A 288,358-nucleotide genomic window follows, 5' to 3' on the forward strand; every position below is an offset into this window, starting at 1 on the left:
GATTGCAAAAATATAACCACTCCATTCTGTATATAATTCCATACACAGATATGTTGTTTAAAAACAAGTCAGGTCGGTAAAATGTGATGTTCATCCAATACAAACTCTAAAAAGCAAGAAAATGCCATGTTACGGAACAAATCTTACCCGTCTCCCAATGCCCACACAGCACATTTCCACAGATAGCAACAGACTCCACATCATCACAAAGAACTTCTTTCTGCTTCTAACAGATAAGGGAATACATTACACACTACACTTTAGTCTCCCTCACAGTACAAAGCAAAACCTTAATTATGATCTCATGCTTCCCCACAAACACATTACACACCACACACTTAACTTGTGCATATCAATCCCAAATACTGAATAATGTCGCAAGGACCCCTACCTTAGGAGGCAGTCAAGCATCAGCCTCCCCATTTTATAAATAAGCTGAGAGGCTGCACAATGCCATTTCTAGCAGAGCGCGGAATAGGACACGTGTCCAATGTAGCACACCCCGACTCATCCACTGAGCCACACTACCTCTCAGAAAGAACCCTATATGCTTGGCTATGTTGTCTATAGACACTAAAGAATCCCCTCCCCTCCCTTCCCCAGAACTAGGAATAGAGCACAGAATTCCTGATTTCAGTCTCCTTGCTCTAACCAACCACTAGTCTATACCACTTCCAAGAGCCAGGAATAGAACCCAGGTGGTCTCATTCTTAGCATTCTGCTGGTGTGTAGCAAATAACTATGTAATGTACCAGCAAAGTGTGTCATGTCCCCTTGTGTAGAAGGTAACAGTTACTCCTGAAGTTCATGTAATAATAGTCTGGGTTGGGTGTCAGATGGTCCAGGATTCAACCCTGCTGAAGACCCATGTTGGGGTTCTTTGTGGGACCAGATGACAGAATTTCTGTTGTAATAGTTTTCTTTCAAAAAAAAAAAAATCTGGTTCATATAATTTGCATAATGAGAAATATCCTTAAAAACAAGTTTTATACTTAAAAACATCATAAAAATTCATAAATTTTGTTGTGGCATAATGCACAACAAAACACCGGTTCCACATTTCAACTGCTTGTGTCGCACACTGGAAGGTTGAGAAGTATGATGGTTTTAGTGAAATAGCATCCATCTTCCCAGAGGGCAGCCTGTGAGATCAGTCCCAGTGGCTGTCTTTGTTATGATCACCCATCCAGCGAAGTAGCAGCTATCTTTACTGAGGCATAAATATCTTTGCTTCATTTGGGTAGCTTCAGTCCCATTAAAGATTATAGGAGATAGTGGCCATTTTTGTTCAGCAAAAATTGTGAATAGAATGGGGGTAAGATTTCTTTTTTAAAGTGTTAATTCTGCTTAATTACCACCTAATGCCCTCTCAAATGTACATTTGAAGGTAGCTGGCTACCATTTTTAATTATATACAAAACGTGAAGGATAACAAACCAGCGAAAGGGTTCTGAAAAACGGTGAGACACTAAAAATTCTTAAAGGTCTTATTTTACAATTGGGTTTAACTCATAAACTAAGTAATAGATTTAGATGAAGATGCCTGGGAAAGTTGATCTTTAATCAAACATAATGTGTTGTACACCTATGAGAGTATGCACTGTATCCTTTGTACAAACCAGAGGTTGAAACCCTGCAAGTGCAAAATAGAACTCAAACTTAATAGAAGCCCCATCGCACCCTTCTAATACCCAGGTATGTACCCCTTCACCCCTTTCTTAGCTAACACTGGTGCTGGCTCCAGAAGAATGACTGGTGTATGTAGCTATGTTCGGCATATAAATGAACCAAACATTTAACATAAAAGAGAACTGAGGGGCACTAATGAAACAAAATGATACCCTTAGACGAGCTGATTTATACTGTACCAAGCCATAAAATGCTCAACAACAAAAACTACTGATGCTAAATCTTCTGTTTGATCTTCTTTTTAGCTGTGACACTCTGAGTACCTTTCCCAGACCTGAGGAAGAGCTCTGTGTAGCTCGAAAGCTTGTCTCTCTCCCCAACAGAAATTGGTCCAATAAATATATTCCCTCACCCACCTTGTCTCAAACAAACAAACAAACAAACAAACAAACAAACAAAAAACACCACTTCAAAGCAATACATCTGTCTTGGCACCCAAGCATCAGACAGTGAGCCTGAAGCCTGTATCTCCTCTCATTTACACCACTTTAAAATTTGGTTTAATTGCTTCAGTGGAAGAGAATCAGCCCCAAAATGTTTGTTCTGCTCAGAAATGAGTATGGTAAGAAGGAATATGTTGGAAATATATATATAAAAAATGCATCTACACCTGGGGGAAGATGTGGAATACATGCTACTGTCTATTCATTCAGATTCTTACAGGGGTTGTTTAAGGTTACTGTTTAGCAGCTGCATTAGTAAGGACCCACAGAGTATTGGAATGTGCAGTGAACTTTTCAGAGCTCCTTGCAGTCTCAGATGAAGCCTATGGGCGCACACACTTATTGCTTGCAGATGGCCCCTTTATGGTTAGGCACACATTGAAAACTTCATATTTTTCCAAGTAGTGATTTTTCCCCAACAGTAAATTAATCAGAGCTGCATTTTCTTGCGCTGTCTTCTGCAGTGTCTTACAGTCAGATTCTGGCTGCTCTTCTGTGGGTAAACAAGTCGGGGAAAATGCAAGCAGGGACCCCTTTCCCCCACCTTGCCCTCCTACTCAAAGGGCAGTCAAAGTGTCAGCAATTGCACAACCTGAGTTCAAGGGTTGTGAGTGGGCTAGCACAACCTGATGTTTTCAATATCTTGAAATGGGAGTGGCTTTTCTGTGTGGAGATGTGGCCAAGACCCTGCTTCCTTCTGCGTTCAGGATCACTTGGAGGTCAGTTTTGGAAGATGAGCGCAATGAACTCTTCCAGTCCCATGCTCAATTCCACACAACTCCCCAACAGAGCTTCTGCTTCCAAAAACCCAATCTAGCCCTTATTTGGTTTTTCCAGCATAGCATATAATGCTGTAGTCATACACAAATTTCCTTGTTGATTTACATTTTGGAGGGGGGGGGGGCTGTATAAGGGGAACTCTGAGAACAAAACACCCGGAAATATGGTCAGATGGGCGCTCTTCCTTCCCTTTCCTTCATTTCTGGCTGTTAGGGCTTTCACCCTGGGCCAGGATATCCAGTGGTGTGAATCAGTGTAGCTCTGTGGACTTTGATGGAATGATGCCGATTACATCAGCTGAGAATCTGGTCCTCTGTGTTCACAGAGAAGAAGGCAAGTCACTATTACACTGTGTTACACTTAACTTGTATTACATTTTGTAAGAATGATTTATTTTGTCCTTTTCATGCAAATTACTTGAATAGACTCTGTTTGCCTGTGATACACACAGTAGTGCACACTCCTACACGCTGCTGCACTTAATATATATTATGACATTATGTTGTATTATTTGGGAATTATATTTGACCATATAATTAAAGACTACATCACAAAGCATATTCACAGGGGGGCAGACTTAAGGTTGCATTTCTTGACTGTTGTGTGATACACCATACAACCTTAATATTCTGTTAACAGCATTTTTAAAGGCAGATATACACACACACACACACACACAAAACAGAAAGAGGCAGTAATAACGTTCACAAAATGGAAAATACTCCAAATCTTGATCCAGTAAAAAGTCTGTTAGTTCAGAATGAGATTATAGGGAAGACCCATATTAAAAACAATTCTGTCTAATTAATTGTACATATTTAAACATATAAAACTCCTGTAGTTTTCAATATGAGTAATATATTATTATGCACTGTCAAATCCCCACAGTAAACACAAATATTTTGTTTGTAATTTATTTACCCCAGTAGGGTTCAGCAATCTGTCAGTGCTTTGGCTCAGTTTTGCATCTAGGTTGACTTGAGTGCAAAGGGGTCACATGGTGTGTCTGGGGTCAGGCTATGAGTCATCTGATCAATCAGTACACAAGTTAGGAGCTTCCTGTTTCTCCACTCTCACTCCCACCCGCTAGTTCAAGGCATGAACATGCTTCTGATTTCTCATGCGCGCAGGCAGGGTCTCTTTTCGTTGGCATCATGTATCCAAAATCCTCAGCAGCAAAAGTGCTCTGCATCGCCTTCCCTTTGGGGCATTTTTGCTTTAGCTCTGTTCCAGAACTGCCAGGATGAGAACGTGTTTAAATATACTCAAAGTGTGTGCACCAGTTTCTCCAGTGGCACCGAGCTCCTAAATGGGGCTTTTGCACTTGTCGTACTGTCTTCACTCGTCATATTAGTTTGCCTGAATAGAGCCGTGTACATGTACTTAAAAGCTGTGTGTCTGCTTTGCAGGGGCTGTGCCTGGGGAGGCAAAAATCAATGGAGAATCCCTTTGGAGAGCTTCATGCCCTCAAGTGCATTGCAGAGGAGATCTCTGCAGAAGGGAGGGGCACGTGGCAGAGGGATGGCTATTGAGTCAGTTCACAAAGAGGATCCGTATGGGCACAAAGCCATACAGAAGGGAAACAGCAGGCCTCATCCAGCTACTGCTGGAGATGCAGAGGAGTAGCAGATGAATGCATGTTTCACCCTTGCTTCCAATTTGAAAGGAGAACTCTGTTTACCCTAGCTCCCTTGTAGGTCTCATAAGCAAAGCCCTTCTACATAAGAATTGCTTAGAGAGTAGGAGGAAATCAAGTCTCAGTATTGGGCCTATAGCTAGCCCAAATTTCCAAAGTGGGCACCTAAACTGGGCACGACTTAGCCACAAAAAAACAAATAAAAATAAAAACAAAAAAAACCAAGTAGTTGTTCATATAAGTGCCCATCTGCTCACGGGAATGCAGCATTTGTGCTACTAATGTAGTCAACTGCTTTTGAAAACCGGGTTCAGTGCATCGTCTTCCAGTGTAGCAGATAAAAGCGTATTTAAGGGTCATAGCAAAGCCAGTAATTATGACCCTTATTTCTGTTGGTGCTGCACGCTGAGTGGAGAGCTGTTCTTCAAAAACTGTTCCACTGTACACAACTAGGGCCACCTTGGCTGAGCACAGCATTGTTAAACACATTCAAAGGTGATGAGTAAAGTGGTGTAAATTACATCAGTGGGTGAATGTGGTTATAAGGGAGAGTAACTGGGCCAAATTCATCCCCAGTGACATTAATAGGATTATATCAGGGCTGAATTCGGCCCATAAAATGTTCCTTACGCCCACTTACTGACATATTTTACATCATCTCTGATGTACTCTGTTCTGAGTAGAATAGTGCCATCCATTGTCCCCAGCTAATCCCATAATACTTTGGATATCAGAGTGGCACATGGCAAAGGTGGTTGGCTAAAAATATTTTGGAAGGTGCTGAGGTAGAGAAAAGTGGTTATTCTATGAGGCCATGTCAGTTTGTTAGTAATACTGTACATGGAATCTTCCTCAGCATTTCGGAGGTTAACAGGTCATCTTGCTCTGTGTTCTGAATACTCTACACCATTTCTTCTTAATCCATGGAGCCATGCAGCCCCTAGTGATAAATTTATCACTTACTATATGGCTTTTCTCCTAAAATCCTCTTCAGGGAACAATTCTCCTATGCCTTAGATAGTGACTAATTGATAACTTTCTTTAAGGGGACTGGATGATAACTTTCTTTAAAGCACTATATTATGATCAGTGGTCTTTCAAAGGAGTGTGCTGCTCTCTTAATTCTCACCTTCATTATTTTAATATCTCTGTAAAATGGATTTCTAATGGATCTATATTGCCATAAAACTTCAAGGGTGGTGGGTGGATATCAATAAATTCTTCAAAATCAGAGTGACTCCTCCAGTCAATTAAGGAGTGGACTGACAGGCTTTGAAAGGAAGCAGTCCAGTCCCTGGCTTGGAAGGATTGCAGTCTCATGTATGGTGTGGGAGTTTAAAGCAAGTGGAGGATTTTCTCTTCTATTTGATTCTATTCTGTTTTTTATATGGCCCTCATCACCATAGTATCTGAGTGCCTTGCAGAAATGCATTAAGCAACAAAGCTAGTATTTGTCACTTGTGGTGCTTTATTTCTCACTTTCCCTCCCCATGGATAGATCTTGTAGGCCAGGGGTAGGCAACCTATGGCACACATGCCAAAGGCGGCACGCGAGCTGATTTTCAGTGGCACTCAGACTGCCTGGGTCCTGGCCACTGGTCCGGGGGGCTTTGCATTTTAATTTAATTTTAAATGAAATTTCTTAAACATTTTAAAAACCTTATTTACTTTATATACAACAATAGTTTAGTTATATATTATAGACTTATAAAAAGATATCTTCTAAAAACGTTAAAATGTATTAATGGCATGCAAAACCTTAAATTAGAGTGAATAAATGAAGACTCGGCACACCACTTCTGAAAGGTTGCCGACCCCTGTTTTAGGCTTTGTCAGGAATACAGAAGTCCCTTTGGGTTCACGGACAGAAAGATAATTCTTCATTCTTTCAGATCACCTATAGAATCTTACCAAAATCACAAATATGTCATGAATGCTTTAGTCAAATGAAAGGTATGCTGTAAATCCTTGCAGAATAATCATAATAACAATGATAGTGCATTTTCATCCACAGATCCCAAAGCATTCAATAAAATTTACTAACTCCAATGGGTATGTAGTGGGGTCACCCAGCTTTGAAATGCAGTCATCTCTGAGATGGAAGGCAGCAACGTTTATGCAGTACACAATTAAGGACAGAAAGAATAGAATGCTATATTCAGTTGAAACTATGGGGAAATATTAGATAGGCAGGATCCAATTATCCAAAGGAATTTGGCCAGAACACTGGAACTAAATTTTTTATTAAAATAATTCCAATTTACACACATTAAGTAAGCCTCATAACACCCCTCAGAGGTATGGAAGGTAAATATCAAGAGTCTGAAGGAAATGTTGCAAAAAGCCTTTCTACCATAACAGGCATGATGCAGCATTGACAACACTTTCTTCCCAACATCCCCCTCCCTCCACATGAATAAATAAAAAGAAAGAAAGAAAGTGAAGCAATTCAACCAACCATCCAAAAAACTCCAAACCCCTACCCGAAGGGGAGATTTTACCCCCAAAACTGAGAAGAACCAAACGTCCACTAGGGTCATTGCTAGAGCTAGTGATTTTACATGGAAGATGTTCCGATACTACAGTGGTGGGTGGCAATATAAAACCCTAAGATAGATAGACAGAATATTATTATATCCAGTTTACAGGAGGATGCACTGAGGCACAGAGAAATTAAGAGATTTGCCCAAGGTCATTATCAGATCTGGAAACAGAAACCAGGAGTCACTATATTATTACCACTATATTCTCACCATTAGACAATACTCCCTCCCTAAAGTGAGCCAGAGAAATTAAACCTGCCAATGTTCTTCTATCTTCAGCAGGCAAAACTTGAATTCACCTCTATAGATTAGGATCTATATTTTCACTTTCTGCTGCAGGCTTTTTATTACAGAGTGTCAGAGACTTAAGTATCAGTTCCCTGAATTGATCTGTCATTGGCAGGTTTAATACCCCCAGCACTTCACTGCTATTTTGTACACTCCTTGATGTATTTTGAGCAATGGCTAGGCTGTCACCCTCAGATTCTTTGTGCTCACTTCACTGTCTAACTGCATCACTGATCCACTGCTGGTGTTAAAGCACCCCAAGAGAACCACCTACAAGCAAAATTGACCTATCTGAAACCAAAGACATTTTTTTAGCCTCTCCAGACTCCTCAGATCTGTATTCCTGTATGAAACTAGCTATTGTCATATCAGTTTACATTCTCCTTCTCAGATGCCTCTGTAACCCTTGTACTCCATAAAGAGGCTCTTAATCCCTTCTGCTCCCATTTTACTCCACCCCACCTGATGAGTGACAACCACATGGGTAAAAAGTTGAGCAGGAGAAACCCATTCTAGTATCTGCTGTTACCACCAGCACAGCTGGAAATGCGTGAACTACTGCAGAGGCAGCAGGGTGGAACACAGAACATTGTTTTTGCTTAGGTGCCAAAAATAAAATTAGCCTGATTTTTGTAGGTGCATGTGCAGCTCCCATTGAAGATGGGGTTAATATGGCCTTGAAAAGGATAAGGAGATGAGTTGCAAGGGCTTCTGGAACCTTGTTTGGTGGTCTTCTCATTGTGGAGTGAACAGATGTATCCCAGGGTGCAAGGAAAGAAGAAAGAAAGAAAATATCTACAAATAGTTAAAGTGTAGCAGGAATGAAAGATTAACAGGTCAACGTGCAATTTTTGTTTCTTCTTCTGAAAAGGGAGATGAGAACCAGTTATTTAAATCTGATTTGCTATAAATATGAAGACATAAGAAATCATTTTAATTTATTTTCTGAAGTCAAAATGTGCTCGTAGTGTGGCTGGGAAGAGGATGGGTCTGATCATCAGAGGTGTTGAGCATGTGCAATGCATTTTGAAATCAGCATCCATCCCAGAATCAGCCTTGATCAGAAGTCCCCCCAATCCCATCTAATTCATAAAAATCTGGCTCTGCCTATCTTGTCAGAATAACAATGTATTACCAAAGAAGGTTTATAAGGTGGTTTCCAGAAATTCTTAATCTTGCATAATGACACAAGCCCCAGCCCTTCCAAAGTGTGGGGATTTAATTTATCCTAAACAGTAGCTACTTCTGATTATACAAGTTGCTTGAACTGAAGATTGTATACTCTTTATTCTGCATGGGAGAAGCCTTTGGTTGTCTTTCTGACCTACTCTCACACTCTTTGGTTAGGTTGTTGGAAAAAATTTCCTGTCTAAAAGCGGTGGGGCCTATGATGGAAAATGAAAAATATCTTAGATTATCCATTATTAGGCCTCTCCCACCTGATTCCAAAGGGGCAAAATCCTGTGTCTAGAATTCCTGCTCCCAACATACAAAATTAATGTAGCTCTGTGATCTTGGCTGCTACACTTAGGTCCATCTGTCCAAAGTGCATGGTGCCCTGTCAAAAAAGTTTGCCAGATCCTTTCCCATTGGGCACAGGGATACCCAGAAATTATTGGTTTACAAAGATTGCTGGCATCACACTTCAAATTCATTCTCTTCTACAGGAATTCCTCTTTTTGTTCCAGCAATGAAATACCAGCATCATATGACCCCCTTCCATTCCCTTCACACTTGATCACATCTGTTCTTGCTCATGTGTGACAAAGAAAATACTTGAACTGTGCAGGGAAAGGATAGAGTTCAAAGGCAGCAGGGTCTACCTGAAACATAGGCTACATTTCAGTAGACGCCTTGGAAATTGATGAAGGCCATTCAGGGTTTGCTACAAAAGATGTTAAATATTGGCCCTCGATATGAAGGAAATTGTATGGTGGAAGGTGGCACAAGGAGAAAAAGGGCTGATTTCTATGAAACTCAAAACGCAAGCTGTTCACTTGCCCACCAAAATGAGAACCTAGCTGAAGGGTGAAACACAGGTCAACAGGCCATATAATATCTTTTCATCTAGGGCAAAGAAAATACTAGGTAGTTTTAGGTAATTAATCGTGGTGCATGTTAAACCCCCTTAATTGTGCTAAGCATAGAAATGAAATGCACAGAAATTAAATGGGTTGTAGCCCACGAAAGCTTATGCTCTAATAAATTTGTTAGTCTCTAAGGTGCCACAAGTACTCCTGTTCTTTTTGCGGATACAGACTAACACGGCTGCTACTCTGAAACCAGAAATTAAATAGTATATCAGCTGTCTCTTAGACACAGGCAGCCTGGGAAGCATTCAGTACTGCAGGTTGCCGCAATTATGATCGGTGAACCAGAAAATACCTGTTAGCACAGTGAGACATAATGAAGAAACGTTTGGGTGAGAAGTTGTGGAGTTGTCCTCCGTTTCTGGATGAAAATACTGGATGAGCATATTTGGCTGAGTCATACTATCATCTGTGTGGACCATTGTTCATGTATAGAAATGTTTAAGGGCATGACTTACTGACCTATAGTAGTCCAAGTAGTTGAGGGTTCTCAGGATAGGTAGAATAGGCACTGCCTATCCTGTTTTGAATCAGATGCATTATAACCTTTACTCACATCTGTAAGTTGCTCTGAGTACTCCTTTGTGTGTCAGTTTCACTTACCAACTTTCAGAGATGCACCAAGTCAGAGATGTCTCAAACTTGCCAAACACCTCTGCTTGAATTTCAAGGGAGCACAGCCAAGAGAATTAGAAATGCAAAATCGGGAATAAGTCCAGTGGTGGCTGAGCCAGGAGAAACCAAAGCAGGGAAAATCAAATTATGGATTGAACAATCCTTGTATTCAATGATAAAAGAACACTAATTGAAATAATTTTTAAATGCATTTTTATCATTACAAATAGCACCTTAAAATATGGACATTGAATTTTTTTTAAAAATCTAATTTACTTTTCACAATTGGTTCTGTGTAGGGGTGTGTGTATTTTAAATAATACTTTTTGCATTTATTTCAGCTTGGCCAAGAAAATACATCAGTTAGTTTCACTTTTGGTTTTAGTTAGTTTCAATTTCAGGATATCATGAACTTTGCCTCATGCTACAATGTTTGTGTTGAAAACACACACATGGGAATGTTTACTTCTTAAAAAGACATTTTGAATTTAAAAAATCAGGCAAATACTTCTGATCTTAGATTTTACAATAGCTTATATGTTTACAAAATCTAAATTTTGGGCCAAATTTGACCTGACAAGTAACCTTTTAATATAGCTAAACAAACAAGAATTTTCAGTAGAGGACAGTTGTAGCTATAAAAAATTTAATTTTTGACATAACAGTCCCTTTATAAGCTTTTACTTAGATTGTACTACATACAACAGTGATGAAGATACATGGCTGTCTCTGTTTTGTTTGCACTATAGTGGGTTGTTGTCTTATGTTGAACAAAAGGCACTCTGAAAGTAACAACCTGGCAATTTACTTCCTTGCTTTTGGGGAGGTCGTTGGGGGAAGCCGTTTGCAGGTGTTGACCTACATTTGTTTAACAGAAAAAGGTAAAGAAAGCTCATATGAATTATCTACACAGTTACACTAGTACAAACTACTTGCCTTTGAAATGTAAATAGCTTAGACCTTGATGTGTAAGAGCAGCAACACTGTAGTCAAGGGTCTATCAGCCTCACATTACATTAGAAAAAATATATGTGAATTTAAAGTCGTGGTGAAAGGTGCTAGATTGACATTCAAAATGTAGGGAAATTGTTCTTAATCATTTTGCTTTTTGGTGCTTATGAAGCAAAATAGTACACTTAAATCTGATTTTTATAACATTTTGCATACATATAGATCTTGGTCTGACCTAGAGAACACACTTTGTTCTAACTATAATGATCTGATATTTCATGTTTTATTATTTTTTATCTTTGAAGTTCTGTTTCTATTGCATTCTGGAACAATATGGGCTCCCTCCAGTGGCCAAAGTAACACTTATGCTCTCAGTAGTGTTAACCAAAGACATTTTAGCCTACTTGTTAAGGTATTGTCTTTGTATCAGAGGTACTGAATTCAAACTCGATTAGGATTGTATTTTTATTAACAAAAATGTCGTATGTTTCTGTTACATATACCACTAAATTTTCAACACTTAAGGTCTAATCCTGCAATCCATACTCAATCACTTAAGGCAATTCCTTATTGATTTAAGGTAAATTGATATAAGGCACTCAAACCAATTTGCTAGTGTCCACACAAGAGGGTTGTACTAATTTAACTAAATCAGTTCTAGGTACACATGTTGTGTGTAGTCAAGGCCTAAGTTTTGCAGGATCAGAACCTAAATGTTTATTATCAAAGGTAGTTTGCTGAGTACTTGCCTCACTGATTTGTGCCAGCTGCAGGAAGTTAGAGGCACAAGTGCTCAGATTTGTACCCACTATTCAGCTGCAGGTACAATTTATGTCCACAACAGGGAGAACATCCTTTAAAAAATTATCCCTATGTGTATTAAAATTATGTACCCGGCAAGCCTTGCAAATTGCGCCTGATCCTGCAGTGCTTTCTCAGTCAGAATTGCCTGAGTAACGCTAAATCAGGTCCATATACCCTAAGGACTTAAGTGCTGTCAGACTTTTTCCTGTTACAGAAAATGCAAAACAAAAATTGGCCCTAGATTTAAAATATGCATTGGCCCTGGTACATTTTGCGTTGTCATTTGTGAATTACGTTGGATGTTGGCATAGTTTTCTTTTGAGCATTGTGCACCGCTGCGTTCTGGTATTGGTGTATGTTGCATTTGTGCCAACTGTACTGGTGCATTTTGCAGTGAGGGTATTTAGCATCAGTCTTGGCAATTTTTGCATTGCTTCTTCACTTAAAGCTGGCGGTCATGCATTTTTAAAGTCACGTTTTGCATCGGCGCGCTTAGCCTTGGGAACAGTGCATATGTTTTTGCGATGCGGGTTGCGTTGCTGGGCTGTGTTTCGATGGCGATGTTATTTGTCGGTGCTGCATTTTAAACTCGCACAAAGAGGCAATGCCGCGAACGAGTTGTGCATATACCAGCCGCACGGATGCATTTTGCACATGCAATGCGAGAGGGTGCGCAACGTGCCCAGATGCGCGGGCAGCAGGTGGGAGCCGAGTGCCTTCCTGCGCAGTTAGGTGACACACAAGGCTGCTCTAGCCAAGATGGACGGAGCGAACAGAACCTTGCGGGGGGAGACCAGGGGAGCTCGCGCGTCCTCAGGTCTCGGGAGCGCGCGGGAAGGGGGGGTAGAACCTGCCGCTGAGCCGCGGCGCTGATTGGCTCTGCCACCCAACTCATTTGCATTCCGCAGTTTCTCCCCCCATCACGTGATCAGAGAGGGGGCGCTGAGGCTTCCTGTTTGAGGTCAGTGAGGGGGGGGGAGAGGAAAATCGAGCAGCGGGCCTCCCTCTGGTCTCGCGCTGCCTGGCGGGGTTCTTGTCAGTTAGCAACAAAATGGCCGCGGTGGCAGCAGCTCTGCTCCTGAGGACGGTGGTGGCGGTGGCGGCAGCAGCAGCAGCAGCGAGGAGGAGCGGGGGCCCGGCACCGCCTGCCTGCTAGAGAGAGCGAGCGCGAGACGCTGCAGCCCCAGCCTCCCCACCACAGAGAGACTTTGCCTGAGACGCTGCTGCTGCAGCCCCCTGGGGAGACGTTGCTGCCTCAGCCTCCTGCTTCCCCCCGGGGCGCAAGACTCCTGGATCCCCCCCCGCCCCCAGTGAGAAGCTCCGCTGCGGCAGCTTCCAGCCTGGTCCTGAGAGACGCTGCTGGATCCCTCTGGAGGAGACGGAGAGACCCCGCTGGATCTCCCCTCGTCCTCCTCTTGCTACTGGATCCTCCGCGAGAGACGCTCTGCTGGATTCCCCTCGCCCCATTGGGTCCCCCCTGTGAGAGATCCTTCTGCTTGGATCCCCCATAAGAGAGACTGCTGGATCCTCCCCTTGTGAGTGACTGCTGGAGCCTCCCCCCGTCCTTCTCCCCGTGAGAGAGACTTCATTGGATCCTCCTCCTGCCTGGATCCCCATATGAGACTCTCTGTTGGATCCCCCTGTGGCTCCATATTTTGGAGGGGGAGCCCTCTTTCAACCCGTTTGTGGGATCCACTTTTTCCTTTTAATTTGCACTTTTTGAAGCCTCAGATGCTCCTCCATGTGGACTGAGAATCCATCAACACAAACAAGAAATAAACTCTCCCCGATCCACTCCAGATCCTGAATTCCTGGGTTTTTGCTGCAACTCGAAAGCAAATGTGTATTTGAAACAAAATTCGGGTGCAAAAGTCTAGCTAGGGACGTTTTTCCCCTTTCTCCACTGGAAATCAAAAGCTTGTTTTGGAATTGAACCTGTTTCTCCTGCACTTGGGCTGGATAACACTGAAGCTCTTTGCTCTTCTGCTTGGATACTGTTTTCTTGTTGACTTGTTTTTCTTCTCTTCTGTGGCAGGTTGTGGGGGGAGTTGCTTTTTGTTTTGTTTTTTTGTTTTAGTTCGGGGAGGGAACTGAATCTTTTTTTCTGGCCGTGTGAGATTTTTTTTTCCTATTCAGATTCGTGAAATTACGGGTATTTTTTAAAAAAGCATTAAAATAAGCAAGAAGCACGTCAGAGAGACCACACGCTAGACGAAATACTCACTTGTTTCATTATAGAAAGACTGAGTCGAAAGCTGCCAAAGAGCCCCTGAAGGAAAAGAAAAGGTAAGGGGCGATCGTTTTATATTAATCTGGAATCAGTAGAAGTTGGAGATGGAAAAGACCTGTTAAGTCATTTCGTTAGTGCATGCCACCCTCCCCCCCCCCCCCCCCCGGAGTCCAGGGCAGGATTTTTCACTATATCTATATTTTATTTTCAAATAGGCTTCACCTTTTTCTTTTATTATGGAGCCGGTGGAACAAATAATACTTTAATGTACTTCCACACAAACTGTTTTAACAGTTATTTTAAGAGATATTTTAAAATTAAAATACGTTTCCCTAGTTCCTATTCGTTAAAAAATAGACCTTTGTAAAAACTTGGTATTGTCATATGACGATTTTTTTACACGTATCTGATTATCATCACCTGCATCATCATTTTAGTTGGAGCCCCATATGTAGCAGTTACAAATGTTCTAGTTTACAGGAAGAACCTTGTGAGTTTGCTTTTAATAAATGATAATGGATGTGAGTTGATGTGTAGCATTTGAAAATTAGTTTAAAATAATTAGCCTTGTTATAAAGCGAGGTCACCAGGGCTGCTTTTGATCATAACCAAGTAGGTGAAACTTGAACATCATCCTTGATATTCAGCTTCAGTTAAATGGTAAGAGCTCTTTAGATCCCTAGATTTTTTTTTATACAATTAAGTTATGGTAACCACCATAACTTAGTCTCTGAATACTAGACATGAAAGAGATTATTTTTCATATTTTCATGAAGCCAGATTGTCCTTATTAGTTTCAGTAAGCACATCAGTAAGGAACAAAAACCATGTTGCTAACTGCAAAGGGGGATGGATGTTCAATTGTTATCCTTAGAAATCAAGAGACAGTGGAAGTTTATTAAAGGTATTTGAATCCTCTTTGTTTTATTTTGCAAGTTTGTGTCAAAGGGTAATCTCCTTACTGTGTAATTGCGCATTTAGTAGAAGGTCCAATTATGAGACTCACTGAAATATATGAGTGAATATATGAATTATCTTCTGCCTCCTATAATACAATTTTGTTTTCTTAAATTATATATTTTTACTTGTTATTGCTGGAAATTTCAGCATTTTATTTTCTTTAGAATGGCCACTATAATCTAGCTAGTCATACTTTAATTTGGTTCTAGCATTAGCTTTATCCTCTGCTTCAATTTGGATATTTTTCTTGGAAAATATTTGACTGCTTATATTCAGTTTATATAATTTCCAACTTTGATTTGTATTTTTCTTGAGCACAACATGGCCATTTTTTCATATAAATTAATTGAGGAAATATTTTTTTTCCTGTATCTTAAACTAATTTGATTTTATATTCAGTGGAATCCAGCCTAATAATTGAATTTCATTGTTGGACTAATTAAGCTAGTTAAAACCCAATAATTGCTGCTGTTAGTGGTCTGGTTTTATATATAGATATATATCTTAAATCAGATGAATATTGTTACACTAAGAATAATGAACAAGACAACATCTGTTGTTGGATACCATTATTCAAATGATTTTTAAAATCCTTACTAGCATTAAATGTTTCCTCCATTTGGATTCAGTGAGAGATGACCTTTGGATTTTGGTTGCTGTTGTACATTATATTTGATTGTTTAAGACATCACTGGGGTGGTAAACATAGATTTAGAAAACCTTTGTTTGCTTCTCTCAGAAATATGTATTGGGGGTTAGGTGAGAGAGTAATGGATGCGACCTAAGAAATTACCTGAGGTTTTTTCCCGTGCCTAATAGTTGAATTGCTTCACATCTTCTGTGACTTGTTAAATCCAGTAAGCTTCCATTTGAACATCTCTCCAGCTACTTTAATCCATGAATTGTGAACTATGATCTCAAAATGGTGTACTGACAAATGTCTAAAACTTACTTATCTTCGAGTAATATTATTTTGTCTACTACTGCCCCTTTTAAAATCTTTTCCAAATTGACTCTTCTCCTTAATAGTAATTTGTGTATAAATAGTTAAGAAGGCTGGTGCTAGATATTTCTACATAACTTTATTTTTTGGTGAAACAGTGGAAGACACTGTTATTGGATATCAATATTTTTACAGTCATGTTTCTTAACTTCTAAATTCAGACAATCTGGTTCCCAAAAAAGGCTGTGGTAAGTAAGTTCAATACTGGATAACTTGAGGGAACCTGGATGGTTCAAGGGACTGGTAATAGTTTTTCACCTCTATGTGACCACATTAAATTCAGTGAAGCATGTTAACTTCTGAAATCATCTGACCATTGTTAGGCAAACAAGGTGGATGAGGTAATATCTGTGAAATGAGAATGGTCTCAATTCAGTTCCTGGTGAACAGGTGCTTACATCCCAAAAATTGCTATTGTATTGGCCAAGGAATGAATGGGCATGGAGACCTAAAGGCAGTCCCTCCAGAGCAAGGTTAAATCATGCATCAGAGGTTGTTTGGGGTGGGGCTGAGAGTATGATGTACTTGTTCTTTGGACAAATAAGAAGACTGAGTCTGATGTAAGTAGTGTCATAGGCCAAATTTGTTAGTGCAAAATGACACTGCTGTTCAAAACTTTTTCAGGTGTTTGATATCGCACTTACGATTTATTATGTTTCAGTTCTTTGCAGGATAGAAAGCTATAAGTAGAGCATGTATTGACGAATATTAATTGTTTGCTAATGTACAATCGTACAGCTGTTTTTAAAAAAGCCAACTTTTATTCTTGAGTTAAATGGGTGATGGGTCCTTTACCATGTTTGCTTGGTGTCTGTCAATTTATGCTGTACAGATTCTTTTGTGATTAGGAGGTTATCTGGTACATAGCTTGGATGTTGTACCAAACACCTACTAGGCAGAAGACTAAACCTGCTAGCAAGAGGAAGAGGTGAAGGACAGCAGGGAGGAGAGCTAGTCTAGTCCTCAAGCAATGTCCTGGTGAGAAGCCTAGTCTCAACAAAGTTTCCCAGCTGGGAAGGGAAAGTGATGGAATTTCTGACAGAGTGCTGTCATTGAACCTTGATTGGGGTCTCTTTTTAAAAAGGATTTGCTAATTTAAAGCTCCATCCTTTTCAAGTTTTCTGGAATGTCTTTGCCCCCTTTCCAAAACTGTCTCCTGTGCTCTGTGAATGGGAATGTGTGCATCACCCTCTTTCACTAAGTCTCTTGTCAGTTGCTAGGAAGAGGGAAAGAAGAGGTCTCAGAGACCTCTCTAACCTGCTTAGAGGGTCTTTGCTTACCCCCTAACAGCTAAAGTACGCTTTTGGTGAAGTTTGTGATCCTTGTGTTGAAATTTTAAGGACAATAGCTAAATATTTTACTTCTGCTTTGTTTTTATTTTTTTGAATATTATTGATATGATAGATGTTGATGAAAAGTTTTTTCAGGTAGTCAGGATGAATTTTTCCAAATAAGTTTGAGAAAAGCGTGATCATTGGGCATAACAATACAGTCTCCCACAATCTTAAGATTCTTTGTGTTGACTAAATACTAAGGATGTTAGTAGTTTAATGAGGTGTGAAACTCAAAGTGAAGCATCAGATCAGAGTGAGACTAAAACTTTTCCCACCACAAGCTACAAATTATTTAAATCTTGAAATAATTTGATGATAAATATAAATTGAACTTGTTAAGAAAAATTCACTTAGACTGCGTTTGTAGACTCTGTTCTTTATCTAGAAATAGCACAAATATTTGGTAGGCTACTTTTTGAGAATCTTGGTTACTTAAAATTCTGAACAGATTTGTTTTTCATATAGAGGACTTAGTTTCCTTACTTGCTGACTTCTAGAGAAAACAGCTAACACTATAAGCTGCTTACATATCAATGTTTGAGTTACTCAAAACAATCTACAGTTTATTGTTAACATTATAGACTCCCCTTTTCATTATTGAGAAATCTATATATTAAAACAGTGATCTGGAAATGTTTTACTTTCAGTCTTAGTTATGAAAAATCAATGAGACTGGTGACAGTGGGAATGGATAATATTTTAAATTACATTTATTTTCCTCTAGGCAGCTGTCCTTGCAGAGATAAATATGCACTTTTCCAAATGCTGTCATCTGGCCCCTTTCCAAAACAAGCTGAAGGAGGAGGTCAGGGGTGGAGCAGTCTTTTACTTCAGCAAAGGGAGGCTCTCAGTTGGAAAGAATTGTTAGATAAAGTCCATGTAGTACTGACTATGTGAACACTGCAGACTTAAAGTTAAAAAACAAAAAAAGAAAACCTAAACCTTTCTTATTCGGATAAAGTAGACTGTTAATTTCCTATATGTTAATGTCTGTTACTATAGTTATTTATGTAGTAATTTCAAGTTATGCTAGTTTAATTGTGGACATGTATACTGCTTACTTGAAAAAAATCAATGAAAAATGTAAGACATTGATTGTTCAATCTTTGGTCACACCAAACATGTACAGCACAGAATTACTATTCGTTTTAATAGTTAAAATTCAGATAACAAGATCACAGTAACACCATCAAACGGTTTTCTCCTGACTTAGAAGTTGCAGGTAGAAGTTTGTCGTTCCCTTAGTATTAGAGATGAATGATAAGGAAACCTCTTTAATGCCTGGTGACACTACAGTCTAGCCAATTTTGTATCAGCTGGTGCCTTTTAGTGATTAATGGGCTGGAGGTTTTCAGTTGCATTATGAAGATATCAGCGAGGATAAATGGTATTTGAGAGAGTGAATTGGGAGATGCTTTAGAAATTACAATATAAAATTGTGTGCAGTATTGTAGGTGTGTTGTCTCTTAAATAAAATTGCATTACTAAATGGATTTTACACTCTGCATGGCCTCTTTGATTTAGTGGTAAAAAGTAACCATGTAAAGAGAGAGTGCCGATTTTAATGAATGGAGGAATAGAAGTCAAATTTAGTGCTTATAGAGCAATATATGGTTTTGTTTTAGAAATCTTGTCTGCTTATGAAAATTATTAATCTGTCAGAAAATCATGCTTTAGAGTTTGGACTCTTAATATAAGCATATTTAGAAATATCTTGCATGTAACACTTAAAATATGACTAATCTGCATTGTAGTTTTCAGAAAGCAACGACAAATGTGATCATGTATTAAGTTATTTTCTTTTGTGTGAACTGCCACTTTAAAAAATTGCTTTAGTGCCATTCTGCTGGTCAAAATTAGGTTAGTTAAATTATTGATTGTAGTTGGAGACTAAGTTTTGCTATTAAATCACAATTATCATGCTTAGATTCTTTTTACTTCAAGAAAATATTCAAATTTTTATTAGTATTATATTAATCTGAAACCCCCCCCCCCCCAAGAAATGTTCTTGATACGCTTACTTTTTCTAAAAATGTTTTATTTGGCAATCTGTTCTTTTTGAGTTTACATTTTAATCTTACCTCTTTCAAATCAAAAGCCATTTCTTTCTTTATTCCTTTATGAAGACATGCTGGATAACACTATTAATGTCTATAGAAAGATCTGTATGAAGTGGTTAGCTATATATTTACAATATTCACAGTTCCAAGGATCTAAGCATCAAATTTTGAATTGATTAACCTTGACCCTGGATGTGTCAGCCGTACAATTTTACAAAATTAAAGTCCTGTGTATAGTTGTAATTCAGATGAAATATTAAAAGTTTGAGGAGGTAGTAGTGAAGGCTGCTTTCTGGAGCTCTTTCCTTTTGTGGTTTATGTCATGGAGGGCTCAGGAGAGTGAGAACAGTTATTTGTGCTATAGCAGTGATGTTTTATGGCTGGATGCCCAGATTGTCTAGTTTGCAGACAGCCCCATCGTTTGTCTTTTGAGGTCTATGGAGGTGGAATACATTCTTAATGTACAACTATCTGCAACTTGCTGTTCCTGTGTCATGAAATGTACGTTCACGTCAGAAATTTAAATCAAAGTGAGATTTTTCTCTAGTTTGTCAACAAATGTAATGGAATTTATTTTTACAAGTTTATGTTTAAAGAATATTCACGGTAATCTCTTGGGGCTTGTCTACGCTATAGGGAACAGCTATGGCACTGCAGCTGTGCTGCTATAGACACTTGCTGCGGTGACCTGCTTGAGAGGCAGTAGCTAGGTCAACAGAAGAATTCTTCTGTCGACATAGCAGTGTCTATACCAGGGCTGATGTCAGCTTGTATGTGTCTGTCAGGGGTGTGAATTTCACAGCCTTTAGTGACATAGCTAGTTGACCTAAGTTTTAGGTGTAAACTAGGTCTTACTTGGAAATGTAATTTCTTTGTATTTAAAAACATGTTATATCTATTCTAAAGCTAATTTTTGTTCAGACTAAAGAGTGTAATCTTTAGAGAGAAAAATGAGGCAAATAGTTCTTCAGAGAAAAATATATTTGTCAAGTAAATGTGACATACTTTGTGGTAAATAAGCCCTAGAGAAACACACATTGACAGGGCTCAAAATATTGTATGACAACTACTAGCTATAGGCTGGTAGCAAACATGGGATTAATGGGACCTGTGTTGGGCTTCCCATCAAGCTGCTGCCTGTGGGCCTGAACTTTATATAGTCAATAGTAGATATCTACTGAAGAAGGAACTTCATTTTCTTCCTGGCTGCTGTTTCCTTTCCCACTCCCTTTCTTCCTTCCTTTATTCTTGTTTGTGTATATTCTGTGTTTGCTACTTCCATTTTGTGGGTATTTATGTGGACTTCCGGTGACAGATGAGAGCCTTTTTTCATTTACTGTTTGTGAAGGTAAACTTTTGTTTACTCATTTAGCTTTATTGAATAGAATGTTGAGGTAGTTATCCATTAATATACAAAAACATGAGTTCATCTTAAACTCTATTTTTAGTTCAAATTGTTATTGGCTGGCACTTCATGTTGAAGGTGCTGCCCCCGCAGTGGTTCCCAGCCAATGGGATCTGCGGAGCCAGTGCTCAGGGCGGGGGCAGCATGCAGAGCCGCCTGCTGTGCCTCCACCTAGGAGCAGCTGGGGACAGGTCGCCGCTTGCAGGGAGCCGCTCATGGTAAGCGCCCCCAGATACGGCACCCTGAGCCCACGCCCCAGCCCCGCACCCCAGCCCGCACCCAAATTCCCTCCTTTTTAGTTAACCAGCATTTTTTCACTTACCGGCACCCTGCATTTCCCCAACATGCCAGATAAAACAGCTTTTACTGTACTAGTATCTCCAGAGAATACCTGTTTCATTGGGCAGGCTGCACGAATTTATCAGAATTACAACTATTTTTTAAATTTGGCATAAACAATAGTTCATTTTGATCCATCTAACTTAACTTCACCAAAACAAGAAAGAAAACTGTATAAAAACAAGAATACCCAATGTAAAAATACTTTAATTGGTCTGTCTGAGTTAATGGGTAGTTTAAGATTGTCATTAAACAGTGAAATATCAGGTCATAATTCAGAGGTAATGGTCATTCTAAAAAATTCTTCATTCTGTTATGGTTATATTTTTCTCCAATTAGTTTACCATATATGTGTTAAGCATGAGTACAGTGGAGTCCTCAAACAATAACAGTAAGTTTAGCTTTCTGACTGTCGTCCTGATGTTGATTTATGATGAATACAATATTCATTTAATAAGTTTCTTAATTTAACAAGTTGAATTATTTTACTAGAGCTTTAGGTATTTGATATTCATCTGTTAGCTATCTTTTCTTAGTAATTAAAGATTCTGCTTTATATTGTGTCTACAAACTTTGCAATTGGTTCTCATTTTTTTTTCAGTTAAACTGTAGGTATGGTCTGGAAAATAACCTTATAAATAAAATTAGTGTACCATATAAAACTCTGTTCAGGTTACAAGATTCTTCAGACTGCCAGCACTGTAGGCTTAACCTGACATTTGAAAATCAAATGGTGTTCTCTACTTAGTGCATTACCAAAAATAGAGACTCTGGAGTAGAATTTTAGCTGTCAAGTTTGATATGAGAGCATGTGGCAACTCCTTCTCATTTTATTTGCAGTGCTGATGGTGCTGAAACCTTAAGACATTAGTTCAATAAGCAGTGCTGACTCAGAGTAATTAGGGAAACAACACATGCCATACATAAGTGGCAGATAGGTTTTTAACGATAACACCACTTGGTTTCACAGAAGTAGTTGGTGCAAAATGTAATTCTGCACTTAATAAGTAGACTTCCCCTGTGTTTTGGTAACTTTAATATGAAAAAATAGCTGCCATGAATTTGTGAAGCGGTGTAGATGGTGTTGATCTAACGGCCAATTCAGATTTTCTAATATCATTTGTCATAAGACAGAATGCATATATTGTTGATTTAGATGTTAGACCTCTGATTTCAGTATAGTTGTCATAAATATGTGTGATGAGTAGTATTCCTACCATTAATGAACCAGTATCGTGGTATGAATATCATAGTTTAAGGGAAAACATGATTTTCTGTGGGATTTGATGGAATTGGGCAAATGCAGAATTGTTACTGTTTTATGGTAATGCATATATCTTCCTAATCAAGCTTTTTGACAGAAATGACCCAAATCTGGTTCAGATGTAAGTGTCCACAAATATTTGTTAATTTATCTTCTGAGATAGTCACTTACCATGACTCTTGGCATATTGGAGTCTATTGTCAGACTTTTGTGTTTATTCAGTTATCAGACTTTTGGCTGTATTCATAGATGCTTACAAAATGTATTGTTCTAGCCCAAATAAAGCATTTTGGCTTGTTTATCTCATCTGTAAAAACACAAGAACAAGTTTTAATATTGAAAATAAAACTGTTAGCATAGTTTGATAGTGTTTGTTAAATTAAAAATAGGGCTGTCAATCACAGTTAATTCACGTGATTTAACTAAATAAAATCACGATTAAATTTATCACAATTAATCACACTGTTAAACAATAGAATATCAATTGAAATTTATTAAATATTTTTGGATTTTTCTATATTTTCAAATATATTGATTTCTGTTACAACACAGAGTACAAACTGTACAGTGCTCACTTTATATTATTATTTTTGATTACAAATATTTGCACTGTAAAATGATAAAAGAAATAGTATTTTTCAATTCACATCATACAAGTACCGTAGTGCAATCTCTTTATCGTGAAAGTGTAACTTACACATTTTTATTTTGGTTACATAACTGCACTCAAAAACAAAACAATGTAAAACTTTAGAGCCCACAAGTCCACTCAGTCCTACTTCTTGTTCAGCCAATCGGTAAGACAAACAAGTTTGTTTACATTTATGGGAGATACTGCTGCCCGCTTCTTATTTACGATGTCACCTGAAAGTGAGAACAGGTATTCACGTGGCATGTTTGTTGCCGGTGTTGCAAGGTGTGTTTACATGCCAGATATGCTAAACATTCATATGCCCCTTCGTGCTTCGGCCACCATTCCAGAGGACATGCTGATGATGATGCTTTTTTTTTTTTTTTTAAAAAGCATTAATTAAATTTGTGACTGAACTCCTTGGGGGAGAATTGTATGTCTCCTGTTCTGTTTTACTAGCATTTTGCCATATATTTCATGTTATTGCAGTCTCGGATGATGACCCAGCACATGTTTGCTTTAAGAACACTTTCACAGCAGATTTGACAAAATGCAAAGAAGATCCCAATGTGAGATTTCTAAAAATAGCTACAGTGCTCAATCCAAAATTTAAGAATCTGAAGTGCCATTCAAAATCTGAGAGGGACGAGGTGTGGAGCATGCTTTCAAAAGTCTTAAAAGAGCAACAATCCAATGCAGAAACTACAGAACCCGAACCACCCAAAAAGAAAATCAACCTTCTGCTGGTGGCATCAGAGTCAGATGATGAAAATGAACATGTCTCGGTCTGCTTTGCTTTGGATCATTATCGAGCAGAACCCATCATCAACATGGATGCATGTCCTCTGGAGTGGTGGTTGAAGCATGAAGGGACATATGAATCTTTAGAGCATCTGGCCAGACTTGTTTGTCTGAGCGATTGGCTGAAGTAGAACTGAGTGGACTCGCAGGCTCTAAAGTTTTACATGGTTTTATTTTTGGATGCAGTTATTTTTTTTTTTTTACGTAATTCTACTTTTGTAAGTTCAACTTTCATGATAGAGATTGCACTACAGTACTTGTATGAGGTGAATTGAAAAATACTATTTCCTTTGTTTTTTTACAGTGCACATATTTAGAATAAAAATAAATATAAAGTGAGCACTGTACACTTTGTATTCTGTGTTGTAATTGAAATCAATATTTTTGAAAATGTAAAAAACATCCAAAAATATTTAAATAAATGGTATTCTATTATTGTTTAACAGCACCATTAAGCACGCGATTAATCGAGATTACTTTTTTTTAAGCGCTTGACAGTCCTAATTAAAAACATTTAAAGCCAATAGTAATATATATTCTATTTAAGGGGCCAGTCTGGTGAGCTAGAATTGCAACATTCTACTATGCCAGGAGAATAGAAGTGAATGTACAACTGATCTTTGAATAGGCCTCTGTGGAACTCTTCCTGCATCTGCTAACTAGATCCCAGATTTGGTCACTTTTAGTATGTGCCGCGGGGTCTTTTGTTCTCCCAGGCTTTTTATGGAGTAGTGGGTGTATGTAGAAGTTATGACTCAGATTATGATGGAAAACTGATGTAGACAAAAAGGGTGTATTCACTGCAACTGATTCCCAGATCCACGGAGAACATCTGTGGATACATTCTCCTATAGAGCTGGTATCTGTTACGTGTTCTCTCTGATGCCCAGAAAATTCTCAAGAAAATCCAGGGAGATGGGTCATTCTGGTGGCTACAACCCTGGTACATGGATGCCATCCAGCTATCATTTGAATAATTTCTGCTTGCTTAGTTCCCAAACATATATTTTCCCCCGTGCCTGGCTTTTTGAAAGATTTTTGTCAGGCTTGTTGATCTTAATGGAGTTGTATAAGCTTATTTTTTGAAATGGTGTCATACTTTAAAACTTCCAGGTAAATTTGGGGAAAGCATTAATGCACTAGTAGGAATGTTGATACTGGTGACATCTCCTCTCTTTTCTGTGTAGCTCAAAAACTTGTCTTTCACCAACAGAAGTTGGTCCCATAAACCTTATTTCTCTAGTATTGTTGTTGTAATTTCAAAATAGCATTTCATCAGAGGATACAGATCTGCTTGCAGAAACTTCAGTGAAACAAACTTTCAATCACTTCAGAGTTCTTGATCTTCTCTTTTCAAGATGAGCGAAACAAATCTTGAGCACAAAATTTTTACTTATTTTAGTAAACAAAGTTAGTGCACATTAAGAAGTCAGTAAGATATAATTAGACTGTAATCTGCCCTCTTGTTTCGTCTTTAGTTTAAGGTTTCAGATATGTCCAGTGGACATTTTAAAACACAGTTCATAGTAGAGCCTATAGGTGTTCTTGCTTAAAGATTTGGTGTTATCCCCCTGCTGAGAATCCCAGGACCCCTGACATTTTATTGTGACTCTGGATTAGCTCACTGGGGTCTTGCTCAAAATTCTTCTTTTCATCTACTTGATAAATTGAATTCCATATTCACAATGCATTTAACTAGAATAGTATTTGAAAAACTTTAAAAAGGCACCTAAACTTACAACCATTCTTCAATGAATTAATTCTTTTGTATGTTGTTGCAAGTTTAAATCCTTATTTCCTCTTCCTCCCCACATTTATTGTATTCCAAAATCTTCCCAAAACATCAAGCATTTTGTATCCCATTGTAACAGTTACATTTACAAAAATGGAAAGCAACATTTTTTCCTTTTATTGTAGGCATTTTGGTTTAAGAAAGTAAGGCTTAAATCTAAAACATTGGCATAGATCATGTACTTTTCTTTTTAAACAGGCCACCTATTTCATTTGTTTTGTTTATTTCTATTAAGGTACTTACAACAAGAATAACTTCTAGAGTATTACAATTTGATGGCGAGGCTAAAGTGAAGTTGAACTTCTTTAATTGAACAGAGTTGGTTCTGTTTCTATCTCCGGTCTGACATGTCTCCTGGTATGGCAAATATACACCATTGCTAGATGGCAGGGCTTTTATATTTTTAGCTTCAAAAGTAAAGATGAAGAAAACTAGAGAAACTGATCTGAGGGCTATTGCCAAGCAAGTGCTCAAAGATGCACAGTACTTAAGCTTAGAAGGATTACATTTTTGTTGGTAAATGTTGATTTCACTCTGCATGCACAAACCGACAAAGTCCATCAATAATAATTGAGATTTACAGATAGTCAAAGTGAGAAGAATGCTGCATGAGAATTTATTAAAGTTTCATTTAAAGATATTTTTACTTTTGATATGTGATGTTGATAATTTTTGTTTTAATGGTTAAAAAGCTTTAACTTTTTGAAACTTAACGCCTAATGAAGTTAAATAATTATCTGACCCCTGTAATTTCCCACAAGTGTGAACATTTAAATGGTTAAAAATAAACATTGATATCTATTGAAATAAAAATATTCCAATTTTGCCAGTCCTAACAATACTGTGTTGACATAACTAGTAGTAGTTTTGCTGTAAATTCAGATGCTCCAGGTATTCTTCATCAAGTACAAAATACAACTTTGTTTCTAATGCTTGCCTCCTCCTTGTACTATCCTATACCTGTTTAATTGCATAGTAATCTATTGTATTTGTATAAATGCTCTTTTTTAAAGTCTTGGATTCTTGTTTTCAGAAAGACTTTTTAAAGTATGTTTATGATTAGATTTTCTTTAATACGTTTCACCACCTGTCCTTCCCTGGCACTCACCTTGTTCAACACACCAGTGTTTCTGGGTCACTAATACAGTCTTTTTACCCTTCTAATCTTCTCCTCGGAACATTTGCCTGTAAATATAAGGTGATCCTGGCTGCTTTTTCTAACTCTGTTTCCTGAGTTCTTCAGTTCTCTTCAAAACTCCATTGATTGACTGACTATGCCTCCAACTCCTGGTTTTGAAAAGCCACTAAAACTTTATTTAACCCAGAGTGAACATAACAGAAGCAGACAGTTACTGAAATCTTAGAGGGATTCCTAATCTTATGAAAGCCCAGCAGTGCTTCCCTACCTAGTCACAGTCTAACTCCACAACTTGCTCAAGAGCTGACTGACCATCCTTCATATTCAAATCCCCTCCCCCCTCAAATTTCCATATGAGCAGACTGGGTGGAGCTTCCATTCAGAAGTCCAGACCTCTGTGTGTCCATGAATCCAGTGGTATATGTTCTTTTTGGTCTTCGTCCGGTAACATACCCAATCATACAAGTCAACTTAAGAACTCTTATCCTATAACAGCATCTCAGACGTCTAACAATTTCAAGTTATCATAGTTCATTCTCCACACATGCCCAAATCCTTTACTTCAAAATGACTGTAATAGGGGGACACTTTATGCTGTTGGAGATACTGTCCTTTAGATGAGATGCATAAAACAAATATCCTTTTCAGTTCTCATCATGAAAAATCCTTGACACTACTTGTCAGAGTAAGATTAAATTATTAACATAGTCTCCTGGGTCAGCCTAACTATTCCCCTGTACTTTGAATAGGATATTGTAATTAACTATTATATTTTTCACGCTCTGTTCTAAACTACTGTTGTATGCTTCTGTGAGCTGTTAAACTGCAGCTCTATTTGACCCTTGATGCAGTAGCATTTCAGTAGTGGATTAAGTTTTATCTCTGTATATCCTGTTTCTACTTAACTGTGTTGTGTGATTTTTAGGGCTTGTCTTCCTGGGGTTATTCCGGGATAGCTATTCCTGATTAACGATTTCTAATTAACTCCATATGTGGATGCTCTTATTTCAGAATAAGAGTGCCTTAGTGTGCATTAAGCTAATTTTGAGTAAAGAACTCTTATTCTGGAATACCAGTGTTCACACATGGAGTTAATCAGGACTAGTTAACCGATTTTTAAATTTACACCCTACTTTATTCCAGATTAACTTTCACATGTAGACAAGCCCTTAATTAGAAGATGTTAATAAAATGCTCGGAGGACTCTGAAAGATGGCGTAGAAATGCCAGCATGTCAGCATCTATTAAACTAGTGGTTCTCAACCTATTTACCATTGTGGGCTGCACATGCAGCTCGTTGTGTTATGTAGGCCATATACCACACAATATATGTACTATCTGTGTTGCCCTGAAGATGTCACATGAGCTGTAGCTGTTTGCTGAATGGGTTGCAAGCGGCCCACGGGTTGAGAACCACTGTACTAAGCTAATACCTTAACCTTTTCAGAATGTTGATATGCTTCACGTTGCCAGCAAAATTACTTAGGAGCATATATGTAATGGATAGGATTTACTTCAGCAACACCACAATTATTTAGTTTGTCTACATGGGGAAGTTTTTCCGGGTTAAGGTAGGGAGTGAATTTAAAGCACAATAGCTATTTTGGAATAGCTCCCCATGTGAACTCTTATTCTGAAATAATAATCCCTTTTTCTGGTAGAATAAGTTAAACCAGAAAAGGGCACACTTACTTCAGAATAAGAGTGTCCACACGGGGAGCCATTGTGGAACAGAAAAGTTCTAGTCAACTGTCCTGTGTAGGCAAACCCTCAGGATCTTAAAATGCACGAGGACAAAACTTATTAGAACGCCAATGTAAGAACTACAGCAGAATGCATTGTAACTACGTAGCAACACCATTAGACTTAACTTGGAGTTTATGTTTAAGCATAAACTATCCCCAGAAGGGTCAGTGCCAAGTTGTCTAGACAGAACTTCACCAAATTCACTAAAATTAAAAATGTAAACAGTGATTTCAAATATGAAGGTGATTCTGAAGATAATGAGAGAACTAAGTCACATGTGTTGTGAATATCTGATGTCACCTGGAAACAGACATTTTCTTTTTTTCACTTCTGAACTCTCAAAACAGTTATAAATAAGAAATCTAGACTGAAATATGTTTTTACGGGGGCTGGGGAGTGGGAGGAACTAATAGAGCCACATGTGATGCTGATAGATGATATCCATGCTTCTTGACTTGGGTCTCTCAATTTATCTTGAGTTCTGACTTGCCACCCTTCCTGCTGTTCCTCTAGAAGATCTTTCCTGAGCGATATGATGTTCTGCAGTTTGAAAAACCATTTTGCTTTTAGGGTTGTGGGTTTAAATAAATTGTTTTCTTTCAGGTCAGTTAGAATGTGATAGTAAAGTAAAACTCTTTTTCTGCTAGTTAAAGTACCTGTGATACTCGACTGTATTTATCCATAAAATGAAAAAAAAACTACACATGCATACTAAGAAATTTTGCTTTATTTGCAGTGGGCTTTTATATTTTTTAAACCAACCTTTTAACTTGCTTCTGTATAATAAAGGGAGAAGAAATAGTGCCTTTGGAGAAAAATGTATAACATGCCTGGGTTTTTATCAATGGCAATATAATCAAAACTTTAAATAACCTTGTGAACAGTGCAGTCTTTTAAATAGTCTCGTTTCATTATGCTGTTAGCTGACTACTTAACATTGTACCTAGAAGTGAAATCAAGAACTGCTGTCTGAAGCCACTTGGAGATTTAGTTATGTAATTTTAAGCCTATTTAAAGTATATGTATTCAGATGTGTAATTATGTAAATTAATTATGAAAATTGAGTTCCATTAAAATATTTTCTGACTGAATTTGAGGCTACTTTAATCTCAGAAATGAAATAAACAGGTTTTTATTAAGAGTGGCACTTGTACCTCTTACAGTGTAACATGTCAATTACAATTATATGTTTAATATTACCATATTATATTTAATATAGCAAAAATATTTGCTGATATCTGGTTAGTTTTGAGATGTGCTGTACTCAAACAGGTTTTGAAATTAAGTGTTGAAGTTGAAAAAATAAATCTATTGCAAACCAGTTAGGTTGGGAACTTTAGAGGAGGGGTGGGAGGTACACAGTTAAATTGCCAGATATACTTACAACTTTAATAGAATATTAAAACTAGCCCTCTCTTTCAGTATATCAGAATTTTCTGTCATAAGTTATGCTGAAAGTCAAATAATTTAATCAATCACTAGAGGTAATACACACTTTGACAGGAGATCACATATGGATCTTTTGTATAATGTACTCTTTCAGAACTTTTGAAAGAGCTCATCACACCATAGTTAAGGCTAAGTTTTTGTCACTGATATTTTTAGTAAAAGTCAGGGACAGGTCACGGGAAATAAAAAAATCACGGCAGCCTGTGACCTGTCTCTGACTTTCACTAAAAATATCCCTGACAAAAGGGGTAGGTGGGTTCAGCACCCACTGTTGCTGGGGCTCCCAGGTCCCCCACTGATGTGGTGCATGGGAGCTCCAGGGTCCCCCTGCCCCTGGGGCTGGGATGCTGCGGGGTCCCCTTGCCCTGGGCAGCTGGTAGCTGCAGGGTCCCCTGTCCGCAGCTGCGGCGGTGCAGCAGTGTGGAGTCCTTGCTGCCCACCGTGCCTGGGCAGATGCCGGGGGTCCGTCCTTCTGCCCGCTGCGGCTGGGAGCTGCGAGGGCGGGGCTGGCTGGGAGCTCCAGCCCCAGGGCAGAAAATGTCACGGAGGTCAGTGGAAGTCATGGGTTCCGTGACTTCCATGATATAATCATAGTCTTAACGATAGTATGTGGGAACAAAACAGGTAAAAGAGCTGCACTTTCTTAATGCATCGTGAATAGTGGTTAAAATATCTCCATTAGGATTTCCTCTCCAGATCCCTACTAGTGCATCCCTCAGCCTGTGGAAGTCAGAATCAACTAGAAAGAAATGACAGTTGGGATTACATTTACCCGTTTGCAATTCATACATTTTGTGTAAATGTATATAAGGAGTTGTGAATCTGGCCATTTTTCTGCTAACAGTGGCCATGCTTCTTGGAACCATTATACCGGATAGCTTGTAGCTTGAGCTGACAGACAAACACAAGGAGATGTCAGAAAGACAAGCAGAGATTTTAGTTTGGACAGAAGACAAGTGTGGAGTAGAGAGGTAGATCTGAGAGTTGTCAGCATAGAGATAGTAGTTAGGGTTACTATCCGTCCGTATTTCCCCGGACATGTCCGGCTTTTGTGTCTCTAAATAGCCGTCCGGGAGGAATTGGTAACAAGGTTAAAATGTCCGGGGTTTTTTTCTCCCTCGCCTCCCTCCCTCCCTTCCATGCAGAGTGCGGCTGCTGATTGGGCGGCTTGGCCGATTGAGCTTCTCCCATTGGCCTCCAGCAGCCAGAGCCCTCCTCTGCTCCCCCCTCCCTCTGTCTGCAGCCCTGTGTAACACACAAACCGACCCACCGGGCAGCGTGTTTTGCAAACACATGGAGCCAGAATGGTAAGGGGAGTCCAGGGGGGGCAGTCAGGGAGCGGGGGAGTGTTGGATGGGTCCCCGGCCTCCACCTGCCACCCCCCCTCTGCGTGTCCCCCCCCCCCCCGCGAACTCCCCCCGCCTGCCTCTCCCTTGCCTGCTTGTACTGCCAGAGCCAGAGGCAACTGCTGTCTGCTGCTCCCGGGTCCTAGCGTCCCCCATCCACTAATGGGAAGACAGGCTGCCCTTCCACCCTAGCCCCGAGCCTCTCCAACGCCCCAAACCCCTCAGCCCCAGCCCTCATCCCCCCGCACCCTAATCCTCTGCCCCAGCCCTGAGCCCCCTCCTGCATCATGAACTCCTCATCCTCAGACCCATAGCCCTCACCCCTGCATCCCCAAACTCCTTCCCACACACCCCCTCCTGCCCTCAAACTCCCTCCCAAAGCCTGCACCCCCTCCCTTTGCACCGCCTCCCACCCCCGAACTCCATCCCAGAACCTGCACCCTGCAACCCTCCTGCGCCCTAATCCCCAGCCCAGGACCTGCACCCCAGACCTCCTCCCCCCACCCAACCCTCCTCCCAGAACCTTAGGCAGGTGGGGGGGGGGTTCTGGGCACCACCAAAATTTCTACAACCCTGCCACCCATGCGAGTGGATAAGGGTCGGGGCAGTCGGGACAGGTAGGGTCCTGGGGGGGCAGTTAGGGTGGGGGGTTCTCAGCAGCAGGGGGCAGTCAGGGGACAAGAAGCAGGGAGGGTTGGGGTTCTGAGGGGGGCAGTCGGGGTGGAAAGTGGGAGGGAGTGGATGGGGCGGGGCTAGGGCGGGGTTCCCCCCGTGTCCTCTTTTTTGATTGTGGAAATATGGTAACCCTATAGTAGTTGAATTTGGGTTTGCAGATGAGAGTGCCCAGAGGTTGAGAACCACTGCTCTACACCATATCTATTTACCATTGTGGGCTGCACATGCAGCTCTCTGTGTTGTGGGCTGCATACACACAATATAAATATATATATTACCTGTATGTCCCTGAGGATGTTGCATGGGCCGCAGCTATGTGTTGATTGGGCCGTGGGTTGAGAACCACTGATGTAGAGGAAAAAGAGACAGATACCAAGAACAGATCCCTGTGGAATCTCCACAGAAAGTTGAAGAATGGATGAGAACGATCCTCCAAAGGAAACTGAAGGAACAATTAGAGAGGGAAGAGAACCAGGAGAAGACAGTCATGAAGACAAGATTTCAAGAAGAATAGCAGGATTGAGTGTGTTGAAGGGGGATGCGTGTGGAGCTGAGCTTTAACTAGGAAGAGGTCAGAGACTTTGCCAAGAGCGGTTTCAGTGGTGTTCGGTGTCTCCAAGCTCTTTTACATTTGCACCATGTATCAAATTGAAAATGATCTTTCTATGGTGAACCTCAGTAAAAAGAAATAAGATTTAAATGTAATCCATGTGGTGGTCTGGTAAAGACATTATTACATCAGAAGCTGTTAAAGTCTGGGAGGAGAAACTCCCTAAGAATAGTTTAATTTGAACTGGTTTTAATCTGTCTCCTTAAAAGAGCAGTTGGCTCAAACTTTCTTGATGGTGTGCTTGAAAGCTTAGTGGAATAGTTAGGAATTGTTTACTCCATGGAATGAACCAGAATGGATCTGGCATTGCCTGGAAACCAAGTGGCCCAAAAAAAAAAAAAAATTCCAAGGAGCAGATATTGTTAACCAAGATTGGTATCCAAATCTGCATTGGTGGAGCAAAGACATAAAATTGCAGGAAATTCCATCTTTGGGAGACCTAAATTCTTTGTCAAATCCGAGTTCATTCTAACAGGGTTTTTTCCTGTGCTCAGCAGTAGTGGAGGCAGAACCAGACTTGTGTATCATAGTCTCAGCTCTGTTTACCCCCAAAATCCATCAGCAGCACAGATGATCTCCAACCTCCTTATCTTTCTGTAAAGCACTAGAAAAGTCCTTTAAAAACAACTTAAAATTACATAATTTCTTAATTTCTGCATGCAGTGTAAGTGTGGTGGAAAGAGATCACCTAAACCTCTTCAGGTAGCTGTCTTGCAGACATTGGACTCACTATAGCTACTGCAATGGATATGGCCCTTTGAAATTAGTAAAGCCCTGTGAATTTTTATGTAACTTTTTATTTTGGGGGGGAATTTCTTGTTTCATTTTATCTATTAAAATTTTATCCATTAATTTTTTTCTATATTTACATTTAATATAATACCTGAAATGACTATATGTAAATCCCAGTACTATGCCCCCCCAGATAACATCCACTTCTCCATCCTCACTCAATGACACAAACCCCATGAGACACCATGGATCTTCCCAGTCCCTAATGCTTTCTTCTCCAGTTCTCTCCACCCCCGCGCCCCCCATATACCCAGGAACTCCTCCCTGGATGCCCCATCCCCATTTATATATTCTCCCTCTTTTATTGAACCTCCTCTATTGAGTCCCAACACTTCAGCCTCCCCACTGGTCCCAGGAACTCCTCCCCTATTCTCCTTCCCCTGCTGGAGTTGCCCTGGAGCAGGAGTTGCGTGCTGCCCGCAGGTGGGGTTGGGAGGCCTGTGGTGGATTGCAGAGTTGAACCTGCCCTGCACTCACCCAGCAGCAGCAGCAGCTCCTGTCCCATGAGGCTGGGCCCGGCTTGCCTCTCAGGATGTTGCAACCTGGCATGTTGGGTTGCAGCACTGCTCAGGTTTGTCTTGGTGGCCCTCTGTCATGATGACAGAGCAGGGGTAGGACCATATTTGAGTGAGTGGTGCTGCAACCGTGTATGCCATGTCAATGCCCAGAGTGGGGAAGCAGACCCAGCCAAGGAGGACAGGAGCTGCTTCTGCAAAGTGTCTGGGTTTGTTTTTTTTTGTTCATTTTATTTCATGGTATTTTTGGAAATGTGAAATATGCAGCATTCTAGAAATTAGTGTATGGTTGGGAGAGCAGCTGCATGTGTCTGCATGCTCTACACATCCTATTCTGGTGAGTTCCTGAGCCTTGTTTCAGCCACCATTGTTGTAGTCTACAGAGAGCCACCTGCAACCATGCACAGGTCTTTCCTAAGGAGAATATGCACTAAAGTTGGGGAGGGGGGAGTTTTCTATATGGACAGAGCAGAAATATAGGCCGTCTATCTTCCTCCACAATCGTTTTCTACCATTCAGCTCAGTGGTGCCAAATCCTTATTTTGTATTTTAAGTTGGATATACATACTGTTTGGCAAAGAAGCTGTGTTTAGATGTCAATAAGAGATTTACACAGGCTTACTCAGTGCTACCCTTGCCCTCTTAATAGTTGCATAAATGCCCTGCCATCTTTGAAATAGAGCATGTGATACTTTGGAGTATTCATTCAATCTTGCCTGCTACGTTTTCATGACAAAGGAACACTGTAAACTGGGAATCTAGTCATTAACAAAGGGTGAAAAGTAGTTTCATGTACTACATCTATTTCTGACTCTGTTTGCAGGTTTTTGTGGTTTTACAATTATATTTCCTTTTCTTAAAAACAATTTTTTTCTTCATCTTGTTGCTGTGTAAAAGGCTCCAACAAATAAAAGGAAAAAGTAACTATTGGTTTACATCAGTGGTAATGGCTAAGATTTTTGATCTAATCTTTTTTTAGTTACAGTAATCTCAAATGCTTGTAATAAGCAAAAAGAATCACACAAGTGTGATTTTTAAATTGGTGTTCCTTTAAATTTGTGATAAATAATTTCAGAAGCTTTAATGTGGTTATCCTTCAGGTTATTTAAACACATGCTGCTGTTTTTATTACAGTGGAACTGACGCCTCATTAATTTTTTTTTTTATAAAATTCTGCTTTATTTTCATGCAAATACTATAGAATAGAATTCAGAAGTTAAATATGATATCTCTTCATTTTGGATTTATTCCCCACCTGAAGTTAATTTTCTCTGAAACCAAAACTGGTGTGTCCAAAGTTGAGGTGGGGAATAAAAAACAAATTGCAACTTAACAAACAAGAATATATTTTTATATAGTTGTTTCTTTCAGTAAAGAAAGAAATACAAAAAAAAATAATGTGAGGACTTCGAAAGTCTTCTGTTAAAAGAACGGATGATACCTAAGGTGTGCATTAAACCATAATTATGAAGAGCTCTTGGGGTTTGCACTAATTATGCGGTTATTTTTTTTCTTTATACGTGTGCTCTGGTCAAGTGTAGGTAGTCTCTTGGTCTATCCAAAGCCGTGATCAAGTGTCTTGATGTTTTTGGTCTTTTGGCCTCGAGATGAAAACCTTGTCTTTGTTTCTGGGACCTTGAAGTGAAAAAATTCTCTAAGTTATATCTATTAATTTTAAGTGATACCAATATGCCACCACAGTTAAAGCTTTATTTCAATATTTCTAGCATCTCTATTTTCATAGATTCATAGACTCGAGGACTGGAAGGGACCTCGAGAGGTCATTGAGTCCAGTCCCCTGCCCTCATGGCAGGACCAAATACTGTCTAGACCATCCCTGATAGACATTTATCTAATCTACTCTTAAATATCTCCAGAGATGGAGATTCCACAACCTCCCTAGGCAATTTATTCCAGTGTTTAACCACCCTGACAGTTAGGAACTTTTTCCTAATGTCCAACCTAAACCTCCCTTGCTGCAGTTTAAGCCCATTATTTCTTGTTCTATCCTTAGAGGCTAAGATGAACAAGTTTCTCCCACCTCCTTATGACACCCTTTTAGATACCTGAAGACTGCTATCATATCTCCTCTCAGTCTTCTCTTTTCCAAACTAAACAAACCCAATTCTTTCAGCCTTCCTTCATAGGTCATGTTCTCTAGACCTTTAATCATTCTTGTTGCTCTTCTCTGGACCCGCTCCAATTTCTCCACATCTTTCTTGAAATGCGGTGCCCAGAAGTGGACACAGTACTCCAGTTGAGGCCTAACCAGCGCAGAGTAGAGCGGAAGAATGACTTCTCGTGTCTTGCTCACAACACACCTGTTAATGCATCCCAGAATCATGTTTGCTTTTTTTGCAACAGCATCACACTGTTGACTCATATTTAGCTTGTGGTCCACTATAACCCATAGATCCCTTTCTGCCATACTCCTTCCTAGACAGTCTCTTCCCATTCTGTACGTATGAAACTGATTGTTCCTTCCTAAGTGAAGTACTTTGCATTTGTCTTTATTAAACTTCATCCTGTTTACCTCAGACCATTTCTCCAATTTCTCCAGATCATTTTGAATTTTGACCCTATCCTCCAAAGCAGTTGCAATCCCTCCCAGTTTGGTATCATCTGCAAACTTAATAAGCGTACTGTCTATGCCAATATCTAAGTCGTTGATGAAGATATTGAACAGAGCCGGTCCCAAAACAGACCCCTGCGGAACCCCACTCGTTATGCCTTTCCAGCAGGATTGGGAACCATTAATAATTACCCTCTGAGTACGGTTAACCAGTCAGTTATACACCCACCTTATAGTACCCCCATCTAAGTTGTATTTGCCTAGTTTATCGATAAGAATATCATGCGAGACCGTATCAAATGCCTTACTAAAGTCTAGGTATACCACATCCACCGCTTCTCCCTTATCCACAAGACTCGTCATCCTATAAAAGAAAGCTATCAGATTGGTTTGACATGATTTGTCCTTTACAAATCCATGCTGGCTATTCCATATCACCTTACCACCTTCCAAGTGTTTGCAGATGATTTCCTTAATTACTTGCTCCATTATCTTCCCTGGCACAGAAGTTAAATTAACTGGTCTGTAGTTTCCTGGGTTGTTTTTATTTCCCTTTTTGTAGATGGGCACTATGTTTGCCCTTTTCCAGTCTTCTGGAATCTCTCCTGTCTCCCATGATTTTCCAAAGATAATAGCTAGTGGCTCAGATACCTCCTCTGTTAGCTCCTTGAGTATTCTAGGATGCATTTCATCAGGCCCTGGTGACTTGCAGGCATCTAACTTTTATAAGAGATTTTTAACTTGTTCTTTTTTTATTTTATCCTCTAAACCAGGGGTCTCAAACTCAAATGACCATGAGGGCCGCATGAGGACTAGTGCATTGGCCCGAGGGCTGCATCACTGACACCCACCCCTTGCTGCCCCCGGCCCCGCCCCCACTCCACCCCTTCCATGAGGCCCCGGCCCTGCCCCCCTTCTTCCCTGCCCCCATTCCAACCCCTTCCCCGAAGTCCTCACCCCAACTCTGCCCCCAGGCGGTGCAGGAGGGGTGATGGGGGCTCAGGGCAGGGAGTTGAGGTGCAGGAGGTGTGTAGGGTACGGTGGCGGCTCAGGGCAGGGAATTGGGGTGTGGGGTGCAGGAGGGGTGAGGGGTGCAGCAGGGAGTTGGGGTGTGGGATGTGGCAGGGGCTCCGGACAGGGGGTTAGGGTGCAGGAGGGGTGCGGGGTGTGATGGGGGCTCAGGACAGGGAGTTGAGGTGCAGGTGGTGTGCAGCAGGGGGCTCAGGCAGGGAATTGGGGTGCGGGATGCGGCAGGGGCTCAGGGCAGGGAGTTGGGGTGCAGGAGAGGTGAGAGGTGCAGCAGGGGGTTGGGGTGCAGGGGGCTCAGGACAGGGAGTTGGGGTGCGGGAGGGTGTGGGATGTGGCAGGGGGCTCCGGACAGGGGGTTGGGGTGCGGGGTGCGGGCTCCGGCCTGGTGCCGCTTACCTAGAGCGACTCCAGGGTGGCAGCACCTCACTGAAGAGAGAGGCTCAGGACTAGGGCAGAAGGGCAGGGGAAGGGCAGCCTGCCCTGGCCCTAGTGAAGAGGGACACTAGGACCTGCCGGAAGCCGGCAGCCTGCAGAGCCGAGCGGATTCAACCTGTGCTGCAGGCTCCAGGCTCCGGGGCAGTGAGGAGGCAGCAAGTGGGTGCCGGGAGACACTCCGGGGGGGGGGCGCGTGGGGGTGGCAGGTGCCCCAAACATTGGGGAGCAGCGCACGGGGAGCTTAACAGGCACAGAAAATAACTTGGGGGGGGCGGGGGTGAGGGAAGTTTGGCGGCGACAGGAAGTAACCGGGGGGGGGGGGAGCTCCACGGGCCGCAGGGAAGAGCTCCGTGGGCCGCCTGCGGGCTGCGTGTTTGAGAACCCTGTTCTAAACCTACCCCCTTCCCGTTAGCATTCACTATGGTAGGCATTCGTTCAGACTTCTTTGTTTCGGTCTTCACCGAGAAGTTATTAAGCATCTCTGCCATTTCCAAGTTTCCTGTTACTGTTTCTCCCTCCTCACTGAGCAGTGGGCCTACCCTGTCTTTGGTCTTCCCCTTGCTTCTAATGTATTGATAAAAAGTCTTCTTGTTTCCCTTTATTCCCGTAGCTAGTTTGAGCTCATTTTGTGCCTTTGCCTTTCTAATTTTGCCCCTACATTCCTGTTATTTGCCTATATTCATCCTTTGTAATTTGTCCTAGCTTCCATTTTTTATATGACTCCTTTTTATTTTTTAGATCATGCAAGATCTCGTGGTTAAGCCAAGGTGGTCTTTTGCTATATTTCTTTCTTTCCTACCCAGCGGAGTAGCTTGCTTTTGGGCCCTTAATAGTGTCCCTTTGAAAAACTGCCAACTCTCCTGAGTTGTTTTTCCCCTCAGTCTTGATTCCCATGGGACCTTACCTATCAGCTCTCTGAGCTTACCAAAATCCACCTTCCTGAAATCCATTGTCTGTATTTTGCTGTACTCCCTTCTACCCTTCCTTAGAATTGTGAACTCTGTGATTTCATGATGACTTTCACCCAAGCTACCTTACACTTTCAAATTCTCAACAAGTTCCTCCCTATTTGTTAAAATCAAATCTAGAACAGCTTCCCCCCCAGTAGCTTTTTCAACCTTCTGAAATAAAAAGTTGTCTGCAATGCAGTCCAAGAACTTATTGGATAGTCTGTACCCCGCTGTGTTATTTTCCCAACATATATCTGGATAGTTGAAGTCCCCCATCACCACCAGATCTTGGGCTTTGGATGATTTTGTTAGTTGTTTAAAAAAAGCCACATCCACCTCTTCCACCTGGTTTGGTGGCCTGTAGTAGACCCCTAGGATGACATCACCCTTGGTTTTTACCCCTTTTAGCCTAACCCAGAGACTCTCAACACTTCCGTCTCCTATGTCCATCTCCACCTTAGTCCAAATGTGTACATTTTTAATATACAAGGCAACACCACCTCCCTTTTTCCCCTGTCTATCCTTCCTGATCAAGCTGTACCCATCCATACCAACATTCCAATCGTGTATTATCCCACCAAGGTTCGGTGATGCCAACAATGTCATAGTTGTATTTATTTATTAGCACTTCCAGTTCTTCCTGTTTGTTACCCATTCTTCTCGCATTTGTATATAGGCATCTAAGATACTGATTTGATCTTGCCTCCCAGTTTTGCCCTGACCCTCCTTTCTCTCTGCCATTATAGCCCACGCTCCCTCCTATTTCCGACCCATCTCCCAGGTCTCCATGTTCTCCACTTACCTGTGGGCTTTGCTTACCTGTCCCCGTCAAACCTAGTTTAAAGCCCTCCTCACTAGGTTAGCCAGTCTGTGTCCAAATATTGTCTTTCCCCTCCTCGAAAGGTGAACGCCATCTCTGCCTAGCAGTCCTTCCTCTAATAGCATCCCGTGGTCAAGGAAGCCAAAGCCCTCCTGGCGACACCATCTTCGCAGCCAGGCATTCACCTCCATGATGCACCTGTCTCTGCACGGGCCCCTACCTTTGACAGGAAGGATGGAAGAGAATACCACCTGCGCTCCAAACTCCTTCACCCATACTCCCAGAGCCCCGTAGTCACTCTTGATCCGCTCAGTGTCACACTTCGCAGTATCATTTATGCCCACATGGATGAGTAGCATGGGGTAGTAGTCAGAGGGCTGGATAATCCTCGACAATGCCTCCGTAACGTCTCGGATATGGGCCACCGTCAGGTAGCATACCTCTCGAGATGAATTGTCAGGGCGACAGATGAGCGCCTCAGTCCCCCTCAGAAGAGAGTATCCGACCACCACTACCCTACGTTTCCTATTTGCAGTGGTGGCAGCAGACCTCCCAGCCTTAGGGGTACGAAGCTTCTCCTCCTCTGCTGTAGGGGGCGATTCCTTCTCTCCTGTATCAAGAAGAGCATAACGGTTACCTATTACCACGGTGGGAGGGTTTGGAGCAGAGGTGGAGCACTGCCTACTGCCAGAAGTAACCAGCTGCCAGTGTCCACCCTGAGCCATCTCCTCCTCCACCAGTGGTGTGTCAGTAGTCCTGTGTACTGGGACAGCTACCTCAGCTGTCTCCACATGGAGACTGTCCAGGAATTGCTCGTGGATTCGGATGCTCCTCAACCTAGCCACCTCCTTCTGCAGCTCTCCCACCTGCAGCCTGAGAGATTTCACCAGCAGGCACCTTTCACATTGGATGGTCCTCCCAGCCTGGGTATCAGTAAGTGGGAATTGCAAGTCACAGTCCCTGGAAAACCACACCAGGATCTGGGTAGAAGCATCCATGCTCAGGCGCTCTGTCTGGCTACAGGCGCAGGCGGAGGAGACAGAAGCAGTGCTGGCACAGGTGTTGCGGGTCTTCCTAACCATCGTAGGCCTCCCTCTGTCAAACTCGCCTGTCTGCAGCCCCCTGGTCGCTCTGCCTCTGGCTTTTAAAGCCTGCTTGCCTAGGTCAGTCCTACCCCCTCATGAGTCACACTGGGGAAGGCTAATCAAAGGCAGTCAAGGGAACAGGGTCAGGCACTCAGTCCCAACTGCCACAGCAACTGAAACTGAAGTCACCTGAAATCCGAATCAAAATTAAAATTCAAACAGTTGAGCAAACTCACTCACAACAGCTAGTACTCTCACACTCACCTGGTAGCCTGTTCAGCAGCGGGATCTCTTGCTCTCCCTCTCAAACTCTCCTGTCTGCAGCCCCCTGTCTGCTCCGCTCATGGGATTTAGAAGTGTACTGTAAACTTCTCTTCCTGATTACATCATAGGACTTGTCTCCACAGTGACACTCAGCAAAGTTCAGACAAATCAGCTAAAATTGTGAAGTTAGTGTGCATAAATATTTTGGAAATGTGAAATACACTACATTTTGCTAGTCCCCAAGGTCTCCGTATAGGGCAGGGGTTCCCAAACTTGGTTCACGGTTTGTTCAGGGTAAGCCCTTGGCTGGCCCTGAGACGCTTTGTTTACCTGAGTGTCCGCAGTTACGGCTGCTTGCAGCTCCCAGTGGCCACGGTTCACCATTCCCGGCCAATGGAAGCTGTGGGAAGCCCCTTCATCATATTCATGCACCAAGGCCTGGATCCCAACTCTTCAGCCATTCTAACACATTGCAGCTAAAATAGTCTTTCTCTGCTAGCTCTTGAATATTTGCTTTTATGTGAGAGGGCTTGTCTATACAATTTGCCACACACTAACTCCATGTGGATGCTACTGACTCACATTAGCAGTTCATTAATGTGCTTTCATCTAGTCCTGTTCGAAACAAGTCTAGATCAGAGCATACTGACAAGCTGCTCATATGTATCATCTGGGTCCACAAAGACAGTTAGTTTGCGGCAAGTTAGTGCAAGATAGATTCATGTTCCAGCTTGCTGCAAACTGAATGTTCATGTAGACAGGCCCCAGTGTCTCTTCATCCTACAGTAGCAGCTATTTTTATCAACCCAAGAAAGCCAATGAAGTGGCATCATCACAAGGAGTGCTCCTGTGGGATGGGATGTTCCATGTCCATGATACCATTCTCAAAATGCCATTGTAGGATCTTTACTTGGCTAAGAGAAACCCACTTAAAAGCAAAATAAGAAAAGAATCTTAAATAATAAATTGATATTGTGTTCCCTTGTTTAATATATAAAACAAAACACACATACCCCTGCATTTTGGCTTATAGAAGCATAGAATATCAGGGTTGGAAGGGACCTCAGGAGATCATCTAGTCCAACCCCCTGCTCAAAGCAGGACTAATCCCCAAACAGATTTTTGCCCCAGATCCCTAAATGGCCCCCTTAAGATTGAACTCACAACCCTGGGTTTAACAGGCCAATGCTCAAACCACTGAGCTATCTTTCATGGATGGAATAATGTCCGTCCTTGAAATGAGCCATTACTATTGGAAATATAATTTAGGATCTGAAATACTGATTTAGATTTTTATACCAGTTTAGGATGGTATTAATTTAGCTTTTTTTTTTTTTTTTAACCACTTTCCATTGAGGTAGTAACACATAAAGGTAGGCTTGGAAGTTCAAAGTTGAGATTAAAGGGATACTGGATAAAATTGTCTGTCAAAATAAAGCGTTACAAAACCTACAACCATTTTGAATGTTTATATGAATTTAAGAGTGGAGCATTATGCCGCTATGGGAACCCTGTTAAACTAGATAGCTGAGGCAGTGCATATAGATCCATGTTCTTCATGACCTGGAGCAATAATATGTCTAAGGCTGTCAGAGGTAAGCATGATGCTGACCTGGATTTGGTTATCTTTCTTTCTGATACAAATACATAAATTTTAAAAAAGGATTGTTTAATGGTTAATGCGTTGAGCTGGAACTTAAAAGATCTGGTTTGAGGCTTCCATGCAGCCAGGTACTTCAAATATGCGAGTAGTTCCTTGAAATCAGTTGCACTTCTTTTTTTTAAGTATGTTACTGAATTGAAGCCTCAGTACCAGTCTCTGTCACAGACGTCTTCTCTGACTTTGGGCAAGTCATTTACTTGGTCTGTCTCAGTTTCCCGTTTGTCAAATGGGGACAGTAGTTCCCTACCTCACACAGGTGCTGTGAGGACAAATTCGTTAATGTTTGTGAACTGCACTACATCTCTCTCCCTGTGGTTGAGTCATTATGTGCTTCTTCGGACTCAGATTAATGGAGATTCTACCTTACGTATTTTGTATTGATTTTTCCAAACAGAAAGTTCCATTGAAAAGGTAGTTTTTCACACAACCTCTTTTTTCAATGACAAAAAATGTTTCATTCAGAATTTTTTCATCTACTTCTTAGGATTAGGAAGTTAAGTTTTAGTTGATTTTGGATAGTTCATGTAAACAAATGCAAAGCATGCATGATACAATCCACATGAATATTCTGTGGAATGAAGTACAGTTAATTTAAATGACAAACTTTTCTTGACTGTGCTTAATAACAGTGTTATAAATGAAAACACAATGACCATTGCGTAATGTTAACTAAAAGCTCCTATGATCCATGTTTGGCTAGAAGAGTGGTCACCAACCAGTAGATCGTGATTGACTGGTCGGTCCTGGAGCCTCCGACAGTCGATTGCGATCTCTGGCCGGTAAAAGTCTGGCGGTGCAGCGGGGCTAAGGCAGGCTCCCTGCCTGGCCTGGCCTCACATCGCTCCCGGAAGCGGCCATCACACCTCTGAAGCCCCTGGGCGGGGGAGGGGGCAGGGATCTCCGTGCGCTGCTCCTTCCTGCAAGCACTACCCCTGGAGCTCCCATTGGCCGGGAATGGGAAACTGCGGCCAGTGGGAGCTGCGGTGGCAGTGCCTGCAGAGAGGGGCAGCGTGCGGAGCCACGTCTTCTGCCCCCCCCCCTCCACAGGGGGCGCAGGGGTCTGATGGCCGCTTCCGGGAGTAGTGTGGGGCTGGGGCAGGAAGGGAGCCTGCTTTAGTCCCGCTGTGCCGCCACCTGAGGTAAGCGCTGCCCGGTGGGAGCCTGCACCCCAGCACTCAGCCCTGAGCCCCCTCCCAGGGCCCCCTCCTGCACCCCAACCCCCTGCTCCAGCCCTGAGCCCCCTCACTGAGCCAGCACCCCGTACCTCCTCCTGCACCCCAGCCCAGAGCCCTGTCCTGCACCCAAACTTCCTCCCGGAGCCTGCACCCCTCAACCCCCTGACCCAGGCTTAGCCTAGAGCTCCCTCCCACACTCCGAACCCCTCGGCCCCAGCCCAGAGCCCGCACTCCCTCCCGCATCCCAACCCCCTGCCCCAGCCCAGTAAAAGTGAGTGAGGGTGAGCGACGGAGGCAGGGGGGGATGGAATGAGCGTGGTGGGGCCTAGTTTTGAGTGGCTGTGGTGGGGTGGTATAATAAACCATTAAAAAGTACTATTTTTGAGCTTTCATATGTCTATACCCTAGCTATTTTTTAAATTATTGTTACAAGGCAGTTGTCTGGCTTACTCCTTACTTGCCAAACAATAATACTTACATTTTTGTAGTTGTTTTAGAGCTGTTGATGTTTTAGAATTGAATATAAATCAAATTATTAGGGATGAAAGGTTTGGTCAGAATCTTAAAAAATTCCAGTTTTGTAAGTTACTGTCTTTTGGTAGGAGTTTGCAAGTAGACATTCTCTTTATATGGCATTGGAATTTTGGTTTGGAATTTTTCTTAACAATTCTATTGGAATACTACTTGTTGGAACTTTAGAGAATAGTGTTTTCAGACACTGCTTACTTTCAAGAGGTGTACTTTGTAGCATTAATATTATGTATATTGTTTGTCTCGATAGATGTGACTGACCTCATTCATAAGCTTTCCCAACACTTATTTTTAATAGGGAGAAAGAACAAGAAATTCAAGAAGAGGAACATTTGATGGAAGAAAAGAAAAAGAAAAAGCAGGAAGAAAAGAAAAAGAAGGAAGGTGCTCAGAAAAAGGTTAGTCTACATTGTTGCATTTTAGAGATGCAGTTACTTTAACACTTATATGGAGTTGGTCCTGTGGCCTTTACTCATAGGAATTAATTCCAGCTAGTTTGAATGAGAAGTCACATTGACTGTGTAAGAGTTGCAAGATCAGTTCTCAAGTTTTTCATGTCCTGGTACCTCCCCTCCCTCCCCCCACGTCCAGCCATTTTAATACTTTTTTTTCCTCATGTGTACGAAGTTGCTAAATATATGGATTTCATTCAATATCCATTTAAGTGGTCAGCTGAAAATTATGGCCATATATATGTTATCAATTAATCGATTAAATCTAACTCATGTAGCATCCTGCAAATAGCACCAATGGTTTTTATGTCTTGAGAAATTTAGAAAATAACATGAGTTTGGTTTTTATTAGCCTATTTTAGGCTGCCCATACACTTTCACTAAGAAGCACACGTTCGGGAGGAACCCTGATGGGAGGTAATACTTGGGCAACATGAGAGTATCTTGGATAAAAAGGCAAGATATTAGGAAAACTTATTAAAACTTTGCTAGAATGACCATATATAAATTGGATTTAAAATATGAATAATTGATAAACATTAAAAAAATTAAATTGAAATGGATAGCTCCAAATTGCAGCAGTACATGACATAAGCACTTATTCAAACATATTTAATGATCTGTTTAGTACAAACTCAATAATAGAATAACAAATATGGAAAGTTCTTGTAAAAATGCAATATAGTTTAAATGAAGGGGGGGAAATATTAACTATTTGATACATAGATGAACAATATATTTCAGTACTTGGCTAACGGCTACTGCAGTGGCATTCAAAAATAAAATCCTTGTTAAAACCTCATGTATATAGTCATTTACCTTTGTGTGAGTAGTGCCTTTTCAGAAGTCATGTCACTAATACTCATACCAGAAACCATCCCATCATGTGTATTATAATTAATTATTAATTTGGTATTTACAATCAGTAGAATTTGTGTTTATCTATTAATTACATACAAACTACTATATTAAACAGTATTTAGGTTGCAAAAGCAAGGTCTTGAAAGCTAGTAAATGTTTAGGTCACACATGCAACCTTAATTCTGCTTCGTTGTGCCCATGCATTGTGACAGGCTTTAATTACATGATCACAAAATGGTTTTTTCTGAAGGAACCCTGCTCTTTCAGTGCATATGCTGAATGATGCTCAAGGAATGAAGTAACTGGTAAATATTTTTATCCGTCTAACTCAATTAGCGTCCCTTGCCTTAATTTTAGCATACAGCATCCAAAGTTTGCAGTGAGTGCAGAACTGTTCATTTCCTCATGGTCTCTTCTATGGGACTCATCATAGTATCTAAACTTTACAAATATGAATGAATTTCAAGATAAGTTTTATCCCCATTTTACTGATGAGGAAGCTAAGACAAAGACTTGCGTGAGGCCATACAGTCGAATCAGTGAGCTAGGAGTCAGAGGGTCCTGAGTTCTAAGCCTGTGCTCATTCCTTCTGACCACACTACTGTATTGCAAGAGGTACTAAGCATCCACAGTTCTAATGACTTCATTTGCAATTGTGAGTGCTCAATATTGCTGCATTTCCAGCCCCAAGGTGAGTATCAAGTTGGGCACCTAGAAAATGAGGTATTGCACAATGATGACGTTTTGGTTAGTGACTTACTCAGCATTATATATGACTGTGTCATAGGCAGGGATTGAGCTGATTTTTCTCCTGTGTGCAATCACCTCCCTTAATTACAAGACCATTCTTTCTCTCCCTGCAGTCCCCTACCTCATTCCCTTCCAACTTCTAGGGCAAATGAGGCAGGAATCCTACAAACAGCCTTACTTATTACGCAACACTGAATTTTTTGGTGAGCACTGTCCATCCTGTGCACTGAAAGAAACAGGACTCGTGTGGAAAAAATAGTATGTTATGTAATTAAAAACTGTATCTCAATGCATATGCAAAAGGGAGGAGAGTTACGGTTGCCTGGGCAAACTACATTCTGTCCTTTCCTAAATTGAGTGTTTGACTTTGCAACCTAAATAAGGTTCTTTTAACAGGTTGTTTAATAAAATTGCCAAGCATTTTAAAAAGAAAAAGATAAAAATTATATGCTACTATAACATCCCCACCATGCATCCCTGGCAGTGTTTGAACCCTGAATCTTCAGCATAGCTTCAGGTACAGGATTATTTCCTTTAGCTAGTAGAAGGAGATTGCTGTTGTGTTATCCTGGGGGAAGGAATGAGTCACCGAGTTCACAGGTGTTTGGGGGAACTCAGCCTGTTTCTCTTCCCTTCTTCTCCCAGATATGGGGAGTTCCTTCCCCATATAAAGCAGGGGGAAAGAGCCTGGAGCTGTAGGTGCAGGTGTCCTGCAGAGGAGACCATCCTGTGCCTCTCTGTCTCTCTCAGAGAGGCTGTCTGCTCCCAGGATTCTGAGTGAAGTGAAGCTGCTGCTTTTTGACTTTGGCATGAGCCTAGCTTTAAAATAAATTAGAGTGTTCATATTCATTTACTATTTTGGAATGCTGCTAACATTTTTCCTGAGGAATGCAAGCAGTGGAAGGAAAATGGAGATTTTGAAAAGTTTTTATATCTGACAAACCTGAATTGAATGTAATGGGACAAAGAAAAGGCATTTATCTGGCCTCGTGGCTTTCTCTTTGCTAAATATTGAACATCTGCTGGAAACAACAGGAGTGTTGCAACCTTTTCTGAAAAGTTCTGTGAATCTTTTATAATGGGAAGTGTTAATCATCCTAAATATAGAGATTGCTAATAGCTCCCTTTATAATATTATTACATATCCACGATGGGTAGTGTAGCATAGTTTTTTGGCATGTGTTCTAGATAGACTCATACTATAATAAATAGCAAAAATATGGGATATGTTGATAATCCCAGAGCAGTGCCAATAAATCCTCATTACCCCTATACACCATTAGTGGTATTGTCGTGTATTTTTACATAAGAAAAACAATGGTACTTTTTTTTTATCCTCCACTTGCAAAGCCAGAATACTTAATTCCCAAGAGTCCAACTTCACAGACATCTAGAAGAAAGAGAAATTTATATTAGAAACCTTTAAAATAGCCTTCCTGTCGATCATATAGCATTTTTAAGCTCTAAGGTTTAATAATATCTTATGGAAACACGTGCACTATCTTATTGGAAAGAGGATACCTAGCTCCCTATTGTATCTATCTCTCATTCTTGGACTTTGGATCATTAAATTGGGCTGTAAATAGTCATTCTTCTGGGACTGAGTACAGCCAGTCATTGGCTTCAAGTGAGGAAAAACACTTTTTTCAGCACTTCTGTTTTATTTTTAAAAGTGGCAGGTTGAAGGGTGTCCTGAGGTTTGGAATGTTGGAAGTAGTCCTGATTAGATGGATCAGTGAGCACAATACAGATAAAAAGGCAGTCAAGGGTGTGCAAGGTAAATTGCACTGATCTCTTGGTTCTTCAGTTTATTAATTGGATAGCATACTACATACTAATTGGATTTATAATTGCTATAAATGCAGATGTGCGTACAAACATTCCCGCACACTATGCTGCCCACTATAATAGTTCAGAAACTTTTCAGAATGGGTCAAAACTGCCTTGAAAAAGCTATTTTCTTGTGCTGTGCACTTCATCTCTGAAAATGGGACTTCCAGACTTTCGATTTGCTTCTGCCCAAACAAATATTTAGATAAGTCAACTTCACACGTTCTATATCTCGTTAACAAAAAACAAACAAACAAAAAATCCAGACTTTCATATTTCTCAAATCCTATATTGCAGCGGAGCCCTTGCATTTGGTTTTGAATTATTTTCATGCTACAACAATGTAAAGATTTTCTGCTCTGAGTTTTATAGACATTGACATTAATAATTATATGGATATTTTGGAGAGTTATCTGTAGTCTCTTATAATTTATTAAATTTGAAGTAAATATCAACTGGGATACAGCTTTGATGTTAACCTTCATAACAAAGTTAGTGATGCTAACTTCAGGTCACTAAGAGCATAGCTAAATAGGGTTAAATTTAAAGTAGAAAGAAAGTTGTCTCACAGTACTGTAGTCCTAGTAAGATATCACCAGGTTTCTCCTGAAGCAGGAACTCAGTGTTCAATGAATTTCTCTCCAAGAGAGGAAATTTTAAAGGGTCAAGGGTACAGTCCTATATCGTTGATATAACTGCAGTAAAAAGTGTCTAATACTGACCAGTATTTCTGACTTTTTTTTTTCTTTCAGGCTGCTGAACAAAAAACCAAAGGTAAACTAGTACTTATTCTCTTTTTGTGAAATATTTGATATGTTTGAGTTTGTTTAGAATGCATTTCTGATTTTACCATAAAATATGTAGTCTTACTACTTACAAGGACTTTTTCTAGTGTATTTTCCACAGACTCGTGGGGGTTGTCTTCGGTATAATACTTCCTGTGGATGTATTTGCTATTTTTTTAAACTATAAAAGGCATCTAGCCTATGGTTTAGATGTATGACTTGATCACTATCAACTACAAAATCACAACATATGTTGCTCTGTTTAGTAGTAGTATAACTTAGGGAGCCTAATGTGGAGGCAAATGTGATTTTTTTTTTTTTCTTCAAATTTTTAGTGGTCATGTAATGAAAATGGATTAGGATAATTTTAAACTGTTTATCATACATTAAGACTTTCTGAAACTATGTCTCTTGGTTGATTTAACTAGGAAAATCATTTCTTATCTCCTTAATTACTTTGAATAGATTTAAAATTAATATTTTCCCTTTAAAGATACACCTCTACCCCGATATAACGTGACCCGATATAACACTAATTCAGATATAACGCGGTAAAGCAGCGCTCCGGGGGGGGTGGGGCTGCGCGCTCCGGCGGATCAAAGCAAGTTCAATATAACACGGGTTCACCTATAACGCGGTAAGATTTTTTTGGCTCCCGAGGACAGCGTTATATCGGGGTAGAGGTGTATAATTTTTACATCATTCATCAGTTTTGGATCTTGTGCTTGGTGCAAGAGCTCTCAAGATTTAAGACTATTGGGCAGAGGCAATGGGACTTGTGTAATGAGCTACCTTCCTGCAAATGCTTAACAGCCAGGACTCCTACCGCTGCTCACCTTGGAACCTTCCAGTTAGAGCATTCTTGAGCATAATCACTGAAGAAACTTCACATGGGAGGTGCACTTCTTCGTTTTGGCTGTTCAATCCACCTACTGAGTTGAAGACTTCAGATATTCTTTTCCACATGCAGCCATCCTTGCCTTCTGCTCAGGTCCTGTTCTTATGTGATTTGGGAGACCTTGTGGCTCTTGTGTTACCACTGGTTCAGAAGCACTAATATGGCACCTTTTTCTGGAGTTGTTGGAGAAATATCTGTTTGACCCAGGTTTTCTGTTGTGCATAGAACATTTCAGCACCTTATTTGCCTTGGCACGCCTCACAGCTTGTTACCTCAAGACTTTGATTCTCTGCACTTCAGAATTACTTGAACTCCAGATGCTATTGGCTTCAAGTGCTTCTTGTTTCAGTATATCCTGTACTGCTGTGACCCTTTGAGAAGAAGGAAGACCACACTGAATCTTCAAATAATGCCTATGTAGCAAAATGGTATTGTGTATTTGGCAGTCTGGCCAAGTCACCCCTTATCTCTAAGACTGCCTCAAATACCACAAGGCTGTCGTTCATTCTTCCCCCTTGCTCCATGCCATGAGCGGTTTAGTGCACTTTGCACTAAGATTTTTGCCTACACCCGGGGAGTTCTCCTTAGCACAAGCACTGGCCCTGACACTAATACCCCTAGCACCTTTTGGTTTAGAAGTTCTCTGTGCAGCCCCTGGATCTAGTGTGTGCAAGCGGCTTGCATGCTCCCGGACAGGAGTCCTTCCACGCAGTGGTGTGTCTCCTGTCTGGGGCCTTGGCTACACTGGCGCTATACAGCGCTGCAACTTGCTGCGCTCAGGGGTGTGAAAACGCCCCCCCCCCCCCCGAGCGCAGCAAGTACAGCGCTGTAAAGCGCCAGTGTAATCAGAGTATCAGAGGGGTAGCCGTGTTAGTCTGAATCTGTAAAAAGCAACAGAGGGTCCTGTGGCACCTTTAAGACTAACAGAAGTATTGGGAGCATAAGCTTTCGTGGGTAAGAACCTCACTTCTTCAGATGCAAGTAATGGAAATCTCCAGAGGCAGGTATAAATCAGTATGGAGATAACGAGGTTAGTTCAATCAGGGAGAGTGAGGTGTTCTGCTAGCAGTAGAGGTGTGAACACCAAGGGAGGAGAAACTGCTTCTGTAGTTGGATAGCCATTCACAGTCTTTGTTTAATCCTGATCTGATGGTGTCAAATTTGCAAATGAACTGGAGCTCAGCAGTTTCTCTTTGGAGTCTGGTCCTGAAGTTTTTTTGCTGTAAGATGGCTACCTTAACATCTGCTATTGTGTGGCCAGGGAGGTTGAAGTGTTCTCCTACAGGTTTTTGTATATTGCCATTCCTGATATCTGACTTGTGTCCATTTATCCTCTTGCGTAGTGACTGTCCAGTTTGGCCAATGTACATAGCAGAGGGGCATTGCTGGCACATGATGGCATATATAACATTGGTGGACGTGCAGGTGAATGAGCCGGTGATGTTGTAGCTGATCTGGTTAGGTCCTGTGATAGTGCTGCTGGTGTAGATATGTGGGCAGAGTTGGCATCGAGGTTTGTTGCATGGGTTGGTTCCTGAGTTAGAGTTGTTATGGTGCGGGGCGTGGTTGCTGGTGAGAATATGCTTAAGGTTGGCGGGTTGTCTGTGGGCGAGGACTGGCCTGCCTCCCAAGGTCTGTGAAAGTGAGGGATCATTGTCCAGGATGGGTTGTAGATCACTGATGATGCGTTGGAGAAGTTTAAGCTGAGGGCTGTAGGTGATGGCCAGTGGAGTTCTGTTGGTTTCTTTTTTGGGCCTGTCTTGTAGCAGGAGGCTTCTGGGTACACGTCTGGCTCTGTTGATTTGTTCCTTTATTTCCTTGTGTGGGTATCGTAGTTTTGAGAATGCTTGGTGAAGATCTTGTAGGTGTTGGTCTCTGTCTGAGGGGTTGGAGCAGATGCGGTTGTACCTCAGTGCTTGGCTGTAGACGATGGATCGTGTGGTGTGTCCGGGGTGGAAGCTGGAGGCATGAAGGTAGGCATAGCGGTCGGTGGGTTTTCGGTATAGGGTGGTGTTAACGTGGCCATTGCTTATTTGTACTGTGGTGTCCAGGAAGTGGACCTCCCGTGTAGATTGGTCCAGGCTGAGGTTGATGGTGGGGTGGAAGCTGTTGAAATCATGGTGGAATTCTTCCAGGGTCTCCTTCCCATGGGTCCAGATGATGAAGATGTCATCAATGTAGCGTAGGTAGAGAAGGGGCGTGAGTGGACGAGAGCTGAGGAAGCGTTGTTCCAGGTCAGCCATAAAGATGTTGGCATATTGTGGGGCCATGCGGGTGCCCATAGTGGTGCCACTGGTCTGGAGGTATATATTGTCACCAAATTTGAAATAATTGTGTGTGAGGATAAAGTCACAGAGCTCAGCAATAAGTTGTGCTGTGTCATCATCAGGTATACTGTTCCTGACAGCTTGTATTCCATCTGTGTGTGGGATGTTTGTGTAGAGAGCCTCTACATCCATGGTGGCTAGGATGGTGTTTTCTGGGAGGTCACCAATGCATAGTAGTTTTCTCAGGAAATCTGTGGTGTCACGGAGATAGCTGGGAGTGCTGGTGGCGTAGGGTCTGAGTAGGGAGTCCACATATCCAGACAGTCCTTCAGTGAGAGTGCCGATGCCCAAGATGATGGGGCGTCCAGGATTTCCAGGTTTGTGGATCTTGGGTAGTAGATAGAATAACCCCGGTCGGGGCTCTAAGGGTATGTTGATTTGTTCCTGTGTTAGTGTAGGGAGTGTCCTGAGTAGATGGTGCAGTTTCTTAGTGTATTCCTCAGTGGGATCTGAGGAAAGTGGCCTGTAGAATTTGGTATTGGAGAGTTGTCTGGCAGCCTCCTTCTGGTAGTCAGACCTGTTCATGATGACAACAGCACCTCCTTTATCAGCACCTCCTTTATCAGCACACTTGCTCGCAGCGCTGCAAGCTATTCCCTTCGGAGAGGTGGAGTACATACAGCGCTGCGAGAAAGTTCTTGCAGCACTGGCAGCGCGACCACACTCGCGCTTCACAGCGCTGCTGCAGCAGCGCTGGGAAGTCCCGAGTGTAGCCAAGGCCTGGGAGTGTGCAAGTGGCTTGCATGCTTCCGGACAGGAGTCCTTCCACACAATGGTGTGTGTCTCCTGTCTGGGAGTTTGCAAGCTGTTTGCACACACTAGCATGACCAGGGACAGCTGCCAGTGAGCCTGGTGCCTGCCCCAGTGGGCAGGGCTGAGGGTGGTACAGCCACACCAGAGGAGCTGCTGGTGTGGGGTGCTGGCTCCTGGGATCAGTGGCCCAACATGCTGCTGCTTTCGTCGCTGTGGTTCCTGGTAGAGTCCTGTGGTAAACTGAGAATCCTTGCTCAGTAAGTATCTTTAGAGATGGAGAAATTAATTGCGTTGTAATTCTGTTTCCTTCAAGATGCCTTTCTGGACTCACTGTTTATGGCCTGTATGTGTCAAAAGCCTTGTAGCACAAGCCTCAGGAGTGAAAATCCTGCAAGGTATCTTCAGAAAAGCAAAATAATAAGGAAAGTGACTTCCAGTATAATAATAATAGGTGTTCACAAAGCTCTACAGTAGGCCAGAATTTTGTCCCGATGAAGTTAGAGAATAGTCACGAGTGGGTACAGTACCTCCATAAACAAATACTGTGAAGGGAATATAATGGGGTTCTGTCATTGTAAGTGGAATACACAGTGGACCAAGTTTGTTTTCCAAGAGTAAAGCACTTGATTCAGGGTGGATTGATTTAAATCAATGCAATTTGATTAAATCACCAATTTTAATGCTGATTTGAATCGGTAAGCAAGAATTGTTTAATTGTTTTTTGGATTTGTACTTTTCAGTTATTTTCTGAACAAAGGTTGATTCTTATTAGTTAATAAAACATGTTGATTTGCAACTAAACATATCCTTACCCTAAATCCGGGGCTTCTTTTTGCTAATCAGGGTACACTATGTCTATATACATTTATTTAAGACCTTATATAGTATATCTTGCATGTATTCAGATTTTTAATATTAGAAAATGATGAATGATACATTTCTTAAATTGATTAATTTGTTTCTTGTGATGCAAGTCTGTTTAGATGGAAATTCAAACAAATGCACAAATAGCATTTTAATTTTATTAAATAAAGCTACCTTAAAAGTCTGGATACTCATGATTTCCCCCCCCCCCCCCAAAAAAAAACATGTTTTGCACATAATACTAACTGATATATTAAAGGCAGTATTGTCTGTAATTAATGCAATTACTGATCGTTTTTAGTCACCGTGTCTTTCAAGATGTTAGAATTAGTCTATCTCACCCTTTCATATCTAGTTTTCAGTCATAAATTGGAGGCAGAAAACAAACCATCATGCTTTTTGAGCTCCCAGTCAGTTTCTTATCTTTTACTGAACTAGTCATTGAACTGAACTAGCTGAATAAACTGAAATAAAGAAAATATTCTCTCTGCACATGCAGAAGAGGCTGATGCTATCAAAAGCTGGTTTAGCACATCAACAAATTTTGGTTCCAGGTGTTTAGCCAGTGACTTCCACCAGTTCAGTGGTTTGACTTCCTTTAAAATTTGACAGCAAACACACTGCTTAATCTTGTTTTTTAGTATTAAATTAAAATGATTTTAATAGATTATATTTTTTTGGCTTTTAAAATAGATTGTCAGTTTAAAATTAAATAGGTTGCTTTTTTAAAAATAGCCCTGCATTTAATTTAAATAAAATTTGATATTTTTGATATTTTTTTATTATTGATTTTCCCCTGCTAGATCTATGATTTTTGGACATTCTGATAGTGTGGGGCATCAAGAATGCAGGCACTAGTATGGGTGGGTAAATGAGAAAGGAGCTATCGGAAGACAGGTTTGGGTGGACCAGAAAGTGTGGCATGATCTGTAGGAGATGATGAAGGTAGAGAGGTAGGCAGTTATGGTTTTGCATTTGCCTTGAATGTGAAGAGACGCCGCTTGTATTTCAGCCACTGAGGTAATCTGGATAGGGGGGAGACAGTTGTAGAATAAAGTGGGTCTTTGAAACAGTGTTCTGGATGGAAATAGAAAGGGTACAGACCCCAGAAAAGTAGGACAAATTAGAAGAAAAATTCAGTGTAAAAGATTATTTTATCTTGGTTCTTATGGTAGCATTCTTTCCTATATTCTTTCTTTCCCTTTAAATTCATTCATCAAACAGTTGTGTATTATATGTTTAAAAGCCACTGTCTGAGATGTCATATATTGAGAAAAAAGAAAATATTAACACACTTGAATTACTTAGCTTTGTAAACACACAAAACTGAATGTCAGTATCAAAAAGATTATTGTAGCTGATAACTATTTCTGTGTTCTCCCCATGCTACTTCCTACTAGATGTGTTGCACCTTCTACTTCAGTGGCAGTTAACAACACCAACGCTTAACACTACCTACATCTTTTGGCATCTTCAGGGACTTTTTCCATCTTGCTAAGACTCCTTTTACTTACAAACGTCTTATTAGCAGCAGCTGTTTAATTTTCTCTGACTTAAATGTCAGGAGTAAACCAAGAAAGGATAAGACGTTCAAATTGCTGTTGTGATTACATAGGCAAAGTTGTTCTATACCATTTCTTCCTATTCAATTGCTTGTTCTGATGGGAACAGAAGAGTGCTTTGAATATTTAGGCACCTTCTTGCCCTACCAAAGTAGCAGTTGATCAGATGCAGTTCACCCCGGAAAGGCGAAGGAAGTTTCTCCCACCGAAACTGGGCAGGGGAGACCGAATCCATGATATAGGGTCAAGAAACACCACAGAACTGACCAAGGCAGCAAGTGACTTACTTTTCTAGTCTGTTAGTTTGCCATTAGCAAATCAAGAACTCAAGAAAATGTCTTAGAAGACATCCATATGATGCAGAAAGTGTCCTTCACAGAACAGTCCAGAACATGGTTTGACTATTGAAAGTTGTTAGTGTAGTAGTCTAGATGACACACTAGAATTAAAAAGTTAATGTTTCAAAAGCTTTGCCTGCTTAGACCCTCCTTAGGTAGAGACATGGCAGACAGTAAGGTGTTACTGCGGTCCTTGAGAAACTTTAGAGACTCCCTTTAGGCATTACTCTTCAGAGGGCAAACTACCTGCTGTCAAACTGAGGATGTATCTAGTGTGGTCTGATAGGGGGGTCTGTCCTGGGTCCGGTACTAGTCAATATTTTCACTAATGACTTGGGTAACGAGTGGAGAGTGTGCTTATAAAATTTGTGAATGATATGAAACTGGGAGTGCTGGCTGGCATTTTGGAGGACAAGATTGGAATTCAAAATGACCATGACAAATTGGAGAACTGGTCTGAAATCAAAGATGAAATTCAGTGATGGCAAAGGCAAAGTACTACACTTAGGAAGGAAAAATCAAATGCACAAAAATGAGGGGTGGGGGAGCACTGGCTAGGCAGTAGTACTGCTGAAAAAGATCTGAGGAGTTATAGCGAATCACAACTTGAATATGATCAACAATGTTATGCAGTTGCAAAAAGGGCTAATATTCTGGGGCATATTAACAGGAGTGTAATATGTATGATATGAAAGGTAATTGTCGTGAGGCCTCAGCTGGAGTACTGTGTCCAGTTATGGGCACCACGTTTTAAGAAAGACATGGTCAAATTGGAGTCCAGAGGAGAGTAACAAAAATAAGAAGCTTAGAAAATGACCTATGAGGAAAGATTAAAACATGGCATGTTTCTTTTGGAGAAAAGAAGATTGAAGGGAGACCTGATAAGTCTTCAAATATGTTAGAGGACTGTGATCAATTATTTCTCCATGTCCACTGACTGTTGGACAAGAAGTAATGGGCTTAATCTGCAGCAAGGGAGGTTTAGGCTAGATATAGGAAATCCTTTCTAACTATAAGAATAGTTAGTACTGGAATAGGTTACCAAGGGATGTAGTGTAGTCCCCTTCATTGGAGATTTTTAAGAACAGGTTAGACAAACACCTGTCAGGGGTGGTCTAGATATACTTGGTCCTGCCTCAGAATAGGGGGCCAGACTAGGTGACTTCTCAAGATGCCTTCCATCCCTACATTTCTATGATTCTTTTTAAAAAATGTCTCTAGTATTTGTGGCTCTTGAGAAATGCTTGCACTCAGTATTTTAATCTCTCCCTTAATTGAAGGCAAGTCACTTCAGGGAGGTCACTACAGAAACAGGCTTCTCTGCTGAGGATACCATACCATACCATACTTGTTTTCAAGTGATTTTTTTTTTTTTTTTAAAGCTAGAGAATGTTAACTTGAGCATCCTAGATGACTTCAGCTGCCATGGCCAAGAGCCTCTTCTGTGAACTGTCTTTGTGATTAAGCCAAGTCCCAAACCAAGTGCTAGTTTTAGGAAAGCCCTGATGTGCATCCGTGCAACAGTAATACTAGAATTTTGCAATAGGTATAGGACCTGTAGGCAATTAACTATTATACAAATTAATATTATGCAGATTAGCACCATTTTTATGGAAGAATGCCTTGCACGGTATCCAATGGTTTCTAAAACCACTGACATCCTGACAGTCTTGCAAAACAATCAGTTATATTTTCTTTCAACTTTAAATGTTTTTGGTGAATAAACATCAAAACTAGTCCATTCAAATGGTCCGCAATCGTTGTAGTATGTCATTAACCTTCCAGGCAAGCGAGAGTGGAAAAAGTACATTACCTAGTAGCTGTAATTGCAGGCAGAGTAGCAAATATCCTTAGTAATATGAGAGTCTCGGTTTCCCTTCAGCCACAGTCTCAGTGGCGATATTTGATATAGCCTCTTCCTTTGCCTGTATCTCTGCCATTCCTGGTATTCAATAGTGATGCGTTTCTAAGTGTGGAAAGTAAGGGTTAATGGAGTGTTCAGGTTGTGTAGCTGTAATTGCTGAACTCTGTAGGCAGCAAACCAAAGTCAGAGGCAAATTCATTGTAGTTTCTAATATCACATACCTGCATGAAGAAAGTATATCTACCAATAGGGTATTTATAATGGAATCTGCTGATGGTGGTGTTGCTAGACAGTATGGGACTCTGAGAATCCTAGGCTAACATAACGTCCCATTTGCTTTGTTTTTGCAAACCATTTGTCATTCAATCTCATTTTGATGCCAATCTCGGAATATGTTTTAGCATTTCAGTATGGCTTTTGGTCACAAGTTAGTCAATTGAAATGTATCATAGTCCAGTGTCAACACTTGTCATGGAAAACTGCTACAAGAATGTTGAGTGAAGTGATACACTCTGTGTTGTGTGAAGCATATTTATATCTCCTGGCGTATTGCATCATACTGTGTCAGCCAAAACCTGTCGATAAAGATGGTGGGAAATGACAGACTCTGTGGCTGCCACTTAGCTGGATGAATGAGTGAGTCTCCATGTGTCAGGCAAACTGTATGGAGGAGTTTCTCATCTATTTTCTTCTCCCAACACACAGGCAGGCTTCACCAGTTGTTCTCGTCTCACTGGAAGATGGGGTTTCTCTTGAGGCATTATGTTTCTTCCAGGTATCAGCAGAGTTCCGGAATGACAGACCAGGGAAGATAAAGGAAACTTACTCCAAGAAGAAGCCAGGAAAGAAGGGCCAGATAATGCCTCTCCCCTGCAATATTAGGCATTCCGTGCATTTTCCCTATCCAGTCCTTCTACCTTTACTCGTGGGGGAATTCTGTGCCAAAAATTAAAAATTCTGCGCATAGTATTTTAAAATTCTGCAAAATTTGGCATATTTTATTTGTCAAAATAACACAATATAATTACGCCAGTTTCAATTATTTTGGTAATTTGTTTCAAAATACCTGTCAGCAACTGTGTCTGTTACAATGCAGACAAAAAAGATTCAGGAAATGTTTCTTGACAAATAGATTCCTTACTAGGTATATTAATACAGAACTCTGAGTAATAATTCATTTAAACTACAATTCAGAAACATATTTCCTGCAACCCTCAGAAGCAGAGCAAAGGCTTGGGGGAGTCAGGATAATGGAGGAGCTGAAGGAGAGGGAAGTAATTGCTGGGAAGCAGCCTGGGTGTGAACTTGGAGGGTTGTTGGGTGTGGGTGGAAGTATGGAACAGAGGGTTATTGGGGGGCAGGGAGGGATTGTTAAGGAACCTCCACCATGCAAAGCCTGGCTGATCCCTAGCCTCTCATTCAGGAACATCTGCCCCTGTGCCCATGTGTCCTTGCACCCCACTCAGCCACCCCCATCCCCATGTGTTCCTGCACTCCCCTCCCCGTCCCCATGTGTCCCTGCACGCCCACTCCCATTCAGCCCCCACCCCAGTCTGTCCCCCCCACTAGCATTTCTGAACCCCAGTCTGTGAACCTCCAGCAGCTCCATGTACCCCACGCTGTCTGGTGTATGTCTTCCCCCCCCCCCCCCCAATACCTCATTCCTCCTGACCCAGTCCCATGGGCAGGGTACTGTGAGGAAAGCAGCCTCTTTCTATTCCCTATCTGCAGCTGGGGCTCCTCCTGCCCGGGAGCAACTGCTCTCTGCTCTGGCATCACAGCGGCCCTGGTGGGCAAAAGGAGTAACTGCAGCACCTTTCTGGCAGAATGTATTTTCTGCAGGGGGGAAAAAAATTCTGCTTGGCACATGAATTCTGTGCAGTGGTGCAGAAATCCCCCAAGAGTATACCTTCCAGGCCTGGGCAGGGGTGATAGAGTGGCTCTGAACTGGCCCTGACCCTGCAGTACTTCAACAGCTCCTGTAGAATCTGGGATTCAACCTGACAGCTTCTTTTTAAAAAAAACCCAGACTTCCAAGAGTGGGGCCTTCAGAAGGACCAAGACTGGGACGGGCTGACGAGACAACTTGTGATTTGAACTGTTTTACATATTATCCCAGCAGAATTATTTAAGTTTCATCTGAGTAACCCAGAGTCCTGAGATGTGTAGACTTGCTGATATGTGATGGGGAAACTTTGACAAGTATATTGACTGCTCAACTTTGTATATATGAACTGTATTCCTCTGTCCTGACTTTTGATATGGGAAAAACTTTTATATGAAAACAGGATCTTTGGTTTAGTGCTCTGTTTCTGTTGCTTATTCTCCATTGAAATCATCTATAACATATTAAATAGTTACTGTGGAAATAAATCATTCAAGAAGATTGACTTCAGGTGAGGAATAAGCAGCAGGAGTTAAGCTTTTAAAGATCCTTATTACATGCAAAAATTGCTTGTACTAAAAAAGAATTAGACCAAATTGTCTCTAAATGGAATGTTTTCCAATTTTCCATGAGGTATCAGCTGCTTTGTCTCACTATTGGCCTTTTGCACTGTGTCAAAAGGTTTTACTGTTCTGCGGCACACTAATGAATCTTTCACATCATAATTCAATGCCAACTGTCTTCTATTGTCATTGTAACTAATTAGGTTTCTTTTTCACATTGTAATTTAATGCCTATTGATTTGTGGTAATAGTGGAACACAATGCCTGCAGCTTTCTTGTATGTGAAGGTACTGTTGTGATAGCTATTTCTTTTTTAATTGCTTGAAAATGTCAAGTTTAATATCAGTTTCCTAAGTAGCTTTGACACTGTTGTCTCATCTAGACTTTTGTTTGTTTTTGTGTTTCTTTTTCAAATTTAGAGATGTATTTCTCCACTGATTTCTTGATTCTGCCCCTTGCTTTCCTATTTAGATGTCCTGTACTACTGTGATAGAAAAATGGGAAATTAGTGTCCAATTCTTCCATAAAAGTATTGTTGCCAGTCCTTTTCTTGCTATATGTTTGACCCACCCCCCCAATACACCCATGCTCTGTTTCTGCAATAATTAGTTATACAGCTAAAATTCATGCATTCTCAATCCTTCAAATATACATACACAGTTTATTTTTACATGAGAATTATGGATTCCAAGACCCTCCTATGTGTTCTTTAGCCAGTTTCTGTATTTTATTCATTTATTTATTTATTTTTTATTGAATGGGATGGTGATGTTAGTACTCCCATCACAGCAATTGAAAGAGAGTTAGTGAGATTTAGGAAGAAAAGTCTGAAATGTGTACTGATATGGTAGATCATTTTTCCTGCCATCATACTAGAGAAACACTGCTTCAATCTTGAATAAACATCCCCTCCAAGCCCTTCTCCTCCCCCCCCCCCAAAAAAACAACAAAAAAACCCCAAAACCGACTAGATGTAACAGGTATGCTTAGGAAGAGGAGAGCAAGAAACCAAACCAGAGAGTTTATACTTACTGGTTTTTGTAACTCTTGTAAAATGCTCAGATACTACAGTGATGAGTGCTGTATAACTAGGTAGATGTTATGTTGAAAAGAGAGCAATGTTCCTTCAATGTGCAACAGTTGTTTCCTTTAGCTTCCATGGTATGTGATTCCAGAGATCCAGAGGTGTAGAAGTGTCTTACTGTTTTCTGCATCCTGACAATTCAAATATAAGTATAGGTTTCCATACTGAGCTGGTGTAGTGTCTGACTTCATCTATAAGGGTCTGATTATAAAAGTCAGGAACTGAGATGGCAATTGCTCGGTAGAGGATAATGGGTTAGGAACCAGGAATTGGAGATTTTGTATGAATTTTATGCAAATATTTTCAAAGTAGCCTAAGGAGTTAGGCATCCAAATCCCATTGACATTCAATAAGAGTTGGATGCGTTAGTCCTTTAGGTTCCTCTGAAAATCCCAGCTTAAGGGTTTGTGCCATATCTGAGTGAGTATAGACAAAGCAATTGTGCAAGAGTTGTATATACTTTTAAGTCAGGTAGAGGCTTGAAAGAAAACTACTAAAATAAAATGTAGGGACCAAGCTGATATTTTGGGGTGTGTGTTGAGGAGCAATGTGAGAACAGATTACAAGAAGTGTGTGTTAGTGTATTTACTACTGTAGTGATGGAAGCTTTCTCCTCCCTGGGGATCATGTTCCTTGCTCAAAATGGAAAACAGTACGTTTGTGGACTTCATACTGAACAGCTGCCTTCTTAACTATATGAACAAGTGAACTAGAAAAAGTTCCTGTCCAAGTTTTGAGTAACACTTCCGGACTGAAAATGTAATGATAGAGAATTTAAATACTAGTGACAAAACATAATCAGATTTGTGATGGGAACTAAAGTGAAGCAAAAAAGTAAATTTATTCTGCTACCAGATATTTTGGCACTATGCAGGAAGCAATCAATGGGAAGAAAGTGAGAAAACAGGAGGCAAGGAAAACATTCAGAGGTTAAACTATAAATGTGTTTTTACTGTAACAATACATATATTTTAAAATTAATATAGTGTGAAGAAAGGAAGATTACAAGTCAAGAAAGAGGAATAGGATAGAAAACATCCTATAAAGTGGACTGGAAAATCAGACTGTTTAGTCTTCAAATACAGTTTTAAAACCAGTAGAAGTTCAGAATGAATATAAAATTGTACAAATAGTTGAGAGAGAGGTTTTCAGAGAAACTAGAGGTCATTGAATGAGATGAGGCCTCTTAAGAAATAATGCTAATTTAATGATAGAAGAGAGATTACGTGACCAGCATAGAAAAAGGGGGTTTGTGTGGGGTGAGGGGGAGGGCAGAGAATATAACAGTTCTTATTTGGTTCTGTATTGGTATTTAAGTAGAGTTTTACACCCGTTTAACTTTTAGACCCAGACCCTGTGATTTCTGCGCCTCTGTGTTTCTCAAATGCAATTGAAGTCTCTCTTTCTTTAGGGAACTCAGAGTTCAGGTCTTTATAGGGAGGCAGGTGTCAGCCTGTGCTCAAACTCTCTTTAAGTGCCTTCCTTTCGGAGGGTCTGCCTTGTTCTGCAGTACTCTGTTCTGCTGTGCTCTTGGACTCTCCTCTAGTCTTCCTGGTTTACTTGTCGGTCTCCATGCTTTCACTAGGGCCTCTTTCAGGAAGCAGCAGCAGCACACTTCCTGGAGTTGCAGAGACGAGAGAGAAAAAGCAAATACAGTAAAGTACTGTGTTAAATGTAAACTACTAAAAAGAAAAGGGAAAGTTTTTAAAAAAAGATTTGACCTGGTAAGGAAACTGTGTTTTTCATTTTAATTAAGATGGTTATAAGCAGTATTTTTCTTCTGTAAAAGTTCTGTAAAGTTTCAAAACTGTTTTAAGTTCAATTGTAAACTTTGGAAAGAACAACCATAATGTTTTGTTCAGAGTTATGAACAACCTCCATTCCCAAGGTGTTTGTAACTCTGAGGTTCTACTGTAATTGTAGTTACCTCATATACTGTGACTGAGAGAAAAAGGCAATGTGCCAAAAAACAGTACAAAGATAGTGCTATAGACAATAAAATTGAGTGAATTGGGTAGAGTAGATGTTGCATTTTGATGTGCAGAAATGTTAAAAGTTACTGAGGCCAGTGACAAATATGAAAAACTGATAAAATGGCCCTTGGATATGAGTCATGTTACTGCAGGGGAAACTTTAGTCTGCTTTAACAGTGCGGTGACTTTAATAACTTTCACTTTACTTCCTGTCTGTGAACTTTGTTGTTAGCAGTCAGTTGCTGTAGCAATGAGACATGTTTCCATCACTCTTTTGGAGGGAGGGGAAAGGAAATTGTTATATGGCCAGACTCTGGGTATAGAAGAAGTGTGCAATTGATACCTCTCAGTGTATTTGAGGCCTTGTTTTTATACTGTTTTATATTTGGGTATTGGTGTTTTTGAAGGGAAGGTAACTGTTCTAAGTAAATGTAGGATGGAATAATCTGACCAAGGAGCTTTACTTATATAGTCAATTAAAAGGTTATGTTATCCAGGGTCACTTATTCCATTTTAGAATCCTATGATATATTAAGTTTCTTTTATTCTGAACAAAACAAAGCTATTCAGTTAATTCTCTAATACAATGCAAAATCCACTGCATTGTTTCATAGTGTATAGTGTAATGCATAGTTAGCTCCATCAGATATTTTGTGTGTGCAGTTGTTCGCTGTAAAATGTGCCCAATTTCTGCATACCTTAGTGACCATTTTCTGCTGCAGCCTCAGGAAAGAGAGATTAATAAGCAGAAAAAAGGACTCCTGTGGGTGAGTGTATGTAGTGTGTTGTCAATTAAACATCACATAGGGGCCTCAAGTGCAGCTAAATGTTTTCATTTATGACTTGAAGCACAAAACTCCTCCAGAATAAACAAACATACTTTCCCACCAGAGGAGGTGCTTTGAAAGATATGTGGCTTCTTCTGAAGTTACTGGTCCAGTGTTAGAAAGTGCTCCATTCACAACTTACACTCATATTTCAATTAAAAAAAGGATTCAGCTCTCTAAATCTTCAGAAGAGATGAGAAACGTAGGCATTTCTCAGTTACAGAAGAGCTCTGTGTTGCTCGAAAGCTTCTTTCTTTGACCAACAGAAGTCGGTGCAATAAAAGATTACCTCACGCTCCTTGTCTCCCTCATATTTTCTGAGGCATCAGCCACTAAGGTTTATTATAGTAAGCTGAATATTTAATAAATATTTCATTGGCCACTACTGCAGAGTTGTGTGACAAAAAAAGGTTTTAAGAGCTGATAGAGTATTTCCCAACTCTGATAAGAAATGAGGGTTGCTTCCTGTTTAACTGGAGTAAAGTGCTGCAAAATTGGATGATGTGGTGAGCATGTACACTTTTATCACATACTGTGTGTACTTCCACATTATTGGATTTTTTTTATGGTACTGCTTTTTAGAATATGGCTATTGAACTACACAGCTTGCTAGAATTTACTATAATTGTATAAACTTATTATTTTATATGTACTTGATGAATAGGTTCTTCTGATAAAGATTTTTTTAAATTAAAGCATTCTTCTGTAACATTCAAGTGTTCTGCACTCTGTTAAATAGCAGCCATTAGATTATAATAATCTTAATTAGTAACTATGGGGAGGCTTTTAGGAGAGGAAATGTAGATATGTGTAGACTATAAACACTGAGGCTGACCCACCCTTATGGCACCGAGGGAACCATTGCTCTAATAATACACAGCTGTTCTTTGCAAATAATAGGTGATTGATTTGCTCTTCTCCCTGCACTTCTCTCCATTGTCTATCCCAGCTGAAGCCCCACAGGCTTTATCTAGACTAGGATTTAAAAATATGGTACTGTCTAACATATTCTAACACATAGTAAACATGATGTTATAAAAGTGTGGTGTAGTCAAGGCAGTGTATACTTGAACACATGTTACACTGATGACTTAAAGCTTAGGTTCCCACTATTATGCTGAGGAGCACATCAATGTAAACCATAAAAAGAAAGGATATACATAAATAAGAACATAAAAATGGCCGTACTGGGTCAGACCAAAGGTCCATCCAGCCCAGTATCCTGTCTACCGACAGTGGCCAATGCCAGGTGCCCCAGAGGGAGTGAACCTAACAGGTAATGATCAAGTGATCTGTCTCCTGCTGTCCATCACCACCCTCTGACAAACAGAGGCTAGGGACACCATTCCTTACCCATCCTGGCTAATAACCTCCATGAATTTATCCAGTTCTCTTTTAAACCCTGTTATAGTCCTAGCCTTCACAACTTCCTCAGGCAAGGAGTTCCACAAGTTGACTGTGCGCTGTGTGAAGAAGAACTTCCTTTTATTTGTTTTAAACCTGCTGCCCATTAATTTCATTTGGTGGCCCCTAGTTCTTATATTATGGGAACAAGTAAATAACTTTTCCTTATTCACTTTCTCCACATCACTCATGATTTTATATACCTCTATCATATCCCCCCTTAGTCTCCTCTTTTCCAAGCTGAAAAGTCCTAGCCTCTTTAATCTCTCCTCATATGGGACCCATTCCAAACCCCTAATTATTTTAGTTGCCCTTCTCTGAACCTTTTCTAATGCCAGTATATCTTTTTTGAGATGAGGAGACCACATCTATACGCAGTATTCAAGATGTGGGCGTACCATGGATTTATATAAGGGCAATAAGATATTCTCCGTCTTATTCTCTATCCCCTTTTTAATGATTCGTACCATCCTGTTTGCCTTTTTGACTGCCGCTGCACACTGCGTTGACGTCTTCAGAGAACTATCCACGATGACTCCAAGATCTTTTTCCTGATTAGTTTTATCTAAATTAGCCCCCATCATATTGTATGTATAGTTGGGGTTATTTTTCCCAATGTGCATTACTTTACATTTATCCACATTAAATTTCATTTGCCATTTTGTTGCCCATTCACTTAGTTTTGTGAGATCTTTTTGGAGTTCTTCACAGTCTGCTTTGGTCTTAACTATCTTGAGCAGTTTTGTGTTCAAAGTCAGCTAACCCAAAGCCGTTTCTTCTGTGGAAATATGCTCTGTTTCTGGGTTCCCACTTCATTTCATAAAGCGCAGTTATCTTTATTTTGTAAAATCTCTTTTATCTGCAAACAAATGCAATGTTTAGTCTTGTATAAATAGGGTGGATTTGATTTAAATCATGATTTAAATCACTAGTCAGGAAGACTATTTAATCATGGTTTTCTACATAAAAGTGCATTCTTGTTGGTTGTTATAACCTTAATACATATTCTTCACAACTCAGATAGATGTAGGTTTCATTTTTAGAAGGTACACACTATACGTTTTTAAACAGTGATTTATTTTGAAAACTTTTCAGATTAGTTTTACAGCTATATCAGAAAATGAATGATTGTTTGGTTATTTCATTTACCAAAGGTAATTGAAGCAGATAGTTCACCTCCCAGTGACTTCATAAATATCTCCAATTCAACAAGTTAATCATTAATATTTGGAGGATTTTCTTGCCATGCTGTATTAGGAGGAGAACATCATCAGACAGACATTTTAAATTGTTTTATTTAACTAAAACAACAATGTTAAGTATTCTGGATTTTTTTCTTCAACAGCAAATATATAATATTTTAACAAAACAAGCATATGTCCCTCGCTTCTCACATTTATCTCCAGACTTCTTCTTCTTGTCCAGATCTATTCCGCCCCCAACAATCTTCTATTCATTGAACTTTTTGAAACTTTGCACTTTTAGAGAGAGGTAAAGGATTGACTCTGTGTACACAAATTTGCAGAGGGAAAATAGAGTTGAGGTCTGTTATTTCTCACCTCTATTTATTTATTTAAAAATATTTTTGCTGTTAACAAGCATGTTACCTCTGGAGAGACAAATCCACAGTTTGAGAACTGCAAAACTAAGCATCTCTGATGGTATCTTCTAGACTGAGCACTGAGTCCCATTGGGTAGATAAGAAGATTAACCTAAATAATCTATACAGAAGCCTGTGGAACCCCATAAGATTGGGTCCCTAATCTGTGAACTGTTGGAACTCATTTACAAAACTTTTCTTAAACATTACATGAATATATTGTCTCATACTATAGAATTAGAATTTATAATCCCAATTCCATGATGAGATATCTTTGAGCTATAATGGATCTTAATTAAAACTATCTTTAGATCGTTTTTCCTCAAAAAGCATTTTATCAAAAAAATCAAATTTAAATTAAAAAAATTGATTTTTTTTTTATATCATTGATTTTTATTCACCCTGTATATAAAGTTTGTAAAGAATAGCAAGTGTTTCTCTAGTGTCTTTATCTTAGATATTGTCAAAGCTCAGGACAAAAATGAGTGCATATCCAGTTTTTGTTTCTTGGCAGTCTTAAGCAGATAAATCTCAATATGTTGTAGAGTTCGTTGGTGACTTGCTTTTTTATTACATATACTCCTGAGGGCATTCTGCGCCTAAAAATTATGTACACAATATTTTACAATTCTGCACCTTTTATTTGTCAAATAAATGTGGAGGCTCCAGCATGGCATTGGGGAGCACAGGCCAGTGATTGCACAGAGGTGGGAGATCACTCTGCAGCTGCTCCTTCCTCCCTCCCCGGGACATGGACTCAGCAGTGAGCAAGGACTGGGCCTGCCCCAGAAACACCCAGGGCCCTGTCCTTCCGTGCCAGGTGCACCGGGTGTGGGCAGGCAGGATCCAAGTGTGGAGAGATCCAGGTGTGGGTTGAGAGGGTTCTGTGTAGGTCAATCTGGGTGCGAGTGGCTCAGTTGGGGGATCCAGGTGCGGGGGGATCTGGATACACAGAGGCCTGTTTGGGGTTATGGGTGCAGCAGTAATGGGACTCTGCAGTGGGGTCCAGGTGAAGGTGATTGTAGCTCAGCGGAGGTGTGTCTGGGTGTGGGGGGGGATAGCTCGGCGGGAGGGTCTGGGTGTGGGGGCCCCAGAGAGTGGGGCTCAGTGTGGTGGGGATCTGGGTGCGGGTGGCTCATCTGGGTGGTCCAGGAGCAGGGGGAATGGGGTTTGGCATGGTGGGTTCTGGATGCAGGGGGGGATCAGACTCGGCATGAGGGGGTCTGGATGCACGGGGATTGGTTGGATGGGGGAGCAGCTCCCTGTACAGTGATCCCTCTCCCTGCAGCTGAGGAGCAATGGGTCCAGGAAGTGTGTGTGTGTGGGGGGAGGGGGGGGAGTTTGCGGAGCTTCCTGCAGCCTGGGGAGAAATCTGGGGGTGGGTCTGATCCAGCCCCGGATGCCGTGCAGGGGAAGAGGAAGTCCCATCCTTCCCAGCTCAGCCAGGACTAGCAGATGAACCTGATGAACCTGTCTAATGGCCCGCAGATGAGCCAGTCCCATCCCTTGCCCCACAGTGATTTACCCCTCTGCCGGCTGCCTTGGGTACCCAAAAATACTGCTGGGGAGGGTCACATGACCGCTCTTGTGGCTTCCCTTACTTCCCCATCAGAAAGTCATTTTTCTGTGGGGAAGCAAAGAAATTGGCAGGGGACATGAATTCTGTGCATGCGCAGTGGCGCAGAATTCCCCCAGGAGTATACACAGTAAGAGTAAGAAATACTTAGTTTAGAAGGAAAGTACTGTTAGAATAGTGAGGGTGAAGATAAAAACTGAGCATCTCAAAAAGATAGAGGCTGTTTCTCCCCAAAAGTGAGATCATCATCATCATCATCATCAGTTGTGGTGTAAATATCAGAATTCTGCAATGATTAAAACTGAGAATTTTCCACTCCATCCCTCTAAAGCCCTTGTCCAATTGTCATACTTTCTACAGATAGCAGTACAAGTTTGAGTCAAGAGGAGTCTTGAGAAGGTAAAAATGTGAGCCTCAACAACTGTAAATAGTATTTCCAGGAAGTAAAATCAAGTATAGCTTGGCTGTTTATGTAGGCTTTGTGCCTCTGTCTATATATGAGATGGACATACACAATTCTGTAAGACTAACAAATTTTATTTAAATAGATTACTGATATAATAGTTTTGCAGTGCTTTATAATGATCCTCCTGGTTGTTTTAGGATGACTCAGACTTTGTTTATTGGGGGTTTGATTATATGAGCTAATCTGTTTTTAGCATTGGTTTTCAGACTTGGTCCATATATTATTGGTAGTCTATTAGTTTTACATTTCTGGTTTGTTTTTTAAGTAAAAGAATTTGACTTTATACGAGCATTTTAGTAATACAAAACACCACTTCATTTGACTTGTCAAAATCATACTATTTCTTTGATTGTTTGGCTTGTTTAATCTTCTACATAGCTGACCAATTTTTTGGCTATAGCACACTTATCTACCTGGACAGTTACATTTTCACTCCTGTTTCGCAGTATTTTAGATACAACATAGTGAGTGCATGCATGTATATATTTTTATATATGTATAAAAATAAAGAGAGAGATGGTGTTCATAACTTTTGCATAGTGCAGGGATAGATAGTTTCTTGAAAATAGTTATATTTTTTTCTAGTGTGTGCTTAATTTGTGTGTTGGTTATTTTGGATCTCTTACCTTGGGAAAGCCATGAATACAGGATGTGGCTCTCTTCAGAACCAGTCAATTTCATTTCTAAATTAAACAGATAAGTGTTATATAGCTTTTGGGATTGCTGCTCCCTCCTCCCCTGCCAAATGTGCTGTTTCTAATGCTCCTGCAATAAATGTATCAAGCTTTAGCCTTACATTTAGTTCTGGTAACGGTAGAGTTGTGCATTTACTAGGCTGCTGGCCAAAATGTAATGTTGGATACACTGGGTATCAAAGGAATGTATCAGAACATATTAGAAAGCATTGAAATATTTAACTTTCATGTGAATTATCACCAGAAACAATGCAGAATCTTTTTTAGCAGAATCCTGGTTTTGTTTTTTGAGTAAAATTATGCTGTTATGTTTACATAACTAGGCTGAAACAAATTACACTTGTAAGTTATTTGGGGTGGATGTTGGACTATCTATAGTTTGTCAGGGAACAGCCGAGTTTGATGGGAACATCTCTGAGATTTGTACAAGATTAGGAAGTGTGTTTCAGCCAGCAGTCTGGTAAGATTTACAGCAGATTTATGACCTCTGACTCATCTGACTATTTATAGTGTGTGCTTGAATATCTGCCTCTGCCATCTTGCTTGTAAAGTGCTCTGTTTGTATTGAATTGCTTGACATTCCAGTAACAAAACATGCCATATATCATGGCTGCTGAAGGGGGAAGGAGGCTCACTGTAACAAATGCTTCAATTAAATCTTAATATGTAGTCATTTGATAATATAGTGCAGTGTATTAAGACCTTCAAGAACACAATCTAATACTCTCATTATTCTCTTTGATAAAGTTTTGTTTAGCTGCTTTTGTATTATATACTGCTTAAATTCAGATTATAATGAAAGGCATATGGAAATAACAAAATGGCTTTCTTGTACTTTGGTGAAAAAAAGTAATGGTTTTATTTTCCACCTCAGACCAAGATTACAGGAAATACTGAATGCCTTGCCATGGAAATGGGTTTGCATGTTTTGGATGGTAACTAGATGAGGAGAAAAAGGTTAAAGTGGACAGACTCTAGGTCTTTTTGGAAATCTTGGGAGGGCAAACATTTTTCTGTTCCAGACCTTACTACTGGTGAGTTGGTATTTATCCACTCCAGCTGTAGAAAAGTAGTGATTTTAGTTTTATGCTATTTGAACTCGTGTTCTGCCCCCAGACCCTTCCTTGGGTAGGGCGAATCGGGGCGACTGCTCCAGGCCCTGCAGGCTGGTGCGATTGGCCGGTGCATTTGGTCCCGGAAGAGATGAATCTGTCAGTTCCGCCCCAGAGACCCCCACTCTGGGCCCTGCGCTTTGGGGGGCCCTGCGGGCTGGTGTGGTCGGTCCCGGAAGAGATGAATCTGTCACTTCCGGCCCGGGCCCCACCTTACCCCCCCACCCTGTCTGCCTCTTCCAGTTTTTAATAAATTTGGAGCAAACATCAGAAATGAAAGGAAGAGACATTGTTTTTGTAAAGAAGACTCTAGCATCAATGGTAATGTTTGTAACATGGATTCTGATAATTTAAGTTTTTATTATGACACATCCATATAATATTGGTAGTCTTTCATCCTAATGTATCCTCAGTATATCAGATCTGAACTGATGGATTGTTCCTCCTCTTCCTCCTGACAAGCAGCAGCAACAATCATTGCCATCAATAACTTTTGGCACCACCTACACTTGCTTCCTTTCTCTCTGACTTCTTTTCCCAAATTTATTACATTTCTCTTGAGAGAAGTAGAGAAACACCTACTCCTTTGTCTACCTTGTGTTCGTCCTCACTTTAGTTTAGATGTATGTTTTGGAAGCCTGCAAGGCAGGCTCCCACTGCATTTGACAATAGCAATTAGTCAGTTGTGAGAAATTATGTTTATATTTAATAAACATTTTTATTAAAATTGTATTTTTCCCTTCTTCGAGGAGTGCCAGATTCTCAGATTGCTCCTCTGTGTCTCTAGAGCTCTGAAGTTGTTTAAAAATAGATAGCTTTCCATTCTCTACAACTCTTGCTCAAATCTCAGTTTAGCTCCTCAGGAGTCTGCATTGCTTCAGACACTTTGGATTTTTCTTAAATTTACTGCAGGCAGGTTGGATGAGGGGTTGGCTCCAGTACTCAATAAATGCATTCTTCAGCTTTTATTATGCACAAAGGAAAGTTTCAAGTTCAAGTGCTCAGATACCCTGGTGCTGGATGAAGTATAAAATCTGGATAGTTTATCTGGTGGTCCCCATATATTAAAAGCCAGGTAGCTTAGAGCAGATGATTAGTCCCTCTGCATTCTATTCACTGCCACTCACTTCATTAATATTCTCCTACAATTGTTGAGAGGCTCCATTCACACTCCTTGATTTGGTTCCCTCACTGATTTCCTATCTATAAATGTCTTTGTTATAAACTGGCCAAGTACCCCACTGAAAGGTAACTATTCTGTTGCAATCCAATTTCTGGATCTTGGTAGAGTCTAGTCTCTGTTTCTAGCTCTAGGGGCTATAGGACATGTTCCTAGGTTTCCACCTCTTGACTGAAACCCTCTTTTGGAAACTGTTGCTGCTGCCTAGCCACCCTAGACCCCCAAATCAGTGTCTTCTATCTCCTGAACTCCCCTCTCCTGCAAGACACTTACCCAGGCTATGAGCACTCTGGTCTTCTAGTTTTATACTTTCAGGGACAGTGTAACAGGAAAGCGAGGAATGTAGGCTCAGGGCTGGTTTACACTAGGAATTCGCATCAGCATAACTCTCTCTGCCGTGTAAAAAATCCACATCCCTGAGAGAGACTATGCTGACCTAACCCCCAGTGTGGACAGCACTAGGTTGACAGAAGAATTCTTCCATTGACCTAGCTATCACCTCTTGAGAGGTGCTGATGGGAACCCCCTCCCGTCAGTGTAGGTAGTGTCTACCCTAAAGGGCTACAGCTGCAGCATCAGTTTAAGGGTACACGTACCCTTAACCTTGCTCTCTGATATTTTACAGTGAGAAGCTCCTATCTAGTGGAGGCACCTGTGTAGAAAGCTTATTGTTCCTTGAGGGTGGGCGGGTAGTTAAGACAGTTGGTGGCCTTAGATTGCAATCTTGATGGCTTCTCAGTGACTCTCTCTCAATGAGGAGTCAAGCAACTTTCCTGGGTATGGTAGCTGTATGGAACACATAACAGGCTGCCCTCAGGCGAATTAGACCTGCACAGATTATGAACTCCATTTTGTAATATATGCTGATACAGACCTATCCCATTTGGTCACAGTTTTGTTTCACTCAAGACTGTTTTTCAGACTACGCCGAGATTTCTTCTACCTGGTTTGTTTGCTTTCTCTGTTAACCAGGAAACTATCTTGTGAGGTTTTTGTCACCATTCTTAATCTGGGTGGGTGAGGGGGGGTATTAAAAGGCATGTGGAATATAGGGTATGTCTACGCTACAAAATTATATCGACCTATGTTACAACAATATATAGCCACCACAGTAATTAAATCGCTTTTGCATTCCACCCTAGACTCCTTGTGTCAGCGGTGCACATCCTCACCAGGAGCATAGCGATTCCACTGTCAGTGTGGGGCATTGTGGGATGGCTTCTGAAAGGCAGCAACATTTGATGTGCGTCGACTTAACTGCATCAGCGTTTACTCTATGCCTCTTGTGGAGGTGGAGTTAAGTCAGTGTAGGGGCGAATTACATCAGCGGGAGTGACATTTTAGTGTAGATGCTTACAGAGTAGGTCAGTGTAAGCTCCCTTACGTTGACCTAACTAGTATAGACAAGGCCTTAGAACTGTAGGTCTTAGTCTCCAAAGTGCCTATGTCACTTTTGGAAATGAGACTTAGGAACCTAAGTCACCAGACACATTTGAAAATTTTACCCAGTCCCCCATAAGCTTTACATAATAGCTTTTTTTCCTGTAATATGTCTGGGGCCTTAGGCCTCTAACTGCTTGTCTACATGGGGAAGCTATTGTGAAATAAACTAGAATGTAAATTTTAAAACAAGATAGCTATTCCACACTAACTTCCCTTCTTCTTCTTCTGCACTGAGTGCCCTTTTGCAGTTCAGTTTAATTCACTTCCAAAAGTGGATTATGCTAAACTACACACAAGCAATTTCAGTGTAGAGTAAGTGCGTCCACATGGGCACCTAGTGTGGAACAGCTATTCTGGGCTATTTCCCCATTTGACAAACCCTAAGACTATTCTGTCAAGGTTGAATAAAAGCAAATATAAAGGTCTGTTTAACTAGAATCAAACTTTGTTCAGTTCAAGCTCACTTTTCTAGGGCAGCAGCAGGCTCCTTGGTAAAGCATCTGCAGAGAAAGCTTGCTTGTTCTCTGTCAAGTTTCAATTTTCTTTACAAAAAATAATCTACATTATTGTATTTTCTAGAATATAAAATGAGCCTAGCTATACAACGATGTTGTGATCAAGCTACATGCTGCTTTATGATGATTTATCTACCCACAGTGTATACTTCCGTGCACAATAACAGGCCTCTCCCCCTGTGACGTGCATTTCCTAACACAGATATGGTCAATCACTTGAATTTCTGTAATCACAACTGGTTTTGGAAAAGCTCATATGCTCTATTTTTTTAAATGGGTCTTTAGGAAACAAGTATTTAATTTTTTTAGGAGAAAGAGAATGTCTGCGGTTTCATAGCTGTTATTGAAGCAAGCCGTTTTTTGGGTTTGTATTTTTTAAAGTGGATAGAATGTTTGGTCTAGTAACTGCTCTTTAGTGTCTTGCCATCCCACCCTGCAGATTTCAAGAATCATAGACTCATAGAATATCAGGGTTGGAAGGGACCTCAGGAGGTCATCTAGTCCAGCCCCCTGCTTAAAGCAGGACCAATCCCCAACTAAATCATCCCAGCCAGGGCTTTGCCAAGCCTGACCTTAAAATCCTCTAAGGAAGGGGATTCCACCACCTCCCTAGATAACCCATTCCAGTGCTTCACCACCCTCCTAGTGGAAAAGTTTTTCCTAATATCCAACCTAAACCTCCCCCACTGCACTTGAGACCATTACTCCTTGTTCTGTCATCTGCTACCACTGAGAACAGTCTAGAGCCATCCTCTTTGGAACCCCCTTCAGGTAGTTGAAAGCAGCTATCGAATCTCCCCTCATTCTTCTCTTCTGCAGACTAAACAATCCCAGTTCCCTCAGCCTCTCCTCATAAGTCATGTGCTCCAGCCCCCTAATAATTTTTGTTGCCCTCTGATGGACTCTTTCCAATTTTCCACATCCTTCTTGTATGGGGCACAAAACTGGACACAGTACTCCAGATGAGGCCTCACCAATGTCAAATAGAGGGGAATGATCACGTCCCTCGATCTGCTGGCAATGCCCCTACTTATACAGCCCAAAATGCTGTTAGCCTTCTTGGCAGCAAGGGCACACTGTCGATTCATATCCAGCTTCTCATCCACTGTAACCCCTAGGTCATTTTCTGCAGAACTGCTGCCTAGCCATTTGGTCCCTAGTCTGTAGCAGTGCATGGGATTCTTTCGTCCTAAGTGCAGGACTCTGCACTTGTCCTTATTGAACCTCATCAAATTTCTTTTGGCCGAATCCTCTAATTTATCTAAGTCCCTCTGTATCCTATCCCTACCCTCCAGCGTATCTACCTCTCCTCCCAGTTTAGTGTCATTTGCAAACTTGCTGAGGGTGCAGTCCACGCCATCCTTCAGATCATTAATGAAAATATTGAACAAAACCGGCCCCAGGACCGACCCTTGGGGCACTCCACTTGATACCAGCTGCCAACTAGACATGGAGCCATTGATCACTACCCGTTGAGCCCGACAATCTAGCCAGCTTTCTGTCCACCTTTATAGTCCATTCATCCAGCCCATACTTCTTTAACTTGGCAGCAAGAATACTGTGGGAGACGGTATCAAAAGCTTTGCTAAAGTCAAGGAATAACACGTCCACTGCTTTCCCCTCATCCACAGAGCCAGTTATCTCGTCATAGAAGGCAATTAGGTTAGTCAGGCATGACTTGCCCTTGGTGAATCCATGCTGACTGTTCCTGATCCTCCCCTGTGTTTCCTCTCCTCTAAGTGCTTCAGAATTGATTCCTTGAGGACCGGCTCCATGATTTTTCCAGGTACTGAGGTGAGGCTGACTGGCCTGTAGTTCTCCGGATCCTCCTCCTTCCCTTTTTTAAAGATGGGCACTACATTAGCCTTTTTCCAGTCATCCGGGACCTCCCCCGATCGCCATGAGTTTTCAAAGATAATGTCCAATGGCTCTGCAATCACATCCGCCAACTCCTTTAGCATCCTCGGATGCAGCGCATCCAGCCCCATGGACTTGTTCTCGTCTAGCTTTTCTAAATAGTCCTGAACCACTTCTTTCTCCACGGAAGGCTGATCACCTGCTCCCCATGCTTTGCTGCCCAGTGCAGTAGTCTGGCAGCTGACCTTGTTCGTGAAGACAGAGGCAAAAAAAAAAAAAGCATTGAGTACATTAGCTTTTTCCACATCCTCTGTCACTAGGTTGCCTCCCTCATTCAATAAGGGGCCCACACTTTCCTTGACTTCCTTCTTGTTGCTAATATACCTGAAGAAACCCTTCTTGTTACTCTTAATATCTCTTGCTAGCTGCAACTTCAAGTGTGATTTGGCCTTCCTGATTTCACTCCTGCATGCCTGAGCAATATTTTTATACTCCTCCCTGGTCATTTGTCCAATCTTCCACTTCTTGTAAGCTTCTTTTTTGCGTTTAAAATCAGCAAGGATTTCACTGTTAAGCCAAGCTGGTCGCCTGCCATATTTACTATTCTTTCTACACATCGGGATGGTTTGTTCCTGCTACCTCAATAAGGATTCTTTAAAATACAGCCAGCTCTCCTGGACTCCTTTCCCCCTCATGTTATTCTCCCAGGGGATCCTGCCCATCAGTTCCCTGAGGGAGTCAAAGTCTGCTTTTCTGAAGTCCAGGGTTACACAGCACCATCTGCCAAGGAGCCAAAACACAGTGAAATGCAAAGACTGTTGAAAGGCAGCCTCCATGCCCACTCTTTGCTATTCTGTGCCTCCTGTCTTGAAAGCATGGCTCTGTCTAGTCCTCCAGTGCCTCTGTTACAACAAAAGGAGAAGAGGGAGCAAGCACTTTTATGATGGTGCTCCACAATGTGTTAATGCTATCAGTACTCAGAAAGCTAAAGCAAAGCATCTCTCTTGTGGTGCATCCTGAATTGCAGGCTACCAGGATCTCAGATGGATAATGACTTTGCAAATTCATAGAATCATAGAATATCAGGGTTGGAAGGGACCTCAGGAGATCATCTAGTCCAACCCCCTGCTCAAAGCAGGACCAATTCCCAACTAAATCATCGCAGCCAGGGCTTTGTCAAGCCGGGCCTTAAAAACCTCCAAGGAAGGAGACTCCACCACCTCCCTAGGTAATGCATTCCAGTGCTTCACCACCCTCCTAGTGAAATAGTGTTTCCTAATATCCAACCTAGACCTCCCCCACTGCAACTTGAGACCATTGCTCCTTGTTCTGTCATCTGCCACCATTGAGAACAGCCGAGTTCCATCCTCTTTGGAACCCCCCTTCAGGTAGTTGAAGGCTGCTATCAAATCCCCCCTCATTCTTCTCTTCTGGAGACTAAACAATCCCAGTTCCCTCAGCCTCTCCTCATAAGTCATGCGCTCCAGACCCCTAATCATTTTTGTTGCCCTCCGCTGGACTCTTTCCAATTTTTCCACATCCTTCTTGTAGTGTGGGGCCCAAAACTGGACACAGTACTCCAGATGAGGCCTCACCAATGTCGAATAGAGGGGAATGATCACGTCCCTCGATCTGCTGGCAATGCCCCTACTTATACAGCCCAAAATGCCGTTAGCCTTCTTGGCAACAAGAGCACACTGTTGACTCATATCCAGCTTCTCGTCCACTGTGACCCCTAGGTCCTTTTCTGCGGAACTGCTACCTAGCCATTCGGTCCCTAGTCTGTAGCTGAGCATGGGATTCTTCCATCCTAAGTGCAGGACTCTGCACTTGTCCTTGTTGAACCTCATCAGGTTTCTTTTGGCCCAATCCTCTAATTTGTCTAGGTCCCTCTGTATCCGATCCCTACCCTCTAGTGTATCTACCACGCCTCCTAGTTTAGTGTCATCGGCAAACTTGCTGAGAGTGCAGTCCACACTATCCTCCAGATCATTAATAAAAATATTAAACAAAACCGGCCCCAGGACCGACCCTTGGGGCACTCCGCTTGAAACTGGCTGCCAACTAGACATGGAGCCATTGATCACTACCCGTTGAGCCCGACGATCTAGCCAGCTTTCTATCCTCCTTACAGTCCATTCATCCAGCCCATACTTCTTTAACTTGGCAGCAAGAATACTGTGGGAGACCGTATCAAAAGCGTTGCTAAAGTCAAGGAATAACACAAATACTGCTTTCCCCTCATCCACAGAGCCAGTTATCTCATCATAGAAGGCAATTAGGTTAGTCAGGCACGACTTGCCCTTGGTGAATCCATGCTGACTGTTCCTGATCACTTTCCTCTCCTCTAAGTGTTTCATAATTGATTCCTTGAGGACCTGCTCCATGATTTTTCCAGGGACTGAGGTGAGGCTGACTGGCCTGTAGTTCCCCGGATCCTCCTCCTTCCCTTTTTTAAAGATGGGCACTACATTAGCCTTTTTCCAGTCATCCGGGACCTCCCCCGATCGCCATGAGTTTTCAAAAATAATGGCTAATGGCTCTGCAATCTCATCCGCCAACTCCTTTAGCACCCTCGGATGCAGCACATCCGGCCCCATGGACTTGTGCACGTCCAGTTTTTCTAAATAGTCCCGAACCACTTCTTTCTCCACAGAGGGCTGGTCACCTTCTCCCCCTATTGTGCTGCCCAGTGCAGCAGTCTGGGAGCTGACCTTGTTTGTGAAGACAGAGGCAAAAAAATCATTGAGTACATTAGCTTTTTCCACATCCTCGGTCACTAGGTTGCCTCCCTCATTCAGTAAGGGGCCCACACTTTCCTTGACTTTCTTCTTGTTGCTAACATACCTGAAGAAACCCTTCTTGTTACTCTTAACATCTCTTGCTAGCTGCAACTCCAAGTGTGATTTGGCCTTCCTGATTTCACTCCTGCATGCCTGAGCAATATTTTTATACTCCTCCCTGGTCATTTGTCCAATCTTCCACTTCTTGTAAGCTTCTTCTTTGCATTTAAGATCAGCAAGGATTTCACTGTTTAGCCAAGCTGGTCGCCTGCCATATTTACTATTCTTTCTACACATCGGGATGGTTTGTTCCTGCAACCGCAATAAGGATTCTTTAAAATACAGCCTTAGTCTCTTAACCCGCACAGTTTTGACCTTAAGTGGCCAATCCAGGAGTCTTCTTGCTGCTGTTTTGTACCTCAATCCAGCATGCACCTCTCTGACCCAGCTTGTCTTCAGCAGTGCTGCTGCCGCCACCTTCTCTGGATCCTGTTCCCCCTGCCTTCGGCTTGCTATAAGTATCCCCTAGAATTCAGGAGCCTTCCTTTCTAGTTCTGTCAATTCTCTGGCAGTTAGGACAGTGGGAATATGTCTATACAACATTTTGGAGCGAGCCTGCCAGCCCAGGTCAACAGACTTGGGCTAGTGCAGCTGGGGAGGCAAGCTTTCTAAAAATAGATGTGTAGACCGTGGTTTTGAAGTTGTGACTCAGGCTGTTGCTTGGGCTCTGAATCCATAATGCTGTGTGGACATACCATAGGGGTGTCTTCTCCCAATTGCTGCTCAGTTTTTTTCTGATTGTGAGCACTTCAGTTCTACAGCAGTCTTCAGAATCATACATCAGAATGCTACTATTTGTTGTGAGGTTGAATACATCAACACTCCCCACTGCAGCTACCTAGCACTCACTCCCACTCCTTTCCTGCCTCCCCTCTGGGGTTTCCTGTTCTCCTATCTCATTTCCAGTTCTCTCCCTGGTTTACATTCCTTCAGTAGTTAAATATTGGTACGAGTGGCTCCCCCTCCTTGCAGTCCCTCTCTTTTGGCTCTCTTTTTCAACAAGAGGAAATCTTGAAAATGAAATAGTAGGGAAATCATAAATTTGAATATGCACCTGTGATGAAGCACAGGGTATTTGCTTTCTGCTGTTTCAATAAACACAAAGACAACTGTTTGTTTTTTCTTAGAGGGAATGTTTAATAATAATACCTAGCTCTTGTATAGCATTTTTGATTAGCAGATCTCAAAGCACTTTAAAGAAGTCAATATCTTTATCCTCATTTTACAGATTAGGAAACTGAGGCACGGAGGGGGAAGTGAATTGCCCAAATTCACCCAGCAGGTCAGTGGTAGACCTGGGAAATGAATCCATGTCTCCTGAGTTCCAGTCCAGTGCTCTAACCACTGGGCCACACTGCCTTTCTAAATCATGTTTCAGATACAGCTCAACAATCACCTCAGAAGATCAAATGATAGATACTTTCGTTTCCTCGGGAGGCTGTAGAACTCTTGTTTCAGACACGCTTTCTGCCTTGCATTCATCAGACAACTTTTTAAGCCATAGGACTCTGTTCTCTGCCTTCCTTCCCTCATTCCAAACACCAAGTTCAGGATCCTAAGTCTCTCCGCCTCATTCCTCTTTCATGTGGTCAACGGAAACAGCTTTTTTTCTTCCTCTCAAGCTACTGGATAGTGTTCTCAATCACATGTCTGACTCAGAGCTCCCCTCCTTTGCTACCATGTGTGATGGTCTCCCATAATGCAGCACAATGGAGACATGTGAACCACTTTTCTCTTCTGGTGACCTTTCAGTACCTGCCCAACTGCCTTTTGCTCCAGCCTCAAACTTTCCAGAAGAAGGAGAGCTGATTCCCCAGCTGAAACTTCCATTCTTTTATCATAGCTGAATGGGGCTCGCAATGCCCTTTCTCACACTCGTAGGTGGGGATCACCTTTGGGCTTGCTCACCCCAGATTGTATTCTAAACACCTCATTTTTCAGTTCTCCCTGGCTATAGCTTGAGATGCTTTCTCTTGGAATTGGGGAAAGGAGTTTTTATGTAATAGCTCCTTCCCTAATTCCAACTGATACCCAGGACTGTGGAGAAGGCAATATCTATCCCATTTCCCCACAGGTAGCCCCAAGGACTCTGTTGTTGAGCTCCTAGACCTTTCTTAGAGCCCAGGTACTAGTCCCAACGAATTTGCCTGATTAGCTTCCTCCAGGGTCGAGTCCACTTTTTTCCTGAGCCTCTAGGTCCAAAAGATAGTTTCACAGAGAGAGAGATTTCTGTGTTATGGATGCTAAAATGTTGATTACATAGCCACAAGGTTTCAAGCAAGAAGTTTAACCATATGTCTGGATGACCTCTTTTAACTGGTAAATGTGCAGACATATCATGCTTTTGTGGTGTTCCCTGCAACAAGTGTGTGCAGTTTTTTGTCTGGAGTCAAGAGTGCTTTGAATCTGCTTTCTCTGAATAGAGGTTTCGGCGGCTCTCTCTGAGTTTCAGGTTTCAATGCCGTAACGTTTCTTTGGGAAACAATGGATTATGCAGAAGGAAGGGGACTTCTCCCAGTGGAAACTGGAATTATTAAGAATTAATCTGGGAACAGTTTTGAGACACACTTTATCTTTGAGGAATGTTAGAAAAGGGTATAAAGGGTAAATGGGATGACCAGGTAATAATAGATAGATTAGCCAGATAAAAGGATTCCCACTATACAGGAGTGGTATGTGTGCATCCTGTAAGCCCTTGAAGACAGAAATTACTTTTTTTTTAAAGGTGGAGATAGGGAGAAGGGGGACATGCCCCCCTCCTGTTAGTACACCTATGTATGCCACGAATGTGTATCTGACTATGTAAAGGAAAGAAGAAATGCATGGTGGAGCATATTGCAGAAATATAATTTAGAGGTAGAAACAAGGATTCCTTGTTACTCACTTTTAACAAGTAGGTAGTGCATGATGTTGTTCCAGTATTGTTTCTGATAAACTGCTTTCAGTCTTTCTCTTGTATTATGACTTTTTGGTTAGATCTGCCAGTATGATGATCTCTTAATCCTGGGAGTTCATAATATGACTCAGTAATGCTGAAATTGGCATATTTTATTTACAGCGGATTACATATCATTAATTCTCTCCCCAAGATGATGATAAGGTCCAGCGAGGTATAAAAATGTTTCTTGAATATTTTTCATCTTTGTTTTTGATTAGGGACACTGAAAACATTAAAATTATGGTAATATTCTGTTTGGATATTTACAGTGCTAAAAACACTCCAAAACATATAAATATCCAAAATGTGACTTTCAGATAACTTAATGACAGCATAACTATTGTAACATATGTTAGGGGTTAAAGTGTTCTGGACATCTCTCTATAGTTTTTGTTAGCAAATATTACTTCTTCTGCCAGAAATGCACATTCATTTAGATGTATAGTGGGTAAACAGTTATGTTTTTGTGGTATAATTTTTTCAAGATGATTAAAAGGACTCTTGCATGGAAAACACAAATAATTCTCTAACTTAATCTCTGAACATTAGAAACTATGTTTTTGTATGTAGAGATATTCTGATCTTGGGGCAGTTATTGCATGACAGGAGCAACAAAGGCTTTTAAAAAATATAATCATTGTAACTTATATTCAGACTTCCAATTGGTACTTCAGTGCACACTTGAATCCATCAGGGCCGTCCAGCGGGGAGTGGGGAGGAAGTGGGGCAATTTGCCCCGGGCCCTACAGGGGCCCCGCTAGCCCTGGCCAAGAATCCCTTTGCTGGCTAGAGGCGCCTTTTTAATTTTTACTTACCCGGTGGCGATCCGGGTCTTCGGCGGCATTTCGGCAGCAGGTCCTTCAGTGCTGCCGCCGAAGACGCGGAGCGACTGAAGGACCCGCCGCCGTAGACTCGGAGCGCCGCCCGGTGAATATGTCTGCTCCCCCGCTTTGCCCCAGGCCCCCTGAATCTTTTGGGCGGCCCTGGAATCCATAATATTGTTGAGAGACTGAAGAAGGTTTTTAAATGATTCATTATGTATTTGTTTTTCATTGTTTGTAATAGCTCCTTAGAAGCGTATAATTTTTTCTTACAAGAGTTCTCTTTCTGCTGAAATGTTGACTTTTCTATATATTTATAATTGAATTTGAAATGAACCTGGCATCTGTTTTTTCTGGTTTGTGCAACAGCATCCTCAATAAGGTCAGCATAGGTATGGAAATAGCTTGTGCTCCCTCTGCTGTTAGTAAAAGATTCCTGTTGTAGGTCATGCATGTTGTGGTTCTGGTTTAAAAGAAATGCAGTACTCAGATGTTATATAGTTTTGTAACTCCGTTAGATTGTAATAGTACTAACTACTTGAATTTACCTTTAATAACTTTCATGCATGTTAAATGTTTAGTAAAGGTTTTGCAAGCATCTTAGCAGCTGCCATCCATTCCAGCGTTAACGTCATTGTTTTATGGCTGTAACCTGACCCTACTTACCCTGGAAAAATTGAAATCTTGAATTTTCCTGTCAGCTACTCATCCCTTCCCCATTTGAAAGAAACCCTGTCATCCAAATTTGAAAAAAATCAAGATAGCAGTAGATTCCTTATCTTTTGTGAATCCACAGTGATTCAAGAATTATCTTTGTGACCTGTCTAGACAGAGCCCGTCTCCCTTATTCTTCCGTCTGTTCAATGCCCCTTTAGCCATCACAGAAGTTCACAGTAGAGCTAAAACTACGATTCTGGAGATGATCCAGTGGGCTTGAGAAATCCCCAAAAGCCTGAGTCTCAGGCCAAAATCCTTATGTTAGGTGTGCAGTAGTAACCTATACTGTTTCAGTGTAAATAGTGCTGTCCCTTCCCATTGCTGGTGTCCTTAATTGCTTTGGACAATTGTAAGTAAAGCTGAATGAAACAAAGGCATGTAATCCAAGCAGCTTTATGTGTGGAATGATTATGCATTCCTCTGTAGCATGGGATGAACGTGTCTAAAATAAACAGAACAAAATTTTGAATTAAAATGAAGTAATAACTTATTAGTAGTAGTAATCTTTATTAAAACATCTTTAATTTATTTTAACAATCATGTAATAGAATCTGATTTACTGGGAGTGGCATTTAATTAATTTAATTCAATTTAGAGAGTTAACTCTATTACATATTAGTAGAGAAAATTACCTCTGAACAGTCATTTCTCATTGGTGACATGCAATAAGTTAATTTAGCTCAGAGTTCCTTTGGGTGCATTGTGAGTTTTGCTCTGAAAGTTGCTATGGTGACAGCCTGATCAACCAAGAGCTGTCAACTAAACAACAAATAGAACAGCTCTACTTTGCACAGTGGCTCCACTGCTGCAAACACTGACAAATGGGTACTGTTTGCTCTATGCCTTATTCTAGTCTCATCATACTATTTTTAGTGAACCTGCTTGTTTAAATCTTTTATAGATGCCAAAGTTGCGTTGGAAGAACTAGTGAAAAAGCTTCTTAAGGAATGCCTAGTCATTTAGCAGACCTGCTGTGCAGAAGCATTTTCACTGAGGCTTTCTTTCAGATTCTTTTCAACAAATTGAACTGAGCTTCATTGGTTTCAGCTCAGTCCCAGTGAAATGATTGCAAAATGGCCATCAGAATTAGTGTGCTTTTTCTTTAGAGAACTTTCATGCAGCATTTGTGAGCTATCTGGAAACTGCTGGAACTGCATTCCTTGTGTTCCTGAATAATTTACGACCTGCTTCTCATATGTATGATGGCCCTGCAGACATAAAAAATATGTTTGGCTTTAGCTGAATTAATGAGGAGAGTACTTCTGATACTGTATCAGCCAAGGTTTCAATGTTAGGCTGTTAAACTTCTCTGTTCAAAACAAAAACTACATAGAGAGGCTGGCTTTTGTAAAACTAGCAAAGGACAATTGCTTATGTATTTGGGGCATTTAAAAAAGTGTTAAATATTAAGGGTATTAACAGATCTGAAAGAAAGTAATAAATTATAAGTTCTGTATATTTTTTTCTTTTATAATTCAGTGTAGGGAAATGGAGGTTTGCCTTCTCAAGTATAGGAAGTAATTGTTTATTTACAAGATCTTTTAGATAGAAACAGCATAATTTATACTACAGTGCATCCCAACACTAAACATTAGAACTAAATATTGTAATCTATAGCAAAACTTTAGTTGAAATGGACTGTTCGTGTGACTAAGGGTTTGTGGGATCAAGATTATAGTTTATAATGTCAGATTTAATTAATACATCTAAATTTCTACCAAAGTTTCATGGTTTGGTATAGATTAGGGTTAGCATCCGTCCGGGTTTCCCCGGACATGTCCGGCTTTTTTAGCTTTAAATGGCCGTCCGGGGGGGGATTTCTAATAAGGTAGAAATGTCCGGGATTTTCCCCTTCCCCTCATGCAGAGTCCGGTGTGGCTGATTGGACGGCTGTGCCTGATTGAAAGCCGCTCGCAGCCACTGGGGCCTCTAGCAACCAGAGTCCCTCCCTCTCCCCCGCTCCCTCCTCCCCCGCAGAGCAGTGCCTTATTTGTTTGGCTGCACATGGAGCCTGCAGCTCTCCCTCAGCCTGGTGGGGGGGGGGCAGGCAAGGGACAGGGAACGGGGGGTTAGATTGGTCGGGGGTTCTGGGGGGACTGTCAGGAGAAGGGGGTGTAGAGAGCGGTTGGGGCAAGTAAGGGACAGGGAACAGGGGGGGTTAGATTGGTCGAGGGTTCTGGGGGGGCTGTTGGGAGAAGGGGGTGTAGAGAGCGGTTGGGGCAGGCAGGGGACAGGGAACGGGGATTAGATTGGTCGGGGGTTCTGGGGGTGTGTGTAGAGAGCGGTTGGGGCAATCAGGGGACAGGGAGCAGGGAGACTTAGATAGGGGGTGGAGTCCTGGGTGCAGTTAGGGTGGGGGGGACAGATAGGGGGTAGGGGGATTCTGAGGGGGGCAGGGAGGGGGCGGGGCTAGGGCGGCACCCCGTGTCCTCTTTTTTTATTGTTGAAATATGGTAACCCTAGTATAGATCACATATAGAAAGGTAACAGATATTTTCAGAGAAGTCAGCATTGTATAATAGCTGTTAGGATATGAAGATTATCAGTAAACAAAGCAATATTCATGCATTTACTACCAAAAAACTAATTTCAAAATTAGGAAGGAAAGTTTTTTAACGATCATTTTGAAGACTTGTTTTTTGCATAAAAATCATATTACTTTAGAAGACAAAGAAAAAACATTTTTTGCATTGTCAAAATCAAAAAGCAAATATTTAAATCTGTCCCCAAATTCTCAAATTTATTTAGAAAAAATTCTGCAATAGTATGTATTAGAAACATTTGGTCTTTCAGAGAATGATATAATTGTGCTTTGTGTTGACTGGTACATGCATACATCTGGGGTGAAATTTTACTTTTTATTTTCAGATTTAAATAAAAAAATTTAAAATATATGGAAATATATCTATCTCATAGAACTGGAAGGGAGCCTGAAAGGTCATTGAGTCCAGCCCCCTACCTTCACTAGCAGGACCAAGTACTGATTTTGCCCCAGATCCCTAAGTGGCCCCCTCAAGGATTGAACTCTCAACCCTGGGTTTAGCAGGCCAATGCTCAAACCACTGAGCTATCCCCCTCCCCCTGGCCTACCCTTATTTGGGGGCAGAAGTAAAAAATAGCTATGCATATTAATTTTTTTAGCAGTGGAAAAAGCACCTGAAGGAGGATGCAGGTCGTCCGTTATAGCCTCCAACCATTGAGGCAGTAACATACAAGATTTTTCCCCTAGTGACTCTGCCTGAGTCTCAGAAAAGCCTTTTCTTGTGGTGAAGGGTGAGTGTAGAGTTGTACAATAATTTCTGCTTCTTGCAGCTGCTTCATCTAAAACATCATGGCTGGGCCACACAATTATTAGTTTAGTATTTCTATGAAATAGATATTCCCATAAATGTACATGATACTAGGGGCTTGATCTTGCATGTACTTAAGGACATGGATAATTTTATTTACATGAATAACCCCTCTGAAGTTAGTAGAGCTACTCCATATGAGTAGTTAAGTTTTTTTCATGTTTGGATTCATAAATAGGACAGTGTGCCTCTGCAATCTACAATCCATAAACTACTGACAGATATTTAATGGGGAGATCCTCCTTTTAAGCAGCAGTAATTTAAAAATAAATAAATAAATAGAAACCGAAAATAATTGGAGTGGCCAGACAGGTAAACCAGAGTCATCAAACAGTTAAGAGGAAAAAGAAATCTAAAACAGATGCATTGTAATACTTATGGACTTGGCAAACAGTACTCAGAAATCTAATGCCCTGCAAGTGGAGCTACAATACAAGTCTGAGTCTACCATTTTGACCACTGCTCACTTATGAAATACTTTTAATTCTAGTAGTCCTCAAATTCCAGGCCTGGAAACTGTGCTCCTTTTCCTGTAACATGAACAAATCTTTCTTGGTTTGTGTACCATTTTATCCTCCCAATGGCCACTAACCTGTCTTGCACCAATACCTTACTGATACGTTGTTCAACTGAAACATTTTGTTTTGGGGCATTTTGAAAGGAGTATATTCATGGAGGAGAAGGAGCCAGCCTCTTCTCCCCCATAAAATTTTAGCTCAGTAGTTAGAACACTTACCTGAGAGGTGGGAGACCTGGGTTCAGTTCTCCCTTCTGCCTGAAGTGATGATGGGTTTTGAACTTGGGTCTCCCACCTCTCATGTGGGGCTATTGGTTTATTCTGGGTTTGATCTCTCTGTCTCTCCTGTTGAAGCTGTTCCACGTTTTATAAATAATTAAATAGTCAAAGGGCCAACAAGAGAGTGAATGAGAGTGGCTGTAGCCTGGTGGCTAGGGCAGTCACCTGGGATGTGGGAGACTCAAGATCAAGTCCCATCTCCAATTACTATTTAATTAGTTATACTGAGTGGGACAGCTTCAACAGGAGAGATTGAAAGAGACCTGTCCAAGAGTGCTCCATAGCCCAGAGACTCAAGTTCACATCCCTGCTCTAAATCAGGCAGACTGGAGAATTGAACCTGGGTCTCCCACATCTCAGTTGAGTTCCCTAACGAGTGGGCTAAAAGTTATAAGGTGGCACCAGAGACACCACTATGAGGATGACATTTTGGGTCAACCAAAACTGCATTTTTTGGGGGGGCGAATAAACTATCCCCCCGCCATCCCAATTTTCCCCGTTCTAAGTGTTTCATCGTAAGTAACACCTGAATAGATTATTTTCAGACAGAAGTGGGTTTTTTTTAAAGTTGGTGTCCCTTTACAATATTCAGCTGCGTATGTATTTGAAATCAGCAGCCTTTGCTTTCCATTACCCCCATCATGTTTCCAGTTTAATAGACTTTCTACTCTAGCTTCAAAACTCAGTTGCCTTTTGATCTGTAGTTAGGTAGTTCAGAGGGTTGGTAACTTTAAAAAAATTAATTCTAATATGGCAATGGAGTGATGCAGTGTATTTGTAGTCACCCATCACTTCCAAAGGCAGAGAGAGGCTTGTTTCTGTGGAGTTCCTTGCTTCTATCAGCATAAAGTACAAGAGATTCAAGTTAACCTCTAACCTGCTAATCCACCAGACTGCCCCAGGTTATTCATTTAAAAGAAAAGCTAGTCTTGAGATTTTTTTCATGTAAACTCTAAACTATAGATCTAGCAGTGTCCCACATTCTAATGTAATTTTAGTCTCTTGATGTAGACAGTAGAACTGATGAGTATACCAGACTATTATCTCTTTATAAATAAATGTGTTGATCGCTTTGAACTGAATTTTCAAATAACTTTGTACAGGTGTGTTATGATGCAATTGAGAAGTTTTCTACTGTAAATAATACTTAGCCACTTCTAACCACAGCTTGAAAGCTATCTTATTATTGAAGAAAAGACAATTTGATCGCTCTAATGACTTTTAGCACCCTTTGTGAATTTGATAAAAATTGATTTCCTTTGAAATAGAAACTGTTATGCAAACATTGCATACCCTTTGCTCAAAATTGCCTTTAATTTATTTTTTGCTTTTTAGTATCAATTTAAAAGAAAATGATTTGCCTGTCTTCAGTATGATGTCTGTACTAAAGGGACACCATCATTTCGAAATCAAGGATTCCATTCCTGATTTTGCCACAAACTTAATATGTGACAGTGGGCCAAGTCATATAATCTTTCTGCTTGTTGTACGCTAGAATTTTCACCTGATTTCTCAGCAATCCTAGCAGGGGGCAACTGGTGTCTCAACCACCGTGTGAAATAGAACTCTGAGCCAGCTCCTTGTCTTCGCTAGCCCTCCTGGTGTTACTCTCTCTGGTGAAGTTGAACTGCTGGTAACAACATTGCAAAAGTACAGGAAAAAAAATTGTAGTATACACAGTTTCTGACTCACTTCTAGTTTGTAAAATCTTATACTTTCCGATCTTGCTGGGCTGTTGTGAGATAAATTAATTTTTGTGAAGCTCCGACACCATGGTAATGAGGATTATAGAAGAACCTAATAGATCAGTGGTCCCCCAACTCCAGTTCCGCCCATGGCCCCGTCCTTGGCCCCAGGCTCCCGGCCCCAGGCTCTCAGCCCCAGCTCTGCTCCCAGCCACGGTTCCAGAAGGGCTGCAGACAGGTTCCATTACGGGTAAGGGGAGGCACAACAGAAAAAGTTTGGGGACCACTGTAATAGATACACCTGTCCCTAGGTCCTCTTGTCAGTTGTTGTGACTTAAAATTGCTTTTTCCTATTTTAAAATATATATTTCTCTCCACTGTTCTGTGAAAGACCCATACACGCAAAACTACCTAATGAATTCTGCGAATGCTATGAAGACTAAACCAGCTTTATGTAGAAACTCTACTGACTTCCAGAAGTTTCTAGATTCTAGCAAACCAAATCCTCCTCATAGTTCACAACTCTACCCATCCGTTTAATCATTCAGTAATAGCTGATTCCACAACCAGTCCCTCCCTCTCCTGAGGTGAGAGTTGAGTTTACAGATATCAGAATTCTACAAATGAAGTTCTGAATTCTTCAAGGTTGTTGAGTGAAGACGACATATCCGAGAGCAAAAGAAAGAATAGGTCTGTGCTGAAAATAATGTCATGAAGCTAACATTTCAGAATTAGAGGGTAATCTGCAGGCTGTTTTCTAGCAAGAGTTATGTATTTCTTCTTGCCACACACAATGGGGTTTTTTTGGAAGGCATGTGTGATATAAAAATGAATATGATTAATATTAGAATTGAGTCACATGGATTTATAAATACTAATTCACATGATCAGTGAGAAGGAGATCTCTAGTTTGAAAGAAATCAGAGAGAGAGTATTAAGCAGTGAAAGTTACCATCTGTTATCAGCTCTCATCTCAGGAGAATTTAGCTATGAAAACTATGGTAACTTTAACTGTTCAGTTTCCCAGACTGTGATTCCAGAATTTAGAGTTCTCACTTTTAGTAAGTTTACAAAGAGCATTGAATGTAAACTGTGAATTAACTTGAAGTTTAAAATCTTATTTAATGCAAACAGAAGAAAAGTGCAGAAGAATGTATTAGAATTTAAGGATTTAAGTTTTCTTTGACAGACTACTACTGCATGTTAAAACAAAAACTAATGATAAAGAATGATTGAGAAAAGCTTTTAGGAAATTGAATAACATAATGCAAAACCAGTTCTGTATCTCTGTTTAAGAAAGGCTAGACACCTGGCTGCTGACAGCTATGAAAACGACAAGAAATGCAATCATTCTTCAAGAATATGAAATAGAAGCTAAAATCTAGTCAGGCAAGCGTGCTAATTAGTACACAGGTTATAATGCTGAAATACAGAAAAACACATTGTCAAGAGTAAACCATAGTGAAAAACATCCTAAGGACTGTGAAAAAAGCAAAAGTGCAGTCATCTGGCTATAATGTAAGAGGATGGGGAAATGAGCTGTATTTATGACATAAAGGAAACAAGAATGAATTAAGAACCACAGTTTATGGTCATGTTTGACCCAGAAAAAAGGATGCTTTATGACATCTTGAGGCTTTTATCCTATAACAAAAAAGCAGTTGTTAATGTTTGTTTGTTTATTTATTTGTATTGTGATAGCACCTAGGCGCTCCAGTCATGGATGAGAGCCCCATTGTGCTAAGCAATGTACAAACACACAAAGACAGTCCTTGCCCCCAAAGGCTTACAATCTAAGCGTAAGATGAGAAACAAGTGAATGCAACAAACAGACTACGGGGCAGGGGCTAGGAGAAGTGATACAAAGAAGAAGTGAGATGCCAATGGTCAGCATAACCTGTGTTCATAGCACACGAGCTGCCTAAACATTGTTGGTTTTTTTGTAGACACTAAGAGTTTTAAGAGGGAATATGAAGTAGAAAAATGAGGTGACCCTGCAGATGCCTTCAGTGACTCCTCTGACGCATAAGAATGAGATGAAAAGGAGCATGAAGGTGTTCAGAAATTTTAAAAATGAACAATAGAGGCGATATCATTGGCATAGCAGAGTTGGGAGTTGATGTCTCAATACTGTGTAAGCGGTGATAGGGTTGGGATAGACCAGGGGTTCTCAAACTGAGGGTCATGACCCCTCTAGGGGTCACATTGTGGTTATATGGGGGTCGTGAGCTGTCAGCTCCGTGGGGCTGACAGTCCCGAGCCCCCATTAAATTAAAAATGGGGGAGTTAGTTTCTAAGGGGGTCCACACTCAGAGGCTTGCTGTGTGAAAGGGGTTCACCAATACAAAAAGTTTGAATAGCACTGGGATAGACTGTGAAGGGCTTTCAAAGCAAAGACAAGAGCTGCTTGTGTTTGATGTACTGAAGGATGGAAGAATGCGAAAAAGGCATGGTTGAAGTGACGAACCATGAAAGTGATTTTGCATCAGATCTATTATTTAGATATAAATGGGGCAAAATGGAATATAACAGTGCTAGAGAGGAAGAGGTTGCAGTAGTTAAGACATGAGATTACAAGGGTCTGGACAAGAATTTCAGCTGTGTGGATGGAGAGGAAAGGCTAGGTTTTCGAGGTGTTATGCAGGAAGAAGTGACAGATACTAAACGTGGTCTGGATGTGGAAATCTAGAAAGAGAGCCATGTCAAAGACAATGCTCAAGCTTTGGGTCTGAGTGACATGGAGGGTGATGGTTTATCCACAGTGACTTCTTCTTAGCATATGTGCAATGTGCCTCAGGTAGCACGTGACCAGGATTCATCACCAAATTTGGTCCGCTGTTTGGATCATGAGCTTCCCTGGGCCAGGTATTGACGGGGAGTGCGACATGAACGCTGATCCATGCACCCCTCCACAGTGACTGCAAAAAGGAGAAAGGAGGGACAGCTTGGTGGAAAGATTAAGAGCCATGTTTTGGCCATGTTATGCTTAAACTGGTGTCTGGATATTGATGAGAATATGTCAGAAAGATGGGCTGAGATACAGTTTGAACAGGAAAAGACAGGTCCATGTCTTGCTGAGATGATAGTTTAATGTGTGCTTTTGAATGAAATTATCCAGAGGTAACATTTAGAGGGAAAGAGGAGGTTGCCGAAGATGAAGGCCTGGACAGCCTCCACAGAAAGTTGGGTAGAGGTTGCGGTGGCACCACTGATGTGTGGTGAGAGAGACTGAGGCATGCTTATATTGTGAAGGGAAGGAGTCTCAGGTGAGTGAGGGTAAGTCTGCATTGCACACTAAGCCAAGGTCTTTGGGACTCGGGCTAGTGGACTTGGTTTTTCCAAGCCTGTGCTTGAGCGTTGCGATGCTTTCTCGAGGTGTCCAGGACTGCGAGGCACCTTGTTACTTCCTTCCCTCCAGCAAGAGGAAGACTTGCTGGTGCTTAACTAGGTGTCAGCTTTCTGACTCTACTAGTCTGTTAACCACCCTAATGATCTTCTCAGGGAGGAGAGAGAATGGGGATAAAAGGTCATGCCTGATCTTGAGAATTTTCTCTTCGAAGAAATCAGTGGGAGCTTGTGCGGAAGGTGGCAAATAGGTGGCTGGCATTGAAAGCATGGGAGTTAGTCAGGGTGGAGGAGTTGCTTTGCTAGGAAAACTGCACAATTAAAGGAGGAGACAAGAAATATGTAGTAGAGAAAGTCATCCTTGTCATGAGATTTCTGCCAGAGATGACCGGGAGCAGGGGAAGCAGATGTTGATGGTTTACAGGGCAGACCTTACGATGGGAAAGAGGGGAAAAGGAGTTGAGAACAGAGGAGAGTTATAGAACGGAGAGTATCAGCAGCTATGTCCATAGAAGAAAAGGAAGGGCAGGGAAGGAGAGGGACTGAAAACAGAAGAGAAGTCACTGGCATTGATGGATTGGAAGTCACAGAAGGACCAGTTGTTGGGGTGAAAGGCAGGAACAGATACTCTCTGTTACAAGACAATGAGACTTGAGTGATGTGGATGATCACCAGTCAGTTATATTTATGTGTAAGGCTGCAATTTAGTCATGGAGGTCGCAGTAGTCACGGAATCCATGACTTCCAGCAGCTGTTGTGACTTCAATCTGCGGTGGTCGGGAGCTGCAGGGTCACCCGCCGCCCTCTGGGGCAGGAAGCTGTGGGGTACCGCCGCCGCCTCTGGTGGCCCCTGGAGCTCCCAGCTGCATGGGTATCCTGTAGCACCCTGCCGCCGGCAGCAGCAAGGAACCTCCCAGTTCCCTGCCGCCAGGAGTGGCGCAGCAGGGGAACCCCCAGCTCCTGGCGGGCAGCGGTGGGGAACTCCCGGCTGCTGGGGGTGGCAGGGAAACCACCGAGCTCCCGGCCGTTGCCGGGGGTGGTGGGCACTCCATCTGCTGTGGAGGAACCCAAGCTCCTGGCCCCCCCCACAGGTGGTGGGGAACCTCCAGCCCCCGTGGGCAGCGGGGGACGCCCGGAGCTGCAGGCAGCAGGGGTAGCTTGCAGTCCCCAGCTGCTACAGGCAGCTTCTAGTCCCTGCAGCTGCCCCGCTTGAAGTAGTGTGGGGGATCCGCAGATCCCCATTTTGTCAGGGTTCTGTGAATTTTGTCACGGCTTCTGTGAATTTTTCTGTTTTGCCTGTGACCTGTCCGTGACTTTTACTAAAAAAATATCCATGACAAAATCTTAGCCTTATTTATCTGTGCTCAGTTATCATGCATTCCTAGATATATTCAGCCTGTAGCATGCTCCTGATTTGCCAACGTATGTTCACCCAGTACCTCATCTCTCCTGGTACACCACTCCTCAGAGTTGTAGCTCATCTGAAATACTAAGCTCATTTTGCAAATTTCACTTCTCCGCCATTGTTTTAAAAAGTATTGTGTGCAATGTTTCCTAATGTATGGAGCACTGGTGCAAAGATCCTAAATGTTTTTGCACTCTCTATGTTGTTTCATCAACAACTGATGAGGGCTTCAGTTTAAATTACTCTGTTAATTGAAACTGACATCCTCTATTCCTGAGGGCATTCTGCGCCAAAAAATTAAAAATTCTGGGCATAATATTTTAAAATTCTGCAAAGTTCTGCAAATTTTATTTGTCAATGTGGAGGCTCCAGCACAGCATAGAGGAGCACAGGCCACTGGCTGCATAGAGGTGGGAGATCACTGTGCAGCCTCCCCCTCCCCACCCGGGGACACGGACTCAGCAGTGAGGCTGCACCCAACACTGACACAGCGCAAGGACTGGGCCTGCCCCAGAAACACCCAGGATCCTGCCCCACCGTGCCAGGTGTAGGCAGACAGCCTCAGTAAGGCAGGATCCAACTGTGGAGGGACTTAATGGGCATTGATATCAAGGTGCGGGTTGAGAGGGTTCTGTGTGGGGCAATCTGGGTGTGGGCACCTCAGTGGGGGATCTGGATGCACAGGAGCTTGTTGGGGGGGGGGGTTCTGGGTGCAATGGTAATGGACTCTGCAGGGGGGACCAGGTGAAGGTGGTTGGGGTTCAGCAGGGTGGGTCTGGGTGTGGGGGGAATAGAGCTCGGTAAGGGGGTCTGGGTGTGGGGGCTCACTGGGGGGTCCAGATGCTGGGTGAGTGGGGCTCGGTGGGGTGGGGATCTGGGTGCGGGTGGCTCGTCGGGGTGGTCCAGGTGCAGGGGGAACGGGGCTCATTGGGGCGGGGGCGGAGTGAGACTCGACGAGAGGGTCTGGGTATGAGGAAGTCTGGATGCATGGGGGGTTGGGCGGATGGGAGAGCAGCTCCCTGTACAGGGATCCCTCCCCATGCAGATGAAGAATGATGGGTGCAGGAAGCAGGGTGTGGGTGTGGGGGAGTTTGCATAGCTTCCTGCAGCTGGGGGAGAAATCTGGGGGTGAATCAGACCTGGCCCCGGATGCCATGCAGGGGAAGAGGAAGTCCTTTCCTCCGCAGCCCAGCTGGGACTAGCAGATGAGCCCGGCGCAGGGTAGGAGCCACCATCCGGGTCTTCCCCAGTCCCACCCCCTGCCCCACAGTGTTTTACCTCTCTGCTGGCTGCCCTGGGCACTTGAAACATACTGCTGGGCAGAGTCACATGACTGCTCTTGGGGCTTCCCTTTGCTTCCCCATCAAAAAGTCATTTTTCTGCGGGGAAGCAAAGAAATCTGCAGGGGACATAAATTCTGCACGTGCGCAGTGGTGCACAATGCCCCAAGGGGTAATCCTCCTATGGTTGTGAAGATCAGCTATGTCCTTATTTTTTTAAATATTTGACTTTGAAACTTATTTTCTCTCCATTTCTGTACAGTACTTTAACTTTAGGGATTTTGCTTTAGGCAAATGGCATGGAATCGTATGTTTTACAGATACTTCAAATAAGTCTATTGAAAACACTTCTGTTTTTATACAGATGCTATTACTTAGTTTTGAGTTCTCTGTGTATTTTTTTCAGACCTTCAGGGTTTTTTTTTATTAACAAGCTATCAAATACCCAAAAGTCAGCATGGCCATTTTATATAATGTAGTTATCATTTTAGTAAAAAGTCTTTACATTATTAATGCAGTGCTCTGTACTGATGTCATAAGAAGGTGAAATCTGAAAAGTACATCATAAAAAGTAGGCTTCAAAACAGTATTTAAAAAGAAGCTCTGTGAGACTGAGGTTGAGTAAGAAGACATTTAAGCACACATTGAAACGAGAAGGGATGAAAAGACTGGGGTGGAGAGCCTGTAATAAAAATTGATAGGATAGGAAGATGAGACTTACAGTATTTTGGGGAAACACACTTTTGTCTAATCATTGAATAATATGCTAACAGTGTATATAAATGAAGGCAGTATCTTCATCTTGGGGTCCTCATAGCAAGAGCCAAACCATTGTTTGACTTTCTGTAATTTCTTACACCATCTGCAGGGTTTCCCAAGAGTGGAGCCCAGACAAACTATCCAAAGTATGTATTGTAAAGTATAGGAGAACAGGAAATGTGAAAAACACTGATTAAATTACTTATTTCGGGTACTGTCTTAGACTGAGAAAAGATGACTGGAGTCTTTCAGAGAAGAAAAATCTACTGGTGGTAGGGTCCTTTAGGTCTGGGGAAAGAACCTTGTTCCAGTCTCATTTCATGGAATTATAGCCTCATATACAAAGGTTGGAGTGCATTAAACCTTGCCCACTTGTCTGCAGATGTAGAGGGTCCTCTTGGAGCAGAACCATTCCAGTATTCAAACTGAAGGTGGGCAACAAGGTGAACAGAGCCTATAGAGAGGGTGTGGTGATGTGTTCCATGGGGTGAGAGTCAAGGAGTCTTCCCAGCTTTGAAGACACTGTGTGCTTGGAGAAGGATTTGAGTTTAAGGGTCAAAGCCTGGTCTCACTTAAGTCAAAAACTCCCATTGATTTGGTACTGAAATTTGTGCCCATTTCCATAAGGACAGTTATTGATGTGATAGAGGGGACTGTAGGAATTGTACTCTCTAGGGAAGCTGTGTGGCTTAGCTGATATGGCATTGGACTGAGACATGGGTTCTGTGCCTGGTTCAGCCACTGGCCTGCTGGGTGACTGTGGGTAAGTCCCTTTCCCCTCCTTTGAAATCGGGATAATGATACTGATCTTTGTAAAGTGCTTTGGGATCTACTGATGGAAAAGCCCTATGTTAGGGCTAGGTGATATTTTAAAACTGAGTTAAAAGGAAACGCACTTAAGTTCAGACCTCCCATAGCAGCCATGGTTCCATATGGTCTAACAAGATTTATATAGATAGTGCTATAACAGCACCACTGGGGATCCAGGAAGATGCAGAAATAATAGATTTTTAAAAAGCCTAGTTTTGAGAGCAGTTGTTAATGTCAATATAGGAATGAAGGCTTAAAAACAGAATGTTTAGTGCTCTCAAAATTGGAAAGTATAATCAAATTAAATATTATTCTCAGTTTTCTTGAATTTTATGTGCTTCTAGGAGGTTAAGAAAGAAAGATTAAAATAAAATATTTAATTTGTAAATAGTAATATGCAAGTCTCACTCTTGGAAATGTGATTTGTGACATGCTCATCACTGGGGGGGGCCTATAAGTTATCAAGGTTTCCTCATAAAATGTTAGGTTTCAGAGTAGCAGCCGTGTTAGTCTGTATCCGCAAAAATAACAGGAGTACTTGTGGCACCTTAGAGACTAACAAATTTATTAGAGCATAAGCTTTCGTGGGCTACAACCCACTTCTTCGGATGCATATAGAGTGAACCATATATTGAGGAGATATATATACACACACATACAGAGAGCATGAACAGGTGGGAGTTGTCTTACCAACTCTGAGAGGCCAATTAAGTAAGAGAAAAAAAACTTTTGAAGTGATAATCAAGATGGTTCAGTACTCCTGTTATTTTTTCATAAAATGTTGGTTTCCAACTGATGGCAATAAAATATTTCTGGATGACATAATTGCAAAGGAGTTTTTCCAGTATCAAAATTAGGAATTATTTTTTGTCTGAATCAACAGCCACTCAATAGATAGCAAATAAATTTCACTGTTTTATAATATATGCATTTATGATGAGTAGTTATCTACCAACTTCCTCTGATCACATGCCTGAATATGTGAAGTTCTAAGATAAATCATATTCACGCCTTGAGGAAGCCCATGAAATGTATTCATATGAGCAGAGCAGACTACTGCATTTGTCTTTAGAATACATGGACTGCAGATAGGGCTTTGTAAGATACTGCAGTATAGATATTACACAAAACTAGAAACATTTAATTCTAGGCTGAAGAGCTGCTTCAGCCAACTAATATATTGTTTAGGCAACACTTTTTAAAAAAAATCACTCACCTGCAGAGTAGGAATTTTTCCTGGATGAGTGTCATTCACTTCTGTAGAACCAAAACTGTCATTAAAAAAGAAAAAAAAGTTTGAAGACAGCTTTTCAAATGTGAACTAGGTATAAACCGATGCAGTGCTGACTTGTAAATCTGCACACAGAGCTCCAGTGCTCTTCTCCCTCCCCCTCCCCCTGCCCGAGGGAGCAGAGTGAAAATAGACCAGAACATTGTCATTTTTCACTGCTGCTATTGGATATGCTATACGTAACAGTGAAATAAGTAAAGATCACATTCTGCTGTGACTTAAGAAAGTTATGAGCAACAGCGAACTGGAGCTGTTCTTGTTGGAAGAGGACCCCAAAACTGAGATTGGGGAGAAGGATTACCAGAATCACCTACCATTGTCCTTGTCACAGCAGAGAGAAGGCTCTGGAATGGGGATGAAGGAACAGAGTATGCCCTTTGGAAATTTATCGTATACCTGCTACCTGCAGGTTACAGTAAATTGAGCCACTGAATATGGTACATGGACATCACCCGATTAGAAAACCCAACAATTGGGCAAGGGGGAGTACATGTTTTTTTCATTGCCATTTCCTGTGGGATGTTGGGCTCCTGATCTTCTTTTATGCATCTTATTCAGTAGTCTGGTTGAGTACCTGGTAAATTTTTCAAGCTCCATATATGTATAAGGGGCTACAAGGGTGGGCTGAGGGTGAGTGAGGTGAGGGGTGAGGGGGTACCCTGATATAGGTTGGGGAGAGTGGGGGAAATTGGTAGGGAAGAAGCCTGGTGCAAGGAAAGATTTGGGAGAATGAAAAGAAAATAAGGGAAAGAGGTAGAGCACACGTAAGGAACAAAAGAAAAAAGATATAAGGAGGTGAGGGTGGAGAATGAAAAAGAGAAAGCTGTCACTGACCCAAGAGAGACATAAATTACGTTTTTAAACATTAGAGACAAAGTGGATGATGTAATATTTTTTTTATTGGACCAACTTGTGTTGGTTAAAAAGGATGACAAGCTTTCGAGCTACACAGAGCTCTTCTTCAGGTTTTGTCAAATAGAAAATTGATTGACAATATCTATCTTAAATGCAATGTGCAGTAAACCGCGCAGAACTGATTTATTCCTTTAAATACTAAGGGGTACAGCTTTGGGGGTTATGGTGATGCAAACATATTCCATTTTATTTTTAACCCTGGCTAGTAGGCTTAGTTGTCAAAGTGTAGTTGTTGGGTAAATTTTTTAAGCCCCGTTATTAGGCAATTTCTTAAGTCATTGTTTAAAGTTCTTTCTCTTGTGAACCAACTTGTTTCATTGTCAGTGTCAAACTGAAATTCATTGTTACATCTGATAGATTTTTCAGGAAAAAAGCATGTGTGTGTTCAGGTGAGAAGGAGAGGGGGAAGGATGACTTTTTGTGTACAATCATTGGGTATTACATCACAAGCTAACAAACAGTTTTGCTGAAATACCTGTACTTTTGCCAGTAGATGTCACTGTGGTGAAAAATATCAGAGCTTAGTAGACAAAGGAGATAATTTGCTAAATGAAAATTCACCATTTAAAAGTGGATTGGAGGAAAAATAAATTTTTTTCCTGTAAGAATTTTTTTCAGCAATTAAAAATGAATGTATTACTTATAAGAGCATCTGTGCTTTTGACCTAGAATTTTTATTTCTCAGCTGAGTTGGGTAAGCTCTTGCATTTGTATCTGGTTCCAGGAGGCGGTGCTTATGTATGGGCATGCTAATATTCTCTGTTTTATCAAAAAAGCGTTTACTGTTTCAAGGTTGCTTTAATAACTTCTGTTTCTCTGCACAGCATACATGTGCAGGGATTTGGACATCAAGAAAGTGGCTTCATTAAGGTTGATTTGGAGTGGGGAGCAAGAGGGGGGGGGGGAAATTGCCCGTATGATTGGCTGGGAGAATAGCTCTGAATTATGGGATCCATCTGTTTCCTGTAATGAATTCATAAACCCATCAAACAATGACCCGAACGAATTGTGGAAGAAAAAAAAATACATTGGCATGATATGTTTAACATAGTGAGGCATTGGCATTGTATAATCAAAAATTCTTCTCACATACAATAGTTTGTAGTGGAGCTGCTGTGTTTAATAGAAGCTGTAAATAAATCCTGTCACAGTAGAAGCCAAGAATGCATTTCTGGTTTTAACTATTCCTGTTCCAGAATGCCTTTTAAAAATAAAAAAAATAAAAAAAGGTATTTGAAATGCCAGTTTGGGCAACTGGGGGCCATGGGTGTAGAATTCTGTAGCATAGTGGAATGTTAATGATCCTGCTATAAATCAGTATTTTGTGGCTTAACCAGTTTCTGTCATTTATTCATATTCTTTTCTTATGTCACAGAAATGTACTTAAAAATTGTTGTACTAATTGAAATCTGGTAGACTGATCCTATTCATTACATCAGTACAATGGCTTATACTACTTTTTGTATAGTTGGGCTTCCTCAGAGATTGTAATCATTAAAAAGCATATGCAGTAATTATTGGATTTGTGTGTAAAATTGGATTAAGACATTTAGATACCAGTTAGTATTGAGTAATTATTACTAGCAAGCAATTTTTTAGTATGTGAAGATTTTAGTATGTAGTAGAACAGTGGTTCTCAAACTTTTTTTCATGGACGACTTGAAAATTGCTGAGGGTTTTGGCGGACCACTTAACGAACTTTCCAAATGTTGTTTGTACCATTAGCTAACTATTGTAAAGTGCTTTGGATAAAAGCGCTATATTAAAAAAAAAAAAAAGTAGTAGTAATTAATGGTATTTTGTTCTACAAATAAAAGCACACAACTCATATTTTAATATCAGTAATCTTACCTTCTATTGCGATGGATGTGCCCTCTCTCCCCCACCATGGCAGCCATAGAGCTGAGGCTGGGAAGGAGGGGGGTCTCTCCCTCTCTCCCCAACCACAGCAGCCTCTGAGCTGGGGCTGGGAGGAGGGCCGTCTCTCTCTGGTATCTGCAGCCCTGGAGCTGGAGAAAGTTGCCTCTTTCTCTGGCTGCCGCAGCCCTGCACATCCGAAATTCCCCCCCCCCTCTTCTCACCCCACTGCCCCCTACCCCCTATTTCCCCCCCCCCCCCCCCCAAGGACACCACCTCACCTTACATGTGCGTCTTCTCCAGGTTCTAGGCACCTAATTAGCCACTAATTAGGTGGGTGGCCCTTCACTCTCTCGTGTGCGGCTTCCCAGGCGCGAACCTTAGAGGGAACGATCTGTAGACCACCTGAATGGAGCTCGCGGACCAATGGTGGTCCATGGACCACAGTTTGAGTACCTCTGTAGTAGAAGATACATCTACATCACATAAATCTAAAGTGCTGGCAATATTTTCTTGTATTTTTTAAAAACATGCTTGTTTTTGTGTTTGACAGAATTCTTCCATTTATCTCTTCAATGAAGTTTTAAAATTGAGTTATTTAAGAGCACAGTATTACAGATTATCATTTAAAAAAACCCCAATATATTACTTTAGAAAAGATGGCTTGTGGTGGTATAAATGACATCATGAAAAGGCTAGACTTAATTTTCTGTATTTCAAACAGTTGATCAAATGACAACAACTGTGAAAGTATAATACCTTCCAGTGAAAGGTTTGACAGGCAGCTTCTTCTAGTGCTGGCAAGGTCTCTCTATAGATTGGCCCTTGGGGCTGATTAAATGTATGGTGCAACAATGCTTCCATGTCCTAGTCAGCCTCCACTGACCACAAACATTGCCATGTTGTATGAAAAAGAATGCTCTTTGATATGCTTTCAGCCTAAGGTTTGCTAAAATAATATGCCTTTGTACGTTGTTGGTACATTTTGCAAAGAGCATCCATCATTTCAAAAATGTGCCTGTTGGATCAAGGAAGGTGCTTTCAAGCTCTTGACAGTTTATACGGTAGTTATGAGGTTTGCTGCAGTACATGAAGAATTAGCAAAGCTAATGTAGTCACTCACAGCAGCAGGCATTTTCCCACAATGCAGTAGCAAATCAGCATTGCTGCTTAGATGCTGCAGAAGACTGCTCTACTGAATAGTATGTTGAGAGTTTTTGAAGAGCTTGTTACAATTTGTAGTCATTTTAAAAATACATTCTCCAAATAATTATTGCTGCATTTGATACCCAAAATGAAGTGTTCCATACCCATACCCTGAAATGTAGATCTTGTACAGAATTAAGCCATTTTCTAGATCCTTCATATGCCTTGCTTTAATTAATCTTAGTGGTGTAATTAAATGTTTGTCTTCCAAATGCCATGGTTACTATGTTCATCTATTTTTTGGAAGGATGTTAATTTTATTGTTTAAATATTACTTTTTGTTACTAGTTTAAAAGATAGAGATATTTTGACATTCAAAATAAAAAGCACTTTTATGTTTTGTAAAATTATTATTAAGTATTATTAATTTGTGGAAATACTTTCATTCTAAAACAGAAGCATGATTGAGCCCTCCATTCCCTTTTTTCTTTATATGTTCTGCCAGGACTTTCATAGTTATAGGCAAACATTGTTTGTAGAACCAAAATTAGGCAGCTTATTTATTTAAAATTCTTGGTTAAGAATTCATTTAAAGCAATCATTTTCATGTCGATTATTCTGTGCTATTAGTAGTTATATGTATCAAATATTATTTCTGTCAAATGTATATGCACATACTTATAAATATCAGATGCTATGGTTTCTATATAGTGTTTACCCCTGAGAATATGCTGCTTTTCCAAATCAAAAATCCGTCTTGCCATTTCACATTTTAAACAATGCAAATTTCAAACAACTATTGTTCTTTGGGAAAATCTGTGGGGCTGGGGGGCATCTGATTTCTTGCCATCATGACCAATGTTGGGTTTAGTTATGCCAAAGAAACTTCCTTTTGGGGTGCATCCACACTAGAAAAAAAATCTGTTTTTGGTTTGTTTTTAAACCATGTGGTAAAATCCTAGTGAGGACAGGGCAGTGTGTCATTTTAACACATGAGTAGGTCAAGGTAGACAATAGGCTCTTCCTTCGTTACCATGTGTTAGTTAGCACATGGTATCTCCACACCCCCTTCACCATACACACACTTTTTTTCATAGTGAAGACAATGTCTACCCCTTGTCTACACTGCCACTTTACAGAGCTGAAACTTTCTCACTCGGGTGTGAATAAACACCCCCCTGAGCGATTCAAGTTTCAGTGCTATAAAATACCAGCACTGGGAGCAGCTCTCCCTGCACTGGTAGCTACTACCCTCGTGGGGGTGGGTTTTTTACAGCTCTGGGAGAGCTCTCTCCCAGCACTGGTGCCGCGACTACACAGCCATGTTAAAGGGCTGCTGCTCTTAGGCCTTGGCTACACTGGCAATTCACAGCGCTGCGCTCAGGGGTGTGAAAAAACACCCCCCCTGAGCGCAGCGAGTGCAGCGCTGTAAAGCGCCAGTGTAATCAGCGCCTGCAGCGCTGCACGCTCCCTCGCAGCGCTGCAAGCTATTCCCCTCGGAGAGGTGGAGTACTTGCAGAGCTGCGAGAGAGCTCTCGCAGCGCTGGCGGCGCGACTACACTCGCGCTTCACAGCGCTGCCGCGGCAGCGCTGTGAATCCGCGAGTGTAGCCAAGGCCTTGGAGTAGTTTCAAGAGTACTGAAGCCTTGGCTACACTTGCAAGTTACAGCGCTGTAAAGCCTCCCCCAGCGCTGTAACTCACTCCCCGTCCACACTGGCAGGGCACTTACAGCGCTGTATCTCCCTGGGTACACCGCTGCAGGTACTCCACCTCCCCGAGAGGAATAACAGCTGCAGCGGAGTGGCTACGACTCACAGGTGTGAGTGTAAACGGCTTGCAGCGCTGTACTAATCACCTTGTCAAGTGGCCAATCCTCTCCATTGTTGTGACAGGCTGCAGGAATGCGGAAGTGCTGGTTTCAAAGCTTGTACCACAGAGAAAAGTAAACAGATTGCAGCTTGCTTTGAGTGAGTGAATGAATGAGCAGGGGGCCGGGAGTTCGGAACTTGCAAAATAGAGAGATGACATGCTCCAAAAAGCACTCTCTCTCCCCCCACACTCCCTGTCACAATCCACCCCACCCCACCCCCCCGTTTTGAAAAGCACGTTGCAGCCACATGAATGCTGGGATAGCTGCCCATAATGCACCGCTCCCAACACAGCTGCAAATGTTACAAGTGTGGCCACACCACTGCGCTGTCAGCTGTCAGTGTGGACAGACTGCAGCGCTTTTCCCTACTCAGCTGCACGAAGACAGGTTTACCTTACAGCGCTGTACAGCTGCAAGTGTAGCCAAGGCCTGAGTGAGCCAGGAGCCCTAATCTCTGCTCTGCCCCTGCATCATTTTGTGGCCTTGGGCAAAGTCATTTAGAGCTTGATTTTCAGAGGAGTTAAGAACCTGCAGTTTCCACAGGAGTTCTGAGCACTCAGCCACCTGTGAAAATCAGGTTCTTAACCTTTCTGTGTCTGGTCCTCATTTGTATAAAATGGGAATACTTACATTCCTCTCAGGGGTACTATAAGGGATTAGTTAATTTGTACAGAACTTTGAAATTAATAATATAGTAAATGTTCTTTTGAGTCATCTCAATCACCAACGCTAGGCAGCTTATCAGATCAGTTTGAAAAGACAAGCATTTAGATACAAGTTCTGAGTACAGGTAAGTCTTAAATGATGTAGCCTTCTCAAAGGCAGGATGGCAGGTGGAAGTACTGTGACCTTCTTCATGTTCTCTGTATAGTACGTTTGATAGCTGCCTGTACAGTGTCTATTGTTAACAAGTAGAAGCTATGCTTTTTCTAACAGCAGTACTTCTGCAGAGAGCTTGCCTGAAATTCATTTCCTCAGGGACTACAGTCAAGTGAAAGAACCAATTTAATTCATACTGTACACTGTAAGCTTCTTAAAGGTCAGCTAGAATGGCAAAATCTACAGTAAAGTAGTGAGATGCATTAAAACAAAATGAAAATATTTTGGATCATGTGGGAAACTTGATGAAACTAAAAATGATTTGTGCTGTAAAAACAAAAGCATTTGCATATAAGTGATTAATGTGTTTTTTTAATTCATATTTGAAGATGCATTATTCTATTTTTCATAGGTTTCTCTTTCCCCATAAAATTTTCAGTTGCAGGATCTGAGAAGAAAGTGTTGGTTTTTAAAATGGACTTTTGCATTTTAGAAAAGGCAAGAGTTTTTTTTCCTGTACATTGAAATTTATTTAGAAATTATTCATACATTTCCTTTATGTTCTAGTTTATTTTTTATTTTAGAAATAAGTTTATATAAAATTATCCAGACTCCAAAATGAAATGTAGATTCATTGTTTAAAGAGTTACTTAGATTGTACGTTCTTTGTGGCAGGTACTGTCTTGTTATGTATTTGCACAGCACCAGTGGGGTCCTGGTCCATGACTGGGGCTACTTGTTATGATAATATCTATATAGTCAGATTCTGGGATTGTCACTCTGTCTCTCTCCGAAACCTTATTGGATACGAGCTTGCCAAGCCAGTTTGTCGGTGCCTCATCAGTGAAGTGCATAGCCCTCAGACCACTATCAAATCTGGTCAGAGGGCAGTCGTCAGTGAACAATGTCTGTTTGAGTCAGTGTGGCATGTTAGAAAACAGCTACAAGCATGGTGAGAGTTCTTTCTGTTTAGAATGTCACTACGTTGAATCATCACTGGTATTCGTGGTGTGTTACTATCTGGTTTTCAAGTTCAGTCATTTTCAGCTTTTTTTATACACAACTTTACAAGTTGCTCTCATGCGGCAGCACGGGTTTTCAGCTGCTAGTAAATAATAGTGAGGAGTGGAGTCTTGATGATTCCTATCACTTTTCAAACATATTAACTTATTTTACATATGCGAAAGCAGCACTTAATTATTGAAACTGCTCTCAAAACTCTTATGACAGCTAAACACTGTTTACACTGTAGGGTTGCCAGTGTAGGGTTGTCCTGTATTATAAGGGGAACCCCTTATTTAAATGAAAAATTGCCTGTCCCGGACTAATTCAGTACAGGATGCCTTTTATCCTGTATTTCGTCCTCTGCCTGCTCCCTCCCCTTTTGTGGGCACATATACATGTGCTGAGGATGAAACAGCCAGAGTTCATTGGCTGCGTCTTCCATCATTAAAAAAATTCTGATTGGTTGGCCTGTTCAATAGGAGGCAGGGCTATAGGGGTTGCTGTCAGTCAGGAAGGCTCTCTATATTGCAGGGAAGGTAGCTGAGTCAGGAGGCAGCAGCACAGGACCCGGTTGCACGGGGAGCTGGGGTGAAGGGAAGTTGGGTTGAAGGAATGTGGCTACTGCATAGTGGGACAGAGCAACAGTTGTCAGGGCAGATTTCTTGGTTCTAGTGCCGGGCAGAGGGCTAAGCCCTCCCCCCGACACATCCCATCTGTGCTGCCCCCCTTTTTTCTCCTCCCCAGTCCCCCAAACCCTGGTCATTAGGGACATCTGAGGTCTGACCTGTATTTTTAAATGCAGCGTTTTCAACCCTAGTTTACAATATGGATGCATGACAGACTTTCCAAGGATGGCTAAAGCCAAAAGCCAAAACACAGGGGCTGATCATGGGCGTGGGCTGGCTGTGAAGTGTCTAGGTTCAGTTTTAAGCAAACCATGATTTTGCAGTTTAGTCAACATTTTTCTGATTAACCAAAAGAAATTTCCTGCCTGTTCTGCAGAGGCTGCCCAATGACTTCACTGAATCAGTGCATTTCCCAGCTACAAGCCACAACCTCTCCTTAGCTAATATCACTCTCTTGGTCTTACTCTGGTCCTCAGCATCCTATTCCCCCATCAAAGTGGAGGTTGCAGCTATGACCCCCTTCCTAGTAGACTTTACACTATTAAGGATTCTGTGCCAGTCTTTGTTGGCGGAATCTGGTGCAGTTGGGTGAGTTTTGGCCTCATTACTTCAGGTTAGATTAGTACGTGTGATATGTCAGATATAAATCTGGAGTACAGGATTTAGATGCACAGCAAGATTGGGTTATGCTCAAATGGCTGATATAAATAAGTAAAAAGATTTGGTTAAAGACAACCAGAAAACAAAGGCTTAGTATGTCCACATAATAAGCTTTTGGATCATTTTTGAAGTAGCTTTTTGTTTCCTGAATTATTAGATTAAAAATATGTAAAATTACTTACGGTTCAAAGCATCATGGCTGTAAACAATGTGACGGTTATATATTTATGTGGAATCTCACCAAAAGTTAGGAGAAGTGACTAAACTTAAAAGACAATGGGCCGATCAGACATACACAATGGCTTATAACTAGGGTTGGAAGGATTAGATTTTTATCAGTAATGTCAGTTTCACTGTACAAACACAAACTGATGAAAAAATATTGCGATTGATGATTATCAAAATTTACAGATAGGCAAAGTAGGAAAAATGCTTCTTGAGAACTTACTTTGATTTAAGAAAATCTACTTTGTATATTTTGACATGTGGTTGTGTTTTACTGGTTGTAATTTTTTGAATCTGTGTTTACTATCATTAAATAATTCTGACTCGCTATAATTTCCACAACTATGAACATTTAAATCTATAAAAAGCTGAAAAATGCTTAAAATAAACATAGCTACTATCCATTGAAATGATTAAAAAAAAAAAAAATTGAATTCGGCAAAGCCTGCTTATAATTCAAAGTCTAAATGAGTACTCTATCCCAAGAGTAAATTGCCCCCGCTAAAGAGAGGACTGTCTTATCAGCTGTACAGAAGAGAGATTTGTTATAGTAACTGCGAAATAAATGGCTCAAAGATTGGCAATGCATTTTTCCCCCATAGAGGATATTGAGAATTTTTCATGATTTTGAGAATTTAGTATTATGCTTACTTAACTGGTATTTATAGGGGGAAGTTTTGTCTTTGGTTTAAATTTAGAAACTGGTAATCAAGGAGGAGATAAAAGTGGGGATAGCCCTAAAAATCACAAGTGAAACTGATTTAGTGATTTAAATCTAAAAGATTTGTGGAGAGCAATAAAGTTTAAATATAAGGATTATATTCTATGAATCTATGAATCTATTATTTATTTAGTATTTTATTTCTATTTATGTACATTTATTTCTGAAGTATATAAGATATATTCAGATAAATCTTTTCTGACTATCCTATGAACTACTCAGTACATTTATAGAAGCTAGTGCTCTTTCTATAGTGATGTCATACTGTGCCTTGGTCTATCCATCTGATGCCCAGAAAAATGTAAGATAACACAAACATTGGAGAATCAGTACTTCTCTTTCAAAAGGCAAAATCTTTATCACCCAAATTGAAGATACTCTTAACAGGTTAATACTAATTCAACAAATCCACATTCACTTGTACTGCATGGAAAACATCTACTTTGGATCAACTCTGCAATTTAAATAGAATATCTCTCCTATTGTAGTCAGCAAGGAAAAAAGGTCTCCGCTACTATTCATGATATGAAAAAAACTAATTTGGTATTGTCAATACATATATTGTTGATTATTATCCTTACAGCCATTCCCTTCTGTGTGCCTGCAAAATATCTTCAAAAGTGCAAAATATGATGTATGGCTTTTGTATAGAAAATGGGGTAGTGAATTTAAACTTAATCCTATGACTAGAAATGTTTTTTGGACTACTATATTTAGGGTACTATTAGACTACTATTTAGAAAAATGTCTTTGACTTAGAACTATGCATAGAGAAACAACTGTTGATTTTGTAAAACATTGGATATGTTATGAACTATGTGCTCTTAGTTATGAATTAGTAGAATGATTGGAAAACTTGGCATTTTTGTATGAATGTGCAAAAAAAAAAAAAAAATCCAGAGAAATGTGGTCTGCGTACATAGAATACATGTAATTTATTCTTTCCAACCAAATGAAATAACTGAATAAATCCATCTTATTCATGTGTTTAAAACAGACCTCATAATTTAAAACATTTTTTAATTATGTATGCATGATCAGTTTCTAAACAAACTGCACATACATACACATGAATGCAGACACATACATAGTATGTGCAAGTACATCTTAAAATGGAATCCAGAGTTATTTATTTGGTAACTTAAAAAAAATAGTGAGCTGATTTATTCCCTTGAAATTGCTTTTCAGCCAAAACACACATACACTCTCTTGCTCTCTCTTACTTCGCTTCACTGATAGCAGCAGAAGGTTATTTAACAGTATTCTGAAATTAGGTATTAAAGCAAAACACTGCTGCATCTGTATCTTACTCTGAGCATTATGGATAAAACAGTGGTAGAATAGTCTGTATAATTTTTCATCTTTGTAATTTAATTCCTTGGTTGTGGAGAATAGTAAAGCAATTTTATTTTAAGCAACCTTATATTTGCTGTTTTATTTATTGTTTTAGGACAGCCTTACTTCACCAGGGATCTAGCTTTGACTTAAACTCAATTAAAAATCCAGGAAACTTTTCCAGTCACACACAGTTTAGAGAGTTAAAGTGAAATGAGTGTTTCGTCTGCATTTCCCAAGTATACATTCCGGAGTTATTTTTATATATATATATATATATATAATATGAATTTCAGTGAATATTTAGGGCTCATTTTATCCTACAGTAGGAGATGAACACTGGTGGGCGCATGAGCATGCGCAGCTCATTTCCATGATGCTGGGTGAAGGGCAGCGTGTACATGAGGCAGAATTGAGTTTTTGATGTGCTCCGTTACAAAGATACATGAGATTATATTAATTGGTGTGTACATGGGCCTATGTTATGGTTTTGATCCAATTTATAAATTGTATTTCAGCATTATTTTATATTTTTAGCTATCATAAGAGTTGTTGTATATATTTAAGCATGTATTAAAGTTTGAGGAGGCCACATTTTTTCTTTGAGTAGTGTCCCTGTGGTGCTCCACTATAAGTGTATCTGCGTCCCTGTGCCTCAGATTGGACATTTTAGGTAGCAGTGTCTGTTCAGTCTGCACATGCACTTTCTCTGTCTCGTTTCTTGCCTCGAGGCTATCTAGCGCTGCACAGGCAAACGATCCTCAGTTTCTTCTCAACCGCCCTTGGCCTGCAACGGACCATTAGCAGAATCTGAGAGATGATTAATTTCTAAACTTCATTTTAGTTTACAGAATAGCTAGTAGGGTTTGTTATCTAGATTAATACTATTCTCTTTCCCTTTTCTTTTATTCTAAAACATTTTTTGTGGCTTTCGAAAACAGTTATCTCCGTCTCCTTACTAATTTTGTTATCTTCTCCCCTTGGGGGGTGTGGAACGAACCCCAAGAAAGGGCATGCCCAGCTCCCCGGGGTTTAAATACTGTCTCTCCTGCAGAGATGCTATTCTGGTCAGTGACAGCCATTCATGCTGCAATTGCTGCTTAGGAGAATTCCATATACCACCAAAGTGTACTTTGTGACTGAAATAGAAATAGAGGACAAAAAAGAGATGTGAACTGAAGCTCAGATTCCTTATGATGAAAAATTTACTTGACCAGCCTCTGACCCAGGACTTCTCCGGAGCAACAATCCTTGACGTGACCATCAACATCCACAGGACATTAAACTCCAGTGGATTCAAAGAAGAAATCTGCTGATTCCTTTCATAAAACCACAAAAAAGAGGGTTACAAGTCCCCAGACTGAATTGACCAGGAAAAAGAGATGCATACAAAATGGGAAATGACTGCCTAGGAAGGAGTACTGCAGAAAGGGATCTGGGAGTCCTAGGGGATCGCAAGCTAAATATGAGTCAACAGTGTAACGCTGTTGCAAAAAAAGCAAACATCATTCTGGGATGTATTAGCAGGCGTATTGTAAGCAAGACACGAGAAGTAAGTCTTCCACTCTACTCCGCACTGGTTAGGCCTCAACTGGAGTATTGTGTCCAGTTCTGGGTGCCACATTTCAGGAAAGATGTGGACAAATTGGAGAAAGTCCAGAGAAGAGCAACAAAAATTATTAAAGGTCTAGAAAACATGACGTATGAGGGAAGACTGAAATAATTGGGTTTGTTTAGTCTGGAGAAGAAGACTGAGAGGGGACATAACAGTTTTCAAGTACATAAAAGATTGTTACAAGGAGAAGGGAGAAAAATTGTTCTTCTTAACTTCTGAGGATAGGACAAGAAGCAATGGGCTTAAATTGCAACAAGTGTGGTTTAGGTTGGACATTATGAAAAACTTCCTAACTGTCAGAGTGGTTAAGCACTGGAATAAATTGCCTAGGGAGGTAGTGGAATCTCTATCTTTGGGGATTTTTAAGAGCAGGTTGGACAAACACCTGTCAGGGATGGTCTAGATAATACTTAGTCCTGACTTGAGTGCAGTTTAGGATTGTGAATTATCAGGCCCTGATGGCAAAATATAATCAATATCAATTAGTGAAGTTCAGTGCCTTTGTTGAACATGTCTCAAATGATCAAAGAGAGCAGTTCCAAGCCATCAGTGCTGAGGGCCAGCTTGTGGCAAGGACAGCACTATAGACCACATTAGACACTGCAGATACAGCTGCCCGCTCCATATCAACTGCAGTAGTAATGAGGAGAGCTTCATGGCCTCACCTTTCAGGCCTCCAAAGAGAAGTCCAAATGACTGTGGAAGACCTTCCATTAGAAGGATCCATACTCTTTGAGGAAAAAACATGCTTCACTCCACACACTAAAGGGCTCAAGAGGCCACATTACATTCCTTGGGGATCTACATGCCTGCACAGAAAATAAAGTACAGCAAATCACAGGCATCACCAAGATCCCGACTGGCCCAGTTCCCTCCACCCCAGAGACACCACAAATCCCAGAGGAAAAGACAATAGATAAAAAACAAAAGCTAACAGCTCCCCCACCCCCAGACTTCAACTGTACAGCCCTCAATGTCGAAACATCAATTTTGAGACATTGGTCGAGGTCCCGAGCTCACACACTCACTATCAATTGCTGCAAAACTCGAGTTATCTACATCCTTTTGGACTCTGCCTTGTTCTTTTTAGATAAAACTGGGAAAAGATAACATCAGACAAGTGGGTACTGGAGATCATCTCCAGTGGTTATTTAATACACTTTACCTCCCTCCCTCCTACACATCTTCCCTGCCCGTCTCTCTTCAGAAACCCTTTTCATGAGTGCCTGTTACGTCAGGACATAAATCATCTCCTAAACTTTGGTCATGTAGAACCAGTTCCAAATCAACACAGAGGGAAGGGTTTCTACACCAAATACTTCCTGATACCCAAAAAGAATGGAGGAAGGAGATCCATTCTGGATCTGAGGTCACTAAACAAATACGTAAAGGCACAAAGATTCAAGATGGTTACATTAGCAATAATAATTCCATCTCTGGACCAGGGAGACTGGTTCTTGACCTACAAGATGCTTATTTTCATATTGCAGTTCAACCAATCCCACAGGAGGTTCCTGAGATTCACCTCGGGTCAAGACCATTTTCAATACAGGGTACTTCCATTTGACCAATCGCCTGCACCCAGAGTGTTCTCAAAGGTCCTATCAGTGGTAGTGTCCCATCTTCTCAAATTAGGAATCCTGATAGATCTGTATCTAGATGGGCGTCTACTTAAGGCAGAATCCTTTGATGAACCCCTGTTAGCCACGCAAAAGACTATAGATGTATTCATGCAGGTGGGACTACAACTGACACTCAAAAATACACTGGAATCGGAGTCAAACATCTAGAATTCATAGGAGCCTACCTAAATGTGTCAATTATCAGAGGGGTAGCCGTGTTAGTCTGGATCTGTAACAAGCAACAGAGAGTCCTGTGGCACCTTTAAGACTAACAAGTACAGACAGATATCATCTTCCTTTCTAAATGCAAACGGATGGACATCATACCAAATGGACTGAAGGTGAAAAATCCATTGCTATCTACATACTGCACAGACCACAGTGAGAGATTATGCCATACACTATCAAAGAAACTGAGGAACCACCTGATCAGCATCCTATACAGCAGGCCTGCACAACATGCGGCCCGCGGGGGCTCATTGTGCGGCCCGCGGGGGTTGAGTAGATGGGGCTCATTGTGCGGCCCGTGGGGGGGGGGGGTGAGTAGGCAAGCGGCGGGTGAGGGAGGGGGGCTGAGTAGGCGAGTGGGCGGGCAGTGGCGGGGAATGAGTAGGCAAGCCGGGCAGGTGGAGGGCTGAGGAGGCGAGTGGGCGAGCAGTGGAGGGGGGCGGGTGAGCTGGAGGGGTGGGGGGCTGAGGAGGCAAGCGAGCAGGCAGTGGCGGGGGGTGAGTAGGCGAGCCGGGGAAGGGGGGCTGAGGAGGCGAGTGGTGAGTCGGTGGCTGACCTGTTCTACTGATCTGGTCTGGCTCCCATCCCCTCTCCCAGGGCCGGCTCCAGGCACCAGCAAAACAAGCAGGTGCCTGGGGCAGCACATTTCTGGGGGCGGCATTCTGGCGCCGGCCATCATAGGTGCTGACTCCGGGGCATGGGGAAAAAGTGCTCTCGCTGCCCCAGCTCGCCTCCGCCTGCTCCCCTGAGCGCGCCGCCACCGCTCCGCTTCTCCCCCCTCCCTCCCAGGCTTGCCACGTGCGAAACCGCTATTTCGCGCAGCAAGGCTGGGAGGGAGGAGAAGCTGAGTGGCGGGCGCTCGGGGGAGGCGGTGGTGGTGGAGCGGAGGTGAGCTGGAGCGGGGAGCGGTTCCTCTAACCCCCCCATTACTTCCTGCGCCCCCCCACCCTAGCTCACCTCTGAACGCGCCGCTGCTCCGCTTCTCCCCCCTCCCTCGCCTGAGGGGGGAGAAATGCGGCACTCCGCGGGAGCAGGCGGTGCTGGGGATTTGGGGAAGGGGTTCAGAAGGGGTGGAGTTGGGGTGGGGCCGGGGGCAGAGGGGCACGAAAAAGAAAGGGGAGGCGGCCAAAAATTTTTTTGCTTGGGGCGGCAAAAATCCTAGAGCTGGCCCAGCCCTCTCCAAGGTTTGCAGCTGTCTGGAGGTGCCTGCCTTCCACGCCTTCCTCATTCCCACCTCATTCATTCAACTGGACAATCGATTACAAAGTGGGGGGAAGATCTTATTCTACTTTTAGCAAAAAGACATTTTTCTTTTACTTTAATTATACTACCTTAGGGGCCCGCTATAACATATTACCGAGGTTCAATACTGCTGTTTCGGTGGGGCGGCGCTGGGGAAGGAGGGTTTGTTTCCGCTGGGCAGGTGGCGCAGGGGAGGGGGGTTCGGCAGCACTGGGGGGTTGTTTCCGTGGGGCGGGTGGCACTGGGGGGGGGGTTGTGTTTCGGGGGAGCTGGGTGGCGCTGGGGGGGGGTTGGCGGTGCTCGGGGGGTTTTGGCCCTCAGCTGTTTTCTTTGGAGTAATATGGCCCTCGCCGCTTTACGAGTTGTGCAGGCTTGCTATACAGCAAACAGGAAAACATCAAAAAAGAGCTCTCCAACCTGGAGACTTTCATTAATAACCAACCCTCCACACAAATGGACTTCACTAAAGTAAGACAGGAGATCTACACTACACACTTCACCTCTCTACAAAGGAAAAAGGACCGTAAGCTGTCTAAATTCCTACCTGCCACATGGGGCCACAACAGTGGTACCCCTAACTCACCCAGCAATATCGTCAATTTATCCAGCTACACACTCAACCCAGCAGAAGAGTCTGTCCTATCTCGGGGACTCTCTTTTTGCCCCAGCACCCCCACGAACATGATACAGTTATGCAGTGGTCTGGAAGCCTACTTTCGCCGCCTCCGACTCAAAGAATACTTTCAAGATAACACTGAACAGTGCACTGATACACAGATACCCTCCCACCAACAACACAGGAAGAAGAACTCCACATGGACTCCTCCTGAGGGTCGAAATGACAGTCTGGACCTATACATAGAATGCTTTCGCCGACATGCACAGGCAGAAATTGTGGAAAAACAACATCGCCTGCCTCATAACCTAAGTCGTGCAGAACGCAATGCCATCCACAGCCTAAATTTTTTATACATCTGTTAGTCTTAAAGGTGCCACAGGACTCTCTGTTGCCTTTTATCTAAATGTGGTGAAGGCCAAAGCCTTTCTCCCGCTACACAAGTTCAACACCCTAAGTATCTTAATCGATGCCATTCAGATCAGCCCCCAGACATTGGCCAGAAATTGCCTTCAGCTACTACTGGGGCACATGGCAGTAAACACCTTTATAATAAGTCACGTAAGGCTCCACACTCATTGCCTTTAGGCATGGCTCCAAACGGTATACACACCAAACAGAGACAGATTGAATAAACTGCTGTCAATGCCCTCGATGGTCAAAGACTCTCTCAAATGGTGGAAAGATCCGCAGAATGTCTGCACAGGGATCCCCTTCACTCAGCCACCTCCAACATCGATACTGACAACAGACTCATCTTTACTGGGCTGGGGAGCTCATCTAGACAATCACATGGTCCAAGGCAAATGTTTCCTCTTAGAATCAACACTATATATCAACCTGTTGTAGCTCAAAGTCAGGAATGCTTGTCGACATTTCCTATCAGTGATCAAGGACAAATGTATAAAAGTCATGACAGACAACATAGCATGTATGTTCTATATAAGCCACCAGGGAGGAGTGAGATCACCATCCCTTTGCGCAGAGGCAGTGAAACTATGGAATTAGTGCATTTGGCACAGCGTCGTCATATCAGCAGCCTTCCTGCTGGCTGTGCAGAATACCACAGTGGACACCCTCAGCAGGACATTCTCGCAGGAACATGAATGGGAAATGGACCCTGTTGTTCTCCACAATGTATTTTGGCATTGGAGAGTCCCAAAAATAGACTTATTTGCCATGACCAGAAACAAAAAATGTTCCTAGTACTGCTCCAGAGCCTGTCTAGGACACCATTTGCTATGAGATGCCTTCCTCTTTCACTGGAACACAGATCTCCTTTATGCCTTTCCTCTAATTCCTCTCATATTGAAGGTCCTGCTCAAGATAAGAAAAGAAAGGACAAATGTTATTCTCATAGTTCGCACATGGCCAACACAAACGTGGTTCCTCATACCTTACTCAGTTAGCAGTGTGCCCGCCAATCACTTTTCAGTCCCTTCCTCACCTCTCCTCTCAGAATGCCCGACAGATCTGCCATCCCAACTCACAGGTTCTCCGACTCAAGGTATGGTTCCTCAGTGGTTCGAAAACATGGAGAGTTCCTGTTCAGAGTATGTGAAAGAGGTGTTATTCCATAGCAGAAAAATAACTCGTCACATGAATATGCAGAAGTGGAAAAGATTCCAAAGCTGGTGTGACTCAAAACATGTTACCCCCATATCCTCTCCCCTCCTGCTAGTACTAGACTACATCCTAGATCTAAAAAAGTCAGGATTATCTCTAAGTTCAATAAAGGTACACCTCATAGCTGTAACAGCCTTTCATCAGAAGATAGACGGCTACTCTGAATTTACTCATCCTACAATGAAAAGATTCCTCAAGGGTATGGGTAACCTCTTACAAATCGGGTGTCCTACACCAACGTGGGGCCTTAACTTGGTTTTCAAGTGCCTTACAAAGCCTCTTTTTGAACCCATGGCCACATGCTCAGTTATGCATCTGTCTATGAAAACGGCATTCCTAGTAGCCATCACCTTGGCTTGGAGAATCAGGGAAATAGGGGCTCTAATTGCACACCCACCCTTCACAATTTTTTTTCAGGGATAAGGTTACACTGACACCACATAAACCAACTTACTTACCGCCCAACCTTCTTTCCAAAGCCACACTGTGCCAAGAGAGAAGCAATATTACATAAACTCAATGTCAGGAGAGCTTCGGCATTCTATTTGGTTAGAACAATAATTTTCAGAAAATCTGCTAAACTATTCCTTTTGATTGCAGAGAGGTCCAAAGGATCCTCAATCCCGAAACAGAGACTCTAGATGGATATCGAACTGCATTACCTATTGCTATTGTACCTGCAATCTTCAACTTCTGTCTGGAGTTCAAACTCATTCCACAAGATCTGTTTCCATTTCATTAAAAACGTCCCCATCACAGAAATATGCAGAGCAGCAACTTGGGCTACTACTGGGGCACATCTGCTCATACTTTTGCGGAACATTATGCAATCACCTATGACTCAGCATCAGATGCTGTGTTTGGCTCCACAGTATTCTCATCAGTACTAATCTTGGCTCTGAAGTCCCACCCTTCCATAAGGGGTAATGTTGTACAGTCACCTACAGTGGAGCACCCATAGGGACGCTATTTGAAGAAGAGGTTACTCACCTTGTGCTGTAACTGTGGTTCTTCGAGATGTGTGTCCCTATGGGTGCTCCACGACCCACCCTCCTCCGCTCTACTTTGGAGCTCTTAATAAGTGTCTCTGCAGTAGAGAAGGAACTGAGGATAGATGGTTTGTCCACGCATTGCTAGATAGCCTCGAGGCAAGGCACAAGACAGGGAGAGCACACGTGCGGGCCAAATGGACACTGCTACCTAAAATCTCTGATCTGAGATGCAGGGATATGGATACACCTACAGTAGAGCACCCATAGGAGGGCACATCTTGAAGAACCACAGTTACTGCACAAGGTGGGTAACCTCTTCATCTTGTAAAGTAATTTTGGTATTACCCTGTTTATTCCTGTGTTTGTTGCTTCAGGATTGTTGGGGAAAGCACTGGTCAATTTTATACTATTATCCCTCCTAACAGAAACTTTGATAAAACTGTTTATTCCTAAAATAAATGTTGACATTTTGCTCCATAGAAGTTTCTTTATAAATTTTGTATACAATTATTGTATATAGTTTACTTTGCATTTCTAAAAAAAAGATTACATTTTATAATTTCTTTTACCCACTCATTTTGAAGAAATTATCTTTAATTCTTCCTTGGATTAAACTATTATTTGTTTCATTTTATACAGTGCCAGAACCTATTAAGACCAGTTTAAGCCAGCCCCAGCCTGCCGGTACCGGTACCAGTACTTCCACCAGCACTATTACCAACAGCAGCAATGGCAAGCGTGCATCTGCTAATGGGCAGCAGCCAGCTGCATCCCGTTACCTGCCTCGTGAGGTGCCTCCACGCTTCCGCCAGCAAGAACAGAAGCAGCTCTTAAAGAGAGGTCAGCCACTGCCTACCGGGACTCTGACTGGCGCAAGCCCACCACAAGGTACTGGACAAGCAGGGGCAAGTCCTCCTCCACAGCCAGGAGCAGGTGGACAGCATCATCCCAGTAAGACCCAAACCCAAACAGGTAAGACGTTCACATCTAATGGGGACACTGCAAACTCATTCTCTATGTAATTATGCCTTTTACCATTGGTAATTAGTGACTATGATCAAAACTACTCTAAGAAATACCAAGTATTATATGTGGTAATGACAGTATTGTAAGTTGAACATGTGCAATTTCTTTCTTCCTTAGAGAACATGAAAGAAGATGCATTAGCAACTTTATGGTTCAGGACTCAAATTCAGAAATGTTTATATATGCCAAAATTTAAAAAACCTTTTGTTCAGCAATCATTATCAACTGTTTTCCTGTTCTCAGTATGATGAATCTTAGTGAAAATCTTACTATGAGAGAGGGAAGGGAGATATGAAATCTGAATCTTAAAATATATTATTTTTTGTTTGTATCACTGGTAAAAATCTTCATGTCATGTGAATAGATTTCTGTTTCTGCAGGAAGCAGGGCCTCATTGTGCTAGATGTTTTATGCACAGCCTAAGATTCTTGCACAGGCAACCTTAATTTGGGAATTTCCTATGTGTTGAGTGCTTGACTTTGCAACCGTAATGTTCTTTAAGATAGCTTTTGCGTGTAGGTTAAAAACAGGTAAATTTCACATTTGCTGTACTGCAATTTTTTGGTACATTTACTTGCTCTTGTGCTTCCTGATAAGCCACATGGTAAGAAACAAAAATCATAGGAAAACTAAATGAATACCTTGGACCTTCCTGCAAAATCACCATGTTCACTTCAGATGAAAGCATGAAGGGTACCTACCTTCCTACCTATTGGGACTAGTGTGTGAGAGGTTGGTCTCTCATCCACCTTCCCTCTTCTCTTTCTTCCTCCGCTCCAGCTACTGGTGAGGACGTAAGAGGCAATTTTGCTTCTCCCTTCCCACTCCCTGTTAGAGATTCTGTAAATCTCTTTCTCACAGTGGTGATCCATTCGTTCAGAGTCTCTGATGGATACCTGTCACTCAGTTTTCCACTATGCCTGTTACATATATATGTCAGGCAAAGCAGGGTGCATTCTTGTGTGAGGTATTTGTCTTACTCTGAAAAGGTAAGCAGAGTGGGACAGACCTGGTCCCCACTTGAAAGTTAGGTCGTCCTAGCTACATTGCTCAGGACTGTAAAACTTGTATGCCCTGTGCAACGTAGTTAGGATAACCTAACTCCTCTGTAGACACATTTAGATTGATGGAAGAATTATTCCATCGACCTAGCTACTGCCTCTCAGAGAGGTGGATACACCTACATCAACAGAAACACCCCTTTCGTTGATGTAGGAAGCATCTATGCTAGAGCAGCATAGCTCCAGTGCCATATCTGTGCAGCTGTTGTGTAGACATACCCTCACAGTGTTGTCAACATTTGAGATAGTATCATGAATGTTACTATTGTGGCCTGATTTAATTTTGCCCAAACTGCCTGTGGTTTTCCCGTTTGGATGCTCCTGGCCATTTAGCTGTAGCTGCTGCCTGCAGTACAGTAGTACTCCTACACATACTGAGCATGGCAGAGCCCTGGAGCAGACAGAGCAGAACAGTGTTGCCAGCTCTCATGGTCTTATTGCAAGTCTGAGAACATTTGGTGTTTTCCTTAAATACCCCCAGAAGTTCAGAGTTTAATTAGATTAGAATCTCAACCTTTATTTTAAAAAAAGGAATATGTTTCTAGTTCTTATGGTTGGGGAGAAAAAATTTGAAAATGTGACCCGAGTGTTTCCCAAAAGGCACAAAACCCAAAAGGCAAATAAAAAGAACCTGAGATTGAATTGAATTTATTTTAAATTTCATGGTTTTGCGGGTTCTGACTCTCATTTGGGCATTTGTCTTTGGTGATACTAGAAGTAGCCCATTCCCACCAAGCTCAAAAGCAGGATCCTCACCCTGTCCTTTTCCCCAGTCACACTGCAGGAGGGAGGGAGCTAACAGAGTTAAGGTAGGAAGCCCCTTCCTCTATAGACTAGAGAGAGAGGACAGGTGCTGGAGTCTGCCAGGGGCAGTGTAGCTCTTGGGGGCTAAAGGAGCCTATCAAAGTGGGAATCAAAGGAGCGAAGCAGACTGGGGTCCGGGACAAAGAAGATATGCAGGGGAGCCTCAGCCTGTACTTGTATGCACTTTTTTACTCTGTAATTGTCACACCCATATTTGGGGAAGGCGGGGGGAATTAGATTAAAACCTGATTTATTCTTTTCAAAAAATCTCATGGTGTTTTTTTTTTGGGGTCCCTACTCAAGATTTTTGAACTCTTAGGCTATGGTCGTGTCATGCAAGTTGTATGACTGTGAAAGCACCAAACTTCTTAACCGTACTTTTTGTTGCAAATTAATTATGAAAGTCAATTAACTTAAGGTTTTTGACAGAAATCTTTTAGGTAGGAGACTAAGTTGTTGAGGTATTTCTGTCCAAAGTACTCTGTGATTGTATTGAAAAAGATATCGGAGGCAACTGCCATATGTTAGACCACAGGAAATGGTAAATGCTACAAGATTTATGCAGTTGCTCTTGTCCAATATCAAACTAAAAAGAACAAACTCAGAGTAGCTAGGAGTCAGAAAGTACTCTCAGAACAATTTGTTAAATGTGTTCAGTAAGCAGACACAGTTGAATTTCTGGGGAAGTTTCACAGTTATATACTTGAGAAGAAATAACTCAATTATTTTTGTCTTGTTTTTGTTTTGTACATTCTCTGTCCTAAGATGATGATGTTCCAGAAATACAAAAATAAGGAATTCAGTCACTCCTTAGCAAATATGAATTTATCCTGAGTAATGTGGAAGTCTTTGAATTTGAAGTCTCTTTGAAGTTTTATTTATTGGTGCTCATGTTGCTAAAATACCATTTTGAGATAAGTTTTCAATATTTTTTTGCTGTTTAGGTTTGAAAACTGAATAGATCAGTTAGTTTTCAGTTCTTTTTTTTCTTCCTTTCACTTTTGCTGTTGATATGGAGGTGCTTGTGAATTGTCAGATTACATCATCATTTCACATCAAATAAGTTTTTATTGTTTGAATTTTTCTTCTGTTATAATGAAAAAGAGGATCAAGGAAAACTTCAGAAACACAGTAAAAGTTATTTAGGAATTGTCACAACAGATATAGTTACTACACATTTGTTTTTCTTCTGCCAACCGACATAGGCCAGTTTCTTTCACTTACTATATGGCCTGCAGAAGTCATAGCTACTTCTCTCATGAATGACACATTTTTACCTGCTTATGCAATATACACCTGTGGCTAGTTGGAAAGACCTGTCTTGCATAATTACAATCTCTCATGTTCAAAGTTAGCCTTGTTTCATAACCGTGTTGTGCTGTGGATGGGATGTTTTTATTTGGTTTTCTAAAAATGTGTTAGTACAAGTCTAAACTCATTTAAGAAAACAATACAATTGTCCAGTGCCAACTGAGACTTTTCCAAGCCATATGGCCAAACGCTACTTAATACTCACCCCTACCCAACATCCTCTTCATACTTAGAAAAAGCCTGGAAAAACATAAGCCTTGCAGCATTCTCTGTAAGTTGTCATATCTCCTTTCTGGAAGTCCAAAGAGAGAAATTATTTCCAGAATCAAGTCGTCTCACCAAGAATGCCATTCTTTTTGGGTTGTCATAGACACTGTGCAGCTGGATAGGCTGTAAAGAAAATACAGTCTATCCACATAGCGTAAAGAAATCAAAGGTAATTAGTTCTTGCTCACTTTGTGGAAAGGTACTCCCCTCCCCCCAAAAACATGCAGAAGATCACTATAAATTACAATATAACCTACAGAAGGATTTAGCATACAGTAATGTGAGGCTCTCTAGCAAGCCTTGAACCAGAGACTCCCTGACTAATAGGTCTCCTGAGGTATCTGGCTTTTATAGTTTCTTGTACCTAAATTTCCCATTTGCTAGTTCGTTGCACCAGTGCTTCCAGCAGGATTTATTAATTGAGTTCTTTCAGTGTTAGTAGCAAGGCAATCATCAACAGCACTTTCTACATAGGTGTGTGCATTTACTTATTTGCCCTTTTCCTAGTTTTCTGTGAAGACTAGAAAGAGAGACAGAACACTGTAGCAATTAACAAAAGAGAGAGAGAAAAAAAGCAAGCGGAACTACCTTTCCCACTTTTTTCATAGCACATTCACTCTGTGGCATGCAAAACAAGTGAACCCACAACAATAAAGAGAACTGCTGCAATATTATACAGTTAGAGAAATCAGGGTGCAGAACAGTTGGGGTCAAAATGAAAACTTTAAACTACACCTAGAAATCCAGTTAGCAGATTCTGGAGCACAGGTAGTAGAATGTCTCTCTCTCCAGTTATCTTGACCAAGCTAGATTCTTGGGAGCTGTTCTGCCTGCTAGCAGATGGAGATGGCATATTGAGACTTTTTAGTGATGTCATCCCCTGCATATAAGGAGCTTGCTGAAATCTCAGAGCTCATTTGTTTTTCTCCACCAGGTGGAGCATCAGTACCTTTGCTAAGTGAGGAGATCAGGTTGAATATAGGAGAAAATGCAACTGGTGACATAGGTCTAGGAAGATATCAGGCTACATACCAGTGTGCAGCTGTCTCAGTCCCACACCCAGTGAACCAGTTGAAAGAGGTGTACAGCATGTCTGACTCCTATAGGAATTCCAGGGTCACAAAATGCCCATGTTGCCATTTTTTTCCACAAAAAATGAGGCTTCATAATGGATTATTCCACCCCCGAGCAGCGTAGAGAATCAGGAGGTAAGATCCGTTCAGCTGCCAGGGGGTCTGGGATCTAGGCAGACAGTCTTCTCAAAGGGGATTTATGGTGCTTTCACCCAGGGATAGCTAGAGAGCCTTTCCCTGCTTCCTTTAGGCACCTTCCTGGTGACAGAAGCAGCCGTGACACCTGGCACAGGGAACATTCCCACCCTTTACCCCACCCTAACTCCTTCCACTGAACAGAGGTTGCTTCTCCCCTCCCATATTGCACAGAGACATAGCTAGCTGAACTAAGAGGTTACAGAAGGAATTGAGTTCAAACTGCTTCAGAGTTCATGGACTTATGAAAATAGCCTCAGGCATTCAAAAAAGAGGATCCCGGCTGAGAGAGAGCGAAAATCTGCCAGAAGCAAATGCTTCTACTTTCTCCTGATACTATTACCTTACCTTAGACCTTAGTGTGTCCCGTGCTTTGCTACACATTGGGCTACCCACATTTGCCATCCTTGCCTGTCAACTGCCCTTCTCTGCAAATCTTCCCATTTCATGTTGAGGTGCCTAATGTCCTTCAGAACTGTTCGTTTCCATGTTATTCATGGTCTTCCTCTCTTTCTTCTTTCGTTTTCTGGCTTCCGTTCAAGGGCAGTATTTGGTAAGCGTTCTTTTTCCATTCTCAGCACGTCCCAGCCACTGATGTCTTTTTTTGTAGATTATTTGTGAGAGAGTACCTTGTTCAGTAATTTTTCTGACTTCTTCATTCATCGTCCTAAGTTGCCATGTCTCACTGCTATATGTTGTGATGGCGATAACAATTGCTTTGTACACTTTCAGTTTTGTCTTGAGGGAGATGTTTTGAGTTGCCTGATACTATTAGACAAGGGGTATTCATGTTTCAAAACCTGTTGTCCTGGGTTCCTCAGATGCGCCATTTACCAAAAGAAGTCCCTGGGGGATAAAAATTCTCATGGGAAGAAGAGATCAACAGTGAAGAGCAGGACCAGAATAACAAGATCCACATCTAGATCAGTGATCCTCTGTTAGCTTTAGAGGCATGATGATGCACATAGTATTATCTGCTAGACATTAGAAGCCTCTGGATCCTTTTTTCAGAAGAAAAAGTCTTGGTCGAAGAAGAGCTCAAGGGAATCCAACAAGCTTCTGGGGATAGATAGAACTTTGCCCTTCTTAAGGATAGATTAACTAGGTGGAGTCTGTCCCAGCTCCCTTGGAACAGGAAAAAATACCAAACTTATTGCTTGGGAGAACAGTCACGGTTTTTCAGGAAAGGAGGTTCTTCTTCGAGAAGTGCTCCACTTCTGCCTTGGGTCTACTCACACTCCTCTTGTGCCTTTCAGACCTCCCCAGTGGCCATACTGCGATCCTTGTGCATCATATCATCAGCCTGAGAATGGGTGAATGACCTGTGGTGAACACTAGGTTTAAATGGCCATTTGTTGCTGTGGGTGTTTTTCCATGCCCCACAGCCTCTCTATTGGGAAGTACAGGGGAAGATGCTCCCCTACTCCAACTTCCCCCCTCTATTTCCCCAGGTGCAAGACTGTTTTGAAGAACAGGAGGCCAGAATAGATAGAGATTACCCCTCAAACAAATATTTCTTCATCTTCCCTAGATGACATGTGTGGGACCCCCGGCCCCTATCAACCATGGCTGATGACTTCAGACTCTTCCAAGAAATGATGAAGCACACTGCAAACTCCCTTCAGATTCCCTTGGAAGAGATCAGAGTTACAACATAAGCTCCTGGATATCCTCCAATGGATTCCCTCTACCCATGTTGCCCTGCCTATTAATGAGGCCCAGCTTGACTCTGCCAAATCCATCTGGTGGACCCCTTTCACTATTCCCCTGATGTGTAAATGGGCTAATTAAAAAAAAAAAATACATTCATGCTAAGAACTGAATTTCTGTTCACCCACCCATTTCCTAATTCCCTGGTTGTGAAGGCAGTGAACAAACATGGCAGACAACACAACATAAAGGCCACATCGTATGATAAGAATTAAAAATGCCTTGATCTGTTCAGCAGAAAGACCTGCTCATCCACTGCTCAACAATTTAGGATTGTGAACTATCAGGCTTTCCTGGCTAAATACTATCACTCAAATTATGTCAAATTCACCACCTTTATTGAGCACCAGCTGGCTGATCAGTGTGAACGATTTCAGGCTACTATTAACGAGGGTCAACTGTTAGCTAGGGCATTGCTGCAGGCCTTGTTGGATACAGCTGATACTGCCGCTCGATCCATCTCTTTGGCGGTAGTCATCTGGAGAACATCCTGGCTTCAGATGTCTAGATTCCCAACGGAGGTCCAAAGTTGAGGACTTTCCCAAACTCACAACAGAACAAGCTGCTACACATATGTGGACTACAAACCCCTTTAGTGAGAACATTGATGCTAAACTTCCATTCAATGTCAAATCAAAATTGTTAGAAGAGCTCATTGACATTTCGTCAGACAGCTCCCTCAGAACCAGATTCAAAGAAATGCCACTGGAGACATTTTGGTGTGAGTGTTCCAATGAATACATCCCTGCTTCTTCTGCAGCACTGAAAGTTTGATCCCCTTTAGTACCACCTTGTGCGAAGCTGGATTTTCAGCCATGACATAAGTGAAAACAAAGTACCGAACCAGGATGAACATTGACCATGACATGTGTGTGTGCTTGTCAGATACCTCCATATCTTGACAGAATTGTTGATTAGCACCAACAAGTTTCACACTGAGTAAATAAAATAATATTCAGTTTATTTTTCTGAACCTATATTGTCCCTTTTAATATATATATATATATATATGTGTGTGTGTGTGTGTGTGTGTGTGTGTGTGTGTGTGTGTGTGTGTAACTGTAAAACAATCCATTTAATACATCTAGTGGATATGCAGTAAAACCGTTGTGGCATAGGTAGGCCTTAGAGTTTTTATAGCATTTTGGGGGGGCTTCAGAAAGAAAGAGGTTAAGAAGTCCTGTAGTTGATGACCTCAGCAAGCACTTCTCCCAGGAGTAGGAATGGGTGCTGAATCCCCAAATCCTCAATCAAATGTTTCAAACCTGGGGAGGTCCCAGAAGTAGACCTTTTTGCTATGGTGACTAACAAGAAATGCAAACACTTTTTTGCTTTGGGGGAGGGAGAGATCCTGGGTCCTCTCTTTCTGAGACACACATTCCTAGTTCCATGGACTAAGAGTCCTTCTGTATGTTTTCCCCCAACACCCGTGATGGTGAAAGTGATCAACAAGTTCAAACACAACAAAGCCAGGATTATATCCAATGTGGCCCAGACGGATATGGTACCCTTACTTGATTCACCTAGCCATCTGTCAGAAGATCAGTCTTCCATTCATTCCTCATCTTCTTTCCCAAGACTTCGGCCGTACTCTTCATCCCAACTTGGTCACTTCGTCTCAAAGCTTTGCTCTTCAGTGGTTCACACGACTACAGTTGACCTGTTTTAAGGAGGTTACAACAGGTATTAAGCTGTAGGAATGATTCCACTAGATCCATTTACCTTCACAAGCAGAGCCCATGGTGTGTCCAGAGAAGTGTTCCTCCTGCCCACTCTTCCCTCTTGATCGTCCTGGATTACCTCCTAGTGCTGAAGAACACAGGTTTATCTGTGACCTCTGTCAGGGTCCATTTGGCTGCTATAACAGCCTTTCATTCAGCGGTTGAAGGATTCTCAGTCTTCGCCCATCTTACAAATGTAATATTTCTGAGAGGACTAAGAAACCTCTTTCCCCAACTTAAGGAACCCACCCCTATTTGGGATTTGAAATTAGTTCTTAGATGCCTGATTGGGACCTCTCTTTGAGCCAAGGACTACCTCTTTCCTCGTTGATTTATCTCAGAAGATAGTCTTTTTGGTGGCTATCACCTCTGTTCATAGGATTGGTGAAATAGGAGTTCTAATGGCAGATCCTTCATTAACGGTATTTTGCAAGAACAAAGTCATGTACGCCCATGCCCAAAATTTTTACCCAAGGTGTCATCTGAGTTTCACATCAACCACCTTATCTACCTTCTGTTTTTTCCCCAGAGAAGAAGCAGTTTTACACACTTGGGATGTTAGAAGGGCGCTAGCTTTTTATTTGGACAAATCTAAGACCTTTAGACACTAACAGTCTGGTTGATTTCCTATCGCAGATAGAGCCAAAGGTTTAACGATTTTCCACCCAGAGTCTTTCCAGATGGATCTATGACTGTATCAGATTCTGTTTTAAATCTTCAAATATACAACCTCCTTGTAAAGTGTTGGCCCATTCCACAAGATCCTTATCTGCTTCTATTGCATTACTCAAGAATGTTCCTGTTTTGGACATTTAGGCAACCATTGGTCTTTCATACATATCTTTTCCAATCATTACTCAGTGGTCCAGTTTTCTAGATTAGATACTGCTATTGGAAATGCTGTGTTGTCTGCACTCTGAAGTCCAGCTGTGAGTACTTCTCGGTAGTCACATAAAATAGCGCACCCATAAGGACATTATTAGAAGAAGAACCTTTCAGCAATTTTACACAATCTTCTTAGACCAAGCCAGTGCAGGCTTTGAAGACGTTAAATTCATTCCTGTGGGTATGGAGTTTTCAAATAGAGTCTGAACAGTCAACTCAAAAGAATCCTCTTTTAATTAGGTCTACAGCAGTTTACCTCTAGATCCTGATCTTAAACTCTCATCCATGTTCCTATTCTGTGCAGTCCTGTAACAACATTTTCCAAACAAAACATCGCTGTTATATCTGAACTCATCACCTTGAATTTTTACCAAGATAATGGCCAGATCTACAGCTGCTCTTGGAAAAGAAGGCCTTTTGAGTCACCCCACCATGAGGGTCAGTTAGTCATTTTCAAGTCATAACCACTGGTCAAGCCAACCTTCTCTCAAGTATGGTCATTTTTCAACCAGTGTGGCTGGATATTTAACAGAAATTCATGGTAATCCTGATGTATCCTTATATATTCAGGAGCCCAGTGCAATACTAAACCGAGTATAGTTGTATGAGAAGAACCAGAAACCACTTCAGATAGTCACACAGATGTCATAGTGTCCAAGCAATCGTGAACCAACTAACAACAATTATCTTAAGATATCCTTCAGCTAAGGTTACACGTAAATAACAAGACACCGCCACCCGCTTGATTCTCTCTCACTGCATGATGAGCTGGGTGCCTAACAAGAGTTGATTGGGTCAATATTGGACTCAGTGTCGTCTGACCAAGTCTCCATTATGCTATGACAGATCAGGTGCTGTTTCTGTATTCACATGATGAATAATAGTGTCTTTATTTTAACCAAAGACCTGTCATTCATTAGCCTGAATTAAAGGGCAGGAGGGTCTCCTGTCTCACTCCTAGTGCAAACTATCTTAAGAGTCTGTTCCTGCTTAGTTAACTTCAAACATGTGCCGCCAGTATCCTCTATGGGCCTCCATATAACCCTTCCAGCCGCAGAGAGCAATTAAAGGCAAGTACATCTGGTCATCAAGTACTCACTATTTCCCCTTTTCTTCCTGTAATATCCTCTTATAATTAGTCTTCCTTATCCACTCAATCCTATCATTGACCTATTCAAAATACTCCTCAGAATGTTCATCCTGGTGCCAAGGAGTTAAAAAGGATGTTCTGTAAATATAAGGACTGTAAGGATTAATTCCAGTAAATATATCATTACTATGCATCAATGAAGCGGGTATAATTTTGTTGTTGTTGGTTTTTTAAGTATTCTGTAATCATGATCTGGATGAGTAATACTTAAGAGGTAAGATAAAAATGTTTCATATTGGTTAGGAATGTTGATGTACAGATGTAAGTAATGTAAAAATCTTATTCTTTGACCTAACTACGATAGAACCTGAGAGTGCCGAACACTTCGGGAATGAAGGTTGTTCGTAACTCTGAAACCTTCGTAACTTTGAACAAAACATTATGGTTGTTCTTTCAAAAGTTTACAACTGAACATTGATTGAATACAGCTTTGAAACTTTACTATGCAGAAAAAAATGCTGCTTTTACCATCTTAATTTAAATGAAACAAGCACCGAAACAGTTTCCTTACCGTGTCAAATCTTTTTTTAAACTTTGCCTTTAGTTTTTAATAGTTTACGTTTAACATAGGACTGTACTGAAAATTTTTTGTTTCATGCAGTAATATCACAGGAAAAACTAAATGAGCTATATTCAAATCTCAGGATATTTATTTCATCACATATTACTTAGCTTCGCTTTTGTTGCCATATTTTAATTTAGAATTCCTGGGGGTAGCATGGCCTTATAGTTTAGTGTAATGGCTTATAAAGACAAGATGTGTACAGGACAGCAAATATGTTGTCTAATGTATATGGATAAAGTCATCTTGATTTCAGCCTCCTGAGAATTATAGAGGTCCATGTTTAACCTCATTTCTTAGAGGACTGTCTAACAGATGCTTGGGTAAGGCATTCAGGAAAATAATTGTTTTTCCAATTAAAAAATTAACTGAAGACTAGCTGTTTGGATCCTAAATTCTGTAGCTGCTATTCAGAAATACCTTCACGTGTCTCTATTTGGGTCGGAGGAAAAATCAGTTACTATATGACAGAAAAATTATTCTAAGGGTATTCTGAGCTACTGCTTAGTCAAGGAAAACATGTTTAAAAAATATTCCTGTAACAAATAGAATTTTATTTTTTCTCTAGCTCCTGATAAATCAGACAAACTGAAGCTTCATTCTGGGTGTTATACAGTATAGTCATTAGATACCCTTGGTGAAAATAGAGCCTCATATTTTATGGTGTAGATGTGTAGTACTCTAGTTTTATAATGTGCAACTTAAGAAATCACACTTCTGTCTGAAAATGTTAATACCTGCAATAAATATGACTGAAAGTTTGGATTGGAAAAATATTTTTCTAGTTTGTTTGCTTTACACATTTGACAGCACTTTTGGTATTGACAATTTCCCCGTTCCACCGCAGTCACTTTCCCCATTTGTTTTATGGGTGATGTTTCACTCAGGTGGAAGAAGCATTTTTAAAACAGGAAAATGTAGTTATAAACCTACAAGAATGTTAGGAGTACTCAGACAGTTGTGGTATCTGAAACTACACCTCTACCCCAATATAACGCGACCCGATATAACATGAATTCGGACATAATGCGGTAAAGCAGCACTCCGAGGGGGCGGGGCTGCACACTCCGGCGGATCAAAGCAAGTTCGATATAACGTGGTTTCACCTATAACGCAGTAAGATTTTTTTGGCTCCCGAGGACAGCGTTGTATCGGGGTAGAGGTGTACTTTTAACTAATTTTTAACAGACTATATTTCAAGTTGATGGTGTCTCTTTAACAAATAGGCACAGCAGGCTGAGTATTCACAGGCTTGGTAAAAATGAGAGCTCAGAAATCCCAACTTTATTGCATTTAACCAAAACAAACCATTTTAGTTTAGTTTAGGTTTTTTTGACATGTGGACAGTCACCACTAATTCCTTTTTTTGTAAAACAGAAGCTGTTGATGATAAAATAAAAATAGAGTGAAAATCAGTGAAACTAGAGGTAAAGCACTAATCAAAATTAACAGCAAAACAAATAGGGAAACATTCTGGATTTAGAAATGGAACTTAGCTCATGGCCTTCAGTAGTTATTAACTCATAGCAATGCCACTGTCTACTTCGGCTTGTTTTCAGATATATTTTTTCTCTGTTGGCTTAGGGGTTCAGAACAGGAGTTGGAAGTGATTACTAAATGACAGTTTTTCAAATTTGAGTTCCTTTTCAGAAAATATTTCTGGCTTTGTTTGTAAGTCTCTTATTTGGACTGTTTTTAAAGTTGCAAGAATAATATCTTCTGTTTGTATGGAACATACAAAAAAAGCTATTCCCTAATGTCCTCATTAGTTAGTTCCTTATTCCTAGGTACTGGAAAAATAAGTTTATTTTTGTTTAAAAATGGAAGGGAAAAATTATTGCATTTTTAAACTATTGAACATAGTTATAAAGCAAACTATGGTGATTTTACTGAAGTCACTCCTATGAATAAACTGATTTGCAAGTTCCATATAGCTACAGGCTTACATGTAACATCTTACAATTTATTTTATTTTAACACATTCCTATTTTATTAGTTCTTAGGAAAATGAACTCTCCATAAACTTGTAGTGTTTTGTTAAAGGTAAGTTTTATCAGAATAATAAGGTAGAATTACAATCATGTGTCCTGTATTAGACCTTGTCTTAGGAGATAATTGATTTATAAAACAGATTCTACTTAAGCTTATAACAAAATAAAATTAGTCCTTTTATTTGTTGGTTACACATCAAATGGTTAAAATGACTGGAAGAGAACTTAGTTGTTGGCAGTGGCCCTTGGATAGAAACTGTATGTGCTGATGCTGGTGAAATTTAAATATGTAACTGGAGAGCCAAACATGCTTACTAGTATTAGATGAACATTTTGAAAAGGCTGACAAGAAGTAGTGTTGTTAGTGTGAAACAAGTTTTTCTTTTTCAAATATTGCTCTAAAATGTTGTGGAGGAAACTGAACTGTCAGAAGTAGTAGTCTCCCTGTTATATGTTCACACCAAAGTAAACCTGTTTGTATTTAAGATAAATAATATCTTTATGTTATTCAAAGTGATTATTAAATATATATCTTATTCAATTTGGCTTTGCCGCAACTTTATTTAGGATTATTTTGCAACTTGCATCAAAGTGTATTTAAATAAAATGCTTGCAGGAGCAGGATGTTAAGTGCAGTCTTCCTCGTGCTAAAACAAATTTAGCAAATTGTCTATTACAAAAGTTCACCTACATGTTCTTTAACTAAGTGCTTTGTTAAAAAAAGTCAGTAAACAAAATTAATGGGGTAGGAGGAACAATCAGGTTGTCAGATTTATAATTGCCTGTGAGTTTTAATGGTTATATTCAATGGCAGTAGTAAAAATAGTTGGAACACTGAAATGAAGTGACAAAAGTTGTTTGTAATGGGTGTAAGTTGGCATTTGATTTGATACTAGCTAGCTGATAACTAACAAAAATTATCCAGAATGGATTTCATACAGGAATCAGATTAATGTTTACCTGTTGGCCGCCAGAAAGAGCAAATATGGATTATAGATAGAGACCCTAAGTAAGAAGGACTTTAAGCATAGTGGAGTGGTCTTTAATTTTTTGGGGTTTTTTAAGTAAGTTATGAAATAATTTTAAGACATGCAGTATTATATAATCACGATTGATCCTGAAATAAAAGGAACTCGCATTCTACTATTATTTAGCTAGCACAGGGATCTGCAATATCTTATTAGCTATGTAAAGATTAAACCTTTTTATAGCAAATATCTGATTTATTTTTTTAAAGACGGAATAGAACATTTAGCAAAATGATCAGTTTTCATATCACTGATTAGCCATTCCTCTTTGGATATATGTAGGTCATAGTGTCACTACCTTGCAATGTAATAGGTTAGCTGGATCATTTGGATTATAAAATAATAGGCATTTTCTATAAATTTGACAACATAAGGTTTAGATGAAAAGATGAGTGTACACATGCTGCTTACATTTGAATTACACTTTAAATAGAAATTCATTTTATTAATGCAGTTTTGTGTGATATTTATTATACTGCTTCAGCTACTAAAGCTTACCAGTTGTGTGTATTGAATCGGTGCACACATGTCATCCATAATATAGTTAAGTAATAAAGTTTTCATATTAGTGGGACCAAGTCTGATACTATGCAGTCAGTATAAAAAGAAAAAAAAGTAAAGTTCAGTTTTCATTAACCAACTGATACCAGTAGTCTTTGGGTAAAGTTTCCAAAAGTACCTTAGTCCCATTGACTTTGAATAAGACTGTGACAGGATGGTCAAGTACAATAGAACCTCAAAGTTACAAACTGACCGTGTAACCACACACCTCATTTGGAACCAGAAGTATGCAATCCGGCAGCAGCGAGATGGAAGGAGGGGGAGGGTAAGCAAATACAGAACAGTGCTGTGTTAAATGTAAACTACTAAAAAAAAAAGACAAAGTTTAAAAAAAAGATTTGACAAGGTAAAGAAATTTTCTGTGCTTGTTTCATTTAAATTAAGATGGCTAAAAGCAGCATTTTTCTTCTGCATAGTAAAGTTTCAAAGCTGTATTAAATTAATGTTCAGTTGTAAACTTTTGAAAGAACAACCATAATGCTTTGTTCAGTGTTACGAACATTTCAGAGTTACGAACATCCTCCATTCCGAAGGTGTTCGTAATGCTGAGGTTCTACTGTACTTTAAGAGTCTGCTTGGGTTTTTGTTGTGTTGTTTTCTTCTACCTATATATCTATCTATATCTATATTTCAGCAAAATGACTGACCAAGTATTATTTTATCAACTACAGTTGGTTAATAACATAGTAAAAGCATCCTGATTGGCTAATAACTTAGATTGGTTAATAATTAAATCACACAGTGTTATCGTGTGCTTCAAAAAGCCACAGGAGACACTGCAAAGAGTCACTTGTGGCTCCCAAGCCTCAGTCTGAGTATCACTGGTTTAGTTCATAAGTTGAATGACTATAGCCCAAATGCACACATTAGCTGAACAGGTATATTAATCAAAGGCTACTAATTACTTGAGCAGGATAGCTCATTAATGCAAAAAGAAATTGGGTAAATGATATAAAGAAAAAAAACAGAGTCAATGAGAAGGTGGGGAGCCAGCAGGTACTGTTTAGACTGGTTAGGCAACCTGTTAATGCTGACAACCCCTGAGATGAGTTCGGGTTGATGGTTTTTCTTATGGCTCTTTTTCTCTAATGTGGGGAAGGACAGAATCAGTGAAGCATCTTGAGTGGGAGCACCAGTGTGGTACCTATTCAGGCCTTTTGACAGGGATTTAGGTGCATAAGTCACTTAGGTGCTTTTGAAATTTTTACCCTTTGTACTTATTGTGCTTCCTATAGAATTTGCCTGCACCAAAAGATGAAGGAATGAGCATGCTAGAAATCTTCCTTTGCGTTCATGGATTATTATGATTTTTAGAACTTCAGAAATATTTATCTATTTAAGTTAGTGAAACCAAAAAAGTTTTAAGTCTAACTAAATGAAGAGAAAGTATTAGGAGAAATGACAGCAAATCTGTTTCAGTGGATTAAGTTGCACCAGATCATGTCTATATGGACTGAAAACCAGATATGATGGCCAGCTATAGGAAAAATGGACTTCTAAATAAAATTTCCTAATGGAAGTACTTCTGTCACTATTATTACTAATTAATTTCTTTAATGTGGATAGTGTGCTTGGTGCTCTACAATGCACAGAAATAGAGTTTTTGTTGTAAAGAGCTTTCAGTAAAAAGGTAAACTTCTAGAAATTAACTTTCAGAAACTAAGCCTTTCAAAATCACTGTAATGTGTTATTTTAAATTGATATAGGCTGAAAATTAGTCTGTAGATTAAAATACATTCCAATAGATTTTTAAAAACAATTAATTAGTTCAGAAAATATTTGCTAATTTGCAATTAATCATTAATAGGGGTGTATTAGACTAAGCATGCCAATTTAAAAAGTAATAGTTTTAAAATAGAAAGTCTTAGAAGCATTGTATTATCTGGTAGTACAGTGACTATGGAAATCAGCTATCAGGGTCCCAAATCTGTGCTTTTACTTAGAGTAAACAATAGATTAAATAGATATGTACTCCTTTAAAGGAAACTTGCATCTGCCGATAACTGCTTGCAGCAAATATATTAACCTGGCTTTTTAGCTGCCTTCATGCAGAGATTCCCATAACCTGTTGCCATTCTGACAGTAGCTTTTAAAGAGCATGCTATGAAAATGCCATTTGTTGTCAGCTCATATTTCTCTGTGCACGTAGGTATTGCCCCCTTTTTATTAAAATGTGGAGGCAAAGGTTTTCAAACTACATGATGTCACCATCTACAAGTTGTGCTGTTTATCATGATCGGTAAAGGTTGACTGTTAATGATAACTACTGCACACAGCATGCATTTTGATGATGACTGACAGGCTTGTTGCCATGGTGAGCATAAGACTCATATACATATTGGTCAGCATAAGATCGTTAGTCCCTGCTTGATAAATACTATTTTTCCATTAGAGTTTAAATTTTAAAAAGTCTTCTTTTGTTAAACTCTTCAAACACAGGCCTTGCCTGTTAAGTGAACGGTGACGCTTGCTGGCAGAGCAAGAATGGCAATAATTAAGCACTATTTGCACTTCTACAGAAGATATGCATGAAGGTGGTTTATCTTAGTGATGAGAGAGACCTTTGTGAAGTCACGCAAACTTAAGTTGAACATCTTACTGCCTTGTCACCATATTACATGTTCCCAAACATCTGGGACATGAAGACATTACTTATGTAGTGTTGGAGACATTCATTGGAGGGGGGGCTCAGATAGGAAATCAGTTCACACTTGGTTTCAGAACACACTTCAAAAGTTGCTGTGTGTGGAAGTTGTGTAGTACAGATTCCAAAATAATGTCCCTATTGTAAGATTTCCCAAGTGCTGTGTTTAGAAGAAACAACCATAGAGTGAGCGAAACAGGTATGATTACACTTATGCTCTTTGTAAATAAAACTCATCAAAAGCATTGGTAATTTCTCTTGGAAAAGCCCAATTTTAAAAAAGGAATTGTCACAAGTAAGGAAAATTTCATCTAACCCCATTGTAAAGGGAAATCTAAGGAACAGAATGAAAATGTTAGACATGTTGGTGCCTTCTGGTGGACATTCAGAAACATTCTGTGTTAAGGCCAGTTCACATAAATATATTTTTCTATATTTTTCTCCTGCTTTTTTGATTTCTAGATACATTAGCAGAGCAGATCAGTCTTGGTTAGAAGTTGATGTTTTCCTGCTGCTCATTCCTCACTTGAAGTCTCAATCCTCCTGTTCCTAATGTTCTTTTACTATGGAGATGATATTGCAAAAACAAGATTTGGATTTCATGTAACAAGAAGTAGTAACACATGACCTCCTAAGCAAGAAAGATTCAGAATTGGTTGGATGTTTTTTTCATGAGTGTTGCTGATGAAGGATTTACTTTTTCATGCCATATTTTAAAAATGCCAACATATGGTTGTTTTGACGATAGTTAGAAATCACAACCTCAATGTAGAGAAAACCATGAGCATTTTAAATTAAAAATTACTGCAGTTGTAAAACACACCAGCAAAGTAACTTTTGGAAAGAATTTCTCTGTTTTTTACAGGGCGTTTAACATCAGACAGCAGGGCTGGAAAAATGTACCAGACACCTAGCAGAACTTAAGCTGTAGTGTGTGCATAGCCTAGGTCAGTATAAGCTATGTCACTTGGGGGTGTGAATAAACCCACCCCCCTGAGTGACATAAGTTACATCGATCTAAGCACCAGTGTGGACAGCGCTGTGTCAACGGGAGAGCTTCTCCTGCCAACATAGCTACCGATGCTCACAGGGGCTGGAGTAATTGAGTCTATGGGAGAGCTCTCTCTTATTGGCTGAGAGCATCTGCACCAGCAGCACTGCCGTGGCAAAGCTGCATCGGTGCAGTTGCATTGCGGTAAGCTCTGTAGTGTAGCCATAGCCTAAATCTATTAAGTTAAGGACCTTTGCCAGGCACTGGAGTTATTCACTGGATGATCCCAAACCAGAGATGAGTGAAATGTTGAATAACTGAGATTTCTTGGTCTTCTTTCTCTCCCCACCTTGCTGTACCGAGGAGACTGGGGGAGCGGGTATATTGGTTGGAGAGCCTTTACTATCACCACATCAAGGTTCTTCAGGAACAGGAAGAGTGAGAAAGCTCCTGCTCTCCTCCTGCAACTAGATCGGGGTGGGCAAACTTTTTGGCTTGAGGGCTGCATCTGGGTATGGAAATTGTATGGCGGGCCATGAATACCCGGTGGGGGAGAGGGACTCTATGGGGTGTAGCATGGGGGGGCTCTATAAGGGATGTTATCAAAGTGGGGAGAGGAGGGACTCATGGGGTGTGGCGCGCGGGGGGGGGGGGGGCGGCGGCGGCGGCGGCGGCAGGCGGGCTCCACAGGGGCGGTACTGGGGACTCCTCGGGGCCCTGCTGGTAGTGACACCAAGGCAGCCGTACCAGGCACCGCCACAGGCGGAGTGCCCTAGCTGGGACGGGTGCGGCCCCTTGGCAGTTTCGAGGCTCTCGAGGGTGGGGCCACAGGAGACTGGGATGGGATTGGGTGCACTGCTACGTTGGCGGGGGGTGGAGGGCTGCCGCGTAGGAGCAGGGTTCCAATCCCGGAAACAGCACGGCGAAGTTCCACCTGCGCAGTGTGGCTCTGCGTGCCGGAAGATGTTGCTCATCAAGGGAATTGCAGTCAGGGGCTGGGGAGCGCCGGGCAGAGCGGGGCAAGCCCCTGACCCCACTCCCCGGCAGAGCTCGAGGGCCGGATAAAAACATCTGATGGGCCGGAAGCAGCCTGTGGGCCGTAGTTTGCCCCCCCCCCCGCCCCCCCGCAAACTAGATGGAAACGGAGTTTCAAATTTGTAACACCTACTAGCCAGAGGCTGATAAAAATTAAGCCCATAAGTTTGGTCCAGGGACAACACTCCGGTAGAAATCCCAGCACCAGCTCCCTTCCCAGCAGCAGATGGAATGGAAACTGTGCTTTTAACCAGGATGTTGCTCCTGGAGCCTCCTTAGAGGCCCTAATCTTTCCCTAGCTTCCCACCCTCAGATTTCCCATTTACCTCTGTCCAATAAACATATTCCTGTTGACTGTCAGCTGGGGGTAAACATCTGTGGTCCTAATCTGAGGGAGAGAAAGTACTCTATTATAAATATTTTTTCTTACAATCTACCATATTTAAAAACAAAACCGAGCCGCTATGTTTGTGGAACTCATGCAAACAGGGTTGTACATTCTTTGCTGGTTCTGCATTAAAACGAATCAAAAGTGCACTCACATAACTGAGTTCACACAGATATTCTTACATGAAAGGTGCTGTAAAATGGACACAACATTCATGCCAGCTATGGTTCCATTCAAAATAGTGTGTTTTTTCCAAATTGAAAAAGGCACAGTCAGAGGGGAAATTTTATTTTCAGGCTTCTAACTTACTTAGATTTAAGTTGTGCCTATTCAGGATTCTGAGGTTATTACAAACAAATGGAGAGTAAATGTCTTCAAATAAAAAAAAAAATTGAGCACTTTCAAGAATGTTTATTAAGTGAGACTAATAACTTCACCCACAAATTTGGTGATTGTACTGACATGTTAGAGCGGTAGCAATTCTCAGAATGCAACCAAACCTTCAAAGAGGCATCAATGATGTGCAATCTAATTTAATGGATAAGACAGCTCAGATAAGTCTGACAAGAATTGTAACTGCAGACTTAAAACGTGTTGAATTTAATATAAAATTAGTTTGTATTTCAGGCAGAGGAGAGGGAGAGGAGGAAAGTGAGGAAGAAAAGTAATTGCAAAGACAGTGCATTAAAAATATTGGAATGGGGGGGATGAATATGCACCTGTTAAAGCTTTTGTACCTATGCATTAATATAAGCTACTGTACATACGTATTAATAAACTCATGATATGGTTTAGGTCTTGAAAATGTCAGATCATCATGTTTATTTTTGTTCACACTGTATACGTTCGCAAGTCTGCAAGATAACTAGTGGTCTCCAGCCTGCAATTATTAAAGAATTTTTTCTTCTGCATAGCAAGCAAGGCAAGAAGCATCTCAGTCTGATGTATTGTTTTGGACTGCTGTGCTGTACGTTTATAAACAGAGGCTTTGATTAATATGCTCTCATGTTTGTTGCTTAGATCTTTTTTTAGATAGAGGCAGGAAAGTAATTAAGAATTTGGCAGCTTGCCAATTTACATATGGGACTTGCTCCGAATATTACAGCTACTGTTGGTATGCCAAATGTCTAGAGCCGTTGTCATAGAGGGAGTGGGAAGGAGGAAGACATAAAGGAGGCAGGAATGTATTTGCATGCAGCCAATCAGCAATATGCGGTTGTTCTTTTGGCTGACTTTCAAAAAACAGAAGAAAAGCAGCTACAGTGCTAATTGTAGCTAGGTCCTGAAGTGAAAATGTTTTGTGACAGTTGAAAGAATTTAAAGAGGAAGGAAGATCGGTTTAGTGTCAGCTGCAATTAGATAATCAAAGATTAAAAATCCTAGTCTGTTGATTCCTTAACCCAGAGTTAAAGGGGCTGGAGATTGCCAGGGGCCGGGGGGAGCTCCTTGTGTGGAAAGGGCATTTCCAAAGCCAGCGCAAGTAAGGCCCGACTGAGCTTGCAGGTTGTCTGGACGCACGCTTGCACCGAGAGATTTTCTTGGCAGCTCTACAGGATGAGGCTCACACTGTACACAGCCGACATATTGAAGCCGAGAGCCCAGGCGAACATAGATGAAGGAATAGAGACAGCTCTGCACACAATGTAGCGTCTCCTAGGATGGTTGGGCGGCACCTTTCCTCAGGTATTTCATTACCCATCAGCCCCTTTTAGAGCAAAAAAAGCCTCCACAAAAACCCCTGCGCAAATAGCATCTGCTTCTGTTAAATCAATTTATTACATAACATTTCAGAGACAGAGCAGCAGCACAGCGTCCTAAGCTTTTGGCTGCATTTCAGGTTTGATAAAATGGCGTCCTCGCAGAAAGAGCTGTTTGCTAAAGATATGCTGCACTGAGCAGAAAATTGAATTATTTGTCATTATTTACTATTGTTTTTGTTTTAGAGAGTTAGCATTTAGTGGAATCCCCACTAATAATGAAGAATGCTCTTTATTCTGCTTGTTTTTCTTGATGCATTTTAAAGGCTCTTGCATCGGAGGAAACGAGCTACATTTTAATATCATGGTGCAGAAAATTAAACTAGATTAACAGGCGTTTCCACTTGGTTACTTAATTTTGTTTTTGTTTTTGTTTAAATTGTTCTATTGAATTCTCTTATCTTAACTATCTTCCCACACTTCATGTTTTTGTAGCACAGTCTGACAGTTCAAGCATTTATACAGTCACTGTTCTTTGGAAGAAATTTTGGACACAATACTTTCAAGAATTCATCTTGGGACTTTAAATCTGAGAATAGTTGTAAATTGGCTTCTTGAGCGCCTTCAAACGTACAACAGTTTTAAATTTGCCCGGACCCCAGAACATAAGGATTGATGAAATTAGACAAAATCTGCTAATGTTGTTAAACATATCTGACAATCCAACTAGTAGCACTTGAATTGAGATGTTTTTTCTTACTTCATGCTGCATCTTATTCTTTAAAATGAATGTTCCGACTCAAATTTTTGTTGTATAAAAATTAGACTACATTTGAGCTAAGCTTTTAAATGCCTTTCTGGCAAGTCCTATTTATTTTATTAACATTTATTGTAATGCTTTTAGAATTCCGTTAAGATGTCCAGTTGAATCACTACAGTGAGTTACTTCTTATTTTGGGAGAGAAGTAGTTGTCCTTTTTTGACTTGCCTGATCAGGATACATAAACTTTATCTGATTAGTACTGTGATTTAAAATCCTCAGCAGGACTGATGTCACTGGCTTTAGTCATTGCTCGCAAAATTAACCAGTTAATTGAGGTTTTTATTATGTTGGTTGAAAAAAGAATTAAAACCTAGAGTAAGATTTTCTTGTGACGAGAGGAGGTTTTGTTTTTATCTTTAAAGGTTTTTTTTTGTTTTGTTTTGTTTTTGTTTTTTGCTAAGGGGGAGAGAGGCTTTATAAATGAACTTGAGCTTTTCAATTTTTTTCTTTTTTAAATCTGTGCATCTATCAAGAATCTGAGCCAGTCTCTGACATTTCATCCAATTCCCCTCTCCCCCCTCCAGTATGTTTTTGTAAATCAGTTGACTCTTTCATTATGGTTGAAACTTATTAGGTGTAATTAGTTTGAACTCTGTGCAGTGAACAAATTGAAATTTGGGAGATATGGATAGTGTACATTATTTTTTTCTAGAATAGAATGCAAAGCTGAAAAGAAATAGTTTATGTAAACCACTGGATATCACTGGAGGGGTTATAACTTTTGAGTAGACTGCATGATATATAGAATGGGTGTTCTGTTTGTTAATATGAGTTTCTGGATAAAAGAAGCTTTTCTTCATTTCTTGCTCTTCTCAGAGTTCATATTTGTTATCTGTTTACTTTTGATGGTGCTGCCAAACTCAAAACTAATATTTGAATTGTTCAAGCTAATTATGGGCTGTTGGAGCAAAAAAAAAAAATTGGCTTCTATTTTGAATGAGTAACTAAATCAAAGTTTTAAAAGTATATTTCACCTCATTTCTTAATGATAAAAAATGTTGTCTGTCTTATACTCTTTGTAAGGGAGGGACTAAATTATTAGTGATTATTGGTGACACTGCTTAAAGCTATGCATGTTGGAGGTAGGCTGTCCTCAAGCTTTCTCCATTCAGCTTTCCTAGTGAACCATTAATCCTGAACAGCAAAATGCCTGCTATTTCCAGTCCTGGGCTGTTTCTGAGCAGAAACTGCTCATGGTGCCATTTTGCAGGTGGCTTTGTGGAATATGGAAATGGCCACCAAGAAATGACAACCTCAATTTTAAATTGTTCCCCAACGTGAAATACTGATGGGTGAATTTAGTGTACAACATAGTAGCTATTAAATTACATCTGTCTGAAATATATAGCTAAAATTATTTGCCTCCTTAAGATCATTTCCTTTATTTGATCTCAGTTTGATTGTTGTGTTTAGTGTGTGGGTGCTGGATGGTATTGCTGGCCTGTGATGTATAGGAGGTCAGACTAGCCCTTCTGGCCTTAAGCTCTGTGACTCTATTTTATTTTCCTTCCTTCTAGGGTACTAGGAGTCATTTGTAAGATTTAGTCTCATCTTGACAGCTCATTTGCTGTGTGACCTTGTGTAGGTTAATCTCTGTGTGCCTCAGTTTTTTTTCTCATCTGTGAAATGGGTATAATACTGACAGGATAGTTGTGAAACTAAGTGTGGAAAGCATTTGAACTTACCAGATCAAACGTATTATACAATTCCACAGTAATTGTGTTATAGTAGAATTTTTCCTTTCTGATTGACTATGTATTAAATTTTACTTTTCAAATGAACTATATTGTGAACAGGATGCATATCTAGACTTAACAAACACACAGCAATGTTTAAAAATCTGTTCCATCTTCAAAGACCTATCAAGACTGATGCTCAAACTAGTCTGTTTCCTGCACAGGACTCCTGGACATCAGATTTTTAAAGCAGACTGGTTTCCTGTTCCCCTTGCTTTAAGTGTTTGTCATCAGTTTGTGGGGTAAATATGGAATCCTGAAAGCAGATAAATGAAATAGTAATTGATTTTCCAATATTAAATTTTGTAATGTTCTTTTCACTTTTGAGTCTAACAGTTTTTTATTTTTTAAAACAAACTTTGGCAATGCTTATGAAGAACTATACCCTTTGTTTGTCTTTAGATTGTAAACTCTTTAGTGCAGGGATTGTCTTCTTTCTATATTAGTACAGTACCCAGCAAAATGGGGCCCCAATCCTGATTTGGGGCTTTTAGAAGCTATCCTAATATAAATACTTACAAAATAATAAAATACTGACTAACGTGGCATTGAGATTGAAACTGCCACTCCCCTCTTTATTATGTGGCTTTCAGTAATGTAGCTAGATTATTTTTGGTCTTTTTATAAAAAGAATACTATTTTGTATTTTAAAAGTTTAATAGAATTCATAGTAAAGCTTTTGCATTTGTTTTGCAGATTAGGCAGATCTAGTCCATTCTGACATTTGTTCTAATCAGTTTGGCTCTTTCTCTCTGTTGTGATGTAAGTATCCCTGATGGTGGACTCCAGTGTGTGTGTGTGATCCAAATGATTGCATTTTATGCATTCATTCTGTGGGTGTTCTGTGTCAGTCTTCACAGCTAACGTGTTCTGGCATTTCCCATAAGGTCTGGTCCAGAGTAGTGAACCTACTTTTTGAAATCCTTTACTACTACATTTCAAAGGCAGATGGTACTCTGGATGAACTCAAGGAGATGAGGTGTATCTGGTGATCCTTTACAATCTTCCTCCAGACTCTACAGTTCCTGTATGTCTTCATTCTAGTACTTCTGCTAACAAGGACAGAGATCCATTGTGATTTTGGTAGTCCCAACCTGGAGTTCACCAAATCTGATTCTCAGTCCAGTTAGAAGAAAGACAGACAACTACCAACACTTGTCTCTTCTGTTGTAAGACTATGTTTACATTGTTAACTCAGAGCTGAAATTTCTATGCAAGTCTGTATGGAAAGTGGCTTCTTGTTAAACTCTTGTTTGGATTGTGCATAGGAAGCTCAACAAATTGCTTAGCAAAGTCAAACTTTCTACAAGAAAGAGCAGGGTCTTGAAGTGGCATAGGAAAGTAGCAAGACCATCTGGCAGCTATATCAGTGTTCCATCCTTCAGTTATAGACAAGCCTCAGTCTTTCACCATTGTAAGTTAAAGAAATTATTGAAAGGACTAATAAAAATCTTTACACCTATTTGCGAGCCACCACCTACTTATGAGAATGTTTGTGTTTTTAATTCCCTACCACTGAAGATTGCATTTTTAATGGCTAGAAAATAACTGAAAAGTCAGTGAGAACCAAACCATGATGGCTAAACCTCCTGATGATGATATTTTCTGGAGGATAACATTGTACTATATTTACACCCCAAATTCCTGTTTAAGGTGGCTTTGGACTTACATTTGAACAAAGCTGTCAGCCCCTCCTAAACGTTCCGTAGCAAATATTTCCAAGACAAACTAGGTTTCATAATCCAGATATTACGAGCTCTTAGCAATTACCAGTATCTGAATAATATCAAACAGGTTTTTACATAACCCAAGATTGTGCCGTTTGAAGATATTCTTTTTTTCCTCCCCTCCCCTGAATTCTCTCTGTGCTCAGATTAGAAAATCTGGTAAAACTATATACAAACCTACTATTGTCATGTGGGTCTCACAGTTCCTGAGAGTTTGGGGACACATTTAACCAGGTGCCAGGCAATCTCCAGAGCATGTTTTAGGAATATCTCCATCACAAAGAATCATAAAATCATACAAATGTATGTATGGAAGGAACCTGAAGAGGATATCTAGTCCATTTTCCACTCTCTCCTCCCTCTCCCCCACACAAACACACCCCCCTCTCCATGCTGAGGCGCAGGACCAAGTATACCTAGACCATCCCTGACAGATGTTTGTCTAATCTGTTCTTAAAAACCTCCAGTGACGGGGATTATACCAGCTCCCTTGGTAACCTGTTCCAGTACTTAACTATTCTTATAGTTAGAAAGTTTTTCCTAATCTCCCTTGCTGCAGATTAAGCCACCATTATTTGTCCTACCTTTAGTGGACATGGAAAACAATTGATAACTGTCCTCTATAACAGCCTTTAACATATATGAAGACTATTATTAGGTTCACCCTCAGTCTTTTCTCAAGACTGAACATACTGAGTTTTTTTAACTGTTCCTCATAGGTCATGTTTTATAAAGTTTTTATCATTTTTGTTACTCTCCTCTGGAGTCTCTCCAATTTGCCCACATCTTTCTTAAAGCATGGCACCCAAAACTGGACACAGTATTCCAGATGAGGCTTCACTAGCAAATAGAGCGGAACAGTTATCTCGTGTCTCTTTCATATGACACTCCTGTTAATACACCCCAGAATTATATTGGCCTTTTTCACAACTGTGAAAACATTATTGGCCATTTACATTATTGACTCATATTTGTGCTTGGCAGAATTTGATTTTTATTTTTATAATTTCAACAGATAATACCAGCATTTATTTGTAAGCATTTTTTTAGATTTTTATCAATTTAAATGTTCACAATTGCACCAAATTATGGGTTTTAAGCATTTTTTGTTTCAATTCTTACCTATTTAAATTTTCACAGAAAATTATCAGTTGGTCAAACGGGGGAGGTGTCAGACAATTTAATGACCATAGACATTGAGTTTCAAAAAGTTTAAGCTTTATAACTGTTAAAACACAAATTGTCAACATCACATGTCAAGATATAAAAAAAAAAACTTTAAATCAAACTCTAATAAATTCTACAGCAGCATTTTTCTTTGTTTTTGTGACAGGTGATGGAAAGAGTTATGTAGTACCATTAAATTGACTGTATGATCATGAGCATAAAAGTGAATCAATGGCAGTGGTTTATTCAAAAAGGAAATGATCATTGCAGTTGTCATTTAACTACTGTGTAAACCTTTTTTTGGTTTATGTATACTTGATAAGATGTAAGCATGTATTAAAAGGTTGCTAGGCAGAATGGTATTTACTGATAGAGCATTTGGCATTTTCCATTGACCCTGTAATCACCCTATATCAGTGGTCTCCAACCTTTTTACACCCAAGATCAATTTTTGAATTTAACGGCAACCCAGGATCTACCCCCCCCCCCCTTCCCCAAAGGCCCACCCCACTCACACCACTTCATCGCTCGCTCTCCCGCACCCTCACTAACTTTCTCTGGGCTGGGGTAGGAGATTGGGGTTCGGGCTCTGGGCTGAGGCTGAGGGGTTCACAGTGTGGGAGGGGGCTCTGGGCTGAGCCTGGGTCAGGAGGTTGGGGTGCAGGAGGGGATGAGGGGTGCAAACTCTGGGAGGGGAATCAGGTCTGGGTCAGGGGGTTGGGGTACAGGAGGGGGTAGGGGTTGCTGACTCTGGGAGGGGGGTCGGGGCTGGGGCAGAGTGAGGTGCAGGAGGGGGCTCAGGGCTGGGGTGCAGGAGGGGGCTTGGGATGCTGGCTCTGGGAGGGGGCTCAGGGCTGGGGGTTGGGGTGTGGCCTCCCGTCGGACAGCAGTTACTTCCAGCGGCTCCCGGTCTGTGGTGTAGCGTGGCTGCCGCTAAGGCAGGCTCCCTGCCTACTCCGGCCCCGCGCCACTCCCCCAAGGAGTGTTCACACCTCAACTGCTAGCAGAGCACCTCACCCTCCCTGATTGAACTAACCTCGTTATCTCCATACTGATTTATACCTGCCTCTGGAAATTTCCATTACTTGAGTCTGATGAAGTGGGCATTCACCCACGAAAGCTTATGCTCCAATACTTCTGTTAGTCGTAAAGGTGCCACAGGACCCTCTGTTGCTTTTTACAGATTCAGACTAACACGGCTACCCCTCTGATATCTTGTAAAGCGTTTAGTCTGTTTTAGAAGTAAAGTATGTTGGAAAGGCAAAGAATAATTGAGACTTCCAGCATTCAGCATTTGCATGTATGCACACATTTTTTCCCCCCCTCTCTATCCAAACTACAATTTAGAGAGACTATCCTATAAGTTGTCTCTATTCATAGCTCTCTGATCACACTAGCTGTACAGGATAAAATTCCTATCATGAGAAAATATAAGGGAATAATTGCACTCATTATGTCTTTTGTACAATACAATCAGGATAGAGAACAGTATCTAAGATTTTACAACTTGAAATAAGCTTGATCCTCGTAACATGACCAATTTTGGCTTCTCTCAAGTTATTTGACTCAGTGCACTCTAGTAAAGAGCCAGATCATCAGAAGGATTTGGTTATATTTTTGTGTTAGCTTATATGTTGGAGGAGCATGGGGGGAAGGGGCAAGAGGACAGGGAGCTGAGAAGGCTGGTGCTGCATTTTAAGGATAAGTACAAAGATAATAGTATCAGGGGGTACCCGTGTTAGTCTGTATCTACAAAAACAACAAGGAGTCTGGTGGCACCTTAAAGACTAACAGATTTATTTGGGCATAAGCTTTTGTGGGTAAAAACCTCACTTCTTCGGATGCATCCGAAGAAGTGAGGTTTTTACCCACGAAAGCTTATGCCCAAATAAATCTGTTAGTCTTTAAGGTGCCACCAGACTCCTTGTTGTTTTTACAAAGATAATGTTTATTTTCTTTGTTTTTTTTAGACAAATTGGACTGTAATTGCAAGTTTAAAAATGGTACCACCTAAATCATTTAAGAGCTAAATTGCTTGTTCTAGTCTTGCCATTTAATATGTATTACTGAGTGACATAACCAGGCTGTTCTTTAGAACTACTTCTCTTGCTCTACAAAAAACATTAGTTATAGCCATGCTCAAATACTATTATTATAGTTGCCTTAAAATATCATAGTTCTATATTCTCTGTGTATGGTTCTTATAGAGGAGTTTAGCAATGAAAGAAAACTAAATGAGTAGTGAATTTAGTATTTTGACACCATACATATTTATCAGTAATAGCTCTCTGAATATTTTACATGAGGAAATATTTTAATTTTTAAAGTAATTTTTGTTGAACTGTCTTTTTCCATATCCCACCAAAAGAAAGAAAAAAACGGAGTCAAAATAACTAAAATGTTAACAGAATATCAACACTTGACATTGTATTCATCTCTTTCCAGTTATTTTCAGAGTGCAGATACAGTTTTCTTAAATGTGGTTTATTTATTTATTTATTTATTTATTGCTTATTTCTGGTGCAGAGATATTGTGACTTCAAGACCAAAAATTTAAAATTTGTAAGGTTTTATTTTTGGAAGCCCCGTCAAAGGAGACATTTAAAATTAAACCAGGTAAAGCACTAGAAAACCTATTATTGTAGAGACCATCCTGCATTGGCAAGCAGGTAGATTAGATATCCTAATAGTTTTTTTTCAAATCTACTTTTTGGATTCTGTACAAGTATACTGTGCCTCAGCATAACCTATTTTTTGTCTTTAATCTATTTGTTTTTCGCTGGTTTATAAGTTTCTACTAGTATACCAAAAGACGCAAAATATTTATAACTTCTGGTCAGTTCTGAAACAAAACTTTTCAGTGTAAAATATTTGTAAAATTTACATAAAATGTTAAATATGAACTTGATAATGTGGAAGATAAATTTACGGTCAAACTCCTTTTATAGAAAAACTGTTTTTAAACAGAAAGATGTAAGGTGCTTATTGTGGTGCGTAAAATTGTCTTATATACTTCTTTTAAAAATAGTGTTTTCTTGGTTTCAGTGTAATTTGGAATTTATGTAAAGTATGGTATCATAACTGAGAAAGTAAAATGTATTTAGTGATGTTATTTTAACAGAATTTGAATGGCGGACTAATTTTGAGTCTTGTTTAATCCTTTTCAGATCTTAGTCACAGTAGTTTGGGAGACCATTATGAAAATTCCCACTGGGGACAGCAGCCCACTTTCAGAAGTGAAGCCAACTGCAGCTGGGATAAAGTGATAATAGACAGGACTGACAAGGAAGCGTGGCCTTCCATTACAGGAACTGAGACTGAATCTGCTTCAGAATGTACTACAGAAACTGACTCTGCCTCCAACTGTGGCTCAGAGAACAGTAGCATGGCTACAGGGAGTGCCCAAGGCAACTTCACTGGACATACAAAGAAAACTAATGGCAATAATGGCACCAATGGAGCACTCATCCAAAGCACTTCTAACCAGAGTGCCCTTGGAGCTGGTGGAGCAAATGGTAATGGAAACTCAGCCAGAGTATGGGGTGTGGCCACAGGCTCCAACTCTGGCCTAGCTCACTGCTCTGCCAGTGGTGGGGATGGAAAGATGGACAACATGATTGCAGATGGTAGAAGTCAAAACTGCTGGGGTGCTTCCAACTCAAATGCTGGCATTAATCTTAACCTTAACCCTAATGCCAATCCAGCTGCCTGGCCTGTACTCGGACATGAAGGAACTGTGGGAGCAGGCAACCCTTCCAGTATTTGTAGTCCAGTCAGTGCCATAGGTCAGAATATGGGCAACCAGAATGGTAACCCAACAGGCACCTTAGGTGCTTGGGGAAACTTGCTGCCGCAAGAGAGCACAGAACCACAAACGTCCACTTCTCAGAATGTGTCTTTCAGCGTACAACCTCAGAACCTTAACACTGATGGACCAAATAACACTAACCCCATGAACTCTTCACCAAACCCTATCAATGCAATGCAGACTAATGGACTGCCAAACTGGGGGATGGCTGTTGGTATGGGGGCCATCATCTCGCCCCACCTGCAAGGCCTTCCTGGTGCTAATGGAACATCAGTTTCTCAAGTCAGTGGGGGCAATGGTGAAGGAATGGGTAGTTCAGTATGGGGAATATCCCCAGGTAATCCTGCCACAGGAAACAGCAATTCTGGGTTCAGTCAGGGGAATGGAGACACTGTGAACTCAGCATTAAGTGCTAAACAGAATGGATCCAGCAGTGCTGTGCAAAAGGAAGGAAATGGAGCAAGTGCATGGGATTCAGGACCTCCTGCTGGTCCTGGGGTACTAGCATGGGGCAGGGGCAGTGGCAACAGTAGTGTTGGTAGCATGCATTCTGGAGCTTGGGGCCACCCCAACCGTAACACCAGTAATGGTGTTAATGGTGAATGGGGCAAGCCCCCAAATCAGCATTCCAATAGTGACATCAGTGGTAAAGGATCAGCAGGGTGGGATAGCCCTAGTGTTACCAGCCAGAATCCTGCCATGCAGCAGGGCAATGAACAAATAAACTCTTGGGCCAAAGCTGCAGCATCTGTCACCACAGCTAGTGAAGAAAGTAATGACAGTGGGGGAGGTCAAAATGAGGGCAACACTGGGAGAGAAGGAGCAGGAGAGGCCAGAAGGAGAGACAAAGGGGTGATAGACCAAGGGCAAGTCCAGTTGCCAAGGAATGACCTTGACCCAAGAGTCCTGTCCAATACTGGTTGGGGACAGACTCCTGTAAAGCAAAACACTGCCTGGGAATTTGAAGAATCCCCAAGGTCTGAACGAAAGAATGACAATGGAACGGAGGCCTGGGGTTGTACAGCTTCTCAGTCTTCAAACTCAGGGGGGAAGAATGATGGGTCCATCATGAACAGTACAAATACCTCTTCAGTATCTGGGTGGGTCAACTCTCCACCCTCAGCTGTTCCAACAAATACAGGTTGGGGAGACAACAACAACAAAGCGCCAAACGGCCCAGGGGGATGGGGAGAATCAGCTAGCTCTACTGCTGTCAATGCTGCTGCTGCTGCTACTGCTGCCAAAAGTGGCCACGCTTGGAGTGGGACCGCAAATCAGGAGGACAAATCACCTACATGGGGTGAACCTCAGAAACCCAAATCTCAAAATTGGGGAGATGGACAGAAATCAAATCCAGGCTGGACTTCAGGAGGTGGAGATTGGACTGAGTCATCATCTGTACCTGGACACTTGGCTGAGGGGAAGAAGAATGGATCTGGATGGGATGCTGACAATAGATCAGGGTCAGGTTGGAATGATACTACAAGGTCTGGGACCAGTGGATGGGGAAATGGCACAAACACCAAGGCTAATACAGGTACAAGTTGGGGAGAATCTCTAAAACCTAGCCCTCAACAGAATTGGGCTAGTAAACCCCAGGACAACAGTGTGAGTAACTGGGGAGGAGCAGCTTCTGTTAAACAGACTGGATCAGGATGGGTTGGTGGGCCAGTGCCACCCAAACAAAAAGATAGCAGTGAGGCAACTGGCTGGGAAGAGCCTTCTCCACCATCCATTCGCCGTAAGATGGAAATTGATGATGGTACCTCAGCTTGGGGCGATCCAAACTACAACAACAACAAGACTGTAAACATGTGGGATAGAAACAACCCTGTAATTCAGAGCAGTACCACAACCAACACCACCACTACTACCACCATTATCAACACAAATATGGTTGAACCTCAGCCATCGCACCAGTCAAGTGCCCAGCCGAACCGGTCCCCGCTGCTTGGTCCAGGTATGGAACAAGTTTCATTTTCTTTTTAAGACAGAAGTAGGATACAGTGGAAATAAATATTTTATTACACACGCACAAACACACACGCGCGCGCGCACACACACACACATTATATCTCTGTCTTTTAAGACATGCATACACGTTATAATAACGGGGAGTGATTTCAAATGTTTTTAATTAATGTGAATAATAGTAGGAAATGCCAAACAGATCTCATTTTATAATTTATTTAAATATAGTGTGATTTAAGAATTTGTTCAGTTTTTCAGGTAAGTTTTTAAAAAAACGTTTAGGATAATACAATTGTGTGGGTTGTCTTTACTAAAATAAAATAAAAAATATTACATTCTCACCTGCAGAGCCCCCAGTTGATGTGGTTTTCCACCTGGAAAACTTCTGATCTGAGGGAAACAACGAGGAGTCCGGTGGCACCTTAAAGCCTAACAGATTTATTAGGGCATAAGCTTTCGTTGGTAAAAAATCCACTTCGGATGCATGGAGTGATGATAAATCTGTTAGTCTTTAAGGTGCCACCGGACTCCTTGTTGTTTTTGTGGATACTGACTAACACGGCTACCCCTATGATACCTGATCTGAGGGAAGCTCTGTAAAATTCATGAATAGGTCAGCCGGATCCAGGAATGAAAAGAAACTGATGTGGGGAAGAGGATCCTTCAAGAAATCATTATGGCAGGATCTGCTGTCATAGCTGCACTCAGCATTGCATCAGGTTCAGCAGGCCAGTTGAGGCCTTTTAAGCTAAGAAGGCAAGGGGGAATGGAATGTCTAAAGAGTCTGCACTCATTTGTCTACGCTGGTTGTCTGCTGCACAGGAAAAGCATCTGGAAATTGAGGTGGAGGATTCAGCTGGCACAACCCATAAAAATGTAGAAATGTTCTCACTCAGAAATTGACTCCAGCTGAGCAATACTTATGCTAACCACTGTTTCATCCTCTGTGGGTTGGGATAGACATTAGCTTAGACATAGAGAAAGGGATTGAAAGTATAGCTACAGAGCCTATTAAAATTTATTAGATAGTTCATTTTTATATGTAGTGTTGTAATGTTTGTAGTGTCCTTAATATTTTTTTTAGTTGCTAGATTTATAGAACATTAGTGTCTTAAGTATTATAAACAAAAATTATGCTGTGTACATTGACTAGTAGTAGTGATTACCCTTTGATGTCAGACATATTTGGCATAGAGTAGTAATTAGCAATAAGTAGTATTTTTTGTTAACTGTTTTGTACCTGGAATCAGATTTTCCTTGAGAATAAGCATAAAGATTGAGAAAGTGAGCCTTTTGCATCATGAACTCTAGACCATAGGCAGGAATCCAGCAAGTATTGATTTTAATTGCTCCATAACTGGGCAAAAGAGTTTATAATCTTGCACTCTTTGTACTCGTTAACAGGTGTAGTCTGCCTTTTTATTAATTAAGGCAGTGTATTTGCAGATTTACCAAATCACGTGTCCCACATGTCTTAGGGTAAGGGATTTCTCTTCAATCCCCGGCTCTTAAAATCACACTTAGTCTACTCTCAATTGGGAAGTTGCCTTTTTATTAGTCTGCTGCTGAATTCAGAAATTTAATTAGGGAGGCTAGTATTCTCCGTTTTCTACCTTTTTTTTTTATTTTATTTTTTTTTAAAGGAAACCAAGATGCAACAGCTAAAAACCTAGATTATTCAGCTGTCCCTATGCCTACACTAGCTCTAGTCTGCCCTGCTGTGTCACTATTTCAGGAGAAAGACTGGAGTCTTCAGTGTCTTATTTTATATCAAGGCAGTTCCCCACTTCTTTGTCTCCCTAAGAAGAAAAGAACATTGTTCACTCGCCATGGTTCCATTGTTCACTCGCCATGGTTCCAGTAACTCTCCCAAATAAATCCCCAAACTTAATTCAGTTTTCCTTAAATGAAACAATATTTTATTGGTAGTGCAAAGAAAGGGAGATGGGACATAAACTTACCTTAAGAGCATTCACCTCTGTACAAATATTACAGAAAGCTCTCTAGTTGAAGTTTAGTTGCAGATTTTTTGAAATGCTATCAGTATTTATAGCATGGCAGAAAATGACTCCCACAACCTGCAGCTCTGTTATCTTGATGTCCTGGTTAGATACCCTTAGTATTTGACAGTGGAAAAGCCCCCACCTTTCTTTGTTCTGCTTTTGAAATCCAAGCATCAAAAATCTCATTTATAATTCTTCCTGGGCCTGACATGGAAGTAATCTTTTCTTTAGCATCTTAGCTACCATTTTGTTTTTCAACCAATGCTCAGTTAACCTATCTGAGACTAGCTTGAACTAGGTTGTGATAGCCAATTTGGAAAGCTGTGCATCCAGAGTACGATTGACTCAGATACAAAATATGAATTAGAAATTTAGATATCCAGTAGAATTAAAATTGGGCCAGTAGTCCTTACTTAGCTCCCAGTGTTTGTGATAAAGGAAGAATACTTTGCTACAAGTTAAGAAGTTCAGAGGAATTTTGCTGACTAGCAGAATGAATATAAGAAAAGCTTCTCAAAAATGTCAGGTTAGCTATTGATTGCATTCTTAAGCTTGTTGGTCTCTGTTAATTTTTTCAAACTTTCAGTGGGTGGGAAGGTACCATGTTGTAACTCCTTTTCATAATTGTCACCGTCCTTACTAATCTCATCCTTACAATCACAGCAGGAACAAAGAAGAGGCAAGAGGAATTATAGAGGGAAAATTTAATAAATATCTTAGATATCTGTATACTAATGCAAGAACTATGGGCAATAAACAGGAAGAACTAGAAATACTAGTGAATAGTCACAATTTTGACATAATTGGCATCACAAACTTGGTGGGATAATTCACATGACTGGGATATTGATACAGAAAGGTATAGCTAGTTCAGGAAGGACAGGCAGGGAGAAAAGGGAGGAGGTGTTGCCTTGTGTATCAAAGTTGAATAAGTTTGCACTGAGGTTGAGATAGTGGGAGGCAGACCTGTTGAAAGTCTCTGAGTAAGGCTAAAAGGCGTAAAAAAAACGGGGGTGATGTCATGATACATGTCTACTATAGATCATCTAACCAGGAAGAAGTGGTCGATGAGGCTTTTTTAAATAACTAACAAAATAATCTAAAACATGGGATTTGGTGGTGATGGGCAACTTAACTACCCAGACATCTGTTGGGGAAATAACACAGCAGGTCGCAGATTATCTGACAAATTCTTGGAATGCATTGGATACAACTTTTATTACAGAAGGTGGAGAAAGTGACTAGGGAAGATGCTATTTTAGGTACAATTCAAACAAATAGGGAGGAACTAGTTGAGAATTTTGAAGGTGAAAGGCAGCTTTGGTGAAAGTGATCATGAAATGATAGAATTCATGATTTTAAGGATTGGTATGTGGGAAAACAGCAGAATACAGACAGTGGACTTCAAGAAGGCAGATTTCCGCAAACTCAGAGAATTGGTAGGTAAGATCCCATGGGAAGTAAGTCTAAGGGAAAAGAGAGTTCAGAAGAGTTGATAGTTTTTTAAAGAAACATTATTAAGAGCACAAGAGCAAACTGTCTGTGTGTGTGTGTGTATGTGTAATTGTTCTCCTTAACCACTGAGGACAGGACAAGAAGTAGTGGGCTTAAAATGCTACAAGGGAGATTTAGGTTAGACATTAGGAAAAACTTCTTAACTGTAGGCACTGGAACAAATTGCCTAGGGAGGTTGTGGAATCTCCATCATTGGAGGTTTTAAAGAACAGGTTAGACAAACACCTGTTAGGGGTGGTCTAAAAGATAATACTTAGTCCTGTCTCCATGCAGGGGACTGTACGAGATAACCTTTTGCGGTCCCTTCCAGGCCTACATTTCTATGATTCTGCGTTTTCTTTTCCCTGTTCTGTTTGTTTCCCTGTGTTTCTGTCTTCCAGCCTTCTATGGCCATTTTCAGACACTGTACATCTGTTTCTGTTCTTCTGGCTATACTTCCTGCCAAAATACATATTTTTCAATTGTGTCTATTATTCAAGTCTCGACTGCTGCTGTTTCTACTAATTCTATTCATTGACGTGTACAGGGAGGATATCCTCTTCTGCACTGGGATAACAAGCATCCTTGCACTTCTTATATGTCACTCTCACAAAGGTACATTGGTTAAAAACTTTTATCTTCAGGGTGACTAGGAAAGCATCTGTAAACATCTGTTTTAGTCCAAACTCAAGGTTATTGAGTCAGTTCAGGAGGAAAGAAATATACAGCTTTCCTATATAGGGGCAAACTGCAAGGAATAGCAATGAAAAATATAGGTCATCTTTTAAATACAAAAAGAACAGGAGTACTTGTGGCACCTCAGAGACTAACAAATTTATTAGAGCATAAGCTTTCGTGGGCTACAGTCCACTTCTTCGGATGCATATGCATATCCGCATATGCATCCGAAGAAGTGGGCTGTAGCCCACGAAAGCTTATGCTCTAATAAATTTGTTAGTCTCTGAGGTGCCACAAGTACTCCTGTTCTTTTTGCGGATACAGACTTACACGGCTGCTACTCTGAAACCTTTTAAATACAAGTTACCAGAAACCTGAAAGACAATGCATTGGAAATACTGTTCCATATGATGATTCCAGACATCACAAAACTAATCAGTCCTAGCAATGTTATCTGAAATTCTTCCATCCAGTTTTGTCTTGACCTGGAAAGCTGTCCAGAACCATTAGATCATCTAGTCTGACTTCCTGTCTATCACAGACCCTTAACTGTGTCCCAGTTATCTTTGTATAGAGCCCAATAACTTGTGTTTGGCTAAAGTATATTTTCCAGAAAGGCATCCAGCTTTGATTTGAAGACATTAAGAGATAAAGGATCTACCATTTCTTTTGGTAGGTTAATCACGCTCACTGTTAAAAATGTGTGCCTTATTTCCATTTTGAATTTGTTTGGCTTTAGCTTCCAGTCACTGATTAAAGTATTTTTAAAAGTTGAGGATGTCTATTTTAATTACATTGACCTAAACTCTAGAAAGAAAATATTTTCAAGGGGCTACATGGATGACAAAACAAAGGACTTGCAAAACATTTTAATCATAGTACCTTGCACATGAAATTGTCACTTCAGATTTTTTAATCTTTCTGGCAGTGTTAAAGTAATTATTACTTTACACTAATACTGATTTTAGTAGATCATATCCACAATTGTGAAACTATACATTTTAAATTATGTGCTATTCACACTATTCAAATAATTAGATACCTTGCACAGGAAAACTTATTCTTTTTAGTCTCTCAGATTTTGAAAATTACCTTTCAGTAAAAGGTATTACTATACACTGTTTCCTCTTCAGATGGATAAGCACTGTTACAGATGTTTTTGTTTTCTAAATTTATCTGCTTATACCATATGACTTCTAATGATCATTTTAAAAAAAATCCAACCTAGAAACCAGAGAATTAGATACAAATGACAATATCGAAAAATGTGCATGAATGTTAATTAAAAATGCTGAGATGGTGAAATAAAACAAAATCCAAAATATTTATATATTGGTATATGTTGTGAAAGGAAGAGAATTATAGCTTTAAAAATTTATTCTGAAATTATTTGTGCAAAAATGTCATGAATAAACATCTGTGTGTGTGTGTCTGTGTGTATCACACACAGACAGTGTTAAAAGGTTGTAAAGTCAAGCACTCAAAAGTTAGGAATTGCCATAATTATGGTGGTTGCCTGTGCAGCTATAATTGGGCCTTCTTATGATGCAGTCTTTAATTACGTGATCATGTACACAGGAGGGAGCTTCTCTGGGGATGAATCAGGTTTGTGTAGTAAAGAAGGCTATTATCTGTTGAATCCCTACTTTGTTGCAGAAATTGGAAATTATGTAGTGAATGAAGTAGGAGATTGCAGGAAGAGAAAAGGAGGTCTCATGGGCAAGACAGTTGAATGCTGCCCTGCAGGCCTGGATTCTATCCCTGTCTGTGCTACATTATTCCTATGTGATCCTAAACCTCATTTTCTAGGTGCCAAACTTGAGACCCGGGGGTCTGATTTGCTCTAATGCTGGGCACTCACAACTACTCACCACTGAAGTCAGTGGTAGCTGTGCTTAAATATATAAGGTGATATAAAATGCTAAAAACTCTGAAAAATAAGGTTCTTGATGCTTGAATTAGGGCACACAAAATTAGTGGATGCTTTTGCCCTTAACCTCTCTGTGCCTGTTCTCCCCACATATAAAATGGGGATAATACAGCCCCTTCACTTCAGGGGTTTTGTGAAGATGAATTAATGTTTGTGGAGCACTCAGATATGATAATGATGAGTGCCATAGAAAAGCCCATAAGGAAATCAATAATTCTGTCTTCAGAGCAGGATTTGAATAGGGTGACCAGATGTCCTGTTTTTAAACGGACATTTCTGTATTTTAAGCCCTCCTCCAGGTGCCCTGACTTTTTCATTAAAAAATTGTCCCGTATTTTGTGTCTCCCCCCACCAGTACTGGCGGGTCCTGCTGCTGGCCGGACTCCTGGTCGCCAGCCACCCGCCCACCAGTGCTGAGTGAGGGGTTCCAGTGGCCAACGATGGGGGTGGGTGTGCAAGGCTGGTGGCAGGGCAAAGCTGCAGTGCGCAGGGCTGGCCAGTCCCCTTGCTGGTCTGTCAGCGCAGTCCCTGCTGCGTGCTGGCTCTTGGCCAGCAGGGCCCTGCCCCCCATCCTATTTCCGGCTGGCAATGGCTGTGTGCTGCAGTGGCTGGTGAGTGCGGACAGGTGCCAGGCGATGGCTGCTTACGTGTCGCCTCTAACCATCCATCGGCCCTTTACGTGCTCCCCTCTCGCTGTCCTCTCCCTGTTTTCCCCCTCCCCTCCCCAGCCCCGCTGCTCCTCCACATCCCCCCCGACGAGGCACATCCTGCTCCCAGTGCTGTGCAGAGAACCAGCCCCTGGTCGGAGTGCTCAGCTCACCAACAGCCTGGCTGGCAGGCTCCTTCCTTCCCACACTGCCTTTGGCTGGGCTGGAGCCCTGAGACAGCCTAAAACTCTCGGGCACGGGCCAGGGGGAACTGAGCCCTGTGTGCCAAAGCCCCGCATAGCGCTGGCCCGGGAAGCCTCTTCGCCCCTCAGCTAAGCTCTTGAGTGGCGGGGGGAAGCAACTTCCAGCCTGTTTGTGCCCTGACCCTGTAGGCTTCACAGCAGCACCCCGGGCAGGGGCTTAGCACCCTCTTCACCTGCCCCCCTTCCCCTGTACCTGGGTCCTGCCCCCAGGGACTGCAGGGCTGGTCAGTTCTATAGGCACCCTCCCCTGCTGAGGCACCTCTCTGGCCAGGTTCACTGAATCCCCTGCAGTCAAGTTCCCTGGGCCCTGCTGCACAATGCATCCTTAGGGCTTATCCCCTTCCTGCCCGCACTGTAGCCAGGGGATAGGAAGCGGCTGGGTTATATCAGTGGCCAGCAGCAGCCTGGAGGTGTTAGCTGCCTTTCGACATACTGCTGGCAAGAAGGGACAAGCTGCTTCCAGCCATAGGGGAGGGTGATAGAAGAGATGAACTCTGCAAAGACACGGGCCAGGTCATCCCTTCCCCCCGCTCCTCCTCCCTTGCGGCTGGAAGCAGCTCCCATCCCTTCCCTCCTGCACAGTGCCGAAAGGCTGCTGCTGGCCACGTTCTGGGGTGAGCCCTGGCAGAAATCCGGGGGGAGTGGGGCAATGCATGTGACCCTGTGTGCCTCCTGACCATGTGTTGCTTCGGGAAGACGCGGTACCAGGAGAGGTGAGTCCGTCCTCGGGGCCAGCTAGGAATGGAGGGCAGAGAGCGCCGGGCAGGGAGGGTTGGGTCGGTCACCCCCTCATGTGAGAGAGGTGTACGGGAGTGTGTGTGTGTCTGTCTGTCTGTCACCTCTCCCCGTGTGAACCCTAAAGCCTTAAAGATAAGAAGGTGAACAAAAAGAATCCAACTAGGCAGTATTTCTTTTTAACAGGGGCTCAGTCAGCTTGATGTTAATTTGAACATTTATACTGCATATTTCTGTTTGATTGCCGTTGACCTCGCTTGAATACAAGTAATTTTACCAGGTGTCCCCTATTCAGCATAGGGAAATATGGTCACCCTAGGTTTGAATAATGTGCAGGTCCTGTGGTACTGGTATGTTCTGTGGCCTGGAACTATCTTATCTTCTACAGGAGATATTGGGTGGGCATCTCAACCTCTATGGAGGCACCGTGAGTCTCTTTATCTCACGCTGACTACGTTGATCTTATAATATAAAAACTCTTACACTGTAAATATATAAAACCACACAGGAAGTAGGTGCCCTTAAGAAGTTACCTGTCACTTCGTGGAAAATGGTAAGAGAGTAATGCTATAGCAGATATTCTCTCGCTTTAGAATAGGGAGTTCTGGAAATGCCTTACTTAAAAGTAAAAAGTTTACATAATTATTTTCAAATGGGGCCCATTTTATTAGGTTGCTCCAGAGTCATTTGGACATGTTTTCCTTTATGGAAAATCTAGGATAAAGAAGAAAAATCCCTTTTTATTTTTTAAATTCTTTTTACTCTAACAACTTATTTCTTTTTTGCTACATGACTAATTTTCTGTTGAGGTGTAAAAGCATACGATGAAGATGAATGGACATTTTCTATCCTAGTTTCTTCATTAAGTGTGTGTCTTTCTAAGCAAATAAAGAAAAAGATGGCAATTGAAGTGTCAAAGCTACATTGAACAGAATGAAAACAATAACGAGAAGAGCATTTAACATTTTCTTTCTCAAAAAACAATTTAAAAAAAAAATATCCCGCTAGAGAAAGGAAACCATTGAGGATCATCTTTAGGGCTGTAATTTAAGATTAATATCTCAAACTCTACATAGACTCTCTCAACCTCAATTGAACTTGGTCCAATATAATGAAAATGCACCAAGAATCTTCATGTAATTTTTTTCTCTTACAATATGGAGGGCGTGGGGCTGGCCAGGTCAGGAGAGTTACTATAATTTTACAATAGGACACAGATATTGAGTCTAGCACTAAAATATCATGAGATCAGACAGTAACCTCACATATGGAATGGTGGCCACAACCCTCTTGCTTGAGCATACTATACTATGTCACCAGTTTAGGAAGAGAGGATTCTGTCCCTGTATTTCTGAGTTGATCCTCTACTATAGCCCATTTATAAGGAGTGTAGGTTTTCACCCTTAGTGTGCAGTATGTCTAATTGATTTTTTACCATTGGTGGAGAAGGGGGGACGAGAGGGGAATCCTGTGCTTGGTCCATAGTTCTAGTAAGTGTTAAAATGGCATAATACACATCCAGTGCATTTTTAACTTATTTTGAAGGCAAATTAAATATACATTTCTTGCCTCTTGACAGTTTCTCTTAGACTTTTGATTGTGTGGTCTCTCGTAGAGTACGAATCACTAAATACTAAAACCAACTTTTCCGCATTCCATCAAAATTTCAATATTGCAATTGACAGGTTTCAGAGTAGCAGCCGTGTTAGTCTGTATCCTCAAAAATAACAGGAGTACTTGTGGCACCTTAGAGACTAACAAATTTATTAGAGCATAAGCTTTCGTGGGCTACAACCCACTTCTTCGGATGCATCCGAAGAAGTGGGTTGTAGCCCACGAAAGCTTATGCTCTAATAAATTTGTTAGTCTCTAAGGTGCCACAAGTACTCCTGTTATTTAATATTGCAATTAGCAACATGTCTTGTACAAAGTAAATTCTTACAGATTGCTGTAGACCATTTTGATGGTAAAAGGCTGACCTGCAGAAAACTGATGCCTCTGTCTAGTTCTTGTTTTATGCACATAGTTAAGTTGAATAAACGAGGTGGAGTTTTTTGTTTTGTTTCTAAAGAGCATGTTGAAAAGAAACACCAATTAAAACACCACCTGCAAAACTTTTAAAAAGTAAAATATGACCCTTAGTCTTTGAATCACAATTTATTCTTGCACAAAGTAATTTTTACATAGTTAAACAGTCTATTGATTAACAAGCTGGCCTTGTACATGCTTGTGTATCCTGACGCTAATCTCTTTAGGATCATGTTATGCTTCTGGAAGTCTCTCATCAAACTGCAAATAAAGCAAAGCATGCACTATTTCAACAAAAGTTGATATGCACACCCATTCAGTATGCTTTTTTCAGAGATGAATAGCTAGACACAGAAATGGTTGCCTTTAAGCTCTTTAGCTAGCTACCCCCACAACTCATTCTGAATTGAAACCAGACAGAGTCCTTCCTTCACATAAACAGAAGCCTACATTTTTTTGCAGCTGTTTAATTTCTGTTATTCCATTAGGCAGTTCCTTTTCTTACCTGGAAAAACTGAAGAAGTGTGGCAAAAGCCAGTGTGTATGTGCGAAACATAATTAGAAAAGAAATTCCTGCTAAAATATAATATTATAAAATAAAAGAAGAAAGGGGGACGCTCTTGTTCTCTGAGGAGTTACTATTTTTAGTCTCAATGGATAATGGGAACCACCCATTTTAATTTCAGTTGGAAGTAATAATGGCTGTATTATGCACAAGTGGTAAAGCAGCAAGTGAGCTATGCATTTTATCCCAAACAAATGACCAAATACCCTTGTGCCACTGTATTTATATGCTAAATACTTAAGGAAAAACTATTACTTTTTTTTTATTGTACTGGCACACTTTTTCACAGTCTTCTGCTTGTAAAGCCAATCGTGTACATTTTGGATGGAGAGAAAATTAATAAGTAATAAAATATTGGACCTCTAAAATGTATCTATAATACCTTTTCTTTACCTAATAATGTGTGGTTAAGGTCTGATCTAAGGATATTCTAGTGCTAGACTCAATATCTATGTCCTATTGTAAAACTAGGACTCTCTACTTTCTAATGATTAAAAGCTCCTGTCTCTAGCCCTGATATGACACAAGATATATCAGATGTTAAACTCTTCACGGACTATATGTATCCCATCCAATACCTCGGATCAGTGGGAGTTTTGGGGATGCAGAGACCAGAAACATTTCTATAGCTACTGAGTGGTTTGTGATGTTAGTAGTCCTGGTAGAGATGAATTAGTGGACAGAGTGCAGATCAAGTGTTTAAGTGTGCATAGTAAATGAAATCTGTTATTCTACAATTTATTACACAGATATCCCTTCTGCTTTTGTGGAGTCAATATTGTGTGTAGTATATTGTATGATTCTACACAAATAATTTATAGTAATAAACTTTCACTCTACACTTGTCAGCTGGGTGTAATGATAACGCATGGGTTTTTACCCTGTCCAACAGTTTTCGTATAAACGAATAATTAAAAGTGTCTGAGTGCATCAGAAATTAATTTTGTCTATTTAAGCCTTCTAAAGAGTCTCAACCCTGACCTGAAGAATACTACCTCCAAGGGTGAAGTGGAAACCCATATTTCCGGTTTATTTAGTTTTGCACCTCTGTTGAAAATAACAAGAATGCAATTTAGTGTTATTTGTGTGGTTTTTTTGGGATGTAGAAACTGATGTGAATCCACAGACTAATTTCACACAGACTTCCAAATGTTTTATGTATGTTGTCATAAACACAGTTAGGACTAGAATATGCATGATTGTGAGGTTTGAGTTACTTCTATAATTTGAAATATTTAGAACCAGAGGAAGAAAATCCCACTGAAGAATTTCAAATAATAATCTAACCATGGGAACCACCAAGACCCCTATTTGCTGTGCTAATGCATTTTTTGCATTAATCAGCAAATCTCATTGATGAATCCTGACATAGAGTGCCACAGGCTTAATAAATAGTATGGGAGATTCTCTTTAAACTTATAATACAATCAAGTGTGCTGGAGCAAACAGACGACAAAGGGGACAGATCAACGTTAAAGTTTCCTTCAGCAGGTAAATTTGTGTAAAAAAAAAAAAAAAAAAAATTGTAGCAAAATTTCAAATGAGTGTTTCTCAGTTATTTTTAGTTAATATAAAATTGCTATAAGAAAAGTTTTAAAGGTCTCTGAGTTGCACTCCCTGTCAGTACCTGGCCCATACTGGGGAAGCTAATGATCCAACCAACGGACCAAATTTGGTGCCACTCAGGCACGTTGCACATACAGTAAGAAGAAGTACTGAACTTTGCCATCTTAAAGTCCTTTTAATGTAATCTTTTGTATGCATTTTCTTAGTTTTAAAAAACCCAGAACTGAGACAACAGACATTCCATTGCATGGAACCATACCAACCCTCCACAAGATCAGCACAGTTTGAACCTAGGACCTTTAGATCCACAGCATACCACTTGCAGTAACTGGTAACAGTAGTGGGCAGTTATCCTCTGTGTAGGCCAACCACTAGAAGAGGGATGTGACACACGCTTTGCCAGTTGTTTACGTTATTTGCTAGACAGCAGAGCAATGTTGGGAATCAGGAATCTTGGGTTCTGTTCATAGATCAGGAAGAACATGTGGTCTAGTGGTAAAAGACAGCACACCCATACATGTAGCTTTGGAACATTCATTCTGAAAGGCAGTGGACTCAGGAGCCCAAGAAGTATATCTGCCATTAAAGACTGCATTTTATTCCAAGTTATAGGGTAAGTGAGGGGCAACCTCTCTTACGCTAACAACTTTTACAGATGTTGTATGAGGCTTTGCTCAGTAATAAGAGTTGTTAAAGGTACAGAATTAACACTAGTATGTACAAGATCTGAGGCTAAATCTCCATGACTAGGGTTCCTAGGCGCTACAGAAATACAAATAATAACGCATTGTCTTGTCCTGTCTTCATCTATGTTCAGAGCTCAAGCTCCATGCCCACTGTGTAGCAACCTCCCATGGAGCTTGGGACCATACTTAGTGAAATTGGCATAGCAAACTTTATGAGGATTGGGGCATGCTCAGTGCAGATCAGGGCCGGCTCCAGGCACCAGCCTGGCAAGCAGGTGCTTGGGGCGGCCGCTCCGGAGAGGGGCGGCACGTCTAGCTATTCGGTGGCAATTGCGCGGACGGTCCCTCACTCCCGCTCGGAGCTTAGGGTGGCCAAAACCCTGGAGCCGGCCCTGGTGCAGATGGAACGTTTAGAGATTTCAATAGCAAGTATATAAACGGCCTCTACAGAGCATATGTAAATGACAGTTTTCAAAGGCCTCTAAGTCTGACAAATCTGTGTGAATTTTCCTGGGGACAGCAAGAGGCATCTGTGCTAAACTTCAACTTTGTGGTCCAAATCCAGAAGTGCCAGAGCTTTTCAAAGAAATAGTTGGGCAGTTTTTTAATATTACCTATTTTTTCCTAATCTTTTTACTGAAATTTTCCCAACAAATTCAGCCTGAGGCAGAAAACAAATATAGACAGTTTCAGCCCAAACGGCTAACCTTTGGCAAAGTTATAAGCAACTGTAACAAGTTACAATGGGAAGATTAGGCAATACTGACTATAGAAAATGCTGCCAGTTCTGCCTAGAATTTACCTATTCTATTCCACTCCTGTGGCATGGATGTATGGTAAACAGGCAGCCAGCACATTGTGACTCTGGGGGAAAAAGCAATTTTGTTCACAACAGGTCAAACGTATACTCTTGTGGAAAAAGTTCCATTGGATCTTTAATATCTAGGTAGAGCCAGTTATTAAGTTCTGATCCAAAAAATCTGCACAAAATAGTGAATGGAACTGTTTTGATTTTGCATGATAAAGGGTAGAGTTGATCCTACCAGAATTTGAACGTCTGGTTCCAAGGAGTCGAGAGGTATTTCAGATTTCACCCTTAGACTACTGAGCCAATTCATTTGCCAAAAGATTCATGTACAATTACAATTTCTGGCAGTATCATGTTTGTTATGTAACGTAAAGCTTGGGCACTGCAGCATTAGTTAGCTATTCTCCAGAGTCATGTACTGCAGCAAACAATCCCTTCCAGGTTTCTAGCATAGTGCTTTATGTCCATTAGGCTCACAGTGGATCACCAGTTAAAATATTGCTGTGCAGTGGCTCATCCCCAGAACATTTAAAATATCTTTGAACACAGGACCTAAAAGCTGATGATGGGAAGCAGGAGGTGATGCAGTTTTGATTAAGATACTCTGAGGACTTTCTCTTTTATATTGGCAAAAATAAAATGACATACATAACATGATAAATTTGCTCACACCTGTATGCTTCCCAATGAGCTTCTTCTCAAAACACTGGCATGTCAACCAGAAGAAGCAAGCAGATGGCAGTAGTTCTGATTTGTCTAGTCTGTAAAGTGTAATCTAAATTATAGATGTGTAATTCTTATCAGTAGCATCCGTTCCTCCCATATGGAGAATGGGATAGATGAGAGGGGAGGGTGCTGTTGTGTAGAAGAAGAGGAGCATGTTCTTCAAAGATGCTGGTCCAGGGAGTGGGCCTGCTGTATCCCCAATCGCATCAGATTGAGTGAGATTGGCAGAGTTGCAGCAACCAGGCTTTCCCTCCCAAAGACAAGTACAGGGAGTCAGGACTTACTGCACAGGGAGATAATTGTGTGCGTGAGGATTTTTGAGGAGCTGACAGGGTTTGAATAAGTATCTGAACTTTGAGATACCTGTCTTGCAAAGGTTTACAGCCCTCACTTGTTCCTTTGTACTTCTGCAATGTTACCTCACAGTGGCAATTTAAATATCATTTATAATTAAGGCCCTACTTAATTCACGATTTTGCAGAAATTGCAGATCCTGCAATATTAGGGTTCCATCACAATTTTGACAGCAGGAGCCCTGCCATGCACTGTCAGACCCGAGCTGCTGCTCTCAGCCCCAGATGGCTGACAGCAGGAGCCCCTGCTCTCAGCTCCATGTGGCCAACAGCAGAAAATCACGGAAAAGTAATAATGGATCTTATTACTACAAATAATAAGCTCTATTATTACTTTTCTGCAATTTTCCATGGTTTGTCCGCAACGCAGCTGCAATTTTTGGACAATCATCATGCGATTCAAGTAGGGCGATGTATTGATCCAACATCAGTATGTAATATGTGAGGTAGAAAATATAGAATTGATGGATTACTCTCCACTGTACTCCTAGGTGTGTCATAGGAGAGCAGATCTGAAAGCTATGTCAGTATTGAGACTCTGATTATTAAGATACTAATATACAAAAACTTTAAAATTCTTCAGAGTGTACACACAAGCCTCTAGCATGTGGGTCCTGGTGATACCTGGCTTATTTGGAGAATTTGCTGTGGAAAATAATTTCGGTGTTAACTATGGAATCTGTCTTTGTCATTTTAATTCAGTCTATCTGTGATTAAATCCATTATTATAAGCTGTTATATTAGCCAGTAATATTATCAGCAGATACTTAATAAGTTAACAGTTTATAGCCACATATAGCTTAATTATTTCACAGTACTATTAGACTGTCTAGTGACAGATTGACTAGTGGCTGTTTTGTTACCAACCAATTTTATAAGGAGATCTCATTGTTCTAGAACGCAATCTGCTTCTTTTTAACTTATATGAGGCCTCTTGATTTTTGTTTGCTTGTTTTCAGTTCCAGTATCTCTTCTTTGCAGTGAATAAAATAAATCTGAGGAAAAATAACGTATCTATCAAATGCCTATAGAGTGATTTTAAGGGGAAATAACTGCCTTCTGGCACAGTTTGGTAAACATTTCATTTTCTCTTGATTATCCAGGGCTGGATTTCCTATTGGCTGAGTCCCAATGTTGATTATGCTTTATCTTTCTGTAAACAAACCCTGCTATTGTGCCCAAGATATTTTTTTAATAGGGTCACTGTGTGTATTGATAATACTGGTCTACAGCATTAAAATAGTAGCTGGAAATGTCAGTGTTAAATAAATACTTTCTTGCCATGGAGAAAGCCCTTTTATGGACTTTATACCTGTTTTAAAAACATCTGTGTTTTCCTAAAACCATGGAGATATTTTCTCAGGACACTCTCTCTCTCTGTAAAGAAAAATGTAAAAACATAAATTTTTCTATAAGCAGAACTGTAGAAAACCAACAAAGTGATTTGAATAGTTTAAGCTGTTATAGAGATATTGTCTTTCCCAAAGCCTTCCAAAAGACAGATTGGAGAGGTTTTAAAAGCACTTTAAATAATTTCCATCCAAACCATTCTAGCTCATTTTATAAGCTGCTTCCATTATGAAATCTAAAGTAGTAGTGGAAAGCAATACCCCTACCAATAGGAAAGCTTCTTGGACTGGGCAGGCAGAGAAAAGTTTGGCACGGAGAACAGAGTTTCGTTGAACTAAGATTCCACACAGATGTGCCACAGGTATGAATCATTTCATCTTATTTTTGAACCCCAGAACAAATAAAAAGAGGAACTTTCCCTCTGAATACTAGGTAAGCAGACACTTGGTCCAGCTCTATGACATAATTTGCATTAGTAGGTTGATAATGGAATCTTCTCCCATCTTTTTAAGTCCCTAACGTAGAGCAGTTGCATACAGTCATAAATGTTGGCACAGAGCTTTGTAACGGCATTAACAAAATATTATACTTAGCTTGGAAGAAAGTAAAAATGAAAAAAATACAAATATTCATAGCTGTTCTGTTTAAATTACCAAGATTGTCTGCAGTTTTTCTGGGGGTTAATCTTTAGCAGCACCCAAGCTATTGTAGAGTTTTCCACACCACCTATCATTTTTATCTACTCTGCTAATTTCCTGCATTTAATCTCATCTGTTAAAACAGCTTTGAAAACTGTTGTATCAAATGGATTTTGTTTTTATGTAATTACAAGTAATATTTTAGTAAGGGCTAACTCCATTGTTATTGGTAATGATTTACATTATATTATACTTAACACACTTAGAGCACTTAAATCAAAATGACTCATACATTATATACAATCTGTGGTTATTAGTCAATGTTATTGAATTTAGTTAATGTAAAGAGCAAGAAGAGAACTGCTGCCTTGGATTTTTTACTTAATAACTAGGTCTGTCCATTAATCGCAGTTAGCTCACGCAATTAACTCAAAAAAATTAATCACAATTTAAAATATTAATCACGATTAATCGTACTATTAAACAATAGAATACCAATTTAAATTCATTAAATATTTTTGGATGTTTTTCTACATTTTCAAATATATCAATTTCAATTACAACACAAACTACAAAGTATACAGTGCTCACTTTATATTATTTTTATTACAAATATTTGCACTGTAAAATGATAAAAGAAATTGTATTTTTCAATTCACTGTAGTGAAATCTCTTTATCATGAAAATGCCACTTACAAATGTAGGGTTTTTTTGTGACATAACTACACTCAAAAACAAAACAATGTAAAACGTTAGAGCCTCCAAGTCCACTCGGTCCTACTTCTTGTTCAGCCAATCACTAAGAGAAACAAGTTTGTTCACATTTAACGGGAGATAATGCTGCTTACTTCTTAATTACAATGTCACCTGAAAGTGAGAACAGGCATTCACATGGCACTGTTGTAGCTGGCATCGCAAGATATTTATGTGCCAGATACGCTAAAGCGTCATATGCTTCATGCTTCAGCCGTCATTCCAGAGGACATGTTTCCATGCTGATGACACTCGTTAAAAAAATAATGCATTAATTAAATTTGTAACTGAACTCGTTGGGGGAGAATTGTATGTCTCCTGCTCTGTTTTACCCGCATTCTGCTATATATTTCATGTTATAGCAATCTCGGATGATGACCCAGCACGTGTTGTTCGTTTTAAGAACACTTTCACTGCAAATTTGACAAAATGCAAAGAAGATACCAATGTGAAATTTCTAAAGATAGCTACAGCACTTGACCTAAGATTTAAGAATCTGAAGTGCCTTCCAAAATCTGAGAGGGATGAGGTGTGGAGCATGCTTTCAGAAGTCTTAAAAGAGCAACACTTTAATGCAGAAACTAGAGTCCAAACCACCAAAAAAAAAAGAGTATCGGGGGTAGCCGTGTTAGTCTGTATCTACAAAAACAACAAGGAGTCTGGTGGCACCTTAAAGACTAACAGATTTATTGGGGCATAAGCTTTTGTGGGTAAAAACCTCACTTCTTCAGATGCATAGAGTGAAAGTTACAGATGCAGGCATTATATACTGACAAATGGAGAGCAGGGAGTTACTTTGCAAATGGAGAACCAGTGTTGACAGGGCCAATTCAATCAAACAAAAGAAAATCAACCTTCTGCTGGTGGCATCTGAATCAGATGATGAAAATGAATATGCACCGGTCCGCACTGCTTTGGATCGTTATCAAGCAGTACCCGTCATCAACATTAGACGCATGTCCTCTGTAATGGTGGTTGAAGCATCAGTGGACATATGAATCTTTAGCACATCTGGCATGTAAATATCTTGCAACGCTTGCTACAACAGTGCATTGCAAATGCCTGTTCTCACTTTCAGGTGACATTGTAAACAAGAAGCAGGAAGCATTATCTTCTGCAAATGGAAGCAAACTTGCTTGTCTGAGCGATTGGCTGAACAAGTAGTAGGACTGATTGGACTTGTAGTCTCTAAAGTTTTAGATTGTTTTATTTTTGAATGCGGGGTGAGATTTGTACATAATTCTACATTTGTAAGTTTACAGTGCAAATATTTGTAATCAAAAATAAATATAAAGTGAGCACTGTACACTGTGTATTCTGTGTTGCAATTGAAATCAATATATTTGAAAATGTAGAAGACATCCCAAAATATTTAAATAAATGGTATTATATTATTAACAGTGCTATTAATCACAATTTTTTTAATCGTACAATTAATCATGATTAATTTTTTTAATCGCTTGACACCCTATTAATAACTAATACCCTTTATTGAAATTCTAGCATTCATGTGCTGAGGCTAAATTTTGGGGTTGAACTAGTTATAATTTTCAGCATGGGCTGTGCACGCACAGGCAAAGATTATAATACTGTAGATCAGGGGTCGGCAACGTTCGGCACGCGGCTCGCCAGGGTAAGCACCCTAGCGGGCCGGGCCATTTTATTTACCTGCTGACGCGGCAGGTTCAGCCGATCGCGACCCCCACTGGCCGCGGTTCGCCGTCCCGGGCCAATGGGGGCGGCGGGAAGCGGCGCGGGCTGAGGGATGTGCTGGCCGCGGCTTCCCGCCGCTCCCATTGGCCCGGGACGGCGAACCGCGGCCAGTGGGGGCCACGATCGGCCGAACCTGCCGCGTCAGCAGGTAAATAAACTGGCCCGGCCCGCTAGGGTGCTTACCCTGGCGAGCCGCGTGCCGAACGTTGCCGACCCGTGCTGTAGATGCACTGTTTTCTGGTTGGGACTTCAGATGCGTTTCAAGTTTTCCTACTTCATTTGTTTGTGAATAGTTGATCTCTTTCATTATGCCAACATATATGTAAAACAGAATACATGCTCCTGTCTGGTAGGGATGTCTCCTGAACAGAGGAAGGAAGATTTTGAAATAATGAAATTTAAATCTTTTTAAATGGGTTTGACCCACTGTCACCAAAAGCAAACTTGAATAAAATTTTTAGATAAGTCACGAAGAGGTTTGATTAAAAATTTCTCTTGTTTCCCGTTAAAAATCTAACATGAAAAATACATTACATTCTGGTACTACTAAGTACACAGTGAGTTTGTTTGAAAAATGAAAATCTGTTACGAATTCCATGAAAATAATTTGACAATCATCCCTTCTTATGGTAATGCAAATTCAGAAATTATGTTTATGGAACATCATGAAATCAATGTTTGTGTCAAGAATAACATGGCGATTATTGTAAAAAATATTGGAGTTAGAGTGAAGAGCTTGCTGCTAGGGAAGGAGATTAATATATTAAAGTTAAATGTGTATATAGCAAATGAGTATATTATCTCAGCATTAAGTGCAATACAGTCATCCAAATATCTGAAAGTGAGCAATCTTTTTGCTGTGTGTTGGCCAGTTGCCAGATTACTGGTGAATTGAAGTATGCTGCCTGTGGTTTAGCCACACCAAGACTGGAGCATTAGTGCAAGATATGGGTAAATGGCAGCAGCATGGAGTTTGACCTCACAGTGTCACCTCCATGGTTACAGAGTTAGACTGATTGTCCCCTCAGAAATGACCATAGGGATTACTTGCAAATGTAGAGCTCCTTGTTAAAATGGCACCTGTTCTTAGTCATTTTACATGCTGCTTAAAGAGGTAGAGCAAATGAAATCAAATATCTTGTGATTTGCCAAGAGGCTTCATCTTCTGGCAAGTGAAATAGTTCTTTAAAATATCAGGACTTGCTGGAGTTCTTCTCTATTGAAGAAAAAGGAAAAAAAAATACAATCAAATCAGATAATACTCTTCTGAACTTGCTTAAATGTAAACTAATCTGAGTGAGAAAAGACCCTTTTTATACAGTAGAAGGGAATTAAGGATGGTCAGAAATGACTGATACCTGTTAAACAGATGGATTCTGCTCTATCTAAGGTAAGGGAGTGTGCTGCTCCAGGTGCTTTCACCACAATCTTCCTACTTCTGGAGTAGGGAGGGGACCATTAGCATCACCCCCACAAGCTTCTGTTCCCAGAAGGAATCCGTGCTGCAGCAGAAGTGACATAAACTTCAATTATAACAATACTAGCCTTGTGTATTGGATTGGGTGGCAGCCTGTTCATAGTGGGTTTTTTACGCTTATGCTCAAATATTGAACTGTGCTGTACTTTCTGAACTTTGTGCTTGCATGTGATCTAATTATTTTGTGATTACTGTAGAACAGTATTTCTCACACTGGGAGTTCAAAAGGGGGCCGGGCTCTTGTGGGGGGTTGTCACAAGATCACAAAAAACAGGGTTACCATACGCCCGGGTTTCCCCAGACATGACCTCTTTTATTGGTCCTCCTATTTCCGTATGGACAGATTTTTGAAATGAACAAATATCCGTGATTTTTCTTTGCTCGTCCTTTTTCCTTACCTTCAGTGCTGGGTGGTAAGAGAGCAGCAGCTGAGTCTGGACACCCAGCTCTGAAGGCAGCACTGCTGCCAGCAGCAGCGTAGAAGTAACGGTAGCATGGTATGGTTACTTAGCTCTGTAGGAATCTGCACTGATGCTGCGAAAGCTATGACCAGTACCAAGAGTATGTGTGGGGTGGAAGTCTCCACAGCCTGAACTATTTTCAAAGGGGGGGGGGGGCGCAGCAAAAAAAATTTTGAGAACCCCTGCTTTAGAAGATGTACTACAGTTTCAGTTCTGTGTAAGATAACATTGTCGTTCAGTTCCCCGGTAATATATTGCCTGTTATAAATACCCAGTGTGTATGCTTTACTTTGACTTGAAGTCCATCTCTAATAAAAAATATTTCACTCATATCTTTTGGGAAACTTGCCCAAACAATTCAGTTCTCCAAGAGAATCCGTAGGTGCTATGTTTGTCTACATCTTGTTTTGCTTTCTAGACAAAGTTGGTTACTTAATTGCTAACACTCAAGTACACTGAAATGAACATATAACAAAAAATGGAATGAGTAACTTTTCCACCAGGAAAAGCTTTCTGTAGTGTAACAGACTTCAGAAGACCTAATTTGGCGGTAATTACAACTTTAAATGGAACCTTTCCCTTGTACTATATCCCACTCTTTTTTTTCTGTTGGTCCCAAGAGCTATGCCATAATTCCTGGTAGATTCATCCTAAGTGGTAAAATGGACTTGGCTAAAAGCATTCCACTGAAGCCAAGCTACAGTGACTTACCAAGTAATCTCTTGAAAGACATTAAGATACTAATACAAAAACCACTTTGGTTGGGAAATAGTACCTTGTATCAGCAATCCCTTCAACTGGTTTTGGTGTAGCCATAGTTGGTTGTTGCAGTGCCATCTAGCCCTGGTGTGGAAGGATGTTGGTTACAGCACAGGGCCTCAGTGATGGAGGGAATATGAGGGAAATACACTTTCCTGCAACCCCATAATAAAAAACTTTTTGGAATCCTTATGAAATATATGACCACATTAAAGGTGGCCACTCAGGCAAATACAGTATTTTATTTTCTAGAGCACAAGAAAGGAAGTGTGACCATCTGCAAATGGTTAAGAGGACTAAAAATAGCTTAAAATTATTTGGTTAAAAATTGCACCTCTGGGTTCAACTCTAGTTGAGATTCCTCCTGATATTTTCAGTGATCTTACAGCCTCCTAATAGCATGGTGTATGATACAAAACCACTTAATTTGCCCTTTGAGACAGGTTTGTATGATCTGAAGAGGCACATTTAAGGAGATGATTCATCTGAGAAAGAGAGTGGTTTCTCCAGATCAGAGCTGAGGTACATTTGTATAGCAGTATGGATAAGCTTGAACACCTACCTTTCTGCCGTTATGCAGTTGGTAGAAAATATTTTTCCGTCTTGACAGATGCATATCATGAAGTTCAATTAAGAAAAAGAAATTTGAGAGTAAGTCAAATTGATTTTTACATGCTTAATTCAAGCCATTGTGTCTACCCGTTGCTTTATGCTCTCAACGATAGATGTAGCTGGAAATTTATTCAGAAAGGTTCACTGTTGTTTTCCATTTGTTTTCCTTTTGGACTAACTGTTTATTTTATCTTTCTGGTTTCAGCAGGCTGGGGAGAAATGCCTACTGTCCACGCAAAGACTGAATCTTCTTGGGGAGAGCCTTCATCCCCTTCTGCTGCAGTTGATAATGGCACTTCAGCATGGGGGAAACCCCCCAGCAGTGGTACAGGGTGGGGAGATAATTCTGCCGAGTCAGCAGGGACCTATGGAAGAGCGAATGCTCCAGCTGCTGCCCCAGCACTGTGCAAGCCAGGTGAACTCTCACACTGCTTTTATTGTGATGGCACTGGGAAGTAGGTTGGAAAATGTGGTAAACAGCATCTGTACTTTTGTATATTTTTCACTCATGTTTGCTCTCCCATACCCTTTTTTTGCATTTTAAATTGTTTTTAGTTTGGAGAATATAATAGCATCATTATAAACAAGGACAAGGTGATACCAATATATAACTTCCACTTTCTCAACTCAGTAAACTATCTCAATTCTTTTGGTGTGTGCACTATCTTTGTCCCATTTAGAACATTTTAGAAAATCAAGTTTGTTTACTGGACTGTTGGATTTAAATACATTGCTTATTGTATGTATATATGTGTATCCTGGAAGCAACTCTGTATAAACAGCAAAAGATATAGAAAAGGGAAATCGCAAGACACCAAGACGTCAAATGCCTACATTACACAGATCACACCCAATTCTGTTCTTCCTCAGATGCTAACAGTGCTATCCCCAAGTGTGTAATTGAGATCATTACCTGGATGAAAAGCAGCTAAACTCAGTCAAGACCCAAGTGATGTTGGTAGGAAGAGGATTGTACTTAAGAACTAATAGTCTGAAACATCTTAAACTGAATGAGTGGGAGAGGGAATATACCCTTCAACCATCAAAACTGTTCACATCCTCAAGTCAATCCTGGATTGTTTACTGATATTAGATTCCCAAGTAGCATCAGCTGTCAGATGCACATTCTTTCATCTACAGTTGGCCTCAAGGCGGCACCTTATCTTGTAGAATGCCAGTTTGGCTGTGGTGAGCTTTTTATTTGTAACTTCTAAGCTCTACTACTGCAACATGTTGTACATAGAAATAATTGACAGCCCTGGAAAATCTATAGGGGGTTCAAAATGTGACATTCCACCTTTTGAGCATCACAGGACAGGACAATTGGAAGTAGATCATCCCAGTTCTCCTTACACATCTACTTGCAACTCATTTACTACCGCCAAATTCCATGTTCATGTCCTAATCCTCAGAGAGCTTGATATGTTTGGCTCAGGCCACTTTCGGATCTGCTTCTGTCTCAGCAACTAAAATCTATGTTCATTAGGAATAACAGAAATTGTCAACTAAAAGGGTAAGAATCATGAGATCAGGAGATTATATATTTTTAGTGGCTGCATGGCTTTGGAGCCCTGTTCCTCAAGAGATTGGATTGACCACAAAATTTCACCTCCTTCAGAGTATAAGCAAGTTTCTGCTCTTCACAGTTTTCCCACAGTAATAATAAAAATATTTTATCCCTTCCCTCCAGCTTCAGGGAAGGGAACAAAAGATTAATATTGATTAAACTATATGTTGCACCTGTGTAATTCTGTAAAATGTTCAGATGCTAAGATAATGAAGATGGGATGGATGTGCATATAAACTAAAGGATTTAAAGTCTAGAGAAAATTAACAGAAATGTTTCCTTCCCCCCCAGCTTCTAAATCTATGCAAGAAGGCTGGGGCAGTGGTGGGGATGAAGTGAACCTCAGTACTAGTCAGTGGGAAGATGAAGAAGGAGATATGTGGAATAATACTGCTTCACAAGAGAGTAACTCCTCCTGTAATTCATGGGGGAATGCCCCAAAGAAAGGACTTCAAAAGGTAGGACAGTGATAAGGATGGATTGTAGAAATCAGTAGGATTAGAGTGCAGCATTTCTAGCACTGAATGTTACACATGCTTTCTGTAAGATTAATACTCTGAGTTTGAATGAAAGTCTGTCTCATCATGAGTGGTGAAAATGAGTACAGTACTGTAGGAAATGGATTTATATACACTTGTGCTGGCAACTAAAGTAAAAGTCATATTAAATATTAAATGATAGACAACAAAATATTGTTCCCTTGAATACACTTTAGCTAGTCTGTTGTAGGTGTGTCTAGGATGTCTTAACATGCAGAATATTCCCAAGGGGGTGGGCCCGGTGGATGGAAGGCTACAAAAATGTCTTTTACTTTTAGAGTGGTGTCCGATGTTTCTGATTGTTTTTCTTTCTCACCAGTTTCATGAACATTTATGTATTATGAAGATCTTTTTATGTATTAACAAAAAAATCATACTGGTGACCTCTTAAACATTTTCATTTGCAGTGGAAAAAACAAATGTTGCTCTCTTAAGAAATGGTCCAGCTTAATTCATAAGCAAAAAAAGTATCTATTTTGTCTCCTACATCTGAAAGGAGAATGTATAATTTTGTTGCCTGAACTGATATGGGAACAGAGCGAAATTTAACCAATTTGAAACTCAAACAAGAGAACATCCACAGTTACATTTAGGAATTTTTATATTACAAGAAATATAAACCCTTAGATTTCAGGACATGAACCAGCTCTAATTTACAGAGTTAGCTTTGCTTGTGAGCAGCTTATTCTGTAATTGTCAGTTATACTAGATGGACCACTAGTTTGATCCAGTATTACATTTTTTATATTACTATCCCATACCTTAATATTTGTTCCTCTGTAATTCAGGGAGTTGCACTTCAGGGTCTTGAAGTGGAGAAGTTGCCCAGAGCTCTATTAAAGATGTCTATTTCAGTCTTTTCAATGCAGCCAATGGATTGAATGGACTTTGACAGATTAAGTTTGCAAATTCAGTTTGTTGGGTATTTTGAGGAAACTTGTACTATGTCAGAATTTGAGTGACTTTATTTTGTTTTCCTGATGATAATTGAAATGAATAATGCTGTTCAGAGAAAGGATTAGTTATTTGCAGTATCCAGCGTATCAGGCAGATAGCAAGTAGTTCTTTACAACACCTGATCAGGTAAGGTAAAATTTGCTCTGTGCCCTCTGGGAAGAAGAGGAGTGTAATTCTATTCTGTTTTGTAGGTTTCATGAATGTGTTATAAATATACATATGAATATACCCTGAAGCAACATACAGTATTAATAAGGGAAACCTGCCATAGATTTTGCTGCATCTCATTGCTATAAATATGAAAAATAGATGATTAATGGTCTTTCCAATTTGTTTACCTAGGGCATGAAGACATCTAGTAAGCAAGATGAGGCCTGGATCATGAACCGTCTGATAAAACAGCTCACAGACATGGGCTTCCCAGTGAGTAACATTCATTTTCTAGTATTTTCTATAGCTTGGTTTTTGTAGCTTGTAGTGTATATTTTTAACCTTTCTGTTTGCAGATACAAAAATGTTTCCTAAATGGGAAATCAGTTGTTTTAACTATATTTGGCCATTTACTCTAGTATAGTTTGTGAAACCTCGAAAGAGCAAGTAAAATACCCTTTGAGTGTAGATACTGACATGCTTAACTTTGATGAAACCTATAGAACTTTTGTTTGTTGCTTTTTTAATCATGGGTTTTACTTTGAACTTGTTAATAGTCTTCGTTGTCTTCTCCATTACCCTATTAAACAAATGAAATAGGGAGTATTATGTAGTTGGGGGGGGGGGGGTTAAGTCAGGTGTGTGTGGTGGTATTTTTAAAGTTATCCATTGCATAAGGTTAAAAATCCAGTTATAAAAAGAATATAATTTAACTTTATAGAGAATAACATACATTTTGCCCAGTGAGACAGGCCAGATCTTTCTGGGAAGCATGTCATAATTGGCGAAAGCAAAAAAGTTATGTATAAACATAATCTGATTCAGTTAATACATGTCAGTGTTACCCCAATATTGAAGAAAATCTTGAAATTTCCCATTTGGTTTGGAGTCCTGTAAATGTGTTCTTGCTTGAAACACAATATAACCAAACCCACATTATTGTTTGCAGAGAGAGCCAGCAGAAGAGGCCTTGAAGAGCAACAATATGAATCTCGATCAGGCCATGAGTAAGTGTCTTTCTAACCAACACCTTTCATAAAAGGCACTTCGGTAGACGGATACATGATGATGAAGTTTGATCTGTTCCAGTTAAATTAGCTTCTCTGTTCCTAAAGAGCATTTTAAGAAAACACATACACTTTTGTGACTATTTTCTATGCCGAACCCCAGAGTGTAATTTGTAGTGCTTTCAAAGACCGTGTATTTTAGTTTTCTACTTAAAATTAATATTAATTGTAATAGGTGTATAACTGACACTAGTGTTGTTGTTTTGGTTTCAGACGTTTTTGCAGACTCAGTTTCCCCTTGCATCACCAGCCCTTTTTTTGCTTCCATCCTTCTATGCAGGTGCTCTGCTGGAAAAGAAGGTGGAAATGGACAAGCGTGGAATGGGAGTGACCGACTATAATGGAATGGTCACCAAACCCCTTGGCTGCCGCCCACCATCAATCTCCAAAGAGTCTTCCATGGACCGCCCCACCTTCCTCGACAAGGTAAGTTCAAAAGTATGAGTGTGATTTATAAATCAGTACTGACAATGCAGGGTGTGGGAAGAACTGTAGTCTGGAGAGCACTACAAACAAAATGAAGAAAAGAGATATAGAGGTGTCTTGTCCATCTTTTTTTTTCCTTTTGTAAATTCTGCAAAGGTGAGAGGAGCCCACTTAGTACTAAAGGCCTGCCCCTCATTCAAGGGAAGAGCCACAAGAACTGAGGAATAATTAATTTCATGGTATGGGGGGGTGGGAAATTAATCAAAACAAAAAACCAGGAACAGGAGTGCAGGTTATAGATATAAAATGAGGGAACTGGATGTCGATACCAAGCAGTCCGCCAGTCAGTGCTCACTGCTCTGTGAAGCAGTCCAAGGAGTTAGTGGATGCCACTCGAAACTGTGCTTAGATACATGAGACAAGTAGGGACTGAAAATAGTCTGCACAGTCACAGAGAACCTCCCTGTCAAGCTTTCTGCTCCTAACCTGAGATATGGCCATCCTGGCCAATGCCAGGAGGTTGTCTAGACGAGGCTGTCACGTCTTCATGAGGCCATGGACAGGAAAGGCTGTGGGAAAAGGGTGTGAGAACTTCAGCACAAAGTTCTGAGGAGCCAGAAGTGGGGAAGCAACCTGGTGCACTGGAGCAGAGATTGATGTGTGCCAGGGTCTCCCTCCTACTGCAGAAGGTACAGCTGTCAGGAACTCCGTGAACTGCACCTACCACATACCTGTACTCTTGGCTCTGTGGAGCAGCCATCAACTTGTGGAAAGGGACAGATTGACTATACTGTAGGTTGAAATGCTTTCTTCAGTTACAGAAGAGGTACAACACAAGCATTTGCACTGTTAACCTCCCTGCAGTGACCCACCAATGTATCTCAATACCCCTCTGAAGGAATTACTAAGAGAGAAAAGGATAGTTGAGATTCTTCTCCCGTTTGTTTCTTGAATAATGTTGAAAATCAGTACCAACTAGGAACTGCACTGAAACCAGTTCATTTTATGTAGGCTACTCACCTGATGATAATGACTTTGGTCTCTTATCAATTTGGGGTAGCTTAAAACTAGTGCTTTACACATGAAAAGGTGTTTATATTACCAATCCCCTGAAGCATTCAGTTTCCCTCCTCTCTACATTAAACTCTTTCCTACAGTGGTCATCATTAATACGCAGTTACCCCACAGCTTTTTTTTTTGAGATGCCACAATTATTTTCCTACATTTTAAATAGAACATAAATTTGGTATCTCAGATACCAAGCTATAATTGCTAAATACTAACTTTTTAGTGACCACCATTGTAGATAATTTCTGCTACTTTTACTTTGCACTTTGCAACACAAACATTTAGCTGAAGTTTCTATTCAGGAAGAAGGAAAAGTATAGAACAAGTTACTATATTTAAACAGAGAAAGACCTTACATTAATATTGCTAAAAATTATTACTATTACTAAAATCAATCTAGTCTGATTGCAGTTTTCCTCCAAGTGAACATATTCTCCCAAAGTCCACTATTGTATCAGCATCTATTCTACCATCCTTCCTTAGACCAGACCTAATTGATAATTTTCTCTGTCTCCCATGGCTCATCTTTCTTACTATCCTCTTGCCCCTGCTTTAAAATTCATCACCCATTCTTAACTATTATCAGTCAGTTTGTGAACATGTTAAGTGAAAGATTCTTTCCATTTATCCACACACAAATGTTGTACACTTATGTGTCAATTAACCCTTTCTTTTCTAGGATAACACATTGAGCAGTTATATCATTACTAGAGAGAGAGAGGCACATTATGCAGCATAAAGCGACAAAGAGTCCTGTGGCACTATATAGACTAACTGACGTATTAGGTGCCACAGGACTCTTTGTCGCTTTTTACGGATCCAGACTAACACGACTACCCCTCTGATACTTGATATTATGCAGCATATTATACATGATATAGAAATATATGTTAAGCATAACTATTTAATATTAAGTACTAAATTAATCAGTATTTATACAGCAAGTAAAATCCCTATCTGTCTGGGTATGCAATAGTCTGTCACAATGACTTTTTCTTTCAACAACAACATTCCACATGATCCTAAATAGATAACTACTTGTTAATGTTAAATAGGGAATTGATCATCTTCCTATTAAATAACAAAATCACTTTTCTAACAAAAAGAAAATAGTATTTTTTTTAAAGATATCATTCTCATACTTCAGTTTCATACAACTAGAGTAACTCACCTTCTCAATGATTTTTTTGCCTTTTGAGTGGTGGTATTTCAGTACAAGAATTCATCAACTGGCACTGCCTTAGTCCCTAGTTCCTTCTAGCCAGCTCATCTTTGTCCTTGGTCAGTGAACAAGCTCACTGCCTTAGCTGCACCAAGATCTTCAGTCCACCACTGCTCCAGCCCTCCCTTAGCCCACTGTTTCAACAAGTCACCAGGTATCCTTTTATTTGATTTTTCTGAGTCTCCAGTAAGTTATTAAATATTTCTGTGTTTCTGCGTGCCAACTGTTTTTGGATGATCTGAGATACGTGCCCCACAGCTCTCTTCTGAGTTACTCCAAATGCCCTTTCTGCTACTCTCACTCTGAAGATTTTGTTCAACACTTATTTGTTCAGATACTTTTTTTGCTCTGAATTGTGGTGAGGGACTTCCAGCTCCTCAGTACTCAGCATTGGGGTCTGCTTCTGGATGGGCTGCACTCCTTACTTGCTTTGGGATAGCTGTAGTTTGTGGAGCCAAACATTTATTTGCCTGGATGCTTTTGTTTGACTTGCTTTCTCAACACATGACACTTATTTTTTTTATTCTGTTTTGCATTGAGTCAAGCTTTGGCACTCAGTGCTTTGTGAATTGTATCATTTTCCAGGATGTCATCTTGTCTTTTAAAAGGAAGAAGTCCAGTGGCTTCAAGAGCTACAGATGCAGCCTAGCAATGCCCCTCACACATGATTGCAACCGCATTATCTTGTACTTGAGAGTCAAGCATGCTCTGCTCAGATGTAAGACTTGCTTGAAATTATAACCCGGCTGTCCAGTGCAGCCATCAGATTGGGAGGGGAGCTCCTGAAGATCCTATGGGCATGCTGAGAGAAACCTGAAATCAGCCCAGAATACTTCAGAGGATCTTGTCTTGAAGCAAAGGTCTAATCTGAGTTCCATTGCTGACTATTAGGACTCAATGTTAGCACCACTCATAACTTCACAGACAGTATTCATCAAAACTTAGAAGATCTACTTGGTTGTCTGAAGGTGATCTGCACTAACTGCCTCATAGTAAAAGTCTCTAGAGCATATTGAGGTTTGGTTTATTAGCAAACCAAATAGATAGTATTAAATACCAGATCACTGAAAGAGGTGATGCTTCCACCAAAGTGCCAAAAGTAAAAGATGCTGAGAGAGGAAATACCCATCAGACTCCAGCACCATCAAATTTCTTGTTCCAAGCAGCTCCAGATCCCCCTCTCCATGTGTGTGCAACATTTGTCAATTTGAGACTACGTTGCATCAGTGTTTTGTGTGTTATTGAATTGCTCCATGTAGCTTTGTGGCTGAGGTTGTCTTGAAGGGAACAGTACCATCTTCGATGCCCAACACCGAATTTGTCCAGAGCCAGAAATGCCAAAGGGCCAAGATTGATAGATCTAGGTACCAGGCTCCCTCCCACATTTCTGTACTCTTGTATCCTGTTCTTGATGAGTTGGTGAAGAATAAACTTAACACGGCTCTCTCCTTATCCCAGCTTGTGGAGAAAAAAATGTATCTTACAAAATGAGTCACGGGCTAAGTCTTCTACTCCCAGTATTAAGAGCTTGATGGACGTGGTGTCTCTTGGCAGAGGAGAGCCTGCCAGACTCATGGCACTGCAACCAAACCTCAGAGATTTGTTACATCATACAGTTTGCTACTGCAAAGATGGTTTCCTGACTGGTTTGGCATCAGATTCAAGCCAGTTAATTGACATGCCTTCAACATCACCTCTATTGATTTCATGGTAGACTCACTCAATTCCACTCTCTCCTCCTCTCGACTCCTTATGCCTTCTTCCACACGGCTCCATTCATACCACTAATCCCCCGTCCTGGCTCACACCACCCATATGTTTCTTCCAAACCTGTTTCTGGACCCTGGAGCATCTGGGAGATCACATGGAATTCCTCCCTTACAGATTCCGTCCTTTATTTCAGTATTATCTTGCTCACAAAACAACAGTTCTTCTTCACCTTTATTGAAGAATGCAGTGCCTAAAAGATTTGATGCCTATTTGCCACCTTCAACTCCTTCTTCAAACCACCTCCCTCTGTCCAGGCTGTCGCCTACTACTTGGAGGTGAATATCAATGAGTTTCTCCATCCTCATCCATGCTTTCTGTCTTCTTGTCCCAGATGTCCCTAATGAGTTGGAAAATTTTTGAAAGTCTCTCTCTTTTTAGGAGGACCTATTCTGAGCTTTTGTCTGTTTGTACGTAGATGATGGTGGTGGTTGGTTTTTTTTATGATATTTTATTCACTTGCACACACTTCGTTCCTCCATCCATCCATGAAGCATCTGATTAAGTGTTCTGTGTGTTTTTTATTTTGAAATCTCTCTCGAGCTCCTGAGGATAGTATCCTCGGGATAGTAATCACTGCTTCTTTAAATATATCACCTTGCAAGATTTCCACATAGCTATTTACTTGCCTTCTGATTTTTGCGTGACCTGCTTCTGAAGTGTGATTTCCCTCCAAATACTCCTACTTTTCAGCTTTATGTGTGTAATATTTTTACATCCTTTAGAAAGGATTGGAGGGTTTGTATTTATTTTTTTAAATTGTTTACTGATGTTTTGTCTTATTTTTTAAATTGGTTTGTATGAAAAGCTTTGGCTTTCTGTGCAAATCCAGTACTGTTTAAAAGGCCCTTTGGAATCAGGTAGTGGTAGTTTGGTGGCATGTGACCATTGAGGTGGAGGGGAGTCTCATGTGAAACTATCAGTATCTCGCACGGCTAAAACCTTTTGTACAAAGGGATTTCTGTTGTCTTTCATTTGGCGTATGAGACTCAAGAAAGAATCCCATGAGAGATTTTCAAAGAACTGGAAATAAGTAACTTTGCCTTACTGACCACCAGTGGCGTGCTCTGCACTATACAACCACAAGAGCATATGGTCCTATTCCTAGAAGTTTACAAACTTATCAACTCTGAGAAAATATTAAATTCCATATTGGCTTCATTGTTTTATGGGGAATCAAATATAAGAAATTGTACTAATGGATAGGAGACATGATGGTTGAACTTGGGAGGAGTGTACAAATATATTTTTAACAAGATTATTGGAGATGGACTGAGGGAAGGAAAGTTGGCTGTGACTGGATGGTCCTGAAGTTTAGTAATGGGTTACAAATCTCTAGGTCATCAGTATAAGTCCAGCCTACCCTAGATTGGTAGTGACCAAAAGTCCTTAACGTTTATTGAATTAAGTGCCTTAAATTAAATGAGTTTACCTCAGTTCCATTTCTAGAGAATAAATATCTCACGTCACAAACGGCATACTTATTAGGAAACTTTGAAACCGCAACCAAGGACCAAATTAACGTGGACACTGAACTACACTTGCCATTTGATTGTTCCGGTTCAGGGTTGAGGCACACTATTGAAGTTTGGGGGAAGGTGGCATTGCAGCTAATCAGAACCCATCTGTTGTGGAAATTGAAAATTTTGATTTCCATTGTAGTCAGTCTAGCACTTTCACCAGCACTGCAATCACTGTACATATTTTTAAATGAGGAGGGAAAATGTGGCAGTAGATATTTCTGCTTTTGGCAATATTTAGTGGTTACATCCATTACTCTCTCAGCCAACACTGTTCTATGTCCAGTAGCTATTATTTGCATAGAAAACAATGGCACTTGGAAGAAAGAACACACAAGTCACTGGGAATTATCTCCACTTTAAAGAGTCCAAAAAAAAAGGGGGGGGGGGAGGGGAGATTGTTAACACATGTCCATGACCTAGGCATGAGAAATCTTTGAACCTGTTACTGTCATGCAAGCTGCAGTTGTTTGTGGAGTATGACTGATGTCCAGTAGAATGTAAAACATCTTGAGCTGAAAGGTCTTGGGGATATCATTAGAAAATGTCAGCATCCCCTTCAGGATATTCAAACATCAAATCAAATGTCACTTTGACTGATGATAAACAAACTTTTCCTTTGCACAAAGGACTGCTATTGAAAATTCATATTTACAGGGTAACTTAGAACATAAAGTTTCCTGAGAATTCCCACTGTTAAGTGCTTTATTTGTGTGCTGAGAGGATTGGTCCACTTTATGAATAAAGGATATTCCTTAATATCTAGCAGTCTTCTGAGTGATTGAGTAGAAAAATGTCAGTTGATGTTACCTACCTTCTCACCTGTGGGAAAGCCTGGCTTTAGCAAGTGAATGCATTGGCTGAAAAATATCCCACTCATTTAGCTATAATTATCTTTGCACACTGCAAATTTAAGAATATTTTTTGCACAATTTTGGGGTTTTATTTGGTACACAGAGTATTTAATTATGCTTGCAGTAGGATACCAGATATCAAAGCCCTGTCTTACAACATCTAAGCCAGAATTTATGCTACACTGGTGTTCAGCACCCTACTGCAATGACTGTAGATATTGGGCCAGTATCAGTGAGAGTTATATGGCTAATACAGTACTTGCTATAGAGGCTCTATTTTTCCTTTATCCGAATAACTGCTTATGTTGTCCATCAATTCTGTATTCTCTCTGCAGTTCCCCCTAGATATGCTCCTCTTTCCGCTATCTTTTGTGATGCTAGAGAGCAGCAAAAGACCTTTTTTTTTTTTTTTTTTTTTAACTGCTAAAAACTTGTCTCCTGTTTCTTGGGACTCAGCACTTTAATCACTTACCAGGGAGAGTACATACTTAGGGTATAAGAAGTTTTTAAATGTCTTTTTTGCGCGCGCGCGCACACACACACACACGCAGAATTTAATTATGAATATTAGTAAGTCAGTGCTACACAAAAATTAAAACAAGGTTACAAGTCTTATCATCCAGTTGAAACTGGATTGGGAAAGAGGATTAATGCAAACATGCTTTCTGAACAGCTGAGTTGTGATTTGGAACTGAAACCAGACTAGTGATCACATGGCATTCTGCTAAAGAACCTGTAAAATGAGCTCATCTGGTCTTTCCTTGGTTCTGGCTTTCCAAAGTGCACGTCACAAGTGGGTGCTGTTTCTCTGACAGTGTAGCAAACAAACTGCAGGGAGAAAGATTTCTGAAATTTGCTGTCGCAGCACTCTTTCCATTGTTTAATGTTCTGGTGCCAAGAGAGGAGAGAATAGAATGAGTTGTGAAAGCAGTTATATGGCAGTGGTCTGATTCATGGGGTTGCAGATGCCTGCAAGACCATGGAATTTGTTTTACCATGTTCATACTAGATTTTAAACTTAACATAAGCACCAATTCCTGATTACTCTGGATGGGAAATGAGAATGGTCATGCATCTGTACATTTGCAATGTGCAAAAAGTAAAGAAGAACAGTACCTTAATCCTGTTTCTCTTTTTCTTCTTTCTTCCACCCCATACTTTCCATTCCCTATTACTCATGCCTTTTTTTAAATATTTTGATTTTTTTATTCATCCGTGCCCTTTTATATTCCCATGGGAAACTGTTTGGTGCTCTGTCTGCTTGTGGACACGGCACACAGCTCACCCTTTCTTTCTCCAATCAGGATGGCGGCCTAGTGGAAGAGCCCACTACTTCACCATTTTTGCCTTCACCAAGCCTGAAGCTCCCCCTTTCAAACAGTGCACTCCCTAATCAGACCCTGGGCGGGATTGCCTCAGGGCTGGGCATGCAAAACTTGAATTCTTCTAGACAGGTAAGGCTGTTTGGAGAGTCACAATTTGAATTTCAGCTCTCTTGAACTCACTACTAGAGGAATTTCTCATCCCTTTTTCAGTTTAAACCACCATTTCCAAATATGAATAAATTTTGTTCATATGAAATGTCATTGTAAACATTTCACTTTAAAAGCCACAGTTTAACTGTAGTTGCCGTAACCTGAAACTTGTATTCATCCACTGAGAGGAGAATGCAGCGCTACAGATTTATAATACTGGACATTGTATTTTGAAATACAAGGAACTTAAAATATATAGGGTATATGTGACTAAACCATAAATGACTGATGTAATGTTTCTGTATTTTTAAGGCATTGCTGATTGCCAGAATATTTGTTTAAAAAAGAAACTTTCTTCTAATTAGCCTTCACTGGCTTGATTATTCATCGATGATGCAGCCTTGTGATGGGGGTGGGGTTATATCAAGTTTTTCTACCATAATTGTTGAGATCAGACTTAGCTTTTGCATGTGGGAGGAAAGATCTCTTTAGTGAGCGTGTCTAGCAGGCTAAATGGCGGGAATCATGTCTCATCTGCCTGGTTGGAAGAGGATTTGAGGGACTGAAAATAAGAGGGGAAAGGAAAGTAAGTGGAGTGAACATTTATAACAATGAATGTTTGTGAGGTCATAAATTATGGCTGATCACGAAAAGAGAGAAGAATACAGAAAAATGCTGTAGCATTCTGTTGTGGCATTGCTTGAGCATGGTGGAGTATGCTTAACCACTTTTCTTTTTTTCTGACAGCAGTAGCTCTCCAGCACATCTTTGGGAACAGTGACTGCACTAATAGCACATACGTTACCAGCAGCTTTGTAAAACAGAAGTGTATTGGGACTGTATGGAAACTACTTAGATAAATCAATCATGCATGGTGATAGGATTTTAATGATTTCATTCTTTGCCTCTTCACATGGACACAGAAATGTGTTTGGCAGATGATTTTATTATTCGTTCCTTGGATGACATCCTAGAGTCATACTGACTTATTTTGGAAAATATTCAACCTTCTGGTGCCACTCAAACAACTGTACAAAACTTTAGCAGGCTTGGAATGTCAATTTTGGATATATAACTATTACTTAGGTGCCAAAGTCTAAACCAGATCTTAAGTAAAACTTTCCACAAAATAGATATAAGCCTGTACGTGATCATTTCATTGTCTATGCTTATCATGATCTTTGAGAGTAAAAGGCAGCACAAGCATGTCACTGTCGTGGAGTCTGTAGAATGTTGCATCCAAATGAGATCATCTTTCTTGTCATATTGTAGATACCGAGTGGCAATCTGGGTATGTTTGGCAATAGCGGAGCAGCACAAGCCAGGACCATGCAACAGCCGCAGCAACCGCCAGTGCAACCTCTTAACTCATCCCAGCCTAGTCTTCGTGCTCAAGTGCCTCAGTTTCTATCCCCTCAGGTTAGACTGAATTGCACAGCACAGAAAACTGTCAACTCTTTGTTTCATAGCGACTGTATACTGAGTAAGAACATTTTCAATATGAAAAAACTCTAAATAATGAAGTAACCATGACAAGATGATTTGGACCAGCATTGATAACAGAAAGGCCATTAAAAAACTCTTTATTTTCTTTGTTTCTGCATCCATCAGAAAAACACATTTGGTTGTGGTTATTGTTGTGTATATAGTTACCCTCTTGTAAAGGTTTATATTTGATATAGCGCTCCTAAAACTGGTGACAACTCATCTAATTGCAAATTTATTTTGTTGATGATTTGTGGCTCTTACTGGCTATTTACATAGCGGGCAGTTTTAACAGCGAACATACCGTGCTTAAATCTGATATGCCATATTCTGTTTCCCAGGTTCAAGCACAGCTTTTGCAGTTTGCAGCAAAAAACATTGGTCTCAACCCTGCACTATTAACCTCGCCAATTAATCCTCAGCATATGACGATGTTGAACCAGCTCTATCAGCTGCAGCTGGTGAGTTAATGATGTAAATCAGACTTGAAGACATTTCTTCAGATTTGCACATCACATTTAAAATAAGAGAAGTGCCAGCTTAGTTTTAAAAATGAAAAGGACAATGCTACTGTTTTTTTTTTTTTTTTTTTTAGATAGTTAGTTATTCCTTTGATAGTTACATATTCTTCAAGAAATAAAATCATGTTTTGTTTTTCCTAATGCTCCTTAATTGTTACAGTGACTAATTTTCTGTATTGTCATTTAATACTAAGGACACTTGTCTTTTTCACGCTAGTAGCTGTAATTAGCAAGTCAGTTGTCTCCATTTTTGATGTGTGTAGTGTAGAGCATGCTCTCAAATAGCACTAGTAATATGTGGCTTGGTGATGTCTTCTTTACAAATATTGTTTGAGGGCTATAGATTTTTCTGTAGCCATGGAGTTTTATTTGTTAGTTGTGAGGAGTAAAACTGCTGATTTATTTTTAAAAATTACTTATATTAACACTTCACTTTTATTGAAAGTGAAATCCTCCCTGGTTAGAGTCTTTGCTACTACTGTTAGTCTCTGATTGCCTTTCTCAATTTTAAGAGGAAAATTAGATTCACTCTCTTTAATAACTGAGCAGTATAGTGCTTGAAAAAACAGCTCTGAAAATCAAAACTTCATGACTGAATTCTTATACTTACAATGATTATTATCTTATTCCTCAACTAGTCCCACTGAAATCAATGAAACAACTTTTGGAATAAAGTACTACTTGATGTAAGGCTGTGAGAACCTGGTCTTGTATGCAGTTACCGCCCATGTCTTAAATACGATACTCCTGTTAATATACCCAAGAATGACATTAGACTTTTTTTTTGCAACTGCATCATGTTGACTCATTTTGAAGTTGTGATCCACTATAACCCCCCAGACCCTTTTCTGCAGAATTACTGCCAGTCCAGTTATTCCCCATTTTGTAGTTGTGCCTTAGGAAGGAAAAAATCAAAGTGTAGTACTTTGTACTTGTCTTTATTGAATTCCACCTTGTTGATTTCACATTTAGTCTCTAATTTGTCATGGTCATTTTGAATTCTAATCCTATTCTTCAAAATGCTTGCAATCCCTCCCATCTTGGTAACATCCTCAAATTTAATAAGCAGACTCTTCATTAATGAGAATATTGAATAATACTAGACCGAGGACAGAGCCCTGCAGGATCCCACTAGATACATCTTCCGAATTTGACAACAAACCATTAATAACTGCTCTTTGAGTATGGTCTTTCAGCCAGTTTTGCACCCATCTTATAGTAATTTCATTTAGACCACATTTCCCTTATGAGACTGTCATGTGGGGACTGTGTCAAAAGCCTTACTAAAATCAAAGTATCATGGTTACAGCTCCCACCCCCATCCACTAGGCTAGTAACTCTATCAAAGAAGGAAATTACGTTGATTTAGCATGATTTGTTCTTGACAAATTCGTGTTGGGTATTACTTATCTCCCTGTTATCTTCTAGCTGCTTACAAATTGATTATTTAATAATTTGTTCCAGTATCTTTCCAGGTATCGAAGTTAGGTCTATAGTTCCCCAGTCGTCTTTGTTCCCCTTTTTAAAGATAGGTCCTACTTTTGCCATTCTCCAGTCATAGAATCATAGAAGATCAGGGTTGGAAGAGACCTTAGGAGGTTATCTAGTCCAACCCCCTGCTCAAAGCAGGACCGACACCAACTAAATCATCCCAGCCAGGGCTTTGTCAAGCCGGACTTTAAAAACCTCTAAGGATGGCGATTCCACCACCTCTCTAGGTAACCCATTCCAGTGCTTCACCACCCTCCTAGTGAAATAGTGTTTCCTAATATCCAACCTAGACCTCCCCCACTGCAACTTGAGACCATTGTTCCTTGTTCTGTCATCTGCCACCACTGAGAACAGCCGAGCTCCATCCTCTTTGGAACCCCCGTTCAGGTAGTTGAAGGCTGCTATCAAATCCTCCCTCACTCTTCTCTTCTGCAGAATAAATAAGCCCAGTTCCCTCAGCCTCTCCTCTGTGCCCCAGCCCCCTGATCATTTCTGTTGCCCTCCGCTGGACTCTCTCCAATTTGTCCACATCCTTTCTGTACTGGGGGGCCCAAAACTGGATGCAATACTCCAGATGTGGCCTCACCAATGCCAAATAGAGGGGAATAATCACTTCCCTCGATCTGCTGGCAATGCTCCTACTGATGCAGCCCAATATGCTGTTAGCCTTCTTGGCAACAAAGGCACACTGCTGACTCATATCCAGCTTCTCATCCACTGTAATCCCCAGGTCCTTTTCTGCAGAACTGCTGCTTAGTCATGTGGGACCTCACCCGTCCTCCATTAGTTCTCATAGATGATCTACCATATCTCTATCACAGTTCCGAGATTGTTTCGCTGGGTCCTTAAGTACCCTTGGATCAATTTCATCAGGCCCTGCCTACTTGAGTGCATCTAACTGATCTACATAGTTTTTATTCCTATTCTTTCCATATTTTGGCTTGTGTTTTTTCTCCTTGCTAATATTAATTGTATTAAGAATCTTGTAATAATTTACCTTTTTAATTAAGACTTTAACAAAATAGGCATTAAACACCTCACCCTTCTTGTCGTCAGCCATTACTAGCTCTCCTTCCCCGCTAAGTACAGGACCAACACCTTATATTTTGTAACTTACAAACACACCTCAAACAAGTATGTTAGTTTTTTTAATGTATGACTTTTGACCTTCCTTGTTTCCTACTTGCAGGCGTACCAACGTTTACAAATCCAGCAACAGATGTTACAGGCTCAGCGTAATGTTTCCGGACCTATGAGACAACAGGAGCAGCAAGTAAGTTTAACCTGCACACTTGATTTCAACATTAGATTCTGGTTTCAGCTGCCTATAAAGATTCTAATTCATTACTCCAAATCAGTTAGAGTAGCATTAAGTAAACCAAACTATATTGCATGGATTTATATTGAAAGAGAAGAATACCAATGGTACTGAATGCAGTTCTACTTTCCTCACTTTTGAAAGACTGCTGTTGAACTCTTAATTCAGTTAATACTTTGTTTCAAAGGGCTGGATATTGTGTTGATTCAGTATAGAAAGTGGGGCAACATGGCTTGTGTACCTTTGTACTATCTAGCTTTTGTTGATTTTTTTTTTTAATGTCTTTTGTTGCCAGGTTGCACGTACAATCAATAACATGCAGCAGCAGATCCAGCAGCACCAGCGCCAGCTGGCCCAGGCCCTGCTTATGAAGCAGCAGCCTCCCCCTCCACATCTATCTTTGCACCCCTCTGCAGGCAAATCAGCCATGGATAGCTTTTCACCCCATCCCCAGGCTCCCGGCCTACCTGACCTGCAGACCAAAGAGCAACAGTCTTCACCGAACACCTTTGCTCCTTACCCTCTTGGTAAGTGTTCTTTCATTTAAGATACCACTTACAAAAGAGAGGGGATGGTGTTTATATGTTTAATTATTTCAGCTTCTGAGCACGTATCCTTTGCTCTAGGTCAGTGGTTTTCAACCTTTTTTCATTTGTGGAAGCCTAAAACATTTTGAATGGAGGTGTTGGACCGCTTTGGAAATCTTAAACATTACACACCCACACCCACACTCTTCCTCCCTCCCTCCCTCCCTGGACCACAGGTTGAAAACCACTGCTCTAGGTGCATTACAGTACTAAAAATATAAAATACAAGAGAGAATCTACAAAGAGCATGTTAATGAAATGCATGTTGAGTTGCTATACTAAATTACAATTATTTATCCCCATCACTGTAGTAGCCCTACACCTAGTCATCATCATAGCCTACCTCAACTCACTCCCCCAAAAGCCTGAGAGAAATTATGAACTTTGCAGCATACTTAGAAAGCTAATTCTTGATTCTGGTGCACTGAAGGGGGGAAAAAAGTTCCAAAGTCAAGGATCTCTTACGGAAAATGCCCTACCAGCACTGCTACCGCCCTCCTCTTTAAACTGGATTACAGTGCATTAGATGTCAATGTGTTTATTTTTATCAGCAGAATGTAGTGTGATTGTGAACTAGTTCCAGTCTAACTGGACTATATGTTTTTTACTAAAACTTGCACCAAGAGGATATTAAGGATGGTTTTGTGTGCAAGGCAATTGACTGGGATTCAGGAGATCTGTATTTGATTTCTGTCTATGCCAGACTTCCTGTGCGACATAGGGCAAATAGGGTAATTTATCTGTGCCTTTGTCTAATCTTTGTAAAGTGGGGTTGATAATACATACTTATCTTACAGGTTAGCTGAAAGGGTATATTAATGTATGCTAGATACTAGAATGATGAGCACCACAAGGTCAAAAAGGTGCTCATAAATATATGAAGGGCCTAAACCTGAAAGGTGCTCAGCACCCTCTGATCTGTTAACTTTCAGAATCATTTCCTGAAAATCCAGAGATCCCCATCTTGGAAAGATAAAAAAGTTCTTCCCTAGAATACTGTCTATGTATTGATTATAAAAATGTATCATTTAGTCTTTATTATAATTTTTAAATGCATTAAACGTGACTCTAAGTAGAAGAGCACCAACTTAACGAATAACAAATCAGTATTATGCAATTGGTGGCTGAGGTGTTAATCATTTTAAAAAACATTGGTAGTCCAAAAAATGAATTCCCAACAAGGGTTTGTTGGAAAGTTGTCAGGAATGATCTGTCTCAGTGATGGAACATTGCAAATTCCTTGCTTGTTTTAATTTTGAATTCTAATGCAAAATGCCTTTTCTGAGACAACTAGGAAGAATTAAAGTGGAAATGCCGATGGCATTAAAATACATCCCTACAGTGGGTTCTTTTTCTCACTGTCAAATGGTTTAATTTTATCTGAAGTTAGTGGGAGTTTTAGCAGAAACTATATGGTGATATTTTTTAGAAGAGTAGAATTTATTGAGCAGCAGGCTGAGACCAGCTTGTGGTAAATTGACATACAGTATATACAGAACTATTTCTATCTGAAATCTAAAGTTCAGTAACTCATTTGTGTGGATCATTAAGCACCAAGAATTAATGTTGGGGATTGGGGGAGTATAAATGTTAGGAATATGTAACAACCTATCTGCTTCCCCTTAGCTGGACTGAATCCGAACATGAATGTAAACAGCATGGACATTACTGGTGGTTTGTCAGTGAAGGATACTTCTCAGTCTCAGTCTCGCCTTCCTCAGTGGACACACCCCAACTCAATGGATAATCTATCTAGTGCTGCTTCTTCACTTGACCAGAATTCTAGCAAGCACGGTATGTCATATCTATGTTTATCAATTAGTACTCTTAGGACATGATGGTCAGATTGGCAAAGCAACCCAATTTCCAGGTATTCTCTGTTATAAGAGCTGGTACAAAATACCTTTTCAGATTATAAACTATTAAGTAATACTGTTAAAGAGCTTCTTCCGGTATAGGCTGTGTCATTATGGTTGCAATACATGGAACCTTCCATCAAAGCTTTGTTTAAAAATGTTTTTGGTTTGGTGAATGTAGTTCAGAAAAATGAGTGAATAATAGCACCAACTAGAACCAGCCTTAATGTGGTAGGCATTATGCAAACATCCCTCCCAGAAATGCCAATGTACCTCAGTACAGAGCTGCATCACTTTGTCCTAACTGTAATGCATTTTAACTTCCTTCCCCAACTCCACCTCCAAAATCTTGAGTCCTAAATTCCCAGCTCTGCTCAGAGTTGTGCTCTATTAAGATTACTGTGTTCTGCTTCTTTGTCATTAGCAGCACAAATCATTTCACTTCAATGATAGCTGTTAACCTGCAAATATTTCTGCTTCCCACATTAACTTGTTGTTTTGTAATTCCTATTCAGAATCACCGTATCCATTTGTGCTTGTTTTTGACAGAGATCTTCTCTGAATTGCTGTTAGCTAACTTACAGTTTGATGTGCTACTGATGTTTTCATCAGATTCAGTTCCTGGGAATGCTAAGAAAGACTATCTTGAGCTGTGTTAAATCTTGCGTGATTGTTTGTTTTCTTACTGTATGTATATTTTAATTATATTACTTAATTTTAAAATTCAGAAAGTTTTAAGGACAAGAAAAATTACCAAATATAATAGAGATGAAAGGAGCAGCCAAAGAATGAGTCCTGCCCCCTAAACAAATTATTTTTTTCCCTTCTATCATTTCAGGTGCTATTCCTGGAGGTCTAAGTATTGGTCCTCCAGGAAAGTCCTCCATTGATGACTCTTATGGACGGTACGATCTGATCCAAAACAGCGATTCACCAGCCAGTCCACCTGTAGCTGTTCCTCACAGCTGGTCACGTGCCAAAACTGATAGTGATAAAATCTCCAATGGTTCCAGTATTAACTGGCCACCAGGTAACAAAACACAAAAACATTACCTTAAAAATACTGATGTCACTGAATCTTAGTGCGGTTTTATTTACTGAATCAGTGTCTTTCCTTGTGTGGGAGCTTAGAGCGAAAGATAATAATTTCATAGACTCTTGCTTCTGCTCTTTTAAAATAGAATTTCATCCTGGAGTGCCGTGGAAAGGACTGCAGAATATTGACCCTGAGAATGACCCAGATGTCACTCCTGGAAGCGTTCCGACTGGGCCTACCATTAATACCACCATACAAGATGTTAATCGCTATCTTCTCAAGAGTGGAGGTAGAGCAAAAGTCACAAACACTTTGCACCTCTGTATTCACTTCGTTTCCCTTCCTTCCAAACATTTTAACTAACTGTCTTATTCCTAAAAAACAACAAGGAGTCCGGTGGCACCTTAAAGTCTAACAGATTTATTTGGGCATAAGCTTTTGTGGGTAAAAAACCCACTTCTTCAGATGCATGGAGTGAAAATTTCAGATATAAGCATAAATATACTGGCACATGAAGAGAAGGGAGTTACCTTACAAAAGGTACCTTCATGTGCCAGTATATTTATGCTTGTATCTGTAATTTTCACTCCATGCACCTGAAGAAGTGTTTTTTTACCCACAAAAACTTATGCCCAAATAAATCTGTTAGTTTTTAAGGTGCCATTGGACTCCTTGTTGTTTTTGTAGATACAGACTAACACGGCTACCCCTCTGATATTTGTCTTATTCTTGTGTTGTGTATATAGTATATTTTTGTTCAGTAGAGAATTGTCTGTACTACCTTTGTGCAGATGAAAGATGGATTTCATAGTGTTCATGCTTTGTTGCTACTGCTGAATTTCCATTATAAGTCTGGAAATTTTTGGCCCACTAAGTCAGAATTTGGAGGTTCCTGGTTTCTTATTGGAAATTTACCACTTTTCATACTGGTGATAACTCTCAGGCTTAAATATAAATCTGCATGTTTTCCAGGAGATTTCTTACTACATTTAAAAACTAAAGCTGTTTGGTTTTGCTCTCCACACAGTCCAGCCTTTTCTCCTACTTGATACAGCAGTGAAGTCATAATGCCAAAATCAGGACATCACGATTCTTTCCATGGCAATAAATTGACATCACGAAAACATGATTTGTGACTTCACTACAGGATCAAGCAGAAAGAGAAGATGTATTTGTACATCCCTAAAATCAGCCAAGAGAGAGTTGGAAAAAACTTCTTGTATATAAATAGTCTCTTCACCTTCCTCCATCCCCCTCCCCATAAGTTTTACACCAGAATGAAGAGGGATCCTCCCTAAAATATTGAGTCATTGGACTTTAGTACATCTCAACAGGGGTCCATAGCTTTGGAAAATAGACAAAACTAAAGGTAGCTTAGTTGTTTTGTCGTCATGCTGTGACCTAATATGTAAATTGTCTGAAGAAAGCAGTCTAATAGAACACTATAATGTGCAGAGCAGAATTATAACCAAGCTGTCAATAGGACCGGTAAGGACTTTAAAATGTAGATTGAGCTATCATAGTCACTTGTGGGTGTTTGCCTAGATTGTGAATCATAATTATCATTGAAGCAAGTTTCCTATTCTGAGCAGTGGAACTTGAAGCTATGTCAGGTAAGAGGCTGTGGAACTTAAAGGGAGTGAGAGATGACCGGGGGGATAGGGGGTGGGTAATTGCATTAAGTAATGTTGAATTATGTCATTATCAGATGGAAAGCTGTCAGAAAGTAGTCTTTGTTCAAGCTAAAACTTCAGTTATTTGTGTGCATGAGTAATACTGAATTAACTCTTTAATGACTTTAGGTGTTTTTAAGGGAGGGGAATTTAAAAATTTTTAAATTATTTTTACACTGCTAATCAGGTAGGCTTAAAGAAGTTATTTAGCTATAGTTGAGATTCTGATGCATCCAGTATTTTATTTGTGTTGTGCCAACATTAGACATTGGTGTGACACTGAAGATGAGGTTGTCTACTTTGTACATTTATATATAATAATTCATGGTTCTGCATCATGCCAGTCTCATATCTGTGTAGTTAGAAAATGTATTCTAACCCTTTACCTAAATAGTGTATGAATAAATAATTGTACTATTTCTTCGAGTGCTGGTCCCTATGTGTATTCAACACATGGGTACACATACATGTCATGCACCCAAGTCCAGACGTTCTTCAGAGCAGTGTCCACTGACTCACACATGCACAGTGATTTCCCTTGTGCGCCTGACTGAGAGTATAAGGAGCAATGCGGATCAATGCCTTTCCAGTTCCTTCTTACTGTCTCATGGCCTGAGTTGGAATCATGTCCTCCTTCAGTGTATAATCTGTAAAGTAATCTTGTTGTAAATAGTTTTTATATCTAGTTTATTAGTTTTAGTTAGCATATGTTTATAGTAGGTGTAGGATAAGTTCCCCACCACCCCAGCCCCCATTCGGGGGACAATCCTTTCCGGTCCTGGGACTATGCCCAGAGTCCCGAGATTCAAGAGTTGCGTCTCCTGCCCTCATTCCTTCTCCATTAGTGACAAGCATCAGTGGTGCCGGTACCACCTGGGTGAAGCAAGTATATCAGTAAAGTGCAATATCTACTCATCTTTTCCATCCAGAACTAGAGAGGCATGAAAGTTCTGTCTTAGGAAGTTTCTGATGGAGGAGGATGAGGCCCCATGCTCTCGCTCTCTCTTTCCCCCCCTTCCCCCCCCCCCCTCCTCCTGGTACATCGGCCTCAACTGACTAGCAGCACCCCTCCAGGCACGAGCTTTGGAGCAAAGCCTTTACCACTGAAGACCAAAGACGACTCCTACAGGGCTCCCCATGAGAGTAAGAGACACTTTCATGGGCGCAAGGATAGATCCCGTCAGAGGACTGTTCATAAGAAACCCATTTCCTCCCTGAGCTGATCTAGGTTGGGCAAGACATCACAAATGGAACCCATGGAACTGGCTCTGACAAAGACTCCCAGGTTGGAGGGCAAGGCACGAAAAAAGAGGGTCCCAGCAGTGACAGTGGGACCAAAGCAGAAAGACAGCTACACACCAATCCCTTCTACAAGTGGTGTCTGGGCCCCTCATTGGTACCACCTCGTTTACCCAAAGACTGACCAGTGGCAACAGATGAGCCACGTCCTTCAGGTGTCCCAGCTGGAACTCCCCGAACTCCGGGCCATACGGAGACCTTCATAATCCCAGAGGATATATTACTCCCTTACCTGCAGTCTCCACTCCTCTTGGACCCTGCATCCCTGAGGAATGTCCTTACCCTGGAGGAGGAATCATTCTCGATGTCTCAGGAGTAGTTACATCCCCCAGACAAGAGTGCCTGCTATCAGTGGTTCCACCAATGCTGATGGAATCGTCATCAGAATTAGAAGAGCCAGAGGAGATGGAGGCATCAGTATCTCCGAGAAGGCACAGGAGTCCCGACAGGCACTCGATAGGTTATACCTATCACCCAGATGATAACATCACTCCTTTCTTGTCTTCTCCACCAGATGACCACCAGCAATACCAGGAGCTAATGCAAAGGGTCGCTAAAAATCCACATATCCCTTTGGAAGAGGTCCAGGACCCTCAATGCTGACTCTTGGACATTTTACAACCACAAGGACCCGCCAGAGTAGCCCTACCGATCAACGAAGCCCTATGAGGGATGGTGTCCCTAACCTCTGTTTGCCAGAAGCTGAGAATGGGCAATGGGATGGATCACTTAATGATTACCTGTTCTGTTCATTCCCTCTGAAGCACCTGTCATTGGCCACTGTCGGAAGACAGGATACTAGACTAGATGGACCTTTGGTCTGACCCAGTATGGCCGTTCTTATGTTCTTATATTAGATCCAGCCAAAGCAGTTTGGTACACACGTGCATCTTGTGCCCCTATGCCAAAAACGGCCGAAAGATGCTACTTTGTTCCTGCCAAGGGAGCTGACTTTCTATTTTTCCATCCTGCCCCTAAATTACTGGTGGTATGGGCGGCCAGAGAAAGACTTAGGTCGCACTACCAGACATCCACATTGGTAGAGAAGGGTGCAAAGAGACTGGACCTCCTAGGTAGGAAGGTCTTCTCCTCTGCAGGTCTGCAATTTCATTTAGCTAATTACAAAGCCTTATTAACAAAACACAATTTCAACACCTACGTCAGACTTATGGGCTCCCAGTGGAAGACCGAGCCCAATTCCAAGCTTTCCTGTTCAAAGGAAAACTAGTTACAAAGTTGACTATCAAGCTCCAGTAGATGCCGGAGATACTGCATCCAGAAATTTGGCCACACAGGGCTGGTCATGCAAAGGGACTCCAATTGTCGGGCTTTCCTAGAGAGGTCAAAAACACTATCCTTAGACTTCCCTTTCGACAGGTCCCACCTGTTTAAATAAAAGTCCATTCTGCGATCCCTGGGGATTTACACTTCAGCCCCCAGGAGAAGGAACCAGAGACAGCCCTTCAGGCCACAACCACCCCCTGCAGATGCTCCATATTATCAGTGTCCACCTGAGCCTCTGGCAGCTCCTACTTCCACAGCCTCTGCTTATTCCCAACCTCAGGCCAAAGGCCATTTTTTACATGCAGGTTGAGACTTGCTCACCACTGTTCATGCCACTTACGCCTTCCCCTGTCAAGTTTGGAGGTCATCTTATCCTCTTCACCCACACCTGGAACAAGATCACCATGGACATTTGGGTCCAGGAGATTATACATCAGGGATACTCTATAGAGTTTCTTTCCTTCTCCCCTCACAATCCACCTCCCCAATCCCCCTGCAGGGACCACTCTCATCAGAATCCCTTTTAAACCAGGGAGCAGTAGAATGTGTCCCACCTCAATACCATGGAAGAGGGTTCTTACTCCCCATATTTCCTAATCCCCCAAAAAGACAGAGGATGGAGACCCATCATGGACCTTTGACGACTCAATGTCTTTATTCTGAAATTGAAATTCAAGATGATTACGCTGGCATTGATAATCCGCTCCCTTCAGGAGGGAACATGGTTCATGGCTCTCGACATGAAGGATATATATTTCCACATTGATATTCATGCATCTCACAGGAAATTCTTATGCTTCATAATCACCCAAGATCACTACCAGTTTTGTGTCCTCCCTTTTGGGCTTGCTGCAGCACCCAGGGTATTCACAAAAGCGTTTGCTGTAGTAGCAGCAACGCCAGGGCTCTACACCGTGTTTCCATACCTAGACGACTGACTCCTGGTGGGCCAATTTCATCAGGAAATCATGTCAGCCATGGAATTTATTCAGCACCTTTTTGCTACCTTAGGGGTTTGCATAAATAAAGAAAAGTCCATTTTATGACCTACGAGGACAATAAACTTTATAGGATCCCAGCTGGACTGAGTTTCTGCAAAAGCATTTCTCCTGCAGACAGGTTCCACACAATGAGCAACTTGATCTCTGACATTACATGCAGACCATGAACTACTGTGCAACACTGCCTTTCTCTGTTAGGCCACATGGTCACATGCACCTACGTGACACCATTCACTAGACTCCGCTTGCGGGGACTACAAGCATGGCTTCATTCAACTTACCGACCAAGCAGAGATCACATCGACTCCAGATGCCAGTGCTTTTACTTACATGATGTAGCATTATTTCTAAAATGCCTAGAACAGTGCCCTAAAGAAATTAAAGGAAAAAGATGGGAGAGGGTAAGTGATGTCCAGCAGCAACACAGTGGTGTAGTTCTGAATTATCCAAAGGGGTTTCTTCTTAGATCTCCTCAGCTTCTCGTTTCATCGCCAGTGTTTCAACAAAAACAGCAAGAGCTAGCTCCAGAATGCCCCTTCATTTACCTGTGCACAAGTATTGGATGATGATAACTTGTGGTGTATGTATTTAAGTTCAACTTTATATCTAAATGGCTTGTCCCTCCTGGCCAATGAAAGGGTTCTGTTGTGGATGATCTCCATACAGATGGACCTTTTACTGTAGTTAATTCATTGCAATTGGTCCTACACAAAGGTCTGATGTTACTGGGAGGTAATGTTTGTTCCAATCTTCGTTTTACAGAAGTTTTACAAAGAAACATAATCAAGTAAATTCTAGTAATTTAGCTACACTTTAATACTTACAATAAGTTGTGCTAAATGAATTCTTCAATATAATGAGCCACTTAGGGAGGGGTTTTACCAGAGAATCCCTATCCATAGCTGTCTCTAGCACAGTTTCCAACAGAAATTGCAACTAACAAACACTCTCCTTAGCACTGCTGTAAATCTGGAATAATTGCATGGATTTCAACCATTATTCTGAATTTGGAATTATATAAATGAGAACAGAATGTGAGCCATCTTGTTTCATTTTTAGTTTTGATCTTACTGCTACAAGATTTTGAACAATATAATTTGACCTCCTTCATATAAACCTGAGGTTCATCAAAATTCTACTAAATTTAGAATGTTAATGAAGCATTTATGCATTGGAAAAGTAAGAATACAAAAACCGATGCTATGAAAAGTGCTTCAGTTGTGGGTTACTATGAAACAGTCTTTGAGTTAGGGTGTAATAAAATATTGTTCGTGTGCACCATCCAAATGGTTGGAGTATTACAAGGTTTAAAGTAGTTAGCCTGCAAGGTAGTGGTGGTGGTTGGTTATTTTTGAAATCTACTTGTATCTGCAGTGTAGCCCCTGGAATCACCATTAAAGTTGCCCTCCCCAATCTGAAATGGCACCCCTCTCTGGGCTACCAGCTTCCTTGCACCCTCCTTCACTCTGAGCACTGCCTGCTAGTCACCCATGTGTGGAATACACATAGGGACCAGCACTCGAAGAAGTAGTGGAGATTACTTACTGCAACTGGAGGATCTTAGAGATGGGTAGTCTCTATCTGTATTCCACCACCTGCCCTCCTTCACCTATGCTTTGGATCCTGTTGGATTGCGGTAAGAGGGAACTGGAGAGTCATCGACCCGTACTGCCCATTATACCCTTGGTCAGGAGCACAAGGGAAACTACTGTGCATGTTCAGGTCGATGGATGCTGCTTTGAAGAATTTCTGGACTCGGGCGCATGGCGTACATGCATACCTACATGTGGAATTACAGATAGGGCCACACATCTCGAAGAATCTCCAGTTACAGTAAGTAATCTTCTCTTCTCTTTTAAATGGATTGTCAATATGCATTACCATTCTAGGGGCATACATGCTCCTTTGAGACAAAATCCTATGGAAAGCAGTGACTCTGGGGCTCACTAACATGCTATCTTCCTTCATCAGCTTTTTCCTTTATTTTGTGTAAAGAATTAGCATTGTAATGTTAGCTTAGATGTTTGGATAGCTTTTGTCATTGCATAGTACTGAGGTGTCTGGTCCCATGCCCAGTTCGGAGCACATTTGTCAGCACCTGTTCCTTCAACCCTGGTCAGATCCCTTGGAGTTTGAGATTATATTATGGCATGCCCTGGTGTAAGACATGGACTTAAAAGCTGTGCATCTTGTGGTACAAAGAAGACACTGACAGACCAGCATTTCCGATGCCTAAAGTACCTCAGTGAAGGTCACTCACAGGGTCAGAGCATAGCTTGTAGTCCTTTTATCCTTCATACCCATAAGCAGGCGGATGCCAAGCTTTATTCCCTGTTCTTGGAAAAGCGTTGCTGGATGGTCTGCTCTGAGTTAAAAAGCCTAGCCATTTGGAATCATTTGGATATTTTTGGCACCAAATAGATTTCTGAATCATGGCTCCTAGAAATCCTCAGGTTCAAATAAACTCGAGGAAGGGCAGTGTGTTGTGCTTGGCCTTAATTTCTTACTCCTTGATATAAAAAGGAAGATAAAAATGAAAAGTCATGACTTAAATATAAGAATTTGTCGCAGAAGTCACGGATTCCGTAACTTTTCAGAAACCTCTGTGACATTTTCCGTTCAGCTTCAGCCCTGTTTGTGGGGTGGCAGAAGCAGCACGATCCTCAGCCACTGCTGGCAGTGGGTACTGGAACACCCCCTAACATCCCCTCCTCCCCCCCAGCAGTGGGGCTTAGGCTCTCATCCCCGCCATGGGTCTCGGGCTTCAGTCATCCCTGCATCACACCCCTCCCCCACTATTATTTTTAATAAAAGTCACAGGTCATGGGCTTCCATGCATTTTTGTTTATTGTCCACAACCTAAAAATACTAAAAATAACAGTGACAAAATCTTAACCTTGGTCATGACTATTCCTCTGGGTATTTCGGAATCCCCCAGGAAGGGTCTGTTTTGAAAGTAGGTTAGCACCAGCAGAGACCTTGGCATTGAGGCTTCTTGGCACTGACAGATTCCTCTGTGTTGGTGTGTCTGTTGGTGCCCAGCAAGGTTGGACGGGTGAAGTCTAAGCAATTTGTTCAACTTTTGTTGTCTTGCCAACCTTCTCAATGCCAGTTTAACACTCAATCTCTGTTGCTGTAGTGTAGATGAGGAATTAGCTGTCACTCACGATTGTCCTGTCCATTTTTTCCCCACCTTCTTTGAAATGTCAGTCTCCCGTTACCATTAGGCAGTTTGAGGTATCCTAGAAATTGAGGCCTCTGGCCCAGGGATTTTTGGTGTCCATTCTGCTGCCATCAGAAAGGGAGTTTGAGACCCATCCAACTGTTACAAGGTCAAAGTCCAATCTTTATTTGAAAATTGCCAGTGATGGAGAATCCAGCACAACCCTTGGTAAGTTGTTACAGTGTTGAATTACTCACATGATAGATCCCTCATACATAGCATTCTGTAAAGATAAGTTGGTTCCACAACCTATCCGAAGTTTCACCCAGGTGTTAAGTTGCAGTTTGGACGGAACTAAGCATATCAGTGAGTCAGTCCCCTAGACTGTTTGTATCATCTAGGAAAACCAGCTGAAATTTCCTTTAATCTCCCCCTTTTCCTGTCCCTAATGACACCTGTGGTAGTTTGGGGGAGTGTGGCTGTTTATTCCCCCCACGCCCTGGACTTTTGCTGGCTCTCTATCTTGGGAGGGTAAGCTGACATGGCTATCTGAACCCTTCTTCTATCTCGATGTTTAATCTTCCCTCTGTCCATCCCACCACCCCAACTTCCCTTACTGGTTCTGCTACCCCTGCTTTCCAGGAAGCTACTTCACCCATAATAGATGGGCTGCCTCCCTACAATGATGTCTGAGAGGGAGCTTCCTAAGGCTCACTCAGAATAGCAGCAGGGATCCCAGGTGTTCTGGAAAACTTCCCCAATTAGTTTATCAGCTCTTTTGAGCTATAACTGATCCTAACACTCACTTTCTCTTTTTTTTTTTAAAAAAAAGGTGGGGGTATTATGTTTATACCAGTACTTCAGTCATCTGAAATTGGGGAGCTATACTGACAAACAGAAAGAAGAAAGATAATTGACCAGTAACTGTAGTGTAACCATAGATCCTCACTTCCCACCACCATTCTTCTTCTATGTCTTCATTTTAGATTCTGAATACATAGAAGGAACTGAGGGACAGTTATGGCTGAGGATCCCTTCCATGCCTTCAGGTCTTGAAGGTTCAATTCTGCATGGAAGCATTGTGCAACCCCATCTGCTTTCGAGAGGGTTCCGACTCAATGGCAAGAGAGCATGTGCGTCCTGCTAGTGTTAATATGTACCGACACTATACTGTGAGAGCCTCAGTTACTGATTAGCAATCTATCTTTAGGCTGTATTCTTAGTTTCCATTCTACTTTGTATAAGGAACTGTTTGATGGCAGGAGCTTAGATGTGCAGCAGCCACTGGTGCCACATATTTATTCAGTTTCAGTCAAACTGACGTTAAAGTCAAGTTGCAGTATCTATCTTCTGGGTGCTGTATAAATCATTAGTCTCTTGTATCATCAATAAAGATACAAAACAGAATGTTTCCTAATTGTGCATCAGAGTGAGGCTTTTGTATAGCATATCACCTTGTAAAGAGAAACAATTTTGTGTTTTCTGAATTAATATATTATGTACACACAGTATGTGTAAGTATGTTTTGAATAATGAAAGTAACTCAGAATATGCTGCTAATTGTGGTTGATTGCTGGAGTGGATACTTTCACTTCATAGCCTCCCATTCTTTGTTCTGACTATTCTGAAGGTATTTTATTCCGTGTTCCAGTCCCTACTTTTGGTACATGGTATATTTGTTAGTGAGTAGGAAGGTTTTGGATGTATGTTTAACATTCCTATAAGGCAACCTTGTGTGAGTTTGTTGGACACACGTTGTAGAATGATTTGCCAACTCAAGATGGTTTCAAGTTGTTTCTTACGATTGCTCCTTTGATATATAGCTAGTTTTAGAACATTGTTATGATATACACATTTATTTTACCTGCTGCAAAACCTAAATTTGCAAAATACCTGATGGTATTTGTGGGCATTAGGGCATGGGGAGAAGTGCTTACTTCAGCAATTTTTAGGTATCAAGGATATTTGGTTGGTTTTACATATACATTCATATCCATCCACAGTTGCTGGTGCTTGGATAGGCTGATAAGCATGTTCTAAAATGCAAATAGACTGCTTCCCTCCTTCAGATCTAACTTTAACTCTGATGTCCCAAGAGTCAGATAATCTTAAGGGAAATCCAAAATTTGTCTTCTGCATGGGCACCAACACACTTGCCACTGTGGTGCCAGCTTTCTTTTCTTTTATACCGAAGAATTCTGCTTCACTTTATCATGCTTTCTATAACATTTCATTCATGGTTAGAGGAAGCTGGTTGCCTGGTTTGTATTTGCACATGATGTAGTTAGAATTGCTTATTCTGCAGCAAATACCATTTTGCCCATCTTTCTTAGTTGCTTCTTTGCTGGTTCTGCAGGGTCATCCCCAACATCATCTCAGAATGCCACGCTGCCTTCATCGAGTGCCTGGCCGCTTAGTGCCTCCGGCTACAGTAGCTCTTTCAGCAGCATTGCATCCGCACCTAGCATTGCAGGTACGAGAAATGGCCTTTCTACTTTCAGCATCCCTCTCCATCCCCAAAGAGCAAAGGCCCTGAAAAAGTGCTTTCCTCTGGTTATTATAATAGTACTACTACAGACTTCATATCTTTTGAGCACTGTGCTGCTCCCACTGGCAGCTCTGCAGTGGTGAGCATTTTAACCAGGTGTCTGGAGTTGTGAATATCTGATAAGTGCGCTAATGAAATATATATTCAGCCCACTTCATACCATGATGCTACCACTTTATTTTGGCATTCATACTTTTTCAACAAAGTTTATTTTTGCTCCAACTGTGAGGCAGAATGTTCTCTGCGAGACCTCAATGATAACACTATTGCTGGATCTTACCAGGAAAGGTTGATCTGAAAGCTATTGCCAGTAAATACAGTTTCAAAACTGAACAGTTTTCAGCCCTATTAATACACAGGAAACAGTTTAGCACTAGCTCAAGGAGGTGTTTTGATTATTTTTAATAAGAAAGCTAAATAGGAATAAGTTTGTTTGTGTTTTGCCTGTCCCTTTAATTAAGTAGCTGCTATAAAGTTCTAGCCCCAGTATTGTTAGAATTTCTTTGAGTCCAGCAAACTCATGACGTGGAAGCTGTAGAAAAACTTTTAAAATTTCCAAACTCAAGTACTGCCACAATAATCAAGGCTTCATATTTCCCACTGCAGTTAAAAACACAAACCAAATGCAAAGCGATGCAACCCTGTCTGCCGAATCCGGCAATCCTGTCTGTCTCAAAAATAACTAAATCTTCAGAGTACTGAAAGCTGGAAATGTGGAGCCAGTATAATATAAAAATACCCACTCTACTGATTGCTTTATTCATGTTCATATTTAATAAATTAAAAACCTCATTTTAATTTAAATGAAGCTTGAACATCCAGGGACCTTAGTGCAACATTTAGGTCCACGTTGCCACAAAGCAAAGGGGCCTGGAAGTGTTCTGTTACAAGGAGGGTAAAGTAATGGCTTGCTTATCCCTTAATTTTATCTGCCATGCATATTTCCTTTTTATGTGTTTGTTTTTTTGCTGTTACATCCTATCTGCATGTGAACCTCATAAGAATCAGTGACATCTCAACATCTAACTTTTATTAATGCACATTCATTATACATTAAATTGTAGGCCCAGCTGCTGCTACTAGTTCTAAAAATCAAACTTTCAAATTTCTTTTCTCAAGCAGTTACTTGAACAATATTAACAACTTCCTTTTTGTCACTGCAGTTTGCACAAAAATATGGGCCTGACTGGCCTCTGACTTTACACCAGTTTGACTCCGTTGACATCAATGGAGTTGCTCTTGATATACATAGGTGTTAATGAGAGGAGGAGAATCTGGCTCTATATCTTTGGTATGTGTGTAGCTACAGGCAGGTGTGTGGAAGCTTAACGGTGAAATGTTTCAGAGATGATCATTTGACAGCGTGCGTTTTGTTTGGTAGTGTCTATAATTTGAGTTGGTCCTGTTTGTGTTAATGACACCAAAATGCTAACCTGTCCTTTTTTTGTTTTAATGTTTGTCTTTGAAATGTATAATTTTAGGTCATTATAGTATGTTTGATAAAACTCTGGTTTGACAGGAATTGGAATAAAATAATTATGATACCAATATAAATGAAGGTAGGATTCAGAGCATAACAAAAAATGGTCAACAAAAAGTTGTAAGAACTGGTAGATTGTGATATATAGGGCTTTTCTTGTGAAGATTGATCGTGTTTCAAAGAGGAACTTGTAAAAGAATCCATACGCCTGATGCGTTTATCTTTGAATATTCAGCAGCATAGGAAATTTTGCCCTTTCTACTACTTCTGGAATCAGCTTAATTCTGAATCACGAGAACTCGTGTGTGTGCTAATTTCTGTATTTTAAATAACAGTGGTTGTTCCTTCTTGGGTGCAGAAAGTATAAACTTCATTATTTTAATAATTTTGGCTAAATAACTTAGAACATATACAGTAATGATTTTATTTTTGATTTTGGCTAATCAGACATATTCTCTAGTCTTGTTTTAAGGTTCTTTGTCCTTTATCAGACAGAGAAGTGCTGGGAGCTGCAATAGCAAGTGGACAATAGTAATAAATGTCAGATACTAGTAGATTATAATAATGAACAACCTTGAGGATCACCTCTTCACTTACTGGAGTTGCAGATTGTTCAGATTTTTTTTTTAACTTGCTTACCAAAAATACATGAATTACGTTTCTCTGTTGCAGGTAAATTGTCAGACATCAAGTCTACGTGGTCCTCTGGCCCAATCTCTCACACACAAGCCTCTCTATCCCATGAACTATGGAAGGTACCCAGAAACACTACTGCTCCTACGAGACCACCTCCAGGTTTAACAAACACCAAGCCATCATCTACCTGGGGTGCCAGCCCACTGGGTTGGACCAGCTCTTATTCCTCTGGTATTCCTCTGACTCCTACATTTTATAATATTGCAATGCTCTGTTTGTTTTTATTCTCCATGTTACAGTAGTATGGCACCCTTTTGCTCTAGTACTATGCTGCAGGTACTTGAGGTTCAATAAATGCAGTTGAAATGCAGGTTTTATTTTCTATCACTTAGGGTGGCTCATACTCATAATAAAGTCATGGGTCAGTAGGGCATGTTTCCAATCAGTGGGGAATAATTCCACTACAACAGGGATCTTTGTTTATAATACTTTTGCTCATTTTTTCTAAATATCTTGAGACCTTTTTCTTGCTTTGTGGCAGGTGTTTTTCTGTGAATTGTTGCAAGACTTCAGTATTAGCTAATTAATCAGTAGAATTTATTACATAGAATACACATCCACTGCTTAATTTTTGCCAGGACTGAGCCCCGGCACCTCTAGGCGTGGCAGTTTATAGCCCTGGCACCTCTGGGGTTGCCACATCAGTTTTGAAAGTAAAAAAATTGCTTGAGCCCCCGCACCTCTTTCATTACAAATTAAGCACTGTACATCTCTATAGCAGGGATGCAAAACATCCAGGACCTGATTATCCTGTCAGTTGTACGATGAATACAACTGAAGGGATGATGGGGCCCCCAGACAGTAAGGTATAATTTCTTTTTTGTCAATCTCTTTCTTTGGCTGTCATAATTTTGTTTATACACGAATTAAAGGGGGAATATGTATATAATAGCTATATACCCTGTGTATTTGTTTATCATAAAGCATCTGCATCAGAAAAAAATGTCACTATTAATACCTGACTATTCTATCAATCATCTTCCCAAAAAGCTGGGAATTAAATGTTCTCCCCAATTGTCAAAGGCTGTCGCGTCCACCCGATGGCCACAGAGTGCTGATGCAAGGATTCCATCTGCAGCCTCAGTATTTTTACCAAAGTGACTTTAGAACTATTGCAGTTTTTCAAATGCCACTAGAAAATGTCATCTCTGTTGCTTTTAAATTGTCACTTGCTGGCTAATTCCAGTGTAACCTGAAGAAAGTTTTGGTGACATATTAGCTTTCACCAATATAGTATCACAGTGGCTACCTACGAAAGAGATGGCAGGAATGTGAGAAATCCCACTGGTCCTTCAGAGCCAACTGGGAGCATTCTAGTCATGGAGCTCCCTCCTTTCATTCCAAATAAGAAAGGAAAAGAGGATGGAGATAAATTGCTTATTGGATTGCTCATGAGCATGTTTACAATAGCAGTTGCATTGCTAGTGTGTTGTATCTTGCACATTCTTTATTCCTGGTGAGTTTGATTGTTGTATTGTGCTCTCACTAAGATGTTAAATTGTTCCCTTTCTGGATTTATGATATAGGTTCTGCCTGGAGTACTGACAGCTCAGGAAGAACAAGCAGCTGGCTGGTTCTGCGTAACCTCACACCCCAGGTAAGCAGAATAATATGACTGACTACGCAAAGAACCATGCTATACTTAAGAGATGGTAGGAAGAACGCTTATCAGCTCTGGTAATTTTGGTCAACTGCAATGAGTATATAATATTCATCTATGTAGCAGTAACAGTAATATGTTGAGATAAATCCACACAGTGGATTTAAGGGTTTTAATGGGAGCCATTGTGGGCTCGTGGATAGCACACTGGATTAGAACTCAGGAATCCCTGGTTCTGTTCCCAGCTCTGCTACTGGCCTGCTGGGTGACCTTGGGCAAGTCACTTCCCATGTCTGTTTCCCATTAGTAATTATACCTTTTGTAAAGCACTTTTAGATCTGTGGATGAAAAGTGCTATATAAGAGCAAATCAAATATGAACTCTGAGTCTGTATAATTAGCCATTCCAGTGTACATCATTTATTTGTTTAAAAGTTAGTTGTGAGAATGGTGTTTTGGGGGCAAATTCAAAGATTTGAAGTCCCAATTTTTCTGGGGTTTCTCTTATTCTCCCCAATCTGTCAATTCCTCTACTCCTCTGCATAGTATAATTCACATGGAGAGGCATAAGACTGAAAGCAGTGGGTGCAGAGACCAGGAGATGTCATGAATTAATATAAACTATTTATGAACAAGCTGCATTCCCAATCAACCCTTGGTAGGCATGTAGTGATAAATATTTTTATATTAATTTAAAATAACTGCCAGGTTCTGTGTGCTGAACTGTAGAGAACTTGAAAAGTAAAGATTACCTCCTCCTAATAAAATAGTGACACATCTAATTAGATTCTTTTATCTTGTGGGAGGAAACTACATTTGCACTCTATGTAAATGTTTTCCTTTATCATTTAAAGCCCCTTCCATTAACAAATATACTAAGGACAACCACAGAAAAACAAGTCAACTTTTTTCTTCCTCTGCAATTAGATTGATGGTTCTACACTGCGGACACTGTGTTTGCAACATGGCCCTCTAATTACATTCCACCTGAACCTGACTCAAGGGAATGCTGTGGTCCGCTACAGTTCCAAGGAAGAAGCAGCCAAGGCCCAGAAGTCTCTGCATATGTACGTTTTTTCTCTTCTTTTCCTTTTTTCTGTAAAGGAAAATCTAGTACAGCGCCTGTTCTCCTACGCATTCGCTTGTTATGGCACTGAATTGCTCTGCGGAATTATTTGGTGGTGTCTTGGAAATTATCTGTTAGCAGAAATTGTAGGAGAGCTGCATAAAGAAAAAGTACTTGTGGACTAGATACACTCAGAAGTAGTGTATGAAGTGCCATTATAGAAATCGATGGTAGGTGTTCACCATAAGTACTGTGTTCAGTTCTGCTCACACCACCTCAAAAAAGATACAACAGAAATAGAAGGGACCCAAAGACAGTCAACAAAAATGATGAAAGGCATGGAAAAAATTCCATATGCAAAACAGAAAAGACTAGGACTGTTTAGTTCACAGGAAAAAATGAATAAAAGAGGACATGCTAAAGGTAATCAGAATGAGGAATGGTGTAGAGAAGGTAACTCATGCACTGGTATTTACTTTTTCCCAAGGGGATTGCCAATGAAACTGAAAGACGTTTAAACTAATAAAAGGATGTTCTTTTTAAACCACATTACTAAAAGAAAAGAAAACACCTGTAGAACTCATTGCCACAATCTGTCATTGAGGATAAGATCTTAGTAGCAGTTAAAAGGGGATTTGGCATTTACAGGGATGAGAATATACATAATTACATTAGATAGATTTTAAAATATAAGGAATATAAATCGTAATGTTTCAGGACATAAGACCACCACTAATGGCTAAGAATTAAGAAGAAATTTGCCCTATTGGCAGATTATTCATCATAATAATGTAAAGCACTCTTCTCTGAAGCATCTTATGCTGGCCACTGTTGGAGACAAGATACTGGGCTAGATGTAACACTGGACTGATCCAGTATGGCAGTTCCTATGTTTCCCTAGCCTTTAAAATTATGGGGCAATAGTCACTCCAGATGCAAAGTTGCAGCTAGCTTCCCATGATGAGCCTCATTAGATAAAAGGATAAAGTGTATGTAATGTAGAAAAATTTGCATAATGATATGCATGGTGGTGTTGCTTTTTAAAGTTTTGACCTTTCCTTAATTAAAGACTGTGTGGCAGCATTCAGAACAGATAAAGGTCAAAAATTGCCCTGACTTAATGATTTCAGTTTAGATGTGGGACTAAGTTAGAAAGAATTCTATCCTTAAGGGGGTGTTTATGCTGTAATATTGAAAATGTAGATTTAAAAATCAGCGTATATTTTAAAAGAGTATACAGTACATCCTCAATGTTCTCCAAGGTTTCAGAGCCATCCATATAAAGGAAGAATTTTGATTAGCGGGGAAATAATGTTAGTACATATTGCTGCTAAGGACATGACAGGCCTCTGCTTTACAGAGGTTGGGTATTGGGTTGTGCTATATGTATTGTGTACAGATACAAAAACATATTGGTTTGGAGGGCAATAATGGTAAATTAAAAAGGGATTTCAAAAAGTTAACAAGATTGTAACATACCGTATATACTCGTTCATAAGTATATACTCGCTCAAATTTTTTTAGTAAAAAAGAAAAGCACCAGAGAAGGGGGTTGGCTTATGAACGGGTATAGAGAGGGCGAGGTGGGACACCCCTCCTCCCAACAGAGAGAGCAAGGAGAGGCAGCACAGCCAGAAGGGAAGAGGCGGGGCCAGAATCTCTCCGCTTCTGGGCACACTGCTCTTCCCCCAGCCTCCGAAGCAGCTGCAGCTCCGGGGCTGGCAGGCTGCAGCCGGGCCACTCAGCCCCGCCTCCCAGAGCAGGCTGTGGCCACGCCGCCGGAGCACGCTGCAGCCGTGCCACCCGGCCCAGCCCGCTGGAACATGCTGCGGCCGCACCGCCCGGTCTGGCCCGCTGGAGCAGGCTGCAGCCGTGCTGCTCACGCTGCCGGAGCAGCTCCAGACAGGTCAGAGACATCCTCCCCTGGCCCTCCCCAGATAAGGTGGGAAGTGATGGGATGGGGAGAGTGTGGGGGTCCCGGGCTAGGGGTGGGGTCATGTGGGGGGTGGTCACAGGGGTTACTCCCCTGACTCCCAGCTTCTCCTCCCCCCAAAAAATTTCCCCACCAGTTGCTGTCCTGGCCCATCAAGGTAAGCAGCTGGCGCACCAGGACACTTTGTTCACTTAGGTTTACCTCCGTGCCCGCGGACGCTCGAGATAAACAAACCATCTCGGCCCGCCAGCAGCTTATCCTGATGGCCTGGGAGCCAAAACTTGCTGACCCCTGAATTATAGTGTCGGCTTAGGAACAGGTTATAAAAAATTTCCATTTTTACTTATCCATCTTGGGGGGGGGGGGGGGTCGGCTTACAAACGAACCGGCTTATGATCGAGTATATCCAGTAATACTAAAAGACTTCAGCTATCATTTCACAATTGAAACTCAAATAATGGCTTACATGCAGTTAAAAATTATGCATCACTGAACTGACATTCAGGAGACCTAGGTTCCAACCCTACCATTGGCTCAATATATGACCTCAAGCAACTCACTTAACCTCTCTTTCTCATTTTCCCAACTTGTAAATTAGGAATAACAGTGCCTACTCACATTTGATATCTGATCTGAGATCCTCATAAAAATAGTGCTAAAAAACTTATGTTACGTATCACAATAAATCTCCACTCTTGGGCATGCAGGAAGGACAGACACTCTATATGTGCAAAATTCTAAAGAGGTTGATTCCAGCAGAGAACACATGCACAAACCCCAGCCATGGAACACAAGTATACCCACTTATGCTGCAGTCACTACTCCTTTCAGTTCTTTGTTATGTGTATCTCATGCACAAAATCCTGTGTACTCTGTGGAAAGCTTTACTTTCCAAAAACAAAAGAAGACACAGTCCCTGTCTTGAAAAGTTTGCAGACTAAAAGATACTGTCTGCAGGTGTGTGGCTTTTTGTGTGCATATTGTGACAAAGCTCTGTCCTTGTCTCCATGGGTCCCGCATTTCCTGGCGGATTTCGCTAGTCTCAGAGGCTCACTGTGACCCTCCACGTAGCCCTTCTCTCTCTAGAGGCAAGGGTCACAGCCTACTGAGCTATTTTCATCATAAACTAGCAAGGGAGGTGAGGAGAAGCTACCCTCCCTTGCACAGTCTCTGTTGTCTCCCAGTCTCAGTGATTAATCAGGGGGCAAAGAGGGGAAGCCCGGGCCCACCTTCTACTCCAGGCTCCAGCCCAGGGACCCTAATAGTATCAGCTATGGTAGCTGACTTTTTAGAAACAGGATGCATACAATTCCTGAGCCACTTTCCCACAGCAGCCCCCACTTCCTCAAGATCCACTTCATCCTTACCTCAGGGCCTCCTTCCTTGTGCCTGATATGGTTTGTACTGCTCAGTCTCTCCAACAGTGCAACTTCCTCCTACAGCTCCTGACACACGCTCCCACCTGACTAACTGGAAGGCTTTTAACTAGTTTCAGCCAGCCCCTGATTGGCTTCAAGTGTCCCAATCAACCTAGCTGTCCTCCCTGCCTTCTGGAAAGATCTTAATTGGTCTTAATTGACCTGGAGCAGCTGCCATTTGCTTATCCTGCTAATAGGGATTTGTTTAGCCTGTGGCTAATATATATGTCTCCCATTACTTTACTATAGCCATCGGGCCTTGCCCCGTCACAATATGCTTGTACACTTAAGTAATTATGAAGTAGAATTATTGGGATGAAAATGAGTTAGGGGTAGGAGTTTTAAAATTTTTGAGCTGGCCTAATTTGACCTCCTCCACTGAATTCAAAATGAAAATGAGCTTATAAAAGTTCTCCTAGTATAAGCAGGCTCTGATACTTGTGAAAATAGTGTCAGTTGTAACCTTGTGTTTCACTGTGTTGTGTTGTTGTTGTTAGGTGTGTTTTGGGAAACACTACCATCTTGGCTGAGTTTGCTGGTGAAGAAGAAGTAAACCGTTTCTTAGCACAAGGCCAGCCACTGCCACCCACCTCCAGTTGGCAGTCCAACACTGGAACCAATCAGACTCGTATGGGCTCCACGAGCAGCTCTCATGGATTGGTGCGGAATGATGCAGGCCACTGGAATACTCCTTGCCTGGCTGGCAAAGGGAGCAGCGATTTGCTCTGGGGTGGGGTCCCTCAGTACTCAAGCAGCCTTTGGGGGCCCCCCAGCACCGATGATGGCAGGGTTATTGGCAGCCCAACACCTTTGAATACTCTGCTCCCAGGTGATCTTCTCAGTGGGGAGTCCATCTAGGAAAGAGAGAAACAAAGTGGAAATAACAATCATCAGCACTAAAGGAAAAAATTGTAACCCTTTCCAGTCCAGGGCTTCACGAAGAATCCAGCTTTAACAGATCAGACTGGCAGCCCTTTTTAGTACCTCTGTCCAATATCGAATATGAAACTTTGCAGAAGTCCTTGTGAACTGTTAATGAAACAGTATGGGCTACATTTGGTCAGTGTCACATGCTAATGACAGGTTTTATTTTTTTCATGGCTTTTTATTTTATGTCGTCTTTTTATGTTTGTATGGTGTTTTTAAAAACAAAGTATAAAAGCTGCTTAGAATAAGTATCATGAAGGGCACTTTTCAGAATTTGGGCTGGAAAGGGTTATTTTATCAACTTGGGGGGAGGGAGAAAATGAAAGCCTATTTTAAATGAGCCTGTGACTATTATGCACATTACCAGAGGCGGACCCAATAATCAGAAGAGTGGAGTGTGATATTCATCTTTGGTACAGAAAAGTAATGAATCCGAATGGTAACTATTGACTGTACAGGTTGAATTTGGAGGGTGGGGGTGGGGTATCTGTGTCCACTGCTCCCATGGATCTGCCTATGCACATTACCCTTGTTTCATTACTTTTTCATGTCATTTTTTTAAAATCCCCCAAAAATATAAAAAGTTTAAAAAAAAAAAACACATATCAAACATGCAAATACTTGAATCCAGCAGGCCAATAACAAAATGTGAACACTTTCTAATTATTACACTTCCAGGTTGGCATCAATACACACAAAACAGGCTCTAGGAATTTTTTTAAAGTTCATACTATGTGTTTGTGTTGGAACAGATGTATGTGTGTGAGTGAGCTTGTATGTGTGTGCGTGTGTGCGCGCCCGTGTGTGATTTAACAAAAGTGTGATTTTTTTTTTCTCTTATTCAGTATATATGCTTTTTATTTGCTCATTGGTCAAACGTTTAATTGTTATTAGCTTCTAACTTTGCACTGAGTGTCCGCAGCCCTTCTTGTAGCTAATCCTATATGTTAAAAAAAAAAAAAAAAAAAAAATTGATAGGAGGGGCCGGCGACAATTCATGTGTAAATGTTTACTCAAGGACTCTTATTGCGTTTTAAAAATTACAGTGTGTATCTCTGGAGAATAATATGTATATCTACCTTTAGCGGCTTTTTATTGTGGACTAATGCAAGAAAATTATTACCGGAGTATTGCACCATTTTCCATTCGGAATATAAAGTTTAAAAAAAATACTCTTGTTGAACTGTGGCCATAGATATTTGTAAAGAGTGGATAGTTCCCCTGCAAGCAGGAACACAAACAAGCACTTGGACATAGTTTTGACTGCTTTTGGAGGAGTCAGGAGTTTTGGCTCCCACCTGTTTACAGACCTTTTTTTTCTCCTTCAAACTTTAAAATAAAAAAGGAATTAAAAAAAAAAAAAAGAAAGAAAAAAAAAAAAGACTTCCATCGTAAAGAAACCTATTTTCAGAATGAAGATATGCTACTTCAGAGCTCTGGGATTGAACAGTGTTGTTGTATTATCCTTTTCTTTGGCCATTGCTGTGTACTATTTTTTGTTGTTTTCCTCTTCTTCGTCAAAGTGGCGAAAACTTTGTGATCACTATCTTGCACATGGTGGAAGATGTCTCAGGAAAGCCGGGTTTCCCGAGGAGCAACTCCACACCATTTCATGTATTTTTAAACCCAACTCCTAGCACTGAAGATATTATTAAAAATAAAAAATAAAAAAAAAATAAAAAGACAGAAGAAAATACCTAATCTAATGTGTAGCAGTTACATATTTACCAAATAATGGACTCAAAAGAAATAGATGTTTGAAGAGTGCTTTATATATTAAAAAAATTGCTTTATGTTTTAAAAAATGATCAATGTTTTTGATTGTTTTGAAAGGAAGAAAGACAATGGAATAACATGCCCTTCAAGTATGTTTTAAAAAATTATATGAACATTGTGCTCCCTGCCTGCTTGGATCAGGAAACTTGTGCATTACATTTTTTATTTTTATTTTTTTGGAAGATTAGCTTTTTAATGGTTTTATCAGATAAAAAGGGTCCTGCAAGATTGCAAATCAACAAAAGCTGGTTTTATAGAGGATCATGAACTATGCACAAACTGGGTTCAAGACTTGTTTTTTTCTCAAGTTTTAGTAGTGTATTTAGCTGAATAACCTTTCCTCAGAGTAATTGCATCTCATTGCCATTACACGCAATCTACATATATATTTTATATATATACACACACATAAAATATGTATGTGTGTATGTGCGTGTTTCCATACAGTACATAAAATTTTCCATGCTGAAGTTTAGCATTGAGTTGTAAAAAAACTCCTGATATTTTAAAATTGGCGATGGAAGTTAAAATTTCTGTTAAACTTTTTTTTTTTTTTTTTTTTTTGGCCTTTCATTTGGAATTAAAGATGTCTGTAACTCTGAGATTTTAAAAAAAAAAAGTTTGTGGCTTTTAATGTTATTTCTCCTCATAGAATGTGATTGTTAAAGAACATGCACCGAAAGTTGCTTTCGAGAGTACGAAGATTCTTTGAAACTTAATAAATTGCAGTTTTTTCTTGGCTGTTCAAATAAATGTGTATTTTTCTTTAATACAGGGGATACTAAAGGATTTTGTTAAATGTCAGTTTATTTCATGGAGGAAGTTTAACCCTTTCAATATTAATGAAGAGTTAAATGTGCAACCAGGCAAATTACTTCCATTATTAAAGTCCCGTCCTTTAAAGGTATGCTAATTGATGACTACACTCTCATAGTCTTTTACCAAATCACATTAGGAACATGTGGTGTATAAAAAAGCAGTTATCGCATTTTTGTTAGAATTAATTTGTTTCTGCTTCTGTTGTTTATCCATGCTTTTGTTTTCCTTTTAAATATGAATAGAAGCAGAGGTAATGGGACCCCACGTATCTCTGCTATAAATTATTATGATGAGGCCACCCGATTATTTTCATGTTTGTACCAACCAGGTTTTGAAACCAAGAGCCAGATCCTCAGCTGGTGTAAATCATCATAATTCCATTGAAGTCAGTGAAGCTATGATTTATACCAGCTGAGGATCTGGTTCCAGGTCTCCAGAGGTAAAAGGTGTATAACCCACTCTACTACCTGCCCTTTAAGAATTTTTTTAAAAATTGCAATATCTTCATAAAGGTAGTTCAGGGCATCTGAGAGGTTTTGAATTTTGAATACTGGAAGGGTTCTGATGGCAGTGTATTGCACTGGCCCAGCTTCCTAAAATTCTGTCACTGGCACAATGGCCAGTGATTCCATAAGTAATACATCTTCATTTAATAAGAAGGCTCCTTTGTGGAATAGAAACAGCTCTTAGTGAGTTTTGTGGCTAGTCTCAGCATATGACAATATTATCACAAATTATCAATTCTAGATATTGGGGTGATTTTTACTGTGTAAATACCTAAGATAGCTAGATCTGTCTATCTTGCTCATAAAAATGGTAACAAAAATTACATAAATACAGAGGTATAAACATGGTGTTTGGTTCTCTGTTTCCCATGCCCAAAGATGGGTGGTCCCACCCTTCTTTTTGCTTCTCTCAGAGATGATATTTGCAATGCACCTCTGGGAAGAGAGCTTTGCCTTTCTTCTTCCTTTGCTATCTTTCATGAAGAAGAATTCAACGTCAGATGTTCTCAGCCTTCAGTTGTTTAAACTTTGGAGTCCCTTACAGAGCCAGGTGTTTCAGTCAGCTTCCTTCAGGCTAGCAGAGATGGCTTTTTATAAAGTAGAGCTACTTTCAGAAATTAGAATACATCCTGTCAAAGCAAGAAACAAATGTGGCTTTTGGCCAAAATTTGATTGTGGTGCTTGTTGTGATTTTATTTTTCATTTTCAGTGTGCCACATTCATAGCTATTTAATGCATTCAGTGACATAAGATATTTCTTAAAGTTCATATAAAACCGCTGTTGATAATGCAGATTATTTTGTGTTTTAGAACTTTTACATGGAAATGCACTAGGGGCTATTGCTTTCATGTGTATGTTGCAGTTATCTTACACAGGGAGCCATGCAATGAGAGTGCTGTCTTCTAAATCCAGACCAAGAATGTTGCTCTTTCCTAAGCAGTCTGAAACTGTCAAACTTCTTCTTAGTGAGCTAAGGTGGGTGAGATAATATCTTTAATTAGACCAGCTTCTGTTGGGGGGAGAGACAAGCTTTCGAGCTTACAGAGCTCAAAAGCTTGTCTCTCTCACCACTAGAAGTTGGTCCAATAAACAATTATTACCTTACCCACCTTGTGTCTAATATCCTGTGACCAACACTGCAAACTTCCTTATAGTCATTTGTCCAGTCTAGTTTGTGGGTGGTGCCATCAGAGCAGATTGTTTTTCCCCTTCTTTTTTCTTTTGCTATTTCTGCTCCACAGTTGTCATCCTTGATAAATCAGTATATGGTTGTGTATGTGAAGGAGCATTTTAATTACAAAAAATTGTATACAAACATTTGTGTATGTTAAGTATCATTGGAGTTGAGAGAGTCTGGAAATAGAATTGGAACCCTCTAATTTTGGACAGCTATGATGTGATAACCAGAGGAAGGATCATCAGGGTGACCTGTAAGGACCTTCTCATATTGTATATGAACTGCTGCTAAATGTCTGTTAGAATTGACATGTAAAATGATGGCTGTACTAATTGTATCACTGTATTGATGCTGAATGTACAATCTCTTCACAGTTATTTTCTCAGTTTTCATGGAGGGGAGGGTTCTGAAAAATAGGCGTCAATATATTTAGATCCAACGAACTTGGTATGTAACTGTATGGATGCCTGCCCTACCGCCCCCACCCCACCCTCCGTGGAAAAAACCCCAACCTGGCAACTCCATGAAACGTCTGGAAACGTGAGATTCATAATGCTGTCCCTTGGAGGAAACTGTTCATAAGACTATTCAGGACCATTTTAGGGGTCCCCTCAGACTGTTTTACCTAGATCCTTGCATCTTGCATGAATGGCAGTAACTTACCAGCTGAAAGCTTTGTGGGGGAGACAAGCTGTTGTTCGCTAGCATTCTGTCTTTGTCCTGGAAATGGCCCCTTCCAGTTATATACCTGTGCTTTTGAACTTGCAAGGGGCTCCTCCAACATTCACTCCACTTTTTGAGAGGGAGGGTCCTCTCTAGTTTTCTGGAGAGGGGAAACTCTGCTGATGTGCCCACGTTCTAGTGGGGTGTGGGTGGCTTTGTCTAACATTCCACCCATTCTCAGGTTAAATATTGCTTGCTGCAGGTTGCCAGACTACATTCTCTAATGGCAGATTGAGTCCATGCAAACACAGTAAAGTTTCCCGTTTATATTCTCTTCTCCTTCCCCGCCTTTCTCCCTAATGGAAAAGTTTCATATGACATTTTATCTTCTGTGTGCCCCCAGTGTTTATTTTTACTGTCAGATGCATTGGAAACAATTTGCTTGTAAATTTTCACTGATGAAACGTGGTTCCAGTGCAGTCATGGTTTCAGGGTTATTAAAATGTTATAAAACATAATAGGCTGGAAGAGTCCTTTGCTTTTCAATAAATATTCTTTGTAGAGATGGGCTGGCATTAAACTAGCTACAGGTGCCGCCTAGTTTCTATAGGTAACCATTCACCTCCCTAGCTGGCTTACCCTGATACATGCAGCAGAAACTCGCATTGAAATTAACTGGGTGATTCATTTAAATGTTCATTTTTCAAATAGACTGACTTGTTAATCTTCAAAACTGTGCCTGCCTCATTTCTAACCCAGCTGCAGTCCTCAGCACTTTTCTGGCTATTCTGCCACCCTTCCCAATCATATCAGATAACTGTATTAAAACCAAAATAGACCACTAGAGAGTTATAGACTGACTTCTTCAGTTAGGAACAGCCTCTTCTGTTCATATCTTTGCAACAGGTGACCTAGTTTGGCTAACAATACAAATGGCTGAACATATAAATAAACCTCCTCAGACCCTGCTGGAGCAAAAAAAAATCATATGATTTCAACCGCCACACGCTCCTTCAACCTTTTCTCTGCACATCTGCAATCTCACTGACTGGCTTCCCTTACTGGGAGGCCCAGTTCTCTTCCTCCCTCCCCACAGGCTTCAAGTAACTCCCAATAAAGTCAAAGCATTTATTAACCTGCAGGGGAACAATTGGACTCCTAAGTACTGATCTTCTCCCAGTACAAGTTGTTTATCCTGCCTATTTACAAATAGTCCTCCATTTAGTGGCAGATTCAGCACAAGTGTACCATATGTAATACTAGGGTCAGCAGCTGTATTGACTATTATATTTTATTGTCCTAAAACTAGACAGACATACTATGCAGGTTTATATATGAGAACAGAGTAATTACTGAAAGTTCTTTGACAACTCACACAGTTGTGGAAGTATTAGTAACAATGCAAATGAAAGGTATTCAACAGCGTTCAAAGTGTGTCATTGTTCCAAGGTAAGTATTGCTGTGTAGCTCTCACCCCATCACGTCACGCTTTGGGAGAGATTCCAGAGTAAAAGGAAAGACCTCACAAGAGAATGAAGCAGACAAGCATGGAGGAGCTGGAAGGAGACATAGTAACCAAACTAGAAGGATGTGTCCAAGACTTAGAGTTAGTTTTAGACTGGTTGACCATGGATGAGCCCATTCTGCTTCATTTAAGTGCCTTTTTATCCCTCCTTTTTAACTAAATCATTTGTTTTTCTTCTGTCAACTTTAGTTCATTGACTATTTTCTATTTATGGTGTAAAAATGTGTCCAAATGGAGTAGGTTGGATTGTTCCACAACCAAAAAAAAAAAAAAAAAGTAAAATATGTAGATTGCTTTAATATTTTTTATTTCTTGCTCCTCAGTTAGGTTGCTACAGATGGTGGAAAAAATCCCATTGGGTTCAAGCACTGCTCCTTTTCAATTATGGTACTGCATCACTCCTTTACGATTATGGCACTGTATGTCCTGGGCAGGCCAAGATAAAGCTACATGTGAGAGATTCTCAGAGATGTCCCATCCTTGAACTTTCCTGTAAGTTTTCATTATCTGTCATTCTAGTCTAGCCAATGACTCAAGGATCAAATAATTCCCTGGATGGAAGTCAGGATGTACTGTATCTCGAGACACTTAGTTTCAGAATAATTTCTCAAGGATATTTGAACATTTTAGAAACACATTACTGCCTGGGGCCATTTCAAGTCATGGAGACACAACTACAGAATATCAGAGTATTAGTACACTAAACCAACACAGAGGAAGGGAAGGCTTGTATCTGTTGGGTAGATAAGCACTGATACATGGTGGCCTTTGCCACCATTATAATTCTAACACTACCTTTTGATCCATTTTATGGAATCCAAACCCTACTAGATATCACAGACCTATATTTGTGCACTCCACACCATTGTCTTCTCAAAATGTGGTCCATGACCTCCAGTGGCCTGGTGCTTCACAGAATGGATTTTAAAAGCCAAGTAGTGATGGGATTGGACTGTTGGGAGGAGGAATGTTAGCCATGAGAAAGAGGAGCTTTTCCAAAGTGAACCTCGGAATGAAAAGGTAGGAGAACTCTCTATTTAGAGTCTCACCCTCAGCAGAGGTAATATTGGACCTTTTCAAATCCGGCTACTTTCATTGTCTGTCAATATGATGCATTTAGGTAACAGGGATTCTTCTTCTCACATGTGCATTCTCCTGTGTGCGCACCCTAAGCACAGTCACCAGAAATTTTGCCCTTAGTGGTACCTGTTGGGGCTGCTCAAGTGCCCTCTGCTGCCATGTGCCATGATAGTCGCTGGAACAGCTTTCCTTGCATTCACAAGCTCTCTCTGTGGTCTTTTATTCTTAACTGTACACAGTTGTAGTTCTGTTTAGTGCATTTTGGTAAATTGGTTAGTTGTGTTTTTGTGGAGTTTTTGTGTGATCCCCAGTGCCAAGGGATGCTTCAGTCACTGGGCTTTAAGACCTGCGCTTCCTGTAACAAAGCTATGACCCTGAGCAACCTGCACTCAAGCTGCCTGAAGTACCTGGGAGAAACTCACATTGGGGACCGTTGCCAGATCTGCAGGGACTTTAAATCTCACACAAAAAAGCATTAGGAGACCAGGCTGAAGATTTTGCTCATGGAGGCAGCATTGAGACCTCTCTCTGAGTGAGGCCAGGCAGAGTCAGCACTGGGTACCTCGGCATCGGTAAGGAGTGCTCCTCCTACCACACAGAGTCCCAGCAATGATCACCATCCCCACTGCCTAGAAAAAGACACAAGAAACAGCCAGCCAAGAGGGAGCAATCCCCGGCACCAAAGACTGCCAGACATGGGGATCAGAATAGAGTGCATTCTAAGCCAAAGCGCTCCTCTGTCTCGGTACTGCAGAAGTCGGCACTGTTGACTCTGGCACCTGTGCAGGCACTATCGAGTCCACTACCAAGAGCCTTCTATATCTGTGCCACTATGTGTTACCGATACTATCTTGGTACCGACCGCATCGGAGGTGTTTGCCTCTGCCAGGGACCTTCTCTCACTGTCGGTAACAGTATCGCCAGCAGTACAGGCATTGGCATTATCGGGGTCAGCGGACAGCAGTGACAATGCAGGGTCCTTCAACATTTGGTACTGCACCCTTCGGTACTGTCAGAAGGGAAGCTGGCTGTGCTTGCCACAGTGCAGACCTCTTCACCACGGCAATGGTGGGAACGGCACCTGCTTTGGTCACCAGACAGAGACTCATCCTCTTCTGAGTCAGAGGTTGGGTCCTACTTCTGCCATCTGAGGAGCCATTCTCACTACTCCTCCAGGCATTTCCACACTTCCATGGACCAGGGCACAGGAGTACCACTGAGTGCATGGCCAGCCAGTCACTGGGGACTTACACCAGTCAAGGGGCCCTTTTGGAACCTCTGGTGGTTCCCCCCAGTTTGCAGGGCATATTTCAAGCACTGCTATTTGGTGGCCTCGGAAAGACAGGCAGCATTGTCCCACCTGGCAGCACCTGGTCTGGATCCTAGTACCAAGCCCGGTACCGAACTACAAGAGCTGGCTCAACCGGATCCTATGATACAGAAAGGGCATCCACAGCCACTGCTGGCCTCTTCCTCCTTGCCTAACGAGGCAGTCTCACTTCCATTGAATAACTATAAGGCTCACAAAGAGTTGTTAAAGAAGGTGGCCTTAAATCTGGGCATACGGATGGAGGTAGTAAAAGAGTCCTCCCACAGTCTAGTTGACATTTTAGCTGCTGCAGGCCCTTCAAAAGTAGTCCTGCCTCTCAATGAGGGTATTATGGACCCTGTTAAGACTTTGTGGCAGACCCCTGCATCCCTTCCCCCCACTTCAAAAAGAGCTAACATAAAAATTCAAAGACTTGTTCCCACAAGAGGCAGGCAAGAGTTCTCCTCAGTAGTGGAGGAGGGGAAATCAATGGCAAGGGCCTCTTGACAAGGGGTGCTAAATACTGCTGACTCAGCTGCCCGGTCCATTGCTTCAGCAGTTGCCATGCGCAGGAGTTCATGGCTACAGTCCTCAGGGCTCCCACATGAGGTCCAACAGACTGTTCGGGGCCTGCCCTTCAAAGGAACTTCACTCTTTTCAGAGTAGATGATTGCAAAGCTTCATGGGCTAAAAGACTCAAAATTCACACTAAGTCCCTTGGGCTATACACCCAAACTCCTTCAAGGAAGCACTGTAGGCCTCAACAGCCCCTTTGATACTCTGCCCCAGCTTCCCATGAGGACCTGCAGAGGAAGAGAGCTAGGGGGTTTAGGCATAGGCCACCACCTCATCCTACCTCAACGTCAATGCCTACCCCACCCAGTCATCCAGGGGGTTCTGAGCAGGCATTTTGATGGGCTGCTCAAGGACGCCCTACCAGTTTCTGTGATGTCAGACCCTGTTTCTCCTTTATTTACAAACCACCTTTCCCACTTCCTCAATGCTTGGTCCTGTATCACTGCGGACTGTTGGGTGTTGAGCACGGTAGAAGTGGGACATATCCTACAGTTTATTTCTATCCCTCCTTCCCACCCACACCTCTCCCTCTTCAGGGACTCCTCTCACGAAGAACTTCTGGTCCAGGAGATTCAATCTCCCCTTTGGGTGGGAGCCATGGAAGAAGTTCCACCGAATTTAAGAGGGAAGGGGTTCTACTCCCCATTATTTCCTAATCCCGAAAGCCAAGGGAGGTCTCAGACACATTTTTGACCTGCAGCAACTCACCAACTATCTCCAAGAAAATAAAGTTCTGCATGGTCACCATGGCATCTATTATCCCCTCCTTGGATTCTGGAGACTCTCTAAGAGATGCTTATTTTCATGTGGCAATATACTAGGGACACAGAAGATTCCTCAGATTTGTGGTGAACCATGCACACTATCAATTCACAGTTGTCCTGTTTGGCTTGTTTGCAGCTCCTCAGGTGTTTACAAAATGTATGGTACTAATGCCAGCTTTCTTGAGGAGGTTAGGGGTACAGGTCTACCCTTTCCTGGATGACTGTCTAGTCAAGGGCCAGTCCAGGGCTCAGGTAGTGTCCAGCATTTGACTTATCCAATCAACATTCAAGGCCCTTGGCCTTCTGATAAATGCAGAAAAGTCTGTCCTCGCGCCGGTGCAGAAGATAGAGTTCGTTGGAGTGATATTTGACTCTACTCAGGCCAGGACCGACCTCCCAGAGATATGTTTCCAATTAATCAGATCCTTGATAACATACCTCAAATCTCATCCTATCACAACAGCCTGAAACTGTATGCGGCTCCTGGGTCACGTGAATTTATGCACATACATGGTACAACACTCAGGACTGCACCTCAGACTCCTCCAGGCATGACTGGCCTCAGTGTACTTGCCAAGCCGTCTCCATCTGGATGCTATACTTATGATAGCTCGTTGGGTTCTCATCTCTCTAAATTGGTGGTTAGATCCTCTCACGATTTGTGTGGGCATTCCCTTTATACATCCTTAACCATCAGTGATTCTGGTCTCAGATGCATCAGCTCTAGGGTGGGGAGATCATCTGGGGCCTCTCGGAACTCAGGGTCTTTGGTCGCTGGTGGAACTTTCACTTCACATTGTCAGGGAACTCAGTTTGCCTTGCCTGTCAGGTTTTCCTGCCCCACATAAAGGGCAGAAACTTGTTTGTGCTCACAGACAACACTGCAGTCATGTTTTATCTCAACAGGCAAGGAGGAACTCACTCTTCCCTCCTTTGTCAGGAAGCAATACAACTATGGGAGTTTTGCATAGCCCACTCAATCAACCTTGAGGCCTCTTACCTTCCAGAAGTGCAGAATAAGCTGTCAGATTGCCTCAGCAGGTCTTTCTCCAGTTGCCACAAGTGGTCTCTTTGCCCAGATGTGGACAGAGACATTTTCTAACAGTGGGGGACTTCCCACATAGACCTATTTGCAAGCAGGTTCAACAGAAAGTGTCACCAGTTCTGCTCCCTACAAGGCCATAGTCCGGGTTCCATCATGGACGCCTTCCTACTACCATGGAAGGGACACCTGTACTATGCTTTTCCACCTATCCTGCTTGTGCACAGAGTGCTGCTAACGATCAAGCGGGATCGCAGCCAGCTTATTCTGATAGCTCCAGCATGGGCCCACTAACACTGGTTCTCCACTCTGCTAGGTCTCTCAGTGGTGACTCTAATCCCACTTCCCTTGCTCAAAGACCTGATTTCCCAGGATCACAGTCAGCTGCTCCACCCAAACCTGAGCTCCCTTCATCTAATTGCCTGGAAGCTCCATGGCTAAATTCCAGAGAGCAAGCTAGCCAAATTCTACTAGGCAGTAGAAAACCTTCCACCAGGGCTACTTGCCTCTCAAAGTGGAAGCAGTTCTCTGTCTGTGCATCCCAATGCGGAGTTTCGCATATGCGTTCATCCATACAAAACATACTTGAATATTAATTGCACCTGAAACAGCAAGGTTTAGCAATCTCCTCTATCAAGGTTCACCTTGCAGCAATATCAGCTTTCCCCCCTCGGGTAGATAACTGGTCTGTTTTTTCAAATTACATGTCTGTCAGATTCCTCAAAGGCCTAGAAAGGTTATACCCTCAAGTAAGAGAGCCCCTTCCTCCCTGAGACCTGAATTTAGTCTTATCAAAGCTTATGGGACCACCATTTGAACCTTTAGCAACATGCTCCCTATTATTCCTCTCCTGGAAGGTGGTTTTCTTAGTGGCCATCACTTCGGCCCGAAGGGTCTCAGAACTCCATGCCCTCATATAGGAGCACTCTGTATACAGTCCTCTTTAAAGATAAGGCGTATTTACAGCCTCACCCCAGTTTCCTCCCGAAAGTGGTTTTGCAATTTCATAGCAATCAAGCAATATTCTTCCTATCTTCTACCTGAAGCCTCATGCAAATAGGAATGAGTAACATCTTCACTTATTGGATGTTAGATGGGCTCTAGCTTTCTACGTAGAAAGAACTAAACTCTTCTGTCCACCCAACTGTTTATAGCTGTAATGGACAGGATGAAAGTTCTCCAATCTCTTCACGGACATCTTCGTTCTGGATTACTTCAGCAGCATTCTCAGCAGCATTCTTAGCGCAGATCCCTATTCAGGACATTTGTAAATCAGCAACCTGGTCATTAGTGCACACATTCTCCTCCTGTTACGCCATCACTCAACATTCCAGAGATGATGCCAAATTTGGTCGAGCTGTACTGTATTCCATGTGTCCATGAACTCCAATCCCTCCACCTATTCTTCTGCTTGGGAGTGCAATCACTCAAAAAAAAACGGCTACTAATCTTTAATAACTGTTGTTCTTTGAGATATGTTACACATGTCCATTCCATGACCTACCCTCCTACCCCTCTATATTGAAGTTTTCCAGAAAGAAGGAAATGAGAGGGTGCAGGGGTCAGCTGGGCGCTTTATACCAGTGCTAATGGCATGCGGCTGTAGAGGGTACTCAAGCCGCCCCAACAGGTACCACTGAGGGGAAAAATTCTGGCAACTGCTCGGGGCGCGCGCACCTAGAGGGGAATGGACATGTGCAACTCATCTTGAAGAGCAACAGTTACGGGAGGTTAGTAACTATTTTTTCTAACTGGCAATGGGTCTAATCAAAGCTTTAATAGTAATAGGTTTAATACCACAAAAACCTGTTGTTGAACCTTTGATTATACCCAGTGCTAACTTTTTCTGTTGTCTCTGAAAGAGAAGGGAGGTCAAATTCAGAATGGAAGAGCCATATTTCAGCACAAAGTACAAGCTTACTTTGATTGTGGAGGGATGCAATCTTTGGTTTTGTTTTTGCAAAACAAGTGGTGTTGCAGATTAGTACCTCATTTTATCCTTAGCCTCCACGTGTCAGGAATGCAGTTCAAGTAAGAGGATAGCCTTCCTCTCTCCGTCATCTGATAGCTACGGCCCCAGAGGTTCTCAAGGCTAGACAGAGCTACATCTCAGAGCTACAGCACCAGAGAATCTTAGGGCCAGACCCCTTCCCAGATCCCCTGATGCAGGATGGGGCACAGTTAAACACCCCAACCTGAGCTTGCTTCACCTCACAGCCTAGTGTTTCGATTGGTGTCGGAAGTAGCACGCTCTTGTTGGTCCCCTGTCCGGGCTATACTTACCCAGAGTAGAAAAGATTTGACTAGGACCTGCTATCTGGCTAAATGGAAATGGTTCTCCATCTGAGTATAGCATAGTCAGTCTCACCCAGTCTCTCAAAGAATCCCGATCATTTTAGATTACCTCCTGTCTCTAAAGAAAGCTGGTCTCTCAATCAGCTTGTTACAAGTCCACCTTGCAGCCATTGGTGCCTTCCTCCCACCAATAGATGGGTGCTCTGTCTTTACCCACCCAACTACAACATGATTCACGAAGGGTCTCATCAAGGCCTTCCCACCAGTTATTAAACCAGTACCACTGTGGGTTCTTAACCTTGTGCTGTCAAAAAGTACTAGACGTCAGTTTGAACCCTTAGTGACGTGTTTCATGTCCCACCTATCCATGAAGGTGGTATTTCTAGTGGCCATCACATCAGCCAGGAGGTTCAGCGAATTGGGAGCCTTAGGTGGGTACGGTATTTCAAAAGGACAAGATATCCTTTGGCCTTCAGCCTAAATTTCTCCCCAAGGTCATCTCCAAATGTCACCATAACTAGTGTATTTACTTACCTATCTTTTTTTCCAAAATCCCATGCTTATCCCGAAGAGAAAAGATTTCACTCCTTTGACATCAGGTGTGCACTGGCCTTTTACCTACAAAGAATCAAACCAATCAGACAGTCTCCAAGACTCTTCATCACAATAGCAGGGAGATCCCATGGTCAAGCTATATCCTCTCAAAGGATTTCTAAGTGGGTCTCTGTGTTATTGAGTGTTGACCTTAACTTACCTCCAGCCTCCTGGCAGTATAACACCCCACTCCATGAGAGCACATGCCGCCACAATAACATCCCTGCAGGAAGTCCCAATGCAGGACCTTTGCAGAGCAGCCACGGGGAGCTCTGTACACACATTTGCTAGACATTATGCATTAGTCCAGACCTCTGCTCCTGGTGCAGCAGTGGGGTCTGCCTCTTTGCTGCCAACTTCCTCGCACTTACCTCCAGTCTGAGCACTGTGGAATACACATTGGGATCAGCACCCAAAGAAGAAATGGAGGTTACTTACTGTAACTGGAAGTTCTTCAAGATGTGTGGTCCCCATCTGAACTCCACTACACACCCTCCATCCCCTCTGCTTCAGATCTGGTTAGATTCGTGGTAAGAGGAGGAACTAAGAGGGCATCTACCCATGCTGCCTCTTATATCGGTCGGGAGCTTGAGGAGATCGTGTGTGTGTGTGTGTGTGTGTGTGTGTGTGTGTGTGTGTGTGTGCAACGGACACTGCTTATTAAAATCTCCGGACTTGGGCGCATGGTGTTCATGTGTACCTAGGTGTGACTTCCACTTACAGTAAGTCATCTCCATTTTTTAAGCCAAGCTTATGACATTTTGGGGCTTGTCTCATGATTTTTGAATGCTTGGGGTTGGCAAGACTAGCATTTTCAGAAGTCAGACTCCTTCTGTGTCCTGTCAAAGGTCCCAAGCAGGGAGGATGAGGCCTCCTGTTCAGTCATAATGAAATAGCTATGTGCTTTCACTAGGGAGGTGTATGCTGCAGAAGGGTGTCCCTGCCCTTGGGGATTAAAAGCTCACAGACATAAAGGAATCTCCACTTCTTGAAGAGAAAAAAGCTGCCAGTCTCCAGTCAACGTTTACCAAATATTATAACATTGATGTCAGTAGTTCACTATACATAGCTTTTGGACTTAAGAGGGAGATAGTGAAGAGCCCTCAAGTAAGATTAGGGTGACCAGGGACCCTTGAGCTGAGGATGAAGCATTAAACGGATTTGGCTTATTAATAAGTCTTAGGAGGTTCTAGTTCAGGGAGTTATTTGCTGTGGCCCACCAAGCTACCCTGCCCCCCTCCCCCGGAGTTATTTCCTGAGGCCGCCAAGCTCCCCTCGCTCCTCCCCAGCGCACTGCGTCCCTGCTCCTCTGCCTACCTTCAGGCTCTTCCCGCCACCAAACAGCTGTTTGGCGGCACTTAGCGCTTTCCATGAGGAAGGGGGGAGGAGTGGGAAGCCGCGCGCTCAGGGGAGGAGGCGGGGCAGGGGTGGGGATTTGGGGAAGGGGTTGGAATAGGGGCAGGGAGGGGGAAGAGTTGGGGTGGGGACTTTGGGGAAGGGGTGGGAAGAAGAGGGGCAGGGACGGGGCCTCATGGAAGGGGTGGAGTGGGGGTGGGGGGGAGGGGCTTTTGTATCTTTGTATGAAAAGGTGTCAGTGATGCAGCCCTCAGGCCAATGTACTAGTTCTCATGTGGCCCTCATGGTGATTTGAGTTTGAGATCCCTGTTCTAGTTCAAAACCAGTTGTTTGGTGAATGAGCCTGGAGAACCAAGTGGTAAGGCAGGGTGAGTTGACTCTCTCACAAGGTCCTAGGAGCCCAAAAAAGAGCACCCCTGCATCTCCTTCTCTGTTAGTCCTGCCCAGATCTGGGCATAGCCCTGTTCTGGAATGAGAGATGCTCCTGGCACAAAGGAGGAGTTTGGTCATCCCTTGTAAACTGACTTTCTGCAATACACCCTGGCAGTCTGGAAGGCCACCCAGAAAATGATTTTCTAGATATATTTTGCAGTTCTCTTTTGAGTACTGCCCCTATGGGTGCACCACATCATGATATGCAACATCTAGAGCCGAGAGAGCAGCAGCTCATTTCTGGACTGAAGATGGCTTCTTGCAGGAAAGAAAATGAAAAGGTGAGACCAGCATCCTCCTCCCCCTTTCTCTTTCCATGTCCTTGTCCTGGCTTTGTGGATGCTGAGGTCACTTTGACCCTAGCTCTCTTGCATCTTTCTATTTGTGAAATCTCCAGGGCTTGTGTGGGGATGGGGGAGGATGTGAGGAACTGTGCAGCATGACTATATGTAGGAGGGAAAAGATGCATTTACTTTCATCTAACAAATTGTTCCATCTACATTGATACATTTCCCCCATCCCTCCCCACAACCATTAGTGGTTAAAGTCGGGCCTTCCTAATGCTTCTTCCTTCTGAGAGTAGCAAAGTACCTTACCCTTTTCTTGCCTTTTTGTTGGAGAGGGCTTGCAAGTAGCACTGTGGAATAAAGTATATGGGAACACTGGTTTAAGACCTTGTGACATGGTGCAGGAGCTCTTTCCATTCACAGGTGAGTAGGAGATTAATTCTTGGTTCAGGTCTTGCATAGGAACCTGGAGGAGATAATGAGACCAGGGAAGAGAAAGCAGACCCAACCATGTTCTCACAGGGAAGGCAGGAAACTCCACAAGAGTGCCTACCTGGTGGGAAAGAAGGCATGTATGCCTTGGAATGAAGACTGCATGTCTAGGCCTTGTCTACACTAGGGCTGAAATTTTCACATGTGGGTGCCAAAAATTGGGCTCTTATGCACATGTTAGTTACCTGAATAAGTGGCCTAGTCTTCTAAAGAGCTGAGCACTCACCAGCTCCTGTTCTCTTCAGTGAATGATATTGGGTACTCAGCATTTCAGAGAATTAGGGGACACAGTATGAATTTAGGCTCCTAACTTTTGGCACCTACTTTAGAAAACTTGATTCAAAGCAACTGACCATGCTCAGTAATGTGTGTCTTCTCCCCACAAAAAATGAATGTTACTGTAATGTCACTAAAAGGGGTGTGTGCTCTTACTTATGCCAGAAAGCCATCTTGGTTCAGGTGCTCCCCCAAGTTCTAAACCAAGTACAGTGCAGCCGTACCTGACTATCCAGTGCACAGTGCCCACCTCTAAAGTCAGCTTTTGCTATTTCCTGTTCTATGTGCAGAGGAAATGTCCTCTCTCTCTCTCTGATAATACTGCAGGGTAACTGGAAAATGTTAACTTCTAAATGGTGATGTGTGTGCACAAACCAGCACAGTGCATTGCAAGTTGTAGAACAATAGTAACATTTCCACTGACCAAGAGTGCAAATTCTGAATTTTACAATCTAACATTCAGCTTGCCCATGCTGACATGAAGGTGCAATCTAACATGTGGAACTTTTGTTTTTGGAGACCACCTGAGCATTCAAGCTTAAAGAAAAACCCCAACCCTGGCTTTTCAGAACTATTCATGTGAGTAATGCTCAAGCACTTGAATGTTCGTAAAAGTAAACATGAAATAGTCCCGTGCACATTGAAATAGAAGTTTACTTGGTATACAAATGGTTATTCACAGCTCTAGTAAGTTCAAGAAATTATCCTTCATGAAGGATTTCAGACATTAATTAACATTTTTAGAAAGTAATTAAATTTGTTACCAGACTTCTTGCAGTTTGGAATAGAGGAAAGAATTTTTGCAAGGCGTCCCCGTTTGCAATTCACAACTTCTACCACTGGATGGTGTAAAGAAATAGCTCTACCACTCATAAAAATCCAAGTTAGCTAGAAATCAGAGGTTTGGAAAGCAGAAGGCATTCCCTATCAGGGAGAGAGTGCATGTCAAGTGTTTAGAGCAGAGAACCATAGGCCAAGATCCCTGTGTTCTATTCCTGGGCCTGCTACTGACTGATTGTTAGGGGACTTCAGGTTAAGTCACGTTGGTCCCCTTCTCCATGCTTCAGTTTCTTCATCTGTCAGATGAGTCTTACCTGCCTTATAGCAGTAGGCCAGGCTTAACTAATATTGGTAAATCACTTTGAATTCATCCCAGGATAAAATGTGTTGTAGAAATAATGTATGTGTAATTGCTAATATTTATCACAACCCAACATGACATTTTTTTGAGATATTTAAGGGTCATATGAAGTAAGGCCATGCCAACAAGCACACATAAATACAGTAAAAAGTCCCTCACTCTCCAAAACTACTTCAGGTTGAATTGTTGTCCCATCCTGGTAGATGAAGCCTGACTGTAACAGTTGAAAGGTAGATATTGAATTTTGAATACAAACCTTTTGAAGGTGTGTCAAGTGTTCTGTAAAGCGCCAAACTTACTACAAAGTATGTATATTGATTACAGAGGGATACAGGTATTAATATATGTCATGCTAATTAAAAGAGCAACATTAATTTGGTCCCCTGGCATGTCAAGTGTCCACTAATTTTGGGTGCCTGACTTGACACACCTAAGACCTTATCTTTCCAGAGTACTTAGCATTTAGGTTTCTTTCTCCAATGCTGCTGCAGAACTTCAATAAAAGACCTTGATGATTAATCATACTAATTAGATCCTCTACTTGCAATTGCAGCTTTAGCAATGTAAAAAAAAATTGCTTTCTTGTTCAGCTGAGCGTTGGTGCCACATCTTTAGATCAATCAAAAGTTAAACTTTAACAGCCAGACCCAATTACCCATATATAACTGTCTTATATCTGATTTCTCTCCCCTTGGGCCAATGCTTCTATCATTGGCATAGAGTTCTTTCAAGATGTATCTTGATTATTTGTGTACACAGATTGAAGAGGAGCGTCTGACTGGTTTGATCTGATGCGCCCCATGATGAGGAACAAGGAATAGAATAAGGCACAGAAAATTCTTATCTGTAGATGACATGAGATTACACTGAGAGCCAACTTCAGATTTCAGAGCCGGTGATGCCCCAGGTGAGCCTAGAGTATAAAGAATGTAGGATTTGGGGTAGAGGGAATGATTTTATCAAGGAGAAAGGGTTATGATGAAAAGAGCTTTAGGATTTTCTCTATCGGGAGAGATGCCAATAGAAGGGCAGCCTTTGCTTTGGCCCGTTAGTGAAATATGTTTTTAAACTGTATTATTTGTAGTACAGTAGCACTTAAAGTCCCCATCTGAGACCAGGGCCACATTGTGCTAGGTACTGCACACCTAATGAAAGACAATCCCTGTCCTGAAGAGCTTTCACTCTAAATAGGCAAGTCTGAGGGTGGGAGGGTAAAATAAGGCACAGAGAAGGGGAGTGGCTTGCCCGAGGTCACACAGGTCAATGGCAGAGCCAGGAATTGAACCTGGAGTTCCCAGCCCAGTACTCTACCCACTGGACTGCACTGCTTCCTGAAATACAACAAGCAGGTAGAATTCTTGTTCGAATCCTGAACCCTACACATGAAAATAGCAAACGCCCACAGCCTGATCGCTAACTCAAACCATAGTTAATTATTTCAAGTGGATTAAAGTTAAGAAATCTCTTTTGCGCTGAGAATAGCGCTGGTGTAAGAGAGACTAGAATCTGGAGAACAAGTTGTTTTAAAGCAGCGAGTGAACTACAAGGGGTACCAGGGTGATACACTGAATGTGCCAGTTCAACCTGCAGTGAAGGCATTCCCTTTCCAGCCTGGCTTCCTCTGCGCCTTATCGCCTAAATGCAAGACAAAGGCCTCGTCAGCATGCAGGGACCTTTCATGGGGTGTGTTCAGCATGGAGTTATGATGCTCTTGTGTGTGTGCTGCACCATTAAATGCAAGGAGTCTGAGACTAGAGGATTTGAGTCTGCTATGAGCAGGTTCCAGATGGGAAGTTGTCCTCTTTCATTCTCTCCCATGGAGGGCTCACTTCTCTCCTTCGTCTCTTGTTTCCACGACTCCCAAAGAAGTCCCCTAGACTGAAAGTGCCTTTGTATGGGAAACCTCTTGGGGAAACCTGTCTCTGCTCCTGTGAGTCTGATGGGGAGAGTGAAGGTGAGTGGTACTTATGCCAAATGGAATGGAGCCAGATGCTGATGGAGTTAGAATTCAATTGGAATTCTGATCCAGCCTCTCCCAGGCTGCCCTCTCATCTGATGCTGCAAATAAATCTGATTCAATAACCATCCCATCCACCTCCCAGTGAGTTCTTCCCCTCCCAGCAGCCTCCTGCTCTGGCCCAAACTGTCCTGGGGTGAACAGAAATTGTATATTCTGACAACATCAGGCATGGCCAGCAGAGGGTACTGTTGCTTTGTTTTAAGCAAGCAGCAGCATCACTGTACAAAAGGCAAGAGGTGGTATAATGCAGACAGGTTTCCAATGCCAGAATGTCAAAGGCTGTAGTTTTGTTTGTTTGTTTTGGCTTTTTAAATCCTTCAGGCACTTGCTTTATTACTGTATCTACTGTGCCATTGGGGAAAAAAATAGAATATTTTCCACATGTAAGTGGGGTGGATATATACTTTACGGGTACCTTCCTTGGTATCTAGAGTCAGCAGGGCTGATGAGAGAAGAGAAAAGGGGGAACTGTGTTACCAGGCCCCTGAGCTCAGGTGAGGGGGTGAAAAACATCTAACATCTGTGTAAATGAAATGGGATGGGGTGGTACTCCAGTGAACTTGATATAATTAGCCCCAAATTTCTCTCATAGGGCCTGACCATCCGTATAAGAGGGACAATGTAGGAGCAGGTTTTGGCTTGAGCAGATGTCTCTAAACAAAGGGTTGAAGAGTCACAGGGGGAATTGAGAACCTTTTTTGTTTTTGTTTTAAAGCATGCTGGGTTTTTATTAACATCAAGTACTCGAAGTCTGAGGAGACCAGCAATGTCTGAGGATAGGGAGCCCCTCAATTCAAGGCTTAATCCAGAGTATTGATTGAGCCCCCAAAAGTTGGATACAGTCTGGGTCGGTGGTAAGGGCTTTTTGAGCATAAGTAGATTTTAGACACAACTTGAAGCTGATATTTATCATTAAGGGAACACCTAGACCTGTAGAGGAGAGGATTGTAGCATATGTCCATTCTCTCCTTGCTCCCTCGTTTTGCTATGCAATGCAGCTTTATTTTGTATAGGTTTTTATCATATTCTGCAGTGCTGTGTCAGGCTTCCCCTGTCTGCCAGTAACTTTGGGGATGCAGATGAACAATGCAGTGTTTCCCATTTGTCAGTTCTGGGGAATGCTGCATCAAAGGCAAGCTCAAATCTAAGCCTTGATTCTCTCTGTACATGGACCAATTACCTCCCTCCTTTGCCCACAGTTGGGGGACAGGGCTAAGGCCCTTAACCAAATGCTTTTGAGCAAAAAGTTTCCATTTGGCATTCGCATATGAAATGGGCGATGGTTCAGAGAGTTCTGATCTCTGCCGAACTCATTCACATGTCCCCAGTTGTGTCAGGCGAGAGAGTGGATGGATGACTGAACAGGCAAACAGTTACACAAGCAGTGCACCGGGCTGCACAGGAGGCTCTTAGAGAGCAGCAGAGTGGTGGTGACAATTGAATATACAAAGGCTCAGGCCAGCAGGGTTATGGTGCTACATCATCAAGTTGCGTGTGGAGAGAGGGGAACAAGAGCAAAACTGTCTCCAGAATTCTACTCTCCATGCCCAGCATTTGCTCATGTAAGCAGGGTCTGAATGAACTGTCCCCTGACAGCTAGTTAGGGAGGGGGAGAGACTTCAGGAGCAAACTGTATTTACATGAACACACTTACTCTGCATAGGTATCTAGAAGACAGGAGCTGTGTAGCTCGAAGTGATCAACTTTGGCTGGTGTTGGGTTACAAATCACTTTAGTACTGAATGCCGGGGTAGTGAAATGTTGTCATCAATGTCGTTGTCATTATTGTCTGAAGGGGAGCAGAACTGTGCTTAACCTGTCCCAAATGAGGGGGTAACCCTCAGCTGAAAGGTCCTTGTTAAGCCAGGGGCTTGAATGTCAGACTCCTGTGAAAGTAGCTAGGGGTGGGGATAGGTGTCCCAGCCAGGAGGTGTGGACTTTTCCTAAGGGTCCCCAGTCTGGTTTAACCTGTTCCTCCCCACTGTTCAGATAGAGCTAAATAGGCTTCATTCGGAGCCTTTTGTTATTTTAAGTGCTGAAATCATTTGTGGTGGGGACAGTGTTTCTGCCCAGCCTGCTGAGAGCTAAAAATCCCTAAGAGCTGACGGTCACTAAGGGACTGACTAACAGAGGTCACAGCAGAGAGGCAGGTGGCAGCAGAAGGTGACTGGTGAGAGCTGCTGGTGAAAGTGGTGAGCAGTTGGCCGGCGGGAGCAGCTGGCGGGAGGTGGCGAGGAACAGCGGCTGGCAGAGCGGCCAGGCAGCGAGGAACAGCGGCTGGCAGAGCAAGTGCTCAAATGGCGGAGTAGCCAGGAGCCTTCTTCCCTGGGTGGGAGGTGAACTCACACAGATGCACCTCTGAACCTGGGTCCTCACTGACCAAAGACAATCACTGTGAGTGGGGTACGGTGAGGGAGCAGAGGGGGGTACAGTAAAGGAATTTTTGGTTATAGAACTCAAGAACATGAAGCAGAAGAGACTGCCCCACGCACTCTGGGGTGGGTGTCCTGCTCACAGTTTTATGTTTATGAATCCTGCTTGAGACATTTTCCCTAATTAATGTCGGGTGACTTCTCTGCTTTCATTAAAAGTGTCTTTTCTGCACTCAGTCTCTGTGCTTGTGAGTGGGGAAATATTGCTTCTCAGAGGCGCCCAGGGGTGGTGTATCATTTTCCCAGGTTACTGGGTGGGGGCTCGAGCCTGTTCTGTGTTGTATTGTTGAAAAGGAACCCCTAGATACTGAACCTGGCCCTGGTTGCTGCCCACTCCATCTGGCAGAAGGGTTACACTCACATCCTCCAATCCCTGCTAGCCTGGGAGGGAGATGGGAGAAGGGACCCAGATCTAAGCTCAGATTCTCACCTGGCTGTGTAAAATGCTGCTGACATTCAACCACTGTCTGCTTGGGAAATCAGCATTCTAGGGGCTGATCCAAAACCCTCTGAAGGCAAAGCTAGTGTACATTACTGGTAGCCCCTGTCCCACATTAGGATCTCTCTGGAGACCACACACTCTTCACGTTCAGCACTTAAGCTAGCGTTTATCTTTCAAGCCTGCCCCTGAGCAGAAATTTTATCATACAAAGACAATTTAAAACCAAAAGCCTCCCTAACAGCCAAAGTTCAAGAGAGATTCTGACAGTGGCTTCAACTCAGCAGCAAGGGAAAACCTTGACAGGAGATCAGAGTGGTTTAGCCCGTTGAGTGCCTGTGAGCCCCTCGGCCCTGCTAGAGGAAGGGTCAGCATTATATGAAGCTCTTCCTGCCCTCCATCTAGCTGTCCAGTCAATGCACCCCCTCTTCCTAATCCTTGGACATGTCAGTGTCTGGCCCACCCAGCTAAGAGCTGTGGGCCATTACTCTCTCTCTCTCTCTCTTGTACCAGCCTCTGTGTTCTGATTTGCTTTGGCCTCAGGAAGTTTTACATTCAGCCGCACTTTGGAAAATGATGCCAGGTGATCCCATCAGTCTCAGAGAGGTGTGACCTGTGTCTCCCAGCTTGACTGCATTGGGTACAGCGGACCTGGGGTGTGTAGCAGTTTGTCACCTTCCTGTTGCAGTGTGTGCATGGCCGGATTTCCAATTAGGCACAGTAGGCATGTGCCTAGGGGTGCTGGCGTTCTAGGGGCCCCTAAAAGTGGGTTAAAAGTTAATACAGTAGAACCTCAGAATTACACACACCTCAAGAATGGAGGTTGTCCGTAACTCTGAAATGTTCCCTAACTCTGAAGAAGAGGTTACGGACTTCAGCCAAAAGGGGGGTTGGGGCTGCAGCTGCAGGCTGGGGGTGGGAGGGGTGAGTCAGGGCTCCGGGCCGGGGGTGGGGGGGGGAGAAGAGTCAGGGATTCTGACGGTCAGGGCACCAGGGTTCCAGGCGGGGTGGGGGGGGGGGGAGACTCAGGGCTTCTGCCCCGCAGGAGCACTGGGGCTCAGCACTTTAGACCTGGGGGGAGCAGCTTCAGCTCCACTCCCAGTTTCAGCCTCACGCTGGGGCTCGGGGCTCCCCATGGATCTGCTCCCTGCTTCAGCGGGGGGGGGGGGGGAGGGGCAGAGAAACACCAGGGCTCAAGGCTTTAGCTATGGGGGGAGCGCTGGAGCTGAAACTGGCACTTCCCTCATAGCTAAAGCCCCAAGCCCCAGCACCCTCCACAGGACTGAAGGCAGCAACAGAGCCGTGGGGCTGAAGCCATGAGCCCCAGGGCCCCCTGTGGGGCTGAAACCAGGAGTAGAGCTGTGGGGCTGAAGCCCTGACCCCAGCACTCCCCCCAAGTCTAAAGCACTGAGTCCCAGTGCTCCCGTGGGTCAGAAGCCCGGCGCCCTGACCTCCCACCTCTCCCCCGCACCCCAGTAGCTGCAGCCCCAACCCCCAGTGGCTGAAGCCGTGAGCCTTGGGGCTAAAGGCCAGAGGCAATAGTCTTTTTTTATTTTATTTTATTTTTTTGGTCTGCGCTGCTGCCTGATTGGTTACTTCCGGTTCCACAGGTTGTCCAGTTGTCCGGTAAGTCCATAACGCTGGTGTTCGTATCTTTGAGGTTCTACTGTATTTAAATTATCTTTTATATTTCTTTTCATTTCATTTTTTATGGAAAACATGAAGGTCAGCTGTAGGCAGGGGGGCACTGAAAATGCGGAGCCAAGCGGCACGCAAGGTGTAAATCCAGCCCTGAGTGTGTGGTCCTTTAGTCTGTTCACAAATAGAGGTATTCATTTTGAAAGGACTATATGATACACCAGAGCCTATCTGGGCACAACAGTGATGGGTGTGTTGTGCCTAGACTGATGAGTCACCTGACCATCTGTGAATCAGTGTATTGTGACGGGGGCGGGGGGGGGGGAGAGTCTTTACACAGTTGTCAAGTGAAAGCAATATATATACGACCATAGAGTTCAGCACCCAGCAACTCCCATTGTGACACCAGATTTTCCCAAGAGCTCAGCTCCCATCATGCTGAGCCTCTCTAAAAATTGTGGCCACTTATCTAGGTGCCTATAGAGGAGCTGAAATCTTTTGGGAAAAAATCTAGCCCCACTTTCAGACATTAAGCACTTTTGAAAATTCTGGCAATAGTGTGTGTAAGAGGGAAGGTAAATCAACGGAGCATACAGTAAATCACAGCAAAGCCTGCCACTTACCTCTCCTCTCCCACTCCTTTTATTGCCTTCATTTTAATGTGTTTATGGTTTTATTTCAGTAGATCAAATGCTTTTTAATGGCTTCATTCTTGTTATACTTTGATATGAGGAGTGCTGTTTTGTTTGTAGCTGCTCACTGCCTGGTAAAACGTTAGTGGCTAAATTACCAGGAAAAGCCATAAAAGGGGAGGGGAGGGTGGGTGTCATAAAGTACTGGGAAGCCACCAGATAAGGACAGTGTGTGGAAGAGAAAATGCAAACACAGCGATAAGAGGTCCAGCTGGGTAAGGATCACACCTGGTACTACTTTTCAGAGAGCAGAATTAAAACACACCTTGAGTTTGCAATGTACATTTTTTTTATTGGATACAACCTTAAAAAAAAAAAAAAAAGAACAAAATAAAAACCAGACAGTTCACAGACTGCCTTGCCATGTGCTCTATGATCCTACCCAAAGTGCAAAATCAAAACTACCTTGGACACTGGTTATTTCATTGTAAACGAAGCTTGTACGAAAACATGTGTGCAAATGCACAGGGTTAGGGGCTGGTGAGCACAGAACCCAACACAGCAGACTGGAACCAGTGAGAAGCAATACGGATACACACATGCATGTGTGTGCTTTCCACTCCGTGCGACAGAAGAGCCTCCCACGTTTGCTCCCCCTTGTACCACAGAGCTTTAGGGACATAAGGTATTTACTAACTCTCATGGTGGACGCTCAAAGGCTTCACAAATGCAACATGCTTTCTAACGGCCCTCTCTCTAAATATACACTCTCTCCTCTCTGCCTCAGTCCCTTGCTGCCCCCTCCCCACCCTGCCCCGTGTAGCACCGTGGAGACAGACTGCAGTGTCTCAGGCACGCCCAGTTCCTGCCTTTGGGAGACTGCTGCTGAATTCTCCCTGTGGGTCAGTCACTTCCCCTCCCCAGCCCCCGGCCAGCTGAGTCAAAGTGACTAGGGCCCCTGCCTCATTTGATCTACAAGTTTAACAGTCTTAGCAGGCTGGGTAAGGGAAAAGGAGGGGGAAGGGTGCCACTTTAGTGGATGCAGCCTCATCTCTGTACCCAGCCCACCTGAGTTTCAAGTCCATGCTGCTGCTGCTGCTCCTCCTCCTCCTCCCGGCCTGGCCCAGCTCAGCAGACAGTGCAGCTGTTGGTCTTGTTCATGGGTGGTCTGAGTGCGTTCTCCTTTGGGAAGGTCTCCCTCCTCCTGCGCAGCGCCGGGCTGAGCCGGCTGGGCAGGTTGACTTGCTGCAGCAGCTCCCTGAAGACTTCCACCACATTCTCGTTTTCCTTGGCCGATGCTTCCAGGAAGCGGTTGTTCCAGTCCAGCTCCACCAGGGACAGGGCATCCTCAGTCAGCACCTGCCTCTCTCTGTTGGCCTCCGCCTTGTTGCCCACCACCACAATGGGGGGGAACTTGTCTTCCTTCACCTCCAGGATCTCCTCCCGCAGGCTCTTGACGCTCTCGAAGGACTCTGTGTCATCCACCGCGTAGACCAGGGCGAAGGCGTCACTGTTCTGGATGGACAGCTTGCGCATGGCCGGGAAGGAGTAGCTGCCACTGGTGTCCAGGATCTCTACCTTGATGGTGGCCCCACTCACCTCGTACTCCTTGCTGTGCAGCTCTTCCACTGTCCGCCGGTGCTTGGGCTCAAAAGTGTCCAGCAGGAAGCGGCGGATCAGAGCTGTCTTGCCCACTCCTGCCGCACCCAGGAAGACCAGACGCACGTGGTTCTTCTCCTTCACCGCCAGGGACATGGCTGCACACTGGAGCTCCGGGGGCTTTGTGGGAGGAAAATTACAAATCCCAACTTTTGCTGAAGCTTTGGGTGCTTCTGGTCTGTCTGCAACCCAGGGCTGCAGGGCTCCTTCCTCTGCAGCTCAGAGCCTGGTGTCTCCCTCGCTTTGCATTGATGAGCTCTGCACACCCCTCTCCAAGTTCGTTGCCGCTCTCGAGTCACCTGGAAACTTCTCCCGCCTGGATCTGGATCGCTACTGTCTCCACACTCCCTCAGCTCGGCTCACCATTTATTCACATTCCCCTTCACCATGTGTCATAGGCTTGTCCAATCTCTGCAGTTTGGAGTATAATGGGGGAGGGGGAGAAAAGGATGCTCTGAGCCAATCCGCTGAGATCTGTCCTTGAAAGCCATCCCCAGACCTGGAGAGGCTCAGCAGTGCTGTGCATCACACTCTGCTCATGCTGCTGCTTGTAGCTCTGGGGAGCTGGCTGCCTTTTAGCAGCTGTCCTTGTGTCCTCCTTGGAGGTGGAGACTCACCGAGAGCAACAAATTAGTGCCGCTGAGCATGAGTGAGAGTTCTGAGCCCTCAGTGCTCCTCTCTCCTGTTGGGGGATTGTGTGGGGACAGACCAGGGCTTTATGTGAAATTATCTGCTGAGTTTCTGTGACTTGTTGCTTTGTGGCTTGTGTGCTACCAGGTGGTTGTGAGTATTGGAAAAAGATAAAAACAGCCTTTACCTGCATCCCTGCCAATTTCTGTTCCCACGCCCCGGAATTGTATCATCAACATAGAGAAAGCAACTGTAGCTGCTCCTACAGCACCAAACACCACTCCTCGCCCCCCACCTGCAATGCATCCCAGAGCATGATTCTGCCAAACCCTGGATTCAGCACCAGGATCCAGCCAAATTGACCTGGTCCAGAGCCCCCACATTCTAATGACTATCTAGAGAACAGGGTAGCCCATTCCTCATGCCGCAAAACATTCTGGGCTGTGGTACATGAGTGTGGCAAAAACCCAGATGTGGCACATCGACCCCACCAAATCCACCTAATTTTTGGTCCTCACCCACCAAAATATACCACATGACCAGAGAACAAGTGCAGCTGTTTCTGCTGATCAAAACATTCTGGACACTGATCCATCCCAGTGCATAAGTGTCGCAAAACCTGGATCCTGGCAATATTTGGCTCAACCCCAAATTGTTCACTCCAAATTAGAAAGCATACGTAGCCACTCCTGCTCCACTGGAAAACTCTATACCCTGCTACATCCCAACCCAATTGTACTGGAAAAACACACATTTGGTATCTGGAGCCAATTTTTAACCCCCAAACTCTGTCTAAATAAACAATTGTACCAGCTCCTAGTGCACCTAAAATTTTACATGCTTTCAAACTAGAGCCGCAGCGCTGCAAGCCGATGTTTCTGGCCCCTGGGTTATGCTGGATCCAGCTTGGGTTTTATTTTCTTTTTATCCCACCCCGTAAAATTCTACCAGTTAAACAAAGAAGTGCAGCTGTTTTCAATCTCCTGAAAAAATCCAGACCCTGATGCATCCTTAGAAAATAGCACTCAGCAATCCCTTCCCGCACCTGGAACTTCTGGAGAGTCTGTGAGACACAGATGCTGAGCTAGAGGCACACTGCCTTTTTTACACACACTCATGTACATGCCCATATTCTCTCTCCCCCTTCCAATCTGTCCTTCTACATTTCCATATTGTGCCCATCATTATAGCATCTGACTGCCTTTCCTTCTGTGAATCACAATGTTAACTTACCAGCTCTGGACTTTGCAAGGAATCTAGCCCACCCAGCTCATCCAGAAGAGAACAGTCACAAAACACTTGCCATAAAATTACATACCCAATACTCTTGCTTAGGCTTTGGAAAATGCTATTTAAAGTCTGGACTTTTTTAGAAAAACTTTGGGTTATGCACCTTTATATTTATTGCAGCTTTTAAAAAAAATACAAAGGGAGAAGATAAAGGAATATATTTAATCATTTCTCCTGGTTGGGTGTAGGACATAATGCTGTGTATCTCAGTCACAAGAAGATCCCGGTAAGAACCTGGTGAGGATGTATAGTAATTGCAATCACTGCATAGTTGTGAATTCACAACCCCTTATTGAAAAGATGTGGTTTTATAACAGTACTGTACACTTGCACAGTGTCTTCCATCCAAGAAGCTCCAGGTTTTATATTTGTTTAGTCTCACAACACCCAATGAGGTAGGTAAGTATCATGATTCCTCTTTTATGGGTGAAGAAACAAGCACAGAAAATTTAAAGGACCTGCTAAAGGTCAAACAAGGAGTCTCTGGCAGAGAGGGGAATAGAACCCAGGTCTTATGACTTCCAGTCAGGTCACTAAACCATAAAACCATCCTACCTCTCTAAGTAACCTGATCTGGGAGGAAATGTGAGTTTGAAGGAGGTGTGAGGTGACAGCTTGGGAAATTATACATGATACATCTGTTCCTGGAGGACTCATCTGAATTCTGGGCATAAGTGAAATGAGTGTGGCAGCCTTCTGGTCCACCTCATAAAATCACAACACAACTCATTCTAGTTCGATCCAGCTGGTGCTGTGTGTGTGCATGGGTGGGTGTGCATGGGTGGGTGTGGGGGGGTCCTTTTGGCATGTGGGAGGAGAAGATGACAGGTGGAGGAGGAATGAGACCGTAACAAATCTTCCACGTGGCTGGCAGTATGCAACAACGCAGTACCACCACTGCGATCTCTGGTATTTTGAACCTTTCTTATAGAATACTGCAGGTTTTTTTTTTAAAGAGCTTCTTCACCCCAGTTAGCAGCATACACCTGTAATTTGTGCAGATTTTTTGAAAAAATGTTTCATGGTATTAAACAAGGAAACATGGTGCATAGGAAAATCTCCCCAGCTCCATTTCACACACACACAGAGACTGGATCTTCCTAAATGAGCTTTCACATTGATTGTCTCCTTTTATTTCCTGCATCAGCGCTGCCATGGTTACTGCAAGCCTGAAAGGTTTTAAATCTCCTCAAAGCAATGGAGGATTTCAGAGGTAATCTTGTTAAGTGATGAGCAATGAATATTTCCAAAGGCATTTTGTGCTAATATCTTATTCCATCTTGGCTTATTTCCAGCAACAGAACAAAAGCAAAAGATGTGGGTTTGTGCATAAGAAAAAGTAAAAATTGGGGTAGGGAATGCAGAAACTATTCTCCTATTGCAGCTTTTTGTAGCCAAAGAGACTTTGTATTTCCTTGTTTTATATTGCTGAGTGCAGTGTTTATAAACGAGGGGCTAACAGAGCTGGCAAGGGCCAGGTATGTTGCAGGTGGACCTCACCTGGCCTCTCTTGGCTCTGTCAAGTCCCCTTAATTCAATCTGGACCAGTGGCACCCACCCCTTTTCCAGTCAGCTGCCTCCTCAATGCATCTTCTGTGACCTTTGTCCTAGCACAGGGTGGAGCAGTTGAGTAGACTGGTCACCAGCCACTCATTACCAGCTGATGTTTGTCAGTGGCTATGTGAAGTGAATTTGGGGCACTCGGGCCTCTGGGTGCAGCAGAGCAATGTACACCTAACAAACGAGGGCTATTGTTGCCCAGTGGCTAGAGGACTGGATTAGAAAAAGAGGGACTTGGCTTCTATTCCTGATTGTACCACTGACCTGTTGTGTGCCCTTGGGCAAATCACTTCACTTCTCCATGCCGGTTTCCCCTCCCATCTTTTGTCTTGTCTTGCCTTTTAGATGGTCAGCTCCTTGGAGCAGCAACTCTCTATAACTGTGTGTGTGCAGCAACACCCAGCACAATGGACCCCCCAATCTCAATTGAGGCTTCTAGTTGATACGCTGATAAGAGGAGCCTAATTGGTGCTAATAATTGTCAGTCTCCATAGAACAGCTAAGACCTAGCTCGATCCTGGAGCCTGAGTTCTTCTCTTAATCCTAGAGGAGGGATGGTACCTAGAGGCACAGGCTGAGCCATATTGGCAGGTCAGTGTGTGGACACTCGTTAGCGTGCTGTGCCTGTTTTGTGGCTAAATGAAGGATTTTATTCCCTATTGATTACAGCCCAGCACCTTTCAGAAGCACTAAGTTCCCATCCAAATTACAAGGGGAAAATAGACGGCACCTGTCCTAAAGCCAACAGTGATACAAATCTCATCCTCACTGCTTACCTAGGGCTGTAGCGATTAATTTATAAAAGCCTGATGTAACCTGAGGCGATATCTTTTACAGCCCCCGGAGAAGAGCTCTGTGTAAGCTCGAAAGCTTGTCTCTCTCACCAACAGAAGTTGGTCCAATAAAAGATATTACCTCACCCACCTGGTCTCTCTGATGTAACTTGAGGCATTTCTTACTGTAGTTCGATGTAGGTGATGACCTCAAAAACTCTTCTGGCTCAGTATGTAAAATCAGTTCCTGTCCATGAATGGCCTCTGCATGTGAGCCCCCCATAGAAGTCAGTGAATTTCAGGAGCATTGCCATGTTCTTTTCTTTTTTAATTCCTGGCATTTGTCTTTGAAAAGTCCCCCTGTGGGACACAGACTTGGGTGAGCAAAGGGTCAGAGGATCCAAAAAACGTGTGTGTTTTGGAGCCTATTGGGGTCAGCAGAGCATGGGCTGGGAAAATCTCTCACAGAGTGGCTCTTCTACGAGACCGAGGCTGAGATTGTCAAAGTCTCCAGAGATTTGGATATCTAAATCCCATTAATCGCAGGCCTAGTCTACACCCAGAAGCTGCACACGTTTAACTGATTGTAAATTAACCAGTGCAATGAATGCTCTTATAGCTGTTTGGTGCAAACTAAACTGCTATAATACAGGTTTAAACTCAGTTACTGGCCAGAGCTGGGAAAGGCAGAGGCTACATTTAAGGTGAACAAAACTTTTTGAACCTCCCAAAGTGTTTGGTTTGAGTGTGGGGGAGTGGTTCTGGACGGGGTGGGGGGAAGGGAGGGGCTGAACCAGTTCACCCTCCCTAACAAATGACCGACTATTGGGAACTGACACCGAACTAATGGGTCTTATTGGCACTTAGCAAGAAAAGTATTTCTTAAAAAGAAAAAAGTCTACAGGACATGCAGGCATTATGCTGTGTATAGGACTATTTCAGACCTCTTAGCACTGAAGTTACTCAGCCTTGGTGTGATGGGGTATACCAGACCCTCTGAGGTCCTCTGCTGGAGGCCTCATGGCTCTGCCACACCCCACCCCAGAAAAGGGCAGTAGAGAGGGTCTTCCAAGCCAGAGGCAGATTAGGGGTTTGTGGGGCCCGGGGCCAGAGCAAGCGAGGGCCCCTTCCCGCCTCTTCCCACCCCTTCCGCCTGCAGTCTCCCCCTGCCCCCTCCCACCCGGCACTCTTGCCGGCGAGTGGGGTCGGGGCACAGGGGCTTCCCTGATGCCCTAACCGTGCTCCCAGCAGGCGCGCCAGGTGGGCAGAGCAGGTCGGGGCCTACGGGCCCCGTTGGCCCACTGGTTAATCCGCCACTGCTCCAAACTGCCTAGCATGGCTGTGTGAGACATAGCCAATCAGGGCCCAGCAGCCTAGTATAAGAAGAGCTGCAGCACCAGCAGGTGTTCAGTTCCTTGCTGGAGCTGGACAAGTGTGGATGGTATGTGGCTGGCTGATGGAGCTGCAAAACCTCCGACAGGGCAGTGCTGCCAGAAGCAGGGGAGAGCGAGAAGGAGCCTTGAGCTGGTTGCTGGGACTCCATTAGGACAAGGCCCTGAAGTAAGGGTGAAAATAGCACAGGGAAGTGGCTCAGGGGATTGTACCAGTACAGTTTATTTACAGGGATGCAGTGGATGGTTTCCATCTATAGGGTCCATGGGCTGGGATCTGGAGTAGTGGGTGGGCCCGGATTCCCTTCCCTTCCCTTCCCGCCTCCCTCCAGCCACTGGGAAAGTGGCCTGGACTTTGAAGCACCCCAGAAGGGGAGTTGAACTGTAGTGGCCTAGCTGGAGAGCTGCAGCCATAAAGGACCTGAGAGAGCGAAGACATTTCCCCCCGGGAGGGAGCCCTGGTGCACCGCTCTATTCCGGAGCAGGGACAACTTGAGAGAGCGGCCTCTGTTGGACTTGTACCCCAAGGGGGTTTCCTTTGTTTTTATTTCACATACAGACTGCGTGTGATTCGGCCGGAGGGCTGAGTCACCGAAGACCCACCACAAACTGAGAGAGTGAGTGCAGGCACAGACACGGGAGGTGCTCGTGAGAGGTGAGTGCACCCCATTACACTAGGCCAGAGCTACCCAATGTTATACCCTTTTCATTCTGCCTTGTCTTGTTGCTGCAAAATAGGCTATGTCTGTCCCGTGTCTTTGTAGATCTACCTTCACAGTAAGTGCTGGTCATGCTTGGGAGGAGGGCCCTACCATGGCTAAGGAGTGTTTTGCTGGTTCCCTGTGGACATCTCTTCACAGCTGGGTTTCTGAGGCTTCTGCCTTCTGTAAAAGACTTGGCAGCACAACAACCCACCTCTTCTCTCTCTAGAGTGCTGGACGCAGCTCCATTCTGGTGCTTGACAATGGTCCTCTGGCTAGAAGTGGAAGTTTGAATGTGGCCAGCTGGAATCTGAGCCCCTGAGCCAGCGGAGTGGAGCGGGTTGGGGCTGGGTCGCTCCACTTCCTGCCGCCTGGTGATTGCAGGGTGGGCCCGACCCCATACTCACGGGGTGGCGGGAAGTGGAGTGACCCAGCCCCAGCCCGCTCCACTCTGCTCCCCTGGCTCCCAGGCTTGGGGGGCAAGGGGGAACCGCCCCCCCCCCCCAACACTCACCGGCGGAGAGGGCTGGGGCCGGGTTGCTCCACTTCCCACTGCCCGATGAGTGCAGAGCGCGCACGACCTCTGCTGCAGTCCCCCGGGATGTAGCTCAGGGGTGGGGGCTTTGGGGAAGGGGTGGAGTGGGAGTGGAGGAGGGGTGGGGTCTTTGGGGAAGGGGTGGAGTGTGGGTGGGGCAGGGGCAGAGCAGGGGCAGGGGCTTTGGGGAAGGGGTGGAGTGGGAGTGGGGCGGGGGCAGAGCAGGGGCTTTGGGGAAGGGGTGGGGCGGGGGCAGAGCAGGGGTGAGAAGAGGCAGGGCAGGGGCGGAGCCGGCCGGGCTTTGGGGAAGAGGTGGTGCAGGGGCAGGGGCAGCTTTCCTGGCCGGCTCAGCTTTCCTGGCCGGCTCAGCCATCCGGGGGATCAGGCTGGCCGCTGGAGCAGCATGCAGCTGCATAGGGCACCAGGAAATATGGTGCACCAAATTTCCTGGTGCCTTATGCAGCTGTGTAGTTTGCATATGGGTAAGGACGGCCCTGGGTTTAGAGTCTCTATTAAAACGCAAACCAGTGCGTCACTCGACTCCCAGGAACTGACTTCTCCCAGCTTTAACTGAGCAGAGAATTACTTCTGAGATGAGCACAATGGGCCTTTTCCCCCCTCCCCCCGTGTGCAGCCTTCAATCAGAGCTGTGGGCACTCAGCACTTCAGAAACCAAGGGTCAGTATGACCCACAGGGTCATGGACAGAGGTGTACTCTTTCCCATCCCTCACTGTTCACCGGATATTGCATGGCACTCAGCTATTGGGCTTTTATCCCACCATTGCTCAGGGATGCCAGTCTTCAGAAAAGCCCTAGATCCAATTAATCATTTGCTACGTATTTGGCCCAAGAGGGAAATACTGCATTGTAGATCCTGAGGGAGGAAACAGCCTGTCCTACTAGGGAAGTGTGTGCCCTTGTAGAAAGAAACCACCATGGGGCATTCTCTTGTCCTCTGTGAGGCAAGGCACTGCATGGCACTCTGAGCAATAGCTGAACTTCTGACCCTTTGTGGGCTGGAGCAACCAGAATCCAATAACTCAGATTAAATAATCCAAGTGTTGTGTGGGAAATGCCTGTGCTCCCTGGAATGAGACATCGGGGATAAAAATAACCAACTTTCATAACTAGCATGGGATGGGCAGAGGGGGCGAGCCAAGCATACTCCATGATTCCTAAAGAGCTGATTCCTGCCTCCTTCACACCGGCGGGACCTCAGCCACACCTGCAGTATCCCCGTTGGAGTCAGTAAGGTGTTTTACTTGAGTACCGGGAGCAGGAGATGGCTGCGGGAACTAGGGTTGCTGCGTTGCAGCAGCACCCCCTGGCTTGAAGTGATTTCCATTATATAGAGGGTTTACAGTTTGTTTCAATGGCTCTCCGCACTACACAAATTGTTCAAGCACCGCTGCCCACGCCATACTGGATTTTTACTGGAAAATAAGTCCTCTGAAGGAGGCATGTGGAATAGGTTCTGGTGGTTTGATCTGGTGCTTTACTTAAGGGTAGATCACAGGCGATAGCGCTGGTGGTGGCGCTGAGGAAAAGCTAAGTCTCCCCCACAGAATTCCTTGAGGGGGGCAGTATCTGTGCTCTTCCACAGCAGCTCCCCAGTCCCATAGGCCTGTGAGCTGTTCTTGACTGGGAAGGGAAGCAAATGATTGCTCCTGGTTCGGAACTACTGCAAAGGGCCATAAAGGCCCCAGGAGGGCTAAGACCCTCTTTTGTTTCACCATTTGCTTCATGCAGGCATGGGAGTCTCTCCAGGCTGACTGCAGTGTTGGGACTCAGGGTGTGTTTTGGAGGGAAAATAGCTGTTGTTTGACGTGGGGGAGGGGGATAGTGAGAGTGCATGCAGGGGGAAGGCAAGGTGAGGGAAAGATTAAAAATGAGTATAAAGTATCCCTGAGTAGGAGCTAGGCGGGAGGGGATAATCAGTTGCGGAGGTCTGGGAGAAAAATGCAGAATCCCTTAGTCAAATCTTTGAGAGGAAGGAAAGATGGAAGCAGAATGGGACTTGGAAGGAAAATACTAAATATATTTTTTTTAAATTAATCAGAATGAAGGGACCTGAGGAGAAATGCTGGGAACTTTATTTTTTTTCCACCAAACACCGCCCCCCTTTATTTTAAGAAAAAAAAGAGTGTAAATAGAAAACCCAATGCCAAGGGTGAGCAATGTAGAAATTAACTCTTCTTATGTGAGAAGAAGAGCTATTTGGGCATAAACAGATGACAGAAATGTCTGTGAATTCAGAGCAATTATGGGGAGGCAGCACAATCTTGTGGTCTCGTCACTGGCCAGGGAGTCAGGTGCTCTGGGCTATGCCACATGCTGTGTAACTTTTGTCAAGTCTCTTTGACTTTTTGTGCCCTTGTTTCCTAGGGTGACCAGACAGCAAGTGTGAAAAATCAGGATGGGAGGTGGGGGGTAATAGGAGCCTATATAAGAGAGAGAACCAGAAATCGGGACTGTCCCTATAAAATCGGGACATCTGGTCACCCTATTGTTTCCCCACCTACTCTGTGTCTGTCTTCTCTGTGTAGATTGTAAGCTCTCTGCGGAAGGGGCTGTCTCTCAGGAGGTGTCTGTACAGTGCCTAGCACAGCAGGGCCCTGATCCCAGTTGGAACTCCTAGGCATGACTGTAATAATTTGTTGCACCCGTTTGCTCTTTATTGCTGTTTAGTGAGTTGCAAGAAGGGAAGGAACAGTGAAGAGAAGGAAAAGGTGCATGAGCTGAAAGAACAAAAGGGCAAGACAGTAACAGTAAGTTAATTCTTTGTGTAAGCTGTCTTAGAAAATTGGCTGCAAAAATTTTATAAACATTAAGCTTAAATGTTCAGAGAGACTGAGCCCCCACAGCTGCCAGGAGACTCAACTCAAGTTGCAGATGCTCTTCACTTCTGACAAACTCAATGTTGCTTCCCCTGAGATGACTTAGATGGGTTGTGGCTGCTGAAAAGGGGAATGAATCCTCCATTGCATTGGTGCTGTCACAGGAGCTGCAGCATAAGCAAATTAATTTAATCAGCTCCTTTTTAAGCAACCTTCTGCTTGACATTTGCTTTCTACAGTAGGGCTGCATCACTTTCACTCCATTTGATTGCAGGATTCAGAAAATGTGATGTTCTGCTATGAAATGGCTCTGTTGTTTTGAAGTTCAGTGTGATAAGATTATCATTACATCTAGAAAGCAGCAGAGTGACTGGAATGTTCCTAGAACTGCATTGCCAAGAACTGACATGTTTGTGGAAGATAATGCATGGGCCACCTGTAATTGTTTCTAATAAGGGAACACTGGGAGACGAGGAAGTGGAATATAGCTGCCCTTCTGAAAAACCCCTATAGGATTTAATAAGGATGAAATGAATAGGGTCAAGCACAAATGAAATAGTCCTTTCAAATTATTTCAAGCCTTATAAGAAATTAAGATACAATGATACCTTTTCTATAGTTTGTAAACCAGCCTATGGAATTGTATTATGTATGCAGTGTTGTTGTAGCTGTGTTGATCCCAGGATATTAAAGAGACAAGGAGGGTGAGGTAATATCTTTTATTGGACCAACTTCTATTGGTGAGAGAGACGAGCTTTTCACTTACACAGAGCTCTTCTTCAGGTCAGGAATTATATGACAGGAATTTAGTTCATCACATCGTAGAGGTTTGGTTTAAACTTCCTACACAAAGGCTTTAATTTTCTATCATTCGACAGGATTCTTCCATTAACATGGATCCTAAAAAAAAGGTCTTATGTTCACTATGTTCAAAATGATCATGAAATTAAAAGTCTGAGTTACTGTCTTAGAATTTCTCACTAGCTAGGGGTGCATCTGCAGGCAGACACAAAATTCCAGGCCAAGAGTTGAGACTAATGTTAGTAAATCAAATATAACATTCAAGTCTGTGCTAGGATCCGATAGGTGAAGGACTCCCCCGGTGTGTTGCTCCTTAGACTGTAAAATTCACGGCAGGAGGAGTCCATAGTCAATGCTGCATCTGGATAATTTTATGTCCACTTGGGCTCAAATAAGAGTAATCAACTTTCATGCTTCAGGGCGGAAGCTGATCACTACTGTGATCAGGAATTATATTTTCCTTCCATGGACAGCAACAGTATTATTCAACTGGTCAGATGCATTAAGAGTATTTTTGCCATCTGCTGAAGCATCAGGTGTTGGCCAGTACCAGAAGCAGAATACTGGATTTGGTGGCCCAGTAGTCTGAGCCGGTCTGGCAAATACTACGATAAAGCTGTTTATTTTAGTACAAAAGAGGCTGGCCATATATTCGCATTAAAATGCTCTTCCTAGCCAGGATCTCCTAGGGAGCAATGGTGCTTGATTGTTGCTAAAAAATAATAATCACTGTAAACTGGTGTTCAACTATAGCAACAAGTAATGTATAGTGCTACCCTGTGTTTCCATGAGTAAGGAGAAGGGTCTGGATTGGATTCCCATGCCCACCTGTGTCTTGATCCAAAGCCTCCTTATACTGACTTCCATGGGCTTTGGATCAGGCCTCTAGAATAGAACAATACAACCACAATGGGTAGGGTGAATCTGAACTGGATTTATTGTCTCACGTGGAATGGAACTCTAGATCCAAATTGCTCAGAGGAGAGGAACTCACAGATGGAAAGAGATCCGAGGAATTGCCAAACTCCATCCCTGAGATCCCACGACTTTATGCATCATGTAAGAAAAAGATAAACAAATACAGAGAATCAGCAGCCCTTGGAGTGGTACGAACAGTCCATTTAAATAAAACTTGTCACCTATCCTTCTTTTGTCCCCATGTTCCATTCCTGACAGTGCGTTAGTTCATGACAAGCATGAAGGTGTAGGGGTGTGTGTGTGTGTGTGTGTGTGTACGTACGTACTTGAGCAGAACAGGGCTAAGTAAGACTTCTCTTGGCAGAAAATTTTTCACAGGTGCTGTCCATCACAGCAGGGATTACAGGGAACATGACTGGGCCCAGCTGGAACAAATTACTCCATCAAGGGGATTGAGGGTTGAGAGCCATTTGTTCTCTAGTTTTGGATGGAACTAAGAACAAGCCCTGGTTTGAGACAGAGAAAGATGCTGGCTCTGGGAAGAACCCTTTCCTTTGTGGTTAGGAGCAGTCCCCTGAGCTCAACAGTGGGACTTGTTTCTTCAGCATTTGGCTCTTCTCACCTCATCTGCCATGGTAGGTCTTAAGCTTTACATATAGAGCTTCAGCCTTCCCTTAAGTGAGAGGGGTTGTCCCAAATCTTCCTGCTCTCCAGATTAACTGTGTGCAGTGCTTTGCGTGGTTCCTGTCTGGAAGATTGTTTAGTTTTAGACAATAAGCAGACAAAGGTAGGGAAGTGACATCAAAACATGCACATTGCATTATGGCATGTCTCTCTTCTGGTTCTAGGTTTTTTCAGCTTGATGTGAAGTGTGTATAAAAGTATAATTAATTACACATGTCTGACTCTCACCCCCACGAATGATTTTCCTTTACTGTCAGCTTCCAAAATAGAGCTTATAGCTCTTCTCTGCTATGCAAACCTGGGCTGTATGTGCCATATTCACGACATCCAGTGGTGTTGCTCTCCATAGTAAATCATAGTGAGCATGGACAAAAAGGCCCATAGTAAAAAGAACTCAATAGGACTGTTCTTGTGTGTATTGTCAGGCACATATGTAAGATATGGGTACTATAGCAAATGAATACCAAACCCATAGGATGTCTCATTCATTTTCTGCCCATCTCTGGTAAATTTTATAGTTCAGTCAAAAAGCAATAACATTTCTCTGGCATGACTTCATCTTTATAACTCTGTGCTGCTTGCAGCTCCATTACCCTCTAAGTTACATATCTCTCCTCCCCTTTATATTTTCTCTATTTTGTTATGTATAAAAAGTTGCCAGTGCTTCAGTTAGGTCCCTTCTTAGGGCCTTGGAATGCATATCTCCTGGCCGGATAACTTACTTATGTCCAAATTTCTTCCTAATTATACAAACCTCTCTCCTTTGTATTACTACAGACACGCAATACAAATATAAAATCAACTAGGCAGCTATCATTGAACTCTTCACACACTGAAAACAGTTATATGCTGGCAACATTGTACCCACCAAATATCTGAGCGATGAACTTGTTGGGAAAAAGTAGAGAGAGGCGTTTGATCCCTATAGTCCATGGTTTATGGTAGAGGAAGGCAACTTCCTGGTGCATTACCAGCCACCACTACAAAGCACTTGTCATGTTGCTATGTCCATATGGAAATGTCATACAAGTGGCGCAGCAAACCTGAAGGAAAGTCAAACCTTATTTAGTCGTATCCAATAAAGATCACCAGTCCCCCCCTCACTTATTAATGGGCCTGCTTTCATGCTGGCATTTCTTCTAGCTGGGATTTATCTCTGAAAGCTATTGTTGTTCTCACCTCAGCCCTTGCTAAGACTGAAGTGTTGCAAGAAAGCAGGTGAATTTGGGCCTTGTAAACCTATCTAGCCCTTACCTCAATTTCCGGCCAGTTACCTAATAAATAAACAAAACTCATCTGATAACATTGTTTGATCAGCTCCAAAGCTCACCTGGCCACAGGGGGTTGGGTACAGTATGTACTAGATGATTATGGGTAATAAAATCTAGTCTCCCTGTGAGCAAATGTCTCCTTTAGAACTACAGGGATTTAGCACAGCTGTTAAAAGGCTGAGGGTTTTCTATAGCAGTGGTTCTCAACCAGGTGTACACATACCCCTGGGGGTATGCAGAGGTCTTCTGGGGGTACATCAACTCATCTAGATATTTGCCTAGTTTTACAACAGGCGACATAAAAAGCACTAGCGAAGTCAGTACAAACTAAAATTCCATACAGGCAATGACTTGTTTATACTGCTCTATATACTATACACTGAAATGTAAGTACAATGTTTTTATTCCAATCAATTTATTTTATAATTATATGGTAAAAATGAGAAAGTCAGCAATTTTTCAGTAATAATGTGCTGAGACACTTATGTATTTTTGTCTGATTTTTGTAAGCAAGTAGTTTTTAAGTGAGGTGAAACTTGGGGTACGCAAGACAAATCAGACTCCTGAAAGGGGTACAGTAGTCTGGAAAAGTTGAGAACCACTGTTCTATAGCATGTCTTATCTCGCTCTGTCCAGGTTGTTAGCAGGAGCTAAAGGCGTGCATCCATTCTGGCCACTGACACAGCTTTTCCCTAGATGCTGCTGTGGAATATGCTATCTGACAGACTTCTCTATTTATTAGTGAATAAATATCTGTGTTCCCTTGCATTCAAACACTTCTCAGTGTAAGGCAGTAGGCTCAATATTTCCATTCTTGTGCTACCAGCTTGTGAGAGTTTCAGTGGGTTTATGTGATGTGGCACTCTTTTTATTTGTATTGGGTTAGCCCTAGATGCCCCAGCACCATTGTGCTGGGTGCTGTACAAACACATAACAAGACAGTCCCTGCACCAAAGAGCTTGCAATCTAAATATAAAACAAAAGATGGCAAATAGATATGACCAATAGATGAGGTGAAGCATAAGGTAAAGTGTTGCCAGTTCTCACGATTTTAAACCAAAAATCGTGAGATTTGTGATGTTTCTTAAAGCCTCCTAGAGCAGTGGCTCTCAAACTTTTTTACCCTTTCACATAGCAAGTCTCTGAGTGTGACCCCCCCCTTATAAATTAAAAACACTTTTTTATATATTTAACACCATTATAAATGCTGGAGGCAAAGCGGGGTTTGCGGTGGAGGTTGACAGCCTGCGACCCCCCATGTAATCACCTCGCGACCCCCTAAGGGGTCCCGACCCTCAGTTTGAGAACCCCTGTCCTAGAGTCCTGTGATTATGTGAAAATCTCAGCTTTCGTTTAAAAAAAATCAATCTCAAAAGCCCGAAGAATGTCCACTTTTTTTAATTCATGATTTTGGGGGGCCTGACTCATGATTTTAGGAGACTGGGGGTGGCTTGTACCAGGAAATAGGTTCATCCATTTTGCAGGGCAGGAATGGTGCGGGGAGTAAAGAAAATGTTTTGAAATTGCCTCATTTACACATCACCTTCACAGGCTGCAGGGACAGGAAAACACAAAATAACCATGGAACTATGTAGCCATTAGCAACTCCATAATCAGACTGGGTTTGGGTTTTCCACTTAAAGCTTGTATTGAACATGTTTGCTTCATTCCTATTCTCTAAGTTCTCTGTTCCAATGCTGAATTCACCCTCCATCGCCAGCCCAACCACTTCTTTCTTATAGGGAACTATCACTCTGTTAACTGACCCAGTGTTTCAAGTCAAGCAGAACCTCTTTAGACAAAAGCATATGGCTTCCAATTAGAGCCGATCAACTTTTAGGGCTAATAAAGCCAGTAGCCAGTCACCTGATCTGGTATTTCAAGGTACATTAAGCAGCACATTTCCTCCATGCTGCTCACTGGTGTTCCAGGCAGGCAACTGCATTAGCAAAATTAAACCTCATGCAAGTGAAGCAGCGTGACTAATAGAAATGACAAGAAGTGTGTAATGGGGGGACTGGGAAGCTGTGAACTTAAGGTATATTCCTCTCCCCCCCTCCCCCCAAATAAACCTAGTAGTTGGTGGGGCTTTGACATGCTCCCACACCTCCTTCATCGTATTATTGTTACTGTAGCACTTAGAGAACCCAATCAAGATTCAGGATCCCATTGTCTTAGGTGCTGTACAAACCCTTAGTGTGAGACAGTGCCTGCCCTGAAGAGCTTGTAGTCTAAATACATGTGTCTGGGGAGGGGAGAGGAGAGGAATCAGGCATATGGAGGGGAAGCAAGTTGCCCCAGGTGAAACAGTGGGCCAGTGACAGAGCTGGGAATAGAATCCAGGTATTCTGAGTCCCAGTCCACTGCTCTAGCCACTAGATTATGCTGGCAGAGTTAAGCTTCAGCCTTCAACTTCAGACATTTGTAATTGCAAACTCTGGGCAGGTTTGTGAATCAGGGTCAGTTAAAGGCCCTTCATGTAAAATGTTGGGTTTCAACGCACAGCCTGACATTGAAACTGTCTAAAATGGTGCACTGAATGTTGGGTTCATTTGAACCCCAAACCCAAAGCAACCCCCTGGCTGGCTGGGCTGCAACTACTTGCAGATGGAAACTGAAGGAAACATTTGCATGGACCCATTGGGGTGAAACCGCAGAGTCCAGCACTGCTCTGCTTTAAACTGCAGTGCTGAAGGAGCCTTCCTAATCCACCTTCCCATCTCCACTCCATGCACTGGTTTTGAATGCAAAGTCTTGCATATGCATTGGGACCTGGTCTACACTTATCACAGATGTGAAGGATGATGTGCTTCCACTTAGTGGCTGGAACAGATAACTTGAGGTTTGCTAATTCCACCCCCTGCTGCACTGAGTTATCACAAGGAGTAGTACCAGATGCTGCAGCCTCACTGGAGTGTAGTCAGGCACCTTGCCATTAACAAGGGTGCCAATTAGGGGGGGCAGGGGAGGGCGGGAGGCCCCTCTGTGAGTTTCATACGGGAGGTGTGCAAGCTCCCAGGTGGAGCTTAATTACAGCACAGCATTAGTGTGAAATGTAAGTTCTGCAGAGGAGAGGTGTCCCTGGAGCAGGGAGTCAGTATTTTGTTTACAAACAGAGGGAGGGTGATTAAGATAAGAAAGGGCTGGTGATTATATTAAAGATATGGACGTTTAGCCTGTAAAAGAGGAATCCCTCTGTGGAGGGGGGAGAGGGAGGAGGTGTTGTTTTAGAGAGAACAGGGGATTCAGAAAAAACACAGCAAAGCACTGAGCCTAGGTTACATTCAGAAAAGGGGGAGATTTGGGGGCATAGGTGAAAAGAAGGGGTCAATCCCAGGGAAGAGCTAGCAGTGTATAGAGAAGTTCCCACTCTACCTGTGGTATTTATGTGGCCTCATCACCATAGTATCTGAGGCTGCGCCTCACAATGTCTAACCTATTTCTCCTCCCAGCCCCTCGATGAGGTAGAGCAGTACAAAAAAAAACGAGGAGTCCTTGTGGCACCTTAGAGACTAATAAATTTATTTGGGCATAAGCTTTCGTGGGCTAGAACCCACTTCATCAGATGGATGAAGTGAAAAATACAGGAGCAGGTATAAATACATGAAAGGATGGGGGTTGCTTTACCAAGTGTGAGGTCAGTCTAATGAGATAAACCAAATAACAGCAGGATACCAAGGGAGGAAAAATAACTTTTGAAGTGGTAAGAGAGTGGCCCATTACAGACAGTTGACAAGAAGGTGTGAGTAACAGTAGGGAGAAATTAGTATTGGGGAAATTAAGTTTAGGTTTTGTAATGACCCAACCACTCCTACTCTTTATTCAGGCCTAATCTGATAGTATCCAGTTTGCAAATTAATTCCAGTTCTGCAGCTTCACGTTGGAGTGTTTTTGAAGTTTTTGTTGTTGAAGAATTGCCACTTTGAGGTCTGTTATTGAGTGACCAGAGAGATTGAAATGTTCTCCTACTGGTTTTTGAATGTTATGATTCCTGATGTCAGATTTGTGTCCATTTATTCTTTTGCATAGAGACTGTCCGGTTTGGCCAATGTACATGGCAGAAGGGCATTGCTGGCACATGATGGCATATATCACATTGGTAGATATGCAGGTGAACGAGTCCCGGATGGTGTGACTGATGAGGTTAGGTCCTATGATGGTGTCCTTTGAATAGATATGTGGACATAGTTGGCACTGGGGTTTGTAGCAGGGTTTGGTTCCTAGGTTGGTGTTTTTGTTGTGTGGTGTGTAGTTGCTGGTGAGTATTTGCTTCAGGTTGGGGGGCTGTCTGTAAGCGAGGACTGGCCTGTCTCCCAAGGTCTGTGAGAGTGAGGGATCGTCCTTCAGGATAGGTTGTAGATCCTTGATGATGCGCTGGAGAGGTTTTAGTTGGGGGCTGTAGGTGACGGCTAGTGGCATTCTGTTACTTTCTTTGTTGGGCCTATCTTGTAGTAGGTGACTTCTCGGTACCCTTCTGGCTCTGTCAATCTGTTTCTTCATTTCAACAGGTGGGTATTGCAGTTTTAAGAACACTTGATAGAGATTCTGTAGGTGTTTGTCTCTGTCTGAGGGATTGGAGCAAATGTGGTTGTATCTTGGAGCTTGGCTGTAGACAATGGATCGTGTGGTGTGGTCTGGATGAAAGCTGGAGGCATGTAGGTAAGTATAGTGGTCAGTAGGTTTCCGGTATAGGGTGGTGTTTATGTGACCATCGCTTATTAGCACTGTAGTGTCTAGGAAGTGGACCACTTGTGTGGACTGGTCCAGGCTGAGGTTGATGGTAGGGTGGAAATCATTGAAATCTTGGTGGAATTCCTCAAGGGCCTCCTTCCCATGGGTCCAGATGATGATGTCATCAATGTAGCGCAAGTATAGTAGGGGCGTAAGGGGATGAGAGCTGCGGAAGCGTTGTTCTGAGTTAGCCATAAAAATGTTGGCATACTGTGGGGCCATGTGGGTACCCATAGCAGTCCCGCTGACTTGAAGGTATAAATTGTCCCCAAATCTGAAATAGTTGTGGGTGAGGACAAAGTCACAAAGTTCAGCCACCAGGTTTGCCGCGATGGTATCGGGGATGTTATCCCCATTGTACAGATGGGGCACTGAGGCACACACTGACTCAAGGCCAGATTTTCAAAGGTATTTAGGCACCTAGTGGGATTTTCAAAAGTGCCTAGAAGGTTAGGTGCTTTGTAACCCCCCCTTCCCCCGATGCCTAGCTGCATCTTTGGGTGCCTACAAACCTTTGAAATTCTGTCCTTAAAGCACTGGCCTGGGGTCAGACAGGAAGTCCATGGGGGGAGTAGAACCCAGGTCTCTGAGGGCTGCAGACCAGCCTCTCTCTCTGCTGCATGCTGCAAAAAAAGAGGACTCTGATAGATGGGAGCAAAACCAAGGCGGACAGTTCTCTGAGACTCCAGCAAACGGTCCCACGACGGAGGTCATGGTTGGCAGCATGAAAAGCAGCACAGAGGTTAGGAAGGCTGGAGAATGAGTCAGATGAGAAGAGATCACTTAACTCCCAAGGGGTGGCTGGTTCGGCCCCAGGCTGGCTTGTACAGCAATGGCTGCTGGGCAATTTTATATTTTAACTGAAAACCATTTTGTTGAGTCATTTTTTATTCCGAGTTTGAGAAAAGGAAGGAAAGAGAAAGTGTCATATAAGTATCAGATGTGTTTATACCTCAAATTCTTAGGGTTTCAGCTGTATTCAGGCCAATTCCAGAACAAAGAACAGAAACTGCATCCACAGAGTCCATAAAATTGACGATTATTGTCATGATTTGCATTATTCACTGGGCACCATCTGTTTCCTCAGCACTGTTCAGAATATGCCAGAAAATTCAGTCCCTGAGCCAATGCATATAAGATGTGTAACTCTGGATAAGATGGCTCAGATATTTAAGTATGAAGTGTATAGTTATTGACTGCACATGTTATCACATGTTCACTGATGTTTATATCTATGAGTGGAGGCACTGATGGCAAAAGAAGTTTAACTTGATTAAGGACTAGAAGATTTGACCCTCCAACTTTCTTTCTAAAGGAAGAGCTGCCCAGAGCTTCTGTGCCCATTTATTCTCCTTTCCTGCCTGCAATTGACCTGATATACCTCAGAAATTTCAGGTTTTTTTCTCAGCTTTAAAATGTAGAATTTTCTTGGTGTTTGGTTTTAAATATTCTCCTGTGAGAACTGCCACTCAATCGCTGTAGTGTTGTGTTTAAAGGCTAGTTACTTTCCAGGAGGATCTTAAACAGAAATAAAAGCAGTGTTGCCAACTCTATGACTTTTGTCATGAGTCTCATGATAATTGTTTTCCTTAAAGCCCCAGTTCCTGGAGTCAAGTGGAGATGTGATGATTTCAGCCTTCATTCTTAAAGAAAATGAAGTTTCTAGTCTTCGTGGCTGTGGAGAAAGCTTCAAAATGTGACCCCAGTGCACCCTAAAGTCTCAAAAAGCAGAAGGCAAATAAAAAGAATCCCAAATCTGTTGTTTTTACATAATCTCATGGTTTTAAAGTCAAACCCATGATTTTTGGTGAGTCTGATTCATGATTTTTGAACTTTTGGGATTGGCAATACTGTGAAAGTGTCAGTTTCACTTTTGTTTAAGGTTAGTTTCTAGTCTATTATTTAGACTAGAGGTAACATCTCTAGAGCCCCGGGCAGTTGAGGCATAAACTCATGGGGCCTTCCCCTAGTAGGCTGTATCCAAAGTTAAATGATCTATTCCAAGCTTGATGAACTGGAAAAAAGGGATAGAACGTAATCTAGATTTTTTCTACAATTGTTTCAGTTGTATTCAAGAGTTAGTAACAAAGAATATACATTAAAATTTTAAACCTAACCAGTGTTCCATTAGTGACTGAACATGTTAGTATTAGAGCTGAGCGGGTCTAATATTTATTTAATCCTCCTTTTTTTATATATATATATATAGGAATTAGATACAGTATCCGATCAGCTAATTTCTAAATTATTGTCTGCAAAAAAACCTTTGCGTTTTCAGGTGCGAAGTAGCTCTTGGAACCACGGTTAAAGTTGCTGCCCCCCCCCCCCTCCCCACACAAATCTGAAATGGCATCCCTGGCCATTAACCCCACAAGAGGGAACTTGGGCACTACTTGAAATCAGAGGATAGCAAGCTAGTCCCACCCCCTAAAATCCCATCTGGGTGGGGATTGGTGTCTGCAGGTTATGAAGGGAGCACTGGTGCTGGGGGTGAGCGACTCTTAATCAGTGTTAGATTCTCTTGGTGGGGAAGGTGGTTCTTGCTGCTTACAAAGATGTTTAATATTTGCTTAACCCCTTCCTAGCTAAATGCTACTCCAACACCCATGGCAGTATACCAAGTATGTGATGTAGCACTGTGCGTACCAAAGAGCATATACCTAATATACAGTGCAGGAGGAGTGTGTCTGACATCCACCCCATGCCAAGTCACTCCCTACAGCTAGTACATCTCCAGGCTATGCTTCTTAGCATCATCCCCTGCTGCACAGGGGGCCAGAAGTGAAGGGGTTAAATCTGTTCAATTGGTGAGGCGGCTGTTTTGGAGCATGTGGTGAGACCCGATATGAGCTGTGCTCTGCGGGTAGCTGCGCACTGATAAGGCCCTTTCTCTCAATAGGATTTCTTGTCCTGGTTAAATAGAGGAAAGAGCCACTGGAGGCAGAGCAGTAGCAGTGCTGCTCTGAGTGAGTCGGGTGCTAATCCTGAAAGACCAGTGTGTGCGCTTTGATTTTGTTTTTATAATTGATTTATTTGTTGACGTCGCTGTTTCAGAAACACTAGCAACATTGGCAAGAGGCAGTGGCGGGGGCTTGTCAAGGAGTGTGAGGGACCTGGACACTCAACACCCTTTGGTTTCCACTGGGATTTGGGTACCTGACCCCTTTGGCATGGCTGTTGGTGGGAAGCTTGCGCCATTCCTGCTTGGAGTCATCAGAATGACACATCCCCAATTCCACGAGCACCAAATGTCACTCGGATAGTGTTATGGGATGGAATTTCAGCTGAACACCAGGTAGGGTGACCAGACAGCAAGTGTGAAAAATCGGGACAGGGGGTGGGGGGGTAATAGAAGCCTATGTAAGAAAAAGCTCCAACAATCGGGACTGTCCCTATAAAATCGGGATATCTGGTCACCCTAACACCAGGGAAAACTCCTGGGACTGAGCTGTATTAGAGTGGAACAGTCTCACTGACCTCAATGCCCTTGACAACGTTGCCCCAGAACTCTTCACTAGTGGTAGCAGTGGGGGATGCTGCAGTGTGTACAGAGCTTGGGTGTCTTTACTACTATCATCTGAGCAAGGTTAGGCAACTTGGTGCTAAATCCACCTCAGCCCTGTCTGCACTACATCTTGCTGCACCACTGGTGAATTACAAGCACCATGTTTGCTAGTGGAGCTGCACCCGTTATCAAAGCAGTTAAAGTCCTGTTGCTTGAGTGCCTTGAAATGCAATAAGACAAAGCAATGGGGAGCATTCTGAAGGGAAGAATTCTGCTCTGGTAGGGGGGTGGACCTAATAAGTCTATTCCATTTTATTTATATTCTCAAGTAGCCATCCTCTAGCATCACTCATGCTTCTGCGCCCCATTTGCAGTGCTGCCACCCCTGTGGTGTCTCTTAAGGAATGTAAACCCGTTACATTGCATTTCAAAGCCAGGAATATGCTCCCTTCTTCTTTCTTATGGCGGGGGTAGAGCAGCAACTACAATTTCACCTGAAGCTGATCAAGCCAAACGGCTACATCAGGAGTAGCAGAATTTATTCCAGTAATGTCTCCTTCATATTTATAAATTGAGCAGTAGGTAGTGATATGTTCGGTGGACTGTCGTGGAAAACAAGTTATTTGTCACTGGTGTGTGAGAATTTAATGTTGCGAATACCTAGGGTTGCTAGGGGTATGGTTTTCGACTGGAACGCCCGGTCGAAAAGGGACCCTGGCGGCTCTGGTCAGTACTGCTGACCGGGCCATTAAAAGTCCAGTCAGCAGTGCAGTGGGACTAAGGTAGGCTCCCTGCCTGCTCTGGTTCTGCATAGCTCCCTGGAAGCATCCGGCATGTCCAGCCCCTAGGAACAGGAGCAATCAGGGAAGATCCACGTGCTGCCCCCGACGCTGGCTCCGCAGCTCCCATTAGCTGGGAACCGTGGCCAATGGGAGGTGCGGGGGTGGTGCCTCTGTGCACGGGCGGTATGTACCGCGCAGAGCTGCGTGGCAGCGCCTCTGCCTAGGGGCCGGACGTGGCAACCGCTTCCAGGAGCAGCGCAGAGCCAGGGCAGGCAGGGAGCCTGCCTTAGCTCTGCTGCGCCACCAACCGGGAGCAACCTGAGGTAAGTGCCGCCCAGCTGGAGCCTGAACCCCCTGCTCCAGGTAGGAACCTCCTCCTGCACCCAAACACCCTCCCAGACCCCACACCTGCACCCCAACCCCCTGCCCCAAGTCAGAACCTCCTCCCTCACCCAAACTCCCTCCCACAGCCTGCAGCCCTTCCCGCACCCCTACACCAGCCCTGAGCATGCTCCCACACTCCAAACCCCTCATCCCTGGCCCCACCCCAGAGCCTACACCCCCAGCTGGAGCCTGCACCCCTTCCTGCACCTCAACCTCCTGCTCCAGCCCTGAGCCCGCTCCCACACTCCAACCCCGTTGGCTCCAGCCAAGAGCCCCCTCCTGCACCCCAAACCCACCCCAGAGCCCGCACCCCCATCCTGCACTCCTGCCCCAGCCTGGATCTCCCTCCCACACCCTGAACCCCTCATTTCTGGCCCCACCCAGGACCCTGCATGCCCAGCCGGAGCCCTCACCCCATCCTGCACTTCAACCCCCTGCCCCAGCCCGGTGAAAGTGAATGAGGGTGGGGGAGAGTGAGCGCTGGAGGGAGGGGGGCTGGAGCCTCAGAGAAGGTGTGGGCCCTCAGGGAAAGGGGCGAGGCAAGGGTGTTCTGTTTAGTGCAATTAGAAAGTTGGAAACCCTACAACTACCCCTTTCCCATATGACGATGCTCTCTGGCATGGAGCAATCTGAAATCGACAGCCATGTCAAGTAGGGCAAGCAGGGGTGTGGGCAGGAGTCTTTTGTTTGTTTTCATGCTCTTAATGGTGAGTTGAAGGTAGTGATGGACTCCCAATATTTTTAACAAGGGGCTCTCACAAAAACTCCTCTTATCATTTCCTTCTTAACCTGTTATCTGAAAGCCTTCCTTCTAGCACAATAGCTACCTTTGGCAACTAGCCCCTCCCTTTAAAGTTAATACTTGTGTGCAATGCTCTTACGCAGACACATGTGCATCCCCACTGTTTTGTCCTGTCCTCTATAATGCTAGGGGAAATAATGTCAATTTGGAGTGCCTCAATTTTTGGGTACCTAACTAGAGCCATTGAGGGTTTGATATTTTCCCCCCAGGTCATGCTTAACAGTCTCGACTCCAGCTGAAGTCATGGGAGCTCTGCACCTCTGAAAATCAAGCCCAAGGCATCGTAAGTTACACACCAAAAACTGAGGTCACCCTTGAAAATTTGACCTATTGGGTGTCTTCTGACTAGCAGACAGCATCATTCTGTTTTATTTAGATTCGTATTCTATGCCCATCACCCTGGTACCTGGACATCTTTCAGAGAGAGGTTCTTGCTCAGTGCTGACTCCAAATCTCAATGTGAATAGAAACTTGCCGCACAGCTGGATAGAAAGGTAACCTCCACGTTGGTCCTCTATCCATTTGCAATGCTCATCCTAGACCCAGCTGCTTGAGTTTGCAGCAGCAGCAGCTCCTGACCTTGGCTTATATTGCTTATTAACATAGCTAAATTGGGGGATAATTCTTAAAGGTAAAAGCAGCCGGGCCCTGCTGCATCATCCTAAGCACTATTGACAGCCCCAGCTGGACAGCTGCTGTCTCTGCTTTACAGACTATGCTGGGAGTGTAGCACAACTGCGGGGGTCTCGCAGATCTGTCAGGACATCTCATTTTTAAAACATCTTTTCTGTCCATGAATATTAGCAGCACACTCTCGCTCTCAAGCTGCAGTTCAGTCCCTGGGTTATGGTTCTGTCTGAGCTCTTGTATATGTCCAGCTCGGTGTTGTCCTCTCCATTTCTGGCTTCCATCCAGCACTTGATCCCCCTTTTGTTGTTGTTGTTCTTGCTCCGGTTGCATTTTGCTTTGAAAGAAGCAAAATGCTGCTCGTGTACAAGAGAAGAGTGGAATCCACCAGCAGCCACTAGGAGAGGGATGTCCTGGGGAGAAAGAGGAGGAGGCGACTGAACAGTATGTTTGGGAGAGAAGAGGGCCTGGGGAGAAGGGAACTATCTAGCAAGGGGAGAGGAGGAGAAGTGGTCCAGGAAGAATAAGTACAGGCAGTAGGGTCAGGGGAACAGAGAAGCGAGGGGGGGGGGGGAATGAAGAGCAGATGTAACCAATGTGACTTTCTTTTTCTCCCATAAAGAAAATAATCCCCTTATGTGAACAGACATAATATATTAATCCAGAGGTTCTCAAACTGTGGTCCATGGACCACCAGTGGTCCGCGAGCTCCATTCAGGTGGTCTGCAGATAGTTCCCTCTAAGGTGCGTGCATGGGCGGCCGCACTCAAGAGAATGAAGGGCCACCCACCTAATTAGTGGAGCCATGTGGGCGTGGCTCCACTAATTAGGTGCCTGGCCCCTGAGAAGATGCAAATGTAAGGTGAGGTGGTGGCCTTGGGGGGAATAAGGGGTAGGTGGGAGGGGGCAGTGGGGTGAGAAGAAGCGGTGGGGGGGAATTTGGGATGTGTGGGGCTACGGCGACCAGAGAAAGAGGCAACTTTCCCCAGCTCCAGGGCAGGGGCTGCCAGGGAGAGATCGCCCCCCTTTCCCAGCTTGGGGGCTGCTGCGATGGGGGAGAGAGGGCACATCCATCACATTCGAAAGGTAAGACTACAGATATTAAAACGTGAGTTGTGTGCTTTTATTTGTAGAACAAAAAAACGTTAATTTTTTTTTTTTTATATATAGCACTTTTATCCAAAGCACTTTACAATAGTTAGCTAACGGTACAAGCAACATTTGGGAAGATCATTAAATGGTCCACTGAGACCCTCAGCAATTTTTAAGTGGTCCACGAACAAAGTTTGAGAACCACTGTATTAATCCTCCCCTCACATTGCTGTTCCACGTAAGCCATGGCTGCATCTGCCAAGCCAGTGTGATCATGAATGGGAGAAGGGGTTGTGAATAAGGAAGGCATGCCTGGGAGGATCTCTCTGTGGAGATGCAGTCCATGCCATGGAAAAATTTGAGACCCCCTGTGTTAGGATAACTTGCTCTCCCTCGGGCCAGATGCTCTTCTAGGCCCCAATCTAACTCCCATTGGAGCTGACAAGAGAGGCTTTCCATTGACTCCAATGGGAGTTGGATCAGGCCCTTGGGAAACAGCCTGAGCTGTGTTCAATCAGGAAGCCAGTGGCTCTGCCCACTACACAAGCACTCTCATTTGGGAATGAAGAGGGAGAAGAAAAGTATGGTTAATGGAACAAAGGAACAATGGGAAGGAGGAGAGAGACAGCGAACAAAACAGGAGATGCAGATGGAAAAAGTAGCGGAATGATGAAAGCTAGAAGAGGGGCCGGGCCCGGGGGGAGGAGAAACCCTCTGCAGACACATTCACGTGCCAATGCACATCTGAGTCTGAGGGAGGTACTGACGGTGGCAGTGAAAACTGTCCCCTCTATTATCCCTCCTTGCACAGAGATGGAGCAATTGCAGACAGCAGCCGTGGGCCTGTCTCATCACATCAGATTTGCTTCCATGTGCATGAACAAAACTCTTTAGTCTCCATCTTAGTTTTAAAGATTGGGGACAATGTGCAGTTCATTTTGTTAAGTTTCCCTCCGCATCTGCTTGAAACATAAATGACTCATCAGTTGTAAGATACCACATGCACCTGCTTAAGATCTTCATTGACTTACAGCAGGGCTGGCTTGGGGTGTATGCCAGCTCAGAATTGTCTCTGAACACCCTCAGGTTTGGTCTGTCAGTATCTTAGCAAGGATGATGGTTCTGCTTTGCCACACTTTTTCTGTGATGAGGATGGGCACCTCTCTCTACTTCAGTAGAAACTAAACAAATGCAAAGCTGGAGACTGCAGGTCACTTGAGCTGCTCTATAGTCATCTCTCAAAGCAGCAATCTGTTCTGCATTTGGATGTAAACCCTCCTTTATGATAGTTCTAACACTACCTTGTGGCCCAATGAGTTTGCTCTTGTAAATTTCAACACTGATGTGGGTGTAGATGTTGGACCATTGAAAATGTACATACAGGCCTTTGCACCTATCAAGTCCACATGCTCAAGCAAAGTTCCCCTGGAAAACTTACCCCTCAATGCCCTATGAGGCACTAATTACTAAAGACAATTGGTGTAAGTACATCCCACTCTCACCAATGAAGTCAGTAATGCAGATGACAGTTATGCTGACACAGATGACTAAATTTATGGCCATTAACAAATTCAGCAAATTTACCTCCATTATTCCCCTAAAGCAAAAGCCTCACAATTCATTTGCAATTGATTTCCATAAAAATCGCCTACAAACTAACCTAGTTTCACAATAACACAATTTTTTCAGCTTCGGTGGTTGGAAGATCACAAAGAAAACATGTTAAACCTAAGGCTGTAGCAGAAAAATAAAGTTCCAGCAAAACAAACCTCTAGGCAACGTTGTAACTATCAATTTATTTTAGAACTTCAAGGGGCTAAGACATAACACAGCATGTTTCTCCATCTGGTAGGTAACATTACAAAAATGCAGACCAATTTGTCTCTAACTTCCCTGGCCTGAAAACATCTCTGAACTGAGAGATGAGGCAGGAAAACTACTGTGTGTCAGAAAAATTATGAATAAGAGTAACGCTTAAAGAACATTCTCCTGCAGGGCATAGGGAGGCAGATCTTGATGTTCTGCTACTGAGTGAAACTAAGCTAGGTTGACCAGATGTCCCAATATTATCGGGATTGTCCAGATATTAGGGGCTTTGTCTTATACAGGACTCTATTACCCCCATAGTCCCCCCCATCCTGATTTTTCACCCTAAACCAGGGATCAGCAACCTTTGGCATGCAGCCCGCGAGGGTAAGCCCCCTGGCGGGCCGGGCCGGTTTGTTTACCTGCTGCGTCCGCAGGTTCGGCCGATCGCGGCTCCCACTGGCCGCGGTTCGCCATCCCAGGCCAATGGGGGCGGCGGGAAGTGGCGGCCAGCACATCCCTCAGCCCATGCCGCTTCCCGCAGCCCCCATTGGCCTGGGATGGCGAACCGCGGCCAGTGGGAGCCGCGATCGGCCGAACCTGCGGACGCGGCAGGTAAACAAACCGGCCCGGCCCTGGCGAGCCGCGTGCCAAAGGTTGCCGATCCCTGCCCTAAACTAAGCTGAAAGGAGCACCGTGTGTAACCTGAAAGCTATTTAAAGGAGTGACATTGAGTGGTTGAAGTGGAAAAGATGCATAGCTTTTCTTGTCTCTTTCTGTTCCTCCAAAAGAATCCAATGTCTCAACTCTGCCATGTCTAGAAATTTGTTACATCTAACAATTCATTGTAAGCAGGTCTCAGTCTAGTTCCTGGAAAAGACGTATCCACCAAATCACAACCGCGATCACACTTGGCACCTTTATTGTCAGTTGCTACAGCAAGGACAAGAACTTAATGGATGCTGATGCTGAATTCCCTGGATTGAGAGACATTGGCATGACACTGTTGGGGAAGCTCTACTTCAGCCTGTTGCTGAATCTGTTCTGTGACTACACAAATGCCTCTTGTCTCCAGAACTTTGAACTTGGCACCTTTCACTGGGACTAAATTAACTTCAAAAGAGTTTCTGTATCAATGGTGGCATTTTATGAGAACTGTAAAGACAAGGGAAGAGTAGTGCAAATGGCTGGCATTAGTGCTTTTGGAGAAACTAATATTTAGGGTGTCTACTTTCAGCATCTATTAAAATAGTGAGGCAGAACCATGGATTTCTGACTCCATTCTTCAGTCCCGTCTGTAGGTCATCAACTTAGCAAAGTAGCTTTCAGAGGTCAGTGCAAGAGAAAGTGTGGGTTTGCTCTGGGTAAGTAAACTTCCTTATGTTTGTGCTTGGATGGACATCAAATATAATGAGCTTGGAAATCTTCCACCATATCACTGATGTGTTGAGGGATGTGTGGTGTGTATGTATTGTGTGAGTCGAGCTGTCCTGTAGTGAATCAAGAGCATGAGTACCAACCTCAGGGCAGACTGTTGAGAAGCAGGGCACAGATCCAAAATGAGCTGTAAGTTCTATACTTAGGACTTGTCCGTACTTAAAATTCTGCAGCTGCCCTACTGTAGCGCTTCAGTGAAGACATTACCTATGCTGACCGGAGGGCTTCTCCTGTTTCAAACCATTTATCCATTTCTAAGGACATGTCTACTTACAATCACCACAGTAATTACTGCAGTCGTTAATATCCATACTACCCACTCTCTGTCAGCGGTACGCATCCTCACCAGGAGCACTTTCACTGACTTAAGAGGGGCAGGGTGGGGGCTGAAAGCCCAGGCTCTCAGCTCCATACGCAGCTCCCCACCAAGATCCCAGGTGCCACTCTCTCAGCTCCCTGACGTAGCGAGGCTCCCAGCTGCAAGCTCCGCGCCTGGAGTCCAGGAGGCTCCCCGCTCCCAGCCAGGCTGTGCCCTGAGCTCCCGGCGGCTGCACTGAGGCTCCTGGCTCCCTGCTGGGAGCCCGGCTGCAGCAGGGAGCTGAAAGCCCGGGGAACAGCCGGGCTCCCCGTGGGGAGCTGGGAGCCAGCTGGGCACAGCCTGGCTGGGAGCAGGGAGCTGGGGACAGCGGGGCTCCGAGTGGGGCAGGCACAGCCTGGCTGGAAGCGGGGAGCCTGGGGCACCCGGACGCTAGCTGGTAGAGCCCTGCGTGGATACAAAATTTATATCTGTCGAGCTGCAGGTTTCTAGAGACAATGAGCAAGACCAGCAGGGCCATGGCCAGTGACCAGGCCAGGAACCGCAGCGACAAAAGCAGCAGGATGTTGGGTCACTGGTCACAGGAACCAGCGCCCAGCCTGAGCAGCTCCTGTGGCTGTACTGGCCCCAGTCTTGCCCACTGGGGCTGGCACCAGGCTCACCAGCAGCTTTCCCTAGTGCATGCAAGCGTCCCTAGTGCATGCAAGCATTCTGCGTGCTCCTGGGCAGGAGTCTCATCCACGCAAGCACAGATTGCTTTGAGCATTTGCTATTCGTAGGGTGCTAGTGGTCACCTGGTGCCAATTTCTGTTCCCTAGTTAGATAACTTAGATTTAGCAACAGGAATAATGTGCTCTGGGTACAAGTTTGTAAAGATGCCGGCAGCCATCCTGATAACCAACGGGCTGAGCGCGTGTATTCCAACAAATCGAAACTGAGCTCTGTGCATTTGTGAATATAGTCACAAATTCGTCCTGTCAAGTACATGGCCCGCTCTGACCACAAATACAACAGCTTCTCTCAGTCCAAGGCAGAGACAGTCCCCACTCACCCATCCCTTCTGGAAGATAGGTCACTGCTACTGATGCCCTCCATAGAAATCCCCGAGTCTGGGCCAGGGAAGGGAGAGAGGGAGGGCAAATAACTCCCCAAAGATTATTGGGATGCTGCTGCATCTGGCATAGCATCACAGTGATTTTTTCCCTCACCTACTTTATGCTTCCCTCACATTGAAGTCCTCCGTAACATTCAGTGAAGTCCTCCGTAACAGGTGAGCCTGGCTAGCTCAGTTGGTACAGCATCAGACTTTTAATCTGAGGGTCCAGGGTTCAAGTCCCTGCTCAGGTGATAAACTACTTACCAAGATCTTAAAAACCTGTCTGTCTTAGTCTGCAGAAGGGAAAAATGAGGGGGGATTTGATAGCTGCTTTCAACTACCTAAAAGGGGGTTCCAAAGAGGATGGATCTAGACTGTTCTCAGTGGTAGCAGACGACAGAACAAGGAGTAATGGTCTCAAGTTGCAGTGGGCGAGGTTTAGGTTGGATATTAGGAAAAACTTTTTCACTAGGAGGGTGGTGAAGCACTGGAATGGGTTACCTAGGGAGGTGGTGGAATCTCCTTCCTTAGAGGTTTTTAAGGTCAGACTTGACAAAGCCCTGGCTGGGATGATTTAGTTGGGGATTGGTCCTGCTTTGAGCAGGGGGTTGGACTAGATGACCTCCTGAGGTCCCTTCCAACCCTGATATTCTATGATTCTATGATTCAATGGAGCTGTATAGTCTTCTCAGTGCTGCCAGATGCTGAGCTGGCCAGTACCCCTCACTGAACTCCTCGCAATGTGCTGTTTCAAAGAGACCTCCCTGCTCTGGCCTGCACACTTCAACTAGGTCAGCAAAGCCCCCCACTTCACCCTTGTGTCCTCCCCCAAGCTCTGCCTCCTGGGCCTTGAGTGGGGCCTGGCCTACCTGCCCTTACACTGATACAAATCCTCAACAAGACCTTGGAAAGGATGAACATCCTTCCCCACCCCACGCCAATCATTGTCCTAGAGAAAAATCAGTTACCCTAACCCTTATTTGGGCTTCTATAGTGCCTTTCATCCTAGGATCTCAAAGCTCCTTAGAAAGGTGTGGGAGTGTCATTATCCCTGCTTTGCAGATGGGGAGACTGACACAAAGAGGGAAGTGACTCAGGAGCGGGGGAAGGTCCCTAAAAGTGGGAGGGGAGGCAGCCGTGCCCAAACTGTGACCCTGCCATCGCACCACCCCTTCCCCCAAGGCCCCGCTCCTGTGCCGCCTCTTCCCTCAAGACCCCGCCCCCCTGCTTGCTCTCCACCCCTCCCCCATCACTCGCCCTTACAGACAGTAAAAAGTGGGAGGGGGCCATGGCCGTCCCCATTCCGGGGCCCCAGAAGTGACTTGTCCAAGGTCATGTAGCAGCTCAGTGGCAGAGCCAGGAATACAGCCCAGGTCAGCTTGGCTCCCAGTATGCTGCTCTGACTACTAAACCAGGCTTCCTCCTTGGAGACCCCTGGAGGAGACCGTAAGTTCAGTGGATAGAGCATTGGCCTGGGAGTCAGGAGACCCAGTCTAGTGCCCTAACAATGGATCCTAACTTGGGTTAAGAGCATTTGTTGCTCCATGCTCTCAAAAGACACAGTTAAGGGGGCACACACTGAAACTGGCTTGCCATTAGATTAGGCCACTGGTCCCTGAGGCACCTTTTCCCTTGCCGTCTAAGAGTGCCCATGAAGTTGCTTTCTGCTGTCATTGAAAGGGTAAATTCCCTTTACCTGTAGATGCTAATGCTCCCTCATGGACAGTAAATGCCAGTATCCAAGTTTAACCTTTCCTACTGAAAACAGATGTGTGTGTGCACAGCACTGGAGCGGCCCTGGTTTGTAGTATATAGCTATGCCCTTGCATTAACTCAAATTCATCTCTCTGATATAGTCACTGTGACGCCTTGTCTTGCGCATCACAATTCATTAGACTCCGCTGAAGGCTCCTTCCTTTTGCAGTTGACTGAAAACTGCGGGGAACATTTGTCACAACTTGGTTCTTTTGCATCAGCCTATTTTCTACAGTGGGTGCCTGTCTCAAAGGTTCGTCAGCTCTGCTTAATACAAGAGCCATCCTTTCACAGAGATACAGGAAATTCATTCCCTTAAGATTAACCAGTGCGAGGGGTTTTGATCTTTTTAAATTTTACCTACTGTCCCTCTCAAGCAACGCAGATTTTTCTGGGTTCTCGCAGATTGCCCTGCCTTTATGTCATGCACTAGAAACCACCCTAGTAAAAAAACCCTCCTCCAAGTGCCACCCCTTTGTTCATGGCTATCTTTTTTTCATGGAGCTGGGCTCCCAGCGAGTATGAGGGCTCCACAGCTGGCTCAGCCCCCATGACGTCCATCTGCTAGCTCCTGAGGGCAGTCAGGGCCTGGCCACTTTTCCCTGTTGCTACAGGCCAGGAGATAAGCCCTCCCAGCTGCTGCAGGATGGAAGATCCTAAGGCTTGCAAAGGAAAACACACCCTCTCTGGTTCCTTCCTTATTCTACAACACAGGGCACATGAGTGCTGCACTCCCATTTGTATTGCCTCCTCTGGGATTCTCTGGTATAGCTGGACCATCCACCCTCAATCAGCTGTGAGGTATAGGTTGCCCGTGGTTGCTCTCTCCTCTTCTGTTCTCTGGCCTTTCTCGGGGTGGTGGCTTCCCTGCCAAAAGCTAGGCCTCGATCCTCTGTCAATCAGTCCATGTTGGTGGAGGGTTTGCAGATTTGCCTAGAGTCGCGTTGCCCAAGAGTGGATTGAAGCTAACAGGGCCCCCAGAAAGATACTTCTGTTGCCACCCCCGTTTGACTCGGTTGCTCTCAAACTTGCAAGAGGACTTGGAAAGCCCCTATTCTTTTGGAAACATGGATGTGTACTATGAATGGCCAGCAAGATGTGTGGATTAGGTAGCTTTTCAGCCCCATCTAGTTAGAAAGGATCAGCTCTCCAATTAACTTGGTATGGGGACTGCAGATGATAATACTGGTACCCTTTGTATTATTGAGTCAAATTGCTAGAGTCAGTCAGTTTTTTTTTTTTAAGGCCAGAAGGGACCATTACAATCATCTATTCTAACCTTCTGCACAGCACAAGCCATAGAATTTCATTCAGTGGTTCCTGTATCAAGCCCATAGGTTTTGATTGAACTAGAGCAACTTTTCTAGAGGACATCTAATCTTGGTTTTAAAGACATCAAGTGATGATGAGTACACCACATCCATATGTAAACTGTTCCAACGGTTAATTATCCTCACCTTGGTTCTGGTTTGAACTTGTCTATCTTTCGGGTGACCAGATGTCCCGATTTTATCGGGACAGTCCTGATTTTTGGGTCTTTTTCTTATATAGGTTCCTTTTACCCCCTGTCCTGATTTTTCACACTTGCTGTCTGGTCACCCTGTCTATCTTCAGCTGCTAGCCATTGGATCTTGTTGTGCCTTTACCTGATAAAGAGCCCTCTCCTATCAGAAATCTTCTCCCCATGTGGATTCTCATAGACCAGGATAAAGTAATCTCTGGGAAAAGCTAAAGATATTGAGCTTCTTAAACCTGCCTTACAGTGAGAAACTTTCCAGGCTTCGAACCAGGCTTTTCTGAACTTGTTCCATAGTCTGCATGGAAAACAGCATTGGAAGCGTGCCATGAGTGCACCGCTATTTCTGCCAGCCAAGATTCCATAAAGAAAAGTGAGCAGGAAGTACAAGGACATGGGGTCTGTATGATGGTAAAGAACATGCCAAAAGCAGCACCACTACATCCATGGAAATAGCCAGCTCACTGTTAATTTACTCCATTGTACAGATGGGGAAACTGAAATACAGGGAGGTGAAGCGACTTGTCCAAGGACTCGAAGTAAAGTCAGTGACAGAGCCAGGAATAGAGCCTGGATACCTGAGGCTCTGTCTTCTGGTCAAGGCATGGGACGATCTTTGTTCAAGAAAAGTTAGATTTTCATACTATGGACCTTGACAGTCCCTTTAAGAGTTTGAGAGAGACAAAATGTATATACCCGTATACAGAAAAGCAGATAAGATGCATTTTCTGGCATATCTCTACGTTTTCTGGAATGGAGAGTATTTGGCTGCCAGTGTGCCAAATATGCGTGTGTATCCATGCACATGCACGCCCGAAAGTTGCACCCGTTCTTTCCGCTCCTAAATGGCCTGCAAATAGCCCATCCTGTGCTAATTGAAGACACTGTGAGGGGGCATACATCTGCTCTGAAAATCTGTAGTGGGAAGCCAGGCAGGTGTGCTGGAGAAGGTCCTGGGGAGAAGCTCTGCAGTGAAGCAGAAACTAAGGTCAGAGTAGTTTTAATGAAAGCAGTGCTATAGTCTAATAAAGTCACTGGTTCAGCGTTAGACGAAAGTGATTTTCTGCGATTCTTTATCGTTGGCACATGATGTGATCCCTTAAAGGAAGGGAAGCAATTAATTCAAACACAGCTTTAAAGCTTTTTTTTTTTTTTAAATAAAGAAAAGAATAACACTCTGGGACCAAGCCTGCCTAACAGAGTCCAATGAGAGTTTTTTGAATATACAAGTAGTGCAAGATCTAGTCTGCCTTAAGTATTAGGACTAATAAGAAGAATATTTATTTAACAAGCTCTTGTAATACATCCAGCTTTAGGGTAGACAGAAAGAGATGAAACACAACGTATTTTAAACAGTAGGAACAGAGGAACTGTTTGTTGAAAGCTCTCTCTTCTCCCATTGGGAAGCCTGTCTTTTGGCGCACACCGAGCACTTTTTGCTAATCACATTAGCGGAGGAACCTGATCTCATGCTAGGGCTGGGAGTTACTTTGAAGCATTCTATGCTACTAAACTGTATACATGGTTCCGTTTATTTGTCTTTGCTTTTTGAATTTTAACCTCCTCAGAAGCTTCAGAATGTCTAAGGAGTCTGTGGTGAGCAAAGAACCCACAGCTCAGCTGTCCAAGGATGGGTTAGTCTTTGTGGTATCTTTAATCAGAAGGCTGCACATTTGCCCCATGTTCATGATTACCTGGTGGGATCAATAAGGACAGATGGGTGATGCTGATGGTGTCCTATGTTTGTAGAAAGCAATTGTCCACACTTCCCTGGACAAGTGCAATCACTATGGGCAGCTATTCAGAGGAGGAGTGCGATTTAGACCACTAGGCGAAAAGGTGTGTTTTTAAACATGTGTTTGTGATCCTAGTATAGGCAGGTTATAGTTTTAACATGTGTTAGCTGGTCAAGCTAATCCTGGGAGGAATGGAGAATTAGGATTCACTGCAACCAGCTAACATGTTAAAACGACACTTGCCTTGTTGACACTTGGATTTTAAAATGTGTGAGATAATGTCTTTTTGCTAGTGAAGACAATGTCCGAGTTGTTCGATACCGGGGTTCAATTCTTGTCTATGCCGCTGGCTCACATGTGCCCCCAGGCAAACAGCATGTCCTCTCTGTAAAGTAGGGATGACGCTTTCCTGCGTTCCAGAGTAGTGTGGTGACTAATGTTTATGAAGCATTTGTGGATTGTTGTGTGGAATGTGCTGTATTAACTAAACATATTTTGCCTGTAACTAGCTGGGGAAGGAGTAGACCCATGATTCATTTCAAAAGCATAGCTAACTATAGCCCCCTCTCATTTACAAGTGTTCTCTTACTATTAGTCCCTCTAGCAGGCAAAACAGAAATCCTTTTTCAGATGCCTTAAACCTCTGATTTCCCAAGATCATGGGCAGTAAATCATTAAAGCAAATGAAGGACCCCCCCCCCCCCCCAAGGCTGGCTTCTGATAAAGAGCACTATTAGAATGGCAAAGTGGTCCCGCGACGTCCATTATGCTTTGGGATCTGTCGTTGCCCTGTAACTTCTTAAATCAGCCTTTTGTTTAATCTGTTAGGAAGAGTGACTGAAAAGATCCCTGTTCAGGAAGCTTCAGTAAGGCCATGTGATCTGGGTTTGACTCTGCCCTTTGTGCAAGAATGTTATTTGTCTGTAGTCAATAAAACAAAAAAATGTCATTGGCATGATGAGCTATCCATGTGTTGCTTAGGTGTAAATAGCCAACCCTTTGGCACTGGCCAGTGGATACGGGATACATTTCCAACATGCAGTAAAGGCCTGTCTTGCTCACAGGTGGATACGACACACTGAGCATCTGCCCAGGTCAGGGCTTCTCATTGCATTTGGGGTTTTCTGTCCTGGGTCTACTTGTCATTACTGTCCATTTCCATGGGTCAATAGGATGCTATATGGTGTGGGTGCTGTCCCTTCCCTTTCTCCCAGGGATACATGCATGTCACCTGACCACCTCCAAGATTCCCTGGTTGTGTAGTCTTTGCTAACATAGGGAATAAGACTGTCCCAAGATGGCTTTGTGATGTGTGCTTCCCGCATGGTGAATTGTACAGATTATGTTAACACAGTGGCAACTCGCTCTTAATGAAATCTCAGCACACCCAAACTCAAGTTTGTTAGAGAATGGTCACTTATTTATTTTTTTCATGGATGCAGCATCTTGTCACTTTGTTCTATTCACAAAACTTCCTCCTAACTATAAACCAGACCCATGAAGCAGAAATGATACATTCTGTCAGCTGACATCTCTAGGGTGAATTTAGCATGAAGACAGAATAACCCTGAGGTGAGTTAACATGTCACCAAGATGCTGCTCTGCTAATCTAAGAAGCCCAGCACCATGGTGATGCCCTACTAGGAACAATAATGCAGAGCATTTGCCCTAGATCCAGATGCTGGACATTGGTGGCTCAGAGACCTGACATCACCAGATGTTTTTGGAGTACTTCTGCCCCTTTTTGTTGTGGAAGTTCAATTTTCCACAGCTGTACTGTGCTAAACTTGTGTCTCATCCTGAAGATTTATGTGGAAGTGGGTCACATGTGGAATACTGCCTGATAGCATCTGATAGATACTGACATCTGCTACTAGCATCAAATGTACTTCCATCCCAGATAGAAGGGGCTTTCAGGGATTCACATTACATATGAAGGGGGAAAATAATATACACGCACAAGTATAGTGATTAGACCCTGCAACATTACAAGCACTAAGCATATCCTCATGCAAAAGCAAGATAATAAATGTACACTATTGAGAATGCATTTAGGGAGAACACAAACTTCTGAAGCATATTTCTATTGTAGTTGGGGACTGTTTGACCTTTCTTATTTAAGGTCAATTCTTACATATACCTTATAGGCAGCCTGCAGGAGAAAGACAACTTATAATGTATCCTATAAACTCAATCATCCTCTGATTATGTTTTTAATACACATGCTCCCTCCACTTACCACTGCTGAAATAGCTCGTGGGGCTTCAATCTAGCTGTCCCTGGCCTCCAGCAGCGGTTTTGTGATATGGGCCAATCTGGCTTTGTGGTTCTAAGACAAAGTGAGGCGAAGGAGCAATCTCCATATGAACTAATATAGAATGCTTCCCTTCAAAGTGCTGAGCATCCTGCACACACATTGACTGGAGAGATGGGGAGCGCACTCGAACGTGGGATAGTCCAAGGGATTTGGTTTTGCAAAGGGAATAGCTATGGAATCAAAGCAATCTGCTTGAGCCATATTTACTGCCTATGGCTTATCCATTTCATGAAAGGTTTTGCTTTTCGGGGTGGTTTAACATATTATAGGATGGATGGGTGGTGTTCCAGTGATTTGTTTTGAGGAATCAAGGTACCCATAGCTTTAAATACGAAGAGCCATATTCCAGAGATCCTTGCTCAGCCTTTACGCATTTAGGGGGAGTCTTCTGAGGTTTTGAATGTACTGTGCTGCACTTCTATCAGGGCGAATGTTGTGGAAGCAAGTAGGCTCCAAAGTAGAGAAGGATTGAATTAATCATTCAGGGCCGAACCCCCACGGCCATTAGTCAGGGAAAATCTCCCACAGAAAAGTGTTGCCAACTCTTGCAATTTTATCGCAAATCTCTCAGTAATTGGAGTCTTTCTTAAAGCCCCATCTCCTATGCATCTTAAAATCTCCTGGGTTTTTTAAGCCAAAGCCAGTCTTGATTTTGGGAACCCTGACTCATGATATTTGAATGCCTGGGTTGGTAACACTGTCACATGGATCCCTTTTGCTTGCTTGCTTAGCTGTGCCATGCTAGGCTGCTGTTCCCCCTGTGGCTGTTACTTATGGGGCAGTCACTTTTTCATGCCGACCATTCACCTCTCCCGGTTGCAAGATAAAGAGTGGTTAAGACCAGTGTCTATTTGCTAGAGTTCCAATATGTGTGACCGTATCTGTCTAGAAATGTCCCTGAACTTATCTTCTCCCAGCCACTGTCTGACTTACCCTGGGCTGCAGTGTCCTTGTTAGCCTTTCACGGTGTAATTCAAAACCCACTGGCTCTCTCCACGCAGTGGTGCATGGAGAATGGACCTCAGTGGCACACCAACAAAATCCCCAGCTAAACTGAGGCAAGCTCAAACATCGCTTGATTTCTAGCTAATCTGCAACCTAAAAATAAAGGTTGCATAACAGTCCTCAAAGGCAACTCATTACATTCTTCCCAGCTTATTTATAGTCACCTGTAGGGCTTCCTATTAAACCCAGACGGTGTTTTGTCTCTCGAACTAGATACGTGCACAGTGAAGCTGCTGCAGTTTTGCTGAATCTATTATGCTGCCACAAGAGACTCGAGGTGCGTGATCAAACCACAATAGCTCTATGGAAATTGGAGTACTGTAGGTTTTCGTTCACAGATCTATTTTTATCACACACTCCTTGCACCTATTTAACTAAGTAACACACATCTTTCTCCCTCAGAAAGGAAGTGTTTTGTATCCTACTGAGGTACTTCTACTTTGGACACAAATTTAATTCGGTATCACTTTAAATGGGCTCTGTGATTATTTACACTAACTATACTAATTGTAGACCTGCAGCCCTGGTTAGCCCTAACGGATTTAATATAGGAGTCTAATTAAGGTCTATCAACTGACAAGCACACATCTTTCTCTGACAGTCACTGCAGCCAAAAGTGTATGTTTGCTTCCACTAATATCTGATTCTGATTAATATTTTTGTCATTAGAACACAAAATCAGTTTTACTGCAACAGAAACTTCAAATTTAATATCCATTATCTATCTAAGTTGTTTCTGTAGTGCCCATCACCATAATAGCTAAGTAATGAACAAGTTAGGTTAGATCTGCAAAATTTTACCATTAGAAGACTTCGTCGTTCTACTTGTAGCCTTTGCTTGTTCCAAGTAGCTCTGTTTTTTTGGGAGGGCAAGTGTACACCTGTAAATATCAACTTCTGTTCTGTCAGGAAGGTTTTGGTTTAGAAGTGTGTACTGAAGACGGACAGCTTTGATGTAGTCTTCTCCTCAAGTAGTTCATGCCAAAGAGGAGTGCCCTTCACCGAGAAGTTTATTTCTGGCTTTTGCAAGTTTCACCCTAGGCTTTGTTAGTTGCATTGTGTTAAAAAAGTGCAACTGTCTCTGGTGGATGGCCTAATACATGATGTTTCATAGAATACCAGGGTTGGAAGGGACCTCAGGAGGTCATCTAGTCCAACCCCCTGCTCAAAGCAGGACCAATCCCCAGACAGATTTTTGCCCCAGATCCTTAAATGGCTCCCTCAAGGATTGAGTTTACAACCCTGGGTTTAGCAGGTCAATGCTCAAACCACTGAGCTATCCCTCCCCAGACATGCAAACAGTCTGGGTAGACATGAAACCTCCTTAGTAGACTAGAGCTGGGACTACACTAGTGAATGCAAAAGCAAATCCCGTTAGACGCTGCAGGAGTTGGAATCTCTATATGAACTTTACAGGTCAGGCCAATCTTTTATATAGGCTGAAGGACACACCCAGTCCAACTGATTCAATAGCTTTAGTACTATGTAATTAGAAACAGCTCTTTGGGCTGATCAGATAGGAAATAACTCCCCCCCCCCTTTCTGGCAGCTGTAATTTTAACGTTCAGTGGTGATTTACAAGCAGGAACTTTGTTCTCTGCTCCTCGGATTTCTCTCGCCAGACTTTGATTAGTGTTAATGTGCATAGAGCTCTGAGCTTGGTTTTTGGTACAGGATTTCAGTGCTCCTAGTGAATCTGCCAAGCTGTCCATTATTTATGCAAAAGAGTTGTAATAATTCTGTGCATTTCGATGATGCCCCTTATCTGAGGGTCTCGGGACACACTCAGCCTCATAGCAGCACTGCAGGGTTAAGGGGTGGAGGGATTGCTATGCCTAGACTGCATGTACAGCATTTCCAAAATGTGGGACAGTAGGAGGAGGAGTTGTTGGATTGTTATCAGCTTATCTGCATCTGGTTCATGTACCATGTGCTGGGTAATAAAGACCGGATGCCATATTTTTAAAACTAAAGTGGCTCTTTAGTAAGGGTGCGTCCACACTACCTGCTGGATCGCGGGTAGCGATCTATCTATCGGGGATTGATTTATTGCGTCTCGTCTAGATGAGATAAATCGATCCCCGAAGGCACTCCCCATCGACTCCGGAACTCCACCAGAGCGAGAGGCGGAAGCGGAGTCGACGGGGGAGCCGCGGCCATCAATCCCGTGTCATGAGGACGGGAGGTAAGTCGATTTAAGATACGTCGACTTCAGCTACGCTATTCTCGTAGCTGAAGTTGCGTAGCTTAGATCGATCCCCCTCCCCAGTGTAGACCAGCCCTAAGAGAAGTACCTACAGAGATGTTGTAACTACAGCTAGCATTCCAGCCATGTGCACGCAGTCTGACTTCCTGCTGCCTCCTCCAAACTCTTCCCTCCTGCAACCTGTGCTCTTCCCTCCAAGTTCCATACAAGTTCCTACAGCATCCACGCTGGCACTAAACCAGTTTGAATGGAGCCCAGTGAATTTTAACCAGCTTTTAAACCTGCTGAAAGGTAGTCTGTTCTAACTGGTTCTTAGGCCCCTTGTAGCTAGTGAAGGGCAAGTTTGTGTGTTAATGACAACTGTCCTGCCAATGTGCTGAGGACTTGAGCTGGTTTAATTTCTCTAGTGTATACAAAGACCTCAATATACCACAGTGTGTTCATGAATCTCCTCTGTAATGGACGGCATTCAAATTAAGCACAAAATGGCAGCTGCCTCAAGCAGTGTCCTAGAAATTTAAAGGTGCAGTACACAGAAAACAGTCCATAAGTTACACACCTGCATACCTCACACTGCTGTACATGGGTCTTCTGGCTAGTGATTACATGCAACACTGCCAGAATTTGGTCCTATCTTTGGACCTGAGCCTCCAATCCTTTCTCGCATGAATAAGGACTCCTGGCTCAGATCCTTGAGTTTGTTCCTAACATAAGAACAGCCATACTGGGTCAGACCAAAGGTCCATCCAGCCCAGTATCCTGTCTACTGACAGTGACCAATGCCAGGTGTCCCAGAGGGAGTGAACCTAACAGGTAATGATCAGGTGATCTCTCTTCTGCCATCCATCTCCAGCCTCTGACAAACAGAGGCTAGGGACACCATTCCTTACCCATCCTGGCTAATAGCCATTAATGGACTTAACCTCCATGAATTTATCCAGTTCTCTTTTAAACCCTGTTATAGTCCTAGCCTTCACAACCTCCTCAGGCAGCAGTTCCACAGGTTGACTGTGCGCTGTGTGAAGAAGAACTTCCTTTTGTTTGTTTTAAACCTGTTGCCCATTAATTTCATTTGGTGGCCCCTAGGTCATATATTATGGGAACAAGTAAATAACTTTTCCTTATTCACTTTCTCCACACCACTCATGATTTTATATACCTCTATCATATCCCCCCTTAGTCTCCTCTTTTCCAAGCTGAAAAGTCTTAGCCTCTTTAATCTCTCCTCATATGGGACCCATTCCAAACCCCTAATCATTTTAGTTGCCCTTCTCTGAACCTTTTCTAGTGCCAGTATATCTTTTTTGAGATGAGGAGACCACATCTGTACACAGTATTCGAGATGTGGGCATACCATGGAGTTATATAAGGACAATAAGATATTCTCCGTCTTATTCTCTATCCCCTTTTTAATGATTCCTAACATCCTGTTTGCTTTTTTGACTGCTGCTGCACACTGCATGGACGTCTTCAGAGAACTATCCATGATGACTCCAAGATCTCTTTCCTGATTAGTTGTAGCTAAATTAGCCCCCATCATATTGTATGTATAGTTGGGGTTATTTTTCCCAATGTGCATTACTTTACATTTATCCACATTAAATTTCATTTGCCATTTTGTTGCCCAATCACTTAATTTTGTGAGAACTTTTTGAAGTTCTTCCCAGTCTGCTTTGGTCTTAACTATCTTGAGCAATTTAATATCATCTGCAAACTTTGCCACCTCACTGTTTATCCCTTTCTCCAGATCATTTATGAATAAGTTGAATAGGATTGGTCCTAGGACTGACCCTTGGGGAACACCACTAGTTACCCATCTCCATTCTGAAAATTTACCATTTATTCCTACCCTTTGTTTCCTGTCTTTTAACCAGTTCTCAATCCATGAAAGGATCTTCCCTCTTATCCCATGACAACTTAATTTACGTAAGAGCCTTTGGTGAGGGACCTTGTCAAAGGCTTTCTGGAAATCTAAGTACACTATGTCCACTGGATCCCCCTTGCCCACATGTTTGTTGACCCCTTCAAAGAACTCTAATAGATTAGTAAGACATGATTTCCCTTTACAGAAACCATGTTGACTTTTGCCCAACAATTTATGTTCAAATAATTATAAGGAGATATACCTATCTCATAGAGCTGGAAGGGACCTCTAAAGATCATCAAGTCCAGCCCCCTGCCTTCACTAGCAGGACCAAGTACTGATTTTGCCCCAGATCCCTAAGTGGTCCCTCAAGGATTGAATTCACATCCCTGAGTTTAGTAGGCCAATGCTCAAACCACTGAGCTATCCCTCCTTCCTCCTCCTCTTCTATGTGTCTGACAATTTTATTCTTTACTATTGTTTCAACTAATTTGCCCGGTACTGACGTTAGACTTACCGGTCTGTAATTGCTGGGATCACCTCTAGAGCCCTTTTTAAATATTGGCGTTACATTAGCTATCTTCCAGTCATTGGGTACAGAAGCTGATTTAAAGGACAGGTTACAAACCATAGTTAATAGTTCCGCAATTTCACATTTGAAATTCAGAACTCTTGGGTGAATGCCATCTGGTCCCGATGACTTGTTAATGTTAAGTTTATCAATTAATTCCAAAACCTCCTCTAGTGACACTTCAATCTGTGACAATTCCTCAGATTTGTCACCTCCAAAGGACGGCTCAGGTTTGGGAATCTCCGTAACATCCTCAGCCATGAAGACTGAAGCAAAGAATTCATTTAGTTTCTCCGCAATGACTTTATCGTCTTTAAGTGCTCCTTTTGTATCTCGATCGTCCAGGGGCCCCACTGGTTGTTTAGCAGGCTTCCTGCTTCTGATGTACTAATTAGACATTCTTGTCATATTGGAGAAGATTTTCCTTTTCTTTGTATTTTATTTTTCCACGGTTCTGCAAAAGTAAAATACTTCAATGCCTGTGGGGGGAGAGACAGGCTAAGGATGAATTTATTTCTGTCTGGCATGTAGTAGAGCATTAAATATCTTCAAAGAGAATTATTTATTGCAGCTGTTCCAACTCCGTGGGCATAAATGAATTCTCGCAACAAACACAAACCCTGTAGTCGGAGGAAGAGGAGGAAGATTCTCTGAGGACAGGGTATCAAGTCCTCTTTCTCCTGCCAGCAGAACTGATCATGTTGATGGATGCCCCTTGTCACCATCAATTATTTAAACTACTACCAGGCACTGCTGCGTTCATCCCGAAAACCAGAACATGTGCAAACTCCTTCTTGTCCCTCAATGGCAGTACAAGGGCCTTATGTGTGTGTAATGTAATCACCCAGACCTATTTTGGCACTTCCTTAGAGGTTCTGATTTGGTTTGAGTTTGGGTGATTAGCCGAGAGGAAGGGTGAGAAGAAGGAGCAATTTATGTTGTGTGAATCCTAGCCCCTTGCCTGCTGCTTTCACTGGAAAAGAGGGATGATATTAACCTTGACTGAAAGCTGCTAGCAGCTTCGTCTCTTTTACTCCAGCTCCTGGATTGATTGCAATTGCAGCACTCTAGCACGGCCTGTCAAGCTGGTCCCAAGCCAGCCAGGGCTTTATAGGTCAAAACACCTTTTAAATGCTATCAGGAGGCCAATCAGTGCAGATCCAGAGCATTACGTCATTGCTCACAGCGAGATAGCCTCCGGCCAAATGGACTGTTGCCTTCTTTGCCAGGTTCAGTTTCCAGGTCGAATTTAAATTGTAGTCCCGTGTAGGGAACAGTACAGTAGCCTGCTCTCAAGGATACAAAGGCACGGATGAAGGTAGCAAGGCCCACATCTGAAAGAAACAGTCACAATCTCCTGGTAAGAGGAAGATGAGAAAAAGCTGTTCCAGTCACTGCTCCTGTATGATTTTGTGACAGCAGCTGGGTGTCCGTTAAAGCTCCTTAGATTCCAAAGTCTGGTGAACAAAGTGCAGGCAAATACTTGCAATTATAGGGGAAGCTATGTTCTCCACCATGGCTTTGAGCTGCTTCATCCCTGTGCTACCAATATCATAGCTGTGTCATTGGATTGAACCCCAGCCAGCTAATCCCCAGCCAGGCCTTGCACGTTAGGAGGGTAGTGGATTAGCTGTGCATCTCCTGGACTAAACTTCAGGATGGAGGACAAAACCCATTTTCATCGTCAGGAAGTGAATCAAAGGTCCTAGTGGGAAAGGATGGTGCATAAATCCTTTGCACCAATTTGTCACCTAACCTCCACGCTACCGCCTTTCGGAGCATAAAACTAGCCTATGATGACAATCCTGCAGTTCTGACAAGGAATGAAGTGTCTGAATGTTGACAGGCAGCATAGCAACTCTTACGCAATTTATTTCTCTCCACCCCATCCCCAGTTCTTCCTGGATTTGGGGCAGCACGAGGGACCCAGCTATCCAAACCAAGCCATTTGAAACCTTTGTTCATTCTGAATCCCTGGAGCTGCTGGGCCTTTGACTCATCCAGCTAGAGTTCTGGGAGTTTTGCTTGTTAGAGGGAGAGAAATGGATTTCACTGGGGCAAACCCCAGGCATGAAGCATTCCATCTCTTGCAGACATGAGCTCCTAGTGAAAGCTGGGGGGGGGGGGGGGGGGCGGAAATAATTTAATTGGACATGAAGAAAAGCAGCTAACTAGGCAATGACACTGGCAAACTAGAAAGGGGCTATGGCACGTGCTAATAGTGCAGATGATCCTTCCCTGTAGTGTGGACAGAAACTGACTTGATGTGGCCTAGTGTTTGTAAAAGGAGGCTCCAGCAGACTACTGGAAGCCAGTTTATGAATATGCATGTTCTTTTCCCCCGGGGCTTGCTCCACAACCCACTGGGGAAGGGAGCAGAAATCTGAAATCACCAATTTAAGGGCCAGGGTGAAAGTTTGACAGAATGAGAGGGGGAAGCTGCCCGAGAGGGGAAGGACTGAGCTGAGATTAAAATAATTGAAGGAACAAAGAGCCTTCTCCAGTACAGGGGCATGAGAAGCTGAGAGATGCTGAAGGGCCAGCAGTGTTAGGGTGGGAGAGAAGGGATCCAGGGAGTAAAGAAACAGCAGGACTGGAGAGTGCCAGACAAGCACCATTCGGAGCACAATATAGGATAGTAAAGTACACCCTGTCCAGAGCAATTCCGTGCCCTCTACAAAACCATTAACTGGTTCCTTCAGTAACCTCTCTTCCTGATTCTCTCTCTTCAATGTGCTGAAAACCCTAACTAGTCCTTTACAAAGAAGAGCAGGGGTCACTGCTGCTGTGCATCATCTAAGGCCTGGTCTACACTAACCCCCAAATTCGAACTAAGGTACGCAACTTCAGCTACGTGAATAACGTAGCTGAAGTCGACATACCTTAGTTCGAACTTACCGCGGTTCAGACGCGGTCCACACGCGGCAGGCAGGCTCCCCGTCGACTCCGCGGTACTCCTCTCGCCGAGCTGGAGTACCGCAGTCGACAGCGAGCGCTTCCGGGATCGATATATCGCGTCCAGACCAGACGCGATAAATCGAACCCGGAAGTTCGATTGCCAGCTGTCGAACTACCGCGGTAGTGTAGACCTGGCCTTAGTCCATTGCCCTGTCTTGCTGCCCTATATGTTCATAAACTGGTGGAGTGACTCAGCGGCGGCGGACAAACCAGCTGCAGTCAGCATGGCCTTTTCTCCCAAGGCTAATGTCTTTAGCTGGAGGCTCTGCCTGTGTATAGAGCATGAGCTTCCCAAAGGCTCTCTCCTAACTGGCCACGCTTATAGCCCTTGAACACAGAGAGGGGGAAGCTGAACCAAAATTAACCTCTTGCTCACTGGCCACAGTGCAGTGCGCCTGGGCCCTCTCTCCATATCGCTTTCTATTGCCGTGCTTGGGTTTGGGGACTAGAGAACTCCAGTTTGATTCCATGTCTTGGTATCTCACCCCCATGCTAGCAGAAGCTGGGAGCGCTACAGAGGTGGCATGGTCATCCCTGGGGATGGAAGGGTGTAGCTCATCACATTGAGCAGACACACCTCCAGCTAGTTAAAACAAAGTACTGATGGGCTCAGAAGAGAGTCCCATTCAGCTCTCCTTACCCAGATTTCTGTTTCCATCTTCCAGGCTATCAAATGTGGGCAAAACCATAACTGGCATGATGGGGTTTTGCCAGGAGCACAGATGACCTCTTAGCTGTAGGCAGAGAGCAGCCTGGCCTGATTGCTGAAAAAGTGGCCAAGTATGTTTATAATTTCTTTTTGCTTTGCTTCTGAATAGCTCTTACCTCTGTGGTCTCTTAGTTCCCCTCACCTTCCTGGGAGCTATATGGCTTGTGACTGGAAACTCTCATCTGCTCACTGGGGCCTAGTGAGACAGCAGCAAAAATGTGAGCACAGGATCTATAAGGACATGTGGAAAACACACACATCCTCTCTCTCTAGCCCAAGACCTAGTTCATGTTGTCAGTCATTGCAGATGGTGCTAGTGACTCACAGAGCCTATTGTGGATAGCGGAGTCTCTCTCCATCCTGACACTTTCCCCTCCAGCGCTCTCTCCACAAGGAGATTTTGCAACAATCTTTGGGGGTTTTTTTTGAAGGACAAATAGACACTCAACTCTGTTGCCGCTTGGAGCGTGCTTGAGGCAGCAGTAGAGTCATGCCAGTGTGTCCTATTTTATCCTCGAAAAGAAGAGGAACATAGCCAGCTCGTTAATGAGCTTATTAAAGTCTGTGATGAAACAGTCCATCCCATAACAACTCTTTCCTGCTCAAGAATGTGGCATTGCTAAAGGGACTTGCAAAAAGAAGGGGCTTGATAGGCTAAGTGCTGGGATCCATTCCAAGCTAGGGTTTGGCGTATGGGTTGGGTTTAAGCCTTAACTAGGGCTAGAATTTAGGGAACTGTTGTGATAAAGACCTTGACCCCAAATAGCAAAGGGCTGGCCAAATCCGCTCACTACCCTCTCAAAAGTCTCCCTTGACTGGATGCATTGTGGTCCAGTGGATAGGGTACTGCATCTGGATTTAGGAGAGATGTTCTATTCCCGGCCCTGGCACTGATTTGCTGTGGTATCTTGGCCAAGTCACTTAAATTCTGTGCGTCCTTCTCCCTATATGTGAAATAATCTAATGAAACAGCCTTCCTTTGTGCAGGGTTTTGCAATTCTCTGAGGAAAAGGGGTCTATAAGCACTCAGTACTCTTATTGTAGGGAAATGTTATGAGGTAAGCTGTTTACATAAGATTTCTGCCATTCTGGGTCATTTAAAACGGGGGGCCTGATTCTGATCTCACTTGGGCATAAACCAGGAATGAGACTGTTGAAATTCTTGGAGTTAC

The 288,358-nt window shown here is 42.2% G+C and overlaps 2 protein-coding genes and 1 non-coding gene across 3 annotated transcripts; 2 read left to right on the plus strand and 1 right to left on the minus strand.

The window, feature by feature from the left end:
- Positions 1-14,025: 14,025 nt before the first annotated feature.
- On the plus strand, positions 14,026-214,594 carry TNRC6C (trinucleotide repeat containing adaptor 6C). The gene is made up of 24 exons (XM_065415656.1): positions 14,026-14,125; positions 44,752-44,851; positions 49,099-49,120; positions 117,718-118,050; positions 147,799-150,399; positions 172,861-173,070; positions 174,514-174,680; positions 176,061-176,141; positions 176,818-176,875; positions 177,216-177,361; positions 185,097-185,246; positions 186,540-186,686; positions 187,094-187,213; positions 189,954-190,037; positions 190,378-190,609; positions 192,296-192,463; positions 193,364-193,555; positions 193,707-193,850; positions 202,968-203,114; positions 204,338-204,454; positions 206,682-206,876; positions 208,232-208,302; positions 209,232-209,371; positions 213,219-214,594. The coding sequence occupies exons 2-24, from the start codon at positions 44,789-44,791 to the stop codon at positions 213,577-213,579; spliced, it is 5,949 nt and encodes a 1,982-aa protein (XP_065271728.1). The 5' UTR covers positions 14,026-14,125; positions 44,752-44,788; the 3' UTR covers positions 213,580-214,594.
- Positions 214,595-240,048: 25,454 nt separating this feature from the next.
- On the minus strand, positions 240,049-240,675 carry LOC135888390 (GTP-binding protein Rhes-like). The gene has a single exon (XM_065416198.1). It carries the CDS (start codon positions 240,673-240,675, stop codon positions 240,049-240,051), a length of 627 nt encoding a protein of 208 aa, XP_065272270.1.
- A 30,052-nt stretch (positions 240,676-270,727) lies between these two features.
- On the plus strand, positions 270,728-270,800 carry TRNAK-UUU (transfer RNA lysine (anticodon UUU)). Its single transcript has one exon. It is a non-coding gene; the product is annotated as a tRNA-Lys (tRNA).
- Positions 270,801-288,358: the final 17,558 nt, after the last annotated feature.

Source organism: Emys orbicularis, chromosome 13, assembly GCF_028017835.1.
Source record: "Emys orbicularis isolate rEmyOrb1 chromosome 13, rEmyOrb1.hap1, whole genome shotgun sequence".
Lineage (NCBI taxonomy): Eukaryota > Metazoa > Chordata > Testudines > Emydidae > Emys > Emys orbicularis.

Coding starts and splice junctions, on each gene's coding strand:
- TNRC6C (XM_065415656.1), top strand. CDS start 44,789: ATGGAAGAAAAGAAAAAGAAAAAGCAGGAAGAAAAGAAAAAGAAGGAA. Junction 150,400..172,860: donor GTCCCCGCTGCTTGGTCCAG/GTATGGAACAAG, acceptor TTCTGGTTTCAG/CAGGCTGGGGAGAAATGCCT. Junction 190,610..192,295: donor CTTTGCTCCTTACCCTCTTG/GTAAGTGTTCTT, acceptor GCTTCCCCTTAG/CTGGACTGAATCCGAACATG.
- LOC135888390 (XM_065416198.1), bottom strand. CDS start 240,675: ATGTCCCTGGCGGTGAAGGAGAAGAACCACGTGCGTCTGGTCTTCCTG.